Raw genomic sequence first — 245,161 nt, 5'->3', positions numbered from 1 at the left:
ACCAAACTCAAATGATAAGCAGACCTCCGTATAAGATTTGCCCGAAGCCGGAGCACCAAAACCTTAACTTCATCAAATTTCTTCACCAGTTTTCTCTACAAAGCACACATGCACGCTGTAAAGGACTTACTCCGAAACATTTGCCTACTAATTCCACAGAAATACTTACGGCATCTATATTTACATTCTTTTCCTTAAAGAAAGTATAAAGATAGATCTTGTTGACATACATCTGTTTCTAAGGTAATCAAAATTATACTCACCGGCATCTATATTTACATATGATAGACCTGAAGAAGATAACACATCGATTTTCAACTATTTCAAAATAGGAATTAAACATCTAGAAGAACATAATCTGGCGACTGGTTTTCTTTCATGTATCCAAATTAATTGTAAAAGAAAACAAGTGTGGACACAGATTAGTGTGGATAGTATGTTTGGATGATTGACAGTGTGTTCTGACAAAAAGAGTTCTCTGTTTTCCCATGGGTTCTATGTTAAACTGTGTTGCACAGTGACAGCCAACCTGTACCAAACACTAAACAACTAGAATGTCGTTTATTTAATATTTAGTTTTAATGTTCAAGACTACATAGTGGAGGAGACACTAATTGCATGGATTATCAAATGATTCTGATAAAATATGTGAGATGGTATCTGAGAACCTGCATGCATGTACTATTTATATATTTCTATTTATGTTCCTTTGTGGTGGTCATTTCTTACTTGGGTTTTTTTTTTTTGGGGGGGGGGGGGGGAGGGGGGCGTAAATTTGATATTTGAAAAATATCATTGGTGAAAAATTTCGTTTAAATGAAATGTCGAAATTGTTTCTTAGAAGATATCTGATAGTTTTAGATAATGACCAAACCTGGCATGACGCTTGGGGCTAGATAAGCTAGGAAGTACACTTCTGTGTTATTTTATTTAGTTCTTTTTTTAAAATGTCTTCTCCAAAGCCTGGTGGAAGTAAAAAATATTGACCAGTATGAAAATGATATCAATTAAAGAACCTTTGCGAACATGCTTCAAAGCATGCTTCAAAGACTCGTAACTCCTACAAAAATCAACTGATAAAACTTCTTGTGGATATGAACATCTACATAATATGTTCTAATTGTCTACAAAGTTTCCTGAAATTCCACCATGGTTTTAGAGGAGTTGCAATGAAAAGAAAAGGACTAATAGACAAGCAGACTGACAGGTTAAAACCTTACCTAATTTGTTAGGTGGGGTATAATAACTTGGTAAATCCAATGAAATTGTTTAGGATTCTTAATTTCTATAAACAAATGATGATAAATAGTGTAGACTTGAAGAATTGTGAACTCAACAACTATGATTTTTTTAGTATTTGAAATGAAAATATATTGACAAATTTTTCTTGTTTCAAGATTTTTGTTATATGGATAAAAATATAAGTGATACCGTTACAGTATAATTATGATATAAAATTATCTATAAGATACAGTTTTGTTGTGGTTAAAAGTGAACAGTGCTGTAATTAACGTGTACACAAATTAAGAAATTAACGAATGAATGGTAAATGTTGAACAATGAAGGAAATTTTAAAAGAAAACAAATTTCCATTAGACAATATTTCCTTTCTTCTTTTCCTTGTTAGCTTGCATTGCTCAATACTCTAGTATATGTATGAATAATTATAATAGATAATACAAGTATCAAAATATGCAGCTACATTTCACTTTTAATTACCTTAGAAACAGATGTATGCCAACAAGATCTATCTTTTTACTTTCTTTAAGGAAAAGAATGTAAATATAGATGCCAGTAAGTATTTCTGTGGAATTAGTAGGCAAATGTTTCGGAGAAAGTCCTTTATGCAGCGTGCATGTGTGCTTTGTAGAAAAAACTGGTGAAGAAATTTGATTAAGTTTATGTGTTTGTGGCTTCGGCCTTGTGTAAATCTTATACGGAGACCTGCTCTGCATGTGTTTTTGCTCCATGTTATGGTGCCAAATGAAATACCTTAATTTTGTGATGAGTCATCATAACATAGTGGGTGTGTTTGAATTACAAACTATCAAATTAAGACCAAATTATAGGCAAATCTATCCTTCTTTTAATCAATGCCTCATTCCCTTGCATGAGACGCAAAATCTGACATCCGAGCGACACATTACATTTCGATAAAACGCAAAATCAACTTTAAACCCAAATAATGTTGACTAAGAAGCTGGCATTTGGTTAAATTCTATAATAGGAATTAATTTTTATATAAACCATATGGGAAAAAATTGTCAAAGTAGTTTTTTATCCTGAAACTTGCATATGAAGTCTCAAAATCTGCAACACGGAAAACTAGGGAGAGGTGTTTGAGCAAACAGAGCACTGAAAACGTCGGTTTCTGCTTGATGGAAATAGATTATGGTTCGGTTCCTTCCGTGCAATACCTTATTTGGTGCTAACAATTACCAAAAAAAAAGAAATTTTAATACTATAACTTAGCATACACCCCGTATGTGGCGTTCGACACGGTGATAATGTACTCCTTGAAAATGGAATTTAGAATTAAATTATAAGGAAAGTCTGTAATATTTATTTCTGTTTATTCGAAATAACCTCAAAAATGTGGTGCATACTTTTAAATAACTCGCTTTGCGTGCACCTCTTGTTTGGTGTTATTTCTTCATAGACAGAAAAAAATATTACAGTCATTCCTTGAATAATGTAATAGCTTCAAATAGAGGCGAGCTGTCAAGGTCTTTTATTCATTAAAAAGTCGACATACTTATTTTACATGTTTTCCTTTATGTTAACCTAATTATATGGCAAGTAGCAGCCAGGAATGTGCCACCATAGAATCATCCAAGTGCAGGTTTGATTACCAAGTCTTAAATGTACTCGTACGAAAGTTCAAGTTTATGATAACCGTGTCATGACTCGATTCGACCAGGGCTGAATCTAATTCAACCAGAGGAGTTTGGACTTCAGTGACAGCATCTTTGAACTTTAGTCAAGATCAAATTATCATTGCTTAAACCAATGTATCCTGGTTTTGGGCGTTGTTGGGTTGTTGTCTCATTGATTTATACAAAATGTGTACAACGCATCCCGTTTTACTGCTATTTAGCTTGTATCATGCTATTTTTATTTCGTCTATTTCAACTTTGTTAAACAGTAAGATACATTCATACATATGATAAGTTTGATGTCATTAAACTTTATTTTTAAGCAAAACATTTCCTTGAAGAAAAAAAATCTTACACTTCTAAATAATACAGCCGTTTTAATTCAGTTTGAATAAATTTTCATGATAAATTTGAAACATTAAAAATATTAAAACACACAGTTAAAGGGACACAACTCTAATGCTTCTATGCAATAATTACAGGGAAATGTTAGAATAGTAAATTTAGATAGTAAAGATTATGATCATGGTGGCTGGATTTCAAAATGTGGTATGTCTATATTGGGCTAACGTTTTTGAATATTGAGCCTATGAATTTGAAACCCAGAGAGGTGGACTGGCCCCAGACACTATCGCTAAGTATACAGATCAGATGACTTGTCTGGTATTTTAAGATATCAAACCATCAAAACAGCTTACCCGTCCACGTTCTCTCTGTTTTTTTGTTAGATGTATTTCTTTTTGGACCCATCTGATGAGTTAAGCCTTTTTCAACTGATTTTTATAGTTTGTTCTTATGTTGAACTGTTACACCACTGTCCCAGGTTAGGGGAGGGTTGGCGCCTTCAAACGAGTTTAACCCCGCCACATTCTGTATGCCATTGTGCCTGTCCCAAGTCAGGAGCCTGTAATTCAGTGGTTGTCGTTTGTTCCTGTGTAACATTTTTGTTTTTCGTTCATTATTTAGTACATAAATAAGGCCATTAGTTTTCTCGTTTCGAATTGTTTAAAATTTGTCATTTCGGAGCCTTTTATTGCTGACTATGCGGCATGGGCTTTACTCATTGTTGAAGGCCGTATGGTGACCTATAGTTGTTAATTTCTGTGTCATTTGGTCTCTTGTGGGGAGTTGTCTCATTGGCAATCATACCACATCATCTTATTTCTATATTCACTTTAGAAGAATGTTATTAAGAATCTTAGAAATTGGTTTAAAAATAAGTTGAACATCTAGTCGAGCCCGTAATATTTGTATATATAGTTATAAATATCCTCCTCAGTACGCTTGAATGATGAAGGTGTACTAATCCTGATTCCCGGATTTGCTGTGAATTCCAATTTTTATAGTTTAGTAGTAAAATTGAAAAATGACATTTTTAGCTCACCTGGCCCACAGGGCCAAGTGAGCTTTTCTCATCACTTTGGGTCCGTCGTCCGTCGTCGTCGTCATCCAATAACTTTTACAAAAATCTTCTCTGAAACTACTGGACCAAATTTAATGGAACTTGGCCACAATCATCACTGGGGTATCTAGTTTAAAAAATGTGTCCGATGACATCGTCTGCCAACCAAGATGGCCGACATGGCTAAAAATAGAACATAGGGGTTAAATGCAAGTTTTGTCTATTATTTTGAAAACCGTTATAGATAGGGAAGAATTGTTCAGAATGTTGAGTTCTACCAATTGTTCATATACGTCAAAACTGTCAGACGACTTCTTAAAGGAGTTATTGCCCTTAAATGACAAATTTTACCATTTTTTTTCAATTTTGTCTATTATCTTAAAAACTATAAAAGATAGAAAGAAACTTTAAAATGTAAAAATGATCAGCAAGACAAGTTCTTCAAATAAGTCTCATAGTCAAAGTCGTCATTCGACTCCTTATTAGAGTTATTGCCCCTTTGGTGACAATTTTTACCATTTTTTTGCGTTTTTGCCTTGTATCTTAAAAATTATAATAGATAGATAGAAACTGAAATTAAAACAAATTATGAGCAAGACAAGTCCTATAATTAAGACAAATGGAAGAAACGGTCTGACGACTCCTTATTGCAGTTTTTGCCCTTTAATGACGATTTTTACCATTTTTTTTTTTGCGTTTTGCCCTATATGATAAAAATTATAATAGATAAATAGACACTTTAAATCACAAAAATGATCAACAAGGCAAGATCTACTAACAAGTCAATTTTTTTCCGATATAGTTAGTAGAATAGGAGTGATTGCCCTTAAATGACGATTTTTTTTACCCTTTTTTGTGCTTTGCGCATAAACTAAAGAAGATAGAGAGAAACTGAACAGACAAAATGATCAGCACTACAGGATCAACAAAACAGAGATTGTTGTCATGCATTCTATTCTCGTCTACAATGTTGGAGGGTGTCCTTTGCTTAATATGCACATAGACCAAGGTGAGCGACACAGGCTCTTCAGAGCCTCCAGTTTGCATATACACATAATACTGTTTTGACGGTGTAGGTGTTGGATAACAACGCTCGAGTCGGTTTATACGATCTAGAAAAGAAACAGCCTCCCTAACTCTACAAGCTTCTTCCAAGTCCTTAGAAGCTCTTATGCTCATGGTACATCGTAGTAGTCATGTCATTCTGAATATATGACACAACAGCATTGATCCATTCAGATAAAGTTTCCATCAGTATCTTTTAAGTTTCTTTCCCATGTAGATGGACCGTGGATTGAATAGGAATGATGAACAAAAGCAATCGAGAGGTTTTGATTTTACATCCTTCATGATACACGTTTCTAGTAACGCGTACGTGAAAGAACGCAAACATCGTAAAGTGGCGGCCCTCATCGAAAGCATTTCTTCCATGTTGATTAACGATCTATTTGAAAGATACAGGTTGTATTGTCTTTTGCTACTCACACTTTATAAATTGGCACCAGTGTCAGCAGAAAGTTAATGAACCAGGGTTATGTCAAAGAGCGTCTCGTCCTTTTAAAAAAAAAGTTCATCTGATATCCGAAGGTACCAAGACCTTGCTGATAAATATTCCGTATCAACTTCACAAATAACATATGATGGTCTTGAAGTATAGGTTCTAGATGCTGACGTTGTTTATCATCTTAATTACGGGTTATACTGTTCTTTTTATTTGTCTTTGTATATTTTTAACCTTTACTGTTTATTTCATTTTTCAGGTGATATCCTTTTGGCGTGGCTCGGTATTTACACATCCCGCCATTGTATTATTGTGCTTTGGTCATTTTTTTTATTCTTTTCTTTCATTTTCGATATGTGTCTATATGCTATTTTTTTTTTGTTGACTTAGTTGTTTGTTTTTATGGTAATTAAGATTACAACACAATGTTGACTGCTGTACCTCAATTTTTGGAGGGGGCAATACCTTTTTCTGTTAACCTGTTTTGGGCTATTTCAAGGTGACAGTTGTTAACTGTTATTTGAAATATATATAAACTGTTAACTGTTTTCAACCCACTGTCTGTTATCTGTTCTGTTAAAATTGGCAATGTTGTTAACTGTTTTATATGGAAATGGGATTCCTGTTATCTGTTACTTGATACTTAAAGTGTTCACTATTTTTGACATGATCTATCTCTGTTAACCGTTATTTACAAGAATTTTCAAGATTCACACTAATCACATTAAATTTGCTGTTAATCTCTTTGTTTACAGTGCTACATCAAAGGAGTAACATAAACAGCATCTATGTAAAAATAGGTATCGTAGAAAAAAATTGAAAATCTTGAAAATGCCTTCCCAGCCAGAACGGCAAACAACTAATGTGTCAGGTACATAGCGGAGATCATCGGGTTGACAGCCGTCCATACCCCCCCCCCCCCCTGGTTGCCGCCCGTATTTATGAAATCTTGGAATCCCCAGGCGTCAAGTGCAACTTCATATCATGGGAGAAGTGAAGACCCGATCTTCACTGCTATAGGAAGGTAGTAGAATGCGGTCCTGTTGCTACCTGTCCGATCTCCCAAGAAAAGTCAGTTGGTAAAGCGACATAGTGGCTGCACGACCCTACACCGCCGGCTAAGGTCAGCCAAGACAGTCTGGGTACAAATCATTGGTCCAGAGGCGCAGGCCAGAAATAGTCGCACGGTACTAGCGTTGGTATCATCGCATGCATCTGACACGTCTCTCAAAGGTCGCCCCGGTCTCAACCGGGAAACGGTCGGCGCACGGTAAAAAGAAAGGAGAGTCGGAAAAGAAAAGAAAAATAATACACGCCTCGCCGGCACTACGGAGGAGGGCGAGGATGGGGATAGAGCTTGGTTTATCCCCTACGAGATATCAATTTTGCGTCACACTTTTTAGCTTTCTTTCTTCGTCCGAACGATCGACTTGTTTTCTCTGACGGAGAAAAACGTCGAAATGAACGAACCCAAACCAGACGGGACAAACGATGCATGGGGAAAAAAACAAAATGCATAAAAGTTGACACGGCAGGCTGGTGAAGAGGTACAACAAAGATTTTGGACGGTAGGATCACGCGCGGCCCTAACTTTCCCCCTTCAATGTCCACGGCACCTTGGCTTTCGGCCGATACCGATACGGGACAAACCAAAGAAAAAAAAAACGGTTGTGGGTACTTGTCTGGTTGATCTTGCCAGTAGTCATATGCTTGTCTCAAAGATTAAGCTATGCATGTCTAAGTACATACTTTTACATAGTGAAACCGCGAATGGCTCATTAAATCAGGTATGGTGCTTAGATCGTACAATCCTACTTGGATAACTGTGGTAATTATAGAGATAATACATGAAGCACGGCTCTGACCTCGCGGAAAGAGCGCGTTTATTAGATCAAAACCAGTCAGGTTCGCAGGTGCCGGTCGGATTGGTGAGACTGGATAACTTCGTGCTGATCGCACGGCCTCGCGCCGGCGACGTATCTTTCAAATATCTGCCCTATCTTCTTTCGATGGTACGTGATATGCCTACCATGGTTGTAACTGATTCCGGAGAGGGAGCAACGAGAAACTGCTACCACATCCATGGAAGGCAGCACCCGCGCAAATTACCCACTCCTGGCACGGGGAGGTAGTGATTAAAAATAACAATACGGGACTCTTTCGAGGCCCCGTAATTGGGATGAGTACACTTTAAACCATTTAACAAGGATCTATTGGAGGGCAAGTCTGGTGCCACTCGCGGCAGCCGCGGTAATTCCAGCTCTAATAGCGTATATTAAAATTGTTGCAGTTAAAACAGCTAATAAATCGCCGATCCCCATTTACGTCGGCTCAACATCTTAAAGGGACAATTGGCGTTTAGCCACACATGATTGATCGATAGCAGGTCTGTGATACCCTTAGATGTTCGGACCCGCACGCACGCTACACTGAAGGAATCAGCGTGTCTCTGCCCTTGCCTGGAAAGGTCGGGTAACCCGTTGAACCTCCTTCGTGCTAGGGATTGAAAAGATGCGCAAACTTGAATGCCTAGAGGAAGTAAAAGTCGTAACAAGCTTTCCGTAGGTGAACCTGCGGATAGAACATTACCGCTATAATAAAGCGCTAAAATTTCTTCTGATGGTCCTCGTAGAACATTTCCATGAGGTGAAAATTTCTCCCCTCGATGAAATTCTTTTTCCCCTGGTGCATCGCAAAGACCCGCGGTTGTCCGATAAAACATCTTGCGATGGTCCTCGTAGAAAAAAAATTCTCGGACGCAAAAATTTCTCCCCTCGATGAAATATTGTTTTCCCCCTGTTCGTCGTAAGACCAGCGGTCGCGCGCTAAAACATCTTACGATGATCAAAACTGGAGTAAACTCAGATGCTTTGAAAGGGTGAGCATTTCCTGCTTTTTGCAAGACACCCGCCATTTTGCTTTGAAAATTCTTCAAATTCGGATAGAACAATCAAATACCTTAACATAGTTCTATTTTTCAATATGGTTGTTAGGTAATATTGAAGTTTTTACACCACTGTTATCTGTTATTCATTTAAAGTTGGTGTTAACTGTTATCAGCATCTTATATTTGTTGTTAACTGTTTTTGCCAAAATCGAGGTGTTGTTAACATGTTAACGGACCCCCTATTGCCCCCCTCAATTTTTGACATTTTTACCTATTATGTCTGTTTGTTTTGCTCACACATTGTTGTCAATATAATGGAATTCTATGCGACTGGCATACAAGTGAGAGGTTTGTCTCGCTATAAAACCAGGTTTAATCCACCTTTTTCTACATTCGACCGTTGTTTTCTATTCGTTTGATGTATTTTGCAATTTGATAAGGGATTTTCCGTTTTGAAATTTCCTTGGAGTTCGGTATTTTTGTTATTTTCCTTTTTAATGACTTGTCTCTGGGAAAAGAATAACCAAAGCCAATATATATAGTTTGTTCCGGGCTTGCATTCAGACAGCTGGCAAATTGTGTTGCGCCCCCGGTTTTTTTCGGTCATTTGGTTCAGTACAGACAGATACATTAGTCTGGCATCCTGACCCAATCTAATACTTCGTCGATAGTCTACTGTCGAGCAGTGAGCCAGGATCCCAGGATAACAGATACTGTATAAATTGTATCATATGTCTCTGGTACAGATAAGCAAGGATGTATATACTATGAATCTGTCTCTGGCCAGTGAGACTAAGGCAAAATCCAGGTGCTGTCCCAAGATTTTGAAAAAAGGGGTCCCTCTGGCAAGCCAATGTTTGGCCAAGTGATCCATGTAAAAAGTATATGCATTTGTCATATGAAGCTCCATAATAGGGACCGGCCCCCCTGCCCGCCTCGCCCTAAATCCGCCTCCGAAATTGTGACTTTTAGAAAAACTAATTGTATTTATTCTCAGTATTTATTATTCAAGCGGTTGCGAATAGAGATGTTCCAATTGTTTGTCAACTAGAGTTAGCTATAAATATTTGTATTTACTGTTGTGCGTATTTTTTTTTTTTTATTATTATATAATTAAATCTGACTTCCAATATATTAATTTACTGATCCTCTCAAACTAATAACCAGTACATAACTCCACTAGAACAAGGGCCCTCTCATGATTTTGTAAATATTCAATACAAATCCTTTTAAACTTTATTTTATATATACGTGTCAAGGCTTGTTCTTTCATTGATCAACTGAATTTTTACATAAAGTTCAATACATAAACAAGATAACCACGTGATATAATTGGCGGAGACATGAAAAGACTAAAGTTTTGCTGGGGGAAAGTGTTATGTTCGGTGATTAGTTAGATAATCTCTCTCATTATCCAAATGGCAATAATATTTTAAAACATTGTGATTGGATTGTGACAAAAGAATTCTGAAGGTGTGTATATTTTTACGTTATTTCTCATGTTTTGTAAATATTGTATCAATGACTGTAGGAATTTGTTTGATTAAGGTTGGAAAGTGACTCATGCTTCAACAGTTTAAATACATTATTATTTTTCATCAGCAGTTCAATAAAAGAAACAAATTCTTCATACAGAAAGCATCTACGAATTAAACAAATGCAAAACGTGCTTGAATTTTGTTAATTTCTGTAGCACGGGCTGTCACAACTCGCCGTATGACAGATTCCGGTTGTTAGGTACGCCAGATTGGAGGTTGACGAAATGACCGAAGAGTTCTAAAGACGAGCACGACTTGGCACTTGGCGGGGATGAATCGAATGACTGTGATAATACAAGAATGATTCTTGTACGAAACTGAGAGCTTGTATATTCTTTGAAGTGTACTACCCCATTCTCTTAATGATGTCAGGCTACCCTGTTATACCTCTTATAGCTAAAATCGCTCAAAATAGGGGGAGGGGTTGTCCAAATAATTATGACATTTTGAAAGGCTATTTTATTTTTGGTTTGACGCCTTCAAAGCAAAAAAATAAATAAAATAGCCTTTCAAAAGGTCATAATTATTTGGACCAAGGGAGGGGTCGTTTTGATGGAGCCAACTCCAAATTCTAATAAGATTTAAGATTGAGAGATGACATATTTTTATAAATTGAATATATGGTCAGATGGGTGCAGGTCGTTTCGTAACTGACTAGTTTATTTTGTAACTGAAACGTTTCATAACCTTATAACAATGTTTATGAGTTGTAGGTTATGGAAATAATAATTTTGATTACGAATAATAAATAGACTAATTGATGTATATATCCAAAGGTAAACTAAAAAGGTATCAGCGTGTTTGGTCCCGCATCATACAAGGACGCATATTCTCATTCTGGGATTAATAAACTCAAAACCAGATGTCATGTAATACATTGTTAAGGAGATCATGGAGATGTGCTTTTGTTTACGAACCATGCAACTGCTGCTCCGGCCAACTAAAACTTTTTACCTGTTTATACCAGGTTTTTTTCAGATGAAAAATCAGGCTTTATGCCAGCACAAACATGCAAAGTTGAAACAAAGGACAACATAGTGAAGTTAATGTTCTAAAGGAAGATGATTAACAAAAACAAAACAAAAAAACGCCGGTCCCCAGCTCAAGTGAAATAAGAACAAAACTCAAGAAATTTATTTCGTCTGCAATATATAGACAATTTTGAGAGATAAATACTTCCAGAGACAAAACTAATAGAGACACACTTTATAACCATATATAATTACCTGAGGTACATAACGTCTCAGTTATAAATCAACTTAGTTACGAATCGACTAGGTACGAAACGACCAGGTTACGAAACGACTAGCATTCGGTCAGATCCTATGTTTTCGTATGTCATATGAATTCGTACTATGCATGCTTTTTCAAAGGAAATTGTGACGTCACAATGCATTCTTAATAACACCCATGAGACTAGGATAATTGTACATGGTTTCTGTCAAGGAATGTTCATAGACTTTGTGAGCTATTATCACCAATGTCTGTTTCTGCTTTGACGATTTCATTAATTCCTAGTCACTCGTCAGTCTTGTAGGTTACATGTACCTATAATATCTGTATCAGTGTCCAATACAGTCTGACTAATACCAGCCCCCACATATACATTTGTACTTACTCTCTTAATACAATGGCAGTCAGAATTTCCCTAGCTTAATGCAGGTGGCAGCCAGTTGACCCACTTTAATTAAAATTGTTACACCTACCGACTTAATCTTCAGGACTCTCAGAATTTTTAACAACAATTTAATGTGAAAATTGCCTCCTATATAGGACTTTCTGCATTTTACCATAATTAAACTGTATTGTGATAATTTTTTTTTGCTTCAAAAGTTACTTATCTGTTAATAATGTAGAAAATGAAGGACAGTGTCATATTTGAAGCTTAAACATGTTAACATGTAACGATCCAGCAGCAATTTTTATTAGTTGCCCCAAAGGGTCCTGTCCGTCAGAAAAGGGATGACATCTTTTAGCCACTGATACATGACAAAACAAGATTAAGATGTTATTTTCCTCTAATTTTTCTGGGGGCCTCGGTGGCCAATGCAAGTGGTACAAGTAGTCGAACTACTGTATCACAAGCCAGTCAACACTGAGGTTGTGAGTTCGAATCCCTCACGGGGCAGGTGCACTTGACACCAATCTTAATTGACTAGGATTGTCAGTTTTCCTACCCAAGGTTAGTGGTTCTCTCCGGGCACTCCGACTTCCTCCACCAATAAAAACTGACCACCACGAAATAGCACAATAGCGTTGAAAGTGGTGTTAAACACTAATCAATCAATCCATTTTTCCTAAACTCTTCCTATCTTCTTTCTTATATGATGTCTGCAAAATAAAAAAAAAATAATCATTTAGCTAGAGATACTACAAATTTTAACCTTTTCAAAAGGAGAAGAAAAAAATGGACCCACCCTGTAATAAAGACTCAGAATTTTTTTGTTTTAAATGACCAACAGATTCTAAATGTTTATAGGTTACAATTCACTTGAATTTCATTTTGTTTGTTTGCTGATTCATCACCTTGGTGAAAATGGAAAATTACTGAAGAAAGCAACTACTGGGAACACCTAGATAACTAGATATCACTTTTGGCGGTCTTGAAAAGCATAGTTATCGACAAGAAGGCAACTTGTTTTCTCAGAAGCATGAGCCCTGTATTTCAGAAAAAGTTAAAACTATTCAAGGAAACAAAACTTTCACACAGTGGTCACCACATTTACTCTTCCTAATGGCTTTCATCTGTAAGATGTAAGGGATAGGATTGGTAAGACATTTTGCATGTTTTGACACAATATTGTTTTTGCAAGAAAAACACATTCTTAAATTGCTGAAAAACAAATTTTTAAATCAAAAATCAAGTTCGTGGGTTTTGTTTATTTTGGAAAAACTGAACCCATTTGAATTTTTCCATTAAATAGAAAGAAGGCAAAAATAAACATGATAAAAGAAAAACAATTGTGTTTAGGATTTCCCTGTCAACCCTTTTTTTGCAAAAAATACCTATTATTCTAATGTTTAATTGATAGTGAATCTTAACAAAATCATAGGTCCCCAAATTATAGAGGTCAAGGTGAAGAAAAGATAATATAATACAAGAATTTCTACTTATCTTTTCTACTTTTCTAACCCTTAACATACACTTTCTTATTTGGTCTTGTTATATTGTCCAAGCAAGTTCAGTTTATTATGTGAAACAGTTTGTTAAGACTTCAAAGGTAAAATTATAAAAGTACCTCACACTGTAAAAGATACTGCTCCTATAACCAGTTAACTACACATTTATATATTTTTCAACTCATCACCATATCATACATGTAACTGACTTTTAGAGTAGTATATATACCTTGTGCAATGTATATATATATTGGACTATAAACTGACCTTCTAGAGGCTATAAACTTCATGTAGACATTGAACAAGAGACACCGTTGAAATTCTAATAAAGACTAAAGTTAACAGGTCTGAAGTAGTTTATTTAGCGTGACCTTAATAAAAATCCAGATAAGCTACCTAGCTCATATATTATTGAATTAGCTGTATTCACAAAGAATTTTAATATTTCATACCTAAGTTGTTCAAATTGACTATAGTATTGCCAAGTAATTAAACAAATGTATTAGACATCAAGTTCATTGTCAGAATTTGTCTGATTTAAGTTAGAAAGTCATGCTCTACATTGTTTGATCTTTTTGAACGATTTTGTGAAAATAAAAATCAAATTGGTTTTATGCAGAATGTAAACTAAAGCTGGACAAAATATGATTTCAATTGGAATATTTCAAAAATGATTTTTAAATGCTCTTCAAATAAAATTTGATGAGTGATGGTTTTTCTTTCAGACAATAAATTAAACCTTGAGAAAAAAAGTTTAAATTGTCTTTTGGATACATAAAATAAAAAGGGCATGATGATAGCTACTGAAACCAATTAATTAAAGAAAAGAATAATGTGAAAAGAGAAATTTAATATAGACATTGTTTCAGTTTTATTGGTGTGACTTTATGAATATTTAGCAACTGATTTAATACATGGATTATGTACAAGTATTTAGATTTATCCCCCCAAAAAAGATGAACTTTAATGTAGTGAATGGTAAACATTAGTAATATTTAGAATTGATTTAATGCTTTTCTGCCAAGCATGCTGAGACACAAAAAAATCAGAGGTGGATTTAGGGGGTGGGAGGGGGGGGGGGGGGGCAGGGTGGCCAGGTCCCTCCTTATGGAGCTTTATATAAATGACAAATCCAGACTTTTTACCAGTACCCTAAAAATTTTGCCTAGTTTTTTATCCCCTCCCCCTTTTCAAAATCCTGGATCGGCATCTGAAAATAATACCAATGTTTTCGCTAACATTCTGAAAAAGGCTCAATAATAGGCAAATAATCATTAGAATAATATATAGTCTGTTTTTAGTAACTAGTGCATGTTCATAAATGACAAAAAATCTAGAGGATTGGGGAAAAATAAGGGTTGGTCATATTAGCAGAATCCTACCTTCTTATTAGTCAGCCTGATTCTAGGACAAAAGAGTAAAGACAGCTTTGAATATAGACAAAACACTGTTTTCCTTAGTAGCCTGATTAGTTAACCTGCAGAGCTAGCCTGTTAAATATCTTACTCTGCATGTGTTTCATCGTAAATATGCTTGTCATATTTGCCACTGGACATTTAGCAGCCATCAACAGACCAACCGTTTTATTTGTTAAAAGGATGATTTGATGACAGAAAGCAATAAATGTATTTTAATTCTTTCTTTAATAATGTCTTGTGCAAATGAATTTGGGCGTCAAACATGGATGTGAGGTTGTTATTGAAACCGGTTTTCATAAATTTGTTCAGTTATTACAAATTTTATCAGACATTTTTATCTCTTATTTTTGGCTTTAATTCATGTAGCTGGTATTATAAATTTCGATGGCTATTTAATTTCTGAAGACTAAAAACAGAATTGATATATTTTCAAATAAATACACAAAGTTATTATTAAACATGCATCAAATCAAACAAATCTGGTTGGCGACCCAAACTAATGGCCATGAAAAAGATCTCCTTAATACTAAGTACTGAAAATATTTATGTTATTGACCGACTGCTAATATTTTGAATTGTAATTTTAGGTTCGTCATGGTTCAATGGACACAGGTATTTTAAGATGAACATCATCTAAAGATTTGGAACTGATAATCCTGTAGTCTGAATGTAAGTTTCATCCAACCATAATTAGTCATAATATTGTTGTTTCTTCATAAATTTGTAAATTAAACTTTATCATTTTGTCTTTAGGTTGTATAGATTATTTAAGAGATAATGTCTTTTGATTGTGTATGTACATTTAATTTAATGTATCTATCCTTTATCATGTTTATAGCTCAAACCTTTCAAGTATTTTAAAATTTTGTAATTGAATATACATGTATATCGTATAGTATGTTTCTTTAGGTTTTAGAAGTACAGAAAATAATTCTCAAAATATTTTTTCCCTGATGGTCCTTGAAGAAAATCTTCTGGTCCTCATTATTATTTCTATTACAAAATACCAAAATTGTGTCTATCCTTGGTAAAATTTTGGTGGTCTAGATCTTTGGACTACCACTTTTCCAGGACCTGATGTATATTAAGTAAACTAAAAATATATGTGTGTGTGTCCTGTTCTCACATCGAACTAAGCTCAGAGTGCTTCTAATGAATTAACCTGCAATCAATCAATCAATAGTTGTGTTTTGGTATCTTGCAAACTTAATGCAAATGAGGGATACCCTTTTTCTGATTGAATTGGATAATGGGGCTTTTAGAATAAATACTAGGAATTATGTCTGAGGTTGTCACTTTCTCTTGATGTTTTTTTATTGAAAATTTTGTGTCAAATAAATAGTCGTTTCTGTTGCCGTTATTAAAATAAACTTGACTTTACCGGTAATTGGAAAATCTTAAGCTATTATCAATTATGTCACAAATACATGTATTAAAATACATGCTCTAAAATAGTTTGAATAAAGATTCCCCAATGGGAATTTCTTATGTTAAAAAGCTTGTTAATCAGTTTTCTTTGTCAATGGTTTGCAAATATACAGTGTACAGTACTGTACCTGTCAACTGTGCTATGTAAATTATTGTGGTTTACTTTTTACAGTTTAGAAATAAATAATATTCTCTTTCATTGATTCCTACATTTAAAAACATTGTACAATATTTGATATATAAGAAAGATTAGAATTAATGTTATCATAAGTAAATATCACCTTCAATATACATGATATAAGTTATAACTTTCTGTATGTAATTCTACTATGGTCTAAATCAAAATAGATTTCTTATGTATACATGTATAGGAGTGCATTCTATTTAGAATGCTGCTTTTACAATGTATTAGTGGCTGGATGTACACTACAGATAAGTTTTAATTTACTTTTTTCACCCCTCCACTGGGGGAGTAGCACATGGTAAGAAACTTGAAGTTTGTACACCCTGTCCACCAAATGCTGTTTGTTTTGTTTTCTGTATGCACAATTCATTAAGGTCAACATTTGTAATCAATAGACTTAGTTTTGGAAAATAAGAGATAAAAACTTGAATGAACATGGGACTCTCTAAGAACACAACATACATATACATGATATAAGATGCAGTTTAGTGGAGGTCATATGCATGGATTTATGTAAAAATTGAAATGTGAAACTTTTCCTTTTTAGCACAAAATTAAGAGATATATTTGGAATATGTGTTTTATTTACCAAAATAGGGAGGGGGGGTTTACTTATTCTACTTTTGCAGAATGCTTTAAATATTTACCATGGGGCAGAAATCAGAATTCAGTAAAATACAATTTTGACTATGTGGTAATTTAATGAAGATACCTTACACAACACAAAATATACTAATAGATTAGAATGCATGCATAACTGTATGAACAATGATTTTAATATATAAAGCTTATTCTATTAAAAACAGAAGTATTGTGCTGAGGGGTATACCAGGTAAATATGCCTGGGAGTTTTGGACACAGAGACACCAGATGATATGTTTTTCTGTGTTTAAAAGCGGAGGAAGCAATCCCTTTTTTTTTATTTTTACAAATGAAAATTATTGACGTTGGGTTATAAAAAAAACAGAAATTACTCTTTATCATGTTTATTGCATCCCTATCTTCAAATTTCATGGAAGTTGAAACATACTGTTTGACAGTATAGCAGTCTAGTACTAGGTGAATATGTTTGAACTTCCTTAAAGGTGGGGTATTTATTGAGGGTATCTGATATTTTATTTCTTTTCTTTTCTGTTACCTCTAAGTTCTTTGGCTTGAATAAAACAAAATAAAGGTAAGATGGAAAACAGTTTATAAAGTTATGATAGTAACACCAGATTTTTAAACCGTTCACCGCTTTCAATCAAAATTGAAAAGCCATCTCATAATTACTTTGAAACATACATTACAATGTACATTTTATATGAATGGAGAATTATGTTTACTCATCTGTAAAGTTATGGGTAGTTGGGTTTTGTGTATTGTCATGTAACCAAATTGACCCTGCTGTTCACCTATTGTTGTGCTATGAAAGAAAAGTATACTTATTATGTTTGCGTGCTGTGAAAAAGAAATTTATTATGTGACTAGGGGCAATTATGATTTTGAAAGTTTTAATTATTTTTTGCAGAATTTTGGAATTGAATGAATTTACACTAAAAAATGACGGAAATGGAGCTGGGCAGAAGGTACTCTGGTGGAAGGTTTACGTTGAAAGATGATGATTTTGAGTTTGATTTCAACGACATCAGTAGAGCTTCTACGCCTATGAGTATAAAGAGTGCAAAATCTGAAGGTCGAAGGAGAGAACGCTCTAGTCATTCAATAGAGGATTACAAAAGGAAAATTGCCCGACTCAAAAGTGAATTAGAAATGGAGAAGGCACGTAATAAACAGGTTCATAAGGAAAAAACCTCAGAAATTAAAACTATACAAAGCAAACTGGAAAAGGAAAAAGAAGATCAGATTCATCATTTAGAGGATAAGTTAATTCAAGAAAAAAGGAGAGAGGTGGAAATTTTACAAGATTCTATAATAAAGTCTAAAGACCGTGAATTAAAACAGGTGTTAAGGTACAAGGAAGATGAAGTGTCATCGTTAAAAGCCAAAGTTGAAAAAGATATTCAGACTGCTGTGAAAATGTCAAAAGAAGAAGAAAAAAGCAGATATGAAGAAACTTTGAGAGAAATGGCAGCCGAGAACCAGAGGTTGAAAGACGAAAGGGGAAAATTGGAAGAAAAACTTCGCAAAAAAGCAGTGGAAGAAAACAAAAAGGAGAAAGAATTTACTGAGATTAAGGATGGATATGATGCTGAATTAAGAAAAATTTTGGATGAATCTAGAAAACTAGCAATTGTGAATTTACAAAAATTGAAAAAGGCTGAAAAAGCCTTAAGTGAAGGTGGTTTTGCAGAAGACGATAGTGTCTGCTCAACACCTTTTTCGGATATATTAAGTCATCACTCACGTAGAGCCCCCAGTAGAACTTTAGCTCAGAAATTAGAGGAAATTAGAGTGGACGAATTGGAATTAGAAAAATATTTAGCATCAGCAAATCCATCTCCGGCATTTTCATTGTCTAATCCATCCCCAGCATTATCGTTACGTAATCCCTCACCAGGATTTTCATTAAACAAGACATACTCCATGGACTCTGCATTTAGTCTTCCAAGTAAATCTCCCGCCATGTTTAGTTCTTCAGGAGGGGATGAAGAAAGTCAGAAAGAGGTAAGTTAAAAGCAGATTAATAATAAAAAGGGTGTGGTTAAGATTCATGAATGATAACAACATTAACAGAATATAGTCAAAGTATTGGAGTCCATTGATTAAACAGTAAGTAGGGCTTTTGAGTAATTTAAATAAATTAAATGAATAAACATGATAAGTAATTACTGTTTCCATAGCAATGCATTTTTAGGGTTACTTTAACATACAAGTTTAGGTTTTTTTCTTATCTCAAATTAAAAATATACTTTTAAAATCATGTTAATTATAATCTTTGAAAAAAAAAAATTTCTAACTTGTCTGTTTGCTTTGCTCACTCATTGTTGTCAATATAATGGAATTCTATGCGACTGTCGACTGTCGTACAAGTGAGAGGTTTAGCTCTAGCTATAACACCAGGTTTAATCCACCATTTTCTACATTAGGAAATGCCTGTACCAAGTCAGGAATATGACAGTTGTTTTCCAATCGTTTGATGTGTTAGAGCTTTTTATTTTGCCATTCGATAAAGGACTTTCCATTTTGAATTTCCCTTGGAGTTCTGTATTTTTGTTATCTTACTTTTTATCCTGTTCTGTCCAGACATGGATGAATAAACTCATAACAAAGTATAATATCACAATGTTTTATAATTATTGGAATTGTTTTATCTATATATATGACAAAGCATCTTATAAATGTTTAATAGTGTAGTAAACTCATCAATGAACTGGGTATCCCAGTGTAAGAGTAACAGCTTGGAAATGTCTGACTCATATAACTATTGTACTATTGTCATTGTTGACTTATATGTTTGATGTATACATACTACCATGGAATAACTGTCGTAATTGAAGGACATTATCAGTTTATATAAATAATACTTTATGATATCCATAGTTCATGTGAGTAACATCATTGTAAAAGGGGGAGGGGTTGACATAAGTTCGTTGTTATGACTTTATAGTTCGTACAGTACAGGGTTATTTAATGTCCGTACAAACAGCTTCATAAATCATGTTTCTGTGGATTCACATTCATTGTTACCAATTTTCTCCGAGAGTGGACAAATTGTATTTTCCTGGATACTTTATTTTGTGGCTTGTTTACAACAACAAGCCTATAGAAAATTTATGCTTCGTTGAACATTCCATTTCTTGGTTTTCTTTGGTTTACCAACATGACCAATGTAAATAAACGAAAATTGGTACTCCACGAATAAAAATGAATGTGTACACACAGTTATCAGATTTCTATTATCCAAATGACCAGCAATGAGCTCTATTTCACAGAGGACAGTGGTGGATCCAGAACTTTTTATAAGGTGGGGGGGGGGGGAACTGACTGCCATAAGAGGAGGCCCGCTACAGTCATGTTTCAGTGATTCCCTATGTAATCATCCAATTTTTTTCCCAGAAAGGGGGATCCTGGCATGATCTGCCTATGGGGGATTTACTCAGCATTTGAACCAAGACTTTTTAGCTGCATCACCTGGAGTGTTATTACTGTATATATATATATATATAGTTTTTGGGGCTTTTGATATATTTCTTTGTCATATTTGTCCTGATCATGAAGTCCAAAAGGTTAAGCATGTATCTTTTCAAACATAGAAGAGTTTAAAGATGAAAAATATTGATCTGTTGCTGACCTTAAGAATATGAACTTTAATTTTACCCTTTTATGATAAGTCTCAGACCAATGTAGATCTTTAATAGCAAAAAACTTGCATGTTTCAAAGTTTGTTTAATGATATAGACATGATAGATATAATGAATATATGTGTTGATATTACCCCCAGCAAAGGGTTGACTGGGGTATAGAGATATGGTCATTCCCTGACTTCTCTCATCAGGCAGTAAAATTCTTGCTATCTGTAGGGCCTCTATTTGACTGTGTTGAATATATTTATACACAGCCACATTCAGTTTGAATGGGACATTCAATCCATATCTGTTTCAGAGGGAGTGCCACACTCTTTCATGTTAAGAACCCTAATTGAGACAACTCTCTGATCAATCTGTATATTTGGTCTATTGCAATGCAAAATCTGATTATCTCTGCCCTATATATATATATATATATATATATCCTACATGTACCATGATGATGATGATGATGATGATGATACCCTCATTTTCCAGTGACAGTCCAAATTTCTCACCCTTAAGGGCCTTAATCCAGATAATAAATGGGCTGTTTCTTGGAATTTTGTTTTTTCTCAAGTGCATGCGTGCATGTAGTGATATTGTGTCGTGAATTAATTTGATGCATTTATTCTTTCTTTACTATTTACATGATTTATATAACATGTGTATAAGGAGGATTGTACAGTGAATAGAAATAAGCATGTAAATATCTACTATAACATGTATAATACAGGTTATGTTTATAGTCTCAATATTTACCATAGCTTGTGTCACATACTTGATGAGTCGCAAATTAAATGTTTGTATTTATTTAGACACACAACTTTTAACATGTTTAATAGAAATCGTACATGTATTTTATTAATTGATAAATATCATCGATTATTGGACTGAATGTTTTGTTTATTAGGTCATTAATTGTTGGGATATTTGTGTAAACTTTAACCTAATACAATTTAGTATGTAAAGGGTACACAAATATGCCTTTTAAATTCCTCTCGAAAAGATTTTGGCATTTACTCAAAACACCTATTATACACCTTTATAACATAGGGACATAATATTAGACAAAATATTAGAGGGACAGTTTTAACTTGTTCAAGTACTTCAAGGCTTCAATTTATCAATTCAATTAACATTCTTTATTTTGCCCTTTTAACATGTTCAACACATTTAAGTTAAAATTAGTTTCATTTGATTTTGTACATGTAGCCAAATCCTATTTATTCATTGAAGTTTTGAGGTTCATTAACATGTGCATGTTGTAGTTATCTTACACATCATGTACAAATGTACATATGTAGTACATGTACCACAAAACATTTCTTTGGCTAATTTTAAGTACAAAAATGTAGAAATAGAAATGTCTTTTGTCATACATCATTGTTCATTGTAGGTTTAAATTTTTTGTCAATGAGAGAATTTAATGATGATATCAGTTCTTTTAAAGTTACAGTGTGTTTCTACATGTTTAAATTTATTTATTTACATTTCTTTTTGATTGAAATAAACATACAGCTGGTCATATTGTAAATGTTGTTTAGACACCTACAGACCTTTGTTGTTGAATACCATATCTTTACCTCTGGCATGTCTAGATACAGTTTTGGTTTTTATAGGCCGGTCAAATTTTTGACGGGACTATTATGGTATACAAATGTCCGGTGTCCGTCCGTCTGTCTGTCCAGCGTAAACATGTGGCACCGTAACTTGAGAATGACTTATCCAAATTTCATGAAACTTAATATAGTTGTTTCTTATGATGGTCAAACGATCTGTATACTTTTTGGTGAAAATAAGATTAAAACTTTTTGAGTTACGGGACTTAGTACTGTAGATACTCGCCTAATAGTCGATCCTACTATAAGTCGGGGGCCCTTTTCAGCTCCAAATTCTAAGGATTTAGTCTTGACCCTCGTATAAGTCGGACAAAATTTGGGCATTTTTTTTTCAGCTGACAGTAACTGAACGCCGGTAAAACCAATGCAAATCCAGGAATAATACTCATTTCTGCATTAATGTTTGTTTGGTTTGAATTTAGTTGATGCTCATCATGATAATTTATATTGCTGTTAATAATAAAGATGTATTCATTTCTCTTGTTTTGTTCACTGTTCAAATGTTAGATTAGCCATGTGTTGTTTACGTAATGCATCAATGAATTTGTAGGGTATGACTAACAACCTATTGTTTGAGAAAAGCGAATATAAACCAATATGAACCTGAAAAATTTAAAGTCAATCAACACTTGATGAAAATATTTTTCACAGCATACATAACTCGGTGTTAAATGAGCATGTACACTTCATAATTCTTATTATATTGTGATGATTAAAGGATTAAAAAAATTAAGTGAAGCTAATCAATATATTAAAATAACTAACTCCAACTCATTAGTGTCATCTGTTTACCTACATGTATCACTGATAGTTTTCACACCTTTAGTAAATACAACTCTTTGTCTCTTAATTAGGGTTATCAATGGATTATATTGGCTTGTCAATCAATTTTGTAATTTTTGTTTACCTGAGACACTTTAATGAATAATATTTTGATTTTGGGAATGAATCTTAAAATTATTTTTTGATTATTATATGATTTATAAGCATTGAATTGATATCATGATATCACAATAATGACACAATAACTCCGCTGAAAACATCCTTTCACATATTTGGTACATTGTTATCTCCTTTTCATTTTTGGTTCTTGGCTCTTCTTTTGGGTTTTTAGGAAAACCATGTGACCATGAAAATCAATACACAAACCGGAAACAGTAGAATTTCAACACGAATTTGCAGAAAATGTTTACCAAAGAACAAATAAAACACAAAGACAGTATTGTAGTCATTTATTTTCAACAAAAACTTTTTATTTATTGACTTATGTAGGTTTGGCAATCAAAAACGTAGTTTTGACCAGGAAATTCACTCCTGACCACTTTTCTCAAGCTTGGATTTTTCCTCTGGTCGCTAGATCTCGTCTATTAGTCGGTCCCCCTCTCTGGATTATGAATTTTACTCCCAATTTTCGGACTAATAAGCGAGTAGGAACGGTAACTAAAACAGGTGTGTGTTTTTTTTCACATGTCGCACCGTATCTCAAAAACAATTTATGATTATTTCTTAAAACTTTACACACTTCTTAGTTATATTAATTTTAAGATCTGTATACTTTTTGGTTATGATTCAAAATTTTATTTTAGAGATATTGAGTATTTTGTTAAAAAAGGGGGAGGGGTTTTTCACATGTTGTGCCATATCTCAAAAACAGTTTATGATTATTGCTTAAAACTTTACACACTTCATAGTTATATTAACCTTAAGATCTGTATACTTTTTGTTTTGGTGATGATTCAAAATTTTATTTTTGAGTTATTGAGTATTTTGTTAAAAAAGGGGGAGGGGTTTTTCACATGTCGCACCGTATCTCAAAAACGATTTATGATTATTGCTTAAAATTTTACACACTTCTTAGTTATATTAATCTAAAGATCTGTATACTTTTTGGTTTTGATTCAAAATTTTATTTTTGAGATATTGATTTTTTTTTTTTTAAAGGGGGGTTTTCACATGTCGCGCCGTATCTCAAAAACGATTTATGATTATTGCTTAAAATTTTACACACTTCTTAGTTATATTAATCTTAAGATCTGTATACTTTTTGGTTTTGATTCAAAATTTTATTTTAGAGATATTGAGTTTTTTGTAAAAAAAAAAGGGGGTTTTCGCATGTCACGCCGTATGTCAGAAACTATTTATGCTTATTGCATAAAAATTCACACACAAGACGACGGGTGTATCATGCGCTCATGGCGCAGCTGTTTATTCAAGTCTTTTGACTCCTAGTCTGATTATGGTGCATAGCTCTAATCTCCTTTTATTAGCTCACCTGACCTGAAAGGTCAAGTGAGCTTTTCTCATCACTTTGTGTCCGTCGTCCGTCGTCCTGCGTCCGTCGTCCGTCGTCCGTAAACTTTTACAAAAATCTTCTCCTCTGAAACTACTGGGCCAAATTTAACCAAACTTGGCCACAATCATCATTGGGGTATCTAGTTTTAAAAATGTGTGGCGTGACCCGGTCAACCAACCAAGGTGGCCGCCACGGCTAAAAATAGAACATAGGGGTAAAATGCAGTTTTTAGCTTATAACTCAAAAACCAAAGCATTAAGAGCAAATCTGACATGGGGTAAAATTGTTTATCAGGTCAAGATCTATCTGCCCTGAAATTTTCAGATGAATCGGACAACCCGTTATTGGGTTGCTGCACCTGAATTGGTAATTTTAAGGAAATTTTGCTGTTTTTGGTTATTATCTTGAATATTATTATAGATAGAGATAAACTGTAAACAGCAATAATGTTCAGCAAAGTAAGATTTACAAATAAGTCAATATAACCGAAATGGTCAGTTGACCCCTTTAGGAGTAATTGCCCTTTATAGTCAATTTTTAACCATTTTTCGTAAATCTTAGTAATCTTTTACAAAAATCTTCTCCTCTGAAACAACTGGGCCAAATTAAACCAAACTTGGCCACAATCATCATTGGGGTATCTAGTTTAAAAAATGTGTGGCGTGACCCGGCCAACCAACCAAGATGGCCGCCACAGCTAAAAATAAAACATAGGGGTAAAATGCAGTTTTTGGCTTATAACTCAAAAACCAAAGCATTTAGAGCAAATCTGACATGAAGTAAAATTGTTTATCAGGTCAAGATCTATCTGCCCTGAAATTTTCAGATGAATCGAACAACCTGTTGTTGGGTTGCTGCCCCTGAATTGGTAATTTTAAGGAAATTTTGCTGTTTTTGGTTATTATCTTGAATATTATTATAGATAGAGATAAACTGTAAACAGCAATAATGTTCAGCAAAGTAAGATTAACAAATAAGTCAACATGACTGAAATGGTCAGTTGACCCCTTTAGGAGTTATTTCCCTTTTTAGTCAATTTTTAACAATTTTTCGTAAATCTTAGTAATCTTTTACAAAAATCTTCTCCTCTGAAACTCCGTAGCCAAATTAAACCAAACTTGGCCACAATCATCATTTGGTTATCTAGTTTTAAAAATGTGTGGCGTGACCTGGTCAACCAACCAAGATGGCCGCCACGGCTAAAAATAGAACATAGGGGTAAAATTCAGTTTTTGGCTTTTAACTCAAAAACCAAAGCATTTAAAGCAAATCTGACATGAAGTAAAATTGTTTATCAGGTCAAGATCTATCTGCCCTGAAATTTTCAGATGAATCGGACAACCCGTTATTGGGTTGCTGCCCCTGAATTGGTAATTTTAAGGAAATTTTGCTGTTTTTGGTTATTATCTTGAATATTATTATAGATAGAGATAAACTGTAAACAGCAATAATGTTCAGCAAAGTAAGATTTACAAATAAGTCAATATAACCGAAATGGTCAGTTGACCCCTTTAGGAGTAATTGCCCTTTATAGTCAATTTTTAACCATTTTTCGGAAATCTTAGTAATCTTTTACAAAAATCTTCTCCTCTGAAACAACTGGGCCAAATTAAACCAAACTTGGCCACAATCATCATTGGGGTATCTAGTTTTGAAAATGTGTGGCGTGACCTGGTCAACCAACCAAGATGGCCGCCACGGCTAAAAATAGAACATAGGGGTAAAATTCAGTTTTTGGCTTTTAACTCAAAAACCAAAGCATTTAAAGCAAATCTGACATGAAGTAAAATTGTTTATCAGGTCAAGATCTATCTGCCCTGAAATTTTCAGATGAATCGGACAACCCGTTATTGGGTTGCTGCCCCTGAATAGGTAATTTTAAGGAAATTTTGCTGTTTTTGGTTATTATCTTGAATATTATTATAGATAGAGATAAACTGTAAACAGCAATAATGTTCAGCAAAGTAAGATTTACAAATAAGTCAATATAACCGAAATGGTCAGTTGACCCCTTTAGGAGTAATTGCCCTTTATAGTCAATTTTTAACCATTTTTCGTAAATCTTAGTAATCTTTTACAAAAATCTTCTCCTCTGAAACTACTGGGCCAAGTTAATTATAGATAGAGATAATTGTAAGCAGGAAAAATGTTCAGTAAATTAAGATGTACAAACACATCACCATCACCAAAACACAATTTTGTCATGAATCCATCTGCGTCCTTTGTTTAATATTCACATAGACCAAGGTGAGCGACACAGGCTCTTAAGAGCCTCTAGTTGTCTTGCCTGTGAGGAATGCAAGACATGGGGATGCTTTTAGTTTTATATTTCAGAAGTTATAATATAAAACCTAGATACTTCATATCTTGTTTAAATTTATGTTCTAAAGTTTCCGTCTAGAAATACTATCTTTTGGCGGTGACAGCGTAAAAGATTTGTATAGAGGTTTATATTTCAGAAGGTACAAATGTATAAGACCTGGATGCTTCATCACAGTGATATTGTTGTCTTTTTTCAAAACTACCTTTACCGTTTTTTATTGGGAAAAATGCATATTTTTTATTGAAATTGGGAAATTTGTATATTTTATTCTAAACACATCTCCGATTTTTTGCTGACCTTTGCTGTCTTTTTTGCACTGTTGTTTTCATGTATATTTTGGTTGTCAGACATTTTCAACCTGAAAGGTACTTTTCGGAGAGGGGAAAGAAACAGAAGCAATGATGGTACTTAATGCATTGAAAACCACATGTGTTACAAACACCATGATGATTCTGATCAGAAAACCGGATCTCAAAAGTGCTTTCTAATATCAAAATAATAACATGAATACGATATTTACAAATATTTCTACCAATGCCATCACTGTTTGGGGAAAATGAAAAACTTTTTGGGAGGAATTTTAAGCCATTTTTTTTAGTAATTGGGAATTTTCTCTAGGGGAAAAAGCCGAATTTCGGCTGTAATTTGAGGCAAACAATATCACTGCATCATGTTCATACCTTGTATGCAGATGCCTTATGTTACCAAGTTTCCATCTGTCATATGTTCTATTGGCCTTGACCTCATTTTCATGGTTCTGCGACTGCTTGAAAATTTTTTATAGTTTTGTCATGTGAAATACTCACTTATTATGAGTAATATATATGATAACTATATTTGGTATATGGGATCCTTGCAAGGTCTACATGTCAGGCAGACAAGGTTCACCTAACCTCAACTTCATTTCATGGTTCAGTGATCAAGGTTAAGTTTTCATTGTCAAGTCTGTATCTCAGATACTATAAGCAATAGGTCAACTATATACAATATATTGATGTACAAATATATGGAATGATTGTAAGGTGTTCATGTCCGACTGGCAGGTTTCATCTAACCTTGACCTCATTTTCATGGTTCATTGGATGATGTTAAGTTTGTGTGGTTTGTCTTTTTCTCAGATACTATAAGCAATGGGTCAACTTTATTTGGTGTAGGCTAGGACAGGGTTCATCTGACCTTCTGCTGACAGGGGGATCAAGTATTAAAATCAATCTGAGCTGAAATGAATGCATATATATTCACAGCTTGTGTGAAATAACAATGTATATGTAGCATTTTACTGAGTTTTCCTGCACTTAAAATTGATTTGTGATGTTTAATTTTTTTGATTTCAGTTTAGTCTGGTAATTAAATGTGTGGCTTGTTATTTTTTCATCCAAATGTGTGGGGATAAAATAGGACTTTCAGGAAAGCTGCAGTTTGTTGCTTATCCAGCAAATAAATTATGTGTTGGTGAATAAAATTCAGAAGTTAATTTTTAAATAAAGCAACCCAGTATTTTATCCTATGTATACAAGATATATACACAAAGATTTATAAAGGATGTTATTGCATCGATAATCAGATGGTTAAATAACCACATACCCCAGGATAAATATGGCAATTACCCTGACATCACGGCCATAAAAATCTCATTACTACTAATGGTAATCTGTATGGAGCTTTATGTACTCTGATAACATGGTTCATTTAAGATCAGTGGATGTCACACCAAGCTGTAACATGAAAATGATTTACATAGTAGTCTAGGGTAATGTAAAGTTGGAATTTAATTTACAAGTACATTTAAGGTACAAATTAAATCTTTAAAAAGGACCAATAATAATAGACATGATAGATAAGGTAATTTATCTGTGTTCCCACTGTCTGTTTCACTCTACTCAGCTCTTCATAAAACTGCATATCACGGCTTTGTGACTTATGTTTTTTTGAACCCTGCCTAAATAAATTTGACTCTTGACACATCACTGAGGTCAAAATGAATGAATTGATGTTGATAAGTTTGACCAATACATATCCAGTCAACTACCAGTTTGCTGAGGAAAAAAGAAAAACACCTGTGCCTATCATGCAAAATACACAAATACAATTTGATAAATCGATTATCAAATTTTCGTATATATTTAGTAAAATGTAAATTATTGGCTGCTCTACACAGTATGAACTTATGAAGCCTTTTGACAAAAAGCCTATATATTGAGACAATATCAATATGCAAACAAAAAATAATTGGTACACATAATATTAATGCCATTCTTGCATACAGTGTCTGTTGTCTGAAAAATATTATATTGGCCAAAAATTGATAAAAGCCCAATTTATTTTTGCTATATCCTGTCACATTTTTTCTTTGATAAAAACATCACAATTAATGAAATTAATATCTGAAAGCAAAGGTGATCCAGATTTTTGTTAAGAATTGGATTAGATAGATTGTCAGATAGCATACTTAGTATATATATTCAGCCTAATAATATTCATTAAAGTAGAAGGATTTTTTACAATAATATCAGTCATGTCCCTCTTTTCCTATGAAAACAACAACAATAAAAAAAAAACCAAATAAACCAAATAAGCTGAAAAAAATTTGTATTTCTCTCTATTTGTACTTGAAAACAAATTGATGTAATGCGTAATTTAGATAATATGATAGGTATATTCTTCTCATTCATCATTCATCATGACTCATTTGTCATCTTTGCATTTGAGAAAGACACATTTTTGAGGTATTTCATTCCCATGAACAAAAATCTTAAAATCTGTCTCCAGTTTTTAACCATAATAGAGAGATGAAATTTGAACTACTGAGTTCACAGATTTTAAAAACACTCTACTTTTATCAGTTTTATCTTCTTGACCTCATATTGCAACCCCTTTGAAGGATTGTAACTTAGATTTGCCTTTTTTACGATGATATCAGTTCACAATACAGAGGTGTTTGATTTCTTCTTTGCTTGGATGTTCAGACACTTTTAAGTTCAAAAGTCAACAAAAATAAACCATCAAAATAATACACTTGACATAAAAATATGAACACATTCAAAATGATTATAAATTCCTTTTGAAGTTTTATGGATGACTAAAGTTTTATATGCAAAGAAAATATTAACATCATAAACATAAAAAACATAAAAATTTGGAATTCTATGATAAATACATATTAACATTTTAATCTTTAATCTGATAATCAGGGCATGTTATAATTTAAATGATAATAATTAAGTTGAATTATTTTCGTTAAAAGTATATTTGCACTGATTCATTACGTCATTGCCTAATTTTTTCGAGTATTAAGTCCTGTCCATGATCTTAAAAAGTATGAGGCAGTAACTTGCCAGTTAGATCAAAAGGAAAATCATAAAATGTACAAATTGCAGATAAATGATCTTTCATGAGTTTCTTAAAAAAAGAGCAAGGGATTTACATCAAATATTGATCAGGAGCTGATTTTTAACTTTTGTTATCTGAGATCAACTGATAAAACATTCTAGCTGCATCTTTAGACTCACCTGAGTTTAGAGGATGATGAGTTCAGACAGATTTTCATGAAATTCTTCTCCGGACTTCTTTTTAGTGTGAAAACCAACTCCTGAATATATTTTAACTTTTAAAGGTGTGAGGGGGGTGTAAAAAAATTTTTAAAAATGGTGTAGTCTTATGCTAGAATTAAACAAAATTGAACTTGGATTTTATCTGTCAGATGTGGACAATTCATTACAGCTCAATATATTTTGTCATTTTGCCTGTCCCAAATCAGTGCAGCAATCTCCTGTGGGTGTCCACTCAAATTTAACCTCACATTTTGTAAAAGCATACTTATATGGATTATCAAGGGTATTTCTCAGGTCCAATCTCATTGAAGGGCGACAGCCCTGAGATGAGATGTGGTCGACAAACATCCTCAAAGTTTGCTTGTGACTTCCTTGAGCTTTACATTGACCATGGGATGTACGCCCTGAGTTTCTGGCGATAATTTTCTATCTCAAGCAAGTAGCATGATATGAAAAATTATCACAAAAAAAGATCAAAGGAAAAATACACAAAATAGCAATAAAAAACTTATTTTTCCAAGGAAAGATACATGTATGTGCAAGTTTTATACAAAGTAAAAAAAATGGTATGTCCACTTTAGAGAGTAGGCACAGAAGATCATCTACAATTTTGCCCACATTAAACAGGTGTTTATGAGAAATTAACCAGCTATATACATGATATATGCAGTGTATTTTTAAAATTGAAGTTGTGGAATACTTACTTCCCCTTTGTGCAAATATTTTCATATTTAAAGCTCAGCGAAATCAGGGTTTGAAATTAGCAGGGACCCACTTGCCAATGGCCCCTAAAATTCGGTGTGGGCTACTAAAATTTCGGCTTTTCTTGTTTAGAACTATATAGATTGGCTACCAAATTTAAGCTGTGGGCTACCATGCCACAATTTTAACTTCAATCCCTGAAAGTACCCTAAATTATAATCATATTTTCATTATATATATAATTTGTATTTAAAAAACGCTTTGATTCCATAAGTTCTTTGAAACTGACTTCATCAAATTGCTTCATTGTCGAGCCTTCGACTTTTGTCGAAAAAGCGAGACATAGCGATCCTACATTCTGTCGGCGACAGCGGCGGCGTCCACAAATATTCACTCTGTGGTTAAAGTTTTTGAAGTTTTAATAACTTTCTTAAACTATCCTGGATTTCTACCAAACTTGGACAGAAGCTTGTTTATGATCATAGAATTATATTCAAAAGTAAATTTTGTAAAAAAAAAATTCCGTTTTTTTCCGTATTTTACTTATAAATGGACTTAGTTTTTCTGCCAGGAAACATTACATTCACTCTGTGGTTAAAGTTTTTGAAATTTTAACAACTTTCTTAAACTATCCTGGATTTATACCACACTTGGACAGAAGCTTATTTATGGTCAAAAGCTAGTATCTAGAAGGAAATTTTGATAAAATTTTGTTCCATTTTTTCCGTGTTTTACTTATAAATGGACTTAGTTTTTCTTCCAGTCAACATTACATACAGTCTGCAGTTTAAGTTTTTAAAACATTTATTAGATTCATAAATTATCCTGGATTTTTACCAAACTTGGACAGAAGCTACTTACAATCAAAAGATAGTATAGAGAGGAATATTTTTATTAATTTTTTTCCTCATTTTTGTTGAACCTGCGATTAACAGCAAAAGTAGGCGAGACAACTGGGTTCCGCGGAACCCTTACAAATTTTTTTTCTTTTGATGTCATGTTTGGAGGTCATTTTTGTTAACAGACAATCTGCATTCTTATGGGAACCAACTACCCTCCTTATCTTGCTGACTTGTTCCTTTATTTAATGCAGCAGACTCCATACAGGAGATTGTCAAGAAGAGTGAAAAGTACCTTAAGTGTTATCCTTTAACTTAGAATTCCTATATATAGAAAAATATGATATCCTTTTACTAAATAATTCATAGTTTGGTGATTTAAAGTTGAACACTGTATGTGCAAACTTGACCCATTATTTTTGGAATTTTCATGCACAATGAACACCCCTTATGATGTAGCTACCAAGCTCTTCTTTGATTTGCTTGGGCTTAAGGGACCTTTCAGGGCTCACACTACTTCAGAATCATAGGAAGAAGTGACTTCTCTTTTTGAAACTAATACTGGAAATAGGGAGAAGTGGTGAGATTTGAAAGAGAAGTGCTCGTACGCTCGCTCGCAGCACTACAATGTTTTTTTTTTAATTTTTACTTTAATAAAAAGGGCCATATGTATCCTATTTATCTATTTTTTTATATTGTTCAATTTATACCTGAGTATACAATTTAAGTAACAGTTATTTCAGTTTATCATTTCTAGTTGCACAATTATGTAGGTCCTCTTGTCAGAAACTACCAACTAAATATTTAGTACTAAAAAGAACTTTTTTTTGTCAAAAAGGAAAAGAAAGTATAATATATCAATTAAAATTCCATTAAAAAACTATTCTGTTTATCACGTTTATGAAATTCATTGTTTCTCATTAAAAAGATATATAAATTTAACAAAGTCAAGCAACTTTCATCAATAAAATGAAACAATGCTTATAAATGGAAATATATTCATTAAGCAAGGAGATCTAACCAAAAGTCTGTTGATACATGTGGAATGCGTAATTTTCCCTTTTGGGATCATTATTCTTCTGTCAGCAGTGCCATTCGTGCATCCATAGTTATTATTATTGTAAGAATGCGGATTTCTATCATATCTGGTCTGGTTCCCATCAATCCCGCCTCCGATCCGTAGTTTGAACAATTATTTCAATGGCTGACGAATAAAATTTAAAAAATAAACAATGTTTGACAAGCTATTTGGAAAGGAATATGACGTTTTTAATGCAATAAATGGATTGAACAATAACTAAAGGCAATTTTCAACACATTCTTATGAAGTAACAAATTATTTTGCTGAAAATCAGAATGTTTTGATGTATACTCTCGAGTATTAAGTAACGGAAGTGTTAAAAAAGTTGTAAATAACATACAATCAATCTGAAATATCAATATTTTCTCCTCTTTTCTAAAGAAACAAATCGTTTATGTCTTTGAATTTCTTTACTTATAAATGAAAAATTGCTGTTTCATCGACTTGGTAAAAATTGAAAATTGCCGACGGAGAAAGCGACTGAAAGCGAGTATTGTGAACACCAGGGCAACTAGGTATCTTTTTTGACGGTCGGGAAAAGCGAAGTGACGGACGGGAAAGCGACTTCCTTGCCCAAGTCGCCTGCTAGCGTGAGCCCTAAGTCCTTTTATAACTTTCCAATTCTGTTCTTGATTATGCTGGTGGTGGAAGGTCAAGTTTAATCCTGAGTACTTGATGAGTACAGTACTGCAAATGTAGATTTTCTGAATGCTTTTAAATATTTTTTAAAGTGGGATCTTTTAACTGACTTATTTTAAAATACTAAACAAATTGTGTTACTTGATAATTTTAAAAAGCAATAGTCAATTTTGTTCATTTTGCAATTTGAAATTTTATTGACATTTTAAAAAGCTCTAGATCAATATTTTTGTCAGTCAGATTGTTTATTTTGTTTTGAAATTGTAAGTCCTGAAAGATTAAAAAGGATTTTGTTGTGTAAAAATAAATAAAATTTATAATGAGATTGTGATACATTGTGTAAACCTAAGCAGACATGCCTAATACCTCTGTCAGAAGGAAAACTTGTGCCTGTAATGATTTTAAACTGTCCTATTTTATTACATAGAGATAGGTTAAAGTGTTATTGAATTAAATTTCAGAAGGATTATACCACACAATACAATATAATTTGTATTTACAAAGTATACAAGGAGCACAGGCACTTGTCTCAGAAAAAAAATGTCTTAACGTATATAGGTGATTTTTATGCCCCCACCGTAGCCGTTTCCGTTCTCTAACTTTAGTTTGCCTCAACCAAATGTTATGAAACTTATACACAATGCTTATTATCACAAAACACAGATCAAGTTTGAATTTTGGTGGCGTCACTATGACCGTTCTAGAGTTATGCCCCTTTACAAATGGAAAAATTGCTGGATTTTTCGTTGCCGTTCTCTAACTTAAGTTTGCCTCAACCAAATGTTATGAAACGTATACACAATGCTTATATAATTACTACCACAAAACTCAGATCAAGTACAAATTTGGGTAGCGTCACTTTTACAGTTCTTGAGTCATGTCCCTTTATAACATTATATGCAAGCAGGGGGCATCATCTGTGTCCCATGGACACGTTCCCCATTTATTTTTTTAGAGACAAGTGCTTGTGACATGGAGGTGTTTTTTTAACATTGAATATCATATTCATGATGTTGATGATAATATATCATATGATAACTGTTAAATGTTTTCATACAAGTACTTTATAAATTGATATTTGCAGGGTTGAATGAAAATATTGGAATTCTAAGACAACAATAAAAAATATTAACTAGAAGGAAGACAAAAGTCCTTATTATAGTATTAAACATAAAATTAAAATCAAAAGAGCAACACAACGACACTAATTTATGACTGAGATTCTTTTAAAAATGAATTTGTTAATTTATCTTGTTAAGTTCCCTCCATTGGTCAGAATTCTCAGTAAATATAAAAACAAGAAGATGTGGTATGATAGCCAATGAGACAACTTTCCACAAGAGACCAAATGACATAGAGAAATTAACAACTATAGGTCACTCGGTATGGCCTTCAACAATGAGTAAAGCTCATACAGTCAGCTATAAAAGGCCCCGAAATGACAAATGTAAAACAAATTTAAACGAGAAAACTAACGGCCTGATTTATGTACAAAATAATGAACGAAAAACAAATATATGATATATATATAGCAACAAACACCAACCACTGAATTATAAATACAGGCTTCTGAACTTTTTAGACAAGTCTACACTCACCATTTATGTCCAATTGGGGAGTCAAACAGAACAAAAAATAATTTCATTGCTTTAACTTATTATCTAAGTCCCTTTGACAAAAAAGGGCAAGGAAATTATCAGATTTTCAACTTTTGCTACAAAATTATGATATTTGGGCTCAACTGACACAACTTTCTTGATGCTTATTTGGACTCGCATGAGTTCAGAGGATGATATGACCAGACAGATTTTTCAGAATCAGTACTCATGGACTTGTCTTAGTTCCTTTCCTGCAGAATATAATATTCATGGCTAATCTAGATCTGATGCTACAGATGCTCATGGCTATTTTTCTTTTCTTTTTTCTTAATTTTTTTTTAGGGGATGGCCTAACCATGTGGTCGAGTTCAAATTGCAAATAAAATTAACTTTGTTCTTTTTTTTGTATGATGTTGTTTTATTGACTTAAAAGAAATGAAACAAGAAAGATAACTCTGTTTGAAATTTGTGGTTTATAATTTATTTATCACAATTACCTAGTCTTTTGATGTATATCTTTTATTTATTGATCTATTTTATTATGTACGAATATTTAGGTCTAGCTTTAATTGTACAACTTGACAGTTGAATTGTGGAGCATTTAAGTGTTAAAGTTTGTTCCGAATAAAAGAATGACTTGATTTAGTTGTTTGATAATTATAACTGTTATTGTCATGATTGGGGTGCTGAAAAATAACGTGAGCAAAAATGTACCCTATCAAGTTTTACAGGCTAAGTAACAATAGAAGATTTTTGCACACTGCCAATCATCCATGGAAATTTAATAGATAATTTGATGTTTGAATGCCAACATTGAATGTTCACTCATTGAAAAGACCTAACCTAATTGCGTTGTAAATAGGTTTTGATATGTTATTAAAATGAGAAATAAATTTCGTAATTGATAAGTGTATAGTTGTCGTATTTCGTTTTGGTTTGCTGTCGATAGTTCTGATTTTCATAACTTTTCGAATATTTGGAATATATCTGGGTGAAAAATGTATGGCTTTCACAGGATGGTAAGCTTTGTAGCTGAATTAGGATGTCTTATTTGCTTCTAGATTATATCTAAATGTTTGTTATGAACAGGTGTTGTATGATTTTTTTCCAAGAGTAACAGCTCTTTGTTGCTTAGTCATGAATTCCTCAGTTCAATATAACGTCGACCATCATGTTTTTTTAAAAGCCGGCTTAGAGCAACTTTCTATATTTTTGGTTTACTTTTTACTTTATTGTGTACTTTGGATTTGTCACAAATATTTTTTATTAAATGATAAAGTATTTGAAATGTTATGTAAAACTATCTACTGCATTTGCAAGTAGTCACTGATATCTGTATATATTATGTATATTATGGGTTTTTCTTTAAAGTTCGGAAGCAATCTGACTAAAATCAGCTGATAGGTGTGTTTCTCTCTTTGCCAGCCCTGAACATCTGATTTTAGTCCGATTAAGGTTGGACATGTTGGGTGCTGCTATTTTACAAAAATAGTATTTTTCAAGATACCAAGATCATCAGGTCCAGGGACACAGTTATCGTCCTTTGATTTTCGTTGTCCACAAATATAGTCCCTAGTGTAGACAGTGTGTTACTTGCAGATTTATTTTATACCCCTTCCAAATTTATTTCTTCATGTTTTATGCCTCAAATAGCAAGTAGGGGGACGAAATTACACTGTAAAAAAATTTGGGTCATGAATTTTAAAGTAAAGTAGTGATTTGGTCCAGCTGAAAAAGGTCAAAAATTAGCATTTCGGAAGCTGTCAAAAGATTTCCTGACCCTCTTAACATAAAAATGTCAATATTTTGAAAATGAGCTGATGAAGTTTTCTATAATTTTGATATGATTTGTCCCAAATGTGGTACAACACACTGTAAAAATATTATTGAGAAAGCGCAGGTGGGATTTTTTTAATTTTCATTTATTGTCTAAAAGAAATGCACTACGAAATAACTGTGTTCTCGGACCATCATTCTCATAAATAATAACATACAATGTACATTTGAACCTGCTATAAAGGTCATCTCTGTTAAGAAAAACATGTCTTAAGCTTGTAGTAAAACCTATGTATTTTGAACCTCAATTAAAAGGTCATCCTTCTTGTAAGGTCATTTTTCTCAGGTCCCATGGGTGACCTTAATATACAGGGGTGTCTTTTCTGACAACTGTTTGATATGAGTTCTTTTGTTATCAGATAAGACAGTTGATTTGTTCTTCTACAATTAACCATAATTATGTATAATCAACGTTTGTCTTATCATGCTTATCACTATAAGAACACCTGTCAACAATTTCTCGGTAGATTCTTTCTGTAAATGCAAAGCAAACAGTTTGAAAACAGCTGTCCATCATGTTTGACATTTTATATAAGAAATCCATTGTAACTTTCTATTCCCAGTCCACATCAGAATATTGACCACTCATGTTTATGCAACAACTTAGTTCAAGTGTCTTGATTCTTGTCCAAAACCTCTTTTATTGTTTTAACCTCAAACACCATTAGATGGTATCATCCATAATTCTATCAAAATTCAATAGAATCATACCTGGGGCTAACAATCTGAAGTGGGACTAAATATATGATAAATAGAAAACAAATTTTATACCAACAAGCTATAATCAATAAACAATAGAAAGTACACAGCAACCAGACAATGTTTGTTAACTGTCAACAGAATGATGTATTTTGTTTTACTTTAATACTCTTAAAAATGACAAATAAAACTAATCTATATATTAAAATATCAGGTCTCAAGGTACACTGTAATTTCGTTTGTATTGATGGTCGTTTGTTATACCTACAAAAATTTCCTGATTTACGGTCTTTATAAAAATAAATAGTTGTTTTTATTGAATCTGCATGTTTTGGAATCTGTTAACCAGATTGATGAGTACCAGTCTGTAAGTCTTGTCTGAGACTGGTGATTCCTGGAAGGGCAGTCTATACTTTGATGGAACTTAATGTGAACCTGTGATCAGTATGAAGCATGAAGAATAAAGATCAACGCTTTGCTAACATTGTTTATATTGGATTTCCTTATTATAAAAAGTTTTCTGTTTTCAAGTTTAAGTTTCCTCATACATAATCATATATATGGGATTTACTGGTTATAAATAAAAAAATACACATTGAATACTATTGACTCATATATGAGAATATCATGTTTAATCAAATAATTGAATTTAAATGGATGTGGAGAGGAGATATGCTGGAATGTGCTGGAATCCAATTACAATTTACATGTTGATCTAAAAAATAATGCTTTAGAATTCAAGAATGATTTACTCTCAATAACAGTGAAGAAACAGCTAGGTTTGGATTATACTTTTGAGATGCAGGATTATTAAATGATTTAATCATAGTTGAGTAAATTATACATACTTGGAAGAAGAAAAAATATTTGTATTATTATTTTGAAAACAACTTCAATTTTTCAGTGCTTAAGCGTATATATATTCATATTTACAAACTTGGCGGTCTTAAAAGCAAGCTTTGAGAAGTTAAGATTTTACGCTATTCCTATATATCAATAGGAAGTACTCAGACTTTACCATATAGATCTATATCTCAAATTGATAAGTCAGAAAGTGTGTTAGGAATCTATTGTATCGGAACAATAGGTATTTACTGTGTGTAGAGAACAGAAAACAAAAACCGTTAATAGGACAAAAGTAATATGATCTCTGTGAAATATCTGCCAAGGTTGAATTAGAAAATGGTGAATGGAATGTCATCTAAAATGAACATAGGAAAGGTATTGTCAGTTTTTTGTTAATTATTTATGATTGCGGTAATTGTTGTCTATTTGTTATCATTGTTTAAAGTGTTTGAAAAGATATTTATATTTGATAGTATAATCATTGACTATTATAAATGAGATTTTAATCCTTTTTAAACATTTCAAAGAGAACACAACATTTAAGCGTCCCCATGGTCAGAAATGAACCACTGTACTTCATATTAAGGAAGCAATGATCCACAGTTATAGAATAACAAGTGAAAGGGGGAGGGTTGAGATCTCTAAAACATATTTAATAAAAGAAGAATAAGTAGATGTGGTATTATTGTAAGTAAGATAAATTCATAAGGATCAAAGGACAAAGACGCAAATAATCACAGGTCATTGTACTTCAACAATGAGCAAAACCCATAGTATGCTTTAAATTCCAAATTTAAGTAATTTTATCCAGAACCTGTCCTCTTTTCCTCGATTGTGGCATTATTCAATAGGACTTACCACCATATTTTTATTAGCAATGAACAATGCGATAAATGCCTCTAAAGTGGGTCAAATTCTTCTTATCCTTCTTGAGCCCAAGATTACCCTTTTTTTTTTTATATGGTTCATGTTGCTTTAAGCCCATAGTCTTTTGCATAGTGTTTTTGTGGACTAGTGTTTATTATTGGCCATGCATGATGTCTGTTTTTCTTCAACTAATGATTTTGTTATTGTCCTATTGATAAACATGGTATGATGTATCTTCTGCCTCTATTTTACATATTAATGTGCCTGTTCTAAGTCAGCGACTCTTTTAACAAAAAATCTTACGATTAAAATTGATCTTTATTAAATGAAATTTTCATGACCTACAAGTATTTTAGAGCTACAGGAACGTAGTTCAGTTAGGATTCTACTTCGTCAAAATTATCTCCCCATTACGCCACCTAATTTTTTCAATCCTAAAAATGGTAGCCATTGTAGTGATGACACGCTGCCAATTTAGGATCATGAAAACTGATAAATTTATCCACATAGCATAATTACGATCCTTATATGCCAGTTGCATTTTAAAAGACAAATGTATCTACTAGCTATTAAGCATTGTTTAGGGTACTTTTAGGCCTTCAGTCAACTTAAAACTATTGTCTTATCGGTTGTTAGGGGGAATTTTCGAAACTTCAAAAACACAAAAAAAATTCTGATTAAATATTTCGTGGAATGGCAGACTAAAAATTTTCAGGGGTTGAGGCAAATTACACTAGATAGTACACACAAAAGATATGCATTTTTAAGATCCACTTTTAAAGTCTGTCAAGGGTTTTCAGTAAAAAATTGTTAGTCAAACACACCTACTCTGTTGTTATGACTCATTAGAAAGGTATTTCATTTGACCCAATGATATTTCATTTTTTGGTAATGTGAGTTTTTGATGTCATTATATCAACCTGTCATTCCTGTAGCCGTAATATATAAATATAATAGAATTTGAAGTGAGATGATGTATCAAATATTTTTGCTTTATACGTTTTCACAACAAATTATACTCAACTCAAACATGTATGAACATAAAAAGGTGTACTTGACTTTCTCTTTTCGATGAAATCAATTTTTAGGATTTTTTTCAAAAAAACTGTCCCAGGGGCAGATATGCAAATAAATGCTCTAAAAAGATCAATCTTTTATCTTTCTGTGGAATTTTTATCAGCAGAATTTATGCTTAATATATGCACAAAAAAGATCCACATGTATTTGCACCTACATGTACCATAATCAACTGTTTTATGAAAATTTGTCTTTAATTTAAAAAGTTAACAAATATCATGAAGCTCCATGTAAAATTTAAGTAAGATCATGTATATATAAAGATGCATAAAATCCCAAATTATGCACCTACATTAAACTTTTAAAGCCGATTGAAACAGATGTAAACAATTCAAATATACCAACTTGTCCTTTTTTACCTTCTCTATTCTTTAATCATGCTAATAAAGGGATACGTTTTATTGTTAAATTTGAACTGGATATTAGCCTGAGTCTGGTTGTCTTGTGTCATTTGTGTATTGATTGGTTAGGTGTTGATGGCATGTCTTGTGTCATTTGTATAATGATGGGTTATGTGTTGATGGCATGTCTTGTGTCATTTGTGTAATGATGGGTTAGGTGTTGATGGCATGTCTTGTGTCATTTGTGTAATGATGGGTTAGGTGTTGATGGCATGTCTTGTGTCAGTTGTGTAATGATGGGTTAGGTGTTGATGGCATGTCTTGTGTCATTTATGTAATGATGGGTTAGAAGTTGATGGCATGTCTCGTGTCAGTTGTGTAATGATGGGTTAGGTGTTGATGGCATGTCTTTGATGCTTTGTGTTTAATTTGTTATACATTTTGTTCAACACCAAACAAAAGTGATAAGGCCACGCTATATTTATTTTTTGTTTGTTAATATAAGCAATTTACATTTTTTGATAAAAGAAGCTGTTAATTTCATCATTTATGTTATTATGTACAGTATTGAAAACAAATCATTGAATTCTGATTAAGAAAATATTTTAACAGAAATCAATCTATCAATTTATCTCAACAAAAATATTCATACTGATGAAGACTTATTTAAATTTTGACTTAGATAGATATGGATAGGGATATTAAAGTGAGTGCATATATGTGTGTATTTCAGTTTTATTTTTAACCTCACTCCTAAATTAATCATTTCCTTCCGAAAATGTATGGACTATTTGTGACTGGACATTTAACAAACAACAATCAAATCAATAATTGAATTATTTCCCTTGAAGTAGCTATATATATATATATACAAGTCTTAATTGAAAACAACGTTCAAACCTATGACTGCGTTGGATAAAAACCGCAATTTTTATACGTGTGCATGCAAAACAAATTTCTTGGTAGAGTGGTCTAAATACAGCACAAACAACATTTTCCAAAAGACCAAAAAGAGTGAAAAAGTATATTTTAACAAAACGCATTTGACTAGCAGGTCGAACAACGGATGTTCTAAAACCCTACTGACTGCCATGGCGATTGCCAAAAAACGGATCACCAGATGTAAAAATGGATCTTAATTTATTAATTAAATACCAAACAGAAAACAATAAACTTGCGGAAAAGATGGTATACCGCAAACATGAGGTGCAAAAATTTGTACACCATATCCGGATTTCGACAATTAATGTCTCTTCAGTGATGTTAGGAATCGAAACGGTATTTGGAAGGCCATATAATTTACCTCAATTTAGGATTGACTCTTAAATTTTGAAGAGTCAAAATAGGATGAACGGATCATATAAATCCGAAGGCAAATATAATACAAGCCCAAACGAAAAAATATAAACAAGTCTAAATTGAAAACAACGTTCAAACCTATGACTGCGTTGAATAAAAACCGCAATTTTTATATGTGTGCATGCAAAACAAATTTCTTGGTAGAGTGGTCTAAATAAAGCACAAACAACATTTTCCAAAAGACCAAAAAGAGTGAAAAAGTATATTTTAACAAAACGCATTTGACTAGCAGGTCGAACAACGGATGTTCTTAAACCCTGCTGACTGCCATGGCGATTGCCAAAAAAACGGATCACCAGATGTAAAAATGGATCTTAATTTATTAATTAAATACCAAACAGAAAACAATAAACTTGCAGAAAAGATGGTATACCGCAAACATGAGGTGCAAAAAATTTGTACACCATATCCGGATTTCGACAATTAATGTCTCTTCAGTGATGTTAGGAATCGAAACGGTATTTGGAAGGCCATATAATTTACCTCAATTTGGGATTGACTCTTAAATTTTGAAGAGTCAAAATAGGATGAACGGATCATATAAACCCGAAGGCAAATATAATACAAGCCCAAACGAAAAAATATAAACAAGTCTAAATTGAAAACAACGTTCAAACCTATGACTGCGTTGGATAAAAACCGCAATTTTTATACGTGTGCATGCAAAACAAATTTCTTGGTAGAGTGGTCTAAATACAGCACAAACAACATTTTCCAAAAGACCAAAAAGAGTGAAAAAGTATATATATATATATATATGTATATTAATTATTATTATAATTTAAAATAAAAACATTTTTCCCCAATATTTTGGGTTTGTTTTTCAATTTCAATTTTGAGTTATCTCCCTTGGTCTGTGATTTTTGGCTAACCAAATTGATTTTGAAATTTATTTTATATATATACAAATATATATATATTTAATTATAAATTCCCAATGTTAATTATGGTATTACAATTATCTTGCATTTTAGGGGTTAAAAAAATCTTATTTAAAAGTTAAAAATATTGTAAAATGGAAAATATGTTTTGGTTAAAAATTTTCAATACAAAATTGCATTCTACAGTTATCTAAGTATTTTTACTTCTTCAATGATATAAATTTATTCTTATTAAGGAACAATATAATTGTTTGCTTGGTTGTTTTTGCCTAGTTGCAAATATTTCAGGACGAGAACACATTTATAAATAACATTAAATTTAATAGGTATTAGCTCTGCAAAGACTTAAGGATGGGAGATGTGCTGGAAATTTGGACTTCCTCTGTAAAATGAGGTTTTTGTCATATAGGGGTAGGAATTTGGCCTTGCTACAGGCCACCTAAAGAGCCTTCAAGCACTCTGTTGTTTAATGGTTCCTTAACATGTAGAGAATGTGACACTTTGTACCTACACAAAGCTTTGGTTAAATGTCCCATTCCAACCAGGGGAGGGGGCTGCATGTTAGAAACATCATACACAGCCAATTAGATGACCCTTGCAGGGGAATTGTAACCTTGAGAAGGAGAAACATTGGACCAATTTCTTGAGGGATAACCTAGGGTTATATCTTATAGGTCTGATTATTTGAAATTTACCCAGTGGAAAATACTTTATAGTGAATAAGGTATGTAACAAATTAACCAAATATTTAAAAAAAAAATCTATGTACATTCATACAGGCCACTTCAATGGTGAGTAATCTCTTCAAAGGATTGTTATTGTAATAATTGTTGAATAACTGTCAAAGTTTAAACCTACAGAACTAAGCTCAAATATAGTACTTCTTTCTTTTGAACTGAGGTTGTGAGTTCCAATCCCACACTGTGCAGGTTCACACGACTCCAATATTAATTTACTAGGATTGTCAGTTTTCCTACCTGTGATTCTCTCCGGACACTCCAGCTTCTTCCTCCAATAAAAACTGACCGCCTAAAATAGCACAATAGTGCTGAAAATGGCGTTAAACACCAAACAATCAATCTTTTAAAACAGAGCATCAAAGAATTTCACCTGCTATTCAATGAAGACTTTATCTACATCTATAATTTGCTTAAAATTTTACATATCAGTAGAAAAATGAAAGAATTGTTCTCTATTATAAATAGTTTTCCTTCTGTTTAAAATTTTCTGAAAACTGGATAGTAAAGGTTTCTTTTTCTATATATTTAAAAATCTATTAATAAAATTATAAAAGTATTTAACTAGGTTGAAAGGAAATCAATAAACTTTATTTCACAGTTTTATTTTACTCCCCGATTTATTGCCACAATGAATTATAATTTGTATGCTTTTAAATTTTGACAAATAAAATAAACAATACTTTGTCAACATTTGTTTGAATAAAATTATGTTAGATAGTTCTATCATTATGCAACAGAGAGCAAAATGAAACTTCTACCACCCCCCTTTTTAAAACTTTAAAATGGAGCAAACCGCAAACCTGTGTATTGTTTTGTTTTGTTTTGTTTTGCAGCCAAAAAGGAGTTATCATAATTGTTTCGTTTTAAAATTCGTCTTTTTTTTTATTAATTGATGAATGAATAAATAAAAAATCCATCTTGAACAAATTTTGTTTACATTACATTGATGTTAGGGTAATTTTTACCTGTAAGGTGTTTCAATCAAGTCAACAGGTGATAAAAATAAGATCAATGGTCTTGATTTATTTACTTTATGAAATGGACATCCAGACCCAAGTCAATATATACATGTGATTATCTGCCCCTTAGGGGACATCACATACAAGTTTGTTAATGAGCCGTTGTACAAAGAATTTGCAAGTTTTGACAACAGTTTATAATACTTCCTGCACTGACAGAAAAATTGTTTTTGATATCATAGTGAAATTTACATGGACAAAAATAGATTTGGAATGATTTAAACTCTCAGGTGACTTGAGTGGTTCACCTGAGAAGTTTTAGTCCTCCTTTTTATTATGGTCTGTCGGTATGATTATAATGGATTTTAGCAGGATTTAGACAAAAATTTGCATTGAATATATATTCATTACATACAGCTTTAAAGCAAGGATTATGAATTTATTAACTTTGTAACGGATTAATATGCATATAACGGGTTTTATTTAGTGAATTCATGTCACCAAATCTTATTGGAATAAAAAAGTTGTAAACTTTTTATTGTTGGAATGTTATAAATTCTTGTTCGTTATTTGAGATTTTGTGAGTTTCTCTAAATTGTGTTTTAACTATGGAGGTTATGTTGGAAAGAAAATCATCCCAACGACAATCAAATCGTGAGAAAAAACACAGAGATTTACAAAGGGAAGTTAGTGGAGGGTTCCAGGATTACGGTGATATTCAGTACGATTATTTGGATGAACGTGTACCCACTTATGTCTCATCTTCCTATCAGGTATGTCATATGTCAGGCTTTTCACAGTATAATATTCAGGGGCACTTTTAAAAATTTTTGGAACAGGTCTGGTTTCATCAATTTTTCAACAAAATGTTTGTATCGATGTGTTTATAATGAAAGGCTTTAGCTCTGTTATGCTGGCCAATAGTCAATAAAATTTTACTTGAACAAGTCATTTTGTAACATAAACATGGTAAAAGCTCATGATTTTTGTTTTGTTTGAAGAAGGATATTTTGTATATTGGGCCCCCAAATCAGCCACAGTACGAAAGGTAAACATACATATAAGCAATATGGAAATATTCCAGCTGAACTTTAAGATGCCCAACCCAAAGTTTAATAGCCTTGGCCTGTTTTTTTTCCTGTCGTGTCCAGTTATTGTTGATAACAGGAATCTCCAAAAATATTGGACTGTAAGACAGAACACACCATCCAACATGTAACACACCATCCAACATGTAACACACCATCCAACATGTAGCAAACAAATCTTTTTAAAAAAAATGACAATCAAACATCTACCATTCTAGAAAAATAATAAAAATAGATTGATAAGCAAGTCTGAAAAATTCCTCGCTGAACGTTAGTTTTAACTCTGTTCTTTCAGTGTTACATGTAGTTCAATGCAATATAAATCTTAAGATACTCGTTTTTTTAAGTGAATGAATGTCTGTTTATGAAATGAAAACTTTCTTACTCATGAATGTAACACATGTTAACTTTTGTAAATATTATTTTATGATAAGTATACGTAACATCAATATAGTACCAGATGTATAAGGCAAGTTTTCTTTTTTAATGATAGATATATAATTTAGATGTTTTTTTGTCTGAGTCACAGACATATAGGTCTAAAGATTATAAGAGTTGGACATTTATAGGACTATTTTCTGAGTAACAGACATAGAGGTCTAAGGATCATAAGAGTTGGACATTTATAGGACTATTTTCTGAGTCACAGACATAGAGGTCTAGGATCTAGTTAGACATATACGGGACAATTATTTTAGTCACAAACATAGTGGTCCTAAGGATCTATAGAGTTGGACATTTACAGGACTATTTTGTTAGTTAAGTTGTTACGAACTGAACTCCTGACATGGAGAAGTGATGGGTTTAAATCACAGTTTCTACATTTTCCAGGTATTAATATATCGTTTTGGAACTGTAAGAATTATTTCTGGAGTAACTTTTTCTTCATTTGAAGATTTAGATTTATTGATTATGGAGGAATTCATGTCTGTTTCACAATTTATGGTTACTTAAAGTCAAAGACAAATGTTTGTAAATGACAGTATTTTTATACCCCACGCAACGAAGTTGCGCAGGGTATAATGTTTTTCACCCGTCTGTCCGTCCATCCATCCGTCCTGTTCTTGTCATCGCAACTCCTCTGAAACCGTACAACAGAATTTCATGTAACTTTGTAAATAATTAGGACATGCTATGTAGATGTGCATATCAACAGGAAATTTTGATTCAATTATTTTTCTAGGAGTTATGCCCTTTTAACTTAGAAATTTGGCCAAAATAAACTTTGTCATCGCAACTCCTCTGAAACCACTCAACAGAATTTCATGAAACTTTGTAGATAATAAGGACATGCTATGTAGATGTGCATATCGACAGGAAATTATGATTCAATTTTTTTTCTAGGAGTTATGCCCCTTTAACTTAGAATTTTGACCTAAATATACTTTGTCATTGCAACTCCCCTGAAACCACACAACAGAATTTCATGAAACTTTGTAGATAATATGGACATGCTATGTAGATGTGCATATCGACAGGAAATTATGATTCAATTTTTTTTCTAGGAGATATGCCCCTTTGAACTCTTTTGTAGAGTTATGAGTCGTGGAACTTTTTCTCCAGTGACAATGTGGGGGCGTGGGGTATGTGAGCGTGCTCACAAAGGTTCTCTAATTTCTTATAAGTTTATTGCACATGCTTAATACCTGAAGTGTGGGAAGACAAAACAATAGTGCGGTATGGTGACCTGTATAGTTGTTAACTTCTATGTCTTTTGGTCTGGTTGAGAGCTGTCTCATTGGCAATTGTACCACATCTTCTTATTTATATATATACGTTTGATCCAGCTGCAGGGTCAAACTAAAGACTGGATTTGTGCATTCTCTGCTAAGCGTACATCATTTAAGAGTAAGAGCAAATGAGACAAGCGTTAAATAATGTGTCAGGTTCTTGTAGGCTGTAGTCTGGGCTCTCGGTCATAAAACTTTACCCAGCATTCAGAGTACAAAATTTATGCTTGAAACAGCAAACAGTATTGTGATTGGTTGATTTTTGAGTCTAAGTACAATAATCGTGTTTGAAAGTTTTATGACCTCAAGTCCTGCCCCAACCTAGTAAAAAGCTAGTAGTATCAGATGAATATGTGTTCAATAACTAATGATTTTGCTGAAAAATGTTATTCGTCTTTTAAGTTTTAAGAAGTTTCAGGAGGACTTAAGTAAATGGATCCTTTAATTGAAAGATATTCTTATGGACTAACACACTTTTTTTCCACTATCTTTTTCATGGACAACGTCACAAGTGGTCTTCTGAAGTGAGTCACGATTAAACCTTGAAAAGTGTCTAAACTTATGACAGCTCATGTTAATTTGAATCTGGCATCAATGAGCCACAATGTTTTCTAAATCTATTCTGAATATATTTAACTTATAGTCAACTACTGCAAAGGTCAACCCAAAATAGGGTCTAAATTATTCCATCAGCACAGAGTTCAGGTGCAACTGTCTTAAGAAAACTCCCATACACAAATAGGGGTTATTATGGCTTTGTCTATATTTATATATATAAGTTATCTTATAAACAGCCCTTCTAGCATCTTGAGATCTATACTAATAGGTATACTAGGAAATATTACAAAATTCACTTGGCTAATAAAATGGTGTAGTAATTGTTGACATGTTGTGTATACGACCTTAGGGCTTGTTGACATTTATATTGAAAGATTACTAACATTATATTGGACAAAACGTGAAGAAATAAAAGTTTAATGGTTCATTAAAACTGTCAGTTCTAAGAAATTTCAAAAGACATGAATTTGTTCACAATTAAACAATATATATAATTTAGAATCTTCAGTGCATCTTAACTGTTTATCATGATTGTAGTAGGAGTGGATCTATGGTTAACATTCATATGAAATTTTATGGAATTAATTTTGCATGTTCTATTATAATTTTAATAAATGAATGAATACCCTAACTTACTTTTGTAGATGATTAAATACAAATAGTTTTCAATCATTATCTTCTATACAGGTGTTTAACAGGGTTATTTTTCATTCAACATAATTGTAGACTTTTATTTGAAGTACTATCATGTTTGAGAGTTTTTATCCGTCAACTTTCGTGCATATAGTCATTTTGATCAGTGCAAAGGATAACATTTTTCATTCATTATGAAATACAATCCATTATCCATTCATCCATGTTTTAATGTGCATGTGCAGTAGCCTGTTATGACTTTCTTCTTTACAAAAGGAAGGATTTTGTCAACGTAATATGAAAGTGTTTCTGAAATTACTTCTTGTTCATTTTAAAAATTACTTCCTCTTCATATATCCCTATCCACATAATTTTGTTTTTACTATAATAATGTGGATCATAATTATTTGATCATTGGAGTTTTTAGGATCAGTCTAATCTTACAATGTTACATATATAATCTGAATTGAATAGTTGGACTCTAAATTCCACACAAATACTTTCAAAGTTGAAAAAACATTCCTATCACATCAATGAACATTCCAATAAAACTTACAAGCGTGATTGTGAGATTTTTTGTGAAAAAATTCAACTTGTGTTTTGTTTTTCAAAAAGTTAAATCACAAAAATACTGAACTCTGAGGAAAATTCAAAACGGAAAGTCCCTAATCAAATGGCAAAGTCAAAAGCACAAACACATCAAACGAATGGACAACGACTGTCATATTCCTTACTTGGTACAGGCATTTTCTTATGTGGAAAATGGTGGATTGAACCTGGTTTTATAGCGCTGCGGCTAAACCTCTCACTTGTATGACAGTCGCATCAAATTCCTTCATATTGACAACGATGCGTGAATAAAACAAACAGACATAAAAGGTAAAAATGTCAAAATAGGAGTACAGCTGTCAACACCGTGTCACAATCTTAATCACAACAAAAACAAACAAATATTTAACAAAGAAGTACAAAAAAGCATATATCAAGCACTGTAACCTCGTTCATTGCTTACTTATTTTCTGTTCATGTCCAACTGACGTAATACCCCACATTTCCTTTGATTGACATACTGTATGTAACTGCTCCTGAAAATGTATATTATATTTTATATTTGACAATGGACATTTAGCATTGATTAATTAAAATCTCTGTAATAGAAATAGTCACAGGATTTAATAGGAGAATCATGACAGTTGATACAAGTGGAGCATGAACTAAATTCAGCTGACAGTTACTCTTCAACAACTTTTTATTTTGGTACCAGTTTTGTATGGGTTGGCTCATCAGTCATCAGTCTCCAGATTAAGTGTTTAGTACCAGTTTTGTATGGGTTGGCTCATCAGTCATCAGTCTCCAGATTAAGTGTTTGGTACCAGTTTTGTATGGGTTGGCTCATCAGTCATCAGTCTCCAGATTTAGTGTTTGGTACCAGTTTTGTATGGGTTGGCTCATCAGTCATCAGTCTCCAGATTTAGTGTTTGGTACCAGTTTTGTATGGGTTGGCTCATCAGTCATCAGTCTCCAGATTTAGTGTTTGGTACCAGTTTTGTATGGGTTGGCTCATCAGTCATCAGTCTCCAGATTAAGTGTTTGGTACCAGTTTTGTATGGGTTGGCTCATCAGTCATCAGTCTCCAGATTTAGTGTTTGGTACCAGTTTTGTATGGGTTGGCTCATCAGTCATCAGTCTCCAGATTTAGTGTTTGGTACCAATTTTGTATAGGTTGGCTCATCAGTCATCAGTCTCCAGATTAAGTGTTTGGTACCAGTTTTGTACAGGATGGCTCGTCTAGTCATCAGTCCCCAGATTTAGTGTTTGGTACCAGTTTTGTATAGGTTGGCTCATCAGTCATCAGTCCCCAGATTTAGTGTTTGATGCCAGTTTTGTATGGGTTGGCTCGTCAGTCATCAGTCCCCAGATTTAGTGTTTGGTACCAGTTTTGTATGGGTTGGCTCATCAGTCATCAGTCTCGTTTTGTATGGGTTGGCTCATCAGTCATCAGTCTCCAGATTAAGTGTTTGGTACCAGTTTTGTATAGGTTGGCTCATCAGTCATCAGTCTCCAGATTAAGTGTTTGGTACCAGTCTTGTATGGGTTGGCTCATCAGTCATCAGTCTCCAGATTTAGTGTTTGGTACCAGTTTTGTATGGGTTGTCTCATCAGTCATCAGTCTCCAGATTTAGTGTTTGGTACCAGTTTTGTATGGGTTGGCTCATCAGTCATCAGTCTCCAGATTTAGTGTTTGGTACCAGTTTTGTATAGGTTGGCTCATCAGTCATCAGTCTCCAGATTTAGTGTTTGGTACCAGTTTTGTATAGGTTGGCTCATCAGTCATCAGTCTCCAGATTTAGTGTTTGGTACCAGTTTTGTATAGGTTGGCTCATCAGTCATCAGTCTCCAGATTTAGTGTTTTGTGTTGCTGTTTGTTTGTTTGTCTTTTTTTTTTGCCATGATGAAATATTTCTGTCTTTCTTGAATTTAAAGTTTTTAATTGCCTTGTTGGTTATCTTCTCCCATCTCTACAGAATGTCTTAGCTTGTTATATCAACACAAGACCTTGTTGTAGATATTATAATGATAACTTTCTCACTAACAACTTGTCACTTATGAATGTTAATATGATTTATGTACATTAACAATGTCAATTGTCCATGCTTTACATAAGTTTTCTTGAGATAACATATGGTGTTTGGCTCCAGTATTTTTAGGCAGATCTATTTTTCCCCTTTTGTTTCCCCATTTTGCTCTGTCCATTTTTAGCAACTATTTTTTCCATGAAAGGCTCTAGTATTTTAAAGCAGGTATATTTTATTCCCATTTGGCTCAATTATTTTTAGCAATTTTTTAGATCCTATTTGGCTCCATTATTAATAAGCAGTTTTGAAATTCAAATGCCTAAGCTAGGAACGACTCTCAAAAGGAATTGTCATGTAGTAATTTACATATTTATGAATATATAATGATTATGTAAATTTATTTTGTTATATAAGGATACACATGTTTCATTGTATCAACAATTTCTGTGTTTGTCAACATTGAGTGACAATTGGGGCTTTGACACAAATACAACATGATAAAATAAAATCCAGATAGATGTCTGTTTAGTTAGTTACTCAAAAATGGCGGGACGAGGAATGAAATAATCTAGGTATTATCTATACTTAGAAACTTTTTATCACTATATTAAATTATTTAATTTTATGTGTATACAGATTAGATTATAAGAACACTGAAATCTGGAAGAAATTTCAATCACTGAACTTTGAAACTTTGATAATGACTCTTGCATTTTTAGTTCTTTAGATAAATAAGCGGGTCCAGGGTTGGAATTAGTTAAGAAAATGTCATTTGAAAAATATCATTGGGTAATTTTAACTTTCAGCATTGTATAACCAAGTTGAAAGCTCAACTGAAAATTAACTGACTAATAATCTAGCTTAATCTGAGCTTCTGATGCTGACTTAAAGCAAGTGATGTTGAAGAAGGAAAATGTAATTGGTGTCAGCTTTGAAAAATTGCTGATTTGCATAAAATTGACAATTACATGTATAATAATGTAAATTTAGTGGTTACATTAGATTGTAAAGATAATCGATGTGTTAATGTTTAAGAACACCATGGATTGAATTATTAAACCTAATTTTCCACTTGAATTTTTGCTGTAAGCATTCTGTATTAAGATATAATTTAGTAATACATGTATAAAGATGTGTTATATATAAGTACTTGGTGTGGATACATAGGCACACTGATTTTGCAAACCAAATATCATGTTACCCTTAAAGTGCATTTAAAAAAATCAAGTTAAAAAAAATATTACAGGTGAACTAATAACTTCTGTTTTTTTATTAAGTATCATTTCAAATTATTGAAATTTTTTGAATGAATGAAGGCACTATATTGAACAAAAAGTTACAATAATGGTCATGTGAATATTTGTATAGACAAATCTTAAACAAATCTATGAGATCAATCTTAAGGACTTTAACAAACATTACTTTTATTATCCATTTCCTTCGACTGAGTGTCCCCAGGTTTAGGAGTAAGGTTTATATTGCAGTTTAACGATTATGCAAATAATATTGTTAAAATTTGTGACAAAGAGAAATTGCCTACCTAGGACAAAAGTTTATAATTGATAATAGCTAATATTGACTTAACGTAAAATATCCTTGATAAAATGTTATTGATACTTAATAAAACTACTAAAATAAGTTGTAGCTTGATACAATAATAAAACTACTAAAATAAGTTGTAGCTTGATACAATAAGTAACGTATTGGGTACACAGTTATAATTTCATGAATATGAGAATACAATCTTAATAGTATTCCGTTTAAATCATCAGCATTATTAATGGCTTATCAGTTTTCATTCATTTGTGATTCAACCAAGCTCTATGGTGTTGTTATTCAGGTCCTGAGTATATAAAAACAATTATGTCAACTTGTAGAATTTTTGAAATTTCAACTATCTCATTTCGAAACCAGTTAAACCTATTAATTAACTAGTTCTTGAATTTTTAACATAGACATTAGCATACCAAGTAAAGTATTTATATCAGATGACATATGGACATTCTGGGCCTCAGTGACGGTTATCATGTTCCAGAATATTACATAACTCAATGAACCTCATAATTCCTTTAGACCTAATGTAAAATAACCTAACATACCATCTTAACATGCCAGTTTTAAATTTCACAGAATCTGTCAGATAATGGTGTTGAATTTTTTCATATTTTTCAAGTCGCAAAAGGGGATGGGGGCTGTTATAGCTGACTATTTGTATGGATTTTTCTCATTGTTGAAGGCCGTACTGTTGCCTATAATTGCTTACATCCACTTTATTTGAACTTTGGTGGATAGTTGTCTCATTGGCAATCACACCTCATCTCCTTATTTTTATATAAGGTAAGCCTAATTTGTTCAGCTGAAATATCCAGATTGAATGTTGCTTGCTTTTATAACATTCAGTGGCAAATATTTCATGCATCTACAGGACAAAACAAATCTGTACTCTATTATAGGTTCCTCTTAGTTGATGGAATAAACTAGATTTTTGTGAATGACTTAAATTTTGATACAGATGATACTCAAAGTGTGGTTACAGAATGGACAGAACAAGGGTTTCAATAGTATAGAATACAAAGGAATAGGATTTACTTAAAGTAATGACAGTACAACAGACAGTAACAACCACCAACATCTGACTTCTATGATTGATTAACCACCAACATCTGACTTCTATGATTGATTAACCACCAACATCTGACTTCTATGATTGATTAATCACCAACATCTGACTTTTATGATTGATTAACCACCAACATCTGACTTCTATGATTGATTAACCACCAACATCTGACTTCTATGATTGATTAACCACCAACATCTGACTTCTATGATTGATTAACCACCAACATCTGACTTCTATGACTGATTAACCACTAACATCTGACTTCTATGATTGATTAACCACCAACATCTGACTTCTATGATTGATTAACCACCAACATCTGACTTCTATGATTGATTAATCACCAACATCTGACTTTTATGATTGATTAACCACCAACATCTGACTTCTATGATTGATTAACCACCAACATCTGACTTCTATGATTGATTAACCACCAACATCTGACTTCTATGATTGATTAATCACCAACATCTGACTTTTATGATTGATTAACCACCAACATCTGACTTCTATGATTGATTAACCACCAACATCTGACTTCTATGATTGATTAACCACCAACATCTGACTTCTATGATTGATTAACCACCAACATCTGACTTCTATGACTGATTAACCACTAACATCTGACTTCTATGATTGATTAACCACCAACATCTGACTTCTATGATTGATTAACCACCAACATCTGACTTCTATGACTGATTAATCACCAACTTCTGACTTCTATGATTCATTAACCACCAACATCTGACTTCTATGATTGATTAATCACCAACATCTGACTTCTATGATTGATTAACCACCAACATCTGACTTCTATGATTGATTAACCACCAACATCTGACTTCTATGACTGATTAATCACCAACTTCTGACTTCTATGATTCATTTACCACCAACATCTGACTTCTATGATTGATTAATCACCAACTTCTGACTTCTATGATTCATTAACCACCAACATCTGACTTCTATGATTGATTATTGTTGCTTGCCTAATGTCTGACTCTCTGGTAAAAAATAGGTATACAAACAACCGACAAAAAACAACCGACAAAACATTATTCAGTTACTAAGCTGTCCTGTCTGACATCCATCTATAGCATACAGACCACGCAATATAAAAATAAGATGTGGTATATGATTTTCGATGAGACAAATTTCCACCAAAGACCAAATGACATAGAAATTAGCAACTGTAGTGCATCATAGGGCTTCAACAATGAGAAAAACCCATACTGCATAGCATAGTGATGATCCTACTTTGTGTACTGCTGTATCACACCAACAGGCAGTATTTACAAGTATCTTGGTTACCCCTGCTATATTGCATTATACTGTAGATTATTATTTCGTAGGATACTGATTTTCATGTATTTTGTGGTTATATATATATATATAGGTGAATGTTCGACAAAGCACAATATTTTTAATAGGCTTGTATGCTGCGACTCTGGCAAAATCACAAAATCAAATATCCGCAAAAAAACAATTTTTCCTCAATCCATAAAAATTTATACCCAAGAAAATGAATGAATCCACAGAAGTTAATAATGATAATAATTAAATAAACAACTTCAGAAAGTCAGGTCCCATCTGACAGTATAAACAAATCCTGCATACCTGTATACAGTACCATGACATTGGAGTGTATTGATGTGTTGATAACTGTTCAATAAATATAACTATACACCATGAAATATATCTGATCTGAAATAGATTAAATAATTTAATAACTTTGTCAACATACAATATATATCCAAAAGTTGATCTACATGTTGAATGTTTGTCAGCAGCTTAAAAAGGGGTGGGAATATAAATTTTTTTTAGAGATGAGTGAAATGTTAGGAAAACAATATTATAATAAAGACCTGTTGGTCATAAAAGGTGAACAAATCGGGATCTGTGTTGACCAAGAACATTAATGTAAAAATTTGAAATTGATTTGGGCATTAAACCACAGTATAAAGGAATGATTATTTCTTTGTGAATAGATTTTATTATTGTTCATTTACTATAGTTAACCTTAGAGCCCTCAGAAATATTAAAGGGACAAAAAATCATCAGCAGATATAATTCTTTGCATGGTTCTTTACCAGGTTCATCTGACCCTTGAAAATTGTTCAGGGATACTATCATTAGAAACATCTAAAAGAGGAACGGCTTTTGTCAACATAGATTTTTATAATAATTTGTTAACTAATTACTTATATCTCACCTGAAGGTTTAAAACTGGCATTTTATTTTCGGTGGTCTGAGACAAATCTCCCTGTGGCTTAATTTTTCGTTGACAAACATATATTTCGACTTTGAAAGATATTTGTTTATTACAGCTGTCAAAATATTATATGTATATGCAGTTTAAAGGGATTATAAAGAAACTTTTGAGTAATATTGTTTTACCCTTTAGCCTGTTTTGAAGATTTATATATCTGTTTTATTTACTCGTCAGTAAAAAGATCAAAAGCATATCGCACATTGTGTAGATTCAAGTGAGAAAATTTTGGATAAAATATTCAGCAATTATATAATTTGCATTGGATTAAAGGATTTAATTTGAACCAGTTTTAACTAATGAATTACCAACTGATAAATATATTGAAATTGTATTATATGAAGAAGATTATAATTCATGTGTAATTCCTTATTAAATGGAACCTAATCTAACTTTGAATAAATTGAAAGGCTTGAAGTTGTTTTAGAATGAAAAGACGGATTTTAATTATGTAGGATTTTCACCAAAAGAACTGATTTAATATTTGGAATTTATATTGAATTGGAGATGTGCATTGGATCTTTTAAAAACATTGAAAAAAATGAGCGAACTAACTAAAGTTTAGAGAAGAAATTTTGATGGAATGAAGCATTATGCAAATCTTTTTTCAATTCAAATGTTACAACATTTGGAACATTTAATGGTTAACTAACATATGGAAAACTCCAGATAAGGGACTTTGACAGGAATAAACCATGACAGGTATCAAGCGACCTATTCCTATAAGTGGGATGGATTTACTCCCCAATATGTATACACCGGGGATGTATACTAATAAAAAGGATAATATTCCATTCTCAGTTGTACTGCAACAGGTAAGACGGGATTGTACCACTCAAAATAAATCAAATAATGCAAGGATGAAATACATGATTTTCCAATTGGTGCGTTTTTCCTGGAAATTTTGACGCTACAAAGTAAATATTCTCTTATGACGTGTTTTCCCCTAAATGACCCCAGGTAACAGGGGCAGTTCATTCATAAAATAGAAATTGGTATCTGGTGTATTGTATGGCTTTACTATCATTCCCAATTAGCTGAACGTGTATTAAGCACCAATCATCAATCATTGCCTATTAGGCTGCTTTGGAATTGCAATAATCATCTGAGCCTGTATTGTACAGAGCTTTCAATCTGAAGCTAAGAATCTATAAAATTTGAATAGTCACCTGGATTTCTTGTTGACTTTTGTTAGTACATATTCCAGCACAAGCATGGCAATAAAGTATATCTTGTTCAATGTGCATGTAGATGTTGTCTCAGTTTAGTTTTTTTTGCTAAAACATGAGATCCAATCTAACTTATAATTTCTTTATACAAAAGAGTTGACATGTGGCCTTTACAGATCAATAAAAGATTAAGTATATTCTCCTGATGCTCTATAATTAGTGAATGTTCTTTTTTCAGAATCGTAAACTTTCGGAAGATAAAGACAGACATCTTCAAAAGAGGGTATCAGAACTACAGACACAAGTACAACGACTGGAGAGAAAGATATCATTACTCAACAATGAAAATGAATCAATAGTAAGTTAGATGGTACAGGAATGAACAAAAGGGAATTTTGAAATGTTTTATCCTGGAGTTACTAATTGTGTAGATCGTCCTGAACATGTATGAAATATTTGCCACTGAACATTAAGAAAACATCAATCAATTAATCAATCTGATTATGAAGATGTGTTTGGATTCTTAAAAAAGGTCCAAAATGAAAGATGGCCACTCATTCAGTCATAAATTTTCTAAAAGGAATTTATACGTTCATTAAAATAAAATTGACGAACATAAAAATATCTGTGTAAAGTAAGATTTATATTGTAATATATCTGCCATATCTGTTCACAGTTTTGAAGTTTTATTTATTTGTATAGTAGGAGATTTCTTCAATATTTGTCAAGTGATCGTGTTGAAGGTCCTGGTCGTCCCCTCACATAAATCTGGATAAGTTATAAGTAAATACTGACCTTTCAATTTGATTGAGATATATTTCACCAATCAATACAAAAATTTAAATTACGGTATAAATATATCGGATTTCATCTTTTGTCATTCGAATGAATGTTTTGGACACTGAGTAATGGTGTGGTATTTTGTCAGGTACACAGTTATATATTGATACAGATTTACATAATTACAATGGATAAATTCCAATAACTCAAGGTCATTGCCAAGATTGTAATTCTATGTTGTTTTAGGTTAGGTTAATAGTTTGGTTTTTTTTTTTATAAGTATGATTATGCATTCAGTACCAATTTTTCTTCTTTTTTTTTTTGTTACCTTAAAACCATGAAGTGTGAATTCCAAACAGAAGTTTTCTTCAATTGTCTTGCACTACTGTCGGATGTTTAGGGGAGGGTAAGGTACCTGCTAACATGTTTAGGGGAGGGTAAGGTACCTGCTAACATGTTTACTCTAGCCACATTCTGTATGTGCCTAATCTTAGTCATGTAGTGGTTGTCGTTTGTTGCTGTATATCATATTTGTTTTTCTTTTATTGCTTGTAAATAAATTAGACCTGAGTAGTTTTCTTGTTTTCTTGTTTGAATTGTTTTACATTGGTCATTTCGTAGCCTTTATGGTTTGCTGTGCGGTATGGGTTTTGTTCATTGTTGATGGCCCTATGGAGACCTAAAGTTGCTAAAATTCTACATCATTTTGTCTCTGGTGGAGAGTTGTCCTATTGGCAATAATACTACATCTCCTTATTTTCATATACTTAAAGATTTATCAGTTCATTTGAACTGACTAGACTTCTAGGCCTCAAATTCTATGACATACAAAAACATTAGAGACTTGGTAACATCAGTGTGCCCAACGTTACTAACTTAGCCCAATTTGGTTGCTACTCTTTGTTTCAAATAGGTCAAATTTTATTTATAAATCTTAAACCATATTTATATCGGTCATAATGAGTATTTTTTCAATCTTAAGGTCACAGGATATCTGTATGAGGATAAGATTCAAATACCTGACTTGACCGAAAAACATATACCTGTGCAAAAAAATTAAATGCCTGTTTAAAGCCATTATAAGATAATATCATCGAATATTAAATTTTGAATTGTCACAAATTAATAAGTCATTGTGTATAAGTCATGTTTGTCATAATAGATATCAACTTTAATATTTCTTCAAATAATTTGTGTTTATTACTGTGGGATATACCAAAGTCACACATAGTAACATGGATAAAAATAAATGGGGGTATAACTGCAAAAGTGCATGTCCTAACCAGGAAACACCTTAAATGGTTATCTTGGTATATATCTTAGTATCCCTCCTTTTCTAACTTTCCTATGCTACATCTAAAGCAATTTTATTCACTATCAGTTATATTTCTAAAGTTTCTAAACATGTTTTGTGAAAAAGATTGAAAATTTTGTTATTTATATATATATATGGTGTACAAATTTTTGCACCTCATGTTTGCAGTATACCATCTTTTCCGCTTGTTTTCTGTTTGGTATTGAATTAATAATAAAGATCCATTTTGTTACATCTTGTGACCCGTTATTTGGCAATCGCCAATGGCAGTCAGCAGGGTTTAAGAACATCCATTGTTCGACCTGTTAGTCAAATGCGTTTTGTTTAAATATACTTTTTCACTTTTTTGGTCTTTTGGAAAATGTTGTTTGTGCTGTATTTAGACCCCTCTACCAAGAAATTTGTTTTGCATGCACATGTATAAAAATTGCGGTTTTTATCCAACCCAGTCATAGGTTTGAACGTTGTTTTCAATTTAGACTTATATATATATATATATCTAATATTTATTTCATACATTTATATATTCCTATGGTTTTTTTTTTTGGTTTTTTTTTTTACGAAAACAAATATGTCTATTGGAGAATTTCCTGATATATAAATACCTAACATGCTTAAGTAGCCCAGGTCGCATACTTACATCTGTGTATTTAATTTATATTTGAAAAATCATTTGATATCTTTTTCCTGCCAATTAATTCATTTTTTTTAGACTAAAGATATTGTTGTTAGAGCAGTTTTAGAAATATTAACAGTTTCTTGGATTCTAGTTATTTTCTCCTGTGTACAGTTTTTAGAAGTTCAGAAATTGCCAACAGATATAAATGCCTAAAATATTTACCAGTCCTTTTGAACTGGCTAAACTCCTAGACTGTTAAAAAATATGAGACCACAGACGAGTTCTCGTTACTGGTAGTTTATTGTATGACTTATTTTTTTTTTACAAAGAAATCGGAAAATATCCCCAAACCACAATAATTGTACTCTATTGTGTTACATTGTAGTAAGATTGATAATCCAGTACATCTGACATAAAATACCTTTTGTTTTAAAGGCAGACAAACTATATAACATTCATGACATTAGTCAGAGTTTTTATACTTGTGTATCTCTGACCTCACACTCCCACACAGGTAAACATACCTGTACTTACCTGTACATTTTTTCTAAAAAAGTAACTGTCTGTGCTGTTATTTTAGTAGATGAGTTCCACCACTATAATACCAAACTTCAGCAAACTTTTTGATAAGGGAGAGAAATTATCTTATATATAAAAATACAAAAACAAATAGGAACCCACCAAAAAAAGGAAAAGGAACATATTTCATCATTACTTCAAATGCCTGCATTATTTAATAAAAATGAATTTAATATAAATTGATATTTCTTCATTCTCATTTCAGAAAAAGCGTCAGGATGAAAAAAAACCATTAGAAGAAAAAATAAAAACACTGAAGAAAAGAAATGCTGAACTTGCAGCAATTGCGCGTCGCTTGGAAGAAAAGGCCAAACATTTACAACAGGAAAATATTAAGGTAGATCACCTATTGCTTTATTAAGAGCAACAAATTAGACGTCAATAAAGATTGGTCTAAGTTTAAGATATCTCACAGACCAACCCAAACACGTCGGACCGCAGGTCATGACCTGTAAAAAACTTGAAGGTCCGCCACCATCCTGTGAACTACAGGACCTCCTGTCCTGTACATTTTTTGCAGCATGCAATATTAAAATTGGGAAAAATGTGCTGCTATATCAAACAAAAAATATTGTTTTCCTCCCGAGATCAATGAAAAACAATTGTCCTTATATTAATTAGGATCGTGGAAATACCCTAGTCATATTTATAGAGATATATGGGCAACACAAATAGTAACCCGATCAGAATGCAATAATATAAAAAGCAGCCAATGAAATCACGCTTCCATTGACACGCGGTGAGATTTTCTTGTCAACTATTTTATGCATTCCCTGAAAATCAGCATTTCTAATGTGACTTCTTTTTTTTTTAAACATATTATAAGATGATTTTAAGGCTCACTGGCTTTTCCCCTACTGCTAAAACCCTTTCAATTTGAATATTTTGAAGATTTTGTATCTCGATTGTCATGTCCGCTGCGTCAGTTTTCGGCATTTCTTTTTTCCCTGGTTCATTACGCATGCCCCGGAATCACATGTTGTAAACAATAACATGAGTTTCCTCCGTTTTTATGATGGTGCTGTACCTGGTCAAAAACAGAAGGCCGATGATGAAAGTACAGGATGAATCCATGAACTCAAATAAAATACTAGATTATGCCAAAGAGGAATAAATTTAGATAAAGTCTTAAAAAATGAAGTTTTATTCAATGTGATTAAACATGCAAAAGTGTAGTACAAGATAGTAGTTTTGGTTACTTCATTTATCATAGTCAAAGCACTCAGAATGCAGGATTTTGCATCTAATTTTTCAAAAATTTTATGGGGGGGGCATGACCCCAGACCCCCCTAGCAAGTTCGCAAGGCTTTGCGCTGCTCACTGGTGATAATAAGTAGGTCCTGTAACAGCAATGAAGGTTCAGTAAAAAATATTTGTTACTGGACCTCCTGACCTGTTAAAACAATTTAAGTTTGGCTGGGTCTGATCTCAATCAAATTTATTTACTAAAAACAATAGGGTAGATCTCATTTATATGTTGACAGTAAACTGGAACTGTTTCCAAAGTTTGCCAAATAGAGCTAAAGCGTACCATGATGTGTGAGTATTTATAATATCCATGTCTTGTGGATATAGATGAACCATGAATAAGATGTGCAGCAGTAAATTTACTATGGACTTGTATGAAAATAAATGACAAAATCCAGTACTTTTTAAGAAAATTGATACACATACAATTTAATGAATCCTGGAAATTTTCACAATATGAAAAGCTTTGGTTATTGAAATAGATACTGGGATAAGAAGTAATAATTGTGGGACATGTCCATAATAAAACCATTTCTTCTATGTTATTGTTTTTATTGACCAACTAAATTTGTTAGGAATGCTTTAAAGTTAAGAATATCTAAAAACTCCTTTAAACAATCTTCATGTAGAAAATGCTTTACTAATTCCCACTAATGAAAGCTGTAATTGAATTGATATAGCTTTCTGAAATTCGTCTAGTTTCACAAGGGTCATAAATGGGAGTATGTACATGGGCAAACAAGAAATAAAATGGTCATTCCATGATGAACAAAAATAAAAACTTATAGTAGTGTTCATGTTGCTGTTTAAACAAAATTTGCACCGTATAGTGAGTAATGAGCTTCAACAAAAACAAAAAAAATGTGAAATAAAAGATGCATAATTTGCACGAAAATAACCCTTTACCACCATCTTTTACCTGAAGGATATATGTTTTATCCACATAAAGGAGTACTTGAGATTAATGCCAAAACAAATTGACATAGTATTTAGTCCAGTTCAGTAAATATTTCCTATTAATGATACTTTATCATTGTGTAATTGGTTCACCTCTGTCCATTCATTGATAAATGAAAATTTAATGCATGTTGACCAGAGCAAAAATTTTCTACCTTGTCATTGCCCAGCAGCAGACGACAGTTGGACAAATAAACATAGCTGGGAGTCTGATCAGATAAAATATTTGTACAGTGAACTATGTGTCATTCTTGTGTCATATCCTTGTATACATGTGGATCAAAATTTAATATTTAAGGAATATATTCTCTTATGATTCGAAAATTTTAAGAAGTAATTAATGAATTAGTGAGGAAATTTAATTATGCTAATATGGTGTTTATTAAACGGATTAGGGAAAGACTTTGAACTTTTAATCTGAATGATATGCAATATGATTGTGTTAAAACTTTGTAATTTTCAGTTGAAGAGGACATGAATTTAATTTTCTTCTGGTTTTCCATTCGAGCTTTTCATTTTCTATTCAGAATTTTATTGACTTCACCAAAAGTTTGAATTTCAGAGTCATGATGTTTGTTCACATGGATTTTAACCGGAATACATTTTGTGTTTTATTGTGAAGATGATGGATTAGGTGTCTTTTAAGTGAACTGTTAAGCAATGTGTTTTTGGATTATGTTCAGAAAACAAATATAAAAGTTCCATGCATTTGTATAAAATGTCTTTTTGTTGGGAGGAACTTTTTGACAAAGATTTTGTAATGGTAGGTTAATTGAACACAGGATTTTTTACTTAATTCTTAAGCTAAAGTATTTTATATCGAATTTTTACTCATTGTATAAAAAAGAAATACCTTTAGGCAGTAAAGATTCAGGCTTATGATATATTTTTTGTTGTAGTATTTTAGTTTTCTAATAAAGTAAATATTTACTACCACTCTCCTTCTGCAGTATGTAACACCCAATCTCTTGTAGAGTTTTAACAATTCATTCATCTTCTACTGGAGACTATTTTTATCCTGTATTGAAAATTTTTGTCAAGCGAATTTTAATTTGGAGTGCCTTTGTCAGTTGTTAAATGAAATACAGGTTTAAAAAAATGTCATTGGTTAGACTATCATGTGAGATTTTCATGTCTTATTACCTCAAAATGTCAAACTAATTTTTCTCTTTTTCATATTTTATTCAGAAAGTCAAAGAAGATGGTCATGGCCATCCAGAAACGGACCATTTGAAGAAAATGTTTGCCCGCCAACGTGCCAAAGACCTTTCGGAGCATGCTAAAGCCATGCTAGCCAAAGACAGGGAGATTGAGGACCTACGCAAAAAATGTCAGGAATTGGCCGATCAACTAAGCAATGCTGAATTTCTTGGTCCTGAGGTTTGTCTGGAGACATTTCAATGTTGTATTTTAGCGAGGAAATGTTTAAAAAATATGCAAATGAAACACTCTTGACTACTAATATGAAAGATATGGTTTGTTGCCAATGAGACAATTATCTACTAAAGACCAAATGATGTGGATGGAAGCAACTTTAAGACTTTAAGACACCTTACCCATTTTGGACTGAGGAGCATGTTCACATTAGACAGGTTTTTGGTGGTTTTCACTGCTTATATTATTGATCAGTTCAGTTTAGGCAGGTGTCCTCTTTATGCATGGTTTGCTTAAACAAATTTCATTGAATTTATTGAAGTTCTTTTTCTGATGGATGTCAAATTTTTGTGGACCAAAATAGAATTTTAATTTCCTAGTTTCAAGATTAAGACAAATCTGAGAAAAATATTTGTAATATGAAGTTAAAATAATTTTTTCTATTTATAAATTCATAGTGATGGGGAATTGAGGTAGCACAAAAAAAGTATTCAAATATTACACTAAATTTATATCAGTAGTTATTTAAGCTTAAATTTCAGAACTTTGGATCTATTTTCAGAATGTACAGATGTATGAAGAGAAAGAAGAATTAATTAGTATTATCAAACAGGCAGCAAAAGAGAGATTAACCATGGAGAAACAGATTGCTAAAATCAAACCAGTAAGTTCTTAATAAGTACCGAATATCAGGTTGTCTGCATATTGATATTGTAAAATATCAGCTGCAAGTCACAATATGAAGCATTTTGTCGAGTGAGCGCAGCGAACGAGTTCAAAAAGGTTTCATATTGTGTTGAACAGCTGATATTTTACAATATAAATATGCAGACAACAAGATAATTGATTTATCGGGTTGTATTTGTGTATTTTGCACGATATAAACAAGTGTTTTCTTTGTTTCACCAGCAAACCGGAAGATGACTTGATAAGTTCTGGTCAAACTTATCAACATCGGTTCACACATTATGATGTCGCTGATATGTCCAGGTCAAAGTTATTAAGGCTGGGTCAATGTATTTGACGTCACAAATCCATGATCTGCAATGTTATTAAGACTTGAGCAGAGTGAAAGTGGGACGACAGATAATGGATAAAACTTCGCTGCTCTGATATAGAATAACAAGGTTTTTAAAAGACTGTTATTAATAAATAACAGAATTAAAAGGGCAGAAAAAAAAAGTGAAAGGGATGTGTCCGTATTATTAAGATATAAGCCATTGAAAACTAGGATTGAAATTATTTTTCATATTTTTAACATTGTAACCTTTTTTCTTTCAATAACTTTGAAGAGATAACAAGTATTTAATAAGATTAAAACAAAAATTGCTTTTAAAACTATATATAATAAAATTATGTTTTATAAAAACACTTCAATATAGATATTTCGTGAAAAGATTAATAAACATTTCTTTACCTTTATAACGATTGAACCATACTAGATATTAGATAAAAGTTAAAAACTGCTTAAGTATTACCACAGCTCAGATGACCAAAAACTCTATATTGCCCTTATTTTGCTCTATGTGTTTTTTTTTTCTGACATTTCTGGAGATTTTATAATTCAAGCAATAAGAGCACTGGTTAAAATAACTATATTAAAGAGTTGATCGTGAATCTATAATAGATGGTTTTTCAGAAGATTTTTTAAAAGATTTGGTAGAATAAGCTTGGTTCAATGTCCAGGTTTATTGATTGCAGATAATTAGAATTACTGTAATGCTTTATAATAAGTTAACATTTCAGGAGAGGAGGGAATAAAAAAGGAAATGAAAAGAAAAGAATCGTTAAGATAACATGCAATATTTTCGTACTCCATGTATACCTTTTACAACAAAATTATTTTTATTTACCTGTGTACATTATTTTATTTGGCGGCATTTTGTCCAAGGTTATTTCTGATATTGTTTTACATCTCGCCCCCCCCCCTCCCCCCCCCCTCCCCCCCACTTTTTTTTTTTTTTTTATTAATTTTGTATTTACATTGTGTCATAGATCAATTTTATTCGTTCAGTGTATGTTCACTTGTTTTTGTTAATATGTCTTTTGATTGAGTTCAGCCATTTCAATTGATATTTTGTAGTGTGTCTTTCTATGTTGTGATATTACACCATTGTTTCAGGTTAGGGTGAAGGTTGGCGCCTATTAAAACGTTTAAACCCGCTGCATTTTTTTGCACCTGTCCTAAGTCAGAAACCTGATGTTCAGTGGTTGTCGTTTGTTGATGTGGTTCATAAGTGTTTCTTGTTTCTCGTTTTTTATATAGATTAGACCGTTGGTTTTCCTGTTTGAATGGTTTTACACTACTCATTTTTGGGGCCCTTTATAGCTTGCTGTTTGGTGTGAGCCAAGGCTCTGTGTTGAAGGCCGTACTATGACCCTTTAATGGTTAACTTTTACAAATTGTGACTTGGATGGAGAGTTGTCTCATTGGCACTCATACCACATCTTCTTATATCTATTTGTAAAGAATTGTTGGCACAATTACTTTTTTTCTAATCTAAACAAAATATTAGCAAACAGTCCTGAATAAATGGGAGGTTTTTAGGAACTGTTTGACTACTTCAAGAGTTAGATGATTTGTTTCCTAATGTAAGGGAGATAACTCTGTCTGCCTTGATAACTTTGATTCTGATCAAAAATATTTATTGACTTTAATCAAGGGAAGTAACTCTGATGATCTTAATTTTAGTAAAGAAATTGTCAAGATCAATTTAGTGAAATGATATGGCAGTAGATTGATTTGACAACATTTTAGTTGAAATGATGAAATTTAGAATAGAATGAGGCTTATTAACTAGTAATTCCCATATGGATAATGAACTAATTTGTACTAGATTACAGAAACTCTCATGTTGACTTAATTAATAAATGCTTTTGGCACTTGTAACTATTGACAAGTTAATACCATTGTGAAATATATTTCCAGTTCATAACAAAGATCATTTTCAAAGAAGTATAAAATGTTTTTTCCTTTACACATAGTTAAACCTTGATCATTACTAAAAAAATTAAAACACCTCAATTAAAATCAGATTCTTGGTAGCACATACAAGATTTAACAAAATACCAATATTGGAGAAAAATCAAAGGTCTCACTTACTTTCACAATTCCCATGATGCCTTGATAACGTCTGCTTTAACAATTTGTAAGTTTTATTACGGCTACCACCTACTACCAATTCCTGATTCTTTTATTGGAGACAAACAATTAGAAATACTAATGGGAAGTGGGGGTGGAGGGGGAACACAGTTTCATTTATTAATAACATGAAATCAACAGAAATGAGGGATAGAATTGTCATGTTTGTTACACATTTGATTGAAAAAGGTAGGGTTTGGAGAGTGTAATGTGTTTAACCATGAAATAAACATAAGTTATTGATTTGTTTGGGTTGGGTATTAAATATGGAAATATGATATGTATTTCATCAAAATTTAAAATCAAGTAGATTGATTGATTTATTGATAAAAGTTGGTCATTGCTCTTTTATAATTTATTGATCAATAAATAACAAAATAAATGTAGTCAAGTGAATACAAGAACAAAATCCAAAAATAGATGGTATTCACTCCATCCTAATGTGATCTGGACGTATAATTTTTTTCATAATTCTTTACAAACATTCAACGATGAATTCAATGATAAGTAGAACAGGCAGGACATTTCAGCGTATGCACTCTTAATTTAGGTACCAGCATAATTTTATTTTTGGCTTTTAGTTTTACAACCAGTTTTAAAAATGACAAAACTACAGTTTAACAATGCTTTAGATAATGATACCATGTATGGTTTATTTAAAACACTTCTCTTGTGGAAAAAAACATTGCTCTATTTTTGAAATTGCATTAGTTCTAACATTGTAAAACATTGGAGGATTCAGGAACAAAAATTAATCAGGGTAATAGGCTATAGGGGATTTAACAAATGTAATCATCGTAGAATTGTTTTGTCTGTTTAAGTCACGCAATTGATTGCTTTCTAACTTTAGGAGACAAATGATCAAATTGGTTTTGTAGTCATGCTAAAGTACAATTTGTCAGACATCTGCAAAAAATTTAATAGGTTTTTTACTATATCTGTTTTAATTGGATGATGTAAAGACGAAAGGAGATGTTGGTGAAAGTCAATGAGACAGCAACCCAAAGAAAAAAATAACCAAAAAATAGCTCGAAGTCAATATATTTGAGTGAGCATGGTCCAGTTTTCCATCTTATATATTTACAGCTACGGAAAATGTTTTCTTTAGTTCAAAAAGAAATTTAATAAAACTTTAGATCACATTAAACTGTTAAGAAAACTTGAAAAAATTAGTCTGAAATTTTAAAGTTAGAAAGTATTCAAATATAACACTATCAATATTCCTTAATTTGGAAAATATGTACACGCAGGTCTTTTTTTTAACATGGTATATTGACTTCTAGTAGGTTTTTTGTGTTGCATGTTACTGGCCCATTAATGTTTATCCCACATCTCCTTTCATTCATATAAGATTTAAATTATGTATCTTAGACATGACTTAAGTAACCACCTTACTGCATTGTTTTATAGCACTTTGAGGATTAATATGTATAAAACAACAAGATTGATGTAAATAATCTATCTGACGATAACCAGTTACCGCCAGTATTTGTTAAATCTGTAAAATGAGATTGTAATTGAACGTCCAGTATTACCTATAATTGGTTTGTATATAGACCTGCCTAATTAGACGCTGAATACAGTCATTTTTAACCTCGGCAGATGGTTCATTGACTTTTTTTCTGATATTGATTAGTACTTTTAGTCAATACTGTGTGTTATTAAGGATTTTATAACGTAATTACATTAATTATCGTGAGTCTATCATTTGTTTCACACCAAAAAGAAGGTCAGTACATTTTTTTGGAATAGCATTCATTTTATTTTTCGTATTTATTATCATTGATGATATCTACAGTTGAGATTATGAATTTTAGTTCACCTGAGGATAGTGCTGTGTAAAGCTTTGATCAATTGGATTTGTCAGATTGCCTGATAGTAATTAGCTTTTACTTTCTCATTAGTGATCGACATTGTTGTTTTATCGAGATTTTGATCTGAAAGTACAAAAAAAAATCTACATTAAAGAAAACACATATTTTATTTATGTGGAAATAATGCAACTGATTCAGTATCGCAATAATAAGAACTCACATTCTGATATCTGATACAAATTTTATGTATGCATTATTTCCTGAAATCCCAATAACCAATCTCCCATTTTTGTTCATTCTTCAAAAAACGCTATAATAAATGCACAAAATAATTTCTGAATTTACAGTATTTATTTTTGAAGATTAGTTTAAATTTAACTTTAAAGATATTTTTTTTTAAATTTGTTATTACATCTCCAGTGACTCCATTTGCACAGAAATGTTAACAGTTATACTAAAATGTTTGGTTAGGATTGCCAGTTGCTTTGCTTTTTGTCAAGTGGCCAATATTTCATCCTTAGGACCAAAATAAATTGAATCAATAAGTCTAAGTATGAAGTGCGAAAAAAGGGTCAAAATAATGAAATTATTGTAAAGTCTTCACGGTGTCACTTCCCAAATTGTATTTTTTTTTTTATACTTACATCAATAAAGCAAATATTTCTTGAAAGTGGTGGTGAGAAGGTTTTGACCACCAAAACATGCAAAGGACTGACACAAAAGTTCAACAAGTTCTAAATGCAAACAAAATATCAGAATCCATTATAAAGTGTATATAAACATTGTTTAAAGTTTTGTAGTGACACATGATATTTAGGAAGTCCCCTTCTACTAAAAATAGCACTCAGGTTTTTTGAAAATCTTAGTTAGCATACTATTTTGCACATCTGCCGTAAAATTGTGGTGCAAGTTCATGCACAAGTAAATTTAGGCTCAAAATAGTCAAAATATATTTCTCATTCAGCAACAGTTTCATTTATAAAATTCATTTGCTGATTGTAGAAAACGACATCAAAATTATTTTGTTTAGTCTCAATAGGGCTCCGTTTACATATGTTTTAAAAGTGATTGATTGAATTGATGGTGTGGCACCTTCACATATCAAATGCTTGCCATCAATTTCGAATTTTAAAACTTTTTTCCAATTTACCTTACCTTAGCATGAGGGTTATATTATTTATTTACAATCTGATAACCTAAGCATGTGTACAAAAGAGTCTTTTAATACAAAAATCTTATATTTTACAAATCTTATTGTGTGTACCGGCCTTTAGAAGTGTTAGAATGTCACCATAAACCTCTGTCTTGATGGGAGCAATAACATAAAATTTGATATTCTTTACAGATTTAACTTTCCACATTCATATCGATTATCCTTACACTCATTTTGTGATACTTCAATTTTTAGCCCCTAAAGGACCTTTGCACACTTCCTCTTTTGAACTATTGATTACACTCTCCATTGATTTCTCATTCTTGGGTGATTAGTTAGTTAGCAGGAAATAATGGGATAAGTAGTTAATCGAATGACAATCACATTTATTTAGGCGTAATGATACACATTAGCAATTCTTTAATTACCCGTTACACTGATCAGACGTAGATTCATGATTTGATGTTAGGGAGATTCAATTATGAGTTGAAGGACCATATTTTGTAACAATATTTGCTTTTTTTATGGGGCATAGGGCAAACACCTGGTGTGTACCTGTCTGAATCGGTGCCTTCTGATAACAGATGCTTTGGAGATTGCTTCATTTTATGTATCCAATTTTTTAAATAATTTTTCTTGGCTGAAAACTTTAGGACTCAAAAACTGTCATCAGTATAAGATAACATTATCAGAACTTCTCCAATAAACAAGCTGTTAAAGAAACCTCTATGCAACATTATGCTCATGCTCTGTTCTCAATACATGTACAGTATGCTCATGCTCTGTTCTTAATACATGTACAGTATGCTCATGCTCTGTTCTCAATACATGTACAGTATGCTCATACACTGTTCTCAATACATGTACAGTATGCTCATGCTCTGTTCTCAATACATGTACAGTATGCTCATACACTGTATGCTCATACACTGTTCTCAATACATGTACAGTATGCTCATACACTGTTCTCAATACATGTACATTATGGTCATGTGAATTTGTACATTGATTGAGTGTTATAGTATTTTGTCTTTTGTTGCTGTGTATATTATTATTATTATATTTGCTTTTGGTCTATTGTTTTGTACATAAATCAGGCTGTTTGTTTTCTCGTTTTAATTGAGTTGTCTTTTCTGGTGTTTGGCCTCTTTTAGCTTGCTATGGGGTATGGGTTTTGCACATTGTAGAAGGCCGTTCAGTGACCTATAGTTGTTAACTTCTATGTCATTTGGTGTCTGTTGGAGAGTTGTCTCATTGGCAATCATACCACATCTTCTTATTTTTACATTTGAAAATGTGAATTTGAAATTGTTTGATTGTTATATACTTGTGGCACAAGAATATAATTTATCAGTCAAGTCCGGACAATACAACCATTTTGGAAGCCCTGACTTGGGCCATGTGTAGGGTATGCCAGGTTATCCAAGTTTTCTGTAGTCCAGTTGGATATTAGTTCAACTTTTGGGTCAGTTTGAATCGTCACTTAAATTTAGATAAGACAAATCTGTGAAACCTGTTTGAGTCTGAAGGGAACTGTTGTATCAAGACAACATTGAATACTCTTTATTAATTTGACCTGCATAACTGAACTGAAAACCTATCTTAAAATCTTATCCACACAAAATGTTAAGTGCAAAAAAGGGTTCCTTTAAAACAGATGAGGTTTCCTTGAGTTGATAAAACTAAATCAAAAGACATTGTATTTAACCTGTCTGTCTTATGCATATATTAAATTTAACATGTTTAGTTATTTCGGTATCAAATTTTAACCTAAAATTAAAATTGAGAATGGAAATGGGGAATGTGTCAAAGAGACAACAACCCGACCATAGAACAGACAACAGCAGAAGGTCACCAACAGGTCTTCAATGCAGCGAGAAATTCCCGCACCCGGAGGCGTCCTTCAGCTGTATGTTTTATTTCAGTATTAAATTTAACCTGTTTGTTTAATACTACATGTAATTTTCGATTTAAACTGTTTGTTTAATTCTAGTATTAAATATAAGGTCTGTTTAATACTAGTATTGTCAGAATTTAACCTGTTTGTTTAATACTAAAATTAAATTCAACCTCTTTGTTTAATACTAAAATTGAATTCAACCTCTTTGTTTAATACTTGTATTAGATTAAACCTGTTAATCATACCCCACATCACAGAGGGTTATTATACAACATGGAACACAGTTCCGTAGGGTATAATGTTTTTGACCCATCCGTCTGTCCGCCTGTCTGTCAGTCTGTTGGTCCTGTTCTTGTCATCGCAACTCCTCTGAATCCACACAACAGAATTTCATGAAACTTTGTAGATAATATGGACATACTATGTAGATGTGCATATCCACAAGAAATGTTTGTCAGTTTATTGTTGTAGCAGTTGAGTCTTTGAACATAGGAATCTGGTGATATTTTATTTGCCCAGTGACAGTGTGGGGGCTTGGGGTATGTGAGCGTGCTCACAAAGGTTCTTTAATTATTAGATAGAATGATATACTGTTAGCATCTTGTTTGTACCCTCGTCCATCCATAACTTTTGTCACAAATTACACAGTTTGTACATCATATGTGCATTAAGGAATGAATTTATATTTGGTCTTTAACTTTATTATGATGAGTTCATTTACAGTATAAGCTTATTTAAGATTTATTAAAATCTTCGGTAGTAACCTCCTGTTTGGCTATACTAAGGGGCTTTTATTATACCCACAAGCATGTAATTTTTCATCTACGTCTTACAACTACATCCTGTGCAACTTTATGATTTCTTATAGAAATATCACAAAAATTTTCTAATAAGTTACTGTGCCTTCATTATTTTTTATGGGAATCAAATTTTTGTGGATTTTGTTGGTAAAGGAGTTCAAACAAACAAAGTTTTAAATGTTTTAACGAAGTACAATTTTTCTATAGGCATGTATGCAGACTTTGGTAAATCCACAAAAATAAAATATAAAAAAACCTTTGAATTACATATCCACTAAAATTAGTACCCATGAAAATAAATGAATTCACAAGTTCTCTTTGCCATTTGATCAGCATTTACCATTCATTGTATACCTACCTCCATGATTCCTATAAAGACAGATAGTCTAGTCCATCAATACAAAAAATGTATCAAAATGTCCTTGAACTGGTAGCAGAATAAACTAGTTCTGAAATTCAATTATTGGAGTAATTTGAGTACAGTTTTCATTTGAATATTAGATTTTTATATTGAGAAAAGCTACAACTTGTGTACTGTAATATAATCCCCTATTAAAAGTGCCGTTGTTATGATAACTTGTTTTATGAAATTGACAACCACATTATTGACGATGCTGAGAGGGTTCGTCTGGACTAAAGGAGTAGAAATAATAAGGCATTATTTTCAAATAACTTCCATAGAAATTATTGATTCTTCTTACAGTATGTGTGTATTACTGTCAAATGTGTTTTTGTGTCTTTCTCCAATGCTCTGTACAATTTGTCGACATTAACAAGTTTTTATTCGAATGGAGATTATGTACATTGGTGTTTTTGGTCAGGAAACAAATTATCGTGGTTTAGTCTTTTTGTAATAATAATCATTAAGGAAATAATTTTCTAAACATTTTGCTGCATTTGACTAATTTAGACTTATGAAATTTGGATTAGGAAAATCATGAGGTAAGAATTACAATTAATTGATTATTGTTGATGTAAATAGATGTAATTCGAACAATGCTATTAAAGTGTTCAAAACATTAATATAATCAAAAACTAGATACGTTTATCTGATTTTGTTCAGTAACTTTCTATTAGCAGTATTGACATAAAACAGTCAGATTGAATGTGAAAAAAATCAAATATTTCCATATAATATAAAGACACGATTGAATGTGAAAAAAATCAAATATTTCCATATAATATAAAGACACGATTGAATGTGAAAAAAATTAAATATTACCAGATAATATAAAGACACGATTGAATGTGAAAAAAATCAAATATTTCCATATAATATAAAGACATGGTTGAATGTGTAAAAAATCAAATATTTCCATATAATATAGACACGATTGAATGTGTAAGTTGATAGTTAAAATTTGAAAAAAAACTCCCAAGTTGCAGTTGTTTTCATGCTCATTTAGGCAAATCTCATTGACACTGAACTTCACTGAAGCCAAATAATGCAACTTCAGAATACATTGTAGATAGACAAATAGGGGTCATTACATGACCTTTAATGGTCAGGTCAAGAGATAGTACTTTCAATTACATTAAGTCTAGACAATTTTCTGATTGGATTCAACCAAGACGTGCAAGGATCTGAAATCAAAACCGAAAGTTTCTAATGAACCCAAAATATTAAGATTAATTGATTGTCGCTTGCTTATTGTCCAGTGGCAAATATTTCATGAATATTTATTACAGGGACACATTAACAATTAATACAATACCAATATGAAGGTTTTGAAAGCTAGGTTGACCAGAATAAAGGGCAGAAAATAAGACTACCACTTAAAAAAGAGGGAGGATAGAAAGGGACAGAAATTTTGGTTAGCAAAAGGACACCATAATATGGGCCCCTCAAGAGAGTTGTCAGAAAGGTTCTTTAATGTGCAGAAAGTGTGGCACTCACTCTACATCGGATATAATGTCCACATTTCAAACTGATGTAATAACTATTAACAACTAATGACCAACACCAATGAGATTTTCATTTTTGTCTCAAAGAAATTTTTTCTTTTTTTGCTAAGAAAGTCGCAGAATGCCAGACATAGAGATTACAATCCTACGAAGGCGGTGGCAGAGTAAACTATTTGTATAAAGCTTTATACTTAAGAAGGTAGAAGACTTGGATGCTTCATACCTTGTATACAGATACCTTATGTTACCAAGTTCCCGTCACATGTTCAATGTCATTGATCTCATTTCCAGGGGTTAGTGACGGTTTGAAACGAAATTGTAGTTTTTTTGTAATATGATATACTCACTTATTATGAATAAAAGGATAACTATATTTGGTTCCTTGCAAGGTCTACATGTCTGTCAGACAGGGTTCACCTGACCTCAACCTCATTTCATGGATCAGTGATCAAGGTTAAGTTTACATGCTCAAGTCCATATCTCAGATACTAGAAGCAATAGTTCAACTATATTTGGTGTATGGAATGGTTGTAAGGTGTGCATGTCAGACTGACAGGTTTCATCTGACCTTGACCTCATTTTCATGGTTCAGTGGACAATGTTTAGTTTTGTGCTTTGGTCTATTTCTCAGATACTATAAGCAATAGGTCAACTATATTTTGTAAATGAAATGACTGTAAGGTGAACATGTCTGTCTGGCAGGGTTCGTATGACCTTGATCTCATTTTCATGGTTCATTTGTCAATCTTAAAATTTCATAGTTTTGTCAGTTACTACAAGCAATAGATCAACTATATCAGGTGTATGGAATGTGTACATGTCTATCAGGCCCTTTTCTCTTAACCTTGAGGATAAAAGTTCGAATCATAAAAGGGCCACTTTTTGAAATATGAATAAGCCTAACTACTCCAAAGCTTTTTGAAAAGCCTGCTTTTGAAACACTTTTTTCAAAAATAATTTGAAATCATGGAAAGTATTTCTTTGAAATAATTAAGCAAACCTTAAATTTACATTTGGAAAACATAATCAACCTTTAATTTCATTTTGAAAATCAAACCTTTCAAAGAAAACATAGCAGTGTGGGCTTTCAGATGTACATTTCATTTCATTTGATCTTTCTACTTTGAAATGGAAATCCATGCTAGTTACATTGAGTTGAAATAGTGGTATTAGAAGTATCAAGGAACTGACATTTAATAATCAGCATCATTTGACATTTTCAACTTTTTTCTCATATTTCTTTAATTTTTCTTAAAATTGCTAAAGGTTATAAGGAAGAAATAACATTACAGAAATGGTAAGGAAATCTTATGTTTGTTTTTGTTACATCTGAAGTTTTTAGGAATTTGTTGTTGATGACAGATCCTTGATAGTCTCTATTAATCCTTTCCTCGGTAATGACGCCTTTTGACCCCTCCCCCTTTATTCCATGATGAGAAAGGGTTTTTGTCATAATTAAATCTCTTTGCTTTCCTCACGTGAGGGAAATTAGGATTTCAGTCAAATTAAAAAAATTAAAAATAATCCAAGAATCATTAAGGAGTTAAAAATAAACACTGGTTGTATGTGATTTGAAATATAGTGTTTGGGTAAGATTGTATTTATTTACACCCTTTTATGTTGGGGTGGAAGGGAAATTGGGGGTTGTGAACTGGCAGATATTGCTGCTGTGTATCAAGCAGCAACCATTTCAGATTGGTTCGAAAATTCAACATTTTTCATATAATTTTTTGTTTAAAAATGTTTTGAAATTTAAAGGTATGTATAAAATTTGATAGAGTTGCTGCTTGACATCCAATTTACCATTTTTTTATTTACATTTTTAAAAACGAAAATTGATGGACGCTCTCAAAGGAGCCTGTTATTCAGTTGATGTCATTGGTTGCTGTCTGTCATATTTTGCTCATTGTTGAAGTGATTAAGTGACCTATATTTCCCCTCTATTTGGACTCTGTTGGATAGTTATCTCATTGGCAATCATACCACATCATCTTATTTTACACTGAAATCATACAAAATATCTTTCAGAAATATGTAACCTTTAATTTTACATTTTGAAGGTAAAATTTCACATTGAAAACACAGCAGTGTAGGCTTGTAGATGCTAATTTAATTAAATTTTATCTTTTTACTTTGAAATGGAAATCCCTGTCAGTAACATATACAATTAACATAGAAATATCAGGAACTAGCATGTAACATTTGACACCTTTTCACATGTTCAACATCCTGATATTGGTCATACTTCCACAGTCTTAATATAAATACTTAAGAATAGTAGGAAGTCATGATGTTTTAAAAATGGTAAGCAAATTTGTTAAAACATATTCACCTCTTTATATTGTTTGAGGAATTTTCATATTTCAACTAATCTTTGGTAATTTAGTGGTATATTGTGCCTACCTCAAGTGTGGAAAGTTGTGGTTTCAACCAAATGGAACACTTAAAATTTGGTACAATGTATACACTGCTTCTCAAAACAGAGTCTTTACCACAGTGCAGCACCATTTCTGCATGGGTATATTGGCTTTTCACACAGCCATTTGATGAGCAAATTCACCTCTGATTTTTAACATATGTTTACTGCAATTGTATAAAATCGACGGAAAAGGGCATAATTTGTCCTCAAGTCAAGATGAAGTTTTTTATAACATCATGTGATAGTCTTTACTTGGAAATTTATAACAAATTTACTTATAATGGAATCATATTTTTAGTGAATTAACAGAGCCAAAACACCCCCACCCACCCCTTCTCTTTCTTATACATGTGTAACTGTTACCCCCATTTTTAGGCACCTGTTAAAGTATTCGTTTTAAAATTGAATACATTGTTTAAAGTAGAACCAATCATTTTACTGTTTTAAGTGGGGTTGATGTCCATTGACACTGCATTCCATTGGACCTTATGTTAGAATTGTATTTATTTATTTATCCCTGAAGGCACCATGTACATTTGACAGTAATACCTCTCATGAATTCCAATGATTTCATGGAATACCCAGTGAGAGTTCGTTACCACAATGAAATTGACTTTATTGGTGATTTAATATTCCTTTAGAGATAACTTTAGTATATTTTGTAGTAACCAGAAAATCAATCGAATCAATTCCATGTCGAATTAAAGATCATACCATCTATTCAGTTTAACTTATTGGGAAATAAACATCTTTATCTGTGTTGCTGAATAGGTCAAGATTGATAGAATTGTAAGGACAAAGTTTCATTACAAGGTCGTTGATGCTTTATAGAACTGAATGTAGAGTTTTAAAATGTTTGTACTGGCATATGCATTATAAGAGGGCATTCTTCAATAGAATTAAATTGACATGTTGGGTTTACTTCAGTTGTAGATCCAGCCATTTTGAAAAGGGGGTTTCAACCACGGGAACACCATGAAACATTCACATAATTGAATAAGAAAGTGGAGTTCCGACCCCAGGAACACCCTGTGGATCCACCAATGTATCTCAATAAGCCAGCAGCTCAGTGACACAAATAAAGATAATTTTCATTGGACGTTGATATTATTTTGAAGGGTTAGATTCCACATTCTACCAGTTTGTAACTAAGGAAAGCCACCATTTTGAATTTCAAATTTTTTTTATATGTAATTTTTCAAAAATAAACAAAAAAGTCACATTTTGTGCCTCAAAATGTTCTTTTTGTTTGAAGATTTAAACCATTCAGAAGCATACAAAAAGTAAAAATATGTCTATGTGTGTATGATGTCATATTGTTTAGATGTCAAAGAGGAGGTAACAGGTTCACAGACTTTTCATTTATTGCATTTTTAAGCCAAAATTTTTACTAAAATGGAATTCATTCTAATATGTGGCATTAAAATGGAGATAACTGTATTGTATTTTAAGCTTGGCCTTCATAAAACTTGATTTTACTGTCGCAAATATCTGTTTACTTAGCTCTGCTAAACGTTCCTAGGTTTACTCAATTTGCGACAGTAAATATATGTTTTACAAAGACAAAGCTTAAATTACAATACAGTTATCTCCAAGGTAGAAAGACCGTAAAAAGTATTTTGGGTTTTTTATATTTGAATTGGTCCAAGGACACAGTTATCGTCCTTAGGTTTTCGTTGTCTACAAATATAGTCCCTAGTGTGAACAGTGTATAACTTGCATTTTTTTTTTATACACTTTTCCAATTTATTTCTTGATATTTTATGCATGAAATATTAAGTAAGGGGATGAAATTACATGTTAAAAAAATTTGGGTGCTGAATCTTTATGTTAAGTAGTGATTTGGTCCAGTTAAAAAAGGTCAAAAATTAGAATGTCTGAAGCTGTCAAACTGAATTTTAGCCCCCCTTAACACAGAATTGTCAATATTTTGATTTAGAGCTGGTGGTAGTTTCTATAATTTTGATATTATTTGTATCAATAGTAGTACACTACACTGTAAAAATCTTTTTGAGATAGAGTAGGTGCGATTTTTTTAATTTGAATATATTGTCTAAAAGAAATGCACTACGAAATAACTGTGTTCTCGGGCCTATTGCTTTATATTAAAAAATCCATGTCATTTTTTTTTAATAGATTTCAATCATTTATCTACTCAAGTGAGGGATTAAAGCAATTATAGAAACCTCTCCTTCTTTTTTATTCATATACATGCATGTGGATTTCAACAACAGTGGAACTCTTGACACCAAACTTAAGGGCAAATGTGAAAATTTTTATTTAGATATAATTAATTTTCCCAATTTATCATCATAATCTATATTTGGTGTATACGTGTCAAACCTCATTTACTTATTTAGAGCAGAAAGATATATACATAGAATCTTGAGGTCAAGATTGAAATAAGACCACTCTTGGACAAATAAATAGCACAATGTTAAACTGCATCTTTTTAACTTTTACTAGAGGGGTTCATTATGGAGGAAATAATTAAATTGCAATGGATATCCAAAGTACAAATTAGATAAATTTCTTGGTATAACATTTGGATTTTTTTAGCCTTACTACCTTAAGACTGGAATGCTCTTCAAAAAGACAAACAAAAAGTATATTCTTAGAATGATTCTTAATGAAAATATATGTCAGTTGTGTTTTATAAAAAGTGAAAATTGCCTTAAATTCCTAGTGTATAAGTCAGAATACTGGGTTCCTATCATAAAGACATTACACATTCTACTGGTATCCAGTTAACTGCAGTGTGGCATATACAATTTTTGTACCAAATACAGGTGAAAGCATCTCTTTGTGATGCCTCTGGTGAACAAAAAATATATGGTATTAACATGTCAGACATAAAAGGGAAATACAAAATACACTCTGTACACAATATTTCAATAAGAAAGACTAATGTACAGAGGAAGTTGATTGCATTACATTTGCTATACTGTTACTATGTTACATAGGAGTTGCTAGACAATAAAACTGTGTAGGACTGATAAAACACTCAGAAGATTATGTTATGTGATGGCTGCTTGGCCTTCTGGGAGTTACGACACATATAATGAATTACATCTTTATCCCAAGTATTAAAGCATTTGAATGAATTCAAATCTTCTCTTAGCAAGATTTATCTGTATATCATGGTTGAGGGAAAAGTTAGACAAGATCAAAATGGGGAAAATTAATTCTGTAACTGATTCACTGTCTGGAATCGATGCAGTTTCAAATGAAATAGTTGCAAAAGTGAGATACGCATAATGTTTCGTTAAAATCATGGACAATTGCATACAATAGAAATGATTGTACAAATGGATAGTATAAACACCCTGCCATCATAATCATAAAAACATAGTATAAACACCCTGCCATCATAATCATAAAAACATAGTATAAACACCCTGCCATCATAATCATAAACACATAGTATAAACACCCTGCCATCATAATCATAAACACATAGTATAAACACCCTGCCATCATAATCATAAACACATAGTATAAACACCCTGCCATCATAATCATAAACACATAGTATAAACACCCTGCCATCATAATCATAAACACATAGTATAAACACCCTGCCATCATAATCATAAACACATAGTATAAACACCCTGCCATCATAATCATAAACACATAGTATAAACACCCTGCCATCATAATCATAAACACATAGTATAAACACCCTGCCATCATAATCATAAACACATAGTATAAACACCCCGCCATCATAATCATAAACACATAGTATAAACACCCTGCCATCATAATCATAAACACATAGTATAAACACCCTGCCATCATAATCATAAACACATAGTATAAACACCCTGCCATCATAATCATAAACACATAGTATAAACACCCTGCCATCATAATCATAAACACATAGTATAAACACCCTGCCATCATAATCATAAACACATAGTATAAACACCCCGCCATCATAATCATAAACACATAGTATAAACACCCTGCCATCATAAAAACAGTTTTTCTTTACTGAATGCCTTTTTTTGTCGAGCTTGCGACTTTTGTCGCAAAAGGGAGACATAGCGATCCTACATTCTGTTGGCAGTGGCTTCCACAAATATTCACTTTGTGGTTAAAGTTTTTGAAATTTTAATAACTTTCTTAAACTATCCTGGATTTCTACCAAACTTGGACAGAAGCTTGTTTATGATCAAAAGCTAAGTATCTAGAAGGAAATTTTGTTAAAAAAAATTTCCTGTTTTTCAGTATATTACTTATAAATGGACTTAGTTTTTCTTCCAGTTAACATTACGTAGAGTCTGCAGTTAAAGTTTTTAAAACATTTATTAGATTCATAAACCATCCTGGATTCTTACCAAACTTGAACAGAAGCTTCTTACATTCAAAAGATAGTATCTAGAGGAAAGTTTTTAATAATTATTTCCCAATTTTTGTTGAGGCTGCGACTAACAGCAAAAGTAGGCGAGACACTGGGTTCCGTGGAACCCTTACAAATTTTTTTATATTTAAATGTGGACTAAAGGCCTGGCAGCATTGAAATATCTTTTAGAAGTTGGCTGACCAAAATGACCATTGGTTATTTGTGTGGTTTATTTCCTTTCCTATTTTTGTTAAGTCCGCATTCCCTTTTTTCATGATTTGAATTTGGAAATAAAGTGATGAAGCTTCTTAGAAACTTTTGTTTTTAAAATTTCAGTGTTGTATCATTAAAATAAACTTTTGGTTTTAAAATGTAAAGTTGAACTATCAGTTTATTTTTATCTTATAAATAAGTACTTAGATTTAATTAATAACTTAAAATGAACTTTCCTATTGATTTTCTCTGCTTTTTATAACCTCAACTTAAATGAACCTGAATGTTTACATAGACAAAAACTAAGCTATATTCATGAAGTCATTTATTCAGAAAATGATTTCATTCAATTTTGTATGTTACACTCAAACTATAAATGAGCAACACAAACGGCAAAGAATACAGGCTTTTGATGAGGTCTCTATTGATTGTGCTTTGAGAGCAGGATGGCAGCGATGTTCTTATCAAAATTCTAGTGATGAGTTTGTTCAATGAAATCATATCAATTCATGGCTATAGATTATTACAGAAAATGACAAGCCTTTCATTTATAGATCATGTGTGATGTTTATGTGAGACGAATGCTGTGTTTCATTTGTACTTTCTTTGTTATGTGAAGCCAACATTGTAGATCTATATTGATGTGTGAATTTTCAATTAAATAACTCAGAGATTTCTATAATTCACTTGAGATGCTAGCCATATATATATATATATATATATATAGATTTCACAAATCTTTCTTGAATTTTGTTTAACATTGCGGGGAGAATTTTGTATGATGTTTGGACACTTTTGTGTGATAATGAAAGAGTTTGTTTCATATGGGGAGAAATTTGTTTGATAATTTGAGAAATTTGTTTGATATTTCGAGAATTTTGTTTGACATTGGGATTATGAAAGTAAAATAATTTAGAAGACGTATGACAATTGTTATACTGACAGAAATTTTTTCACTTTTAATAGTTGTTCTTTTGATTTTGATGATTTGGAAATCTGATTTGATGGCACTTGAAACCCTATTGGAAAAACTTTAAAAAGTCATTGACCAAAAGGACACAAAATATATATAACATCATTGTGATTTAAACTATTTAATTACAGTACATGTCCTATGAATAACATGTTGTATGCACTGAGTTACAGACAGAATTCTCAGGGTATGGATGTCTGCAGGAAACCTTTCTGAAGATTGATTCCGTCTGCTTTGTCTCTTTGATGATGGATTTTGATTGCTTGCGTTTAAAACAACTATATATGATGACCTAGAAATACATAAATTTCATTGTTAATTGGAATTAAGAATAAGAAAAAGACAATATGGTAGAGGTTGCCTAATTCCTATAATTAAATTTTTAGAAGTTGTCAGTTATACCAACAGCAAATTATAGCATAGTTTTAGTTCAAAAACTAGATTTTGCAACCTTTAAGAGATTTTTAGATCAATATTGTTTTATCCAGAAGTACACAGACAGGCTTTTAATCATACTGTGGATTAATTTGTTTTGGTGGATTGAGGAAAAATTATATTTTTATGTACTTTTGGTTTCATTATTTTGCAAAAGTCTACATACTGTATATATATAGCCTATAGAAAAAATTTCTTGGTTGAATTTTTAAATTCATGGTTTACTGATACCTAAGAAATACACAATAATTGAAATTCCAGGAATAATGATGAATTCACAATAACTCCAGATGGAAGGGATCATTCTTTCTGAAGGAATCATTTAATTTTGAAGGGATCATCATTATTCATTTTCTTAAAAGATCGATCTACATATGTACTTTAGAAATTGGTTTTATATCAAAAATCTGATCATCTGACTTTAACGGGAAACAAAACAGACTTAGCTTTAAAGTAATGATGGTCCTATGATTTATTTTTCTATCCAAATACAGATGATCTTGTCTCTTCAGAATCAGATTTTAAATGGTTAGATGGAATTTCTAAGACAATTTAAATGATTTTGCACAAAGTTCTATCTCTCCAGTGATTAAATTGACACGGAAAAATACCATGGAAATATATCATCATATCGTTGAATATTAGCTTGACATATATTTCTACGATTTATGACAGATTTAGGTGCAATAAAAGAAGTAGTTTTTTCCAGCAGTTTGCATTGATTGTGATTGTGTATTGGTTTATCATAGAGAATACACAAATTTCATGAGATTTTCATACTTCTATACAGAATTTGAGTATCTTCACATCACTCTTCTTCTAATGTAAGAATCTTGAGCATGTTCATCAGTTTGAAAATAACACTGTCTTGACTAGATAGCCATTAATACAATGTGGACTTTTTAAAATCTTTTACAGGAATGATTTTGGAATGTTTTATCAAAATTCCTAGGATTACAACAGTGTGTATTGTAATATGAAACTTTCAATAAATCTTCAAGAATAATTTTTTTAAAGGATTAAAACCTTTTTTTCTTGGCAAACCCTTTTATTATCTTTGTCCTTTTTTTCCCAGTTATCTTCAGATTCGTGAGACATGTGATCAGATAACTTGGATGAGCAAAGCATATTGATATAATAATGGATTTTGCCAACATATTGTTACTGGGAGATACTGTTTGGATAATATTAATTTTTTTTTTGAAATATGATTATTTATATGGATATAGACAATGAAGACAAAAAAAATATAAGTGCAAAAATGTTATAGTGTTTAAATAAATATGAAAATTTTTTAAAAAGTTATTTCGTGACTGTTTCATTAGCGAACATTAGATTAATAACAACCATGATTGTATTTTGTTCATTGTAATGTCATAGATAGACAGTCCTTATATAAATATCAATGAACAATTATCACATACTTCAACAGAATTTTAAAAAATTGAAAAAATAAACTGTATATTATGGTAAATGTAACCGGGGGTGTTGATTATAATGTATAAAAAACATAAATAAATGGATATGTCTATGGTTACTCATGGTATCATACATTTGGGATTGAACATTGCAGTCTCTTTAGATTTGACATCATCTGTTTTTGTGCCTACTCAGCATTTATATAACGTTCTATTACATAATTATGTAATTCTGATTACCTGGATTTAAAGTAAATTTAATATCTCTCTTTACCAGAGAACAAGTTACATTATACAAGACTAAGCTGCTTTTTACTTAGGATTTGCATTCGAGGATTTACATTTGTTTTACCGGGAGAAGAAATAATATTTACTGTACCAGAGAATAGTATGACATCATTGATCATACTAACCTGGATTTAACCAGGGATTTACATTTTAAACAGAGAACAAGTTACGTTTTTACATAATGATTTGATTCTGGCTGTACTTAAATTCTTAGACCTTAGTAATAAGAATAATTGTAAAGTCTTAGGGAGACAATATTGATAACTTTCCTACTTGTTGGACAGAGTGTGTTTAGCTAGCATATATATAAAAAATTGGTCATCATCATTTTTAGGCAATATGATCGTCACTAACCAGGAGCTACGTCATTTTTTAACAAGTCATAATCTTATGCTTATGTGACAAAAAGGTGATAATATATTCAAATTGATATAAGTAGATTGCCCATTACAATATTATATTCACACATCAGTTGTATGACATCAAACCATTCATTAACGTCAGCTAGTTTAGGGATTTTGCTACTTTTTTCCAAATTTGGTAGAACTTCACAAACTCTGATGAGATATGTTTCATGACCAATATAAATATAGACTGACCAATTGAAATTACTGTTGTGAGGCAGTATGAGGATTATAAACTTGGGAGTTATAAGATTACAGATTGAGTTTTACGAATATTTGTGATGTGCAGTTTGGCCTAATGGGACTATTAATCCGATCGAAAGAAACATGCAAAGAATTAATGAATGTCTGTATAGATATATATAGAATGCTGCAACAACATCATATATTCAAATCTGTGGAAGAAAATGGATTTATATATATTATACTTTGATCTTAGAAAGGGAATTTTTATTTCCGGTTTTATTGACACCTTAACACAGATTTTGGAGATATTTCGTAAGATGTCTTGATCTTTGGTTAGACATAATGACATTTCACAAACTTGTGCTATTTTGTTGATTTCATTAAATGGAAATAAAGGAGAAATTGATTTGTAACATTGTCTGCTCATTTGTGTTAATCAGGGGATAAGAAATGTTTAACTTCTTTCAGAATGTACAGGCAGACACTAAACGTTTAAAAGAGCTTGAATCAGTTAATGAAGCATTACAAAACGAGGTTGTCAAATTATCAAAAGCTAAAGAGGAAACAGAGAGACTTGTAAGTATACTTATATACTATAAATTCAGAAATTATTGTGATGTTTTTATTATTGCTTAAATTACGAAAGGATATGTTTCGCCAAAATAAAAAACACAGATTTAGAATTTTGACAGCGCTACTTGTATGCAGCATTTTTGTCCGTTTTGTAACAATCACAATAATTAATTCAAAACACAAAAATTTGTGAATTTACAGTACTTTTCATGAATTATTTATTTATTTTGTTTTCTTAAAAAAAAAAAGATTTTCATATGTACAGATTTTAGGAAAATCTTTGATATTAATTGGCGGAAGGTCTGTAGTAATCATGCTGCTTGTCCGTCCGTCACAAATAGTTTCTGCTCTCTTAAACTTTAAAACCTCTTGGAGTTCAGTGATGAAAATTGGCATGATCATTCTCCACTAACAGTTGGACTGTGTCGCATACAGAGATGAAAACTTTACAGTAAAAGCCATGGTCAAAAACTGAATTTAGATTAGTCATCCGTGTGCTTACTTTAACTACTAGGGGTTTGAAATAAGAGGACTAGAAGACACCATTGTAAATTGCTGGCATGTGATGTAAATTGTTGTGTTTTTTTTTCTAGATTTGCTTGTCAAATGATAAAGTACATGTAGTAATCACTACTGTTCAGATTGATTGATTGATTGATTGTTGGTGTTTAAGGTCAAGGAAAAGTAAAATGGGGCTCGTCACAGATTTTGGTAAAATTTTGCATACAACTTTGGCTCATTGAACTATAACTGAAAATCAGAAAAAATAATGCATTTATCTCTTTATACCCCGCTTTAAAAAAATGGGGGTATACTGTTTTACCTCTGTCTGTCCGTCCATCCGTCCCATGAATATTTTTCGTTGCATCTTTCTCGGGAACTACATCATAATGATTTCTGAAATTTGGTTTTAGGGTTTATATAAATCAGCGAAATACTGTGTGATGCATTTTCAGATTCATCACTCAACAATTACCTGTTTACCGAACACTTACATCATTTTAAAAATGAATAGCCAAGTTGAAAATTTTCGTCACATTTTTCTCAGGAACAACAATACAAGGATTTCTGAAATTTGGTTTTAGGGTTTATATAAGTCAGCTATACTGTGTGATTCATTTTCAGATTCATCACTCAACAACTTATTGTTTATCGAAATATTTGGGCGGGGGTATCATCTGTGAGCAGTAGCTCGCAGTTTCTCTTGTTTATTCTGAAATATAACTGTTTGAATTCTTTCAAAATAGGTGAACATTTGTATAGAAAGCACATAAAATCTGTGAAAAAGGCTTCTTAAATTTGTCTTAAAATCAACAAATCTCCAAATTCAAATTCATAGATTTTTTCTTAATAGAATTGTATGTTGTTGATAATCAATTTCCTTATTAATGATAAAAAATATTCATATGGTCATTGACTTTGTTTTTGGTGTATGATCCAATCTGTTACCTATATAAAAATAAGGAGATGTGGCATTATTGCCAATGAGACAACTATCCAGCAAAGTTCAAATGAAGTGGATATAAGCCATTATAGGCAACTGTACAGCCTTCATCAATGAGAAAATCCCATACCATATAGTTGGCTATAAAAGGCCCTGACATGAAAAATGAGAAACAATTTAATTGAGAAAACTGACAGCTGAATTTATAACAACACAATTTATTTTATTAATATTATACATTGTTGGTACTGAAAAACGTCAGAAATAGACATTTTACGGCTTACAACAAGATGACGTTACACTTATTTTGCTGTTTTGTGGTATTTTTCACCTCGAACACCACTTTCAATGAATGATGTATACCGGAAAAAAAGAAGTTGGTGATCCTACTATTTACTGTCACTTGACTTTAAATGGGCATTAGCTACGAGATATCAAAAAAAAATTAAAATATGATTTTTTTTTGTACCATAATTAATGAAAGTGAAATAGTGAAATAATAATTTGCTTTTAGCAGCCAGTTTGGTTCAATTTTGTCAAAATAAGCTGATGAATTATTCACTTGCAAGTGAATAATTCGACCTCATTAAATTCGTATTCATGTGACAATTTAACTCCTTAGCTAGAGATGGGTTACGCATGAATTAGGCGTGTTCAGTTATTAAAAGGAAAAGAATGTCAACATTTAAAGTGTAACAAGGGTAAAGCATTTGATTGACTAATTCGATCCACAAAAACTCATTCTTATACAGGTAAAAAGGACGATCAACATATATTTTTAACCTATATCATATGAAATCAAACAGACCTTGAAAAATCCAATTACAGGAGTTCGTTATCAATTTATATTCGTTATCAATTTATATTCGGCAGCCTTCATAGGTCACCTCAATGGTTAATTAGATGGTGTCTAGACTAAAATACACACGAAATGCTGATACATATTATCGAGCCCATGCATTGTAAATTGTTAATTTTAGACTTTTTATAATTTAGATATGGGTTTTAGTATGTTATAAATTAAATATGAGAATTTGAGTCAAATTGGTGAACATGAATTTGACAGCTAGTGCCCCTTTAAGTTTTCAGCTTGGAGTGCATAAGAATCAATTACTTCAGTTTGTTACTTTGATTTGTCTATTCTTAATCCATTTACAAGATTTCAACTACTTTCACCTAAATTAATTTTGTGTATGGACTTCTCTACCATTACTCCAGGTGCTGTAAAATCAAAATTTAAAAAAAAAAAGACAGAATTCCACAAATTATCAACAACAGTAATTTAATTCCTAAATGGACTGATTCTGGCATAAAAAAAATGACATTAAAAAGGCTTTCCAGAGCACCCTGATAAACCTCTGATGTGTATGCTTAAATGATATAATAAAAAGATTGGCTGCTCTCACTGATGTGTAATGATAGCTGTTACATATGGTACTAACTTCATAGTTAAAGACTTGGTCAGCCAGGCTTCCAAATTAGATGTAATTGTCAATCTCTTGACATGATTTTGTTGTACATGATGTTGAGAGACTATACAGATGGTACCAACTTTATATCTAGAAACAATGTTAGACAGGTTTCCAAATTGGACATACTAGTCAATTTGTTGACATGATTTTGTTGTACATGATATTGAGAGCTGATACATATAGTACTAACTTTAAAGTTAAAAACAACGTTAGGCAGGCTTCCAAATTAGACTTAATTGAGTCTATAGACATGATTTTGTTGTATGTGATGTTTTGTTAATCTGTACTGTTAACATTATTGACATCTTTTAGTCTGGATGTAGGAGAATATTAAATATTCAGGAGAAAATATCTACTTCACACTTATGTCAGTGTGGTACTACTACTTGGGAAGTATGGTCTTAGTATAATGGTCATCATTATGTCAGAAATGCTTGTTTAGGAGATACTGGGTTTTTTTATGGGATTTTTTCAGTTTTCTTCACTGGGAGAATAGAACAAAGATGCAAGATTAATTATTGTGATTTCAGGAAAACCTGCATACACATATATGTATCAGATATCAGAATGCGAGTTCTTATTATTGTGATACTCACACAGTCACATTATTCGCATTGATAAAAACCTGGCAATAATTTCTGAATTTCCAGTATCAATATGTTATTTGTTATATTAGATGTAACCACAGAATCGGACTGTCACTAACATTATGTCAACACATTTTCTTCAAGGTATGAAATATTACCACTATGATCGTTTTTAATGAAAGCAAAAATAATTTGAATCATTATAACTCAATATGGTGCCTTGTGTGAACTGTCTGGTTCTTGAATTGATGTGTTTATATATGTCTGATGGAGCTTTGAAGGTATAATCTAGCTGTTTAAAGATTAATCGAGTACACAATTTGTCTTGCAAGAAAAATAAATATTGGAATATGAACAAGGACATTCAGGCAGAAAACGTTTAATTGCTTGTTTGCTCCTAATGATTTGTTCCAATAAAAAACAAAATATCTATGGAATTATTGGAAAACTGTCAGTGTTTATGTGTTTTATACGGATTCAGCTTTTATCAAATGGTCATCACGTCACTAGAGGACTAAGTTTTGTAAAGAAAGTCCTGGGGGAGATACAATAAACATGTTGTGGAAGCCAAAAAATTAAATTAAAATTAGAAAATAAAAGATTAAAAGTTGAATGTGACTGGTGGCCAATATTTCATGCCTCAGATATAGTTGAGAATCTCAGATATATAGTGTAAAAAAATCTTTTTTATTTTTATACTTTTTCAACTCTCTTTATCATGCGTCATGGATTTAAGTTTAAAGATTTCATATATAGAAACAATATGATTCCAATTTTGCTGCATTTTTAATTTATCATTGAAAATCAATTTGTGAAGTTGTGATGCTTATTTTCCATAACTTATGTTGTTGATTGGTGTTAGTGTCTGGTTATATTTATTTTCATCTTCTGTTATATTCATGACTTGTTTTTTAATTGTTTACACTAATTTATTCCATTGATTAAAGTAAAACATAGAGGGGTCACCACCAAAAGTGACCTTTTCTTATGGGCAAGTGAAAATAAAACAAGAATGGGGTTATAAAATTAAATTTGGGAGGCAATGGTCACCTGTAATATCCTTTACAATTCATTTACAGTGGATTCAAATATTTTCCTTTATAACGATTTTTGTTGATTGAAGAAAATTTGTATATTCATCGATATATGATTTCATGGTGCTTAAAGCAGGGCTTCCAAAACGGTCATATTTTCTGGACATGACTGATAAATTATAAATATGACTTGTTGTGCCAAACCTGAAACGGACATTTAACGTGAGTTTGCCATTTTAACATATTGAATTCAGAAAAAATTGAAGTTTTTGCGATCTTTTTGACCTGACCTTTTGTCTTAAACAGCCACATTTCCGGTCATACAAGTGACATGGTGAATAAGTACTATCAAAACAAATCCTACTTAAATACCCTTTCATTGTAATCAAGGTTAATTAGTTGTCAGACAGTTGAAATTTACCTGTTCAGGTGACAGGTAAACTAATATGTACCGGACATTGATCAGTCTATTTGAAGTTACTTTCATAAATTTCAGCGGTTGGCATCTAATTAATTTAATCAAAAAGATTTAAATTATCAAAAATATTTATATAAATATGATTTGATGAAAATTTTCAAAGGGTAGTTATAAAGGTTTTAAGCAAAAAATCGCCAGGACCACGTTGTTTGAACAAAGTACACGTGTATGCATGTGCGCAGTTGTGAGATTTAATTATGCATCTGAATTCTTCAAAAATGCTAAAATTATCATTGAAACCCCTTTATCTAACGTTCATTTTTAAGTATTTTCTTGAAGAAATAACGTTGGAAAGAGCTACTTAGACTCCATTGTGCTTTGTTAACGTACACCAATTTTTCGTATCCGACTCTGGTTCGTGTTTTACCATTGTCAAGTCAACATCCGGTATAAGAAAATGTACCTTCAAAAACGAAAGTAAATATTTTGACAACGTAATTTTGCACAAATAAAGATTTTAAGGCATATATTAGTACGCTAATGTTGCACACTTCGAATGATACACTGTCAATTTAACAGTTTACGTCAGTACATCGAATTTGTATCAAAAGTCAAGTTTAATATTGTTTTTATATCAATCATTCATTGTTTAAATGATGCCCAACTGATAAGCAGGATTGCCTTTTGTTACGTTGTCTTAAGGGATCAAAATCGGGATAAGACAAAAAATGTCCGGCTGGCACAAATATTTTTTAGAAGCCCTGGCTTAAAGGCCTTTGGAATATTTGTATTTGGTTGAACATTTAAATTTGTGGTTTACTTATAGCCATGAATTGAGTTAATAATGCAATGTAAATTTGTCTGAATTTAAGATGTTTAGATTTAACTTTTCAACTAAAATGATTAATTACATGTATATTAGAAAGGTTAGATAAAACAAAAAAGGGTTGTCTTCAAATTATATTTTTCTATCCTTATATTTGGTATGAATGTTGTTGAATGGGAAATAACTCTAGTTGTTTATCTAATGCTTTACCTTCAAATCAAATTTGATTATCTCCCATTGTATTAAATTAATGTTTTCCTTCTAACAGGAAATAGAATTTACACAGAAAAAGATTGAATGTGAAAGATTGAACAAAGAAATAGAAAGAGAAAGAGCAAGAAGTAGAAATTTGGTAAGCACCACTATTTTGTAGTTTTGAGAAGTTAACTCAAGTAAAATTGTGTCATTTTGTGGTGAGAAAGATTCATGCAGATCTTTTTATTTAAAATATTTTTTTCCTGTAGCTTATATATTTTTAGGTCAGCAAGTTAATTTAAGTATGTAGCTCATTTGAAATGTTATTTTAGCCTAAAATAAGCTTTAAACCATTAGTTGTATAAATAAAATTGTCAAAAGAAATCTTTGCAAAGTCAGCTTGAAAGTTTCTGAGAACATTAGCTGGTTTACAGCATTTATAAAAGAGACACATTAATAATGTACATCAATGAGATTATAGTTGGAGGAAATATTCAGAAATAAGACAAGATAATTTTTTTAAGAGCCAGATACAAATTAACAATAGGAAAAGCTGAACAAGTTGAATATTTTAAATATCATTTTACAGGAAGCAGATTTGCAAGAGAGTGCTACACAGAATACAGAATTAACGATACAAGTGTCAGATCTCACCCATAGATTGGCTGACTTAGAGAAGGTACGTAAAATGTTTGCAAATCTCAAATTTGATAACTTAGAAAAGTTTGTTACAGGTTTCATATAGAAGTATTGGGAGATTGGTTGACTATAGAAGTGAGGTAGAATGTGTATTGCCTTGTTAGACAATACATCGAATGAACGAACCAACATGCAAAGGAATTGGAACGAAAAAAAATATTACAGTAATTTTGCCATCAACATTATGATACTATAGAATCCAAAATGAATCTGATGTTTTTTTTTTATTAATGCAAAATGTGTTTTATGACAGAAATTTTGATATTTTTGCTTTCAATATTTTGATTGTTGAATGAATTGGACACATATTCAAGTTTGATTATTGCAATTTCAGGAAATGCTGCAACAATAATGCTTTCAAAACTTGAAATGCCACTTTTTATTAGCTCACCTGGCCCGAAGGGCCAAGTGAGCTTTTCTCATCACTTGGCGTCCGTCGTCCCTCGTCCGGCGTCGATGTTAACTTTTTACATTTTGAACTTCTTCTAGAGAACCACTGAATGGAATGAAACCAAACATGGCATGAATGTTCCTTATGAGGTGCTGACCAAGTGTTGTTACTTTGTAGCTGATCCATCATCCAAGATGGCCGCCAGCGGGGGACTTAGTTTAACATAGGACCCTATGGGAAATGCATACAAATGACTTCTTTTAGAGAACCACTGAATGGAATGAAACCAAACATGGCATGAATGTTTCTTATGAGGTGCTGACCAAGTGTTGTTACTTTGTAGCCGATCCATCATCCAAGATGGCCGCCAGCGGGGGACTTAGTTTAACATAGGACCCTATGGGAAATGCATACAAATGACTTCTTTTAGAGAACCACTGAATGGAATGGAACCAAACATGGCATGAATCTTCCTTATGAGGTGCTGACCAAGTGTTGTTACTTTGAAGCCGATCCATTATCCAAGATGGCCGCCAGCGGGGGACTTAGTTTAACATAGGACCCTATGGGAAATACATACAAATGTCTTCTTTAAGAGAATCACTGAATGGAATGAAACCAAACATAGCATGAATGTTCTTTATGAGGTGCTGACCATGTGTTGTTACTTTGTAGCTGATCCATCATCCAAGATGGCTGCCATCGGGAACTTAGTTTAACATAGGACCCTAAGGGAAATACATACAAATGTCTTCTTTTAGAGAACCACTGAATGGAATGAAACCAAACATGGCATGAATGTTCCTAATCAGGTGCTGACCAAGTGTTGTTACTTTGTAGCCGATCCATCATCCAAGATGGCCGCCAGCGGGGGACTTAGTTTAACATAGGACCCTATGGGAAATACATAAAAATGTCTTCTTTTAGAGAACCACTGAATGGAATGGAACCAAACATGGCTTGAATGTTCCTTATGAGATGCTGACCAAGTGTTGTTTCTTTGCAGTCGGTCCATCTTCCAAGATGGCCGCCAGCGGGGGACTTAGTTTAACATAGGACCCTATGGGAAATACATACAAATGTCTTCTTTTAGAGAACCACTGAATGGAATGAAACCAAACATGGCATGAATGTTCCTTATGAGGTGCTGACCAAGTGTTGTTACTTTGCAGTCGGTCCATCATCCAAGATGGCCGACAGCAGGGGACTTAGTTTAACATAGGACCCTACGGGAAATACATACAAATGTCTTCTTTTAGAGAACCACTGAATGGAATGAAACCAAACATGGCATGAATGTTCCTTATGAGGTGCTGACCAAGTGTTGTTACTTTGCAGTCGGTCCATCATCCAAGATGGCCGACAGCAGGGGACTTAGTTTAACAAAGGACCTATGGGAAATACATACAAATGTCTTCTTTTAGAGAACCACTGAATGGAATGAAACCAAACATGGCATGAATCTTCCTTATGAGATGCTGACCAAGTGTTGTTACTTTGTAGCCGATCCATCATCCAAGATGGCCGCCAGCGGGGGACTTAGTTTTACATATGACCCTTTGGGAAATACATAAAAATGTCTTCTTTTAGAGAACCAATAAATGGAATGGAACCAAACATGGCATGAATGTTCCTTATGAGATGTTGACCAAGTGTTGTTATGTTGCAGCCAATCCATCATCCAAGATGGCCGACAGCGGGGGACTTAGTTTAACATAGGACCCTATGGGAAATACATACAATTATCTTCTTTTAGAGAACCACTGAATGGAATGGAACCAAACATGGCATGAATGTTCCTTATGAGTTGCTGACCAAGTGTTGTTAGTTTGCAGTTGATCCATTATCCAAGATGGCCGCTAGGGGGAGGGGCTTAGTTTAACATAGGACCCTATGGGAAATACATACAAATGTCTTCTTTTAGAGTACCACTGAATGGAATGAAACCAAACATGGCATGAATGTTCCTTATGAAGTGCTGACCAAGTGTTGCTACTTTGTTGCCGATTTACTGTTCAAGATGGCCACCAGGATATTTTATTAAATAACGGGACCAATATTAATCAAAATTTGGCCTCAATCATTATTTGGGTATCTGTTATGATTTTTATCTATCTTTACATGATTTCTAAAACCAAAGTAGAGTCAGGTGAGCGACACAGGCTCTTGAGAGGCTCTAGTTTATCATGTGAAAAATCTTGCAATAATAGAAACATGGTAAAATTTTCTGAATATAAGTTTGAGTTATTTCCCTTACCACAAATCAATTATGTAGGTTATGTAAAGACCTGACAGTATGATACTTAATATATGATCAGGTATATGAAAAAGATGGTTCACAATAAAAATATACTTAAAACTGTTTGGTTGTTAAAATCAAACCAACAACATTTCCTTAAAAGACAATCTTTTCTTTGTGTATCTATGGACCTGAGACTTTTGATTACACTTTCAATACTGTTCTATTTGAACCAAACAGACTGCCAAAGAATTCTAAAAAGTTATTTCATTTTGATAAAATTTGCCTTAAAAGACATCTAGTATACTCTTATATTCTGTAAGTACATGTGTTTTTCTCAGCTATAAGATTATCCACAGACTGAACAACCTGTAGAGGGTATAGCACATCTTACACACAGAGTACCCAACTCGTAATAACTAACCAATCAAAAAGAAATCAATTATGTACTTCCGATTTTGAACAGCTTATTAACAGTGCAGCTGCTAGCTTTATAGCACTTGTTTTAGTATTTTGTAAGATTTATTACTCTGAGTTAATGACAATCGGCCAACGTTAACCAGACAAAGTTAGTTATTGAGTAATTTTGTCGAATTGACGAAGCAGTTATCCAATAAGGTGTACAGACAAGTCAGTGATATTTCAGTAGGTTTTAATTACTTCTATGTGTAATTCTCTGAGAATATAATTAAGTAACAAGATAATTGGACAGAACAATACCTCAAGGGGAAGTCACAGATTGATTGGTATGGGTCACAATGAGGACATGTAATTCTATCTGAAAACGTTCTGTTTGAGATGATTTGCTGAAAAATACAACTTGATTTGCCTGCTGCTCTCTATATTTAATCATTATTTTACATGTTGTTTTCAACATGTATTCATAAGCCAGCAGTCTACTTTAGAAAGATCTTTTCATTCTTTTGTAAAGAATATAAAAGAGTAAGAGTCTTATGAACTCATAAGATGGAAGACTGTGAATATATATTGACCACTTATGTAACCAAGTTAACAATGAAAATAAAACAAAAGAAACAGTTAGGGATCCCTTCATAAATAAAACAAAACAAGCAAGAAGTTAGGTATCCCTTCATAAATAAAACAATTCAAACAAGCAGTTAGGGATTCCTTCATAAATAAAACAATTCAAACAAGCAGTTAGGGATCCCTTCATAAATAAAACAATTCAAACAAGCAGTTAAGGATCCCTTCATAGATAAAACTATTCAAACAAGCAGTTAGGGATCCCTTCATAAATAAAATAAACAAAACAAAACAAACACGTAGTAAGGGATCCCTTCATAAATATAACAAAACAAGCAAGCAGTTAGGGATCCCTTCATAAAAAAACAGAACAAACAAGCAGTTAGGGATCCCTCCATAAATAAAACAAAACAAACAAGCAGTTAGGGATCCCTTCATAAATAAAACAAAACAAACAAGCAGTTAGGGATCCCTTCATAAACAAAACAAAACAAACAAGTAGTAAGGGATCCCTTCATAAATATAACAAAACAAGCAAGCAGTTAGGGATCCCTTCATAAATAAAGCAAAACAAACAAGCAGATAGGGATCCCTTCATAAATAAAACAAAACAAACAAGCAGTTAGGGATCCCTTCATAAATAAAACAAAACAAACAAGCAGTTAGGGATCCCTTCATAAACAAAACAAAACAAATAAGTAGTAAGGGATCCCTTCATAAATATAACAAAACAAGCAAGCAGTTAGGGATCCCTTCATAAATAAAACACAACACACAAAACAGTTAAGGATCCCTTCATAGCCAGTATACCCTTTACTCTCTTACAAGGATAAACTCTTTTGGTAAGTTTTCCACAAATGGGGGATTCCACTAGCAGAATTTAACAAAAAGGGTTTTTTCTCATTGTTAAAGGCTGTACGGTTGCCTATAATTGCTTACATCCACTTCATTTGAACTTTGGTGGATAGTTGTCTCATTGGCAATCATACCACATCTGCTTATTTTTATAAACTTTCTCTGGGCAATTTATGTCTTCCACAAATGACAATCAAAGTAATAATAGGATGGAAGAGTGCATATATCTCTATATAACATGTATAATGTACTGCAGGATCCATTTTAATTAAATTTCATTAAACTTTGATGAGCCGAATTACCTCTGATGAAATATCATTAACTGGAAACAAGTCGAGTTATTTATGGTCTGGCTGATAACCCATTTTTCAATGAAATCGTAAAAATTTGTCCATTAGTATTCTAAAACTGTTTGCCTCATCAGTATTCCTGGAGATATCATGTAGGTTTATATCCAAATGATCATTTTTTCCATGGCAACTATTTATGTTTGTACTTTAGCATATAGAAGATGTATTTCCAAATATATTCAATTTTTATTCCTTGTAGAATTTATTAGAAAGAAAAAAATATATGTAATTTTGATGTAATGAGATTGGGTCTTGTATTTTATTAGAAATAACTTTAAGTACACAATTTTATATCTGTAAATGTCATAGGATTAATTTTGACTATGAGTGACAGTAGGGCATTTAAATGATGTTTCTGATATTTACAAACATCAAACCAACAACGATATCAAGAGGTCAAAACATGGTCTTCCATAATTGACAGATGTCAAGTCAAGAGGTCAAAACATGGTCTTCAACAATTGACAGATGTCAAGTCAAGAGGTCAAAACATGGTCTTCAACAGTTGACAGATGTCAAGTCAAGAGGTCAAAACATGGTCTTCAACAATTGACAGATGTCAAGTCAAGAGGTCAAAACATGGTCTTCAACAATTGACAGATGTCTAGTCAAGATGTCAATAAATTAAATACTGTAGATTCATTTATTTTCGTGGGTACCAATTTTCGTGGATTGAAGAATACTTGCATTTTCATGGATATTTGATTTCGTGGTTTTACCAAAGTCTGCATATAAGACTATAGGAAATTTGTTATTCATTGAACATTTAATTTCGTGGTTCACCTATAACAATGAAATCCACGAAAATTGGTATCCCACGAATAATGATGAATCCAAAGATTTGCCATCAATATTGATAAGTGTTTGTAGCAACAAATCTCAAAGTCCTTAAACATTCACTGATAAAGGTTGAAAGGGACATTGACACATTGTTAATGCAGACTTTTTGTAAAACTTTAAAATATTCTCCTGTAATGGAAGGATATCATAAGTATTTCTTTAATTTTCAATATAAAAAGGTCATAGGTAAAAAGTGTTTGAGGTCACTGTTTGAAAGATATTGTTGGGTCACTGTGAATATAATCTAATGTGTCAGCTGGTAGGAAGTCCTTCAATTAATCTAAAGATATTGAATATGTTTTGTATTCCTCAATGGCATTGGAACTTTTATTCAATTTTCTTTTATAATAATAAGAGAATAATAAAAATGTTGCTATCTGCATTAAGTTTGAGTGTGTATTTATCAGCATGACTTTATATTTCGAGATAATGTGACTTCTAAGTTTGTTACAATGCTTTAATCGATTAGGACGAAATTAAAATATATTAAGTGTTTGTTTCTATTATATTGTATTGATTTTCTTATGGTTTGAGACAGAATATTAAGAATGTCTTTTTTCGTCTCAACTTTTAAAGAAATTATGGAACTTCCAAAGTGGAGATATTCTAAGTGAAAAGAACATGTTTTCCGATACTTTTCATTTTCAGGTGTCAGTTTTGTTGACAAGAGAATTAAGAAAGGTTGGTCTTGGAAAATGTTCAAATTTCTGTTGCTATGTGAATTAAAATTGGCTATTAACATTGTCAAAAATATGTCATAATTCTAAGCCAGATAAAAAACTTAAACAGATTGAATGATTTGATTTCCGATTATTTTCTGTTAGTGCACAAAGAGCAATATCTTCAGTTTTGTGTTCAAATGTTACTAGAAAATAACCAGATTATTTTACATAGTTATGTACATTTGTAAGGCATATGATCCATGCAGACCTGCTAATAGTTATGTACATTTGTAAGGCATATGATCCATGCAGACCTGCTAATAGTTATGTACATTTGTAAGGCATATGATCCATGCAGACCTGCTAACTGTCACAAATTATTGGGGATTTCCCCCATGAGAAGTATTGAACTGAATTTTGAAATTCTTTATTACATAAACTGAACACCTCAAAACAGGCATTCAAATGAGTTAAAGCAGGTGTTTAAGCACATATATACTCATTCAAAATATCAGTTTAATTGAGGTCTGGAGCTGGCATGTCAGTAACTGCTAGTAGTCTGTTGTTATTATGTATTATTGTCATTTTGTTTATTTTCTTTTGTTTCCTATTCTGACATCGGACTCAGACTTCTCTTATACTGAGTTTTACTGTACGTACTGTTGTGCGTTTGTTTTTTCTACATTGGCTAGAGGTATAGGGGGGGGGGGGGGTTGAGATCTCAAAAAACATGTTTAACCCCGCCGCATTTTTGCGCCTGTCCCAAGTCAAAAGCCTCTGGCCTTTGTTAGTCTTGTATCATTTTTAATTTTAGTTTCCTGTGTATAATTTGGAGTTTAGTATGACGTCCATTATCACTGAACTAGTATACATATTTGTTTAGGGGCCAGTTGAGGGACGCCTTCGGGTGTGGGAGTTTCTCGCTGCATTGAAGTCCCATTGGTGGCCTTCAGCTGTTGTCTGCTCTATGGTCGGGCTGTTGTCTCTTTGACACATTCCCCATTTCCATTCTCAATTTCATTTTAATTTTATAAAGTATTGATTTAAAACACTTACAATGTATGACAATAAAAAAAGAAGCATTAGGTCCTCTTGCCCATAAAATCCCCCATGGAGATTTTGAAAAGTTGACAGGTATGTCCTTGTGAAAATGTTAAGTACATGTAAAATATTCACAGTATAGTGACATCAATCTGCTAAAACTTGTAGTTAGGTATGAGGTTTTACTCTGTGTAGTTAGGTATGAGGTTTTACTCTGTGTTGTTAGGTATGAGGTTTTACTCTGTGTTGTTAGGTATGAGGTTTTACTCTGTGTAGTTAGCTATGAGGTATATTACTCTGTGTTGTTAGGTTTGAGGTTTTACTCTGTGTTGTTAGGTATGGGGTTTTACTCTTTAATGTTAGGTATGAGGTTTTACTCTGTTTTGTTAGGTATGAGGTTTTACTCTGTGTTGTTAGGTATAAGGTATTACTCTGTGTTGTTAGGTATGAGGTTTTACTCTGTGTTGTTAGGTATAAGGTATTACTCTGTGTTGTTAGGTATGAGGTATTACTCTGTGTTGTTATAGGTATGAGGTTTTACTCTGTGTTGTTAGGTATGAGGTTTTACTGTGTTGTTAGGTATGAGGTATATTACTCTGTGTTAGGTATGAGGTATTACTCTGTGTTGTTAGGTATGAGGTTTTACTCTGTGTTGTTAGGTATGAGGTTTTACTGTGTTGTTAGGTATGAGGTATATTACTCTGTGTTGTTAGGTATGAGGTTTTACTCTGTGTTGTTAGGTATGAGGTTTTACTCTGTGTTGTTAGGTATTATGTTTTACTCTGTGTTGTTAAGTATGAGGTTTTACTCTGTGTTGTTAGGTATGAGGTTTTACTGTGTGTTTGGTATGAGGTTTTACTCAGTGTTGTTAGGTATGAGGTTTTACTCTGTGTCGTTAGGTATGAGGTTTTACTCTGTTGTTAGGTATGAGGTATATTACTCTGTGTTGTTAGGTATGAGGTATATTACTCTGTGTTGTTAGGTGTGAGGTTTTACTCTGTGTTGTTAGGTATGAAGTTTTGCTCTGTGTTGTTAGGTATGAGGTTTTACTGTGTTGTTAGGTATGAGGTATATTACTCTGTGTTGTTAGGTATGAGGTATATTACTCTGTGTTGTTAGGTATGAGGTTTTACTCTGTGTTGTTAGGTATGAGGTTTTACTCTGTGTTGTTTGGTATAAGGTATTACTCTGTGTTGTTAGGTATGAGGTTTTACTCTTTGTTGTTAGGTATAAGGTATTACTTTGTGTTGTTAGGTATGAGGTATTACTCTGTGTTGTTAGGTTTGAGGTTTTACTCTGTGTTGTTATAGGTATGAGGTTTTACTCTGTGTTGTTAGGTATGATGTTTTACTGTGTTGTTAGGTATGAGGTATATTACTCTGTGTTGTTAGGTATGAGGTTTTACTCTGTGTTGTTAGGTATGAGGTATTACTCTGTGTTGTAATGTATGAGGTTTTACTCTTTGTTGTTAGGTATGAGGTTTTACTCTTTGTTGTTAGGTATAAGGTATTACTCTGTGTTGTTAGGTATAAGGTATTACTCTGTGTTGTTAGGTATGAGGTTTAACTCTTTGTTGTTAGGTATGAGGTTTTACTCTGTGTTGTTAGGTATGAGGTATTACTCTGTGTTGTAATGTATGAGGTTTTACTCTTTGTTGTTATGTACGAGGTTTTACTCTTTGTTGTTAGGTTTGAGGTTTTACTCTGTGTTGTTAGGTATAAGGTATTACTCTGTGTTGTTAGGTATGAGGTTTTACTCTTTGTTGTTAGGTATGAGGTTTTACTCTGTGTTGTTAGGTATGAGGTATTACTCTGTGTTGTTAGGTATAAGGTATTACTCTGTGTTGTTATGTATGAGGTTTTACTCTTTGTTGTTAGGTATGAGGTTTTACTCTTTGTTGTTAGGTATGAGGTTTTACTCTGTGTTGTTAGGTATAAGGTATTACTCTGTGTTGTAATGTATGAGGTTTTACTCTGTGTTGTTAGGTTTGAGGTTGAAACTTACAGTTACTTAAGATGAAGAGCAGCAGTAGAAATGCAGTTCCTTTGCTTTGTTGCTGTTTTTAAGCAATTTTGTTCACAGCATAGCCGACAATGTGTGCTGACTTTGCTTTTGCTGCCATCAATCAATCAGTCCTTTGGTTTGGGTGTGTCAACTTGCTTTTGGTTTGTCAAGTGGGTCAATTTATTTTGAGTTATGAATTGCCCTAATAATTTTTTTTTCTTATCATGTTATGACTTCTCATAGTTGAGGAAGGTAGAAGGGCCAACTAACCTTGTGATGAGTTATAAAAGTTATCATTGGTACGGAACATCCATTTTTGCCTCAAGTGTGGAGGTTATTGGTTAAATGGCTAGCTGGTTCCAATTGATATTCTTTCCTTTGTACTCAACATATAGGAGTAAAAGCAGTATTGAAGAGGTTCTAATCAAAATAATATGTTCTGAACCTCTAATTGGTGACAGGTTCTTTCGTATTCATTGACTTGCACCTTATGATGGACTCATTGTAATAATCTAAACCATGCCTTGTACTGATACCTGGGAAATTTTTGTTAGGTAATAAAATAAATAAGAAAATAAAATTTAGTGAATAGGTTTAACCCATGAATCACAAAAGCTAATTAAGAATTCTTTATGTCACCACTCAATTACATTTAATGATGTTTGATTAAAATATCTTCAGTTTCATCTGATATTGTTTTAATGTTTGTAAAAATTCCTGTCTGGGACAATGTCCTACTGAATACAATAGTCTAACCAGACTTAATCTCCTATCAATCTCTATAAAAGAGTTGTAGTGACTTCATTGTGATTAGATATTGATCTTGGTCCCTGAAACACTTGGATTGTTGCAATCATAATTCTTATGAATGTTGCCATTCATATATTCCCTCATTAATTGAGAGTAATGGATAGCTAATGTATAATTTATTTAAAATTCACATTAAGATGAATAATTTAAACAATTCAAAGCTGAAAACTACCAGATTAATACGAACAAAAATGATTAGCTAAGGAATGATGGGGTATGTAAATGTAGGACTCGGAGATGGGATAGCGACACTGAAGTGCGATGGTCATGCTGAAGTGTGATGGTCCACGCTGAAGTGTGATGTTACTTTCGCTGATGTGCAATGGTCTATAAGACCTGTGATGGCACGTTAAAAATCTACAGATGTCAAATTATTATGAGAGTTCGATTTTTTTATTAGTTATTATATAAATACCAAACAATATATTCTCCAGTTGCAGATAACCATCTCACTCCTTGTTCTCATTTACAGCAGCCATATAATTTTTTTGGATATTTTTTTTTCGGTTTTGACTATAACCCAAGTAGTACATGCGTTTCAAACAACTACCTCGTTTTTCAGTCATTGCAATTAGTACTGGTTTTAAAGGAAAATAATCTTTGTATGTAGCGTCTACAGTGGTCAGTATCTGAACAATTGTATGAACTATTGCTTTTTTGGCTGAAGCTATTTACAAATTACACTACAATGCTACAGATGGGACAGGAAGCGCATTGACTATTTATCATAGTTTATGTAATCCATGGCACTTCAGCATTACCACAATCGCACTTCTGTGTAGCTATCAAGAAGATAGCGTCACAATCCCACCATCGCACTTCAGCGTCAAACCATTGCATTTCAGTGTGACCATCGTGGATTGGAGTACCATCACAGTTCAGTGTGACCATCGTGGATTGGAGTACCATCACAGTTCAGTGTGACCATCGTGGATTGGAGTACCATCACAGTTCAGTGTGACCATCGTGGACTGGAGTACCATCACACTTCAGTGTGACCATCGTGGATTGGAGTACCATCACAGTTCAGTGTGACCATCGTGGATTGGAGTACCATCACACTTCAGTGTGACCATCGTGGATTGGAGTACCATCACAGTTCAGTGTGACCATCGTGGATTGGAGTACCATCACAGTTCAGTGTGACCATCGTGGATTGGAGTACCATCACAGTTCAGTGTGACCATCGTGGATTGGAGTACCATCGTGGATTGGAGTACCATCACACTTCAGTGTGACCATCGTGGATTGGAGTATCATCACAGTTCAGAGTCCTACATAAATAAATGAAAACATTTCATATTATTGTAAGCAGTATATGACTTAATTATGCGAATTAAAATCATAGATTTTGGATCTGCTTTTTTTTTTAGATAAATTGATATCAGCTGAATTGATTTGAATGAATACAGTTCTATGTATTTTTAGTCCCCTACCGACAAAGTCGAAGGGGACTTTAGGTTTGCACTCCGTCCGTCTGTCTGTCTGTCCTTCTGTCAGTCCGGCAAATCAGCTTTCCACACTTTTTTTCTTCGTTCTTGAAGATATTGATTTGATATTTGGTATATAGTTTTATCATGAAAAAAAGTTATAGATCAAATTCAAATTTTGTTCCAGTCTGATATTTTAATCCAGAGTTATGGACCATAACTCTGGACCATATCTAATGTTAGAGTACTATGTTAAACCATATTTCTGTACAAAGGGAGATAACTAATTTTTTTAAAGACATTCTTTGTTTAATTATTTGAAGAATTTTTTGGCAGGTTTGTTAGTTATTTAGTATAAATTAATTTTCTGAATGCTATATACATAAAAAAAAAATGTGAAGAGAAAACCTTTAATTAGATAATAATCTATTCTTATTATGTATATATTTCAATACATTACATTGTGTAGATAAAAGTTGTTGACATTTTATAGATAAGTTACAAATCTATATTAGTTTGTGACAAATGAAAGAAAAATATTTGGAACTATTAATTATATTTGATTATAATTTGAAAATAGATATACACTGTATTACATCATATCTAATTTTAGAGAACTATTAATCATATCTAATGTTTTTTTTCATCATGCTTATATGATATTGATTGATAATTGGTATATAGTTTTATCATGACAAGTTACAGATCAAGTTCAAATTTTTGTTTCGGTCTAATAATTTTGTGAAGAGTTATGGTCCTTGGACTTGAAAAATTCACTCATATAATCAGTTTTCCACACTGTTTTTAGTCATGCTTGAAGATATTGACATGATATTTACTTTTTGTTTACACCATGACAAAGTTATAGAACAAGTTAGCATTTTGTTCCAGTATAATGAATTTTTACCCAGTAGGGGACTATGTATTGCCATGCAATACTCTCAGAATGCTTGTTTTTAATGATAAAACAATTTCGATGCATATTCTAATTGTCTATATAGAATGCTGATGGCACTGGGATAAGTCCCAACTATAATTCTAACCATTTACAGTTTTATATGTTAACAAGAAAACATTACTCTTAATTCCAAACAAGTGCTGCTTAAGTCTCTGCAGTAATGGAAACGATGTATAAGGACAAAATAATACCTTATACTAATTCTAGAATCAATAATTTCTTATCAAGATTAGAAGTGCATTTATTTTTTTCATTGGCTAATCCTCTCCCAGGATTGTTTCAGAAGGTCATATTCATTATAAGGATGTGACATACGTTTTACATGGATGGCAAGCTGTCAATCTATTTTGTGTTTTATCCCTGTCCCAGCTTAACTTTTGCGTGATTTGAATTAAAGTGAAATATTTGTTGCTGATTTTATATTTTTTCTCATTGCTTGGCATTTGTCAGCGTTTGTTAACTATCACAAAAATCTTCTCTCTGAATTAGTTCAGGGACAAATTTAATCAAACATGGCCATTTCATCATTGGGGTATCTTATTTAAAAAAATGTGTCCAATGACCCTGTCTGCCAACTAACATGGCCAACATTGCTAAAAATAGAACACTGGGGTTAAATGCAAGATTTGTTTTTAGTCCCCATTCGACTCCTTGGTAGGGGACTAGTATGATGAAGTCAAAGAGGACTTTAGCTTTGCACCCGGTCTGTCTGTCTGTCTGTCTGTCCTGCAAATCAGTTTTCCACACTTTTTTCTTCATGCTTGAAGATATTGATTTGATATTTGGTGTATTCTTTTATCATGAAAATTTACAGATCAAGTTCGAATTTTGTTTGGGTCTGATGATTTTGTGCAGAGTTATGGTCCTTTGACTTAGAAAATTCACTAAAATAATCAGTTTTCCACACTTTTTTTTTGTCATTCTTGAAGATATTGATTTTATAATTGGTATAAAGTTTTATCATGACAAGTTACAGTTCAAGTTTGAATTTTGTTCTGGTCTGATGATTTTGTGGAGAGTTATGACCTTCCTAAAATGGACTTAGAAAATTCACTCAAATAATCAGTTTTCCACACTTTTTTGTCATGCTTGAAGATATTGATTTGAAAATTGGTATAAAGTTTTATCATGACAAGTTACAGTTCAAGTTTGAATTTTGTTCTGGTCTGATGATTTTGTGCAGAGTTATGACTGTCCTTGGACTTAGAAAATTCACTCAAATAATCAGTTTTCCACACTTTTTTGTCATGCTTGAAGATATTGATTTGAAAATTGGTATAAAGTTTTATCATGACAAGTTACAGATCAAGTTCAAATTTTGTTCCGGTCTGATGATTTTGTGCAGAGGTATGGTCCTTGGACTTAGAAAATTCACTAAAATAATCAGTTTTCCACACCTTTTTTTGTCATTCTTGAAGATATTGATTTGAAAATTGGTATAAAGTTTTATCATGACAAGTTACAGATCAAGTTCAAATTTTGTTCCGGTCTGATGATTTTGTGCAGAGTTATGGTCCTTGGACTTAGAAAATTCACTAAAATAATCAGTTTTCCACACTTTTTTTTGTCATTCTTGAAGATATTGATTTTATAATTAGTGTAAAGTTTTATCATGACAAGTTACAGTTCAACTTGGAATTTTGTTCTGGTCTGATGATTTTGTGGAGAGTTATGACTGTCCTTGGACTTAGAAAATTCACTCAAATAATCAGTTTTCCGCACTTTTTTTTTTGGTCATTTTTGAAGATATTGTTTTGATAATTGGTATAAAGTTTTATCATGACAAGTGACAGTTCAAGTTTGAATTCTGTTCTGGTCTGATGATTTTGTGCAGAGTTATGGTCCTTGGACTTATAAAATTCACTAAAATGATCAGTTTTCCGCACTTTTTTTTTGGTCATTTTTGAAGATATTGTTTTGATAATTGGTATAAAGTTTTATCATGACAAGTGACAATTCAAGTTTGAATTCTGTTCTGGTCTGATGATTTTGTGGAGAGTTATGACCTTCCTAAAATGGACTTAGAAAATTCACTCAAATAATCAGTTTTCCACACTTTTTTGTCATGCTTGAAGATATTGATTTGAAAATTGGTATAAAGTTTTATCATGACAAGTTACAGTTCAAGTTTGAATTTTGTTCTGGTCTGATGATTTTGTGGAGAGTTATGACTGTCCTTGGACTTAGAAAATTCACTCAAATAATCAGTTTTCCACACTTTTTTGTCATGCTTGAAGATATTGATTTGAAAATTGGTATAAAGTTTTCTCATGACAAGTTACAGTTCAAATTTGAATTTTGTTCTGGTCTGATGATTTTGTGGAGAGTTATGACTGTCCTTGGACTTAGAAAATTCACTCAAATAATCAGTTTTCCACACTTTTTTGTCATGCTTGAAGATATTGATTTGAAAATTGGTATAAAGTTTTATCATGACAAGTTACAGATCAAGTTCAAATTTTGTTCCGGTCTGATGATTTTGTGCAGAATTATGGTCCTTGGACTTATAAAATTCACTAAAATAATCAGTTTTCCGAACTTTTTTTTTGGTCATTTTTGAAGATATTGTTTTGATAATTGGTATAAAGTTTTATCATGACAAGTGACAGTTCAAGTTTGAATTCTGTTCTGGTCTGATGATTTTGTGCAGAGTTATGGTCCTTGGACTTACAAAATTCACTCAAATAATCAGTTTTCAACACTTTTTTTCGTCATGCTTGAAGATATTGACTTGATATTTGTTATATAGTTTACACCATGACAAGTTATAGATCAAGTTAGAATTTTGTTCCAATACAATGAATTTTTAACTGGTAGTGGACTATGTATTGCCATGCAATACTCACAGAATGCTTGTTTATCTTGAAAACCACTATAAATAGAGAAAATCTGACAGAGGCAGACTTGTTATGATAGTTATTGCCCTTTAAGGATGAAATTTACTAACTTTTTTTTCAGATTTCCCTATTATCTTGAAAACTATATTAGATAGAGAGAACCTTGAAATGGCAAAAATGATCAGCAAGACAAAATCATCTACATATATTAGTCAACATGTTTAATGTTAATGTCTGTTAACTTATCGACTACATCATTTGGATAAGGGTCATATAACTCTTTAGAAACAAGACAAAAAGGCGAAAAAAACTGAAGAGAAACATTATTTTTATTAACTTTTCAATTCATTTAATGTGTAATTTTAATCAATATTGATAATCTCATTGAAGGGTCTTTTGAATATTCAACATTTTTATGCCCCACCTACGATAGTAGAGGGCATTCTGTTTTTTGGACTGTGCTTCAGTTCGTTCATTCGTTCGTTTGTCGTCTGTCCCGCTTCAGGTTAAAGTTTTTGGTTAAGGTAGTTTTTGATGAAGTTGAAGTCCAATCAACTTGAAACTTAGTACACATGTTCCCTGTGATATGATCTTTTTAAATTTTAATGCCAAATTAGAGTTTTTACCCCAATTTCACGGTCCACTGAACATAGAAAATGATAGTGCTTTTTTTTTTTTTATATATATCTGATACTGAATAAATACCATTTTATACATTGCTCTTCTTTTTTTATAAATCAGTGATTAATTTTTTTTTAACTTGGCTTTAAATTTTTAGACCTTTTCATTCTATCCAATTAATGAATTTTTGTCTGTTTTGTAATTTGATTTTGTTTCTTAAAAGTATCAATACATCTAGATTTTCTTAAATCAAACTTAATGTGAAAGGCCATCTTTACTCAAATGTAGAAAATCTTCAGTACGTAACTGTAGATCAAAATATAATAATACATTAATTATATTTATACAAACTTTATATGATTTGTTTCACAATTATTTGCATTTTGAATTTATGAATGGTTACGCTAAGTGATCAGCTTTTGTCTTAATTTGCTCCACTTTGAATGACAAATGTTAAAACCTATATTTTCGGCTTGCAGTAATATCGATAAAAACTGTCAAGTATTTTTCAATTATTGGATATTTTCTTGTAGCAGTAAAGTTCTGCCTTGCTTTGAGAGGTTGGTGTTCAACTGTTGCATAACAGTCTATTAGTTTTGTTATTAGGATAACAGACTGAGTAAAATCTTAAGCCTTTTGAAGTTTTACTAAGCCAGATTGTAAAATTGGTATTAAAGATGATGATGGAAGTGCTATTAAGGTTTGAAGTTGATGAATATTTGTCATAAAATGGCATTGTGTCATTATGGCAAATATTTAATGCAGAAGTCAAACAGAAAATCGTTTTATTTTAAACTCTGATATGAGAAGTTAACTGTGTGTACGATAAAATTTCATGGCTTTTATAACAGAATGAAAATTTTAGCTGTCTGTATATTTAGAAGATTAGGTAAACTTTTTTTAATACTTGCTGACATGACTGATTCTTATTATGTCTGTAAAGAGACTGAGTGCCTCAGGACTGGTGGATTTAGGTGCTAATATATCAAACTCTGAAAAATAACGAAGGATGGGCTATTTAATATTTTATATTTTGAACAACAGATTCTGATCTTGATTTTAAAGCCAACCGACTTTGTTGAAAATTTCAAATTGTGTTTGCTTTGTTCCGTCTGTCGTTAACATTTACTAAAGACAAGACATTCATTCCATCTCAGCACTGCTAATTATCACGTTTTCAATCAATTCAGCGTTCAGTATTTAAAATTACTTTTCATCATGCATTTGACATTAAAGACAGCCTAAAAATATCTGTATATGTCTTTTTAAAATTTCTAATTAGAAAACTGATGTCTTAATAAAAAAAATTTTTTTTATTTTGATTCATCACATAATAGGAATATAGAAGATTTTATGTTCTGAAAGTCTGTCTGCTTGTATCTTTTAATTGATATTCAAAAAGATTAAAATTTATCGATCAATAGTGTCATTGAATAAGACTCGACTGGAAGTGAAGTTCATTAAGTCTAGATCATTTTCATGATTTTAGATTTAGTGTATTCAAAATCGAGAAAGAGCAAATTCCTGAAACTTATTAGAATATTAACTGAACTGAATAATATTTGTATGTATTGATGCTAAATGCTATTCAATACCTACTTCGGTCAATGTGCTATCAAGCAGAAAATAAAAATCCTTCAAGACAAACTTTTTTTGAGTTTGATCAATACAAGGCTTTGAAATATAAGTCTTGAACAATTTCCTGCGGTTTATTAGTACACTGTGGATTTCGTGTTTGTCAAATGACTATAGTGAAACATTGAGAGGAAATAGTGTTGTAATAGTCAAAACCATTTAAAATATCTTAAAATAAATTTCATAGATCTATTGCATGATTGGGTGTAATTTTGTATGTTTCGTCACGGAACTCAGGAAGGATGTGAAACAATAAACCACTTCCATAAATGCATTCCATTTTCTTTGAACTAACTTTTATTCTGAAAGGTTAGAAATTATCTTTTGAACATGGTTCGTTGAATTTGTTTAAAAAAAATTTCTCTTGTGAAAGAAGATTTTAAAGAATCGTTTATGAAGGTATTTAGTTTGCCGTTCTATGCACAGTGTTGCTATTCTTAGATTATGCAGCTGCGTATTTCATCGTTACATTAGCTATAATGTTCTATGGGATTAACTAATACCTGTATATCCGGAGAAATTAAATACAAATATTTTATGGCATGTTGAATAAATGGAAAATTGTTTATAACGGAATGTGCATTAGCAAAAGTATTGAATCTAATGTTTAATAGTATATAACAGGCTATTATTGCAACATTGGTGGTCTGACGGTCATTGGGGAATGGTACTCGACGTGCATATTGGGATTTTGAAAAATAGTTTGATGATTAATGAAGATTAAGTAAAAATTTTCTTCTAGAAAAAGTGCATTGATAATAATAAGAGAACATGTTTCGTTGATTAAACTGAATAAACATGTAGGAGGATTAAAACTGTGTGTTTGTAGCTGACTTTATATTTATATGATGGATTAGGTTGAATTATAACAACTGTATAGGACGTCAGTTCATTGGAAAAAGTATGAAAGTCAAATTTTAAAAAAGTGTTTTTTGAAGGATTATACGGTAAAGAGCTGAATAACATGATGGAAAAAAATTGATTCTGTTGATTTAATTGTTATTCTGACATCTTATTTCAAAATATGAAGTGTAATATTTTCCATTGTCCTAAAAAATGAAATAAATAGTAATTAAAGCCATGTTCTGAGAACTTTGTGGAAAGTTGAATCATAAGAACAATACCGAAGAACATACCGTCAAACCTGTATTGGAAATTCATTCATTTTATATTCAGTAGAAGATGGTGATTAAATCTAGAATGTTTTTTATTATAAATATTTATGGACAATAAATAAGATCCATGACCTGCTGTTTTCAGACTCATTACGGAAGAAATAAGTCAATGAAATTCCATGCCTAGATATTAACTCCAAGGAATCCTTTCTGTCAAGAAAACATTGTTGTGATTTTTTCACCTGGATGACAAATTTAACTTTTAAATGAATTGATTATAACACCGATTGTTTCAATTTGTTGATTAGGGTGAGAGCAAAAGTGATAAAAGTGTAATTATTGTAATGGGAAGGACTTGGAAATTAGACACATATCTATTTTACCCAAGAGACTGTGGTGTTATTGAGAGAGGAGTACAAAGTGTAGATATATCGAAATGCAATTGTATATTTATGTTGAAATATAGCAATAGATTCTGGGTTGTTAATAGTAAACAAGAAGCGATATGCAATGAGTATATCTAATTAGCCTCAGGTTAGATAGCCTTGTATTTGTGAATTCGTCTGCCTAACATTTTATTAATGGAATTGATACGACTATTTTTCAGTTAATTGACTAATTCCTTTTGAAATTGACATAGTTAGGCAAGGATTTCACTTGCTGTTGTTAAAAATAAGCACTAGTGATTTTTTAATATCATTTATTATCGTTCTATTGTGATTATAAAAGTTGCAAACATCGTGAATTATCTTATCTTGTTCAGTGCAACAATTTACTACCCACGTGAGAGAAGTAAGTCGTTGATAATTTGAAAATTTAGATGCATCTGATCAAAATTTGCATAATTTTTTAAATGATAGACATTTTGAGTAAAAATGTCAAACTGACCAAAGTTAATCTGGATTTAGCTGTGAATTTTGTCAGTGCTGGTATTTAGAGGTTTTCAACAGTTTAAAGGTTTCAAATAGAAATTAAAATATAGTGTGACAGCTTCTTCAGTGAAGTTATTCTGGTTGCAGCATTTATTAAAGAATTCACTCTCGATGATATTCACCGAGTTAAAAAATTTTGCATTGCAGTAGGCGACAAAATTAATCATTAAGGATTAGGCCCAGAATGATAAAACAGATTGATTTTTGTATAGTTAAGAAACTAAATAGGAGGATATGCATAGTGTCGTATTGTGGAATATACACTGAGGTGAAAATATGAGTTCTTCTACATTATACACACTTTTTTCGATGGATGTTGGGCGCCATCTCTTCATCCTTAATCTACATGTGGAAATGTTAAAAATAATCAACATTGTGTGGTGCCGATTTCAAGAATTCAAAATTAAGGTAAAGTTTAACAATTAATTATGTTATTATAATTGGAGGACATGCAGTGCTGTAGAAATGCAATGGTCTCTTTGATTGGTTGATGGTGATAAGTTACAGTAAATATGTAAATTAACCAGATAGATATTGATAATAGTGTGTTCTTTGATGGATATACATGTATTGGTTTCAGAAAACATGATCAAATTTTAAAAAAACATTATCATGCAATCCAGTGAGATTTTATACATTTGTCAAAAATCCTCAAATTTTTAACTGGCTTTTGACTTTTTTCATCCTATATTTAAATAGGGATTAATATACATATCTATTGGTCCAAAATGTTTATACTATGTATTTCCTCTTTTTTGTATATATAGTCGTTACTAAGTAACAGTTTAAATTGTATTTCTACTGAAATAGGGAGATGAAATTGTTAATGAGCAGCAATAGCTATCAAAAACAAAGCTGGAAGAATTTGTAATCAGAACAGTCAAAAACAAATTTCGTTTGCACTGACATCTTCTAACCAATGAAATTGTTCGACAATTTGTCACTACTTTCACTGACATCTTCTAACCAATGAAATTGTTCGACAATTTGTCACTACTTTCACTGACATCTTCTAACCAATGAAATTGTTCGACAATTTGTCACTACTTTCACTGACATCTTCTAACCAATGAAATTGTTCGACAATTTGTCACTACTTTCACTGACATCTTCTAACCAATGAAATTGTTCGACAATTTGTCACTACTTTCACTGACATTTTCTAACCAATGAAATTGTTCGACAATTTGTCACTACTTTCACTGACATCTTCTAACCAATGAAATTGTTCGACAGTTTGTCACTACTTTCACTGACATCTTCTAACCAATGAAATTGTTCGACAGTTTGTCACTACTTTCACTGACATCTTCTAACCAATGAAATTGTTTGACAATTTGTCACTACTTTCATGTATGTTCTATTCCTTAGATGTAATTTTAGTATTATATGCTAAATTTCTCTTTGCAGTTCCTACATTCGCAAAAATTACCAAATATCCATGATAATTGCAAGAATTAAAAGGAAAAGTTTACAAAAGGTCCAATTGGGATGTTAATTTTTACAAAGTCTTAAGTCTTCAGACTTGTTGCAATGAATTAGAATGGCAGAGAATATTCCCAATGGTGAAACATACTTTATTGCAAAGTTCTTGATAAAATAATGATGGAATTTCAACACTGGCGATAAAAGCTGGTTACATTGTGTATGGTTTATGATTAAATGTCATTAGTATTATATAACTCATGATCAATATAAACTAGGTCTGGAAACCAGTTTTACAACCAGTCAACTCGCCTTAATACGTCTAAATCAAATGTAAATAGCAATTTGTATTCAATATGATACAAAATTAGTTTTATTCAAGGTTTATCCTAATACCATAATAAAAACTGTGTTAATAAGAGGAAACACTATAGTTTACTGGTGTTCAAAACTCATAAATTCATTTGAAATATGTAACCAATCAAGAGAAAGGCAATCGTAGGGAGTGCAAACCGAGTTAGACAGTGTATGTCAACAGTCAGAGTAAGCATCTCTCTTACTCTACATTTATAACCTAGCTGCTATCCAAATTAAGGGCAAAAAAAGGTCATGATATGGAAATGAGACACTATTGTAAATTTTTCAGGCAAACTAGGTGATAATTTGTTGTGTCAATATCAGAGAGCGACAATTAATGATGGAACTTTACTTTTATTTTTTTAAAACTAGATTTGAATTGTGATTTCTCCTTTGTCGTTAAGAATCAATGGCTCCATGGGAAAATAGCTAATTTTAGTTTCTTGACAAGTAATGACCTGAGTAAGCAATGGAGTAAATTCATTTGAAAGTTGAAAACATTTTCAATTTCTTTGGTCCAAATAGTTATGACGTCTTGAAAGCCTTTTTACATCGCGATGACCGTGAGGTCATATCGATGTATTGCTATCGCCTAAATATCCATTATGCAAATTAGTTTTGGGTTTTCAACCGATCTATAAAAATTATAGATCCGCGGTCACTTATCTAGTGCAAAATAACATTACTTATCGCTTGTTTCAAATTCATTTTTTCAATGGATACTCCTATAAATATTTTTATTAAAACACAAATTAATAATATGAAAATGTGTTGTCGTTAGTTATATATCATATAAAAGTAAAAAATCATTATTTAAAAATTTCAAACTGCAAAAATATAATGCTTCTGCTTCATGCAACTGAATTAGCTTGAATGCCTATGAAGACGCGCAATTGTTAGAACAAAGAACCAACAGTAATTAATAACTATCTGATTGGACATTTTGAAATGAGCGCCCTATTCTGATTGGTTCTCTAACTAAATCTCACTACACAATTAGGGAACGAGATTTCAACAGCAGCAACTAGGAAAACCCAATCTTCTCATTGGTTAAAAGTTTACAATGACATACAAAGCTAAGGATACACTCATTTCCATAAATGACTGTATCCTGATATGAAGTAACTTAATATGTTGTTGATAAGAGGCAATGCAATCACAAGGATGAATTGCATTTCACTATACTGTGTATTAATACTCAATTTTTATTTATATAAAAATACCACATTAATCTACAGCATTCAGAAATAAGCCCCCCTCCCCCCTTAACTGACAGTGTAATGTGTTGGAATCTAGACCAGATTCAGAACGGATGCAGAATAGCATCTGACCTACTCTGTTCGGAATGCAGTCTAGAAACCAGTGAATCCAGTTGGGTACTTAAGTAAAACAAAAACATGTTTGGGAAAAGAACCACAGTTTAATGCTTATAGTTTTCATATTAATAAAACCACAAACAACAGTACAGTTTTCAAACAATACACAATTTAATTAATGAACAATCTGTGGTATTCCAAACTTCCCAAACATGTAAAGTGGAACCAGTAGGGGTAGGTAAGTATAGTTATTTATTTCCCAAGGGCCGCAGCAAATTTATTCATGACTTTCTGTCGATGAGCAAAGGAAGGATCCAAGTATAACTTATATGCATCTGATTTCCAATCACCCTGAGACTGAATATGATCAGCTGGTATCCCACATTCTAAGGCGAAGGAAGCTCCCCCTCTACGAAAACTATGTCCCGAATATTTGGTGCTGTCATAATTTAACAATGATAAGTTATGTTTTAGCATTTTTACAAAGGTGGCATAGGTAAGAGGTGTTACCTTGCCCTGCACTAAGTACAAGAAGACCTGTGATGGGGAGCTTATGGCTGGTACCTGCTTGAAATTAAGAAGGAGAGCCTTAGAGGGACATAAATGAGAGTTGTTCACTCTTGGAAGTGGGATTTCTAACACACGCTCTGAAAATTGAATGGTTTTGGTTTTCACTACTCTTAATCGGACACCCTCTGCATGAAAAGTGATATCTTCTCGAGATAACTGTCGCACAGGATCAAAAGCTGAAAGAGACGGAGCAAATAAATTTGACTTTCTTAAAAAGGAAAAGAAGGCAACTAAGCAGGCTGCCCAAAAGCATAAGTCCTTACTACTGCTTAATGACAACAAAGTGAATATTTCATTTAAAATCTTCGGCGTTAAAGGCAATTTGCTATGAACTGTGCATCCTAATACACGCTTAGCACCTTTTAGTACCGAATCCATAAAAAATGACTCCAATGGAGACGTAATCCCTGCTTCTAAATGTAACAAACGGATAATTGACAAGTAATTATTTATGGAGTTAAACTGTAGTCTCGCAGACAAGTAGGCTACATATCTTGCTAAGTTCAAAGGACTCAAAGGAACAAGGGCAATGTTAATTCTTCTACAGAATTCCATATAGGATTTTAAATAGTTCTGATACGTCTTTTTGGTAGACTCAGCATAAGTATGATTTCTAAATTTTGCCACAATACTATCCAGTGTTGTCATCTCCTTGGATGCCAGTGAGCCTAAATAAAAGAAAACGAAGGGCGTTACAAGACATGTGCTTAACCAGATCGCGTACAAGCAATGGTGGTTGAACATAAAACCGCAAAAATTTTTCACAGTAAGTTAAATCATGTAACCGCGAAATGTGATCTGCAAGTATATTTTCTTTGCCTGGCACATGCTTAGCTATTAAATGAAAGTTGTATGTTGCTGACAACCAAAACAACTCGCGCAAAAATGACATCAAACTTGAATTTTTTGATGTACATTTATTGATGCAGCTTACTGTAGCCGCATTATCACAGTAAACTATAATACGCTTGCCACGCCAATTTTGGGCCCATCGCTTTACTGCCAACGCCACCAAAAACGCCTCTAACTCATTAATGTGTAGCTGTGTTGCAAAGGGGTAATCTTCAACCCAGTTAACATAAAACCAATCACTGTGGTAGAAACCCCCTGCACCTGATTTACAAGCATCAGTCACTACTGAAGTGATAGGAACCTTTGCCAAGAAAAAGGACTTCCCATTAAAAGTCGACATAAAGTCATGCCACCATTTTATATCTTGTAATATTTCACCTGACATACGCAATTTATGCCAATCCTGCTTTAAGCGCATTATGCCATTTATGATTCTACGGAGAAAAACTCTCCCGCCTCAAACCACTGCAGACGCCCAATTAAGCTTCCCCGCCAGGGATTGCAATTGCTTTTTCGAAGCATGCTTACGCAATAAAAATTCAGCAAGTTCTGATTTTAAATCAGTTAATTTTGATATAGGCAGCCTAGTCTCTAAAGTGGTAGAATCTATCTCAACCCCCAAAAATACAATTTTTTGACATGGGTCTGTAACTTTAGACCAGCTTATACAAAAACCTAATTTTCGCAACAATGCAATTAATACTGCTAATGCCTGATCACAACGCTTTTTTGTCCTCTCGCAAATAAAGAAATCATCTAAATATGCTACAATGGTGAAACCTCTGCGTGACATCATTCTTCGAACAGCCTGGGACAATCTATGAAAAATGCCTGGTGCCAATTTTGACCCAAAAGGGAGTTTTTTATCAATAAATGTGTATTCATGACCATCAGGAATGCCCATTTAAGCCCAGTAACCTTTTGACTTTGTTTACTTATTCTAACAGACCTATATGCAGCCTTTAGGTCCACTTTAGCCATATAAAAATTTTTTGAAACTAACTTGCAAGCATCATCTACTGTTTGGAACCTTTGTTTGTCAAATTCACCTGCAAAATCATTCACTGCAGAACCCATTGGTCTACTACAGTCATGAATGATTCGAACTCCATCGTCAGGTTTTGGAATCACTCCAAGCGGACTAATTATTTTAGGAGGGGTATTTACAAAAACATAGTTTCCATTTTCAATTTCTGTTAGGATCTGCTGATGGGCCTGTTTATAGAAGGGGCTACCGGGTTTTGCTGAAGGGTGATTTTTTGAGCGTATATTTTTTGGTATGGGAACATTCATGACAATGTCGAACCCATGTTCAATGCCAAACAACAAAAATTCTTTATCAAAGTCATCAACCAGTTCTTCTGTCCATGCAGACAGATCAAGTACACACGAAGGCTTCACCATTGTTCTTAGTTTTTTGTATGCTGAAAAGCTGGATGTTTATCAGCACATGCAGGAATAGCACATACATGTTCAAATTTACAGTGAGACATAAAGCAGCCCTTGCGACTATTAAATTTCTTACAAATCATCTTACCACCTGGTGCATGAGAAGCATATGTGATTAAATGTTGCTTATTGCTCACTCCTTTCGAGCCTTGAGTCTGAGGTGTAGTGCGGGAATACTGACCCTGCAAAAACTTTGGCCTCAAAAACACAGAATGGAGATGTGGAATGTCAGTACCCCATCTGAACTGGTGTTGTTTTTGCAGACGCCGATATTCCGGATCAAAAAACAAGACAGACACCAACTCGCAGCTAGAAAGGAAGAGGTAAACACGCATGGTGTATGACAAATAGTCCATAACTTGTGATGAGGCAAGGTCCCCTACAGCTAACAACTTATGCATAATGGACAAATTTGCCATGGACCATTGTGTTACAGTTAAAGTTTCTAATTTGGGCTTGGCTGGCCCTGACTTAAACACAAGTTTGCCACCTGATGATTCTGAAACTAATTTTTCTTCTGACTCTGTCAGTTCTCCTAAGGTATTAGGTAAAAATTCAGTGATATCAAAATAATTTACATTAGGATCAAAGCTAGCAGATTTTAAAAATATTTGCGGATCTTTCCATGAAAAAATGTCATTGATAAGCAAATTATTGTCTCTACCTTGAGAATGAGAGGATTTAGCATTAAAATCATTGATTGAATGTCCATTATTGTCCTTTTGCACTGCCATCATTTTCATAATTTCCTGGATATATGTATCGTCCGCTCTAGGAATGTTCGCATGGACGCCGCCATCTTGAATGTTTACGGAAGTGCTTCTGCCGCCATCTTGGATGTTTACGGAAGTACTACTGTCGCCATCTTTATTGTAAACCCCGCCTCCAATCTCTCTTGTGGTGACTCCGCCTCCGATTTCACTTGTGTTGTGCATTGACGCCCCATTAATATTTCCACCATTTTCGTCTCGACCGGTCTTGAAAGTTTTCTGCAACGCTCTAAGCAAAACTTTTTGCTGGCCTAACGGGATGTTGAAAGTTGGCATATCTTCTGACTCAATCATCGAAATTGCCTCCATAGTGTCAAATCCATGTCTCAATAACTCCGATGAGGTGTTATCGTTTAATTTCATAGTTGCTGCCCACAACTTAACCCGATCACTGTCATTAAAGATCTTCACTTCGCGGTCGCTGTCGCCGTTTTCCGCCATTTTTGCAAGTCTTTAAATGAATTTAAGCAAACGTGGTATTAACAATTCCAAATATAGATTTAAAGTTCACATTAAATCCCGACTAATCAGACCTGCTTTCTGCCTTGACGCTTCCACTACACAAATTCTTTGTGAAACCACAAAAATAGCATCCATTACAACACGCTGCACAGTCTAAAGTAATGCTCCAGTAAACGTGAGCACGATCTACTGACGATTCCACGATATACGTTTTAATTGTTTCCACTGCTTCTGGAGTTAACAAATACCATTCTGGGATAAGTAAAAATGTTCTTACAAATTTTTCACTATCCATGGTAAAAACGATCTATCCATAAACGAAATTTTACATATATAATTCGTAATTTAAAAATTTCCAACTGCAAAAATATAATGCTTCTGCTTCATGCAACTGAATTAGCTTGAATGCCTATGAAGACGCGCAATTGTTAGAACAAAGAACCAACAGTAATTAATAACTATCTGATTGGACATTTTGAAATGAGCGCCCTATTCTGATTGGTTCTCTAACTAAATCTCACTACACAATTAGGGAACGAGATTTCAACAGCAGCAACTAGGAAAACCCAATCTTCTCATTGGTTAAAAGTTTACAATGACATACAAAGCTAAGGATACACTCATTTCCATAAATGACTGTATCCTGATATGAAGTAACTTAATATGTTGTTGATAAGAGGCAATGCAATCACAAGGATGAATTGCATTTCACTATACTGTGTATTAATACTCAATTGTTATTTATATAAAAATACCACAACCGTAATATTAATATAATATATAACAACAAACCAGACGTGTATACTCTGACACTATTATCATATTAGTATAATAGTCCCAGGTATACTGATTTGTATCACTACAATATAATAGTTATTACGGTGCGGTTGAATTTCCTGTCATTTATTCATCATCCATGCACGAACTTGTATCAGAAAAAAATATATCTCTGTAAATTAACCTCAGTTTCAGGTATAGAGATGTGATCTATTTCTGTGACATGTGCTTTTGACCATCCACAAGAACCTGCGGTCATCCGATGTTCAGTACTTCAGTACTTTGATTTAATTTTTTGTTGTATCAACTTATAATTACTAGAACAAATAATTATGACATCAAGAAATCATAATTATTTGGACTACATCTTTGTTAGCCTCATTCATCATGTTCATGATATGTAGCCTTGGAATTCACATTCTTTTCCATTCTCATCTATAAACCTTCTAAATTAATCCATCTGAGCAGCATCAGTATACAATGAACCTGTCTGCATATGTCTTAATTAATAACAGTATTAAATAAAAGATTAATAAGGACAATATAATAGATACATTTATTTGTATCGATTCTCTTTAGCAATGGGAAGTGGAATTGATAGGGAAAAATATGGAATTGTGTGGCAGAGATAAATGGGTATACCCTTAAGCTTATAGAACTCATAATTGACAGAAAAATATTGCTGCAGATGGTCATCTTATCTGGACTGATAACTGACCACTGATAGTTGTAAATATCAAGGACAGTTGTGGAATCAGCAGGTGTTATAATAAACACTTCAGGTGATATACTCAAACAAGTGGAAAACAAATTGGTGGTGAGATTATCAGACAACAAGATTGAACACTCCAATTCAAGAACTTTTCTGAATAATAATTCCATTTACATGTCACTCAAGTGATGTATCATTTACAGCCTGCAAATAAGGATTGGTTGTAAAAAATAAATATTTCGAATAAGAACAGACTTTAAAATCTGCTCAAATTGATAGCTGGGACTATCTTGAACTTGCAGTGAGATGTAAAATTTGGCTCCATTTTGAAGGTGGCTCTGTGACTTAGAGACAGCAATGGGAGAACTGAGTGTTTCATTGCATTTTGTTGTCAGGATCACTTGAAGTCTGTTGTCTTCCTCTGTTTTGTGGAATTGCAATCAACTCCTTATCAGAGTTATTGCTGTTCATTGACTATTTTTGACTTGTTTGAACACATTTTTCGGTGGGGTTTGTGTTGCTCAATATTTTGTTTTCTATATAGTGGTTTGTGGATTCTTTGGTTTTTCCATTGTTTTTCTTTTCTGCCATGGTATTGTCAGCTGTTTTTTACTTATGGTTTTTGATTTCCACTTTTTGTACTATTATTGATTGTATTCACTTTCTATTAGTGGGGAGGGAAGAGAGGACCTCATCATATAACACTTGTGTTTGATCAAAGTTCCCAAGTCTGTTATTGTTAAGCTTTGCAATACTATTGATTATATGGAAGCTTGTTATTAAACTCTCAACTTCTATAGAAATTCTGTTTGATTGTTGTACGTTTTTATTTCCCTTTTCATCTACTTGAATAAAAACCTGCAAAGTCATAGAAAATGACAGATGTGTCAACTTTTAAGTTTGATCAAATGATAATAGATGAAAGTTAATTAACGAGCCTACTGTTACCTGCATATTAAATTAGCTTGGAATTAAATATAAATATGGATATTGAATTACATATTTCTGCGTGCAGTTATTTAACTTTTAACCTTTGTAAATATTTATAAATTTCTATATTTGTTAGTATTTTATTGGTTTATTGTCTGGGATGGAATAATTATTGGAAAGATTTTATTGAAATTTGATAATAAGATGTAAATGAAAGTATTGTAAAAGTAATAAAGAAAATAAATTTGCAAGACATTTCCATTCTAATATTATGGACGATCGAATATAGAATAATTCGTCAGAAAATAACAATTTTAGATTTTACCAAAGGATAATCTTTATTTCAGGGGATTTATGCAGTTACATACTGTAAATTAAGTAATAATTGCGTGCATTTATTATTGCAATTTTTGAAGAATGAACAAAAATGTGAGTTTAATTATTGTGATTTTCAGCAAAGATACATAAAGATATATAATTATCAGATACCAGAATGTGAAATCTTATTATTGCGATTTTACAGTACTCCAGATTCATAAGTGTTCACTGTTACTAGTTTTAGAGCTATTTTTCTAATGCTTGTAGTTTAAAAGTTTGGTTGGCTTGCTTGCTTTGTATGTATAAATGTTTGCTCAAGCATTGAAATTAAGATTGACATCTGCAATCAATAGATAGGCGTGGCTTCAGCTTGTATACATTATACTCTGCATTACACTTAACCTTAACTTCCAATAACATTTAAGTGTAATGTATACAAGCTGAGGCCACGCCTATCTATTGATTGCAGATGTCAATCTTAATTACAATGCTTGAGCAAACATTTATACAAACAAAGCAAGCAAGCCAACCAAACCTTTAAACTACAAGCATTAGGAAAATAGCTCTAATGGATTCTGTCGTTATGGGTAAAACAAAAATTTAATCTGATTCATCCAAATTTTCTTAGTTTTTTTTTTCTTTGGAATTTTTCATAAACATGAAATCTAGTATCCATGGAAACACATGTCATTGAAATCTAGTATCCATGGAAATACATGTCATTGAAATCTAGTATCCATGGAAACACATGTCAATTTTTTCTGAACAGAAAAATGTTTGCAATCCACAGTAAAAAGAACATGACGGTCAAAAATATATTTTGCATGTTTTGCTTAATGCTGGAAGGTACTTGAAATTGATATCACCTAGCTTAAAGATAAACATATATTTTGCAACTTTATAACAGTTTTTATTTGAGAAGTAAAATCTGATTGGTGTTAATCCAGCCAATTATTAGCTAGAGAGACACTTTGTCTGTTATATCTTTTCATCATGACAGAAAACTAAAAAAATTACATTTTTAGAAAAAAATATGTCCATTTGAACTTTTATAGCAATACAGCAGGGATATTTGCCATGAAATTATGGCTTTAGAGTTATAAAATGTATAACTGTTATCAGATTTATTGAATATTTTGTCATTAAAATAGATTGTCTGTGCCAGTTTAGAGTGAAGAATTAATCACATTAGGGAAAAATAATATATAACGTTTGCTGATTTGACTAGAAATTGGTGGAATTAAGTAGTTTAATTAGGCTTCTGAGGAAGGGATGAACGTTTTATGTTTACATGTTTAGTTGTCAATTTAACCAACTACATTAATAAAGCAGAAATAAAAAAAGCCAAGTTCATTGGACAGACAGTACATAAACAAGAGATTAATATAGAGGAACAAAACTTGATGGCCATTCACTGTCGCTTATTTTCTTCTAAGTTCAAAGTAGATAAAAGCAAGACAAGATCAATTTAAATCAGAGTCTATGTAAACTAATGATCAGTCCAAAACGTTTAAGGCCACATTCATAACAATGCCTTAAAGTTTTCAACTGATCATAAATAAATTAATAAGTATCCAAAAGAAAAATGTTTTCCTATAAATCCAGAAAATTGATAATCAAGAAAAATAAATAAATCTACATTTTGAAGCTGCAAACAGTGATAATTGGGTAAGATATTCTCCAGGAAGCTGTTTATTTTTCTTGCTGACATCTTACGAGCAGTATTGAACAGTTATCTGTATGTTTGTTTCATATCCCCATAGCTCATGACTTACATCTTACAAGCAGTATTGAACAGTAATCTGTGTGTTTGTTTCATATCCCCATAGCTCATGACTTACATCTTACGAGCAGTATTGAACAGTCATCTGTATGTTTGTTTCATATCCCCATAGCTCATGACTTACATCTTACAAGCAGTATTGAACAGTTATCTGTATGTTTGTTTCATATCCCCATAGCTCATGACTTACATCTTACGAGCAGTATTGAACAGTAATCTGGGTGTTTGTTTCATATCCCCATAGCTCATGACTTACATCTTACGAGCAGTATTGAACAGTTATCTGTATGTTTGTTTCATATCCCCATAGCTCATGACTTACATCTTACGAGCAGTATTGAACAGTTTAATCTGTGTGTTTGTTTCTTATCCCCGTAGCTCTTGACTTACATCTTACGAGCAGTATTGAACAGTTATCTGTTCTTACGAGCAGTATTGAACAGTTATCTGTGTGTTTGTTTCATATCTCTGTAGCTCCTGACTTACATCTTACGAGCAGTATTGAACAGTTATCTGTCTGTTTGTTTCATATCCCCGTAGCTCCTGACTTACATCTTACGAGCAGTATTGAACAGTAATCTGTGTGTTTGTTTCATATCCATATAGCTCCTGACTTACATCTTACGAGCAGTATTGAACAGTTATCTGTGTGTTTGTTTCATATCTCTGTAGCTCCTGACTTACATCTTACGAGCAGTATTGAACAGTTATCTGTATGTTTGTTTCATATCCCCATAGCTCATGACTTACATCTTACAAGCAGTATTGAACAGTTATCTGTATGTTTGTTTCATATCCCCATAGCTCATGACTTACATCTTACGAGCAGTATTGAACAGTAATCTGGGTGTTTGTTTCATATCCCCATAGCTCATGACTTACATCTTACGAGCAGTATTGAACAGTTTAATCTGTGTGTTTGTTTCTTATCCCCGTAGCTCTTGACTTACATCTTACGAGCAGTATTGAACAGTTATCTGTGTGTTTGTTTCATATCTCTGTAGCTCATGACTTACATCTTACGAGCAGTATTGAACAGTTATCTGTGTGTTTGTTTCATATCCCCATAGCTCATGACTTACATCTTACAAGCAGTATTGAACAGTTATCTGTATGTTTGTTTCATATCCCCATAGCTCATGACTTACATCTTACGAGCAGTATTGAACAGTAATCTGGGTGTTTGTTTCATATCCCCATAGCTCATGACTTACATCTTACGAGCAGTATTGAACAGTTATCTGTATGTTTGTTTCATATCCCCATAGCTCATGACTTACATCTTACGAGCAGTATTGAACAGTTTAATCTGTGTGTTTGTTTCTTATCCCCGTAGCTCTTGACTTACATCTTACGAGCAGTATTGAACAGTTATCTGTGTGTTTGTTTCATATCTCTGTAGCTCCTGACTTACATCTTACGAGCAGTATTGAACAGTTATCTGTCTGTTTGTTTCATATCCCCGTAGCTCCTGACTTACATCTTACGAGCAGTATTGAACAGTAATCTGTGTGTTTGTTTCATATCCATATAGCTCCTGACTTACATCTTACGAGCAGTATTGAACAGTTATCTGTGTGTTTGTTTCATATCTCTGTAGCTCCTGACTTACATCTTACGAGCAGTATTGAACAGTTATCTGTATGTTTGTTTCATATCCCCATAGCTCATGACTTACATCTTACAAGCAGTATTGAACAGTTATCTGTATGTTTGTTTCATATCCCCATAGCTCATGACTTACATCTTACGAGCAGTATTGAACAGTAATCTGGGTGTTTGTTTCATATCCCCATAGCTCATGACTTACATCTTACGAGCAGTATTGAACAGTTTAATCTGTGTGTTTGTTTCTTATCCCCGTAGCTCTTGACTTACATCTTACGAGCAGTATTGAACAGTTATCTGTGTGTTTGTTTCATATCTCTGTAGCTCATGACTTACATCTTACGAGCAGTATTGAACAGTTATCTGTGTGTTTGTTTCATATCCCCATAGCTCCTGACTTACATCTTACGAGCAGTATTGAACAGTAATCTGTGTGTTTGTTTCATATCCATATAGCTCCTGACTTACATCTTACGAGCAGTATTGAACAGTTATCTGTGTGTTTGTTTCATATCCCCGTAGCTCCTGACTTACATCTTACGAGCAGTATTGAACAGTTATCTGTGTGTGTGTTTTATATCTCTGTAGCTTCTGACTTACATCTTACGAGCAGTATTGAACAGTTATCTGTATGTTTGTTTCATATCCCCGTAGCTCCTGACTTTTGAGATAAAAGCAGATTATTGTCGTAAAGTCAGAATATTGATCAAACATGATATGGTTTCCATTAAAACTTCAATTACCTGTGATTGTACTTATTGTTAGATCGTACAAATTAAAGGTCATCTTTGAAATCAGATTACAAACCAGCTGATATCTATAGCTATAATGTAGATTTCAGTATTGTGTCTAAATTATAGGTTGAAATAATCTTGGTGTAGTTGACAATGATATTGTTAGATGTGAAATGAGTGCAACATCAGTAATCATTCTTTATTTTAGTGCATAAATATAGGGGAATATGATTTTAGTACAGTTTAGAGTGAATAAGTTTATATTTGGAAAAGTTATGTTCGTTAATCTTTTGCTAATCATTTACAATAGAGTACTTGCAGATGTTGAAAAAGAAAGGACTGTTACTTTGTAAGACCTATGCTGAAAGTATCTTTGTTAGATTTGTGCAAATAACTGACAAAAATCCTGTTACTATTTTTTGAAGGTGGTCATGAAATTGTGGATTAGAATTAGAATTGAATGATGCTTGCAACTTTATTGAACCCAAAAATTATTTTTAAATTAAAATAATTGTAGGGAAAACATAGTTCATTCAGTTATAATTTAAAAAGTGAGTTGAGTTGACAATAAAATAAAAAGGAATAATATTTATAAATTGAATTTAAAAGTGATTATGTTCTTTGGAGGGCATGTTATTCATTGGCGACAATAATATCAAAGGATTCAAGAATTCACATAATTTAAGAAGTGGATTCCATATAGAAAAAAAATTATCGGAAAAATTTTATTTTGACGTTTTAAAAAAGAAGACTCAAACTATGAAATTGAAAAACAGCTTGAATATAAAAAAATTCCTGGAATAAATTTTCATTCAGACAATTAGTTCCAAGTGACTTCTAAGGACCATGTGAATTTAAAGCCTGATTCGATCAGTGTTCAATTTGATCTAGAACTAAATCTGTTAGTATGAGCAACACATTCTACTTCAAGATGTTTTTCACTGGCAAAGTAGATTACTGACAGTACAAATCTTAACAAGTCAATAAAAAGGAAAAATCTATAATCTTCAAAGTATGTACAAGTGCATTGAAGAAGTGTGATTAAATTCAATTAGCAAAGAAAATGTGTTGAAAATGTTGTTTATTTAATGATGAGTAAACAATAGATCTTTTGTTCCTCCTTGATTTTAATATTGGTCAGCGATTTATTGGTCGACTCAAGGTTGATATATCAAGGTGTGAATTTGTTTCCTCAGAGAGGACCTTCAACAATCAATCTACCCTCTGAGAAGTGACAATTGATACACAACAAATTTGTTTACAAATCTGTATAGTTTGCTTTTTGTTTCTTGTATAGTTTGACATTTGCATACTTTTGTATATAGTTATTATTAAGTATCATGTGCATGGACAAGCTGTTAAGTTTTTTTTCTCACAAGGACATTAATGATTCAATGAATGTGTGATACTTACCATTTTATACAAGTTTAATCAAATAATTATATATAATTGGAAAAAATTTCTGAGCAATTTTTGTTTTTGTTTTTAATGTTTATAAATTGCTAGTTCTTTTTATATGTAAAAAGATAATTCAAAACAACTTTTTATCTTTTAAATGATGTCTTCTCTATTAATTGTGCCATATAAAGAAATATTTTATTCACATAGATTGTAGACCTATTGCTCTCTCTTTGGCGTATACCCCACATATCTAGATTCAAATAAAAAATATTCACCTGATAATTTCAAATTAAAGTTATGAAATTCGTCAGTTAATTTTGTTGCATTATTGTTAAATAATATTTTGAAACAATAAAAGATTTATAATTATTGGAGAAGTTATGTAATATTTAATGTGCTTCATCTTTTCTTACTATTAAATATTGATTAATTTGACAGGTAATGAATAGAAACAATTTATCTCAATGTTATAATTAGATAAACTACAATTACTGCTCAGTGTTTGCAACATCTTGCTAATTGCAGTTTGTTAAATTGCATGTTTGTGTCGAGTAGATATTAACTGAAAAAAATTGACATGGAAATTTAATAAGATGACACATGTAAAAAACTGTGGACTAACAGCAATAGTGCTTTATTGCTTCTTAAATGTTTGTCACACGAAAGATTAATGCCTGACAACTATATTGCTGGTAAGGAGATCAACATCTAAAGAGTTGTTAATTTGATATGACAAATATATGTTGAATAAAGAGCACTGATGAAGGTGACAAAATCTGTATCCAATTAAATTCTACATATTTAACAGTTAAAAGAACAACATTGTGCTTGTCTGAGATGGAAGAAACCCCACAAGGCATCTGTGGAACAGAAAAAAAAACATGATTTGATGGTCCACATTCTATCGTATCTAGTTATAATCACATGACTCAATAACAATTTTTACTGACATTCAGTGGAATAATTACAAATTATTTTTAAGTTTTTAGTTTGATATCGTTCAGATTGCAGGAAGTTGGAGAAAAAAATTTCACAAAATGTCAACAACAAAATTATTCTTGTGTGTAATGAACGAAGAATAATTGTAAAGATGGAGTACCTTGACTAATGTTTTATTAAACAGTTATGCTGTTCGTATGTTATTGCGGGTGCATGCTGAGCAGTATTTATTGATTTAATGAGGAAAATTATTTCATGTGTTAAATGCTGAAATGCTCTAAAGGGCATCAAAATTTTGCATAATCTTGGAAAACTTGTGACTTGATATACATGTAAGGTGCATGTAGTTTCAGAAGCACACGGAAATTACACAGTGACGTAAAGTATTCAATGTAGGAGACTTGTGACATGTGAAACTCTTGTTGACAAAGTACATTACAGTTGGTCTTTTTCTAAAGTAAAAGACTTTTCTTAATCAGAATTGAACTCCGTTCATTGCTTTAACATATTGATTTAAAGAAAATTTGAAAATTAACAAGAACTAGACAATCAATTTATAGCTAATGGATTATTAATAATAATTGATATTGGGATTTCATAAAATTTATGAAATTGTTATTAGATTTTTCTAAAAATTTCTCCACAAGATTCTCAAGAGGAAAAACATCTTCAAATGAAAATAGTTAATGTCATATTGTCTAGACTTTAAACATACATGTAAAGAAATTGAAATAAACAATGCCAGGAAGTATCTTAGACATGGATTGTAACAATGCCCAACATTAATATTTCATCTGACAAAACTTAGAAGATAAAGCAAAAAGTAACTTGGAATCATAATGGAGAATTTTCCTCTGTGATCAAAGCACTGAAAGTACTCACAGTAAGGACAATGGGGCATAACCTATGTTCATGTGCTGTGCCTTCACAAACTTTGCAAAGTGATAAAATTCCATACATTCCATATGCCATAAAACAAGTGAGTAACTCTTAATTTCTTTATTCATGTTGTTGGCCAAAAAGGAAATGTAAAATTTAATTACCAAAACTGTTTATTTTGCTTTTTTAACAAAAGTTAAAAGTCAAGATTAAATTGAAACAGTAGCGTGATGTTGTACATAATTAGCGTTTATTATCATTACTTTTTATTGAGAAATTTTCAATAATGATCAAGAACTTATTTTTTATGTTATTAACAATGATTAAGAAATATTAGGCTTAAAGAGTTATATCTATGTAAGGGCTATACATGCTTATAAAACTTTCTTCAAGGTATACTTGCAAGTTTCTTACTTATTTTTAAAGATCTTCTAGATGAACAATGTCAATAAAATAATTACTGTATCACACAATAATGCAAATTCAGCCTGCATCAAATTGTTTTGAAAAATGTCTATATAGAGGTAATACCATATTTATCAGTTCGAGAACGTAAGATGTCTATAAATTTCTACTTGACCCTGCACAAATCTTAGACCGACTAAAGTTGCAGACATAATATTGTTTTCTGACAATTTAAGGTAATAGATTTTTAATGTTTCTTCTAGAGTTTAAGCTCATGGTAGTGAAAAATACTACATGTATTTAAGAAATAGATATATTCTAAATGTCACTGAAAAAGAAAAACCATGGGTAAATTTGTTCATGGAGTAAGTAAAAATAGATGGATTTTCTGGTTCGGATTTGTTATTTAGACAAGCCAGACAGAGAAACCAACTATAGCAGAAAATCAAATTTACACTTTTCTCAATGGTATAGCATCATAATTACTTATATCATTAAATGAATTACTGCAAATTTTCCGCATAATGCGGTTGTCTTAGATTCATCCAAATTCTTAAACAAAAACTCTGCTGTTTAGTAAATTGATTTGTTCTGATTTTTTTCTGTTTTACAAGAAATTGTATTTCTGTATAAACTGTAATTATAAATGAGTTTAGTTGAACAGGTTAAATTTGGAGTTCATGGAATTTTCTTTGTTTGTGTATTTTACATTGATTTGTATCTTCAATAAAATTGAGAATGGAAATGGGGAATGTGTCAAAGAGACAACAACCCGACCATAGAGCAGACAACAGCTGAAGGCCACCAATGGGTCCTCAATGCAGCGAGAAACTCCCGCACCCGCAGGCGTCCTTCAGCTGGCCCCTAAACAAATATGTATACTAGTTCAGTGATAATGGACGTCATACTAAACTCCAAATTATACACAAGAAACTAAAATTAAAAATGATACAAGACTAACAAAGGCCAGAGGCTCCTGACTTGGGACAGGCGCAAGAATGCGGCGGGGTTAAACATGTTTTTTTGAGATCTCAACCCTCCCCCTATACCTCTAGCCAATGTAGAAAAAAAAACGCACAACAGTACACATGAATATATGAGATTGGAACATTGACTACTGTCCTCTAAGCTACATAGTTGTGTGATACTTGAATTGTTGCCAATGGTGATATAATTGCTGTTTTTAAGGTTTCTTCAACAAGGCTTTCTCTTAAAACATAGTTTAGATGTTCTTTGCATTAAATGTCAGTTGGGCACAAAAGGGTTATAAGTGTTACCAGTCAAATGAAAAAAATGGTTAAAGACTATTCCATTTCACATAATATCTAATTAAGGTTCATCATAACAAATGGACAAATATGGCCGTATTTTCACCCCAAAAACTACTCTGTGTACAGACTTACCTGTACAGTTTGAAAAGTTTTAAGGCCTGGCATCCACTAGATATATAAAAGTTAAATGCATTTTGTGTTTCAGAAAGATGTAATCATTTTTGGATTTTGATGGGCATTTTTTTTCCTTCCTGCAGAAGGTTTAAAAATAAACAAACACCTGAATTGCATTTGATACTGTCCACTCAGTTACTCTTTTAACTCATCTATAGATGTGTAAATATGTATTGTCTGTCTTTTGTATATGCCAATCAAGGACAATCAATGCAATACAAACCAGTTGTTACCTGAGAGGGAGCATCTCAAAGTTGTATCCCAACTTAGTTTATTTTTACACCTTCTGCAGGAACGAAAAAAAATGCCCATTAAAATCCAAAAAAGATTTTATCTTTCTGATATGCAAAATACATTTAACTTTTATATATCTAGTGGATGCCAGGCCTTAAAACTTTTCAAACTAAACAGGTAAGTCTGTACACAGAGTAGTTTTTGAGGTGAAAATACGGCCATATTTGCCCATTTGTTATGATGAACCTTAAAAGCGTTGGAATTTTAGTGCAGGGATGTTAACATTTAGTTATTAAGTAACCCACTAATATATTGGTGCATAAAATCAAATGCATATAAAGTAATTGTTCTTTTCTATAATATAATTGTACGAATATTGTTTAAACTAAAAATGCATGTTACTAATCAAGTCCATTTTATCTGAAGATAATGTTACAGAAAATGTCTGCGTTGAAATACCTAAAACTTTGGACCCTTTCAGGTGCTCCTGACAGGTAGCTCTTAAGTCAATTTAATTAAGTTATATCACCTGTAAATATTGATTTAAGCTAACAGTTTTTTATTTAGCTCATGACAAAATTTAAACTGGATTAACTATTTACAAAAAATATCAGATTTCTATCTGTGGTTTCTGCATAATTTTCCATAGCTTAAAACTACGCAATCATAAAAAATCAACAAGATTATTAGAAATATTGACATAAATATCCAATGTCTCATTAAATTTTCATTATATTAGTTCTAAATTAGTCATTACCAAAGAAGAAAAAAAGCATTGTTTAAAAGTTGATAACTTTGAATTAACTGACATCTTTATGATGACATTATGTTTGTCTGTTTTGTCTGGCTGAAGTTATACTCCTTTCTTTTACTGGGATCCTTTTTTCTAGTCTACCCTTTTTAAGATATGTATAGCCTAGCCAGGGCATCCTAGTCTAATTTCTGCTTCACATTCTAATGTCATAATCCAAGGGTACTGATAGCAACATACTGAAGATGTTAATTCACTTGTCAATTGTAATTAGTTATTATTGGAAAGCACTTTAGTTTGAAATGTAGGTCAAATGCTACTTCTGTCCTATCTGCCATGGTTGTACTTTATCTTGAATGTTTATCTACACATCTGTCACAATAATTCTTGGATTAAGTAGAACATAGATAGCCATAATGAACTCTTAATTGTTATACCCCCCGCTTTAAAAAAAGGGGAGGGTATACTGTTTTACCTCTGTCTGTCCTTCAGTCAGTCAGTCCGTCCATCCCATGAATATTTTCGTCGCATTTTTCTCAGGAACTACTTGGGAAGGATTTCTGAAATTTGTTTTCAGGGTTTATATAAGTAAGTTACACCGTGTGATGCGTTTTCAGATTCATCACTCAACAACTTCCTGTTTACCGAACACTTGTATTATTTTACACATGATAGCCAAGTTGAAAATTTTCGTCACATTTTTCTCAGGAACTACTTGACAAGGATTTCTGAAATTTGGTTTCAGGGGTTATATAAGTCAGCATTACCGTGTGATGCGTTTTCAGATTCATCACTCAACAACTTCCTGTTTACCGAAATATTACGGAGTGGGTATTACTTGTTTTATTGACAGACGTTATATAAAAATAAATTGTTTTGACATGGGTTTATTTCATTTAAATGTTGACATTATAATATTAATTTTTATTCAATGTTAACATGTTTAAAAAGTTGCTCAAAAAAAGAAAACTACACCTTGCCAGCATGGAGTAAATGAGTGAGTGTAACTGTTTCCTCTTTTTCTTTTTAATAGATTTTTTACCAAGAAAAGCAGTTTCAAACAAAATAGTTTTCAAGTCTTTGTAGTATCAAAAAAATTGAATAATACTTCTGATAAAAAATTTTTTTAGGCACACACGAAAATTTGTCAAAAAGTTAAGCCGTATGTGTGGAGGCAGGCACAGATTAGGTCTTTAACAAAACATCAATCCAGAAGGTTGCCGTTAACATAGATTTTGAAGTTGATGTATATTTCAGAATTTTTTTTATTTCGATGAACAAAGTGGAAATGTATATTTGCCATGTCCAAAGTTCAAATACGCTGATTATAATAGCTATTATAGTTTGCAAAGGAAGTTGCTGTTCCATAAAAGATTGTTTCCTGTTTAGTAACATTTCTAGAAACAGGAAGATATTAAATTACCCGGTCATAGTTTGTTTTGTAGTTAGAATAATAATTTATTGGTATGGATTTACGATGCATAGAAGTTGTCAATGCTGCATTTTTATATGCAAATTGGAATATGGATTGGGTAAATAGATAAGGACTTACAAAGAAACTTATTCTTTTTAAGAGAAATTTATCATGAAATGGTATTTTGAAAATAATTGTAATTATGCTCAATATGGAATACATATATTTATGAATGTCATGACAGATCTTTGCAGAGGCTGTTTTAAATTCATTGACATCTTGATTAACTTGACTCAGGGTTATGTAGAAAAAAAAGAGCCATAAGATACCAAGGGGACATTCAAAACTTGTGTATGACTACACCATGTCAAAAAATGATAATATATGTAAAGATAAACATGTCCACAAATCACTATATAGAAAACTAAAGACTGAATGAGCAACTTGAACACCACCAAAAACAGGGGTGAATTCACGTGCTCTGGAAAGGCAAGCGGTTCCTACGTACTCCACATGGCCAGTTCAGTTTGAATTTTGTTGAAAACTATTAGAACATTTGTCAGGTATAAAAATCAATCATTATTGCTCAGGTAAAACTTATATTCTTTTAGTTGTTGGAAGCTACAGAGTGGGCTCTGAAATTCAATGATCATTTTATTAATAACATTAACAGTACCAATTTTATTGCACCAGATGCGCATTTCAACAATAAATATCTTTCTAGCCTCTTGGATTGAAGATAAAAGTTTGTACTAGTTATTTAGTACATACTGTCTATCATCCAGTAGTGTGAATGTCCCTCTAAGGATTAATTATTAACTCCAGAATGTAGTTTAACCTTGTAAAACACCATTAGTACAAGACAATCTAATAGAGATCAATACCGCAAGCACAATTCCTGTCGGAAATGAAGAAATAGTTGCATTTCTTTAACCATGATCTATTTCTATTCCATCTTAGTAAGTGTCTGTCTGGTTGACCATTGGCCAAATGATTTGTTAAAAAAAAAGTACTGGTAGATAATTCAGAGAGATATTAGATTGGTAGAAAAACAAAAGTCTATTTTCTAAAATAGAAATAGAACCCATTGGGTCTTATTATGAAGGGCTTTTTTTTGTCCTATTTTAACATGAGACCAGATGTGATGGTATTATGCCAATTGCAATTGGAAAGAGAGAGAACAATCAGACTCTTTAGGTTGCACTTCTGTAAATATAGACAATGCAATTTCCCATAGGAACCCCCTTTGCGGCTAAATCTGTGCCACTTTTACTATGAAGTTTCGTAAAAAATTATATCCTAGAATGGAAAGTTGATATGCACTACTATTTTATTCAAAGATCAAAACATAGGGCTGTGCTGCATATTTTCAGCATTTATATGCCCTGAACTTCTAAGAGTTTAAACTTATACTTAAGTTCTGTACTACCCCTACCTTCACTTTGGGTCTTCCTCAGAATTCAATTTTCGCCGCTACCATGTGTTTTTATACTGGTAACATTCCCAAGTTATGTCTCTATGAGATGCAAAATAGAGATCATATCTGGGAACCAGTACGTAAACAAAACAAAATATCTATGAATATTATATATCTCCCCAAAAGAGGCTTGTTTTGTGAAACAGCTGTAATTACAAAGTGCAACCTATAGCTGTATTACCTCCCTTGTGTTGATTAGGACTCCTCTAGGTAGCGTTATATGATATTATATACTTAGGTCTGCAGGGGATATTTTCAGTTTTTGTAAGGAAGGAATATATAATAAACAGCCATTCATTCCTTATTTCATTCTTTTTCAACAATTATAAGGAATTAAAAGAGGAATAAAATAATTTCTGAACAGAAAAACCGTAAACTAACCTCCTTTTTGAAAATAAATTTAAAGAATTTTATATATATAGAAACTCACATCTCATGTTTGAGGAACAAGCTTCATTAAGTCTTTTGGAAAGCCAGATGATGGGGATCATAAAAAACTAAAACAGATGCCAAATCTCCTTGAGGGATTTTAAGCACCAGAGGATCTAATGGATGTCATAAATGTATTTGATGTATTTAGTTTGTAAAATGAAAGTTTTCTGAGAGTAAGGTCAACAACTCTCGTTGGGGGGAAATTAAATCTATAAATCAGGACAATAATTGTCAGGACTGTCATAAACCAAATTATTACTCTCATAAGACATGAATTTAATGATGATATTGTATGATTTTAGTAATTGATACAATACCACTTGAAAAAAAGTTTTCAATGATTGAATATACTGATTTGTATCTCTCTTTCTTTTACAGGTCAGTGAAGAATGTAACCTCTTACGACTGAATCTTACTGAAGCTCAACGAGAATGTGAGCAAGCCAAAAATGAACGAAATCGTCTTCAAAAGCAGGTTAAAGAGTTAGAAGACACAGTCAAGGTAATTACATTAACCTATGTATGATACACTAGTATATTTATTTTAAGCTGAAGCATTCAATTTGATCTGAATGCGACCTGAAATGTTTGAAAATAAAAATTGGAAATGGCATGTTACCTTGTGGTCAATTCAGTACTGTTAAGAAACTTTGCTTGCAGTCAATACCGTAACTGTTAAGAAACTTTGCTTGTAGTCATCCAGTACTGTTAAGAAACTTTGCTTTCAGTCAATACCATAAATGTTAAGAAACTTTGCTTGCAGTCATCCAGTACTGTTATGAAATTTGCTTGCAGTCAATACCGTACTGTTAAAAAACTTTGCTTGCAGATATCCCGTACTGTTCAGTCACATTTCAGGAAATTCAGTATTTATTGCTTAAAGCACAATTTAATAAAAGATTCTTACCACTCTATAAATAGGCTGAACAAATCTTAGTTGAGTGCAGAAATATTAATGTAAAGTGCACCAAAATAACAGCAATTTGAATAGATTTTTTTTTTAAAAATGACTTATTTTATATTTCTGTTTTGACATGGTACTTATGATCCACTTGACAATTGATAAAACAAAGAAATTGAAGTAACAAGATTTTTCAATAATTCTAATTGAGTCTTGTTAACATTTTACTGCTAGGTATTTAAGATTATATAATAGCTTATTCCTATCATGCTGCATACCCAAGTGCATTTTCAATGATTCAGATTTTTACTGGTTAATTTAAATCTGATTTTAAGCATCTGATAATACAAGATTTTTCTTCAGGCTAAAATGCACAGAGACTAAAGTTTTGAAGGTATCTCTCTGGCAATTGTATAGGGATTATAGGGTTAAACAATAGGGTGATTTATCATTGTCATCTAGCTGTTCATCTGATGTAACTTAAGTTAAAATATTGAATTTTGGAGTGAAAATTCTAGTTTTCGTATGTATGCAAAAAAAAGTAAAATAACAAAAATACCGAACTCCAAGGAAAATGAAAAATGGAAAGTCCCTTATGGAGATGGAATGACAAAGTTAAGTTTTAAGAAAAAATGTGTAAAAATTGTTTGTCAAATCATTTAAATTTTCTGTTTCCTCATTTCTCAAATCAAATATTCAGATATCTTTATTTTATATAAGTTAAAGCAATTTTTAAAAACTAAAAGTTTGGTGAGTCAAAAATTGAAGAAGAGGCATTTATTGAAAAAGATCAATTATTTATTAGAAGATAAACAGTATTTCACATTCAACTGCTGTGCCAAAAAAATTGTTAACTCCAAGTCTCATTATTGAGTTCTAATGATAGGTTAAGTAATGATTACCTATTGAAATTACCTATATAATCAAATATAAGCTATGTATGATATAAATGGATCAATTATTTAAATATGTAATAGCTTTACCAGATGGCCAAGGTACTATTGTTAAATAATTGGAAGACAACAAGTATTGGTAGCCATTTGTATATAATGTTAAAAGTGAGGAAAGATTAAGAGATTTTATTTCTAAATGGATTATGATTTTAACTGGAAATGAAAGGTAATCACAATTGGGAGTTTTTGTCGAGCCTGTGACTTTTGTCGCAGAAAGCTCGACATAGGGATAGTGATCCGGCGGCGGCATCGTTAACTAACTTCTAAAAAGCTTAATATTTCAGAAGGTAAAAGACCTGGATGCTTCATACTTTGTATATAGATGCCTTATGGTATGAAGTTTCAGTCTGTCATATGCCCATTGTCCTTGACCTCATTTTCATGGTTAAGTGACTACTTGAAAAAAAAGTTCAGATTTTTTGTAATGGTAATTTCTCTCTTATTATGAGTAATAGGATAACTATATTTGGTATGTGCGTACCTTGCAAGGTCCTCATGCCTGTCAGACAGTTTTCACTTGACCTCGACCTCATTTCATGGATCAGTGAACAAGGTTAAGTTTTGGTGGTCAAGTCCGTATCGCCGATACTATAAGCAATAGGTCTACTATATTTGGTGTATGTAATGATTGTAAGGTGTACATGTCCAACTGGCAGGTGTCATCTGACCTTGACCTCATTTTCATGGTTCAGTGGTCATAGTTTAGTTTTTGTGTTTTGGTCTGTTTTTCTAATACTGTATGCAATAGGTCAACTATATTTGGTGTATGTAAATATTTTATGATGTACATGTCAGTCTGGCATGTTTTATTTGACCTTGACCTCATTTTCATGGTTCATTGCTTATGTTAAGTTTTTGTGTTTTGGTCTGTTTTTCTTAAACTTTAAGCAATAGGTCAACTATATTTGTTGTATTGAATGATTGTAAGGTTTATATGTCTGTCTGGCAGGTATCACCTGACCTTCACCTCATTTTCATGGCTGATTGGTCAATGTTCAGTTTTCCTGGTTAACTTTGTTTCTTAGATACTTTTAGCAATAGGTCAACTATATTTGATGCATGGAATGATTTTAAGGTGTACATGTATGTCTGGCAGGGTTCATCTGACCTTGACTTCATTTTCATGGTTCATTGGTCAGTATAGAATTTCCATGGTTTGGTCTGTTTCTTTTATACTATAAGCAATAGGTCATCTATATTCTGTGTATGGAATGATTGTATTAAAGGCGTACATATATTTCCGGCTTTGTTTATCTGACCTTGACCTCATTTTCTTGGATCATAAATGTTAATGTGATACTTGTAGTAAAACTTTATATGTAGGACTATCAACATAAAATCTATGATCAGTATAGTAGGCGAGACATTTCAGCGTGTGCACTCTTGTTTGTTCTGACATCAAAATGGAAGATAATTTTCAGTGCAAAAGACATACAGGTTTCCTAAATAAAGATTTCTGAAATAAAATGTTATAAGATTTCATTATGAATAAAACAAATGAGGGTATACCCTAATGAGACACCAACCCAACGATGCAAACAAAAATACCAAAGACTTCAACTGAGGTGTCAGAGATAATCTTGCTATGTGTTAATAGAAATAATGTGGAGACACGTTGTTAACCTGGAGATTTGACCTTATTAAGGATTGGAATTCCCTCCTGGGCAGTAAAAATCATCCAGTGATCTATCTTGGTTTTTTTAAAGTGGAAATTCATTCTTATAAAATCCAAAGGATTGTGGGAATAGTTTAATTGTTAGTACACAAATAAAAATATTGTTATGCTATTGTTTAGACATCGACATCCATTGGAATAAAAGTATGTTACTAACCAATAGCATGATATCTAGCTTGATCAGGGGCTAAAAAGTCAGATATATCTTGTGATGGTATTAAAACAAACAAAGAATAAAATAAAGATGCCTCTTATTGCATAGCTCTACAGTTTTGTTGTGCTTCAGTTTATTTGGGGAAATGAAGAAATTCTCTTCTCCTGCTGATGTCATGGAAGTGTAAAATAATTATAAAAATAAGAAGATGTGGTATAATTGCCAACGAGACAACTCTCGACAAGAGACCAAATTACTCAGAAATTAATGACTATAGGTCACCGTACAGCCTTCAACAATGAGCAAAACCCATACTGCATAGTCATCTATAAAAGGCCCCGAAATGACAAATGTAAAACAATTCAAACGAGAAAACTACCAACCTAATTTATGTACAAAATGTTCTCTTTAAAACAAAATGATTGGAGTATTTTTTGTGTGTATTTTCAGAATCTCAAAGACACAGCAGAACAGTTCACACAGTTGGAACATGATCATCAAAAAACAGTGCAGAAATTACAAGAAAAACAGACACACTATGACCAGTTACAGCAGGTATAGTTTATACTTAGAAATTTGAAAGGAGAAACAATGAATTTAGGCTCATATATTTAAACTTTAGAAATAATCAGTTTATATATTGCTTATATCTATGTCAATTGAACTGTGGAGGATAATGTTGTTAATACCACATCTTATTTTTATTATATATTCAAATAGTGCAGTTACTGAAATTGAGTAATTATCGGAATAATAATTTTGAAACTTCCACAGTTACTCAGTATAAAGTTAACATGTAAAAGTCCACTTAACCAATGTAATGACCCACAGTTACTCAGTATAAAGTTAACATGTAAAAGTCTACTTAACCAATGTAATGACCCACAGTTACTCAGTATAAAGTTAACATGTAAAAGTCTACTTAACTAATGTAATGACACACAGTTACTCAGTATAAAGTTAACATGTAAAAGTCTACTTAACCAATGTAATGACCCACAGTTACTCAGTATAAAGTTAACATGTAAAAGTCTACTTAACTAATGTAATGACACACAGTTACTCAGTATAAAGTTAACATGTAAAAGTCTACTTAACTAATGTAATGACACACAGTTACTCAGTATAAAGTTAACATGTAAAAGTCCACTTAACCAATGTAATGACACACAGTTACTCAGTATAAAGTTAACATGTAAAAGTCCACTTAACCAATGTAATGACACACAGTTACTCAGTATAAAGTTAACATATAAAAGTCCACTTAACCAATGTAATGACCCACAGTTACTCAGTATAAAGTTAACATATAAAAGTCCACTTAACCAATGTAATAACCCACAGTTACTGAGTATCAGTTGAGTTACCTCCCAATGCTGGGTTTGAATATATGATATACATATATTGAAAAAGAGAGATTACTACCAGCATACTGAAAACATACAAATCAAATGCCTTTAATATTGTAGTCACAAAATGACAATTCAGCAATTATTTGTTTTGTAGCAGTTTAAAAAGGTTCAAAGGCTATTTATCAAATTAAGGTAATATTGAATTGTATACTATATGTAATATTATTTTTGTCATTCCAGGCACATGATCAAACTAAAAAAGATTATGAAGATGCTTTGAGTAAATTACAGGTACTTTTTTTACCATCTGACTTCACTTAATTGTAAAATGTTTTTCTTTATTGGTTTTTTTTTGTAAATACCATATTTGTCCTCATATCATTGTAATTTTGGTTCTAAAAATTCAGTGTCAGTAAAAAGAGTTAGCAAAATACTTGGTGCTCTTAAGAAAGGAGGAAACACCCAGAGAATAGAATACAATGTCATTAAAGGTGTTAGCAATAATTACAGTTTAAGTTCCAGGTATCTGCAACCAAAAATTATAATTGTTGTTTTTAAATACATTATATGCAAATATTATGCCAAGTATAATGCATTGACCTAAGCTATGAGATATGACATCATTAGTTCCAAAACATAAAATTGAATGAAATTATTCGAGAAATGTGATTATGTAACTGTTCCTTTTGATGTACTGAGGTCAAACTTTAACAGGATTTCCTATTGACTCAGTATTTATACTGATAAACATCAGATTTGTTGCGTATAAAGATCTGCTCATTTAAATAATGCGAAGAAAAAAATTGTATCAAGATTTCCTGACAAAATTTTATCAAGAAACATATTTCAAGTCGTTAACAAAGCCAATTTTATGAAAGAAATAATTTTTTCTTTACCTGAATTATTTAATTTATAATTTATAAAACATTATTGTTACGTCAGTTACTGTTCTATTTATAGGGTCGAGTCAGTAATTTACAAGATCAGTGCCAAAAACAGGAAGAACGGCATCGAGTTCTAACAGAAGAATTAGAACAATTACGAGCTGCAACAAAGTCAGTTAAAAATAGTCCTCGAAATAAATCTCATAATACGTCATCATCAACAACTCATAATAAATCAGGTTGGTATATAAAAGTACATTTTGAATATGATGAAATTAACGGAAATTAATTAGAAATCTTTCAAATAAAAAGAAATGATATTTTCCTACCCTGAAAATGGCTATCTTTTAAACAAGATTCTGTCTTTTTATGCCCAACCTAGGGGCATTATGTTTTTCTGTCTGTGGGTCCGTTCGTTTGTTCGACCATCTGTTCGTCCGTCCGTCCGTCTGTCCCGCTTCAGGTTAAAGTTTTTGGTCAAGGCAGTTTTTGATGAAGTTGAAGTCCAATCAACTTGACTTAGTACACATGTTCCCTATGATATGATATTTCTAATTATTATGCCAAATTAAGAGTTTTGACCCCAATTTCACGGTCCACCTAACATAGAAAATGATAGTGCGAGTGGGGCACCGGTGTACTATGGACACATTCTTGTTGTTTATTTGATTTGATTATCGTATAATAACAAGACCAACCTTTACTTTGAATTGTTCAGCCTATTAACTGCAATATTATCTTTTAAGCTTGTTTTGTCTATTCTCTCTAATATTGTCTCCTAAACAAACTATACATACAGGCATTAATTCTATGTTTTTCTTGTATTGTTTGGTAAATCAAAGGAGATGTGGGGCATGTACCAATGAGACAGCAACCCAAGAAACATGTATTAACCAGGAAGTTCAATTGTTCTTAATTATCAAACAATGATGTTGATGCAATGAATTGATTTCTGTGTTCTTAAAGATTACATATAAATATAAGAAAATGATTGCCAATGAGACAACTATCAACCAGAGTCTAAATGACGAAGATATGAGCATTTATAGGTCCATGTACAGCCTTCAAAATTTAGAAAAACCCATACTGTATAGTAAAATACATAAAAGACCTGACATGAAACAATTAAAATGCGAAAACCAATGCCCTAATTTATTCAATCCACATTTACCCTAATGAAATAAATTGTATTATTCTAATTAACTTGTATAAATTAAGGCTTTAACAGAGCATACTCAGAAATGGTAAAAAAAGTTAAGGGTAGGGGCTCAAAATTAGGATAAGTAGGGAAACTTGAACCACACAAATTAACATGTTTGGCCTTAATAAGGAAATAAATGTGGAAATTGCCTTGTATGTAATCCTAATAAAAGCTGTTGCGTCCATTAATTGATTAATTCTTCCTTTTCAGATTCATTTAGTTCATCAGCATACGATTCACAGAAACACACAGAAAACAATGATACAAATATTATAGAATCATCAAAATCTTTAGATACAGGTAATGGCCACTTTATACAGTTTTTTTCATTCCTGTTACCTGCTTACCTGTCTCCACAGCAAAGAGGTTCTTCAAGGGATATTCTTATATTTCCCCTGAATTGGACCTCTGCTTTGCCTGCATTGATTTACATTTCAAATTCATATTTTTCTTTTTATTTATCAAATCTTTTTATATTTTTTAACATGTTAATTGAAAGTAAACAGATTTAATTTATCTGTATTGCATTAATTATGTGTACTTATATATTTATTAATGGCTAATGGGATATACTCAGATAATTAATAGTACAGGAAATTGTTTTCTGACTTTTCCCAAAATTACACAAGAATACTGCTACTTACCGATCTCTTCTAAAAAAATTGAAATTATATAAGATCTCAAAAAGTGGTATTGTCTTAACATTGGTTATGGAATCAAAAGTTAAGGTTTATCTCAAAATTTAAAAGAATCTTTTTTTCAAAACCTAAATTGATTTGAAATAGACATATGAAAGAAGCCATTGATAAAATATTTTCACTCTCCAAATTTATATTTTCTATATATTGTGATAACAACCCATACCTGTTCTAAATGTCCTCAATATATAGTTTATAATAAGTTCTTTCTGTTGATAGGAGCAGTTGTAGTGTAGTAATTTACTGCCTAACATTTCTATAAACACTGTATATATTAAGTGTGAAACCCTTTTCTCTTTACCCACTTTTTTTATTTGCTTTTAATCAGTTTTTTAATTTTTCCAAACCTTTTTAATTTTGTAATTTGACCTTTTGTTATAACCTTGATCTTTGACCTCACCTGTTAATTTTGTTGTAACATGGTGATGGTCCTATTATGTTCTGTATTTTGACCTTAGGTTTTGCAGACGACGATGAAGTAGAATTGTCCAATGGTCTTTCCCCAGACCAGGGCAAGGTCAACCAATCAGATTTAGCCAACCAATCAGATCTGAATGAAGATCCAGAATTAAACGAAATCGCAAAGAAACTGAAAGAGTTAGAGGCTTCCTCAGATTCCGAGGAGGAAGTGATCTCACAGGAAGTGATTTCAGAGGAAGTTATCGTCCCTATTGAAGGTTGTACAGCAGGATTTTTGATTTTTTATAGAACTGTGACCCCAACCTTTGTAACAATTTTTGTGGAAATAGACAATCACTGATTACTGTGGATTCATTTATTTTCATTGCAACCAATTTGCAGATCTGAGAAAATTGTTTTTTTGTGAATATATGATTTTGTTGTTTTGTCAAAGTCTGCATACAAGCCTACAGAAACATTGTACTTCCTTAAACATTTAAATTCATGGTTTAAGAAGATTGGTACCCCACGAATAGTAATGAATCCATGGTAGTTGAAATATTTTAAATGTTAACCCTTTTTATCAGATTTATATTATTTGCACTTTGGATGATTTTCAAATTAATTCAATCCTTGTTTATTTTTAAAACTGTAACGGATTGTTTTGTTGACACAAAAATTGTGACCATACTATAAATAAGTTCACAGTATATAAGATGTAGTTAGGCACTGTATCCGATAGAAACAAGCCACTGATATACATTCTCTTCCTGAACATGATATACATCCCTGACGTAAAACTTTGATGCACATCTATTTTGAATATATACACAAGTGCACAACTATATATCAAATATGTCAACTTTAGTTAAAAAAATTATTTCTTGGGGAGAGAAATGGAAAGTTAGGCAATACAGCTTAACTAAAAGGGTCAAATTTGTTAGACATCATGACGCATGTGTTTATTTTAACGTAAAAAAAAGGTCATTTTGAAATTTATTTTTAGATGTGTCTGCCAGCTACAGCTTGGCTATTCAGTGTCATGAAATGCTTTATGTACCCAAAAGTGTGTTACCTGTGGCATTGTAATGTTGTTAAAAGAAATGATTAAAAAAAATATTGAAGTAATTATTCACAACAGACTTAATTTTTCTTAAAACTTCTGAGTAAAATTATGTATATTTATGTAACCATAAATATTCATATTCTAAATGAAAAACCAAAATAAAATGTCTCATCACGAAGATTTTCCTTTGCATATCTTTTTTTAGCATCAGGACATCTTGTACAACTGTGCAATCATTCTTTGCATGGCTATGGCACCACAACACTTAGTTATTTCACATATATCTTTTGAAATAACTTCTTTATTTCCCGTATATTTATTCCACCTTTACGTTGTATATATATTTTGATAGCATGCATTTAAAATGGTATGATCTGCACCAACCATATCGTATTTGTTTTAAATATATGATTGATATTTATAGACATGCTCAGTGGAAGTTATTTTAAAATTACAGCAGCCTTCACGATCAACTTTTGAGTCCACAAGCCCACAGCTCAATTTTTTGAAAATTTTAGTTGGATTCTGTTGGCTTTGTAGAGAAGAATTTTACAAGTCCAAAAGCAATTTTACAAGCCAATGCCGTAGGACTTGTGGTTAAGCGTGAAGACTGTTACAGCCAAACATGTGTAAACCAATTTTCTTGCAACTGTCAGATCAACTTTCTACAGTTAAAACTGAGTTAAATGACTCAAAAGGTTGAATCCAATATATCCCAGATACAACTGCTTTCTTAGGGTAACTTTCCATTTAATTTACCGGAGAAGTTTTTGTTTTCAGCACCAGATATTTTACTTAACAGTTATAGATAAGATCAAATTGACCACTTGAAAGAACATTGGTTAATACACATACAGTAATGTCAGTATGTTTGATTCTTTTCTCATTATTAAATGACACATTTTAGACTTTCAAAATAAATTCAACTTCATTGAAGCATTATTTGTTTGATGATTAGTAATATGGTTTGTTTGACATCTCTGATGATATTTCTGATTTACAATATAAAAATAAGGAGAGGTGGTATGATTACGAATGATACAACTATCCACCAGAGTTCAAAAGACATGGGCAATAGCAATTATAGGTCACTGTACAGCCTTCAACAATCAGAAGAACCCATACTGTATAGTCTGTTATAACTATAAAAGGCCTGACATAAAAGATTAAAATCAGAAACAATTCAAACGAGAAAACTAACAGCCTGTTTTATAACAATGCAATTTACAAAAAACATATATGACAGACATGATGAACCATCAACAACCACTGAATTAAGTATATTTCTTTTCGTTTGTGTTTTTCTTATTTTTTGGGGTGAAAAGAGAGAGGGACCAAAAGTGGTTACTGTATTTTTTTATTGATTATTTATGACTCATGATTATGATTTATAATTTGAACTTAGATGAAACAGAATATATATGCCAAGTGAAACAATATTATCAATTTTATTTTTTCATTACTTTATAATCTCTGCTTGAAATCATTTAATGAAATACGATATGTCATATCTGAAATTGTTTAATTGACAAGGAAAACGATCATCACCGATGAAAATGTAATTTTATTTTTTTGGTGGAAGTGCAATTGTTAAAAAAAAAAAGACGAAGATTGAAAATAGCTTTCCCCATTATTATCTACAAAGATTAATTGAATATAAAGTTGATGTTTCAGACATTGTGGTAATATATTTGTGTATATTTTTTTTCAGATAAAGGTGAGGACTCGGGGATGGAGAGTAACTTTGATAGAAAGGTAGGATCATGAAAAAAATGAAGTTTGATTTCTTAGTGCCTATGTAAATAATAGACAAAAGAAAAAGGAAAATTGTATGAGTCTTAGAAAATATGTTGATGTTTCCAGTTGCAATAGGATAAAACTCAAGGTAAAAAAATTTAGACATATATTGGAAAGGAGGTCAAATTTAATAGTACTATTCTGAAATAAGTCAAAAATCTTTTGATGGATGACAAAAATGTAGGTCAGACATGCGATGAACCCTTTATTACTTTTCTTTATAGTTTCAATTGAAAGAATATTTTTTGTGTTAGACAACAAAAAAAAAAAACAAAAAGATCCCATATGACTTTACTAGCACTGGAAAACTTGAAAAAACCAATAACCATCATATAAAACAGAGTGAAAAGGACTCAAAATGTATTTAGTGTACCTCTTTTTGATGCAAGGTTTGAAATACAATGCATTTATCTTCAAGCATTAATAACAGTTCTCAGTCTTTTGTAATTTGTTACTAATACACACATATTCACTTATTGATGTCAATATTTCTGTTGTAGTCAAAAGACGATTTTATGGCAGAGGATAGAACAGCCATGTTGGAGAAGAAAGGTCCAATTACAGTTTATATTGCTAAATATACCTACGATCCTTATCAACACTCGCCAAATGATAATCCTGATGCAGAACTAGCACTTAGCTCAGGGGACTATGTCTTAGTATATGGAGACATGGATGAGGTCAGTTAATAAACATTGTATGAATTTGTGCCATTGAAACTATTTTCTTCATAGTATCAATAGACCATTTTCATATTACCACCTTTTGACTCTGGAGTATATAATTTTTCAACAGATTACCTGTTCTGTAGTAGGACATTCTGGTACTTGGTCAAGTAAGAGCAATGTAAAGAAGTAAAATCAAGCCTGCAATCAGTGCAATTTGACGAAAAAACGAACTGTTTTAGTTTTTCTGTACACGACAAAATCATTGGAAACAGAAATTTGCATACCCAAATCGATAATATGAAAGGTCTATTAAAAGAATATTTTCTGAGTTAGCCAAAAAATTTATTCTCAAAACCTTACTTTCAATTTGATGGGAAATATAGGTCCTGACTAATAAAAATGTGAAATAATTGTTACAAAGTAACTACTGGCACTGACCCTCAAAATTGCTATATTTGTATAAAACCTCTAGTTTAATTATTCAAGAAGTTACTGTTTATGTATCAAGCTATATAATTACAAGGACTTTGAACAACCAACTACCAATCAATTTATAATTACAAAAGATTTTTGCAATGACAAGAGATCATCTTTGTCGGAAAATAACATTTTGTAGTAATTGATGACTTCAATTTCCATATAAATTTGCATAAATGAATAATATGAATTTGTATTTTTTAGGATGGATTCTTTGAAGCAGAGTTGATGGATGGAAGACGAGGTCTGGTGCCGTCCAACTTTATAGAAAAATTGTCAGGTTAGTTGTTTAAATAACCTTATTACCAAATGTTTATATTACACCTCTTTTAAATCTGAACAAAGTCATATATTTGTTAGTACTCATAATGACCTAAAAGAAATGTGTAAACCATACTGTTAATAATATTCATGGCATTCCAATTTTTCTGGGTATGGAGAAATTACAAAATGTGAATATTTTATTTACTTTAATTACTTTGAAAGGCACAAATGATGGAAAAAATGGAATTAAGTACCCTCAAAACAACAATATTTTTGCTAACCATAAAAAATAATTGAATCCACAGGTTTTATTTATAACTTTTGTTAATCAAAGTTATCTGAGAACATAAAGATTTGAAAGAAACAAATTTCAATGTCTAAGCATGCCCAGGAAGTACTGTCATGAACATGGAATGTATTCTTTTAAAATTTCATATTGAAGTTTACTGAAGAAGAGAGTTAAAAAAATACCATAGGAAAATTCAAACTCACAAGTGAAAAAAAAACACTTGACAATGCCATGGCAAAAAAAATAATCATACAAACAACAGTAAACAGTAAACAAAACACGAGAATGAAAACCAAACACTGAGCAACATGAACTCAACCAAAAACTGGTGTGTGATCTCAGGTGCTACGAAAGAGTAAACAGATTCTACTCCACATGTGACACCTGTCGTGTTGCTCATGTAAGTACAAACCCTGTGATTAGTCTAATTCGGTAGGTCCCATTGGAGGAAAAGAGGACAGGATTGTGGTTATGACAGTTGGAACATATGGACTTTTTTTAAGGGGAAATATTGCATGTTGAAAAACCCTTACTGGGTATATAGATTAACAAAACCATTATATAGCAATGAACATAAACAAATTTGGTATTCTATTTTTAGATGATGACCTATCAGAATTTCATGCAATAATGTCAGGAAATAATCCTCAGGAGCATGACGATGATAGTACTGCAGCTAATAGTCTCCAGCAAGAACTAGACTTTGATAGTAGTGAAGAAACAGATACAAAGTCAGCTAAAAGTAAGCCATCAATATTCATAAACCGGGGGTGGGGGATAGGGGTCAGTCTTCTGAATTAGATGTAGAAGATTTCTGTCCTGTTTCTGTATCTGAATCTACAAAAACTAAAACTAGAACTAAGATTGACCGTGTATTATAAAGTTAATATAAATGTGGAATTAATGTGGAATTAATGTGTGCATTTATTAATACAAATTGTCAAAATTGTTTAATGCAAGAAATTTTTCAATGCCTTTGATTGTGAGTAAATATTATTGTTTACGAACCAGCTAAAGCTTGCCTCTGGGTGTGGGATTTTCTCACTGCATTTAAGACCAATTGGTGGCCTTGTGCTGTTTTCTGTTCTTTGATCGGGTGGTTGTCTCTTTTGACACATTCCCCATTTCCATTCTCAATCCTATTTAGACTTTCTTATTTGAGCACAGTCAGAGATTTGATTTATTGCATTTTTAGCTCACCTGACCTGAAAGGTCAAGTGAGCTTTTCTCATCACTTTGCGTCCGTCGTCCGTCGTCCGTAAACTTTTACAAAAATCTTCTCCTCTGAAACTACTAGGCCAAATTTAACCAAACTTGGCCACAATCATCATTGGGGTATCTAGTTTTAAAAATGTGTGGCGTGACCTGGTCAACCAACCAAGATGGCCGCCACGGCTAAAAATAGAACATAGGGGTAAAATGCAGTTTTTAGCTTATAACTCAAAAACCAAAGCATTAAGAGCAAATCTGACATGGGGTAAAATTGTTCATCAGGTCAAGATCTATCTGCCCTGAAATTTTCAGATGAATCGGACAACCCGTTATTGGGTTGCTGCCCCTGAATTGGTAATTTTAAGGAAATTTTGCTGTTTTTGGTTATTATCTTGAATATTATTATAGATAGAGATAAACTGTAAACAGCAATAATGTTCAGCAAAGTAAGATTAACAAATAAGTCAACATGACTGAAATGGTCAGTTGACCCCTTTAGGAGTTATTGCCCTTTATAGTCAATTTTTAACCATTTTTCGTAAATCTTAGTTATCTTTTACAAAAATCTTCTCCTCTGAAACAACTGGGCCAAACTAAACCAAACTTGGCCACAATCATCATTGGGGTATCTAGTTTAAAAAATGTGTGGCGTGACCCGGCCAACCAACCAAGATGGCGGCCACAGCTAAAAATAAAACATAGGGGTAAAATGCAGTTTTTGGCTTATAACTCAAAAACCAAAGCATTTAGAGCAAATCTGACATGAAGTAAAATTGTTTATCAGGTCAAGATCTATCTGCCCTGAAATTTTCAGATGAATCGAACAACCTGTTGTTGGGTTGCTGCCCCTGAATTGGTAATTTTAAGGAAATTTTGCTGTTTTTGGTTATTATCTTGAATATTATTATAGATAGAGATAAACTGTAAACAGCAATAATGTTCAGCAAAGTAAGATTAACAAATAAGTCAACATGACTGAAATGGTCAGTTGACCCCTTTAGGAGTTATTGCCCTTTATTGTCAATTTTTAACAATTTTTCGTAAATCTTAGTAATCTTTTACAAAAATCTTCTCCTCTGAAACTACGTGGCCAAATTAAACCAAACTTGGCCACAATCATCATTTGGTTATCTAGTTATAAAAATGTGTGGCGTGACCAGGTCAACCAACCAAGATGGCCGCCACGGCTAAAAATAGAACATAGGGGTAAAATTCAGTTTTTGGCTTTTAACTCAAAAACCAAAGCATTTAAAGCAAATCTGACATGAAGTAAAATTGTTTATCAGGTTAAGATCTATCTGCCCTGAAATTTTCAGATGAATCGGACAACCCGTTGTTGGGTTGCTGCCTTTGAATTGGTAATTTTAAGGTAATTTTGCTGTTTTTGGTTATTATCTTGAATATTATTATAGATAGAGATAAACTGTAAAAAACAATAAATGTCGGCAAAGTAAGATCTACAAATAAGTCAACATGACCGAAATTGTCAGTTGACCCCTTTAGGAGTTATTGCCCTTTATAGTCAATTTTTAACCATTTTTTCGTAAATCTTAGTTATCTTTTACAAAAATCTTCTCCTCTGAAACTACTGGGCCAAGTTAATTATAGATAGAGATAATTGTAAGCAGGAAAAATGTTCAGTAAATTAAGATGTACAAACACATCACCATCACCAAAACACAATTTTGTCATGAATCCATCTGCGTCCTTTATTTAATATTCACATAGACCAAGGTGAGCGACACAGGCTCTTTAGAGCCTCTAGTTACAATTATTTCATTAATTTCTTAATTACTATGGTTTCTTTCACCAGTAAATATCTCAATCAAATATTCATAAGCATTAATAGATTCTTACTTTATTCTCGTGGAATATTGTCTAGTGGACCTTAAGCAAGCAAGCAGCAATCAATCTATATTCTCATGGATTTAATTCAAGCTTGGTTATTTTACAGATTCAAAAAGTAAGAGTCCTGTATTAGAAGATTTAAGTGTACAGAAATCAGAAATATCTAGTCATATAGATAGTACAGTAGATGATACCGGTAAGTCAAGACAATAAATTATTAAATTTTGTTGTGTTGATTGTTTGCTCTCTTATTGATATTTGTATACACCAGGGTTTGAAATTAGCAGGGGCCCACTTGCCAATGGCCCCTAAAATTTGGTGAGGGCTACTTAAATTTCTGCTTTTCTTGTATAGGACTATATATGTGGGCTACAAAATTAAAGCTGTGGGCTACCATGCCAAAATGTTAACTTCAATCCCTGTACACCCCTGTTTATTTATAGTATAGGTGAGTTTATACCTGGCTTTAGCAGGGTGCAATTGACTGATCTTAATTGACTGGGATTGCCAGTTTACCTGTGAAAGGGGGATGGCTCTCTCAGTGTATACACCCCTGTTTATTAATAGTTGAGTTTATACCTGGCTTTAGCAGGGTGCGTTTGACTGATCTTAATTGATTGGGATTACCAGTTTTCCTGTGAAAGGGGGATGGCTCTCCCAGTGTACTCTGGCTTTCTACACTAATAAAAACTGGCTGCCATGAAATAGCCAAGTGTGCTGAAAGGGGTGTTAATGACAAAAAAAAATCAATCAATAAATCCATACTGTTATAGGTTCTGTAGACATCTAGATTTATATCCTGCTCCTGTTTCTTTAACTTAGTATACATTTAAGTAAGTTTAAGAAAAGTTATTCATCAGCCAATCCCAATTTAAGAGACTTGTTTTTATATGCCCGTTTACGGGATGTATTATGGTATACCTTTGTCCGTCCGTCTGTTCGTCCGTCGTCAACATGTCGTACAATAACTCAAAAATGCTTTAACCAATTTGCATGAAACTTGTGAATTGTTTATATCTATTGATGTGAGCTCCCTTTCGATTTTTATAAATTTTAGATTTTATGTTTCCGAGTTATGGGGTGTTGTTCATTAAAAAAGGGTGATTTTCAAATTTTTCGAACAACTCAAAAATGCTTTGAGCAGTTTTCATGAACTTTGATGAATTATTTATATCTATTGACATGAGCTCCATTTCGATTTATATAAATTTTAGATTTTACTTTTCCGAGTTATGGGGTTTTATTCATTAAAAAAGGGGGATTTTCCAGCTTTCTGACAATAACTCAAAAGTGCTTTGTGCAGTTTTCATGAAACTTTGGTGACTGGTTTATATCTATAAGAATAACCTCCCTTTAGTTTTTTTATAAATTTCTGATAATACATTGAGGAGTTATGGAACTTTATTCTTTGAAAAAGTGACGGGCATATCATGCATTCATGACGCAGCTGTTTATTACGTCCTAAAATAATGATGCTTGCACTTATTTTGAAAAAAAAGTGTCAATTGAATACAAGTCCTTGAAATTATTCTTGATAGCTCTATAATTAGACGAGATGAACAACATGTAATATTATATATCATAAAGATATATAGCTGGCTTAAACTAATAATTTACGAAGGAATTGATTTTATAAGGCAATCCTCACACAGATAACACCTGCGTCACTTGAAACATTAAATAATATTTTATTTATTTTGTAGTAATTCCTTTTCCGAAACATTTGGTGCTTGAACGTCAGTTGGGTAGTAGTGTTGTTATAACCTGGCAGCCACCAGATGGCGTTGCTCCACAGGATGTGAGAGTATATCATGTCTGTCTAGATGGGAAGGTTATCATCACTGTGAAAGGAAATGAAAGAACAAAGTCTCTGATAGAGAATGTTGATTGTAATCAGGTAAAATGTACAAGTCATTCATTTTTATTTGCAAAAAAATTCTAAGGTTATTATGGGGAAGAAAAAGGGATTCCAAAGGTTAATCAAAAACCACAGGTCAAAAGAAAAAATAAACAAGTCAGCAAAAACCATAAAGAGAAAATTAATGAAAGAGCAACTTGAAACCCAGGACAAACTGATTGTAAACCTTTAGGGTGCTCTGCAAGGATGAACAAAAACTAGAGGCACTGTGGGGAGGTATTTATTCCCTTATAGAAATAAGGAGATGTGGTATGATTGCCAGTGAGACAAATCTCCACCAAATCAGATGATATAGATGTTAGCAATTATAGGTTACTGTTCAGCTTTCAACCATGAGTAAAATCAATACTGCATAGCAAGCTATAAAAAGCCCTGACATGGCAAATGTAAAACAATTCAAACTAGAAAACTAATGGCCTGATTTATGTACAAGACAATAAGATAAAAAAACGTATGATATACAGCAATAAATGACAACCATTGAATTACAGGCTCCTGACTTGGGACAGGCACATAAAGAATGTGGCAGGGTTAAGCTATTTGTGGTCGCACATCCCTTTCCCTACCTTGGGACAATGTTGTTACAGTACAACATGAGAACAAACTACAAAATTCAGGTGAAAAGGGCTTAAGTCATCAGATCATTACAAAGCACAAAAACAACTGACAAAAATGCTAAATGAAGTATGGAAATTGCAGCAATCTTTGTATTTCTTTTCCAGGTTCATCGAGTCAGTGTTCGATGTCTTTCCAGTAAAGGATTGTCATTAGATAATCAGGCTACTCTTTTGATAGGAAAAGGTGAGGGCTTATTTATATCAAATATATTTAATTCTGTACATTTATATTCATCTGATATATCTTTCAAATTTGCCTTTGTCTTTCCAGCATCATCAGAATTATTAGTTCTGGGGATGTCCTTTAGCAACTCATCATTTACGTAATATTATATTTGTTTTTATTATCAACACATTGTTCACTTACGAAGCTCCTGATTGGTCAGAATTCAAATACGACCTGGAGAATCCTTGCCTTTCTCTGGTTTTGTCATTATTACGATAACTAAAAATTTGATACTTCAGATTGCAGTCTTCATCAATGTATTGATACTGGATTGTTTGATGGCGCTACTGAAAATCTATTTATAGAGAATGGGGGTAAATTACACTTATTTTGAGTTTGGAAAAACTGCACAAAAAATATTAATTTGTGAATTTTAATTCTGAAAGACTATTTATATGCAGAAAATGGGAAAGTTCATATTTAATAAAGAAACTATATTTGGAGCATGTTGATTGTATTGTCTTGTGCTCTGACATCCTAAGGTCAGTGGAAAAAGTAAACTTGGTCCTATTTATTTAAGAACGAAGAAAAAAATCCTGTTAGAACATCCCTCTAGTTTGAATGGGTGATCCAATTTTAAGTTCTTCAGTAAAAGTCAGGCATAAAGTTTGCTGGAAATTATTTATATAAAAATGAATTTTCCATGTTCAAATATCTTGCCATTTTGAAAATGGGAGAAAATTTCCAAATTCGTAAAACTTTTTGTTTGAAGTTTCTCTTATGAATAAAGACATTATATTTGTGTCTCATTGGCATAAACCATACATCTCCTTTTATTCATAGTAATTCAACTCTTCTGTATATGAAAAGTAGTTTTTGTGTTTATATTAATTGAAGGCTTTCTTTGTGTATGCAGTACTCTAATATATATCTTAATACTAAAGCTTACATATATATTTAGATACATGAATAGTGTATTGAATCATAATATTTAAAATAATATAGATTTTCACTGTAGCACTCTTGCAGTTGTATGTCTGCCATGTTTAAATGTGTTTCTGCTGTTATATATTTATATATACATCATTTTGAAAATACATGCAGTTTATATCATAAATAGTTCACAATTTCTATGCATCTGATCAAATTTTAAGGTTTTAGGAAACCCCATTTTATATTCTGTGCTTCATTGCTTCATGCAAATAGTGATGGTCACATGCTTTCATTTTGTATGATTTTTAAAAAAACAGCATTCAATTCTGTATTGATTTGATTTTATTTAACCAATTCATTCAATAATACCAGGAACAAGCAATTAGTCTGTGTTTCCTTTGCAAATGTTAAAAAAACAATTTTTTTTCATTAAAAGTTTCATCTGCCAATAATTGATGCAATTTGGCCTAAACATCAATTTTATGTAGCTTTCTAGAACATGTAATACATGTATATATATATACAATACTGGTCATATTCCATCAGTTCAGTTGCAAAAAAAAAAGTTATCTGAAATTGTGAATTATCCGTATACATATTCATTAGCCTCAGTTTCAAATAACCAATCATATATAAACTGTTTCCATGATAACAGATGCTGTTCCTGCACCTAGTCAGCTGATCGCTAGCAACATCACTCCTAACTCTGCTACATTGACCTGGTTGCCTGGCAACAGTAACTTTCAGCACTGCATATCATTGAATGGAAATGAAGTGAGGGTCGTGAAAGGGTCAATCTGCAGTTACAATTTAACAGGTAGGGGTCATGAAAGGGTCAATCTGCAGATACAATTTAACAGGTAGGGGTCATGAAAGGGTCAATCTGCAGCTACAATTTAACAGGTAGGGGTCATGAATGGGTCAATCTGCAGTTACAATTTAACAGGTAGGGGTCATGAAAGGGTCAATCTGCAGTTACAATTCAACAGGTAGGGGTCATGAAAGGGTCAATCTGCAGTTACAATTCAACAGGTAGGGGTCATGAAAGGGTCAATCTGCAGATACAATTTAACAGGTAGGGGTCATGAAAGGGTCAATCTGCAGATACAATTTAGCAGGTACAGACCAAAAGATTCTACAATTAAAAATACTGTCTGATTTTTCTTTAAAAAATGCAGACTTGAAGACTTGAATTGCTAAGAATTTTGTGTCTTGCATGTAAATTTTGCTGTGTCTGTGTAAAATCTTGTTACATAGTCAAACAAAACTGAAATATACACAACAAAATCTGCCACTTATTTTAAATTCAATGTCTTTAATCAATCAGACATTTTCTATGCTCCAAATTCATTTAATATTCATGTTTTTCTATGCTTCCATGTTCATTTAACATCTTAATATGAAGAAGTTCTTATCAAAATATGTATACGTTCTGCCTTATAGCATAATGGAAGTTACCTGTAGAAAATATATATTTAGTATGCAAATTACCTGTACCAAGTCAGCTGATATGCAAATTTATAACTAGATAAATAAACTTATTTTTTAAGATTTGTTTTGACTGCAGATTGTTTGTAATAGAAATATATCAGTCATTACTAAAAAAAAGTATGGGAGTATACACAAAAGATGATATAATTTAAATACTTTGCCAAAAGTTTATCATTATTATATTTCCAAAATTATGAAAGAAAGTATATGTCACTTGCCTTGGTTTTAAGCTTTGCTGTGAGGGAAATTATCATATTTTAGTACTATATTATACAGGAAATATACATTGCTTAGTGACTATAAAAGCTAAAAGATAGAATAGTGAAAATATTTATCATAATATAGCTATTTCTCAATACTTTCATAAGATCCAAAAAAAAGATAATGGATTCATCAAACTCAACTTCTTGAAAAATATAGAAATTAGTTATCTCCCCTTATGATTAATATGATCAGATGATTATTATTTAGTTTTTAGAATTTTTGTGTATATTGAAAGCTCAATTATGTATGCTTTTATTATTAGGGGAGGGTTTAAAGCCATATAAATAGCTTAGATCTCCTGTAGAAGTCATAGCATTTCTCTTTCTTCATCTAAAATGTTCATATTTATTTATTCCATTTATCAATATCCATTTTCAATGATTTTTCACAGAAGTATTGATTACAACTTAAACATAAATTATCTTCAAATTCAGGTTTGGAAGCTGGTACTGAACACACAGTTACTATAACAGCTAGAAATCCATTGGGTGAAAAGACAAAGGGTCACCAGTCAGCATTTGTTGAATTTAAAACTCTTAAAGGAGGAATGCCTGAACCCCCCATTAATGTTCAAGTGGAGGCTGGTCCTCGGGAAGGGTCATTACTCTTGACGTGGCTCCCAGTAACATTAGAACCCTCAGGATTTTCAAATGGTGCTCTGGTTAAAGGTTATGTTGTGTATGCTGATGGTCAACGTACCAAAGAAGCCAAAGGAGCAACAAGTAAGTTATAGTTAGATAGCTAGAATTAGACGCAGTAGGTTGTGTCAAACTATGGCTTTACTGAAAGAGAGGCTAACGATACCAATGGGATAATCAATCTCATAACAGGACACAAAACAATATAATAGGTGTTTGGCATCTTTAAATATAAATAAGAAGATGTGGTATGAGTGCCAACGAGACAACTCTCCATCCAAGTCACAATGTGTAAATAGTAAACAGTTGTAGGTTAAAGTATAGCCTTCAACACAGAGCCTTGGCTCACACTGAACAGCAAGCTATAAAGGGCCCCAAAAATTACTAGTGTAAAACAATTCAAACAGGAAAACCAACGGTCTAATCTATATAAAAAACGAGAAACACTTATGAACCACACCAACAAACGACAACCACTGAACAACAGGCTCCTGGCTTAGGACAGATGCATACAAATGCAGTGGGTTTAAATGTTTTAACAGGCACCAACCTTCACCCTAACCTGAAACAGTAGTGTAACATTACAACATAAGGACATATTTCCATACATTTTAGCATAGTAATATAAGATATAAAATGTAGTTTACAATGTAATATTAAAAAAGACCAGAATACTGATGTTTCCTTTAATTATCTTACTTTTTCAGATGATCATATGATACTGAATGCTAGTGATTTTCGAGGATTTATTCCACGTAATTTAGTGGTACGAACTGTTAACACAGATAATCAGGAGTCTGCCGATTCAGAAGTCGTCAAACTTCCACATTCCCTGATTAGTGAAATAACAGACAGTGCTGCTAAAGAACTTGTATCAAAAGACAAGTCTAAAAAAGTGAGTGTCAAGTTAACTGGGGCTTAAGAAGTTATAAAAAAAACAAGTCTATCTAAATATCAATTTTGACCACTTTTTTGTACTAGATAATATAGATTTCAAACTTGCCGCAGGAAAACAATATCTGTACAATGTCGAGGATTTAAATTGTATACTGTACTTGCCACTCAGCAGGCAGAAAAACATAGCAAGCCTCATATTTTAAATAAAAATAACACTATAAATTTGCAACATCCAAATAAAAATAAAAAGATGTGTAAAAAGTAAACAATTATAGGTCAAAGTACGGCCTTGGCTCAAACCGAACAGCAAGCTATAAAGGGCAGGAAAACCAACGGTCTAATTTATATAAAAAAATGAGAAACGAAACACTTATGAAGCACTTTTCTGATGATGATGGAAGTTTTTAACGACCTTGACTGGCTATACAGCCCTCGCACGGCATTTTTCTGATGATGATGGAAGTTTTTAACGACCTTGACTGGCTATACAGCCCTCGCACGGCACTTTTCTGGATAATTTGAAAGCCAAGGATGTATAAGTACATAAATATGTGTAGAGCTATATAACCAAAAGGAACTTGAGAAAAATAACTAAATTCAAAATATTATTATTGACATTTTAAAATATCGTGCAGACATTATATATGAATCTGTTTACTTTCAGACACCTTCTGCCTCCAAGGAAAGACAACCCAGTATAGACCAGGAAATTCAAAAAGCAGTAGAGGTAGTTACAGAAAATGAAGTTGCTATGGTAACAAAACATTTCTATAATAGTACAAGCTTCAGTAGTACAATTATTGTAGCACCATAGCAGCTTATTTATATTATTTATTGATAACACAGGGAAAGTTGGAAAGTGCACATTTGGGTGTTGGAATTGTTGGAAAAATTAAAGATGATTGAAATTTAAAATTTATTGAAAAAGTTGTGATGAAAACAAGTCTTGACCTAAAAAAAGGTTTTCCAATTTTCCATTAAATATTTAAATGTGTCTTCTTATCTTTAAGAATAAAATTAAATCTGTCAACTGTGCAAAAATGCTCAATTCAATTCTGTTGTTGGCTGTTTGGTTTTAAATAGAAAATTTGTTAGTTCAAGAATCTTGTGTAAATTTACAAAGTTGACTGCATTTGTTATTTTTCAAGATGAGGAATATGCATGCTTTATATGTATCTATGGTAACTGTACATGCTTATATATTTAGTGGTATAAGATTAAGCAGCTGGATAAAAGATAGGAGTTATGAAAAAAAAATATGTGGATATCTTCAGGGTTATTTTCAAGAAATTAAACAAAACAAAAAATGAATTCTAGCTGCTTGATAACTGGGCAATTTCCTTGTTACTATTTTATACATACGCCTTGCTTTACAATTGTTAGTCATCTAAGCACTTGGTTACTATGGTTATCTGATCTTTGTCACAGAAGAGCTTGTTTTCTTCTGAGGTCTTGTCTTTTTCACTGTGGCATGTTGATTCTTGGTATTTAATGAAACACATGTTTGAAAATGTCTTGTTTATTTAACAAGTTCACCTATATAATTTTTGAATTTTAAACAAAGCACATTTATTTTACAAATTAATCATAATATGTACATTTTTAACAGAAATTTGAAAACTGCAATGAAAGTAAATACTAATTGTTTACACAATTAATAGTTTTAATTGAGCATGTGTGCATGATATCTATATAAATATCTCTGCATTTTCCTGTAGAAAAAGTATATACTGGATTAAAAGGGTAACAGTGTATAGAAAGTCAGTAGATCAAAGCTTTCTAGGAAATACAATTCCTATTTAATTGATGATAGTATTTACTAGATGGTATGGATTTTTTTCATTTTTGAAGACTGTACGTTGACCAATATTGCTACCTCAGTGTCATTTGAACTCTGGAGGATAGTTTGTCTCATTGACGATCATACCACATCTCCTTATTTTTACAGTATTATTGAAATAGAGTAATCATATTTTTTCCATCAAAAACACAAACCTCTATCTTTGGTCTAAATCAAACTTCTAGATAATTCTATGTTAAAGAAAAACTTCTTCAACATTGTAGGTGTATTCTACGTTTAAATCTGCCATTAACTGCTTTTAGGAAGAAAATATATTTGCATTTTAACTAAAGAGTGGAAAACTATGGATTTTTGGGGGGATTTCAAAAATGTAATGAAAATATCTTCAAAAAACAAATTTGGAAATATCTATAAAAAAAGTTTTAATCAATACATTTGTATGAGTATTAACCAATAGTGGGAGAGTGTCAGAAGTTAATTATATGAATTTTAAGCTATCAAAAAAATGCTTAGAATATTTATTCTAAAGAATTGATAGGAATAGATAAAGTTATAAAAAAAAGTATGGACCCTCTTGTAGGCAAAAGTAGTTAAAACAACTACCAGTTTTGCTATGAAAACATTCAATTTTCAAGAAAAACATAGCTCATTAGTCATTAAATGTGCTAAGCAAATTAACCCCCCAACCCCCAACCTGAGGTACTTAAGGGTATAGAAATTGGACAGCCAAATGATGCATCTGTTTGATCATGCATAATTAAAGGGTACAAAATACTTGAATTAAAATGGTATTCAAGTACAAGTTCCTAAATTACTTTTAACCTGTTGAAAACGTTTCCTTGTCATTGTGGTCACATGCATCCTTAGCACGGTCAAATGATTCAACTAACAATAATCAATAAATTATTAAAGATTAATATGAAATATTTTCTGGTAACAGCATTTTATCTCTGACTGCATGCCATACATAAACTTTTTACAGGGTAGCTTGTATATAATGGATTTAACAAAATTGGAGAGTTCATTACCAGAATTTCTAGAAATGATTCAAACTTTAATATAAATGATGTTCAGTATATATTCTATAATTAAATAAATACAAAAATAATCCTTTTGATATAAACTTTCCTGTAATCTTTCATGATTTATTTTTCTGATGAAATGATAATGATAAAAACATGTGCTTTAAAATAAATCATAATAAATATAAATTGTCATCAGGTAACCATAGCAACTGCTTCAGTTTTCCCATCATGCATTGTTGTCATTGTTTCATTGTTGTCATCCTGTCACATGACCATCTATTTGACAGAGTCCTTCCAATGTTTATGAAGCTGACTTTATAGAATCATCGAGCAACTCAGAGCTTTCTGACATTCCTGAAGTGGAGGAGGATTCAATAGAGGAAGCCAATGGGAGCTCTATACAAGATGAACAAAGCTCCTCATTGGTCTTTCCAAATCATGACACACCAGTACAGGTCAGGCAACTAACTTCATTTTAATTTCATCACCATTTTAATGCTGTTTTTGGTTTAGGGTTGTTATGGTTCTTAGAATTATATTTTACTTCTAATCTGTTTGGATTTTTTTCCTCAGTCTTTACAATTGTATTATAAGTTTGTAAAATGTAAAACTGTTTAGTTAGTTGTGATTAAACTGTATATTTGTATGGTATCAATAATATGAATGCCTTCTCACCACACTTTTGTTTGGGATACCTCAGACTTCAAAAAAGGCTTTCTCCACCATTTTAGGTAGATGTTACGTGCACATCACAAGTTTCTGCAACAGAAAGCATGATTGCTAATATTCACGATTTGAAGTTAATAGTATGTTCAAATACACTATTTGATAACAGCTAATACAAAATAAAAGAATAAAAAAACACATGCACGAATAAGGATGCTTGTAACTCTGGAAATGATTACACGATCTATATGTACTGTCCGTGATTAGGTAGAATTTTTTTCTTTAATGTATAAACATATTTCTTATCACCTGAAAAAATACAAAATAATTTTTTTTTTTAAATTATTCATATCAATACATCTGTACAAAAAAGTGGAAATATAGGCCATATAAACTCATATATATTGTAATTGTCTGGATATAAAAATATTTTGGATTATATCAGTAGCCCATGTATAAGTCATGTTAAGAATACCTTATTTATCTGGACTTTATTACACGTATCAGGATATTATGTATAATATTAAATAAACAGCTATTATAAATGTACCCAGTTATTTCTGTTGTAAATGTTTACATGTATTATATGTGTATTCAAAGTGTAGTATAAATATTTACCCATAAAAATGCGTTTTTAGAAAAAGTAATTAAGTTTGGGTTGTAGAAGGCTTTTGGAGGCAAAGTCTACTAAAGTAATTAAGTTTGGGTTGTAGAAGGCTTTTGGAGGCAAAGTCTACTATAGTAATTAAGTTTGGGTTGTAGAAGGCTTTTGGAGGCAAAGTCTACAAAAGTAATTAAGTTTGGGTTGTAGAAGGCTTTTGGAGGCAAAGTCTACTAAAGTAATTAAGTTTGGGTTGTAGAAGGCTTTTGGAGGCAAAGTCTACAAAAGTAATTAAGTTTGGGTTGTAGAAGGCTTTTGGAGGCAAAGTCTACTAAAGTAATTAAGTTTGGGTTGTAGAAGGCTTTTGGAGGCAAAGTCTACTAAAGTAATTAAGTTTGGGTTGTAGAAGGCTTTTGGAGGCAAAGTCTACTAAAGTAATTAAGTTTGGGTTGTAGAAGGCTTTTGGAGGCAAAGTCTACTAAAGTAATTAAGTTTGGGTTGTAGAAGGCTTTTGGAGGCAAAGTCTACAAAAGTAATTAAGTTTGGGTTGTAGAAGGCTTTTGGAGGCAAAGTTTACAAAAGTAATTAAGTTTTGGTTGTAGAAGGCTTTTGGAGGCAAAGTCTACAAAAGTAATTAAGTTTGGGTTGTAGAAGGCTTTTGGAGGCAAAGTCTACTAAAGTAATTAAGTTTGGGTTGTAGAAGGCTTTTGGAGGCAAAGTCTACAAAAGTAATTAAGTTTGGGTTGTAGAAGGCTTTTGGAGGCAAAGTCTACTAAAGTAATTAAGTTTGGGTTGTAGAAGGCTTTTGGAGGCAAAGTCTACTAAAGTAATTAAGTTTGGGTTGTAGAAGGCTTTTGGAGGCAAAGTCTACTAAAGTAATTAAGTTTGGGTTGTAGAAGGCTTTTGGAGGCAAAGTCTACTAAAGTAATTAAGTTTGGGTTGTAGAAGGCTTTTGGAGGCAAAGTCTACAAAAGTAATTAAGTTTGGGTTGTAGAAGGCTTTTGGAGGCAAAGTCTACTAAAGTAATTAAGTTTGGGTTGTAGAAGGCTTTTGGAGGCAAAGTCTACAAAAGTAATTAAGTTTGGGTTGTAGAAGGCTTTTGGAGGCAAAGTCTACTAAAGTAATTAAGTTTGGGTTGTAGAAGGCTTTTGGAGGCAAAGTCTACTAAAGTAATTAAGTTTGGGTTGTAGAAGGCTTTTGGAGGCAAAGTCTACTAAAGTAATTAAGTTTGGGTTGTAGAAGGCTTTTGGAGGCAAAGTCTACTAAAGTAATTAAGTTTGGGTTGTAGAAGGCTTTTGGAGGCAAAGTCTACTAAAGTAATTAAGTTTGGGTTGTAGAAGGCTTTTGGAGGCAAAGTCTACAAAAGTAATTAAGTTTGGGTTGTAGAAGGCTTTTGGAGGCAAAGTCTACAAAAGTAATTAAGTTTGGGTTGTAGAAGGCTTTTGGAGGCAAAGTCTACTAAAGTAATTAAGTTTGGGTTGTAGAAGGCTTTTGGAGGCAAAGTCTACTAAAGTAATTAAGTTTGGGTTGTAGAAGGCTTTTGGAGGCAAAGTCTACTAAAGTAATTAAGTTTGGGTTGTAGAAGGCTTTTGGAGGCAAAGTCTACAAACGTATAATTAGATACTTATTTTATTGATTTGTCTTTTTTTTTATTATTTTATAATTTTCGTTTCTTTTTTTTTTCTTTTTTGTGGGAAGGGAGAGATTTTAAGCAGACATCAGTCCCATTTACAGTGAAATAATAAAACAATAAATTATTCAGAAAAAAAATGAAATAGATTTTAACAATATTTTGAATGTTGTGATATTTGATATGTTACATCTAGAATTTTAAATATTTTATAAGAATATTCATTTTAGTAGACTCATTGCAAAAATATGATAACTGATAAGAATATTTGTGCAGTAGTTTAAACAAAGTTTATATGTTAAAAGATATCTTATCTATTGTGTCATTTCCTGCTTTGCTGTCCAGCTTTAGCAAGCTTTGTAACACAGAAGTTAAAAAAAACCTTAAAATTCCATTCAGCATATAGTAACCAAAAGCTATTGATGATAGTTGGTTAATAATTCTTTAAATTCCGAAATTATTGCATACATTGATTATTGCTATTACTGAACAATAGACCAAAATGGCAGATTAATTATTTCATTTCTAAGAAATGCTGTAAAGAAAAAATGCAATCAAAATTTAGAATGGAAGTTTTTTATTTTTGCAAAATCTATCCTGTGGCAATTTCCACAATAATAAAATCAGTGCAATAATTTCGGAATTATAGTGTTTAAATGTTATTATTAAGGTTTTGCTTGTGAAAGTGAAACAACAGCAAAAATTCTGCAATTTTCTTTTTGGTATTTAGTTTATTGAATGATTACAATACAATAATTAATTGGATGATGGTTTCTTTGTTTACAGGATCTAAATGAGGATGATAGTTCCACACCAAGGTCCACATCCACACCGAGGGCTATCCATAAGCCTTCCCAGCCGTCATCAACAGCTCCTCCTACAATTAAAGTAGATCTAGCCACCAAAGATAGGTCTCGTGCCTCACCAAAAATGAAAATTCCAGCTATAGGTAATCAAAAATAAGATTTGAATAGAGTTTATGCTTTTATCATCTTACAATAAAGATTAATTATCAATTCAACAGTTTTCTTTTGAAAATAAAAAGATGTGGTATGATTATCAATGAAACCAGAGACCAAATGATGTAGAAGCTTGTCCATTGTCAATTCTGTTAGCTGTGTGGAAGTCAAAATTGCTCAGGTGCGACAACATGATACATTGAACTTGACCTTCAATTGACCTCAGTCCTGCCCTGAAAATTTCTACTTTCAGAACTGTTAGCGTTATAAAATAATGGCTCATTTTACAATGAAATAGAATTGATCAATTGTATGAAATTTATGAACAAATGAAAGTCTTCTGAATTTTAACTTTTACTGTGCAGCTGTAGTTACCAGCCACTTTATTCACAAACAAATTGTAAGTTATAGTAAAAGGATTTTTGATCTTTGAGATTGTCATGTAAGAAAAATTTATAAACTTTTTATTTCAATAGTCATGATAGCAAATATCAGTCATAAATAGAGTTTCTTCCCTTTTCAGAAATAACCAGGGACAGTAGCTCAGAAAGAGGAAATTCATTGGATGTATCCGAGGATGAAACAGACCTTGATATTAGTTCAAAGGGTAACAGCCCTAGCAAAAAACAACATGAATCTCCGAAAGCTACAAAACAATCTCCAAGAGTTAAAAGTGATATTGATCATGTTGATAGTGAAAGTACTTCAAATATGGATAGTAAATTTGGTGACGAAAATATCAGAAAAAGTGAGGATAAAAATAGACAACCTAGTGATCACTCTCAGACAAACGGTTATCAAAGTTTAGACAGTAGTTTTGATAGCAGTCGGACTATAACGAGTAAAAATAATTCACCACGTTCAATTTCAAATACGCCTAGAAAACAACCTTCAAATGGGACACAAAGTGGTCATGATGCAAACGCTAATAAGGTGATAAGGGAAAATAGTCCAGTACGGACGGTAAAACGTGATGATATTCCACCACTGGATTTAAACGGGTGTGATGACAGAAGTGACGTTGATTCTATCAGTGGAGAAATAAATCCACCGATTGATGATAATCGTGTACGATTATTTGTGGCATTATTTGATTACGATCCAGAATCAATGTCTCCGAATACAGATGCATTAGATGAAGAACTTCCATTTAAGGAAGGGCAGATAATAAAGGTAAAATACAGTACCTTTTGAAAATTTTGATTTGACTTTGTTTAAATTATAAACAAAAATTATATCCTCTGATGTTTCTTTATTGAGTTTGATTAAATATGTGGAATGAAATCAGTTACTGTAAAGTCAGATATTTTTGTATGCATTTATTATTGCTATTTTGAAAAAAATATGTGAATGAACCACAATTAGACTGCTTCACTTGAGTAATTTGAATAGCTACATTTGTTACATTTGAAAAAAAATGATTAAAACAAGATTTAGTGTATAACATCATTGAGACAGCAACACAAAGGCTAAAAAAGAACACAATACAGATAGAGGTGAAGACATGGTTTTTTAAGTTCAAAAGGGATCTGTATTTCAATGGACCTTAAATTGCTTTGAAGTATGATATGTATGTCAACAGATACACATTTTTACATTAGTTATTGTTCATTACCATGATAACAGCTGCTAAATTGAAAAACTAGTCACAATAATTTCAATGTAATATGAGATGCAATACATGCAGTGTTCTCCCCAGGATTTTTGGATAGCACCAGGGTAACGCGTGTGAACAGCTTGGTAAAATGATTCATACAATCAGTTGTGTCGCGTGGCGTTGCTATATTTCTAGTTACTGCAGTTTTTATGTCTCTTGTTTAGTTTTAATACTGTGGTACTGTGTTATGTCAGAATATTATTGGTTAAAAAGATCAATAAACAGTATGTATACTTTTAATATTTTTTAAAAAATAAATTAAACATGATTCATTACATAATATTCATCTAAATTTAAAGTAATTAAATCTTTTATAAAATCCATGATCAATAAAAATAAAATATCATTCAAACAGGAACATATATATTGTTAGATATACTGTTCCCAGATTCAAAAGAGAACAAAAATGTTCAATTTAAAAACCTTAGAAAGAAAGTTGTTGTATGTGAAAGGATTCCTGTCATAAGGGAGATATAAAATTAACAAGAACAAAAGGTACAAAGTTGTGTATAAATTTGAACCAGTTTCTATCTTAAATTTTAATAAAAAGAAATTTTTCATAAATTTTAAAACATTTTGCTATAGATTTCATGAACATGTAAATATTAACCTTTCTTGTCTTTGGTGATAATCAAACATAGATACAGACTTAATACTGCACTGAAATCTAAATCTTGATTTATCATGATCCATTTAAAAAGAATTCCTAAATCTATAAATTTATCTTAGGTCTATAGATCTATAAGTAACATATTCAATGTCAACAACAAAGTCTCCCTATTTTCCCGCCTAAATGACAGGAAGTAGATATAAATAGATTTAACATGTGCTTATGGATTAAAATTGCAAGATCACTTCTGTTATTCATTAATGATCATATGGATATATATATCCAGTTTGAAGGTACAGTCATGCATTTTATTTATAAAATAGAATAGATTGCAGTTAATTGTAAATAATCTTGAATATTCTACGTGAACTAACTGGGTAATTTGATCCTTCCCCTTTGAATTACTTGTTGACAGTTTGAAACCGGAATATCATGCAATAACTATGTCATAATTAACGATAATTTTGTCCATGGTTTAATCAGAGACATATAAAACTATAATATAAGTATTGAGCTAACTTTATAATGTACAAAATATGTACCGTCGTGTGTACAACTAGCGGGTCAACACGGTTTGTGTACAAAGTATTTGCCGACTTGTCAGGTGGTGAGTAAAGCCTTAAAATAGTTATCTTTGATCATAAAGTTATGATCTCTAAATTAAAACACGAAAGAATCATGTAAAAAGTGTTAATTACATCGATTAAATCCAATCAACAAAGGTTAACCTCATAAAGGTAAATCAATCACGTGTAAATAATCCGTGTTGAACTGGTTTGAACTGGTCAAATTTCACCTGGAATTTTATACCGCACGGAAAAGATTTAACAAGTCGTTTAAAACTTTACCGATTTACGATTTTTTAACTGAAAATTTTAGCACCACGGAGAAAAATTATACATTGCGGTAAGAACGATACCACCATGGTGAAAAATTATACATCGCGGGCCCGCGGTCCTTTAAGGACCTGGGGAGAACACTGACATGTATTCACATACATATGTTGATAAGCAGTATGCAGTTTATAGACATTCCCAAAAAGTGTGTCAGACAATCTGTAAGACAGCCTCTATGAATATCTGAATACACAAAGACAATAATGTAGAAACACCATTTTGTGATAATTTCTGTTGTATGCCTTACAAAGAACTGACTGCCAGACAGATGGTTTACCCTGTTTATTAAACTGATTCTAATATATTTTTGTATCATGATTAACTGTACTTTTTATTTTCAGGTAAAACAATTTTTTTTTAATTTTCAGAATATAATATAATAAATATTACATATATATATCATGTGTACATCATTGCACATAGTGCTGTTTAGTTTAGATTTAAAACATACACATTATACACTTTGACATATATTTACACTACTTTTTTAAGATTTAGTTTGAATATTAGGTTATATGCAATGTAAGCTTAATGGCTCAAATTCCATAGGTTTATTTAGAAATTTGTGAGGGATGTTTTCTGTTTTAAAAGACTATTTGCATGTATGGTGGACAGTTATTGCTTTCAAAATTTTAAATTTGAATTAAACCTTGTACAAGTTCAGATAAATTGAATTTTTATAATATATATAAGTAATTTTATGATTTTTTTACATTTAAAATTAACTTTTATTTTTTGCAGCTTAATTTACTAATTTTGATTAACAGTTGTTATTAACTTGGAATATGGGTCAATTTTGAAAATCAAATTTAGTAGATTAGTACACTAAAGTTACATTTTTGTAAGCCAGTTAGTTTACTCACTGAATAAATAATTGCAACATAGTTTATTTTAGTGTTTAGTTTCGATTTAACCAGATAAACATTTAAAAATGACACAACTAATACACTATACAACTGATTATACATTCCTCTGTTTATATAATCAAGATAACCTCCCTTTGGAGATGTGATTTTTCATCAACATGATCAGAGCAAGTGATTCCTATAAATTTAAATTTTGAAATAGTAAAATTTATATTGAAATTGTGGCTCATAACAGCTATTAATGTCTACTTTGTGTGCTTATGAAATAATAATATAAAAAATAGCTTTGAATTTAGTTATCTTGGTTATGGCCATTGTTTTAGTGGGTTGATTGTTTGGGACTCGGTAAAAAGGAGATATCTGTTCCAACCTCTTCGTTTAAAAGAGTTCTGTATGATAAAACTATTCTATTTATCTTTCAGATATTTGGTGATAAAGATGCTGACGGGTTTTATCGCGGAGAATCTAATGGCAGAGTAGGTTATGTCCCCTGTAACATGGTTTCTGAAGTTCAGGTAGATGATGACGAATTAGCTGACCAACTGCTTAAAGAGAGTCAAGGAACTACATTTAATATCAATGCTCAATTAATAGGTAAGACCTCAATGATGATGCTTAAGGATTTAGGCTGTATAAATTCAAAAATAAAAACTTTTTCACCAATAATGTAACATAATAAAAATTGTAATGAAATAAAAAATAGGTCTGAGTGCTTGTTTTAGAGTAGTAGTAGTAAAGGTAGAAGTATTAGTGAGAAATTGATATTGCTGGGTTTTTCTTGGCATTGTGGGATAAAATGAAAAACCAGGAAAAAGAAAAATATAAGTGATAGACAACTTTCAAATTTGTGCATTCCCCATATATTTCTATGTCATAATGCTTATATGTTATTTTCATTTTACCAAAAAATGACAATTTACATCCTAATATTACCAGGGGGGGTTCTTTTCCTATACAGATATATACACAGACGTGCCGCTGGTAATGGTCACTGTTTTGGAATGTCAAAGAGATCGACAAATGTTCATCTTCTGTTTAGATATATGTAAAAACTGTGTTCTGATCTCTTTATATAATAATATGAATATGTGGTTAACTTCTAAATAAGATGTCATTATAGTTGGGAAATATTAATAAATGTGTTGTCATTTTCCTATTAATTATATGAATGGGTAGGGATTTTCATGTAAATCAATTTATGATTGAGGGTGTTTCTTAAACCCCAGCTGGGCGTCTGTACCTAAATTTGTATGTTGAGACACCCCCCATGAATTTTACCTATGATACATCTCTTATTGTAAACCTGAACAGTTTAATCATATTTGCGAACACCTTTTCATTCTGAATATGCATAAAATACTTGCTACTGGACATCAAGAAACAACAATTAATCGTAAACATTTTATTTGACAGGTAATGATCATTTTATCAAGCCAGTAAAAAGTTCTGATGAACTGTCGACTAGTCCCAGTAGTATGTTACCAGTCTACGATTCTGATAACATGAGGCGTATGGTAGCTTTGTATGATTACGACCCACAGGAACTCTCACCCAATGTAGATGCAGAGGTAAGACAATTTCTATAAATAGGGCTAAGAACTAAAGAATTATGTGATTACTATACATTGTTTCATATATATACAATTTAGTTATACAAGTATTAGAAACATCTAGAAAATGCAATTAACACTTGGTAAAATTTGTGTGTCTGAGGCACTATTTTGTATTTACCTTCATCAGAAACACTCATACAAGCTGAAAAGTCATCAGCTATATGACCAAAAGAGACGTAAAACAAATACCCACATTTGTCTGAGGTCAACTTTGCCTGAGGGAGTTGAAAACCTTAGTTTCTAAATAATTTATAAATTTATCAACGGGGAATTTGAAATAAGTAAATGTTTTAAATTATGTTGGTACTGAAGCACTGACTACTGATCTGATGATATTTAAGAATGCAATGGTTTTGCAGCGTATTTCATCCTGTTTTTGAGCAGAGTGCAAAAAAAAATAAAAATTTTGAGACAATGTATAAATTATGAATTTGAAGTGGACAAAGTGGAAAATTTGAAAATTCTGCCAACCAGTATTCCTTCATGAAATCAAAGATAAAACTATATAAAAACAGATTATCAACAAATTTGTATATGTAAATTTATGTTCTAAATGTGTTATATCCTAAATAAATACAGTAAAATGTTGCATTTCATTGGCAAGTACCCCATCTTGACAAATGTAACATTATCAAAATCCTTTTATTTCAGGTTGAACTTTCATTTAAAGTAGGGGACATAATTATGGTTTATGGTGAAATGGATGATGACGGCTTCTTCATGGGCGAACACAATGGAAGGCGAGGCCTCGTTCCTTCTAACTTCCTCCAGGAGGCGCCACTTACAGACGATGAAGCCATGGAGAGTGCTAGCGTTGTATCACCCGCCAGGTCAGGAGAAAGTCTCGCCACTCTGTCTCGCCAGTCAGATACAGTAAGAGATCCAACATTCTCCATGCATGTTTAGTGTTGTCAAATTTTTGTTGATTTGTTTTGATTTCACTGATTTTGGTTGCAACATTGCACTTTAGCACCTTCTGTTTGCCAACAAAACTTAAAACTATTCTAAATCTCTTGCAAACCCTTTCTGTCTACTCTTTGATCCTGATGAAAATCATTTATTCATTTTCTGATTGTTTGATTGTTAATTGTTGAGTAACCTTATGAATATTTCAGCCATATTAAGGACAATTTAGTTTTTTCAGATTTTTGTAATTTAAATTCTTCATATGAATAATTTGCATGAATTATCAATTGATGTGTTTGACTCTTGATTTAACATTGTTTTTAATTATTATTTCAAAAGAGAATCTACTTTTTAATGTTTTATTGCAAAACAATAATTTTACACTTGTGAATAATTAATTTTTGCATTCAATTATTGACTTGAATGAGTTTTTAAATTGTAATAAAAAAAAGCAAAAATTTAATCAAACTGTTCAAATTATATATAGCTTTTATAGCAAAGATATTGTTTTTTTTAGACCAAATTGTATGAATTTTGACATCAATATTCTTTTTCAATTTTAAACAAGGGTTTGCAAAGTTTGTTTAAAGTGGCATACAGTAAAATGTGGTTTTCTCTGAACATGGCATGCTGTAATGTGTGATCCTTACTTTTAAGATTGGTTTTCTTCCTATATCTTATGTTATATTTGTATATGTGTTGAATTAATATCACACTTTTGTTTGGACACTTTCAGCATGAAACAACCTTGATAGTTTATACTGAGGCTACTTTAACAGAATGAATTTTAATTTTACAACTTAATACTTTTAAGATGGTTCCTCTTTAAAAATCATTGTTTTTAGTTCATGTGCCTGCCAACCCTCCTACTCATTCAATAATGAAAAAAAGTCTTTGCAAATTTGATGAGTAAAAGGGTTTTGGAGATAAGACTCAGTATACATTGTCAGAGGGTTAAAACATTGGCCAATGAACCTGAATTGATATATGTATATATCTGTCAGTTATTTTGTTTTTGTAATGTTTTTAATTATTTTTAAAAATATACCATGTGAGTTTTAAGATTACCAAAAAATGCTATAGAATCAAAATTAATTATCATCACTGACATCTTTGACCTTATTGATGTACAAATTAAACTTATTTCAATTTTTTATTTCTTTTCAAGATTATATATTTATTAAAAAACGCCAGTTTTTCTTAATCTGTTTAATTGTTGGTTACATTTCTAAGCCATTTTTTTCCCTTTATTCAATGATTGGATATTTTTTTAGTTTTCATTGATATGGCTTTCTTTTGTCCATTTAGCTCATAAAAGCTTGCCAAATAAATTTACTATTTTTCATTTCGATGTTTTCAAATATTAGAATTTGGGTTTCATTTGTTTATTATATCACAAAACACAGAACACATATCTGTATACGTTTCAATTATCTGCACAAAAAGTGTGTCTAAATTTAATATATAAATGCACTCACTCACTTTTTATACCTTTTTTTGTATTTATTGATATTTGATATTTTCTGAACAAAGATACAAAAAAATAGTTAGTATACAGGATAACAGATAAGGCCAAAAAAAAAACACATCATAGTTGCTTTTTTCTTCTTTTTTTTTTCTTTTTTTGATAAATGCATTGTAGCAAGACAGATACACCATAAGAAGGCCATAAAAGAATTCTTTTGGTCATAGATCAACTATTTTTTTAATGTTGATCATAAGGGAAATGTATTTTTGTACATTTCAAATTTTTATTAGGAATAATAAAGTGTAAATATTTAATGACGATGGCTAATATGATTTTCAGTTGTTTGATAATGCATTGAAAATTCTAATTAAATTCTTTTGTGATAGTGATGAGAAATGGAAAATATATTTTAGTATTTTGATTCAGATTAGAAAAAACATGGTATATTTATTGTTTGTTTTTCCAGACCCCTGTGATATCACCATGACAACAGCCGTCCCCTAGGTAACGGTTGCTCAGTAAACATAATTGCACACTTTCAACCATTTCCAAAACTGAACATTTGTGCGAGCTTTAGTTATGCCAATGCAGCTTATTATTGAACGTTAGATAGTTTTGGAAATGGTTCACAGATTAGAGTTGCTGAAATGTTTGTTGATAAGTAAAATTGTATGTAAATCTTTAAAAAATTCTGAAAAGAATCATGACTTTTAGATTAAACCTACATGACATATAGACAACAATATCATTTAATAAAGTAACTTCTTTTTGTATTAACTTATCCATATTTATATCATGTTGATTTCTTTCAAGGACAAATTCAACTATTTTATGTTATTGCAGCATACAAACAATATTCGTGTATAGTTGGAAAATATAAAATTTACTTGAACTCGCTATGAAACAATTAGAAAAGCTAGGCGAGCCTTTTTTAATTCAAGTTATAAAACTCTCTTTTTTTCTATTTGAAATTTAACATTTTCTGAAGCAATAAGCATTTCAGCAAATACAAGAATTGCATGAGAATGTAAAGAGATTGCATGAACTTTGCACACTTTTGCACTAAATGATTGGTGTTTGCAAGCAGTGCTTCAAAATGGCAGAAGGGATATTGTACACATGTAAGCTTTATACTACCATTGATGATTGAACAAGTGCTCAAACCAATTATGTAGAAAATGTAAAAATTGTACTATTGTTAGCTGAATGCACCAAGTTTGAAAATATCATTAAAAGTTCATTATTTGATGACAAATCAGGACATCAGCTCATACTTTTATGACAGATCAGGACATGTACTTATACTTTTATGACAGATCAGGACATGTGCTTATACTTTTATGACAGATCAGGACATGTGCTTATACTTTGATGACAGATCAGGACATGTGCTTATACTTTTATGACTGATCAGGACATGTGCTCATACTTTGATGACAGATCAGGACATGTACTCATACTTTTATGACTGATCAGGACATGTGCTCATACTTTGATGACAGATCAGGACATGTGCTCATAATTCGATGACAGATCAGGACATGTGCTCATACTTTTATGACAGATCAGGACATGTGCTCATACTTTTATTCATTCCCACAATATGATTGAAAAATTAGTGATTTCACAAAACTGAAAAGAATACCTGTCGATCAACTGAAGACAATAGAAACTTGTTCAATCTATTAGAATAATTGGCCAAGAGTAAAATACATAAATGTTAATCTTTAATCAGATGGTGAACTTCCAATGCTATTTTAAAACCCAGTTTTACTGAAAGACTTTGTTGAAAAAGTATTCTTTTGAGTAGTGGTAAAGTAAGCTCTACAGCAGATTCCATTAGAATGCTTGTGACACACGACACTCTCCCTATCTTACACTCGTGACACCTGACACACTTTCTTTTCTTCCTATCTTACACTCGTGACACATGACACACTTTCTTTTCTTCCGATTTTACATTTTCCGTTATTGGGGAGTTATACACAGACTTGTCAGTAAGAAGCACAACTATTCTCACTATTTGATTTACACAAGTGTTGATAAGTGCAAACATTTATACACAAACGTAAAATTTGCTATGTTAACATTATTTCTATGATATGAAAGGGTGTCAGTAGTATGTATTAGTTGGTCTAATTTAAAAAAAAAAAAAAGTTCATGCGTTAAATTTAAAAAACTGCCATAAATTCATACCTTTTAAGTGGAATACCATTGTAATTTTGGGGAAGATAGCAGAAGCAGAACCAAGATTTTTGAAAGGGGGTGTAATTCTTGTAATTCTAGAAAACATAATATATACAGCCCAGCTGATCTGATGAAATTTTTTTTGAATAATGTTATGCTAAAAAGTCATATAACTAGTAAATAACGAAAACAAAACAAAATTTTTTTTTTGGGGGGAAGCATTCTATGCCCCTCCCACTGGATAGGGTTGTCAGTAGCATGCAAACTGAATAAATTTTGGTCAATTCAGTTATCTGCCCTTACCTAGTATTTAGGGGATCAAATAAAATTGAGTTGAACTTCTTCAATTTTAGTTGGACAACAGTAGAAAACTCTGACGACAACAGCAGCATGAATACAGATGAAATAAAACAAATTTTCAACCCAACTTTTAGATCTAAAACACTCATACAAATGCTTAGAAACTCATTTCAATCACTTTTGAAAGGACATCGCTCACTAAGTGATGAGGAAATGAAATAATAAGAAAAGATGAGGTATTTTTAGAAATTTAGGTTTATATATGGTTTTGGTTCGAACTTTTTTCAGTAGGTTTAGCTTTTGAAATTAACCATATATTTTTAGCTCACCTGGCCCGAAGGGCCAAGTGAGCTTTTCTCATCACTTGTCGTCCGTCGTCGACGTCAGTCGTCGTTAGCTTATTACAAAAATTTTCTCCTCTGGTGTAAAACTGATTATCAGGTCAAGATCTATCTGCCCTGAAATTTTCAGACGAATCTGACAACCTGTTGTTGGGTTGCTGCCCCTGAATTGGTAATTTTAAGGAAATTTTGCAGTTTTTGTTTATTATCTTGAATATTATTATAGATAGAGATAAACTGTAAACAGCAATAATGTTCAGCAAAGTAAGATCTACAAATAAGTTGCCATAACCAAAATTGTCAGTCGACCCCTTTAGGAGTTATTGCCCTTAATAGTCAATTTTTAACAATTTTTTGTAAATTTTTGTAATCTTTTACAAAAATCTTCTTCTCTGAAACTACTAAGACAAATTTAACCATACTTGGCCATAATCATTATAAGGGTATCTAGTTTAAAAAATTTGTCCGATGACCCCGCCTTCCAACCATCATGGCCGACTTGGTTAAAAATAGAACATAGGGGTAAAATGCAGTTTTTGGTTTATATCTCTGAAACTAAAGCATTAAGGGCAAATTTGACAGGTGGCAAAAATGTTCATCAGATTTAGATTTATCTGCCCTGAAATTTTCAGACGAAACCGACAACCTGTTGTTGGGTTGCTGCCCCTGAGTTAGTAATTTTACAAAAAATTTGCAGTTTTTTGTTATTATCTTAGATATCATCATAATATCTAATATCTAATACTATTAATTATGATTTTAACCTTATTTTACATGATTTCCAAAGCATCAGTAAATACAGGTGAGCGACACAGGCTCTTGAGAGCCTCTAGTTTTGTGTATATGAATGAAGTAATCATTTTTATTTTTGACGGTGTTTAAAGGTTATGAATGTTACCTACTTGTATTAAAATGGTATGCCTGACGACTTTCCATATACATGACCATCTGTACGTCATCAAGAGTTGAGAAGTCCCATACTTAATCCATTTATTAATTCCATTATTGTTGATTGACTAAAAATATTAATTTTGGTAAATAATTATTTGAAATAATGCCTATAAGTAGTTGTATAAGAATTTTAGATAGCAGTTGTTTTTAGTTTGATGCTTTCAATCTCCAATCACTTATTTCACAGTAATAAAATTATGGCAAAAACCTTTGAATTTACAGAACATCAGAACAAATAGGACAAATAAATTTAAAAATCATAATATGACTTAAAGTTGATGTGGGGTATATCTATTATTAAAACAACATAATTTTTGGGGCACTTTATAGCTTACTGTTCGGTGTGCGTGTTGAAGACCGTACTGTGACCTATAATGGTTTACTTTTATAAATTGTGACTTGGATGGAGAGTTGTCTCATTGGCACTCATACCACATCTTCTTATATCTATATAACCAACAATATAAGAAAAAGACACACCTGATACCAATTTTCTGTAGTAAAATTTTTCATATTTAGTATTTGTGATCTAGAATTTGGGCACGAATTTGTATGAATTAGGGAAAAAAATGGAGTTTTGATTTTTATTATGGTATTTTTTTCTTCAGTGAAAAAGGTGAGATATTTGTTGAAAATGTGTGTATTTTGTTAGAATGGCTAGTTGGTTGGTGTGTAATTAACATTCTTTGAAGTGGTATTTTTTCTCACTTTATAGACATTAAATGAAAATTTTTGCATTGATTTCTTTGAGGGAAGTGGGTGTGATTAATTTTTTGACTGAGAAAGAGGAAAATTTGTTTTCTGAATTAAGAAATTCAAATTAAAAACATTTTGTACGTTTAATTTTGACATTATTTTCAATTGTATACAACAGTGCTGTGTAACAAGAGAGGATATATGTTATTTCCATGTGTAAAAAAAATAGGTATCCACCTTTAAAATTTGTAAATAGCCTGGATTTTTTTTTAGTTGTTTCAGGCCTTAAAATTCCCCTGAAAACAACAAGAATTAAAAAAAAAACACCATGTAATTTAGGGTGATATCAATTGCTCCAGAAGGGTAAGCAGATCTTGCTCCACATGCGGCACCTGTCATGTTGCTCCTGTAAATGGAGGCTTGTTCAAATGTCTTACAGTCAATGCTAACTTATCTTTTCTTTATCTTTGCCTTCTGCTAACATCTTTGAAAAAAGTGAATGTCCTTGAAAGTTCGTGACATTTGGATTTCAAATAAGAGTGGGAACCCTGTAAAAAAATGTTTATTTTATTTTTTAAGGTTTTCATATTCTCTGATAAAATAAAATTTCTATTGTCATCTTTTTAGCTTTAATTCAACATTTTTCAAATGGAATAGTATTAGACTCATAATCTTACAAAATATTTGTTCTAAATACTGAAATGTATTTTACAAAGTTTTTTTTATTTTTATTTTATTTCAGCAGACACAGAGGGTGGGATCACATGCCACAGTGGAGCCTCTACCACAGGATAGGTTAGATAACTCTAATCAGAAAACTGATTCCCGGTCTACTACACCAGATGAAGTCAAGCAAAAACGCAAAGGAAGCAGCTTCTTATCAAAAGGAAAAAATATTTTCAAAAAGTTGACAAGATAACATACACAAAAATATATAGATAGTTTCATGTACATCTTCAACCCAGTGTAATTATTAAATGAAAACAAAAATATATTCTAAAGAAAAGAATGTAATAAAAATTTAAAACAATAGTACATTTGCCTCGAAAAAATCTCTGTGCATTAAAAATGCATACAAAAAATTTAAGAAATTTTTTTTTGATTTGATAATGAAATAACAAAGAAAAGATGTTGTTTTAACTATAAATTCCATACACTATTTCATTTGATTTACAAAGAAACTTAAATACATAAGTATGAGGTCATTTTCATTTTAATTATTTTGAAGGGTGCTGTACTGCTAAATAATATTTTAAAAGCTGATTTTACATTCTACATGAATAATTTACCTAACGGTAAAATGAATCAATGTAAATGTTGTCATCACTGAAGAGATATTTCTTGTGGTGATGTGCCTCTGGTGCAGTAAAGCTGGTACCATTAATGTCTTTGTTAAAGAGAAACAGCACACAGTACCCAAATATCTTTTTTACATTACACTGGGTTGATTCTGAGATTTACTACAGAGCTTTCATTGGAAATTATTTACTGTAAATTTAACATTTGTAAAAGTTAGGTTATTTATTAAGGCTATAAGTTTTTCTTTGTATTAATTTGCTCAGCCTTTTTTTTTAAGTTGCTAAAACTTTGAAACACATATATCATGTATAATAGGCTGTACTAAGGAAGAAATTTGGTGAACTCTTAAAATTTATTAGATATTTTTAAAAGCTGAGGAAAGAAAATCATGTTATTTTTGTATGTTATAAATTATAAGGTTTGACAACAAATGAATTTTTTCAGTATTTTGTTGCCAAAAAATAGATAATCAAAATTATGTTTACATAACTGTGTTGTGAACTGTCAAGGTTGTGATATAATTTATTTATTTATAAGAAAAATATTTTTTTCTTCAGTCACATTCCTCATTCGAATTGAAAGATTTTATTTTCACCAACTTACACATGTATTAAGAAAAATGGGAAATGTTTTTTTGTCTTGCCTTTGAGGAACAAATGAGCCTATATTGGGTATCCTAGATCTGTTTCTGAAATATACATCTTTAATGGATGTACATTTGGAAGAGAACAAAACTATAGTACAGTGTGGACTATAAGGTTAAATCTACAAAAATTTAGGCCACAAATTTTTCACTTTTTTTTTCTAAAGTAGCAAAATTATTGAAATTATTCCCTTTAGAATATAATAAGAATTAGTGAATATGTTTTTTTTTAACCAAAATATGTTTTAATTACAATCAAATCAATTTCAATTGATTTAAATATTCAATAAGTCTCATAATATAGGATGCTGGGATGTCATTCTACTTCAAACTAACAAAGTATTGGCCATCCTGCTGCATCCCAAAATAAAAAGTTAGCTTGAGTCAACAAAGATTTTTTTGACATGGCCTTGATGTATTTTGTTATGGTGCTAAGTCAATTCATTGTAAATTTGTGTATATGTTTATTTATTCATTTGACAAGTCTGATATTAGTCTTAATTTTTTCCAAAAACTATTTTCATACTGTCCAGCATTCCGATTCTTCTCTTTTAAGATGTAAATTACTGGTATTTGTTTGTTTAGGATTTTTAAATTATAATTATACATATTTCTTGTATGTTTGATTGGGAAATGAGAAAACTAGAAAATCAAAATAAATTGATAAGTATAAAAGGTAGAAAGCTTAATTTGATTTTCTTTTTCTTTTTTTTCGGTTTTCTTATTTGAGAAATCCTGCTTTACTGATCAAACTGTATAGAGTTATCTTTGACAAAAATAATGGCATTTTATAGACCGGTTTGCATTTTTATTTAGCAAAGGACTAGAAAATCCTGTTATGTAGCATTATAAAATATTTTGCTAGTACAGTAAATGTGATATGGGAGTTAGCTCCCTTGTTTGAAGACACACATTGCTTAAGCTCCCTACTTTCAAGATATATTGTGAGTTAGCTCCTGTCCAAAAGCTATCTGGCTAGTATTGTAACTGTGATACATGAATTAGCTCTATTCAAAATCACGTTGTGGGTTACTTCCCTTATTCAGTTCAGACCAAACTGCATTTGTTGGCATTTTTATTTGTAATCATCTGTTCAAATCTTGACAGTCTCTGTTACATTCTCCTCAGATGAAACTTTATCATTATCTATGGAAAGCTAGGTTCTAATCATCTTAATTATTTTGACCTTTAAAAATGCACTTAAATTCAACAGTGTTTCCTTCAAATTTTGATTAACAATTGGTCAGTATTTCTACTAAGGCAGATATCAATTTGGTTAACTGGACACATTATACTAAAATTATACCTTAAGTATTGGGGAAAACAATACAGCTTGATGTTACAGTTTTATTCCTGAATAATTATTTCGAAAAGATTCATCAATGTGTCAGAGATTTCGAGATATTTTTCGATAATATTCGTTACATGTATGATATATCATTAGATCAGTATCACATGATTAGATATTTATATGCTGTTGACAACGCTATATTAGTTTGACGTCTATATTAACATTTTGTTAGGTATACCCTTCGGCAAATATATCTCCTGGTACAGTATTATGTTTAAACGTATATGCCAAAATTGTACATTATTTTACGTTGGTGCAAGGGCCTTTTATTTCAAGTGGAAATTTTTAGTAATTTACGTCCAGAAAATATAAACTCAAATGAAAAATACTTCCAAATTATTTTTCAAATTATAGGAAAAACTATATAGTGCCTAATGTTGAAATTTAGGAGGTTTATTAGTTTCAAGTTTTAAGGGCCAGACAGGGATAATTAGATGTAAGGGTTTTTTTCTATTTTTTTGTTTTTTACTGATGTACATACCATGTTCCTACTTTTGCCAAACATTATAGTAACTCTTCCAAACAATTTTTTTATTTTTCTGCCAGTAGGTTTAATTTGCCGAAGGTACCACAAAGATGACTGTGATGGCATTTATTATAGGTTGTATTGTATAGGACTTGCCATAAAAGTGTATGAAAGTTGTGTGTGTACATGTGTGAGCGCCTTATGTGTTGTGTATAAGCCTGTATAACAGTATTCTGTTATGTATTGTGATATTTAACATCCATTCAAATATCATAAATTATTTTGATATGTTTATTTTGTTGTTTCTTGTTTATGACCTGTTTTATTATGGTGCACCGCCATTGTTAACTTTTCTTCAGCTATCATCAAATAATCTCCTCAAATAATCTACGAGTCATGTCACATTAAGATTGTGCATGTAATATTTGCCACTAGACACAGACATCTTTACATCCATTCATCCTTTATTGTAGAATTACATATCAGCTGAGAATAATAAACAGCTGATTTCAATTCCATGTGAACATTGACATGTTATGAAACAAAAGACAACTGGCATGTTTCCAGCCTTGGGACAGGCACATTTGGAGTGGATTAATGTTTTAACCCACAGTTGCAAATATAACTTGCATGTCTGGACGAGAACATTTTAATGTGATTTGAATATGAACCCTGCTTTGAACTGCTGAGTATGATTTGACAGGCAAGATTATGAGGCTTGTTCACACAAGGTAACTCTACACTGGAAGACCTCTGACCCTGTCCAGGCACATTATGACTTTATGCTCTAACTCTTAAAAAATGCTACATGTTACATATACAAGCAGCAAATATCAACTTTCAAGTCTGGTTTGACTCAGTAGTGTATTGAATCCATGACTTCCTGCACTCATTGGCAACAATCTACCATGGATTTTGGAGTAATTGAACAAAATTGTGTGTTGCAACTCAACTTTCTTTGGTTCTAGACGTACTTCAATGAGGTATTTTATTAAAATAAATGTCTTTAGCATTGATGTATTTGTCTAAATACATGTGTCGGTGTTGAAGTTGGAAAAAACTTTAAAAGTACATAATTCTCACTGTTAATAACTCCTATAACCAGAGACATATAGATACATTGTATATATGTCTCTGCTATAAATCATGGTATCAAGTTTTATGCAACATAAATTTGAATTTTATTTTTTATACGACCGCAAAAAAATTTGCGGTCGTATATTGGTATCACGTTGTCCGAAGATATTTGGTTTCCAGACAATAACTTTAGTAAATGTGAATAGAAATCTATGAAATTTAAACACAAGGTTTATAACCGCAAAAGGAAGGTTGGAATTGATTTTAGGGGTTATAATCCTAACAGTTTAGAGGAATTATGGGCCAAAAAGGGACCAAATAAGCATTTTTCTAGTTTCCAGACAATAACTTGTGGAACGGTGTATGGATCTCTCTGAAATTATTCCACAAGTTTCCATACCATATAGGGATGGTTAGGATTGGCTTTGGGGGGGTTATGGCTCAAACCGTTTAGGAATTAGGGGCAAAAAAGGGGGAAAACAAGGGTTTCCTGGTTAATGGACAATTAAAAAAAGTACAATGTTATGTTTGGATTGCCTCCCTTACACTGCTTTTAAATTATGTATAAAGAAATGTTGTATTGTCTTGAGGTGATAAGTTTTCAATTTATTTTTAGAAGTTACAATTTAAAAATGCTGATTAAGGAATATTAATTTTAGCCATGATTATGTATGTCATTTTCTATTTTAAGACTTTTATGATGTATTTAAATGGGTTATTATGGTTGCAAACTCCATTGGAAACTTGAATTGAGATTATGACCATATCTTGAGGGAAAGAATTTTTTTTTGGGAAAAAAGGGGGGGGGGGGGGTGAAAAAGAAATTGTGAGGGGGGGACAATTTTTTCTCATTTCAGATTTCAGAAATTAAAAAGAAAATTTCTTAAATATTTTGCAAAAAAAAGGGGGGGGTGTCAATTCGCAACAGCATAGTGTATTGCACAAAAGCAAAAAATTGAATATAAATTCAAATCATATAACCAATTCTAAGTTCTTTGACTACAGTTATTCTGTGTCAGAAACCTATTATCTGTCAAATATTTAATTACAATCCAAATTCAGACCTGTATCAAGGCGCGAATATTGTGTCCATTTTTGCCCCAACTGTTCAGGGTTGGACCTCTGCGGTCGTATCCAGCTGCGCTCGACGAAGCAATTTATTATCTAGAGCTATTAAAATTGATACATATTGAAATCGATATTTCTCAGAAGAAACGCCAATGCTTCACCTTAGATTTACTTGAGTAACTGATTTCAGTACCTGGTATTTTTGTGAATAGCTCTTGAAATAATGTCAACATTGATCTCTTGCAAAAAAATGTTGACACACATATGATCTCAGGTCCTGTATAAATAAGTTTTACATGTTTTATCTGCTTTCCTACTGTCCAATATTGCATATTTAATGTTAAAATAAGAGCAGAGACTATTGTATAGAAATCTTAGTGTTGGAAACGTTCAGTGGCTTTATTTCTTTTGTTGCTCATTTGGGATCCATTGTTACTAAATGATAAAAACAAACAAAATGTATTGTACAGCTATTGTTTTTATTTCTGTGATGTATCATGGCTGTTTGATGTTGTGTAAACAGTGACTTGGGACAACCTCTTCTGCAAAACAAAAAACAATATTTTAATTTAAGTTAAAGCAAATTTTTTAACTCTAAGGTAAGGACATATTTTCAATACATTTAATTCTGTAAATCTTCGAAATTTCCACTTATAACTGAAACTCTTTAACATTTTAACCTATTTTGTACCAACTATAAATCAGTTCAACTTTTTGCTACTGCAGGGAATGTTTTGTGGCGACCTAGTCGTAGATACTTAGCAGTGTGCAGTTTGGAATCTTTGACTTTAACAGTATGAACGCTGTCGCAGCTGAAATTTCCTCCGTTTTAGACATTTGGCTTTAATTGCATTGTATAGCTGCTCAGACGATTCTGTAGTTTTGATTGGTAAACAAGAATTATGAGGCATTACAAAATTATTGTTTTGTTTGAAAATATTAAAAACAATTTTATGACTGAACGTGCTCTCTGTGACAACGTTAAAAAAAAGGCAAAGAGAAAGCCTGATTATCCTAAATCCATTGTGAAAGCATAACAATGTTATTATAATAACAATCTTTTTTTGTACTTTTATAGGTTTGTGAAAGCTGGGAATAGAATAATCTATTGTGTCCCAGTAAAGGTGTCAATCATGCGCTTCACACAAAACGGACCTCGGTTAATGCTTTCACATCCCATAAAAGATGGCAAAAAGAAACTTTCATTGAATTCAGATGTTACAGAATTGTAACCATACTTCCTGCGATTGCTCTTTATCGACATTATGCATGTGAACGGCGACATTTCCCCTGAACAAGTGTTCATATTTAAGATAAAATCAGGTTTAAACAAATGTATGGATAGTAAACTGCACATGCTAGAAAACAAGGACATATTGATGCCAACGTTAAATACATTAATAATGTAATACAAATAGACAGGAAATAAGAAATAAATAAAAAAAAACATGATACTTTTGTTTAAATCTGCTAACTGAGTAACTGTGTATAAAATGCGTATAACAGTTGTAACATACCTGTACTTTTAGCCTCTTCGCCTCTGTATCGCACTTCCAAGTACCAACCCCAGTCCCCCTGTAAATGTAAATACATATTACGTTAATAAACAAATGGAGACTATATGAAATTAGGCCAATATTTTACCCCTAAAATTCGAAAATCATTTTTTTTTTTCATATACTAGTATATAAAATAATCAAACATTCGTTACACGCTTACAAGTGTCAAGTTTAGTCACTATAACCAGAGACATATTTTATATAAATAACACGATAGCTGAGAGGGTGATAGAGCAGATTATTTGTTACCCCGAGACAACATTGTCAACCGAAAAGAAGCCAAGGTTGACAATGTCTTTTCCGTGGGGTAACAATCTGCTATATCACCCTCTCAGCTATATGTTATTTAATCTTTTATACTGGATGTTCTGTTATTACTGTCTATTAAGTTTAAAATTCAAAGCAATGATCAGTAATAAACTATGACGTCTTGTACATAACAACCATCGGTATTGAATTAAGCGCACAATTGATCAAGCATCTCGGTGAAAGGTAATAGAGTATTGCCATGGGATAGAGTAAATTATCTCCCTCGCATTAACCAATCAAAATCTGGCATTTTGACATAAAGTATAATCAGAAGTCTAGTAATGGACCTCTGGTATAATATATACATGTCTCTGCTAAAACGGATGTTTTGTTACAAAATTTTTGATACTAAGATTATGATGTTGATTTAGATGAATTTGGCGATTCTTTTAGGTCCATTTTAATCCTAAAGTTCCGGCCTCGCATATTCAGATATTTATAAATACATGGCTTTCACTTTTTTATGTTAGATCGTTCCGGATAAAGGTAAATTCGGAAAATGCTTCGGGTGCGCCAAATTCAGTTGTAATATGTTATTTTTATTTTTCTAGCACTGGTTCGTTACTGCTGCTGACGAACTGTTAGTCCCCGAGAGTATCATCAGCTCTGTAGTCAGTCCGTCGGTACTGAGACGATCGATAACATTCTTGATCAATTTAAAGATTACCAAGAAACTAGGGTTCCAACTATTTCAGGCAAAGTTGACCTAAATTAAATTTTATCATTTCTTTTTGATCCATTCAGATCATAAAGCCCCTCACGTACTCACGTACAATAAATCCAATGGGTTTCAATTTTTTTAGTTGAGCGTTCCTGTTGTAGGTGAATCACCAAAGCGCTTCGGTCTGTCGGACACACCAAATTTGATAAAAAGTGTTATTATTGAGGAGTTACATTAATAATCCCACTCACATGCTCAAAAGTTTTTAAAAATGTGTAAGAAATTTTCACTTTGTTGACTTATTCAGAAATCATGGAATCTGTTATCATTCCAGCGGAGACAACTTTAACACAAATATTAATAGAAAAAGTTGTGGACCAGGTGTACGTCACTGAGCCAACAACCTGGGCAATGATACAAACAACACTGACAATGAGACAACAACCCAGGAAATGATACAAACAACACTGACCATGAGACAACAACCCAGGAAATGAAGTAAATAACACTGACAATGAGACAACAACCCAGGAAATGATACAAACAACACTGACCATGAGACAACAACCCAGGAAATGATACAAACAACACTGACAATGAGACAACAACCCAGGAAATGAAGCAAACAACACTGACCATGAGACAACAACCCGCCGGGGCTATGACACAAACGACACTGACCATGAGACAATAACCCACCGGGGCTATGACACAAACGACACTGACCATGAGACAACAACCCGCCGGGGCTATGACACAAACGACACTGACCACGAGACAACAACCCGCCGGGGCTATGACACAAACGACACTGACCATGAGACAACAACACACTGGGGCAATGATACAAACAACACTGACCATGAGACAACAACCAAGGAACTGATACAAACAACACTGACCATTAGACAACAACCCACCAGGGCTATGACACAAACAACACTGACCATGAGACAACAACCCGCCGGGCTATGATACAAACTTCACTGACCATGAGACAACAACCCGCCTGGGCTATGACACAAACAACACTGACCATGAGACAACAACCCACCGGGGCTATGACACAAACAACACAGACAATGAGACAACCCGGGAAATGATACAAACAGCACTGACCATGAGACAACAACCCGCCGGGGTTATTACACAAACAGCACTGACCATGAGACAACAACCCGGGAAATGATACAAACACCACTGACAATGAGACAACAACCCGGGAAATGATACAAACAACACTGACCATGAGACAACAACCCGCCGGGGCTATGACACAAACAACACTGACCATGAGACAACAACCCGCCGGGGCTATGACACAAACAACACTGACTATGAGACAACAACCCGCCGGGGCTATGACACAAACAACACTTGACCATGAGACAACAACCCGCCGGGGCTATGACACAAACAACACTGACCATGAGACAACAACCCGCCGGGGCTATGACAATCAAAAGACATCTAGAGACAAACAAACGATCTTTAACCATGCATTACACTAGTAACTTTTGGGGCCCTTTATAGCTTGCTGTTCGGTGTGAGCCAAGGCTTCGTGTTGAATAGCATGGGAGCCTGGCCAACTGCTTGACAGTAGACCTATCGACGAAGTATTAGATTGGGTCAGGATGCCAGGCTACGTGTTGAAGACCGTACTTTGACCTATAATGGTTTACTTTTATAAATTTTGACTTGGATGGAGAGTTGTTTCATTGGCACTCATACAACATCTTCTTATATCTATTGGCGAAATTTCTTTTTGGACTATTTTATTCTTAAAAATCATGCAAATCCTGAGAATAAAGAATAATTTGCCAAAAAAAAAGAGAACAGAAAATAATGGCGTGATAAAATATAAAGAATAGAGCATTAGAGGCAAACAAATAAAGAATACAGAAAAACCCACCGGGGCTATGACACAAACGACACTGACCATGAGACAACAACCCGCCGGGGCTATAACACAAACGACACTGACCACGAGACAACAACCCGCCGGGGCTATGACACAAACGGCACTGACCATGAGACAACAACACACTGGGGCAATGATACAAACAACACTGACCATGAGACAACAACCAAGGAACTGATACAAACAACACTGACCATTAGACAACAACCCACCAGGGCTATGACACAAACAACACTGACCATGAGACAACAACCCGCCGGGCTATGATACAAACTTCACTGACCATGAGACAACAACCCGCCTGGGCTATGACACAAACGATACTGACCATGAGACAACAACCCACCGGGGCTATAACACAAACAACACTGACCATGAGACAACAACCCACCGGGGCTATGACACAAACAACACAGACAATGAGACAACCCGGGAAATGATACAAACAGCACTGACCACGAGACAACAACCCGCCGGGGTTATTACACAAACAGCACTGACCATGAGACATCAACCCGGGAAATGATACAAACACCACTGACCATGAGACAACAACCCGGGAAATGATACAAACAACACTGACCATGAGACAACAACCCGCCGGGGCTATGACACAAACAACACTGACCATGAGACAACAACCCACCGGGGCTATGACACAAACAACACAGACAATGAGACAACCCGGGAAATGATACAAACAGCACTGACCATGAGACAACAACCCGCCGGGGTTATTACACAAACAGCACTGACCATGAGACAACAACCCGGGAAATGATACAAACACCACTGACAATGAGACAACAACCCGGGAAATGATACAAACAACACTGACCATGAGACAACAACCCGCCGGGGCTATGACACAAACAACACTGACCATGAGACAACAACCCACCGGGGCTATGACACAAACAACACTGACCATGAGACAACAACCCGCCGGGGCTAAGAGACAAACAACACTTGACCATGAGACAACAACCCGCCGGGGCTATGACACAAACAACACTGACCATGAGACAACAACCCGCCGGGGCTATGACAATCAAAAGACATCTAGAGACAAACAAACGATCTTTAACCATGCATTACACTAGTAACTTTTGGGGCCCTTTATAGCTTGCTGTTCGGTGTGAGCCAAGGCTTCGTGTTGAATAGCATGGGAGCCTGGCCAACTGCTTGACAGTAGACCTATCGACGAAGTATTAGATTGGGTCAGGATGCCAGGCTACGTGTTGAAGACCGTACTTTGACCTATAATGGTTTACTTTTATAAATTTTGACTTGGATGGAGAGTTGTTTCATTGGCACTCATACCACATCTTCTTATATCTATTGGCGAAATTTCTTTTTGGACGATTTTATTCTTAAAAATCATGCAAATCCTGAGAAATAAAGAATAATTTGCCAAAAAAATAAGAGAACAGAAAATAATGGCGTGATAAAATATAAAGAATAGAGCATTAGAGGCAAACAAATAAAGAATACAGAAAAACCCACCGGGGCTATGACACAAACGACACTGACCATGAGACAACAACCCGCCGGGGCTATAACACAAACGACACTGACCATGAGACAACAACCCGCCGGGGCTATGACACAAACGACACTGACCATGAGACAACAACACACTGGGGCAATGATACAAACAACACTGACCATGAGACAACAACCAAGGAACTGATACAAACAACACTGACCATTAGACAACAACCCACCAGGGCTATGACACAAACAACACTGACCATGAGACAACAACCCGCCGGGCTATGATACAAACTTCACTGACCATGAGACAACAACCCGCCTGGGCTATGACACAAACGATACTGATCATGAGACAACAACCCACCGGGGCTATGACACAAACAACACTGACCATGAGACAACAACCCACCGGGGCTGTGACACAAACAACACAGACAATGAGACAACCCGGGAAATGATACAAACAGCACTGACCATGAGACAACAACCCGCCGGGGTTATTACACAAACAGCACTGACCATGAGACAACAACCCGGGAAATGATACAAACACCACTGACAATGAGACAACAACCCGGGAAATGATACAAACAACACTGACCATGAGACAACAACCCGCCGGGGCTATGACACAAACAACACTGACCATGAGACAACAACCCGCCGGGGCTATGACACAAACAACACTGACCATGAGACAACAACCCGCCGGGGCTATGACACAAACAACACTGACCATGAGACAACAACCCGCCGGGGCTATGACACAAACAACACTGACCATGAGACAACAACCCGCCGGGGCTATGACAATCAAAAGACATCTAGAGACAAACAAACGATCTTTAACCATGCATTACACTAGTAACTTTTGGGGCCCTTTATAGCTTGCTGTTCGGTGTGAGCCAAGGCTTCGTGTTGAATAGCATGGGAGCCTGGCCAACTGCTTGACAGTAGACCTATCGACGAAGTATTAGATTGGGTCAGGATGCCAGGCTACGTGTTGAAGACCGTACTTTGACCTATAATGGTTTACTTTTATAAATTTTGACTTGGATGGAGAGTTGTTTCATTGGCACTCATACCACATCTTCTTATATCTATTGGCGAAATTTCTTTTTGGACGATTTTATTCTTAAAAATCATGCAAATCCTGAGAATAAAGAATAATTTGCCAAAAAAAAAGAACAGAAAATAATGGCGTGATAAAATATAAAGAATAGAGCATTAGAGGCAAACAAATAAAGAATACAGAAAAATTGTCTAGAAGCCGATTAAGAATTTAAGACCCCACCTCTGCCGATTTTTCTTTTCTTATCAATTTTTTCTTTTTTAAAACTATACAAATAATATTAAATATGTTGAGTTTAACACAAATTATAGGTGAAAATGTATGGAAAATAACTACCGTTCACTACTCAAAACAACAATCAATTTACTGAAGGGGCTCTGTTTGTTTTTAATATTTGTGATTGGTTTTGAAATTCTATATGAAAAGAATTAATTTGACTTGATAGACTGCCAAACAATATGTCTCTTTATCGCCTTAAGTACCTTAACGGGAAACAGATCAGAGCTCGTGCAGGGAAAACATTATGCCTCTTTATCGCCTAAGGTCCCTTAACGGGAAACAGATCAGAGCTTAGGGAAAACATTTTTGCCTCTTTATTCTTAAAGTCCCTTAACGGGAAACAATTCAGAGCTTAGGGAAGACAGTATGCCTCTTTATCGCCTAATGTCCCTTAACGGTAAACAGATCAGAATTTAGGGGAAAAATGCGCCTCTTTATCGCCTAAGGTCCCTTGACGGGAAACAGATCAGAGCTTAGGGAAAACATTTTTGCCTCTTTATTCTTAAGGTCCCTTGACGGGAAACAGATCAGAGCTTAGGGAAAACATTATGCCTCTTTATCGCCTAAGGTCCCTGAACGGGAAACAGATCAGAGCTTAGGGAAAACATTTTGCCTCTTTATCGCCTAAGGTCCCTTGACGGGAAACAGATCAGAGCTTAGGGAAAACATTATGCCTCTTTATCGCCTAAGGTCCCTTGACGGGAAACAGATCAGAGCTTAGGGAAAACATTATGCCTCTTTATCGCCTAAGGTCCCTTAACGGGAAACAGATCAGAGCTTAGGGAAAACATTATGCCTCTTTATCGCCTAAGGTCCCTTAACGGGAAACAGATCAGAGCTTAGGGAAAACATTATGCCTCTTTATCGCCTAAGGTCCCTTGACGGGAAACAGATCAGAGCTTAGGGAAAACATTATGCCTCTTTATCGCCTAAGGTCCCTAGACGGGAAACAGATCAGAGCTTAGGGAAAACATTATGCCTCTTTATCGCCTAAGGTCCCTTAACGGGAAACAGATCAGAGCTTAGGGAAAACATTATGCCTCTTTATCGCCTAAGCCACGGTCCCTTAACGTGTAATCCTTCTTTATCTGAAATCCGGTAACCCTTATGTTCTATTAGGGAAACTAGTGAAACCTAACCTGTAACTAGGTTTCGTTGGTTAATGCCACCAAACCATGTTCTATACGGAAACTAGTGAAACCTAACCTGCATGTAACTAGGTCTCGTTGGTTAATGCCACCAAACAATGTTCTATACGGAAACTAGTGAAACCTAACCTGTAACTAGGTCTCGTTGGTTGATGCCATTAAGGATGGCCAAATTTACTGATCTTTTAGAGAAACTAGTGAAAACTAACCTGCTACCAGGTCTCGTTGGTTGATGCCACCAAACATGTTTCCAAATCCACCAGTATTCTCGTGGTAATGTACATGTACTTGCTGTGCATCATCGTAATATCCGTCGTGAAACGGAGAAAATCCGCCACCAAATTGTCCAATTCCACCACCAAATTGTCCAAATCCACCACCAAATTGTGATGTGAATCCGCCACCGCCCACTCCACCGTATGGTGGATAATATCCTCCCTGATGAATATAGCCACTTGAAAGTGAAATAAAAACGGAGATATAGATGAAAACTTTTAGACTTTTCATGCTTAAAATAACTGTGTATGGGTGAAAGTATCAGAGTGTTTGTGTCCTTCCAAAATGTTAAGGATCAAAATGGTGTTTTGTGTATTGCCTAAATCCTTATAAATGTCATAAGTTTGAGTAATCACTGACATCATACTTCCTATTTTTTAATGCCGGATAAAACACCTGATGATTTCATGTTTGTTCAGGAGACTACATGACTTTTATACAATTTCAGGAAGAGACTTATTTAGATTCGACTACCAAAGAGTACGTAGGTTTGGATGGGTACTTTACCTAGAAGATGAATAATTCATAAATGACGCATGATTATATATCTAATCAGTGGAGGAGCAGCAAATACTAATTTCAAGTCTTGTTTGACTAGGCCGGTTATTGACCCCATGATGTAACTCACGCCAATCGAGGCGAGATCCGACGAGAACGTTAACACGAGATCATCACAGAAGGGGTTTACCTTGAAGAATAAACGAGGATATTGGGTAAATCAAATTGGGATAACATTTCAAAAACACATAGTAACCCAAAAATTAAAACATTTAGAAGTCAATTTCATACGCATGCATAAATTAATTCATTGTTGTTTTTTTGGGTTTTTTTTGTTTTCATTTGGAGAAAGTCGCATAAACTTGTTACGATCTTTAAATATTTAAATATTCAACAATCTACCGAAAAAAATTATGATAGGTCAAAATCTGATTTCTGACTTGAAAACAAATACAAACAAATGTGTCTTTGTCACCAAAACTTCCTCAATGGCTACATCAGTACGTGGAGAATTTAGTGCAATATCAGCGATAAATTGCCGAAATATTTTGAGAAGCTGACATAAACACAAATATAAAGCAATGCAACTCAATCAAAGGTTTTGGTTCATATGTTTCATAAAAAAGAATAGCTATTAGAGATACAGGTATCTTTTTTAGGGAGGGATAAATCGTACTTTGTAAAAAAAAAATCACTCTGAATCAAACAAAAAATTCTCTGATACTGACATTATCAAGATACTTTATTTCTTCATTGACAAAATATTTGTTACGTTTGGAGGACGTGTCTTTTAACAAACAATCGGCATTCCCATGGAAAGAATGAAAAGATGCTATCATTATTTTTAGCTCCACGCTCCGCTTTCTAGATGATGTCCTCAAACTAAATAATTCAAAGTTTGATGACTATGCTGAACGCATCTTTCCCATCGAACATGAAATAAGGGATACACAAGATACAGTTAAGTATGACTCATATCTTGACTTACATCTAGAAATTGACAATGAGGGTCGGTTGAGAGCAAAAACTTACGACAAAAGAGAAGATTTCAGCTTCTCAATTGTGAACTTTCCATTTCTATGTAGCAACATTACAGCAGCGCCTGCATATTCGGAGTATATATCTCCCAGCTTATACGATATTCCAGAGTTTGTATTTCCTATCGAGATTTCCTTGATAGAGGGTTGCTGCTTACAAGGAAGCTATTAAACCAAGACTTCCAAGTTGTGAAGTTGAAATCATCCCTTCGAAAATTTTACGGACGCAATCACAAGTTCGTTGACCGTTATGGAATATGGCTTTCACAGATGACGACAGATAATTATGTTCCAATTGTCGTAACCACAATCCCGTCCTATTTTCCTCGAATATGACCTACAGAATTTGTATTTACATGAGCAAAACATGACGAGTGCCACATGTGGAGCAGGATCTGTTAACCCTTCCGTACATCTGCGATCATCCTGGGTGGGGTTGGTGTTGCTCAGTCTTTAGTTTTCTATGTCGTGTTCTGTGTGTTTTGTTTTTCTTTTGGTCGTTTTTCCCTTTTGCCATGGCATTGTCAGCTTGTTTTTCCCTTTTGCCATGGCATTGTCAGCTTGTTTTTCCCTTTTGCCATGGCATTGTCAGCTTGTTTTTCCCTTTTGCCATGGCATTGTCAGCTTGTTTTCGATTTTTTATGAGTTACTCGAGCATTAATTGTATATCATGGTCTTCCTGTTAGCATGGGCCTCTAGTTTGTGAAATCAAATGACTTAGAGAAATATTTAACGTGTTGCACACTAATCCTGAATCACACCATTGCTTGGCCAACGACTCAGTCTTATCTTAGAGAGAAAAGTTTGACATGTTGCACACTAATCCTGCATCACACCATTGCTTGTCCAACGACTCAGTTTTATCTTAGAGAGAAAAGTTTGACATGTTGCACACCAATCCTGCATCACACCATTGCTTGGCCAACGACTCAGTCTTATCTTAGAGAGAAATGTTTGACATGTTGCACACTAATCCTGCATCACACCATTGCTTGGCCAACGACTCAGTCTTATCTTAGAGAGAAATGTTTGACATGTTGCACACTAATCCTGCATCACACCATTGCTTGTCCAACGACTCAGTTTTATCTTAGAGAGAAAAGTTTGACATGTTGCACACTAATCCTGCATCACACCATTGCTTGTCCAACAACTCAGTCTTATCTTAGAGAGAAAAGTTTGACATGTTGCACACTAATCCTGCATCACACCATTGCTTGGCCAACGACTCAGTCTTATCTTAGAGAGAAAAGTTTGACATGTTGCACACTAATCCTGCATCACACCATTGCTTGTCCAACGACTCAGTCTTATCTTAGAGAGAAATGTTTGACATGTTGCACACTAATCCTGCATCACACCATTGCTTGGCCAACGACCCAGTCTTATCTTAGAGAGAAAAGTTTGACACGCTTCACCGATTTATGTCGTTTATTGTATCTACAATTAGGTTTCAACTAAGGGTATTTCTCTTTTGAAAATGTAAAGAACCCGTGACAAACTAGTTTTGATCCTTAGTAGCCTCCGTTCTATTCAATCATAGCCTTTTTTAGTCTGGGTTCGATTTACAGCTGAACATATTTAACAAATCCTTGTCTATTTTTGAAAAAAATGTATGTTGAGCTTTACATTTTTTTTTTATATTTTTTGTCGATTGGTTGTCATGTATTTGATGCCGTACAACTCTTTTTATTGACAGCTTAATTGAACTACTGTGAAGGTACTTTTATTCGTGGGTATCAACTTTCGTGGTTTGAGCAAAAGTTACATGTTGAGTGGGTTCTTAAATTCGTGGATTTTAGTTTCTGAGGAAAAAAATGAGTGAAGAATTTGAAGCCATCAGAAACAGAGATTCTTGAAAATAATCATTCGATTTTTAGAATGATTTGTGGGACATTGCAAAATAAAGTGTTCATTTTCCCCTTTTTGTTTGTCTGTCTTGCTGACAACATATTCATATTTTTTTAATAAAAAAATTCTTTTGGAAATATGCTGAATCTTCGGTGCTTACGAGTTGTCTCGATTGAAAAATATTGCAAAGTAAACATTTTAATTGTAGCACACATGTAATTAGAAGTGATGACACTAATTAACCCGAGATCAAAGGATCAACAGCTTAACGACCATAAAAGGCGTTAATTGAGTAATAAACATATCACTTGACGAAAACCGTTACAAAAAGAAATGCAACAAATCTACTTTTAATTGTAGAATGAATTCATATGAAATAAAAAAGCAAGCCCAATATGAAATTATTATTTTTGTTTTGTTCAACGGGAATTATGTGAAGATAAAAAATTATGAACACTTCATCAGCGCATATCATCACAAGCTTTGAACACTTTGTTTGCATTATAATTAAAATGTTAAGAGTCTTGTATTTTTTTTTTTTTTTTTAATTCAATGGGTAAAATCCTGTCTGAAGTTGTACATATAGAGTTCATAGTTAGTTTGCTGTTTCAATGTATTTTCCGTATCCACATAATCAGACCTACATTGGGATTTTTCCATGTCTTAAATTAATTTTTAGACAACAGTTGTTATATTTCGTTGGACACTTAAATTCGTGGATAAAGCCATCCACGAAAATCACGAAAATTGGTACCCCAAGAATAAAAGTACGTTCACAGTAGTTTAGACATTCTGTGTTCCCATTGTGAATTCGTTATAGCATATTTGTTATGAAAGCTATTGACCAATTGTTTCTTTATTGTAAAAATAAGTATTCTATCCGAAATATATACGGAAACTTTTACCTGAGTGATAGTCACAAATATTTTCCATTTTTTGCAGCCATAAATGTATGCTATGTTCTTCCTTGATGACAAATCACTGAACTTATCACCATATTTTACTGGTCATGAGAAGCACGACAGCTGACTCTATAAGAACAGGAACTTCTTACCTTTTCAGAGTACCTGGGGTTCGCTTTCCTAAGTTTTATGTGTTATACTTTGTGAGGGTTTGTATGTAATTTCTTCCTTGTTTGTATGTAATTAAAATTGAGAATGGATATGGGGAATGTGTCAAAGAGACAACAACCCGACCATAGAACAGACAACAGCCGAAGGCCACCAATAGGTCTTCAATGCAGCGAGAAACTCCCGCATCCGGAGGCGTCCTTCAGCTCGCCCCTAAACAAAAAAAAAATCAGTGATAATGGACGTCATACTTAACTCCAATTGAAATTGGAAAATTAAGTGTTATAGGCAGATCTTAGATCGTCACTGAGTCATTTATTTACAATTTTGAAGACTGCGAGCAAATTATAGCTTGACATCTTGCATAGACCATGTATAGACACCTGTTTGCATATTGAGGAGACCGTGTATTACTGACCGCTATAATATCTCATTGATATACACTGTGTCTCATATATTTTTTTTATTCTCACTTAGTAAGACAGTAGCCCAACGAAAAATTACATTAAAAAACGACTTTCTAGTTAAAACATGGTGTGTAGCAATGGACATGCACTGCATGGAGCTGACATTTCAGTAACTGCTAGTAGTCCGTTCTTAATTTATGTTGATTATTGTCATTTTGTTTGGTTTCTTCTGTTACCTATTCCAACATCGGACTCGGACTTCTTTTAAACTGAATTTTACTGTGCGTATTGATGTGTGTTTGTTTATTCCACATTGACATAGGTATAGGGGAGGGTTGAGATCTCACAAATATATGTGTTTGCGCCTGTCCCAAGTCAGGAACCTCTTACCTTTGTTGGTCTTGTATGTTTTTTTTAAATTTTGGTTCATTTATATGTTACGGAGTTTAGTGTGACGTCCATTTTCGCTGAACTAGTATACATTATTGTTTAGGGGCCAGCTGAAGCCCGCTTCCGGATGCGGGATTTTCTCTCTGTGTTGAAGATCCATTGACTGTTTTCTGCTCTTTGGTCGGGTTGTTGTCTCTTTGACGCATTCCCCGTTTCCATTCTAAATTTTACATATTCCATTGAGTCAGATTTAAAAGTTTTAAAGCTACAATTTTAATTTGAGACATTCAATATTTTTATTTCAAGAAGGGTTGAATGCATACAATTATTAACAAACAAGAATGTCGCGGAAAGTGAGACATATGGGTTGCTTTTCCGGTGGCGTCGTCGTCGTTGGCATCGTCAACAATTGTTAAGTCTTCTTCTTAAGTCAGGTTAATAGGAACTACTTGTGATAGATCAGTGATATTTTGTATGAAGTTGCATTACTATCAGTGTGACGACTATTTGGCACTGTCCCTATGTCATTGTCCTGCTTAGTAAGCAATTTCCAATGCTAAGTTTTCGTCTTAAGATAGTTTGATAGGGAATACTTATGATAGATCAATGATATTTTCTGTAAAGTTGTTTTACTATCAGCACATATCAGTTTGACGACTATTTCGAGGTCCTGCCCCCTAGGTCATAGTCCAGTGACTGTATAAACTAGCAACTTTCGATTTTAAGTTTTCTGCTTAAGTCAGTTTAATAGGAACTTTTTGTGATAGATCAATGATATTTTGTATAAAGTTGTATTACTATCAGAACATACCAGTTAGACGAATTTATCGAGGCCCTGCCCCTTATGTAATGCTCCAATGACTTTGAATTAATTAGAAATTTTCGATGTTAAGTTTTCTGCTTAAATAAGACTGATAGGATCTACTTGTGATAGATCATTGATATTTTCTAAAAAGTTGAATTACTATCAATACATATCAATTTGACGACTATTTCGAGGCCCTGCACCCTAGATCATGGTCCAGCGACTTTGAATTAATCCCTGGTGTTGCTGTCCATCAGATTGTCTTTTTTTAAATATTTGCCGACAGGCCAGACATATCTATGTGTCAACTGTTTATTTCACATTCGAGTTCAAATTAAAACAAAATTAACAACATGAATAAAAATGCTTTGTATTTATTACTGCTTAAATAATGTTTACAGACACTAGTCTGTTCCACGCATGTCTGTTCACGATTTTGGCACTTTGAAATATTGTCATCTTCACCTAAAAGAAAAAAAAAGTATTAGTTTGAATAGTTTGAAAATACGATTACTTACAAAGCTTAAAACACAACGTAATAATTAGTATTATAGACATTTATCCCCACCACATTCTATATGTGTCTGTCCCAAGTCAGGAGCCTGTAATTCAGTGGTTGTCGTTTGTTGCTGTATATCATATTTGTTTCCGTTCATTATTTGTACATTTCTTTATTCAATTTATTGAAATATCCTATGATTCATTAGTATTTAGCTATAGACGAGGATCTAGATGGGTTTCCTTCAAGTCTGTATTTGTTATTTTTTTATGCCATTTTTCTCTATTCTTCATAAATTTTGCCCATCTTCTCTATTCTTTATCTTTAAGCACCCCATTATTCTCTATTCTTTATTTTTTGTTGCCTATTTTTCTCCATTCTTTATTTTTTGGGGCTCATTTTTCTGTATTATTGGCCCAATATTCTCTATTCTATAAACCCCATCCAGACCCTCATAGACTGTCGATTTCAAACACTTTTTTCGATGACTTAAACACTGTGTAGCATCACCACCGGATATAGGTACCCCCGAGCGGTGAAAAGCAAACAGTATCTATTCCCTGTACAGTAAAAAACTATTCGCCGTAAAATATATCCGCTTTATTTACATGAATTTCTCTGAAAACAATAGTTTATTTCGAAATACAGAGTTGTTCAAGCTTAAATAATATAACTTTGTTCTACGAAAACGTCAAAGGAATAGTTTTGAACAGGTACCACCCTATTAAGGATAAATGTGTGTTTGAAATCATCCGATGCTGCTTTGAACAGGTACCACCCTATTTGATTCTGACAATTTGAAGAGAGAAAGCCAATAAAGGATCAGTACCAGACCTAAATAGTCGCTACAATATTAGGAATCACTAGCACACAACTTTACTTGTCAGCAAAACGTAGAGTATAATGAAAATACGAAGAATTTGACCTTACCCGACTTCACATTTGTTTTTTTTCCCCACCGTTTCAGGGGTACCTATATCTGGTGGTGATGCTACACAGTGTCAAAGTGGATAAATTAGAAGTAAAGTTAAATGATATGATGGAATGAAAGCGACATACTAGTAGTTAAAACTGACCTATTAGCTGTCAAACTTAGTGTCAGCGAGTACTTATATTGACAATTTTAATATCAACAGCTCTAAACTTTGAAATCAAAATAATTATAATTTGCCAGAAAAGATGTATAATTTTGCTGTCATGTGGGTGTTAACGTACCTGGAAACTGTCAATTAAATATTGATAGTTATTTTCAAAAGATTTTAGAAGAAAAAACAACACTTACGATTCTTCACACGTGGTTGTCCTTATTTCTTGTTTTTGTTAAGTAATGTCCCAAGGATGAACCCAACGGCACCTGTGAATATATGATATACACCTGCACATTTTTCTACGTCTTAGATGATGGTCACTATACAAATCTATTAGTCTTCCTTACATTTAAGAGATAAAACTTGATAAAGGAATAGTATGTCTTTAATGCACATTACTTATTTTGCCTTTTTAACTTTTTGCATTCGAGCGTCACTGACGAGTCTTTTGTAGACGAAATGCTCGTCTGATGTACACATTTTTAATCTTGGTATCTATGATGAGTTTATTAGTTGTTCTGTTTTATCAAGAATATATATATTAACTAATCCCCATTGTTGAAGTAAAACAGATGCAGTATTCATTTCAAAATATAAAAAAAGAAAACAAGAAAAAATGAAAACAGAATGTAAAGGCCGAGACGATTAATTTTAAGTAGAAACCTTATCAACAAAACATTGTAAATACGCAATAAAATTGTACTTACCTGCACCAACGTCTCTGGATCTAATTCTTAATCCGCCTCCTCCAAACCCTCCACCAAATCCTCCACCATGGTAGTGGACATGTGTATGGGCGTGTCCCCCATCGTATCCGCCGTGACCACCTCTGCCTACAAACGGATGTCCACCGAAAGGAAATGGGTTGTATCCAGCAGATTGGAACCCTTCCTGATAAAATCGCCTACTATACATCTGGCCGCTGATCAGTGAGACCAGCTGAATTAAAATCAAAACACAACAGGATAACTTCATTTTCCTTCACAAACTGTCTATAAAGTGTTTTATTCGTTTACATGTCTTTTTCAAGAAGAAATTAACGTGATTGAATGCTTATGATTGATTTCAGTTCCAATCATTCTGCCTTTGGGCAGTACAAGTATATTTTAAGGAAAGTCCCAAAGTCGCACGATTCGTCATCTTATCAATTCAACTATCAGATAAATAAAAGTTAGGTTGACCAAACATAAAGTTTATTCTACTCCAAACTGTAAAAGGAAGACTTTACTACATGAAACTTACATTAACATTACATGCACGAGCCACTGACCACCTTTTGACTAATGAATGCTGCTCGAATAAAAAAAACCGTAAGGTATAGATAAGACCAAATTCTTATTAAAGTATAGCGCAGACACAATATTTATTTTCTCCGTACAGCCCTCCACTGAACCAATCTTATCGTCTAATCAATTTCACCTACGTTCACTTTTCCTCGATTGTGACATCACCAATTCAGACTTAACACTGATGAGTACTCACCATGAGCGACACGACGGGCGCCACATGTGGAACAGCATATGATTACCTTTCTGGAGCACCTGATACCAACCCGGTTTTGGTGGGGTTCGTGATGCTCAGTCTTGTGTTTTTTATGTAGTGTGTTGTAAACTGTTGTTGGTTTTTTCGTCGTTTTTGTCGAGCCTGCGACTTTTGTCGCAAAAGCGAGACATGTCGATCCTACATTCCGTCGTCGGCGTCCACAAATATTCACTCTGTGGTTAAAGTTTTTGAAATTTTAATAACTTTCTTAAACTATCCTGGATGTCTACCAAACTTGGACAGAGGCTTGTTTATGATCATAAGAAAGTATCCAGAAGTACATTTTGTACAAAAAAAATCCTGTTTATGATGATATCCGTATTTTACTTATAAATGGACTTAGTTTTTCTGCCAGTTAACATTACATTCACTCTGTGGTTAAAGTTTTTAAACTTTAATAACTTTCTTAAACTATCCTGGATTTGTACCAAACTTAGACAGAAGCTTGTTTATGATCAAAAGCTAGTATCTAGAAGGAAATTTTGTAAAAATTTATTTCCTGTTTTTCCTTATATTACTTATAAATGGACTTAGTTTTTATTCCGGTTAACATTACATACAGTCTGTAGTTAAAGTTTTTAAAACATTTATTAGATTCATAAACCATCCTGGATTTTTACCAAACTTGGACAGAAGCTTCTTACAATCAAAAGATAGTATCTAGAGGAACATTTTTAAGAATTTTTTCACCATTTTTGTTGAGCCTGTGACTAACAGCAAAAGTAGTCGAGACACTGGGTTCCGCGGAACCCTTACGAATTTTTTATTTGTATTTGCCATGTTTTTTTCGGTGTTTAATCGATTAATGAGTTTTGATTCTCCCTTTGGTATCTTCCGCCTCTTTCTCAATCGGCAATCCTCGGGTGAATCTGCTAGTTAGATGAAGGAACGGAATCGGCCGAGTTGTGACGAATGTCCTCTTTCTTACATTAAATCCATAGAAGAAGAGTAGCGGATTCACCCGAGGATTGCCGATTGACATTAAATTTGCAATTAATTTGTATTTTTGCTCAATTCCGTTGGTCATACTAAAACAAGAAAGAACGTAATCATGTGCGCGTGTAACATGATTCTCTCTAACCAGGCATAATCCTAGGTGTGGTCATAACCACCACGTCAACACTATTTGGACGAAAATGACATCTCAAGAATAACAAAGAAGAACACAAGAGGTTTTTATTGTAACGCTCAAATCCTCTTGATGATGTTTTGACGAATGAGTAAATTAGTATACACTTATTGACTGATTATTAACCTCATTCAGTGTTTTTATACCGAACAAGATCTACATGATTACACCACCTGGCACAACAAAAAAATAGTACATGCACATGATGTATGAGAAGGTATATTTTTTTTCCTTTGTTTTTCTTGTAAATATTTGATTCATTGTAAGCAAAACCAGGGATCCTTGTATTTAAATGACCATGCACAATTCAAATTCAATAACATTCACATATAAGAACAACGAGCGAGTGAAGTGCGTTGTTGGGTCAATGGTGTCACTACGCCGCTGGAAGTGCGTTGTTGGGTGAATGCTATAGCTACGTCACTGCCAGTGCGTTGTTGGGTCAATGCTAGCTACTCCATTGAAAAAAAAAAATGAAAGCAAGTGACCGTCACAATTTTAGCAAGAAGCGCTTCCTCACTTTTGCGGTTCATGCAAAATGAAATGATCACTTTCTTTCAATTCGTATAAAGCAAAACGCAGCTTTCAATTCTTAAATAATAACAAGAACTATCAATTGAACAAAGAATACACAATATGGTTTATGTGAAGAAAATCACTGCACAGATTTAAGCCGCCATTGTCTAAGGTCAGAAGCCTTGTCGGTAGTGGTCTTTTCTTCTCAAACCTTTATAGATGTTTCCTTTTTTATTCTGGGAATTTGGTAGCAGATCTTTGATATTCTCTGAAAAATTCAAAATGATCTTTACAGTCGAGCCTTCTGAGCTAGACATGTTACATAGATTGCTGTCTATTTAGATTTCGATTTTTAAAAATATTTTTGTGGTGTTGTTGGTTGCTGTCTGTTTGACACCTGCCTTTATTCATAATTAGTATAGTGGTTCAATGCAGGGGCGGATCCAGCCATTTTTAAAAGGGCGGGGGGTTCCAAACCAGGATAAAAGGGGGGTGTCCAACCATATGTCCCCATTCAAAAGCATTGATCGTCAAAAAAGGGGGTCCAACCTGCGGAGCCCCCCCCCCCCCCCTAGATCCGCCACTGCAATGGATGTCTGCGCAAAGTTGATTTTCCAAGGTGAAGTGAAGGTGAAGGTAAACATTTATTAAATAGGACACAATTATGTAGTAATCACAGATTGTATTTTTGACAGGCACATTTTATAATTTTATAATGAGGCGGGGTTTAAACATTTTCTAAGATCTTAATCTCGATAATTGTGCATATAAGAATATACAATTAAAATGGTCCTGGAAAATCACTTTAATATAACAACGTTCATCATAAAAGAAAACCAAATTACTTGTGGGTTTTGCTCATTGTTGAAGACTGTACGGTGGTGAGCTATAGTTTTTATCTTCTATGTCATTTGATATTCACTGTAGATTTCAAACAAAAACGCCGAAAACATGTGCACTGCCAAGAACAAACATGTACACAATTCCATTGCAGAAAACAAAACCAAATACTTTATTTTGGCTTCAAACTATAAGTTAGCGATTAGATGTTCAGCCTCCCCTCCTAGAGTTTAACATTTAACTAGCAATACCTAAAACTCAAATATTGAAAATAATGACTAGTTTATATTCTACAAAGCTTCTGTTGTCGGCCGAGAGATGGGATTTTAAAAATGTATCGATTCTTATACATCCTTGACTTTCAAATGTTCGGTTTTGAGCGTTCATAATAAAGGTAAATCCAGAAAAGCGCTTCGGACGCATGACATTTTTAATTTGTTGTTTTCATTTTTTAATGATAAATTTACATCTCAGATAAAAATTAGTACATTTGTATGTAAAGATGTGACCAATATGGGTCTGTATATAACTGAGATGTGATCGATATGCGTCTGTATATAATTGAGATGTTACTAAATTTACTGATATGTTACTTCCTGACAGGTAATTATCGCTTCCTTTTTGGATTTTTTAAAATTTAGATATATTATAAAAAGTCTCTGATTGATTCCCTATTTTTTTATTTTTTTAAATTTTGTTTTAGTAAATATTATCTTATGTATACATTGACTTCCCTTTACTACTAAAATGTACACGTGTTCTTGCTCTGATCCATACGATATTAAATAAGGGAAATAGGTAAAATATAATACAAAATTTACCGTGAAAAAGAAAAGGAAAAAAAGGAAAAATGGTGTTCATTTGCAAGCGTCTGTGAATATTTTAGATGATCTAGAAAGCCTTGTAGCATACTATAATTGGTTAAGTTTGGAGAATATCGTGCTGCAGAATTCCAAATATACATGCAAAATAGATGTAAAACACGCAAGGGTAACCGCAAAATGTTGCCGTGGTTTACAATAAACGCGGGTATCAACACGCCAGGACTACTGAGAAAAGTTGCCTTGGTTTACAGTAAACATGAGCATCAATACACAAGGGCTACTGAGAAAAGTTGCCTTGGTTTACAATAAACATGCGCATCAACACACAAGGGCTACTGAGAAAAGTTGCCTTGTTTAACAATAAACATGCGCATCAACGCGCCAGGGCTACTGAGAAATGTTGCCGTGGTTTACAATAAACATGGGCATCAACGCGCCAGATCTAATGAGAAAAGTTGCCTTTGTTTACAATAAACATGGGCATCAACACACAAGGGCTACTGAGAAAGGTTACCTTGGTTTACAATAAATATGCGCATCAACACACAAGGGCTACTGAGAAAAGTTGCCTTGTTTAACAATAAACATGCGCATCAACGCGCCAGGGCTACTGAGAAATGTTGCCGTGGTTTACAATAAATATGCGCATCAACACAAAAGGGCTACTGATAAATGTTGCCTTGCTTAACAATAAATATGCGCATCAACACACAAGGGCTACTACTAATAATAATAATAATATCTTTATTTAGAGAGAGTAACTCATTTGGATTACACCAATTTTCAATAAGGCTCTCTTATACAATAATAATTACATTAAAAATAAACAATACATATTCAATAATAATGATAAATAAAGATGTAATACAATTTAAATACAATAAACAATTATTATAGATGGCATTACAGTACAAATATCATGGTAATGTTAAAAGTACATAGATTTGTAGTTATGTTTAAATTCTAATACTGTGTTTGATTTTTTAATTGAATCAGGAAGAGCATTCCATACTTTTGGTCCATTGTACGAGAAACTAGACTTATACAACTCTGTATTTGGTTTTGGAATTATAAAATTATCTGAGGACGAAAATCTCGTATTGTATTTTTGGTTTGCAGAAGCTGATACAATAAGACTGGACATATATTCTGGAGCTAATCCATGTTTTGCCTTATACATTAGTAATGATTTATGATAATGTATTCTTTGTTTAATCGGCACAATGTTACATTCGTGAAATAATTCGCTTGAAGGTTTGGTGTAATCATGTTCGTCTAAAATTATTCTTGCTGCCCTCTTTTGCAGTTTTAGTAAACTATCTAATAGAAAGTTATTACAGTTTCCCCATATTGAACAACAATAATCTAAGTGAGGTAAAACGTAAGCGTTATAGAACATTTGTCTAGCTTTGTGATTTAAATATTTCTTTATCCTTTTTAGTAAAGCTAAAGAAGAGTTAACCCTTTTTATGATATAATCAATATGAGAAGACCAAGATAGAGATGCATCAACAAAAATACCTAGAACCTTTTCACATGTACTTTCTTTAATTTGTTGTCCATTCATAGCAATATTAATGTTTTCATTTGAAGTAGCTGAAAGCTTCTGTTTAGAGCCAATACATATAGCCTTCGTTTTAGATACATTTACAGCCATTTTATTGTCATCACACCAGCTAAAAATATCTTGTAAAACCGTATTAAGTTTATGACTGATACAACTTTTGTTTTGTCCAATGACTGATATGGTGCTATCATCAGCAAATAAATCGGTGTTATGATTAGGATTAGACAAAGGAAGATCATTTATAAAAATTAAAAACAACACAGGTCCTAAAACGGATCCTTGAGGTCGTTTTTTGTTTTTGTAAGTCTGAAAATGTATTTGAAATAGATACCATCTGATATCTGTCAGCCAAATATGATGTAAACCATCGTAGCGAAGTATAAGCAAATTTGTATTTGTTTAATTTTTGAATAAGCAGTTCATGATTGAGAAGATCAAAGGCTTTTGCTAGATCTAGAAACACTGCCCCAACAAGATCGCCATCATCAATGGCTTTAAGCCATTTATCCAATAAAGCTGTTAACGCAATTTGACAAGAATGGTTTGCGCGAAAGCCTGACTGCATTCTATACAATAAGTTGTATTTATTAAGATACTTTACTAAGTGTGTTTTCACATGTTTTTCGAGGATTTTAGAAATGAGTGGTAAATTTACAATTGGTCTGTAATTAAAAACATCCTGTTTTGAACCTTTGTTCTTATAAACTGGTATGACTTTTGCCAGTTTAAATGAAGATGGAAAAATACATTTTTTAATACTTAAGTTAAAAATGTGACAAAGTGGTAGTGAAATAGCATGAGAAAACATCTTTAAAAACTTTGCACTTATGTTATCAAGACCTGTTGCTTTTGATTCATCTAGTGCTTTTAGTTGTAAACACACAAAATCATTACTCATAAGTGGTATAGAAAAATACACATTATCTGGTACATGACCCGATATGAAATCATCAAGTTTGTTAAAAGAACTATTGTTGCTGTTTTGATTTGTATTAAGATTATCTGTGATATTTGTGAAATAAGCATTAAATACATCAGCAACGCTTTTCGGTTCTAAAATTTCCTTTTTGTTAAAGGTTACCTTGGTTTACAATAAACATGCGCATCAATACACAAGGGTTACTGAGAAAAGTTACCTTGGTTTACAATAAACATGCGCATCAACACACAAGGGATACTGAGAAAAGTTGCCTTGGTTTACAATAAACAAGCGCATCAACACACAAGGGTTACTGAGAAAAGTTGCCTTGGTTTACAATAAACATGCGCATCAACACACAAGGGCTACCGAGAAATGTTACCTTGGTTAACAATAAACATGCGCATCAACACACAAGGGATACTGAGAAAAGTTGCCTTGGTTTACAATAATTATGCGCATCAACACACAAGGGATACTGAGAAAAGTTGCCTTGGTTTACAATAATTATGCGCATCAACACACAAGGGTTACTGAGAAAAGTTGCCTTGGTTTACAATAATTATGCGCATCAACACACAAGGGCTACTGAGAAAAGTTGCCTTGGTTTACAATAATTATGCGCATCAACACACAAGGGTTACTGAGAAAAGTTGCCTTGGTTTACAATAATTATGCGCATCAACACACAAGGGATACTGAGAAAAGTTGCCTTGGTTTACAATAATTATGCGCATCAACACACAAGGGCTACTGAGAAATGTTGCCTTGTTTTACAATAAACATGCGCATCAACGCACAAGGGCTACCGAGAAATGTTACCTTGGTTTACAATAAACATGCGCATCAACACACAAGGGCTACTGAGAAAGGTTACCATGGTTTACAATAAACACAAACATGCATTTTTTGTTTACATTGTTACATTTGAACCATTTTTACTCCTACGTCAATTTGGATTTTTATGGAGAAGTTTTAAAGGCTCAAATTGACATTTAAAAAAGCAGCTTCAACATGTGACTATTTTAGTTATCAAAACGTCATTTTTACTTTTTGTTTTACAGTAGAATCTTAATCTGAAACTGTTTTCGAATAAACTTGTTTGCTATTTTCAAAAACGTAAATGACTATTTTCCCATTTAAAATTGTTTTTGGAACTACAAAACGAATAAAGGAATATCGACAAATATAAAAAAAAAAACAACACTTATTTCTTTGATATGAAATACCTTTTTCTTTTCCGTACAGATGCTATCTTAAAATATTTTTTTGACAGAATGATTTATCATTGACAAACATGGGTTACTTCCACTAGGGCACAGATGTAACGAGTACGTAGGCTTTACCTATTGGATGTTCTACAGTGGTCCTCGAGCTATCGTCGTATACTTTAACTACAATTAATAATCACTTCCAGACTAGGAGCTCTTGGTAACAACAAGGTAGGGTGTCTTTCTTCTGTTCGTATATTTAGAATTGTACATGTATCTCAATACGATTCTATATTCCTCTTCGATTTCCATGCATATACACTGTACTTTCAGTGAACAGTAGTAGGCGTCTATTGTGAAACTTAAATATTATTGTCCTTTTCCCCATTATTCTCTATTCTTTATGTTCTTTGCCCATTATTCTCCATTCTTTATGTTCTTTGCCGATTATTCTCCATTCTTTATGTTCTGTCCTTATTATTCTCTATTCTCTATGTTCTTTTCCCCGTTATACTCTATTCTTTATGTCCTTTCCCGGTTATTCTCTATGTTCTTTTCCCATTATTTTCTATTCTTTTTGTCCTTTTCCCCATTATTCTCTATTTTTTATGTTCTTTTCCCCATTATTCTCTATTCTTTATGTCTTTTCCCCATTATTCTATATTCTTTATGTTCTTTGCCCATTATTCTCCATTGTCTTTGTCCTTTCCCCGTTATTCTCTATTCTTTATGTTCTTTTCCCACTATTCTCTATGGTCTATGTCCTTTCCCGGTTATTCTCTATTCTTTATGTTCTGTCCTTATTATTCTCTATTCTTTATGTTCTTTCCCCATTATTCTCTATTCTTTATGTTCTTTTCCCCGTTATTCTCAATTCTTTTTGTCCTTTTCCCATTATTCTCTATGGTCTATGTCCTTTCCCGGTTATTCTCTATTCTTTATGTTCTGTCCTTATTATTCTCTATTCTTTATGTTCTTTCCCCATTATTCTCTATTCTTTATGTTCTTTTCCCCATTATTCTCTATTCTTTTTGTCCTTTTCCCATTATTCTCTATGGTCTATGTCCTTTACCGGTTATTCTCTATTCTTTATGTTCTGTCCTTATTATTCTCTATTCTTAATGTTCTTTCCCCATTATTCTCTATTCTTTATGTTCTTTTCCCATTATTCTCTATTTTTTTTGTCCTTTTCCTCATTTTTCTCTATTCTTTTTGTCCTTTTCCCATTATTCTCTATGGTCTATGTCCTTTCCCGGTTATTCTCTATTCTTTATGTTCTGTCCTTATTATTCTCTATTCTTTATGTTCTTTCCCCATTATTCTCCATTCTTTATGTTCTTTCCCCATTATTCTCTATTCTCTATGTTCTTTTCCCCGTTATACTCTATTCTTTATGTCCTTTCCCGGTTATTCTCTATGTTCTTTTCCCATTATTCTCTATTCTTTATGTTCTTTGCCGATTATTCTCTATTCTTTATGTTCTTTTCCCATTATTCTCTATTCTTTATGTTCTTTCCCCGTTATTCTCTATTCTTTGTGTCCTTTTCCCCATTATTCTCTATTCTTTATGTCTTTTCCCCATTATTCTATATTCTTTATGTTCTTTGCCCATTATTCTCCATTGTCTTTGTCCTTTCCCCGTTATTCTCTATTCTTTATGTTCTTTTCCCATTATTCTCTATGGTCTATGTCCTTTGCCGGTTATTCTCTATTCTTTATGTTCTGTCCTTATTATTCTCTATTCTTTATGTTCTTTCCCTATTATTCTCTATTCTTTATGTTCTTTTCCCCGTTATTCTCAATTCTTTTTGTCCTTTTCCCATTATTCTTTATGGTCTATGTCCTTTCCCGGTTATTCTCTATTCTTTATGTTCTGTCCTTATTATTCTCTATTCTTTATGTTCTTTTCCCCGTTATTCTCAATTCTTTTTGTCCTTTTCCCCATTATTCTCTATTCTTTATGTCTTTTCCCCATTATTCTATATTCTTTATGTTCTTTGCCCATTATTCTCCATTGTCTTTGTCCTTTCCCCGTTATTCTCTATTCTTTATGTTCTTTTCCCATTATTCTCTATGGTCTATGTCCTTTCCCGGTTATTCTCTATTCTTTATGTTCTGTCCTTATTATTCTCTATTCTTTATGTTCTTTCCCTATTATTCTCTATTCTTTATGTTCTTTTCCCCGTTATTCTCAATTCTTTTTGTCCTTTTCCCATTATTCTCTATGGTCTATGTCCTTTCCCGGTTATTCTCTATGGTCTATGTCCTTTCCCGGTTATTCTCTATTCTTTATGTTCTGTCCTTATTATTCTCTTTTCTTTATGTTCTGTCCTTATTATTCTCTATTCTTTATGTTCTTTTCCCGTTATTCTCAATTCTTTTTGTCCTTTTCCCCATTATTCTCTATTCTTTTTGTCCTTTTCCCATTATTCTCTATGGTCTATGTCCTTTCCCGGTTATTCTCTATTCTTTATGTTCTGTCCTTATTATTCTCTATTCTTTATGTTCTTTCCCCATTATTCTCTATTCTTTATGTTCTTTTCCCCATTATTCTCTATTCTTTTTGTCCTTTTCCCATTATTCTCTATGGTCTATGTCCTTTCCCGGTTATTCTCTATTCTTTATGTTCTGTCCTTATTATTCTCTATTCTTTATGTTCTTTCCCCATTATTCTCTATTCTTTATGTTCTTTTCCCCATTATTCTCTATTCTTTTTGTCCTTTTCCCATTATTCTCTATGGTCTATGTCCTTTCCCGGTTATTCTCTATTCTTTATGTTCTGTCCTTATTATTCTCTATTCTTTATGTTCTTTCCCCATTATTCTCTATTCTTTATGTTCTTTTCCCATTATTCTCTATTCTTTTTGTCCTTTTCCTCATTTTTGTCTATTCTTTATATTGTTTTTCCATTATTCTCTATTCTTTATGTTCTTTGCCGATTATTCTCTATTCTTTATGTTCTTTCCCCATTATTCTCTATTCGTTATGTCCTTTCCCCTTTCCCCTTTATTCTCTATTCTTTATGTTCCTTTTGCATTATTCTCTATTGTCTTTGTCCTTTTCTCCATTATTCTCTATTCTTTATGTCCTTTCCCCATTATTCTCTATTCTTTATGTTCTTTGCCGATAATTCTCTATTCTTTATGTTCTTTTCCCATTATTCTCTATTCTGTATGTTCTTTCCCCGTTATTCTCTATTCTTTGTGTCCTTTTCCCCATTATTCTCCATTCTTTATGTTCTTTTCCCTTTCCCCTTTATTCTCTATTCTTTATGTTCCTTTTGGATTATTCTCTATTGTCTATGTCCTTTCCCCATTATTCTTTATTCTTTATGTTCTTTGCCGATTATTCTCTATTCTTTTTGTCCTTTTCCCCGTTATTCTCTATTCTTTATGTTCTTTTCCCATTATTCTCTATGGTTTATGTCCTTTCCCCATTCTTTATTCTTTATGTTCTGTCCTTATTATTCTCTATTCTTTATGTTCTGTCCTTATTATTCTCTATTCTTTATGTTCTTTTCCCCGTTATTTTCTATTCTTTATGTTCTTTTCCCATTATTCTTTATTCTTTATGTTCTTTGCCTATTATTCTCTATTGTCTTTGTCCTTTCCCCATTATTCTCTATTCTTTATATTCCAGCACCCCGTTTTTTCTCTATTCTTTTTTTAACCTATTTTCCTCTATTCTTTATATATTTGCCCATTATTCTGTACGTTTTGCCCTTCATTCTCTATTCTGTAAGACCCACCCAGACCCTTATCTATTGGCAATGTAGTTTTGTTTCCGTCCTATTCACGATTAAGTACGTAGAAATTGTGCAGCTTACGAAGAAATTTGGCTAAAGCCAATAAGAAAATTATGCGTATGATATGAAAGTTAATGCAAAATTTACAGTTGTGGTAAGATTTGTCAGATGAGAAAACAGAAAACTGTGGTCGAGTATCTTATTATTGATAGTACAGATATATTTAAACAGAATTCGAACTGAACATTTGTACAGAATAAGTATACTATTTTATTTGTTGAATATTTACTATCAACACTTTGAATAGATAATAAAATTGAGAATGGAAATGGGAAATACGTCAATGAGATAACAATCCGACCAAGGAGCAGAAAACAACACAAGGCCAACAATGGATCTTCAACACTGCGAGAAAATCCCGCACCTGGGGCGGGCTTCAGCTGGCCCCTAAACAAAAATGTATACTAGTTCAGCGAAAATGGACTACATACATGTGAAAACGCACATTAACATATCTGATTTGAAACACCTGAAGGATTAAAGTTACTCCGTCATATCCGTTGTGATTTTTTCTCTGTCCACTTTAAGACAATAAACAATAGGTTACTGTGCGACTATTATCTGAGCGATTTTCTGATGTAACAGTTAAAAGTCGGTTTTGGGAGCAAACGTGTTAACCTCAGATATGTTTGTATATAAAAACTAAGGAGATGTATGATTGCCAATGACACAACTATCTACCAAAGGACAAATAAAGTGGATGTAAAAAACAACGGACAACTGTATTATATATAATAATAAGTAAAACCCATACCGTATTGTCAGCTTAAAAATTATCCGGAATACAAAATTTGAGAACCAATTCAAAAACAATAAAAGAAAAACAATTATGGTAGATTGCAACCAACGACAACCACTGGATCGATTTTGACTTGTTATTTTACGTAATTTCTAGTTGGTAATAAATTTTTTAACAACTTTTTATCAGAACATTTTCTCTTTAATCGTTTTTATTTCATTTAGACTTTCCCTCCAAATCGCATAGTAAGGGTACTCCCGTACATAAAGGATGTTGATAAAAAATTGAAAACAACACGTTGAATAATTTCATGCGTCCGAAGCGCTTTTCTGGATTTACCTTCATCAGGAACGCTCAAAGCCAAACATTTGAAATCCGAGGGATGTATAAGTACCGAAACAGTTGAAGAGCTATATGACAAAAATACCTAAAACAAATAGACAAATTCATCTAAGGTCAACTTTGCCTGAGGGAGTTGAAACCTTAGTTTCTTTATAATTTCAAAATTTATAAACGGACAATTTTAGAAAAGTTTGTTATAACTGAATCATGTCAGTACCGAAGTACTGACTACTGAGCTGATGATACACTCGGGGACTGATAGTCCACCAGCAGAGGTATCGACCCAGTGATGTAAAAAATTGAAAACAACACGTTTAATAATCTCATGCGTCCGAAGCGCTTTTCTGGATTTACCTTCATCAGGAACGTTAACGCTCAATGCCAAACATTTGAAATCCGAGGGATGTATAAATACCGAAACAGTTGAAGAGCTATATGACAAAAATACCTAAAACAAATAGGCGTAGCGTTGGGCTACTTCTATCAACTTTGTGCTTTTAAGTATTTAATTTGATGTTGTCTCATGTTCCATATCATGTCGTCTACGTTTTAATTTGATTGACGCATATTTTTTCTTTAATTAAAGTTTGATTTTTTTTCTTCTGTGTATCTCATATTTGTTTGTATGCCTCTTTTTATATCTAATTATATATATATCAGTGTTTACCCACGAATATGTACAGTAGGCATAGGATCAAAACTGTCGAGCGTAAGCAAGCTGATAAATTTGTCAAAATGTCTAATTTTTGGCTCGTTTCATTTTACATTTTAAATAGAAACATTGTCTTTATTCAATGTCTGTTCATATAAAGGAACGGGTGGGAGTCTTAGTCAACCTAAAATAGTATAAGAATGTCCAGAAGCCCACACTTCTCAATATGAGACCCCTCGTATGTATTTCGGATATTTCTGCAAACCTCATTATAGTTGAAATGTAATCTATTCCTGTCATTTATAAAATACATTGACAATACATTTCAGGATGAAAGCCTTTTTCTTTGTATCGACTGTATGTCTGGTCGCAGTTGCCCACTGTAACACTATGTCAATGTACGTCAACAGGTTTGGCTCAAGCAACGGAATGAACTTTCCATACACTTTATCAGTGGGAGCGGGTTCCCCACTTGGCGGTTTTGCTCCAAGCTACAGTGGAATCTCAATGGGGGGACTAGAAGGTGGTGGAGGAAGTATCATGGGTGGAGGAGGCCTCATGAATGGAGGAAGTCTCATGGGCGGAGGAAGCCTCATGGGAGGTGGAGGAAGTATCATGGGTGTTGGAAGCTCCATGGGTGTAGGAAACCCCATGGGCGTAGGAAGCCCAATGGGTATTGGAAGTCTCATGGGTGGAGGAAGTCTCACGGGTGGAGGAAGTCTCATGGGTGTAGGAAGCCCCATGAGTGTAGAAAGTCTCATGGGTGGAGGAAGCGCTAGCCTCATGGGTGGAGGAAGTCTCATGGGTGGAGGAAGCCCCATGGGTGTAGGAAGTATGAGTGGAGGAAGCCCCATGGGTGGAGGAAGTATCATGGGTGGAGGAAGTCTCATGGGTGGAGGAAGTCTCATGGGTGGAGGAAGCATCATGGATGGAGGAAGTCTCATGAGTGAAAGAAGTCTCATGGGAGGTGGAGGAAGTCTCATGGGTGTAGGAAGCCCAATGGGTGGAGGAAGTCTCATGGGTGGAGGAAGCCTCATGGGTGGAGGAAGTCTCATGGGTGGAGGAAGCCCCATGAGTGTAGAGAGTCTCATGGGTGGAGGAAGCGCTAGCCTCATGGGTGGAGGAAATCTCATGGGTGGAGGAAGCCTCATGGATGGAGGAAGTCTCATGGGTGGAGGGAGCCTTATGAATGGAGGAAGTCCCATGGGTGGAGGAAGTCTCATGGGCGTAGGAAGCCTCATGGGAGATGGAGGAAGCCTTATGGGAAGTGAAGGAAGCCTCATGGGAGGAGAAAGAAACTCTTATGGGAAATAACTTAATTATCTTATTAAACAATTCATGTAAGTATTAAAGTAGAACATATAAAACATTTCCTTGTGTGTATAATATACTTTAGCACTGCATGTTACGAAAATACAAATCAGAATGTTTAGAGAAAATAAACTAAATATAAAATGTCGAACGATTACTTTAAGGTAAGTCTTATTGAAATAAATACGGAACATTGCGCTGTCTGCTGGTACGTTATGGACACAAAACAAATTGATTATGTACAACTGTTTAAACAGGACCGTGAGTGGTTGCCCAAGGCCATTACGTACAAATGTTGAAACAGTACCGTGAGTTGGTGCCCATTTTGTATCCGAAAAGGCTCTTTATTCCCTTATTAGATGAAAAATTATCACAAAACCATTGAGCACTATAGTGTTTTAATTTTCCGCATTGTTTTGGGGAATTCCCTAGGCAAATCATACACTTTACTATTGCTTTGTATGGGGACGGATGTATTATTTTGTGAGTTTTGCTCGTAGTACCTTTATTTTAGTAATATAATTAAATGGTGTAGACCGGCGGAAGGGGCGATGAGTAAATATAACGGGGTTATTTGATACATCAACTGCGGAGAGTTCTGGAATGACGTCAAATCGGAACAATCGTAAAGTTTACTGCTGACCCGTCATTATTTCACAATGTCTCTGACCCAATCGAACGGGAAAACATGTTATTTGCTGTAATTTATACAATGAATTATATATAATGTAAGTAGTAGTTTGATTCAACTTTCGAAATGTGTGATTTACAATTATATTTTTGACTTTTCTATTATATTATTTTTATGTAATTCTCATAAAACTGTATTGTTACAATTAACAGAAAATTGGTGCGAGCACATTGCATTTCCCAATTTTTACAAAATGCAGTATTTCATTTGCGCCACAAGGTAATATCTTATTTGCGCCAAAATATAAAAACTACTTTTGCGCCATTTTACAGGTAACATATAACGGAGAAGTTGAAATATACATTTTTTTTTCATAAGAAATTGTTTAATTAAGCGAGTTCATTTAAAACTGACATAAAAATGCCTTCTTGGCTATATACGAGGGTGTGGATGGGGGTTTTCAGAATAGAGAATAATGGTTAAAAAATATAAAGAATAGAGAAAAAAGGACCAAAAAAGAATAGAGAATAATGAGGTGCTAAAATATAAAGAATAGAGAATAATGGGTCAAAAGTATAAAGAATAGAGAAAAATGGCTTAAAAAAAAATAAAGAATAACAGAAATGAAGCCCCCCCCCCCCCCCCCCCCTCAATATCCATACCCTAATGTATGTTTGGTATCTAATATTGACAACAAACAAAACATTATCATGCTTTACCGGAAAAAAAGTTAAAGCGGATGTACACGATGAGCTGAGAGGAATGAAGATAGAGACACACAAATTAAAAAAAAATATTGGTAGAATATGAAACGTGGAATGATTATTTTTTCCTGTACAAGTTATCGTTCTTAAACTGAGCAGATGCATGAAGTTTGCTGACTATGTTTTGGAAACATATTTATTCCATATTGATAGAACTTTAGTAGGTTTTTCTATGTGAATGGGATTTTGAATAAATAAGCATATTCACCTGTGGAAAAAGTATATTCACCGCGCAAAACGTCGCGCGCTTTTACGTGTATAATAACGATACAATGTTTGACGTTTAGTTGGTTTTGGTAAATAACTGTTATTTTATACATATTTTTCTCGCTCGGAACATGGAATAAAACAATAACTGTATTTTGTTTCGGTAAATATGTGGTTTAATTGACTTTTGAAAAACCTAGTGACATTCACTTCGGCCGTTGGCCTCAGTGAATATCAGTTTTTCAAAAGTCAATAAAACCACACATTTACCTCATCAAAAGACAGTAATTGTATAATATTAACCTCTGGTTCAAGATATTCACCGTCATTCTGGACTGTTGCACGAACTGACAATTTCAAGAGAACCAACAAAGGACCAACATCATTCCATGCATATTTTTACTGAACAAGTATTATTATTCAAGCATCTTTACATTTTGATTTACATGTACGTAGCATGAGACGACAACGTATATTATAAAATTACTGTCTTTTGATGAGGTAAATGTGTGGTTTTATTGACTTTTGAAAAACTGATATTCACAGGCCAACAGCCGAAGTGAATATCAGTTTTTCAAAAGTCAGTTGAACCATATATTTACCGAAACAATTGATAATAATTGCTTTATTCCATAATATTTTACCATAACGTTACATGTGATGTTCAGCGCGGTGGATATTCTTTTTCTTCAGGTACAATAAAAAATTGATCATAACGTTACATGTGAAAGCACGTGACGTTTTGCGCGGTGAATATACTTCTTACACAGGTGAATATGCTGTTTTATTCAAAATCAAAATCAAATAGGAAAACCAACTTAGATATTGCTAATATGGAATCAAAATGATTTTCACGAAGACACCGGCTGCAGTGAGACGTTGAGAAGAAGGTCTGGGCTAATTTTGGTGTAAAAGTGATTTGTGTAAAAGATTTGAACTGATTTGGTCATAAAGACGCTAAAATTCAAGCTTAAATATGAAAAATCTATCAAATATGCCATAAAACGTCATTTTTCAGATGGTTTTTGTCTAAAATGTGAATGGCCGCATTCCTGTTCAGTCTCAACCTTTATATATGTTATGTATTACCATCAAATACAAATACAATATATATTCAAATATTAAGACTGAACACGAGTGCGGCAACTTCCATTTTAGACAAAAACCTCTTAAAAGTTAGCACAAACGCTAAAATTGTGAAGATTTCAGTAATTCTTCATGAAATAATGATGCTTGTACTTGATGCATGCGCATTGTATTGTCCAAAACAGCCCATATTTATGTTACAAAAGTATGCTACTTTCCGATAAATAGCCAAAGTTTACAGTTTTAACAAATTTGTAAAACAGCTATATTTTCGGGCCAAAAAGGGGTCTTACCGGGCCTACTCCTTTGACTTCAGTTTATCACGCTTTCTTTGTTGTTTTATGATTGGCGCAAATGAAATGTGGTTTGTGGCGCAAATGAAAGATTTTCTTTGGCGCAAACGAAATACCAATTGGTGCAAAAGCAACTGAGCACCATTTGGTGCACAATTTAAATAGCAACCCAATTTCAAACTTTATATATAACAACAAATAATGGACTGTATTTTAGTGATTTTTTTTTCTAAAAAAAAGTTTTTAATAGTATCAGAAGTTTATTACTAGGGCCTTGAAAGCATGTAAACCTTCTTGTCTTTCTTTATTTAGATCGTAAAGACAGTTGGTAAAAATTTCTTTGAATATTTTTGCTTTTGAATTATTACTATCATGGCGTTAAGTCTCATTGCTATTTGTTATAATATTGTTAAAATTTCTTTCATTTTAGGAACTTGGCGAATACGAGACTCAGATGAATTTCAAGAAACACTTTATGATCCGCATTAGCAGAAAAAATCCAAATAAAACAGAAATAAATAAACTTCTCCACGCCGTGCTAGTTTGGAGAAAAATTCGGCCTTTTACCAATGAATACCACTATGTTGTCCAACAGTTTATACGATAATTAAAATACACCCCGTTCAAAAAAGACAAGTTAAAAGAAAAACATATTAAGTTGATTATTACAAAACCAAAAAACATATCAGGCACCTTCCCGCTTTGATTGAAAACTAAATTTGAGCATAAAATTGTCAAAAATTTCGACTGGCTATGGTTGGCGATATTCATACCATTGTCGACAATTACGCTCCACTTTTCCTCTAACCCTTGAAATATCTACTATGATTGATTGATTGTTGGTGTTTAACGCCACTTTCAGCGCTATTGGCTATAACGTGGGGATCAGCTTTTTATTGATGGAGGAAGTCGGAGTGCCCGGAGAGAATCACCGACCTTCAGCTTCTGACAATTCTAGTCAATTAAGATTCGAGCCGAACGCACCTGCAGACACGAGATGTTCGGACTCGCTACCTCAGTGTTGACAGACTAGTGATACTGCAGAACTACTTAAACCACTCAGTCACCGAGGCCCTATTGTGACATCTAATACGTTTCTCCACTGCTAATGAAAAACTAGCAATGGAACTTGGTAATATTTATGATGCAGTATTTTTTTAGATCCTTATTCTACGTTTCGCTCACATTTAAGGATCTGATAAAATTCTGTAAGCAAAATGTGGACTCAGGGTCTGTATTTTAAACAGATTAAGGGGCGTAGGAACTGTGGGGTAACAATTCTTCCTCCCACCTTTTGGCTTAAAACTTAATGAAAATAAAAGAGGACACTGACTAAGTTCTAGATTATTAAGACTATAGAAATGGCTTTTTTTTTGTCTGTTTGTTTGAGTGACTGTTTAATGACCCTTGCACGTATTCAAATGTGAAGTAGGGACACTATGATTGCCTTTGACGGTTTAACGTAAACACACTTGAGCTAAGATAAATTAATGAGCAAAAATAAAAATGCACAAATGAAATAAAGTCAAGTAAAACTATCCTAATGAGGTAACAAGTCGGCTTGCTGTAGTGGTAAAATCGCCGTGGTAGAGTTGTCGTAGAAGTTTCGCATATAGAGTGAATGAGGTCGTGGTTCAATGCCAATGTTGTATGTAATAAAGAGGCGCAACTTCAACAAAAAGTAATTGAAAACAGTTCTCATTTAACCTCCATTTAGATTCGGATATTTTTTTATGTTCGGTGGCTGTCTCATTTTCGTGTGTCCCACATCTCCTTTTAGTTATATATTAATCCAAACGGTAAATAATATGGGTGGTTTAATTGCAGCAACATGCTTTCGTAAATTGTTTCAGTCGATCTCCAGATATATTTCTAAGCATTCCGTGTAAGCTGCTATTTGAAATTAATTTTCGACCTGGCCATGATCAACATATTTAGTGTATCTTTAAAGCAGTGATTTTGTACATATATTTCCCTTAGATTTCATGGTCAATCCTATACTAGTTTGTGTTTTTCTTTACATTACTAAGTATTTTTTTGAATGATGTGGCTACAACCAGTGTCAAATATATCAGACATATGAGGACGACTGCATATTGATGTTAAATGAATTTATATCCCAACATATACATGTGCCTATCCTAAGTGAGGAACCTCCCCCAGTAGTTGTCTTATGAATTATTTTTTAAAATTTTTTTGTTGTTTGGATTATTTGGTCTTGATGGCTGATCTGTGTTAAATTTATTATCAATTTTTATAGACTAGGAATGATATAGAGCTTGCAATATTGTATGAATAGCTGTCTGTTGTTGAAAACTATTCTATGATCCCCATCCAGACCCTCATAGACTCTCAATAACTTAAACACCGTGTAGCCTCACCACCGGATATAGGTACTCCCGAAGCGTTGAAAAGCAAAAAGTATCTATTTCCCGAAAAGTAAAAACATTTTCGCCGTACAATTTATCCGCTTTATTTACATGAATTTCTCTGAAAAAAATAGTTTCTTTCAATACACAGTGTTGTTCCAGCTTAGATATGATATAATTTTTTTCTACGAAAACGTCGAATGAATAGTCGAATGATAAATGCGTGTTTGAAATCATTCGATACTGTTTTGAACAGGTACCACCGGGTTCGATTCTGACGATTTGAAGAAAAAGCCAAATAAGGATCATAATTACCCTTAGGCTTATAGTAGCTACATTATTAGGAATCACAATCACAAAACTTTACTTGTCAGCGAACTTAAAATAGAAGGAAAATAAGAAGAATTTGACCTTTTTTAATATTTTTTTCAAATACGGGGGATATTAAAGTGTAACATGTTACTTCATACGTTTATATATTATAGCTGGTCCAACACATATAAATCAAGATACATGTCAGTGGGAAGAGGAGCAGTTGGTTTCTATAGGAATATGCCAAGCTGTTTCTCTTTAAAACCATATCCACCAAATACAATCAAACATAAAAGTATCATGTCAATTGTAAATGTTGGAAAAGTAAAATACTTGGAACCATCTTCACTCGATACCTTATTTTAATGAAAAACACGTTGTATATTTTATCTCTCTTTTCTTTTCTTTTCTGTTCTCATTTTATTTGCATTGCCTCAATGGAAGCTCCGCCTCTGAAGTTAAAATTGTGCAGTGAAAACGACAAAGTTTAAACTGACCTATTTATAAAGCTGTCAAATTAAGTATCAGCGAGTACTTATATTGACAAATTTAATTTCAACAGCTCTAAACTTTGAAATCAAAATAAATCTGATTTGAAAGAAAGATGTATAATTTTGCTTTCACGTGATGGGTGTGTGTTAACTAACATGGAAACTGTCAATTAAATATTGGTAGTTATTTTCAAAAGATTTTAGAAAAAACAACACTTACGATTCTTCACACGTAGTTGTCCTTATTTCTTGTTTTTGTTAAGTAATGTCCCAAGGATGAACCCAACGGCACCTGAAAATATATGATATACACCTGCACAATTTTCTACGTCTTAGATTATGGTCACTATACAAATCTATTCGTTAGTCTTCCTTACATTTAAGAGATAAAACTTGATAAAGGAATAGTATGTCTTTAATGCACATTACTTATTTTGCCGTTTTGACTTTTTTCATTCGAGCGGCACTGACGAGTCTTTTGTAGACGAAAACAATTTTTAATCCTGGTATCTATAATGAGTTTATGACTTGCTCTGTTTTATTAAGAATATGCATGTACTTATTATTAGATACAGTATTCATTTCAAAATATAAAAAAAGGAAAACTAGGGGCCGTCTTAAACTTGCAGTCAGGTGAGAGTTTTTTGCTCCGTGTTGAGGTCTCACTGTGACTTTGAGATGAAGAACAGCAATAAAAGCGCTGTTCCGTTGCTTTTTGTATGTTTTTTTGTTGTGCATTTACTGATTTTGTGGCATCGATGGATACCATATATCCTTTGTTTTTCTATTAGAGAAAAAGAGAAAATGAAAACAGAATGTAAAGACCGAGCTATTTATTTTAAATGAAAACCTTATCAACAGGACATTGTAAATACACAACAAAATTGTGTTCTTACCTGCACCAACGTCTCTGGATCTAATTCTTAATCCGCCTCCTCCAAACCCTCCACCAAATCCTCCACCATGGTAGTGGACATGTGTATGGGCGTGTCCCCCATCGTATCCACCGTGACCGCCTCTGCCTACAAACGGATGTCCACCGAACGGAAATGGACTGTATCCAGCAGATTGGAACCCTTCCTGATAAAAACGCCTGCTATACATCTGGCCGCTGATCAGTGAGACAAGCTGAATTAAAATCAAAACACAACAGGATAACTTCATTTTCCTTCACAAACTGTCTAGAAAGTGTTTTATTCGTTTACATGTCTTTTACAAGAAGAAATTTACGTGATTGAATGTTTATGATTGATTTCGGTTCCAATGATTCTGTCTTTGGGCGGTACAAGTACTTTGTAGGAAAAGTCCCAAAGTCGCACGATTCGTCATCTTATCAACTCTACCATCAGATAAACAACATTAAGGTTGACCGAACATAAAGTTTATTTTACTCCACGCTGTAAAAGAAAGACTTTACATGCAACTTACATTTACATCACATGTACGGGCCACTGACCTCCTTTTGACCAATGAATGAGACTCGAATAAAAAAAAATCCGTAAGGTGTTGAAAAAAAAAAATTCTTATTAAAGTATAGCTTAAATTCATTATTTATTTTCTTCGTACATCTCTCTACTGAGCCAAGCTTATCGTCTAATCAGTTTCACCTACGTTCACTTTTCCTCAATTGTGCTACGTGTGGATATATTTACCTTTCTGGAGCTCCTAATATCAGTCCGGTTTTGGTGGTGTTCCTGTTGCTCAGTCTTGTGTGTTTTTTTTTGTAGTGTTTTGTAAACTGTTTTTGTTTTTGTCGACGTTTTTGCCATGTTTTTGTCTGTCTTTCTTCGGTTAAAGAGTTTTGATTTTTTCCTTTGGTATCTTCCGCATCTTCCTTACATTGATTTCCCTTTGGTATCTACCGCCTCTTTCTTACATTGATTTCCCTTTGGTATCTACCGCCTCTTCCTTACATTGATTCTAACTTTGGTATATACCGCCTCTTCCTTTCATTGATTCTCACTTTGGTATCTACCGCCTCTTCCTTACATTGATTTCCCTTTGGTATCTCCCGCCTCTTTCTTACAATGATTCTCCCTTTGGTGTCTCCCACCTCTTCCTTACATTGATTCTCACTTTGGTATCTACCGCCTCTTCCTTACATTGATTTCCCTTTGGTATCTCCCGCCTCTTTCTTACATTGATTCTCATTTTGGTATCTCCCGCCTCTTCCTTTCATTGATTTCCCTTTGGTATCTACCGCCTCTTTCTTACATTGATTTCCCTTTGGTATCTACCGCCTCTTCCTTACATTGATTCTAACTTTGGTATATACCGCCTCTTCCTTTCATTGATTCTCACTTTGGTATCTACCGCCTCTTCCTTACATTGATTTCCCTTTGGTATCTCCCGCCTCTTTCTTACATTGATTCTCATTTTGGTATCTCCCGCCTCTTCCTTTCATTGATTTCCCTTTGGTATCTACCACCTCTTCCTTTCATTGATTTCCCTTTGGTATCTACCGCCTCTTCCTTTCATTGATTTTCACTTTGGTATCTACCGCCTCTTTCTTACATTGATTCTCACTTTGGTATCTCCCGCCTCTTCCTTACATTGATTTCCCTTTGGTATCTCCCGCCTCTTTCTTACATTGATTTCCATTTGGTATCTCCCGCCTCTTCCTTACATTGATTTCCCTTTGGTATCTACCGCCTCTTCCTTACATTGATTCTCACTTTGGTATCTACCGCCTCTTCCTTACATTGATTCTCACTTTGGTATCTCCCGCCTCTTTCTTACATTGATTCTCACTTTGGTATCTACCGCCTCTTCCTTACATTGATTCTCACTTTGGTATCTACCGCCTCTTCCTTACATTGATTTCCCTTTGGTATCTCCCGCCTCTTTCTTACATTGATTCTCACTTTGGTATCTACCGCCTCTTCCTTACATTGATTCTCACTTTGGTATCTCCCGCCTCTTCCTTACATTGATTTCCCTTTGGTATCTCCCGCCTCTTTCTTACATTGATTCTCACTTTGGTATCTCCCGCCTCTTTCTTACATTGATTCTCCCTTTGGTTTCTCCCACCTCTTCCTTTCATTGATTCTCACTTTGGTATCTCCCGCCTCTTCCTTACATTGATTTCCCTTTGGTATCTACCGCCTCTTCCTTACATTGATTCTCCCTTTGGTATCTCCCGCCTCTTTCTTACATTGATTTCCCTTTGGTGTCTCCCGCCTCTTTCTTACATTGATTCTCACTTTGGTGTCTCCCACCTCTTCCTTACATTGATTTCCCTTTGGTATCTCCCGCCTCTTCCTTACATTGATTTCCCTTTGGTATCTACGTCCTCTTCCTTACATTGATTGTCCCTTTGGTATCTACCGCCTCTTCCTTACATTGATTCCCCCTTTGGTATCCTCCGCCTCTTCCTTACATTGATTCCCCCTTTGGTATCTTCCGCCTCTTACATTGATTCTCCCTTTGGTATCTTCCACCTCTTCCTTACATTGATTTCCCTTTGGTATCTACCGCCTCTTCCTTCAATGATTCCCCCTTTGGTATCCTCCGCCTCTTCCTTACATTGATTCTCCCATTGGTATCTTCCGCCTCTTCCTTACATTGATTCTCCCTTTGGTTTCTACCGCCTCTTCCTTACATTGATTCCCCCTTTGGTATCCTCCGTCTCTTCCTTACATTGATTCCCCCTTTGGTATCCTCCGCCTCTTCCTTACATTTTACATTGATTCCCCCTTTGGTATCCTCCGCCTCTTCCTGACATTGATTTCCCTTTGGTATCTCCCGCCTCTTTCTTACATTGATTCTCCCTTTGGTGTCTCCCACCTCTTCCTTTCATTGATTCTCACTTTGGTATCTCCCGCCTCTTCCTTACATTGATTCTCCCTTTGGTATCTACCGCCTCTTCCTTTCATTGATTCTCACTTTGGTATCTACCCCCTCTTTCTTACATTGATTCTAACATTGGTATCTACCGCCTCTTTCTTACATTGATTCTTACTTTGGTATATACCGCCTCTTCCTTACATTGATTTCCCTTTGGTATCTCCTGCCTCTTCCTTACATTGATTTCCCTTTGGTATCTCCCGCCTCTTCCTTTCGTTGATTTCCCTTTGGTATCTACCGCCTCTTCCTTACATTGATTCTCACTTTGGTATCTACCGCCTCTTCCTTTCATTGATTTCCCTTTGGTATCTCCCACCTCTTCCTTTCATTGATTCTCACTTTGGTATCTACCGCCTCTTCCTTACATTGATTCTCCCTTTGGTATCTCCCGCCTCTTCTTTTCATTGATTTCCCTTTGGTATCTCCCGCCTCTTCCTTACATTGATTCTCACTTTGGTATCTACCGCCTCTTCCTTACATTGATTCTCACTTTGGTATCTCCCGCCTCTTTCTTACATTGATTCTCACTTTGGTATCTACCATCTCTTCCTTACATTGATTTCCCTTTGGTATCTCCCGCCTCGTCCTTACATTGATTCTCACTTTGGTATCTACCGCCTCTTCCTTACATTGATTCTCACTTTGGTATCTACCGCCTCTTCCTTACATTGATTCTCACTTTGGTATCTCCCGCCTCTTTCTTACATTGATTCTCACTTTGGTATCTACCGCCTCTTCCTTACATTGATTTCCCTTTGGTATCTCCCGCCTCTTCCTTACATTGATTCTCACTTTGGTATCTACCGCCTCTTCCTTACATTGATTCTCACTTTGGTATCTCCCGCCTCTTTCTTACATTGATTCTCACTTTGGTATCTACCGCCTCTTCATTACATTGATTCACACTTTGGTATCTACCGCCTCTTCCTTACATTGATTTCCCTTTGGTATCTCCCGCCTCTTTCTTACATTGATTCTCACTTTGGTATCTACCGCCTCTTCCTTACATTGATTCTTACTTTGGTATCTACCGCCTCTTCCTTACATTGATTCTCACTTTGGTATCTCCCGCCTCTTTCTTACAATGATTCTCCCTTTGGTGTCTCCCACCTCTTCCTTACATTGATTCTCACTTTGGTATCCTCCGCCTCTTCCTTACATTGATTGTCCCTTTGGTATCTCCCGCCTCTTTCTTACATTGATTCTCACTTTGGTATCTACCGCCTCTTCCTTACATTGATTCTCACTTTGGTATCTACCGCCTCTTCCTTACATTGATTTCCCTTTGGTATCTCCCGCCTCTTTCTTACATTGATTCTCACTTTGGTATCTACCGCCTCTTCCTTACATTGATTTTAATTTTGGTATCTACCGCCTCTTCCTTACATTGATTCTCCTTTGGTATCTCCCGCCTCTTTCTTACATTGATTCTCACTTTGGTATCTACCGCCTTTTCCTTACATTGATTCTAACTTTGGTATCTACCGCCTCTTCTTTCCATTGATTCTCCCTTTGGTATCTTCCGCCTCTTCCTTACATTGATTTCCCTTTGGTATCTCCCGCCTCTTCCTTACATTGATTCTCACTTTGGTATCTACCGCCTCTTCCTTACATTGATTTCCCTTTGGTATCTACCGCCTCTTCCTTACACTGATTCTCACTTTGGTATCTCCCGCCTCTTTCTTACATTGATTCTCACTTTGGTATCTACCGCCTCTTCCTTACATTGATTCTCACTTTGGTATCTCCCGCCTCTTCCTTACATTGATTTCCCTTTGGTATCTCCCGCCTCTTTCTTACATTGATTCTCACTTTGGTATCTACCGCCTCTTCCTTACATTGATTCTAGCTTTGGTATCTACCGCCTCTTCCTTACATTGATTCTCACTTTGGTATCTCCCGCCTCTTTCTTACATTGATTCTCCCTTTGGTGTCTCCCACCTCTTCCTTACATTGATTCTCACTTTGGTATCTCCCGCCTCTTTCTTACATTGATTCTCCCTTTGGTGTCTCCCACCTCTTCCTTTCATTGATTCTCACTTTGGTATCTCCCGCTTCTTTCTTACATTGATTTCCCCTTTGGTATCTCCCGCCTCTTCCTTTCATTGATTCTCACTTTGGTATCTACCGCCTCTTTCTTACATTGATTTCCCTTTGGTATCTCCCGCCTCTTTTTACATTGATTTCCCCTTTGGTATCTACCGCCTCTTCCTTACATTGATTCTCCCTTTGGTATCTACCGCCTCTTCCTTACATTGATTCTCACTTTGGTATCTGCCGCCTCTTCTTTACATTGATTCTCACTTTGGTATCTCCCTCCTAAAAAAAACCAGACAGGATGACAATTTATGTAAAAAAAGTCAATATAAACTAATTAAAAAAAGGCAGGAACGAATAGAGTGAAAAATAAAAAGGCAGGACACAGATTACAACAAAAAAAAAATGCAGGACAAAATGTTTCATCACATAAGATCATCGTATTAGTTCTTAATCATTATGTTAATTACTAAGAGCAACAGGAAGCCATTTTGAATCATTCTCGGTAATATTGACGACCCTTCATCTTAACACGCTCGAAATTCTTACGTATAAAAGGTAATTCTTTGCACCCCTTAACACAAACTTTAATATCGAATTTGGTATCTCGAAAACATCTTAATTGTTCTGTGTTTAAGAGCGAACTAAATCATGTGTGCTTGTCATATGATTCTCTCTTATCAGGCATAATCTTAAGTGTGGTTGAACGCCTTACATGAGGTTATTTTTGCGACCGCTCAAATCCTTTTGATGATGTTTTGACGAATGAGTAAATTAGTATACACCTGTTGACTGATTCCTTACCTCATAACCAGTCATTCAGGGTTTTTATACCGAACAAGAAAACTTTCAAAGATATCTATATGATTACACCACCTGGCAAAACAAAAAATAGTGCATGCACATGATGTATGAGAAGGCATATTTTTTTCTTTGTTTTTTGTGTGTAAATATTTGATTCATTGCAAGCAAAAACTTTGTATTTGAATGTCCTAGCACAATTCACATGTATGAGGACGACGAACGAGTGAAGTGTGTTGTTAATTGCGTCAATGCTAGCGCTACGCCAAAGCAAGTGAGTTGTTGGGTCAATACTTCACGGAAACGAAATAAAAGCAAGTGACCGTCACATGTTTAGCAATAAGCGCTTTTGCACTTATACGCACGCTTCATGCAAAATGGAATGGTCGTTTGCTTTCATGTCGAAAAAATTAGCAAAAAGTAGCATTCAATTCTATAATAATAACAAGGACTATCAATTGAACAGGGAACGTATATGTGAAGAAAATCATTGCAAAGATCTTTATGGATGTTTCCTTCTGAAATCTTAATGGATGTTTCCTTCTGAAATCTTAATGGATGTTTCCTTCTGAAATCTTTATGGATGTTTCCTTCTGAAATCTTAATGGATGTTTCCTTCTGAAATCTTTATGGATGTTTCCTTCTGAAATCTTACTGAAATCTTTATGGATGTTTTCTTCTGAAATCTTTATGGATGTTTCCTTCTGAAATCTTAATGGATGTTTCCTTCTCAAATCTTTATGGATGTTTCCTTCTGAAATCTTAATGGATGTTTTCTTTTTTATTCTGGGAAGTTGGTTGCAGATATTTGATATTCTCTGAAAAATTCAAAACTATCTTTATAGTCGAGACTGTCTGAGCTAGACATGTTACATAGATTTCTGTCTATTGTTGAAGACCATTTACCATTTAGATTTTTTTTAAATTTTTTGTGGTGTTGTCGGTTGCTGTCTGTTTGACACCTACTTTTATTCATAATTAGTATACTTACAACCTCAGTGTTGAAAGGCGAATGATACAGTTGTTGAACTACTTTGACCTTTTTAAAAAAGATTGCTTATTACATTAAAAATGGATCAATAATTTAGAAAGTCTACAGAGACTTTCGGCAAATTTTCTCTCCCCCCCCACTCCCCCCCAAAAAAAACAAACAAAAAGGCGTGATATGGATATTAAATTTGGCTTTATATGAATTTGACTATTTTTCATGTCCTTTTTTCTTCATATAGCTCTTCAACTGTTTCGGTTCTTATACATCCCTGGCTTTCAAATATTCGGTTTTGAGCGTTCCAAATGAAAGTAAATTCAGTAAAGCGCTTCGGACGCATGAAATTTATAACGTGTTGTTTTCATTTTGTTTTATGATAAATTTACATCTCAGATAAAATTAGTACATTTGTATGTAAAGATGTGATCAATATGGGTCTGTATATAATTGAGATGTTACTAACTTTACTGATCTGTAACTTCCTGACAAGAAATTATCGCTTCCTTTAGGATTTTGGTTTTATTTAGCTATGCATACATTAATAAGATATTCAAAATCTTGCATTCGAAGCTGATTAAGAAAAAAAGGTATCATATAACAGCCAATCCAGCCCAATAAAATACTTATCGAAAGGTTTGAAGTACGCGTTTAACGGTTGTTTTCATTGTATGAAAAAAAAAAGGAGATGTTCGGTACATATGTAAATGAGACAGCTAGCAACCCAACCATAATAAAAACCTTTAGATCAATATTCTGCCAGTATTAAACAATAGTCACGAAATTTGATTTGTTAGTCGATATATATAATAAGGGATATTCGGCTTCTTGTCCCAGCACATTTACATGCAGGTACAGTTCTTCAACAATAGTCCCGAGATTTGATGTGTTTTTACATGCAGGTACAGTTCTTCAAAAATAGTCCCGAGATTTGATGTGTTTTTACATGCAGGTACAGTTCTTCAACAATAGTCCCGAGATTTGATGTGTTTTTACATGCAGGTACAGTTCTTCAACAATAGTCCCGAGATTTGATGTATTTTTACATGTACAGGTACAGTTCTTCAACAATAGTCCCAAGATTTGATGTGTTTTTACATGCAGGTACAGTTCTTCAACAATAGTCCCGAGATTTTATGTGTTTTTACATGCAGGTACAGTTCTTCAACAATAGTCCCGAGATTTTTATGTGTTTTTAAATGTACAGGTACAGTTCTTCAACAGAAGTCCAGAGATTTGATGTGTTTGTACATGCAGGTACAGTTCTTCAACAATAGACCCGAGATTTGATGTGTTTTTACATGCAGGTACAGTTCTTCAACAATAGTCCCGAGATTTGATGTGTTTTTACATGCAGGTAAAGTTCTTCAACAATAGTCCCGAGATTTGATGTGTTTTTACATGTACAGGTACAGCGATTTTATCAGAACAAAGAAAAAGGTATGATAAGTTTTGCCGCTTTAATTCGAAAATGAAAAAAATATTATAAATCTACAAAACAATATTCTTCCGATATTCATAAGACATTAGTATTCATAAGACATAAGTTTGTCGGACATCAGTATTTATAAGATATGTTGGCATCAACACACAAGGGCTACTGAGAAATATTGGCATGGTTTACAACAAACATGAGCATCAACGCACAAGGGCTACTGAGAAAAGTTGACTTGGTTTACAATAAACATGCGCATCAACAAACAATGGCTCCTGAGAAATGTTGCATTGGTTATAAAAAATACGAGCACCAACATACAAGTGCTACTGAGAAATGTTGCCTTGGTTTACAATAAACATGAGCATCAACACACAAGGGCTACAGAGAAAAGTTGACTTGGTTTACAATAAACATGCGCAATAACACATAAGGGCTACTGAGAAAAGTTGACATGGTTTACAATAAACACAAGCATCGACATACAAGGGTTACTGAAAAATGTTGCCATGATTTACAATAAACACGAGTATCAACATACAAGGGCTACAGAGAAAAGTTGCCATGATTTACAATAAACACGAGTATCAACATACAAGGGCTACAGAGAAAAGTTGCCATGATTTACAATAAACACGAGTATCAACATACAAGGGCTACAGAGAAAAGTTGCCATGATTTACAATAAACACGAGTATCAACATACAAGGGCTACAGAGAAAAGTTGCCATGATTTGCAATAAACATGCGCATCAACATACAAGGACTACTGAGAAATGTTACCGTGGTTATGATAAACACGAGCATGTTTACCTTTTTACATTTGACCTATTATTACTGCGATGTCAATTTAGGTTTTTTTTTTAGGTAAAACTTTTAAAGGCTAAAATTGACATATAAGATTCATTTTCATCATGTGAGTGACAACTTTTTTACTAATTTAAACGAGTTAAAAGACTCAATTATACATTTTTACATAATTTTACAGTTTAATCTTAATCTGAAACTGTTTCGAATAATACGTTTGTTACTTTTAAAAACGTAATAACTATTTCTCATTCGGCTATCATGTCGATGTCGCCATTTGGATATTGTATTTGGAACTATAAAACGAATCAAGGAATAATGACAAATATCAAAATAAAGTACTCTTATTTCTTTGAGCACGAAATAACCGCTTCTTTTCCGTACATATGATATTCTAACATATATTTTGACAGTATGATTTATCTTTGACAGACATGGGTTACTTCCAGGACACAGATGTAACGAGTACGACCACTTCAGATTAAGGCTTTTCCTATTGGATGTTCTACAGTGGTCCTCGAGCTATCAGCGTATACTTTAACTAGAATTATTAATCACTTCCAGACTAGGAGCTCTTGGTAACCACAAGGTAGGATGTCTTACTTCTGTTCGTATATTCTGTTTTCCTCTTCGATTTCCATCCATATACCACGTACATTCAGTTAACAGTAGCAGGCGTCTGTTGTGAACCTTAATATTTAATTTTGAAAACTTCCAAGGTTTTGCACCGTGTTGTTCCTTTCTAATTCAGAAAGTGAAAATTTGGTCTAAACATCATCTCTTTTGTTGCATATCTTCTCTCGATAGTAACTTGCAGGTTAGGTTACGTTAAAGATTACGTTTTGAAATTATAGCTTTATAGTCAGCCATAATAGATTTGATTAATAAATTTATAAATAATTTACTTATAAAACGACAGATAATTGATGTTTTATAACTGGATCGATCTTGAAAAACTGTCGAGCGTAACGAGGCTGATAAATTTGTCCAAATGTCTATTTTTTTGGCTACGTTTTTAAATAGAAACAGTGCCTGTATACAATGTGTGTTCATATAAAGGAATGGATGGGAGTCTAAGCCAACCTGAAAAAGTATGAAGATGTCCAGAGGCAAACACTTCTCAACATGAGACCCCTCGTATGTATTTCGGTTATTTCTGTAAACCTCATTTTGGTTGAAAAGTAATCTATAATTCCTGTCATTTATAAAATACATTGACAATACATTTCAGAATGAACGCCTTCGTCTTTGTATTGGCCGTATGTCTGGTCGCAGTTGTCCACTGTAACACTATGTCAGTGGTCAACAGTTTTGGCTCAAGCAACGGAATGAACTTTCCATACACTTTATCATCGGGAACTGGTTCCCCACTTGACGGTTTTGCTCCAAGCTACAGTGGAATATCACCAGCTAGTTCTGACTTCTCCAATGTTGGCATGATGCCTAGTTTCAATATGGGTAGACAAGGAGACTACTTCGGTGGTGGAGGAAGTTTCATGGGTGGAGAAAGTCTCATGGATGGAGGAAGCCTCATTGGTGGAGGAAGTCTCATGGGTGGAGGAGGCCTCATGGGAAGTGGAGGAGGTTTCATGGGTGGAGGAAGTCTCATGGGAGGTGGAGGAAGCCTCATGGGAGATGGAGGAAGCTACATGGGAAATGTATGGAGATAAATTCATTATTAAATAAATCAATTGACAAATCATGTAAGTAGTAAAGTAGAACCTTGTGTGTATAATACTTTAGCACTGTATAAAATGTCGAACGATTACAATGTAGGCAAGTCTTAAGATAAAAAAAATAAAGACGGAGCATTGCGCTATCTTCAAGTAAATTATGAGCACAGAACAAATTGATTATGTACAACTGTTGAATCAATACCGTCAGTGGGTTCACAGTTTCGTATCCGAAAAGACTATTTACCCCTTATTAGAATTTATTGAAAAATTCTCACAATGCCATTGAGCTCACTATTTTGTTTTCATTTTCCGCCTTATTTTTGGGGTTTCCCTAGGCAAATTTTAAACTTAACTATTGCTTTATATGGGGACGGGTGTATCATTTTTCTTTGCTCGTAGTACCTGTAATTTCGTGATATCAATAGATGGTGTAAACTGACGGAGGGGCGGAGAGTAAAGATAACTGGGTTACTAAATATATCAACTGACGGGAGGGGCGGAGAGTAAAGATAACTGGGTTACTTAATATATCAACTGACGGGAGGGGCGGAGAGTAAAGATAACTGGGTTACTTAATATATCAACTGACGGGAGGGGCGGAGAGTAAAGATAACTGGGTTACTTAATATATCAACTGCGTAGAGTTCTGGAAATCACGTCCAATCGGAACAATCGTAAACTCTGCTGACCCCTCATTAGTTGTCGGCCAATCAAACCTGGGAATAGTCAACATAATGTCTCAGATCACACCAAATGTTTAAAAAAAAACTAATTCCCGAGGTTGAGAACGTCCGTCAGTCTTGATTTTAGTGATCTACCACTTATCTTTGGGGAGGGTCTTTTTTATTACAAAAGTACTAGTAAAAAAAAATTAAAAAAAAAACTTTTACTTCTGATTTATCAAAATAAGAACTTGTAATAATATAAATTGCACATTGGTACGAACGACAGTCGAAAATCGATAAAATTCCACCATTCTGTCTAACGGGAAAACATGTTATTTGCTGTAATTTATACAATGAATTATATATAACATAAGTAGCAGTTTGATCCAACTTTCAAAATGTGTGAAATAAATAATTATATTTTTGACTTGCCTATTGTATTATTTTTATGTAATTCTCAAAAACCTGTATTGTTACAATTAACAGAAAATCGGTGCACAATTTAAATAACAATTGGTGCAAAAGCAACTGAGCACCCATTGGTGCACAATTTAAACAGCAACCCAATTTGAAACTTTATGTTTAACAACAAACAATCGACTGTACTTAAATGACTTTTACTACAAAAAATGTTTCAATAGTATCAGAAGTCCATTACTTGGGGCCCTGATAGCATGTACACCTTCTTGTCGTTATTTAGTTAGACCGCTTGAAGGCAACTATCGGTGAAATTTCTTTGCATTTGAATTATTACAGGTATCATGGCGTAAAGTCTCATTGTTTAATTTTTTATAATATTGTTAAAATTTCTTTTATTTTAGGAACTTAGCGAATACAAGACTCAGATAAATTTCAAGAAACAGTTTATGATCCACATTAGCAGAAAAAATATAAATTAAAACAGAAAAAATGGAACTTCTCTTCGGTTAGCTTGGAGTAGAATCCGGCTTTTACCATTGAACACCACTATCAGTTTGTCCAACAGTTTATACGATTATTCAAATAAATCCTTCTAAAAAAAAAAGAATTAAAAGCAAAAATGTTGAGTTGATTATTATAAAAATAAAAAAACATGTCGATCTTTGATTGGAAAAATAAATAAATTTGGGCATAAAATTGTTACGGGCAAAAATCTTGACTATTACGCTTCACTTTTCCCTGGAAATATCTAATATGATTGATTGATTGATTGATTGTTGGTATTTAACGCCAAATATCAGCACTATTGGCTATATCGTGGAGGTCAGCTTTTTATTGGTGGAGTAAGTCGGAGTGCCCGGAGAGAATCACCGACCTTCAGCTTCTGACCATTCTAGTCAATTAAGATTCGAGTCGAACGCAACTGCAGACGTGAGGGGTTCGAACTCACTACCTCAGTGTTGACAGGCTAGTGATACCGAAGATGAACTACTTTAAAAACTATTCGGCCACTGAGGCCCCATATATATAAAGACATCTAATACGTTTCTCCACTGCTAACGAAAAAACTAGCAATGGAACTTGGTAATATTTATGATGCAGTATTATTTTAGATCCTTATTCTACGTTTCGCTCACAATTAAGGATCTGATAAAATTCTGTAAGCGAAATGTGGACTCAGGGTCTGTATCTTAATCAGATTCAGGGGCGTAGGACCTGTGGGGTTACTTGTGATTTCTTTTACCATTTTGTTTTAAATTGGAGTTAAACATTGTGAGTTTGAGGTAAAACTCAGGGAATCTCACCTAGAAATTTAAAGTGCCAGAATGTTCGAAAGTATGTATTCTTCCTCCCATTTTTTGGCTTAAAACTGAATGAAAATAAAAGAGGACACTGTGACTAAGTTATAGACTATTAGACTACAGAAATGTACTTTTTTTTTTTTTTGCTTTTCTTTCTGTTTGAGTGACTGTTTAATGATCCTTGCATGCATTAATGTAGTATAAACAATATGAATGGCTTTGATTGGTGACGGCTGGGACTATAGTCCCAGGTGACGGCTTTACACCGCGAAAATACACTTGAGCTAAGATAAATAAATAGGGAAAAAACAAAAATGAACAAATGAAATAAAGCCAAGTAAAACTACCCTAGTGAGGTCACAAGTCGGCTTGCTGTGGTAAAATCGTGGTGGTAGTGTTGTAACGTTTTCGCATACAAGTGCCGCGTGAGGAAGGTCGTGGTTCAATGCCAATTTTCTACGTTATAAAAAAAAAACCAAAACATAGCTTTAGCAAAAGAAATTGAAACTAATTTAACCATTCATTTTTTTATTTATATTTGTTTGGGATGTCAAGTGGCGGTCTCTATGACGTATATCCCACATATCCTTTAACATGTTTAAGTTAAGTATAAATCCGAGTGGTAGATAGTTTGGGTTGGTTGATTAATCCTGGGACGATTATACTAACAATATATTATGTCCCAGATCGAACAGTCCCTTGCAATATTATGGAACGCCTCAGCTGTCTTATGTGGAACTCTGATATTACTTTATGTTGTTTTATTATTACTTGATGATATTTTGTCTTTACTTAATATGGTTTTGACATTACGTAATGATGTTTTGATATAACTCAATATGGAATAGTCATTACTTAATGATATTTCGATATTACACGATATGGTTTCGTATTGACTTGATATAGTTTTGTCATTACTCAATATGGTTTTGTCATTACTCGATGTGGTTTCACCATTATTTAATGTGGTTGTGTCATTAGTCAATGTGGTTTTAACATTACTTGATGTGAATGTGACTTAACGTTATGTAGTTGTTTCATTACATGATGTGGTTTTGTTATTTCGTAATGATGATTTGCCTATTCTTTATATGGTTTTAACATTACGTAATGATATTTCAAAATTTGACGATTTTACACTACCTGACGTGTTTGTTTCATTATTTGATGTGGTCCTGTCATTCTTTGATGTGGTTATCCCATTACTTGATGAGGTAAAACCACGTGACCAATTCGGAAAAAAATATGTTCTATTTTTAAACAGATTTCAATATATCATTTGTTTAATGTGCTTTGGATTGGTATCGCTATCCATTGAGTTAAAGTTCAAATTAAAGCTCGAGTGGTTGTTCAGTGTTATTTAGCATGAAAAAGGTAACCGGCAGACAATAATAAGAAAAAAAGTATTAAAAAGTTTACAGTATTTCTTACATAATTGGGATATCCCCAAACCACTTTGTCTTGTTGTTTTTATCCTAAGTTTTCAAACGGAAGCAGTATTTTTGTAATAAATTTGTAAAATATTCCACGGAACCCTATGTCTCGCCTGATATTGCTGCTGTAAGTGTAAAAGCGTCATGTTGATCGGCTGTACATTTATCTATACATTTATCGGTAAAAACAAAATTAAAAAAAATGTTTTTCTGTAGATGCTTTTTCTTGAAATTGAAGAATAACTCCTATACTCCTATACAAGTCTTAAAACACTTCATGGAGGTTTACAAATTTATCATGCCAAAACAGTTTAATTCGGTTTTATTTAACTAAAACAAACTGTATGGTTTTCAACAATAAGCAAAACCCATACCCTATAGTAAGCTATAAAAGGTCCTGAAATAAAAAATGTAAAAAACTAGAAACCTAACGATCTATAGATAGATAGATAGATAGATAGATGGATAGATACTTTATTCTCTAAAAACTAATTACAAGTTTACAGAGAAACATACAATATAAATACAGATACAATAGTTGAGGTAAACAAATACAGTATGATATTCTGAAAGTACAAAACTATAATGGCATACGTGTTTAGTAACATGTATAATGAAAGGTTAAACTCAATAGAAATAAAAAAAGAATTGAGATGGAGACGCCGACGACACTATCGACGACGAAATATAGGTTTGTTGGGTCTCACTGCCGCTACATTGATGTCGCAGGCTCGACACAAATCAAACGACTTGAACTTTAATGTTAACAAATGAAGCGCTTCAAATCAACTCACACTAAAGTTACAGGGAAACGGGGGGAGGGGCTCGGACTTAGCGACAAAGCATCAATACTATAAAATAAGAATTCTCCGAATTTTTTTTAGCGTAACTGATCATTTGAACTTATACAAATATCAATCTTTTATTTGTTATCAATTGAATTCCCTGATCTACCTCGCACTAATTGAAAAATAAACTTTTTGGAATATCTGTTTCACATGTGACGACGGACATGTTCCAGTGGTCGTAACCATAATACCGTCATCTTTTTCTTGAATGTGAACTACCAAATAAAACCAAATCACTGGGTTTGTACTTTCTCGAATAACACGGCGGGTGCCTTTCTGGAGCATCCGAGATCATCCCGATGGATTTATATTACCCAGTCATACCGATCTATTGAGTCAGCCAAATTAAACTGTTTTGTATGCCACCGCAACTGAAAGTTGGGGGAGGGGGGATATTGTTTTACCCCTGTCCGTCCGTCCGTTCGTCTGTCCGTCCCATTATGGGTATATAGTTATTCCGCATAACTCCTCCTACAGTTTGAATCCTAGGAAGTTTTCTCTTTACTGTCTGTTTGTACATATATTGAAGGTGTGCATGTGGTCAGGGTTTAATGTTTATTAATATTTGCTCTTTTTGGAGATAGTTGAACTTTGTAATTTTTTGGGAAATTTACTTGCATAAGAAGAGCGTTTCCAGATAACTCCTCCTACAGTTTGAATGCTAGGAAGTTTTTGCTCTGCTGGCTGTTTGTAAATATATTGAAGGTGTGCATGTGGTCAGGGTTTTTATTTTTATTATCTTTTGCTCTTTTGGGAAATAGTTGAACTTTTTTTTTGTCATTTTTGGGGTATAAGCGGTTAAATGAGATGAGTGACGGGCATCACTTTGTCTAGTTTACATTTTTTTCTCGTGTTGTGCTGTTACACAAGTGTAACAGTCCGATGTAAGGTTAGGATTTAGCGCTCACATACATGTTAAACTCCGCCACGTGCACTTTCTTTATGTACCCGCCCCAAGTCAGGAGCACGAAGTTCAATTGTTGTCGTTGTATAAATGTGTGTCATTGTTTTTTGTAGATTGTTTAAATATAAATAAGACCGTTTGTTTTTTCGTTTGAATTTTTTCACATGGTGCATGGTGGCCTTTTATAGCTGACTATATGGTGTGTTGAAGGCTGTACGGTTGCCTATATATGATTTCTTACATCCACTGCATCTGTGGATAGTTGTCTCATTGTCAATCACACCACATCGAACTTTATTTCAACTTCTATGTTGCGTTTTGTATACTGTAACATTGTTTATCTTTTGTACGCATACCCCGGAGCCCTCTTTTCGGAATCCCGAGCAAAAGTCCTTGTTCCGCGATTGAAAATTTAATTACGAACTCATATAAGATAGCACGAATTTCAACTCAAAATCTTAATTAATCTAAATGAGACTTAAATTCGAATCTTACTCAAACTCAAAAAGTGAATCAAATGTAATGGTGTAACTAGAACTCTACCTTTAAATGATGTGACTCAAACTTGAAGTCCAACTCGAAACTCAATGCTAACTAAAACTTTAATTCTAATAATGACTTAAATTCGGAATCGTAGACTAACTCAAAGTTCTACTCAAACAGTAACCCTAACTTTAATTTGAACTCTAATTCGATGGATGGCCGCACTCATCCAAGGCACATACAACATGGAAATCTATCTAAAAATAGAACAGGTTTTTCCGAATTGGTCACGTGATTTTACCTCATCAAGTAATGGATAACCACATCAAAGAATTACAGGACCACATCAAATAATGAAACAAACACATCATGTAGTGTAAAATCGTCAAATTTTGAAACATCATTACGTAATGGTAAAACCATATAAAGAATAGGCAAATCATCATTACAAAATCACATCATGTAATGAAACAACTACATAACGTTAAGTCACATTCACATCAAGTAATGTTAAAACCACATTAAATAATGGTGAAACCACATCGAGAAATGACCAAACCATATTGAGTAATGACAAAACTATATCAAGTCAATACGAAACCATATCGTGTAATATCGAAATATCATTAAGTAATGACTATTCCATATTGAGTTATATCAAAATATCATTACGTAATGTCAAAACCATATTAAGTAAAGACAAAATATCATCAAGTAATAATAAAACAGCATAAAGTAATGTCAGAGTTCCACATAAGACAGCTGAGGCGTTCCATACAATATACTTTCATAAATTGTTTCAATCACTCTCCAGATTTTATCTCTACGCATTCCGTGTCAGCTGCTATTTGAAATTAATTTCGAACTGACCATGATCAACTTATTTAGTGTATCTTTAAAGCTGTGATTTTGTATATCTATTTCCCTTAGAAGTCATGGAATATTTCCCCAAGAATTCATGGCAAAATCAATCCTATATTTGTTTGTGTGGTGTTTTTTTCTGGTGTTTTTTTAACATTGATAATAAAATAGAGAATGGAAATGGGGAATGCGTCAAAGAAACAACAACCCGACCAAAGAGCAGAAAACAGCCCAAGGCCACCAATGGGTCTTCAACAAAGCGAGAAAATCCCGTACCCGAAGGCAGGCTTCAGCTGGCCCCTGAACAATAATGCATACAAGTTTAGAGAAATGGACGTCACACTAAACTCCGAAACATATAAATGTACCAAAATTAAAAAAAAACAACATACAAGACTAACTAAGGCCAGAGGTTCCTGACTATGGAAGGGCGGGATTAAACATGTTTTGTGAGATCTCAACCCTCCCCCATTTTATTGAATGATGTGCTACAACCAGTGTCAAATATATCAGACATATGAGGACGACTGCATATTGATGTTAAATGAATTCATATTCCAACATATAAATGTGCCTATCCTAAGCGAAGAATTCCCTAGTAGTTGTCTTAAGAATCATTTTAAAGTGTTTTGTTGTTTGGATTATTTGGTCTTGAATGCAGATCTGTGGTAGTCTGTGTTCAATTAATTCTTAACTTTATTTAATAGACTAGGAATGATATAGAGTTTGCAATATTGTATGAACAGCTGTCTGTTGTTGAAGACTATGGGTTGTGCTCTAGCTGAGAGTAATCTCAGCCTCTAGATATATCTTGGCTACTTTTATCTTTGGGTTGTCCTCTAGCTGAGAGTAATTTCAGCCTCTAGATATATCTTGGCTACTTTTATCTTTGGGTTGTCCTCTAGCTGAGAGTAATTTCAGTCTCTAGATATATCTTGGCTACTTTTATCTTTGGGTTGTCCTCTAGCTGAGAGTAATCTCAGCCTCTAGATATCTCTTGGCTACTTTTATCTTTGGGTTGTCCTCTAGCTGAGAGTAATTTCAGCCTCTAGATATATCTTGGCTACTTTTATCTCTGGGTTGTCCTCTCGCTAAGAGTAATCTCAGCCTCTAGATTTCTCTTACAGTAACAGTTATGTTGCAAGATGATATTTGAAATTAAACATTAAGTCAATTCAACACGATTGATTGATATTCAACAACATTTATATATTATTTTGTAATTATACATGTACAAATTTAAGAACAATGAAAGTACAATTACACACACTAACATGCCTTATGTTGCCCAATAAATAGCATAAAGACAGAATATTGGAAATTCACAAAATATTTCCATGTTTTTATAATAGCAAAAATTGCTTCGCCGAGCGCAGCTGGATACAACCGCATAGGTACAACCCTGAACAGTTGGGGCAAAAATGGACACAATATTCCCGCTTGATACAGGTCTGAATTTGGAATGTAATTAAATATTTGACACATAATAGGTTTCTGACACAGAATAACTGTAGTCAAAGAACTTAGAACTGGTTATATTATGCTTTTGTGCAATACACTATGCTGTTGCGAATTGACCCCCTCCAAAAAAAAAAAATTTTTTTTTACCCCCACCCCCCTCCCTTTTTTTGGCAAAAAAAGATATGTTCATAATCTCAATTCAAATTTCCAATGGAGTTTGCAACCATAATTACCCATTTAAATACATCATAAAAGTCTTAAAATAGAAAATGACATACATAATCATGGCTAAAATTAATATTCCTTCATTCAGCATTTTTAAATAGTAACTTCTAAAAATAAATTGACAGCTAATCACCTCAAGACAATAAACATTTCTTTATACATAATTAAAAAGCAGTGTAAGGGAGGTAATTCAAACATAACATTGTACTTTTTTTTTCCATTTACCAGGAAACCCTTGTTTTCCCCCTTTTTCGCCCCTAATTCCTAAACGGTTTGAGCCATAACCCCCCAAAGCCAACTCTAACCATCCCTTTGTAATATGGAAACTTGTGGTATAATTTCAGAGAGATCCATAAACCGTTCAACAAGTTATTGTCTGGAAACTAGAAAAATGCTTATTTGGGCCCCTTTGTGGCCCCTTATTCCTAAACTGTTAGGACTATAACCCCCAAAATCAATCCCAACCTTCCTTTTGTGGTTATAAACCTTGTGTTTAAATTTCATAGATTTCTATTTACATTTACTAAAGTTATTGTTCGGAAACCAAATGTCTTCGGACGATGCTGACAACGACGCCGACAACGTCGTGATACCAATATACGACTGCAAAGTGTTTTGCGGTCATATAAAAATTAAAAAGGGACAAGTTTTTCAAATATATAAAAAAAAATTGCAGTTGAAATTTTGAAAGCATTATTTTTATATGCAGCATTTCCGAAAATCATAATAAATAATATCTTATTTTTGTTTATTGTCCAACAATCACAAAAATTTCTGTCTCTACAGTATATAAAACAAAGTAATTAAACAAATAGGGATATACGATTTTCAAAATCCTGAATAACTCTTTGTTTTCATTGTGACCGTTAAATTTTTTAGAAAATGATATTACCTGAATGAAAATGAGCTGGTCAGGTGATTACATAATTGCTATAGGATATTTATTTTGGTCGCCTACCAAACCCCACAAGGTCCCGGGACAGAACTGACCAGATTGGAACACTTCCTATACCTACATTGTACATATATCAAATTAACTGTTAATATAAAAATAAGGAGATGTGGTATGATTGCCAATAAGGCAACTATCCACCCAAGTTCAAATGAAGTGGATGTAAGCAATTATAGGCAACTGTATGGCTTTCAACAATGAGAACCACCCATACTGTATAGTCGGCTATAAAAGGCCTGGACATGAAAATTATAAAATAATTCAATTGAGAAAACTAATGGCCTAATTGTAATTAATAACAAAATAATTTACGAAAAACAAATATGACAGACATGAACCAACGACAACCACTGAACAACAGGCTCCTGACTTGTTACATTACCAACAAGAATATATGTCCCTTGACATCATGCATGGTCATTCAATTTGGCCTATATTATAAAAAGTTCACATCATATGAACATGCAAACTATATTCAAAGTTGATGTGACCACATCTTCATCCATGATGGCAATACATCCTAAACCAAAACTTTATCATGATATGGGAAAGCCTAAAGGACAGATGCAGACTGGAAAACCATATGCCAGATGAGTAATAGGGAGAAAACTGGCATAAAGAGGTCTCTAAACACAATAAATCAAATAGAACTTTTGTTAGTTAAAGTAATATCAATTATCAAGGGGGAAAATATAATGAAAGATAAAAAGTAGGTAAATAGATACCAAAACACTTGATTAACATGTACAGTGCCTGGTGATGACTCATAGCCTCACCTGTTTCAGTCCTTCAGAGGCAGAATGATAGATTAGTAGTGACACACTTTTCATAGACAGGGATTAAAAAACATATCTGTTAAAAAAAAAAATAGAAAAGCAAGTCAGAGATCTTACAAATATTTTTGATGTTGAGTGACCATGGTGATTGGACCAAACACTGTTGTCTCAGGTTAGGGGAGGGTTGGCACCTTCAAACATGTTTAACCTGCCACTTCTCCTTATCTGTGCATTCATATATATATATACTCAACATCCTCAACAACAAACAAATTGCAAAAAAAAAATAAACAATGAATTATGATTAATATATATTATTTTCTTTAGATTTAAAAATTTCAAACACATAAACATGATAAAATGATGACCAAATTCAGAAATATTTTGATTTGCAATGAAATTTTACTCTTGAGACTGAAAATGAAGAAAAAAATCTACATGTATCTATATATAAAATTTGTGAGGTTTATACAAAAACTACAGTTAAAACTATGATCTATCACACAATTCTTAAAACCATACACTTAATTACATGTTAACTAATTCCTTTGTCATGTTTGTAACAGGTCATATCAATTAAAATTTTACCAAGAGCTATAACTCAACAAGACAACCATTTTTTTTGGGTGTTAAAACCAATAATGCTCAGAGAAAATTAAACAATTTTAAAAAAGTTAAGACAAAATGATAGACAATACATGAATAGATGTCTTAAAGTTCAATATCAATTTCAACTTCTTATTTTTATACACCTTACATTTTTTTAAAAACACTTTTGACATGCTTGATAATCATGATAATATCAAAACAGAATTGAACACTTGAAAGAAAAACAGGTTAACACATATTTGTTTTATGGTGTAAAATATAAAACATTTCAGTAAAATCATGAAAAAAGACATAACATGTATAATCCTCTTCATAAACACAAAATTCATTGAAGTTATTGCACAGATGTAAAACATTAAATGTTTAAGTTTCGTAATTTCCAACTTTCATAAAAAAGAGGAAAAATATAAAGGACATGAAGAAAATGATCTAAAATCACTTTTCCCTAGAGCTAGAAACATGAAAAATGAAAATATACTTGGAGCATACATATTTTACATATATGGTAAATTGCTTTTTTTTTATTCAGGTCAGCAACAATTATGACAAAATATTCCTCCTTCATATATTTAAGACAAAAATGTGATTGTTTTCTCTGGTTCTGAGGTGCCCTTTTTTGCAGATTTGCTGTCCAAAGTTATATGAAATTAAATATGAAACTAATCTGACAGGGATCACCACAGAAAAATGTTCAAGAATGCAGCTAACAAAATATTTAT

At 33.0% G+C, this 245,161-nt stretch overlaps 3 protein-coding genes and 4 long non-coding RNA genes across 29 annotated transcripts in view; 4 read left to right on the top strand and 3 right to left on the bottom strand.

Moving 5' to 3' along the window:
- Nucleotides 1-9,972: 9,972 nt before the first annotated feature.
- Nucleotides 9,973-182,149, top strand: LOC127712109 (RIMS-binding protein 2-like). 21 transcript variants are annotated; one of them, XM_052218323.1, is made up of 36 exons: nt 9,973-10,139; nt 15,330-15,411; nt 17,865-18,961; nt 57,733-57,852; nt 60,993-61,124; nt 64,181-64,372; nt 64,929-65,030; nt 86,239-86,346; nt 92,393-92,476; nt 92,909-92,998; nt 136,541-136,663; nt 140,295-140,399; nt 141,437-141,487; nt 142,157-142,319; nt 143,492-143,581; nt 144,438-144,656; nt 147,156-147,199; nt 147,742-147,921; nt 148,591-148,666; nt 149,541-149,681; nt 152,106-152,195; nt 153,703-153,896; nt 154,640-154,718; nt 155,000-155,074; nt 156,289-156,450; nt 157,823-158,110; nt 158,734-158,921; nt 159,588-159,677; nt 162,037-162,204; nt 165,433-165,595; nt 166,129-166,778; nt 170,057-170,228; nt 171,048-171,202; nt 171,899-172,120; nt 174,088-174,125; nt 178,842-178,987. In XM_052218323.1, the coding sequence occupies exons 3-35, from the start codon at nt 17,897-17,899 to the stop codon at nt 174,106-174,108; spliced, it is 5,802 nt and encodes a 1,933-aa protein (XP_052074283.1). In that variant the 5' UTR covers nt 9,973-10,139; nt 15,330-15,411; nt 17,865-17,896; the 3' UTR covers nt 174,109-174,125; nt 178,842-178,987. The 21 variants fall into 21 exon arrangements, with proteins under 21 accessions (XP_052074283.1, XP_052074281.1, XP_052074289.1 ...); XM_052218321.1 differs by having other exon boundaries at nt 178,839-178,986; XM_052218329.1 differs by having other exon boundaries at nt 171,899-172,077; nt 178,839-178,948.
- Nucleotides 100,663-102,061, top strand: LOC127712111 (uncharacterized). 3 transcript variants are annotated; one of them, XR_007986943.1, is made up of 4 exons: nt 100,663-100,689; nt 100,771-101,147; nt 101,417-101,506; nt 101,750-102,061. It is a non-coding gene; the product is annotated as an uncharacterized LOC127712111 (long non-coding RNA). The 3 variants fall into 3 exon arrangements; XR_007986944.1 differs by having other exon boundaries at nt 100,825-101,147; nt 101,417-102,061; XR_007986942.1 differs by having other exon boundaries at nt 101,417-102,061.
- Nucleotides 182,150-184,460: 2,311 nt separating the features above from the next.
- Nucleotides 184,461-193,199, bottom strand: LOC127710997 (uncharacterized). Its single transcript, XR_007986442.1, has 3 exons — nt 192,656-193,199; nt 185,518-185,575; nt 184,461-184,542 (listed from the first exon to the last, which is right to left on the bottom strand). It is a non-coding gene; the product is annotated as an uncharacterized LOC127710997 (long non-coding RNA).
- Nucleotides 193,200-199,138: 5,939 nt separating this feature from the next.
- On the bottom strand, nt 199,139-201,421 carry LOC127711316 (uncharacterized). The gene is made up of 3 exons (XR_007986644.1): nt 201,075-201,421; nt 200,562-200,633; nt 199,139-199,245 (listed from the first exon to the last, which is right to left on the bottom strand). It is a non-coding gene; the product is annotated as an uncharacterized LOC127711316 (long non-coding RNA).
- Nucleotides 201,422-209,130: 7,709 nt separating this feature from the next.
- LOC127711315 (loricrin-like) lies at nt 209,131-219,271 on the top strand. The gene is made up of 3 exons (XM_052217310.1): nt 209,131-209,146; nt 214,783-215,793; nt 219,176-219,271. The coding sequence occupies exon 2, from the start codon at nt 214,784-214,786 to the stop codon at nt 215,765-215,767; it is 984 nt and encodes a 327-aa protein (XP_052073270.1). The 5' UTR covers nt 209,131-209,146; nt 214,783; the 3' UTR covers nt 215,768-215,793; nt 219,176-219,271.
- A 13,039-nt stretch (nt 219,272-232,310) lies between these two features.
- On the top strand, nt 232,311-235,199 carry LOC127710833 (uncharacterized). Its single transcript, XR_007986350.1, has 3 exons — nt 232,311-232,417; nt 233,060-233,531; nt 234,991-235,199. It is a non-coding gene; the product is annotated as an uncharacterized LOC127710833 (long non-coding RNA).
- A 6,408-nt stretch (nt 235,200-241,607) lies between these two features.
- LOC127710832 (zinc finger protein 431-like) overlaps nt 241,608-245,161 on the bottom strand; it is a 10,017-nt gene continuing 6,463 nt past the window's right edge. The window contains exon 3 of the mRNA XM_052216793.1: nt 241,608-245,161. This exon is cut by the window's right edge and continues 3,329 nt beyond it. The gene's annotated coding sequence lies outside the window, so the exon portion shown is untranslated.

This window comes from Mytilus californianus, unplaced genomic scaffold (genome assembly GCF_021869535.1).
Source record: "Mytilus californianus isolate M0D057914Y unplaced genomic scaffold, xbMytCali1.0.p SCAF_8, whole genome shotgun sequence".
In the NCBI taxonomy this organism is placed as follows: Eukaryota; Metazoa; Mollusca; class Bivalvia; order Mytilida; family Mytilidae; genus Mytilus; species Mytilus californianus.
This window is presented reverse-complemented; position numbering and strand designations above follow the sequence as displayed.

Excerpts from the sequence above, each read along its gene's own strand:
- LOC127711315 (XM_052217310.1), top strand. The coding sequence starts at position 214,784 with ATGAAAGCCTTTTTCTTTGTATCGACTGTATGTCTGGTCGCAGTTGCC.
- LOC127712109 (XM_052218316.1), top strand. The coding sequence starts at position 17,897 with ATGACGGAAATGGAGCTGGGCAGAAGGTACTCTGGTGGAAGGTTTACG. Across the intron at positions 64,373-64,928 it reads CTGAATTTCTTGGTCCTGAG|AATGTACAGATGTATGAAGA; the intron begins GTTTGTCTGGAG and ends ATCTATTTTCAG. Across the intron at positions 140,400-141,436 it reads ACTATGACCAGTTACAGCAG|GCACATGATCAAACTAAAAA; the intron begins GTATAGTTTATA and ends TTGTCATTCCAG.